This window comes from Canis lupus, chromosome 1 (genome assembly GCF_003254725.2).
Source record: "Canis lupus dingo isolate Sandy chromosome 1, ASM325472v2, whole genome shotgun sequence".
Classification (NCBI taxonomy): Eukaryota; Metazoa; Chordata; class Mammalia; order Carnivora; family Canidae; genus Canis; species Canis lupus.
Window position 1 is genome coordinate 43954994 of NC_064243.1, and position 288358 is coordinate 44243351.

The 288358-nt window shown below is 37.0% G+C and overlaps 2 protein-coding genes, 1 long non-coding RNA gene and 2 other non-coding genes across 5 annotated transcripts; 2 read left to right on the forward strand and 3 right to left on the reverse strand.

The window, feature by feature from the left end:
• The first annotated feature begins 9134 nt into the window (after positions 1-9134).
• Positions 9135-93258, forward strand: OPRM1 (opioid receptor mu 1). The gene is made up of 4 exons (XM_049114203.1): positions 9135-9506; positions 55215-55567; positions 56293-56813; positions 93172-93258. The coding sequence occupies exons 1-4, from the start codon at positions 9214-9216 to the stop codon at positions 93256-93258; spliced, it is 1254 nt and encodes a 417-aa protein (XP_048970160.1). The 5' UTR covers positions 9135-9213.
• A 9588-nt stretch (positions 93259-102846) lies between these two features.
• Positions 102847-222412, reverse strand: IPCEF1 (interaction protein for cytohesin exchange factors 1). Its single transcript, XM_049114575.1, has 13 exons — positions 222380-222412; positions 210832-210893; positions 210223-210293; positions 192391-192443; positions 178096-178135; positions 177293-177462; positions 153565-153638; positions 151944-152015; positions 146769-146827; positions 145335-145423; positions 136259-136616; positions 117095-117288; positions 102847-108059 (listed from the first exon to the last, which is right to left on the reverse strand). The coding sequence occupies exons 1-13, from the start codon at positions 222410-222412 to the stop codon at positions 107853-107855; spliced, it is 1482 nt and encodes a 493-aa protein (XP_048970532.1). The 3' UTR covers positions 102847-107852.
• Positions 129644-129746, reverse strand: LOC112645671 (U6 spliceosomal RNA). The gene has a single exon (XR_003127182.1). It is a non-coding gene; the product is annotated as a U6 spliceosomal RNA (small nuclear RNA).
• On the reverse strand, positions 139716-139822 carry LOC112645705 (U6 spliceosomal RNA). Its single transcript, XR_003127205.3, has one exon. It is a non-coding gene; the product is annotated as a U6 spliceosomal RNA (small nuclear RNA).
• A 31234-nt stretch (positions 222413-253646) lies between the features above and the next one.
• Positions 253647-255141, forward strand: LOC112644330 (uncharacterized). Its single transcript, XR_003126292.2, has 2 exons — positions 253647-253920; positions 254795-255141. It is a non-coding gene; the product is annotated as an uncharacterized LOC112644330 (long non-coding RNA).
• The last annotated feature ends 33217 nt before the right edge of the window (positions 255142-288358 follow it).

Sequence of the window (288358 nt, forward strand, 5' to 3'; positions counted from 1 at the left end):
TAGTTTATATTTCTTTTTTAAAAATATTTTATTTATTTATTCATGAAGAGACACAGAAAGAGAGAGGCAGAGACACAGAGGGAGAAACAGGCTCCATGCAGGGAGTCCGATCTGGAACTCGATCCCAGGTCTCCAGGATCAGGCCCTAGGCTGAAGGCGGCACTAAAATGCTGAGCCACCTGGACTGTTCTATATATCTTTAAATCCTATTTCAAAACCCTAGTACCTTAATGTTAATATAAAAATATTGGCATTTAGACAATTTTACATTGTTATTTTACTAAAGGTCTTTAAGGGGAATATGACCAATCAGTTGTCAGGCACAAGTGCATTAAGTTCTGAAATACTCTGCTCCATATGCCTCAAATGCATCTAACCATTGAGTCTTCACCACTTTCCTACCAATCAGTTGTTACAGGATGTTTACTAAGGTTTTGCTGTATTCCATCACTGTGCCAGTCTGCATGGTTAAACAGGGCTAAAACAGCACCTTACAGTCAGTCAACAAATACTTATTAAACACGTCGTGTGTATCAGAGAAGTAAATGATCTAAATAGAGAGACAAGAAGGAGTATGGCAAGTACAAGGAACTATAAGTTGTTCAGTATTCGCAGGGAGCAAAGTGCAAATAGTGAGTACCCCAGAGATGAAGCTAAAATGATTTATCCTGAAGGACTGTATGTAACAGGAAATTCAACTTTATCCTATTAATAATGGGAAGCCAACAAACAAGATCAGTAGCAGCACAGTCAGATTTTCATTTCAACATCTCCTTTTGAAAGCACTGTGTAAGGTGAATGCATAGAGAGAAAGAGAGGGCAGTTAAGAATTTACTATTTAGGGGTGCCTTGCCTGGGTTGCTCAGTCAGTTAAGTGTTTGCCTTTGGCTCAGGTGATGATCACAGGGTCCTGGGATCAAGCCCCACATTGAGCCTCACATCAGGTTCTCTGCTCAGCAGGGAGCTTGCTTCTCCCTCTCCTGCTTGTGTGGTCTCTCTCTGTCAAATAAATAAATAAAAGATTTTCTTAAAATTTACTATTTAACTCTAAAGGAGTAATAAAAGCCTGAACTAGAAGACTGATAGCAAGAATGAGAAGCAATTTAAGGTAGACTCAGCAATCACTATCACTGAATATGGAGATAAAAAGGAGTGGGAGCAGGCTATGAATTTATTTGACAAATATTTATATCATGTTTACACATGCCAAAGACTCTTGTAAGTGCTTTTGTTAAAAATAACTCATGCAATACCCATACAAGCTCTATTAGGAGCTCAATTTTATAGATGACAACACTGGCTATCAGCCAGTTAAGTAAATTGTCCATAGTGGCAATGGCTTGTTTGTGGTGAAAATAGGATGTTACCAATAAAAGAGGCACCAGAGTTCACACTTTTAACCACTACATGCTGCCCATCTAGAATGGCTGCCAGGTTTCTCAGTTGGAAGACACAGGGAATGAATGAAACCAGTAAGAGAAGTATGTTTGTGTTGTATGGTGAAAATACTTTGGACATACGGCATTTCCAGTACCCATGAGTTGTTCAAGTGGAAAAGTCTATCAAACATTAGAATCTGAAGCCTTACATAAAGGTCAGAGCTGGAGATGCAAATTGATTGGGTCCATCAGTGTACAGGTTAAAATCAAAAGTGATTTGATATTACTTTGGAAAAGCATGTTGAGAAGGTTATTAGAGGGAATGCTTAAAAATACCAACATTTAAGGAACAAGTAGAGGAGGAAGGATGATTAAAGTAAATGAAATGGTATGATCAGAGTGATAGGATAATCAAGAAATAGAGTTGAGGAGAGACACTAAAGACTATCAGGAAGAGAAATTATGTAAGACTAAAAATGCTAGTAGGTAAGCTTTATGAAAGTCCCTAATGTCCTTAGAAATGAAGGCCAGATTTTTAAGTGTGAAAGAGTCCATGAGGCTATGAGAAAAGAAAGGAAAGGTAAAGGCAGGGCTTGGGTTAGAGATAAAAACATGAAAAAGTGCCATTTTAATGAGAATGGAATGGCCTGATTTTATTAACGCCAAATTAAGAGTCTTTTGTACAAAGGCAGATGTATAATGGTTTGAATGCAGAATTAACATGCTAGGAAAAAGCTGCCACCATTACTTTCTATGTGATCTGTGAAGCATGGAAGTTCAAAGAGGGAAAAAATGAGGAAATGAATTAAGAAAAAGGAAACAGAATAATGTATAGATAAGGATACAGGTTAATAAAGTTGGTTTAGGTGAATCATTAAAAGCTATGGTACAAAGGAATGATTTGCTCAAGGAATGATTTTAAGATTTATATGGCACCGACACATGTTCAGTAGATTGACAGAAAATAAAAGCAGAGAACAGTAAATATTTATAAAAGTCTAAACCAGTAGTTATGAAAGTGTGGTCTAGAGATTCCTGGGAGTCTCTAAGACTCTTTCAAGGGATCCATGAAGTCAAAACTGTCTTTAAAATAGGGCAGCCCTGGTGGCTCAGCAGTTTAGCGCTGCCTTCAGCCCAGGGTGTGATCCTGGAGACCTGGGATTGAGACCTGCGATCGAGTCCCACGCTGGGCTCTCTGCATGGAGCCTGCTTCTCCCTCTGCCTATGTCTCTGCCTCTCTGTGTCTCTCATGAATAAATTAAGAAAAAAACTTTTTAAAAAACTGTCTTTAAAATAACCCTAGAAAGTTATACTGCTTTTTCATTGTGTTGAAATTTACATCGATAGTACAAAAGAAATGATGTATTGAAACTACTGGCACTTTATGAGAAATCAAGGCAGTGACACAAAACTCTGTCACTGTAATTTTTCACAAATACACATTCACAGAAAGGAAAAAAGATTCATTTTCAAAAAGTCATTGATGGATCAATAAAAATAATTAATTTTATTAACTCTTGACCCTTGAGTACATGGCTTTTTGATATTTCAAATGATAAAATGGGGAGTACATATAAAGCATTTCTGCCACATATTAGAGTAGCACTTCTGTGATGTAAGAGTGACCTGAACTTTTCCATGGACTACTATTATATTTAAAATATGACTAAAGATAAACTACATGTATTCAGAATTATATATTTGATAAACATTTTCCTAAAGTTGAAGGAAGTGAGCCTGTCACTTCAAGGAAAACTGAAGATATTTCTTACCACTGAAAAAATCCAGTCTTTCAAGCAAAATTGGAAATTAGAAAAATTTGTCTTCCATTGCAGCTTGACAACATCAAAACAATCTGAAGAAATTTCCTATAATACCAGCAGTGACATTAACAAATGTGATTTTTTAATGTTATACAGTAGACTGTTACAGCATTTTGAAAATTGACATAACCCAGAAATTCAACATTTTTAAAATGATCAATACATGATTTACAAAATCATGCATGAGTAGCAGATCCATCTGAAGTGGAAGTTATGGGGCACCTGGGTGGCTCAGTTGGTTAAGCATCTGCTTTAGGCTCAGGTCATGATCTCAGGGTCCTGGGATGATCAAGCTCTGTTGGGGAGCCTGCTTCTCCCTCTCCCTCTGCCTGCCTCTCCCCCTGCTTGTTCTCTCTCTCTCTCAAATAAATAAATAAAATACTTTAAAAAATGGAAAATAAACCAATGGATTTTAATGTAACAGAACACATGAAAAAATCATTACTTCAATTTTCACATTCCAACTAATCTTTAAGTTAACTAGCACTTGTTAAGCTTGTGTTTGTATCAAAGAAAAATATCCACAATTATCTGTAAAGGCCACTGAAATATTCTTCCCCTTTCCAACTATGTATTTGTGTAAAGCTATAGCTTCTTCATGTCCTTCAACCAAACAACATAATGCAAATGATTGCATAAGGAAGCAGATATGAGAATCCAAATGTCTTCTTCTAAACCAGACATTAAAAATAATTGCATAATGTAAAACAATGTCACTCTCCTCATTAAATATTTTCTTACCTGGAAAATACAGTGTTTTTTTCCCTAAAAAAAAATGTTTACCTGGGGATCCCTGGGTGGCTCAGCGGTTTGGTGCCTGCCTTTGGTCCAGGGTGTGATCCTGGGGTTCCGGGATCAGGTTCCGTGGGCTCCCTGCATGGAGCCTGCTTCTCCTCTGCCTGTGTTTCTGCCTCTCTTCTCTCTCTCTCTCTCTCTCTCTCTCTCTCTCTCTCTCTATGTCTATCATGAATAAATAAATAAAATCTTTAGGAAAAAAAAGTTTACCTATAATAAGTTTACTGTTGTTATCTTAAATGAATGAATAAATGCTTTTAAATGTTTTATCTTAATTTTTAACATTATAAATTGTGATAAAGGGATGCCTGGGTGGCTGTTGGGCATCTGCCTTTGGCTCAGGGCATGATCCCAGGATCCAGGATCAAGTGGCACATCAGGCTCCTGCGGGGAGCCTGTTTCTCCCTCTGCCTATGTCTCTGCCTCTCTCTCTGTGTGTGTGTCTCTCATGAATAAATAAATAAATCTAAAATAAATAAATAAATTGTGATAAAGTATAACCTAATAAACCAAAGTTTCTATGAATCCTCAATAATTTTTAAATGTGTAGAGTCCTAAGACAAAAAGAATCTGACAATTTTTTTTGTCTAAATATAAAGTGGTAAAAGACTATGATAGAGTAATGGCAGTCTTCTGTAACTGGAAATCAAAGAGAAAGACTCAAATAGAAATGAGGTTTCAGATTTTATGAAAGATATTTAGGCCTATGAATCATTAAACTATCTGCTTTTGTGAATTATTCAAAAGAGTTAACGGAGTTGGACTCATAGATATCATCTTCAAGTCCTTAAAGAATCAGGCCCTTTAAGGTCAATTTTGTACGATTAAATATTGTGTAATATTTGTGTAACTCTTCTTGCTAGTCTTTAAGCCACATACAACAAGACATAAAATTCCAAAAAGTGAAGGATACTTTTACATGCAATGGATCATTACTCAGCCATAAAAAGGAATGAAACCTTGTCATTTGTGATAAAATGGGTGGACTTAGAGGGTTTTATGCTACATGAAATAAGTTGGAGAAAGACAAATGCTGCATGATTCACTTAGGTGTGTTCCATTAACAGTCAGTCTCCAAAAATCAGGAGTAAGCTATTAAAATATGTGTAGGATAATGGTAATTATATGAATAACTAAATAATATATACATTATATGTATATTTATATATTTTGAAATGAAGGAAGAAGAGTGGCTTTTAGCACTTGTCTAGAATCCATTCTATTACTAAATGCATTGCTTTGAAACATAGTTTTATGAAAAAATGTTTTATTTTAGGGATTTGATATCAATGTTAAATCTTGACTGGTAGGTAAGTTTTTCTTTTTTCAGAGAGAAAATCTAGGCTAAACAAGAAATACTAACAAAAAAGCAAATATTCCTATTATACAGATAACTTACTAAGGCTTAGGAAATTAAAGATTATATGGTTAGAATCGATGTTACATAAAATATTTAGGCATGTACTAAATTAACTTATGTATTTACATTTCACCTCCTTTTACAAGAGACCTGAGACTTAAGACCACTCTGGTAGATGAGACACCAGGGTAGCTCAGTCAGTGAAGTGGATGCCTCTGGCTCAGGTCATGATCTCAGGGTCCTGGAATCCAGGCCCACATCGGTCTCCCTGTTCTGTAGGGAGCCGCTTCTCCCCCTCCCCCCGGGCCTCCCCCCAAGTGCTCTCTCCCCCACTCTCTCTCAAATAAATAAATAAAGTCTTAAAAAAAAAAAAGACCACTCTGCTGGGAAACATGCAATTAGAAGAAAAAGGAGAACACCCCACAGGGCAACTAAGATATAATAGAATCTGGAACTTGAGGTCCTTTTACACTATATATTAAGTGGTATCAATTTTTTATTTCTATAACAGCTCTTCCCTGAGTTTCTCAAGGCTATCCTATGATATTTGAAATAGAAATTAAGTTTGTCCTACATTTCTCAAATTGTATATTGAATATATGGGAGATACTGAGATACAGATGTTAATATAATTTAAGGAAAGACTTGCATTGATGTTCAGAAAATTCTGCTTTCAAAACGGAAAAATAATTTCCTAATGAAACTTGAGAAAGAATAATAGAAAAGGAAAACATCAAATTTCAGTTAAAACTATATACTTGAAGCCAGAGTTCAAATATCTACTACCTAGAAAAATTGTATATTTATAAAATAGAATGAAAAACAAATGATGTTTCTAGAGAAGGACAATGGGAATTTTTAGTCTATGACAGTAATTCTAAGAGAAAAGTCCCATGATTTTTAATGACTTTATAATGTCAGTCCCATTATATATGTAGATATACTATGTATTTAATATTTAGAGAGCTAAAGAGCCTATGACACATTAAATACTGTGTAGTGATCAGACTTGCCCTCAGGAATCATATTATACATATTATACAGCCTCTTTTATAAAGCCAGGAGGATAATTGAATATATAAAGTAGGAAGTAGACATACAAAACTTGACAGAATCACAATTCCAGAAGATTTTGTTAGATTTGAATCATGAACTAGATCTAAGATGTAATTTAAAAATTAAAAATCTATTTGTTATACTCATATCCCTCTAAACAACTATAAATTTGTGAGAGGAAAAATATAACTTACGAGGTATAAGAAGTCAGCTCCTGTGTTCAGAAATAATTAAATCTATCTTTTAAAACTCCAGCACCTGACCCACAGTAGGTCTTTAATAAGTATCTATTGAACTCTTTTGGATCATGTTTAGAGGATGCTATCAATACTAAACCTAAGGAATGTCAAGAAAGCATTGTGACTTCAAAAACAAAAATGTAATGGGATCTTCTAATACCTGTATTGTTAGAAAGAAAAGTTTATAATCTTTCTCAGTTTTTATTGGTCAGGTCAAACTTAGGGCACTGTTTTTAGCTCTAGAGCTGTACCTTAAGAACAGACATGCAGTACAATACAAGATGATAAAATAATAAAATTATATATATATATATAAAACAGACGTACAAACTATAATGTGAATAGAAAAAAGGGAAGGCTACTGAGAAAAGCCAAAACTACATTTTATAAAAAAAAGTTAATATTTAACTTGTGGAAAAGACTACTTAGCTATTTTCAAAAATATTAAATGGAATAATAAAAATAAGCTATCATTATTAAATAACTACTATTGTATATCTCATTTAATCCTGCTAACAGACTGATGAGGTATTATTAACATTTTTTTTACAAGAAAACTGTTAGTGAAATAAAGTTACATGTTCAAACTTATGCAGCTTAAAAGTTATAAATCCAAAACTCACAAAATGATATGAGTCCAAGGCCAGGGCTTATTACATTGTGCTTATTTGTCTTTCACATAAAGCAAGTTCTGTGTTTTCAAAAGACTAAATAATGCCAGAGACATTTCAGGTCCATGTGTGTGAATTGTATACTAGTTCATATGAGCATATGTGGTAAATGTTTTTTACTCATCCTTAGGAGATCTCTATGAACTTTTATCACTGAAATTATACCCTCTAGTGTAAAAGGATAAAAATAATATTAAATATTGGCAAAGTAACCTATGGAGTTTAATGGTGTTTACCTATGAGTTACCTGTTTTCAAGAAAATGATAATATTGGAATTAAACATTTTTTCAAGCTCCCTAAGCCACTCCTCTCCCTGTTCCCCAAGAGTGTTGCTTTCTACAACCAGCTGGGTATATCTAATATCAATCTTTATTGCTAAAAAATATATACCGGGCAGCCCTGGTGGCTCAGCGGTTTAGCGCCACCTTCAGCCAGGGGTGTGATCCTGGAGACCTGGGATAGAGTCCCACATCAGGCTCCCTGCATGAAGCCTGCTTCTCCCTCTGCCTCTGTCTCTGCCTCTGTGTGTGTGTGTCTCTCTCGTGAATAAATAAATAAAATCTTTAAAATATATATACATAACACAAATACACACATACAGTTATGGGAATTACTTCAGGATTAGTATTAATTTACCAAAAAGCAAACAAATAAATAATAACAAAAATATCTTACCCCTGGTTGATTTACACATGTATTTCTAAAATAGAAATATTTAGGGTCTTGGAAGTTAGGTATCAAATTTAAAATGTATCAATATTCCTCAACCTTTTGTCAGCCACTCCAGTTCCAGATGTCTATGAAATTCCTCCTGGAATCTCTACACTGGAAAACAGACTGATATAATGCAAATGTTTGATTTTGACAACCTCCCACTGAGAAGCACATGTTCATGTAGCAATTCTGGCAATAAAAGAGATAATAAATAATTCTAAACGAATCTATGAGATCTAAGATGTGGGGGATCACCAATATCTTTCGTTGCTTTCCCAGATGCCACCACCCTCTGATTTCTATAACATGTTCTTGTGCCTTGTCCCCACCAGGGTAGAAATCAGTGTAACTAGAGCTTCTACTTTAAGAGAAATTGGGGACATATGGAGTAAAAGGAATAGATTTCCTAGACAAAAGTTTGCTTCTCACTTCTTTTTCAGAGAAAAGACCACGTTTGTTTTAAAAAGCTTTGTAGGTCTGAAAATTTTCATTTACTGATGTAAAAAAACACGGTTAGTTTTGTGTGGACATGAAGGACTGAGCTAAGGAGGACTAAGGAAAAGGAGTTTGTGAACCCTGTCCCGAATGATTTCAGCAGACTGGAGGGCTGGAGGCGCGCTGGGGTGTAAGGATTGTCCGGGTTGTACCAGGCCAATGTCTTTCCTTTCGTATTATACAGAGAAAACGGAGCTGGGAAAACAGACTGATGTCAGCCCCCTTTCTTATGTTTTCCTGCTGCCAAGAACTCACTCTCTGTCTCCCCCATCCCTTCCCCATTCTGCCGCTCCTTAGGTATGCTTGCACCGACGAGTGCCTTTTGGGAGACAGACCAACTCGTTGGATCGCTTTGCGCAAAATCCACCCCTTCTCTCTCCTCCCTCCCCTTCAGCCTCCGGATCCCGCACAGCCCTCCCTCCCCTCCCCACAGCGGTGTGGGGTTGAGGATGCGTCTCTACTACTAAGGCGGAAGGGGGCTGCAAGCAGAAGATTATGTCAGATGCCCAGCTCTCCCCTTCTACCTGACGCTCCTCTCTGGCTGCACCAGGGCTGGTCTCTGTAAGAAATAGCAGGAACTGTGGCAGCGGCGAGAGGAGGCGGCCGAGACGCGTGGAACCTGAAAAAGTCTAGGTGCTCGCGTTCACCTCGTAGCGAAGTCCCAGACAGCCGTCAGCACCATGGACAGCAGCTCCGTCCCCACCAACGCCAGCAATTGCACTGATCCCTATACGCACGCTTCAAGTTGCTCCCCAGCACCTAGCCCGGGTTCCTGGGTCAACTTCTCCCACCTAGATGGCAACCTGTCCGACCCATGCGGTCCGAACCGCACCGAGCTGGGCGGGAGCGACAGCTCGTGCCCTCCGACCGGCAGCCCTTCCATGATCACGGCCATCACCATCATGGCCCTATACTCCATCGTGTGCGTGGTGGGTCTCTTCGGAAACTTCCTGGTCATGTATGTGATCGTCAGGTAAGGAAGGCGCCAGGGCTCCCACCAGAGACTTCAGCAGCTAATAGGGGCGTAAAGGGACACCTGATCCCCCAGGCAGCGTTTGGCGGGAGGATAAGAGAAGGGAGGTAAACAGGGGAGAATATGGGGGCGACGGTAGGTAGAGTGGTTGTTGTGAGTGCAAAAATCTACTTTTCTATTTTTCCCTCCATTGTTAAAGAACCAAAAATTTCAGAAACAGATAAGTTGCTTTAGTGGAAGATGTAAAGCTCTGCGGGGGGTGGGGGGATGTTCTGTCTTAGAGCTCACTTTCACTGAGCCAAGAGGGTTCTTGGACTCAGAATCCTACAGTCCCTTCCACAGGAGCTGTGGAAACAATAATTTGTGAATGATGGAAGAGAAATTCTAGTTAGTTTTCCTGATGAAGGGAAATCTCCTTTTCATGTCTGAAGTTGAACTTGAACATGCAACTTCCCTATCCCTGCTGGCTTCCAGGTACTTTGCTGCACCACAGCACCCCCCTCCATTCCCTTGTCACACTTGTCCTTGCCCCACTGTTCCTTCCATCCTGAGGCCACACTCATTGAGAAAGTTTTCTGTGGTAAACAGTGTTGCTTTGCAGGAACAAATATGACTGTTGTGTTGCCTAGACCATTTGGCAGTTGGCAGCTGCAGATCTGCTAGGGGAGTCACAAACTGAATTGAGAATAGATTAGTGTGGTTCAGGAGATCTGTAGGGCATGACTGTTTTCCAAATCCTCTGAAAGTGGGAACCAACTAGAAGTGACCTTAAACATCATAATTCTGGATTATAACTATCTTTAGGAACTTACAGTGGTTTCTCTGAAGGGAAAAAAGTGTCTTAATCAGTGAAATTTTTTGAAAAGAGTTTGTGGCTCATTTTCTTTCTACCTAGATACTCCAGGTTTATTTGGCAAAGAATGTGCAAGCTTTCAATATTAATTGAGATTAATGTAGACTGTGTTAGTGTTGGTGTGCATATTCAAATCCTACTTCTAATATGGAATACTATATATTCATTTTTGTTAAAGTAGAAAAATATTTTAACACTTTAAAATGGTTTCTAATTTGGGGTCTTCTTCCTACTACAGATTATATGTATGTAGTGAACATAGTATTTTCATATTTAGTTACAATATTCACTTCATCTATTCAGCAAGTACTGCAGGTTGTAATGGAGTTCCTTAATCATTTAACAATCATTTTTCCCCTTATGCTTTCCTGACCACGGTGCTGCAAGCTGCTTGTAATCGATTATTTCTCATATGTCTGATTTCCTTAATTAATAATTGTTAAAGAATAAAACTAATTTCTCTAATCTTTTGATGAGGAATAAGATAAGTAGTGTCTCTGAGAAAAGAGCACCATCTATTGAGAAGAAGGCTAACAACAGAAAGGAAAATGTAGGAAGGAAATCAATGGAGAATTTATTTTTGAAAACATTTACCGTGTATAATGAAATACAAAGACTCATATCAAAGATAAAAACCATGTCTCACATATTTACAGTTATGACAATAAAAATCATAATTAAAGGGTGACCTTATGAGAAGAAAATATATTTCTCATTTGTCCTAAGAAAATTCATAGAATCATAAGCTGATAGGGCTAGAAAGGACCCTAGAGTTTACCTATACCAGATGAGTAAACTGAGGCACAGAAAATATTAATGATTTCTTCAAGGATGGATAGTCATTAGTTCAATAACTGTATTAGTTCAATATAATATCTATCTTAGCCAGTATAATTTTCTTTTTATTAGAGTGGCAAATCATGATTTGAGTTAGTCCAACTAAAATAATAACAGAGTAGATTTAATTAGAAGTAATAATGTGGAAATAATAAAGTACCCTAAATTTATGTCTGAAATCCTGGAAAATAAATGATGAAGAGAAATTACCAAAGTGTGTAGAAATCCTGCTGTCTGAAACATAATCCTGTATTCCTTTTTATTGCTTCTTTTGGTATTTTCCTTCCTTGTTTTTTCTCCCTCCTAGTTTTATGCTTTTCTATAAAGAGAGTCAATAAAGCAGCAACTGGCTGTGAAATAAAAAGATTGGTCTTATTTCAGTGTTTAAGAGATTGCTGGTTGGGTGAGTTTATTTTAAAGGCATTACCTCTGACCTCTTAATGACTTGGAGGATAGTGACATTGCATCTTAGTGGGAACATGATATTATGCTTTTACTTCTCTGTACTGAAAGTTCTAACAAAATGCAGTATGATTTGAAAGGTCACCCAAACATATACCTATGGCACATTTGGTGTATAATTCCATACTTATGTAACCTTATGGTAATATGACAGTGACACAGAAAAATGAACAGTTTAGTGACCAATAAAGTGACGAAGAAAGCATTTGGAGATTGAGAATATATGTTTATTTAGCTTAGAATATTTAACTGGACTCCAAGCTGTGATGTTTTCACTACAAAATGATAGTTCAGAGATACTATTGCCTCTGTTTAAAAGATAAGTATAATGCTACATCTATTAAATTATTGAGGTGAAATGCTCACTTTCTGCTATTATTTAAAATTCAACAAATATTTTTGAATGGTCAAGTGCAGTTTATGGTCAAGTTACAGTTTTCTATCCAGATTAAGGTGATATTTATTAGAATGCTTTAATACCTCAAGTAAATTATGAATCTCAGATGACTATAGCAACCAAAACAACAAAGGTAACTGGTAATACAGATGCCATGATTAATACTTTTCTGCTCTGTGTCTCAACCCCATCATCATCATACCTTCATGAACAACATCATTAAATAGTATAAACTTAAATAGTATTCTTACACAGTGCTGTTCTAAGGAAATAAGGGAGGGAAAGAGATACCATCATATGATCTAAAGATTTAAAATCTAGATGTTAAATGATAAAAAATGTTGTAACTATTCATCACATGAAAACCTTTTCGATTTTAAAGAAAAAAATTACTTGCAAGATAATTATATAAAAATTACCACAGATTCTGAAAAGTATTGTGGTCAAATATTATAAAATGTTGCAATTATTTAAAAGGAGAGGACACTTTATTATTGTCAAGAATGTTTTCTAGGGGCACCTGACTGGCTCAGTGAGGAACATGCAACTCTTGATCTTGGGGTTGTGAGTTCAAGACCCATGTTGAGTGTGGAGATTACTCAAAAATCAAATCTTTAAAAAAAAAAGTTTTTTTAAAAAAATTAACCACAATGGTACACAAAGTTATGGCTACCAGGAATGTTTCACTTTTGAGAACACTTGACCAAATTGTAGAATTAACCATAAATATAAAAACTGATATCGTCCCACATGTATTTATTTTGGGAGATTTTTTTTCCAAAAAGACTTGTCCATATAGTCATGAACATGTTCTATGCACACATTGTTTAAAAAAAATAGAGAGAGTTGGAAACTGTTAGATCTTTATGAGCTGTGTAAACCATCCTTCCCATAAATTTTCAATGAATAGTGCCAAATGATACCTCCTTCATTTTTCAGATTATTTCTTAATTTGACTAGATGAATTCTCAATATGACTATCAGACCAGAGTATTTAAATATATGCAAGATGTTATTGTTATTTTTCTTTCACTAAAAGGTATCTCTGATTTTAAAGCCTTGCTCTATATACTAAATATTTGATTCGGGTTTAAATTACAAAATGATCAGTCATGCCTGATTGGAACAAAGCATAAGATTTTTTATTTCTTGTATAAGTAGCTGAGAAAATAAAGAATAACAATATTTTATCTAATTTAAGGTTATATATATATATATGTATGTATCTACAAATACATATATACATGTAAATTAATTTCAATGCATATGCCCCTGAATATGGTCACTAGTAATTTTCATTAAAAGAATGTTTATTCACAAAGTTCAAATACTAATAAAGTTCATTTTCTTTTTTCAAAACTAAAATATTCTAGTGAGAGAATGGATTTAAAGGGGAAAAAAATCTTGCTAAATAAAATCTGTCCTTAACATAATGGTATACATGAAAACATTAGAATTTAATTGTATTCCTTTCCCTGCACAATGGAGAGCTTCTAGTGCCATCTATTACAATTTCAACTTTAACTACTATTTTCCATACAGGTGCTAATTCTGTCAGAATAGTCTTCTTCAGTGCATCCCAAAAACAAAAGTTGTTTTTCATTGCCTCTGTTGTAAGTTGTGTCTCTGACATTTGTATAGTGTTATCACTGAGTTTCTTTTATTTTTTTCCTTTCTTTTAGAATGAACTATCTTATATTTCATGAAATATTTTCAACATTAAGGAATGCATAGAGAGTAACAGAAAATCCTTCACCTTTAAAAATTATATATAATTATAATAATTATAAATACTTCTAGTAATATATATTATACATAATAATATATATTGTTTATATACAATATATAATTATAATACATACGTTATATAATTATATATTATACAAAATAATTATATATAATAATATGTAATTTATAAATCATATTACATATATATAATATATATAAGAAACTTCCTCTCTTCTCTATTACACTGTCTTCCAGAGACTATTACTATTGTAAATTCAGTGGTTTTCTCTATTCACATACATATTTTTAAACTTTTATTTCTGATGTGTTTCCACAAACAAAATATAATATTTAAATATGTTCTTCAAACTTAACATATTAAACATTTATATTTTACATTAATGTTAGCAAACACAATTTCGCTATTTTCACAGAGTTGTTCTAGTTCCAGCAGATCAATGATAGAAACAAGATGCAAAACAAAAAAATAACTCTCCTTAATATTTTAACTTTTCTCTTAATCTCTGTTAAAAATTATTGTAAATATTTCTTTGCAAGTATTTTCCTGAACTAATATTTTCATTAATACTTAACTGCAATATTTGGGGAAAAACTTCTGGCAACTGCTACAGTAAGTTAATCTGTTCATAAATAAAGCTTAGGTATAATTCCTGTACTTCTACAAAGGAAATAAAAGTAATTGGTTCCTGACTACTTCAATATGTCATTCAAGTGATAAGTGCTAACAGTACTTACTTTGTTCAGTATTTTGAATATCTTAGAGAACTTTTTATAAATAAAAATCGAAAATAGGGATCCCTGGGTGGTGCAGCGGTTTGGCGCCTGCTTTTGGCCCAGGGCGCGATCCTGGAGACCCGGGATCGAATCCCACGTCGGACTCCCGGTGCATGGAGCCTGCTTCTCCCTCTGCCTGTGTCTCTGCCTCTCTCTCTCTCTCTGTTACTATCATAAATAAATAAATAAAAATTAAAAAAAAATCGAAAATATTATTTCTTCTAATATTCCACTTTAGATATTAATTGAAATAAAATTATTTTGGTCAGCAGGTGCAGATATATTGGTTTCCATAAATAATGTAAAACAACATAACATTTTAAAATATTTTAATGATAAATACCAAGACTAAATGTTGTGTGAAATTTTAAAATATGAGAATTTCATATTTTTAACCTTCATAAAGTTTAATGTCTATGAACTAAAATAATGATTTATGACAGTAGTCTCCAAACTTGTTTATAGACATAGACATTTACTTCAAGAACTCGTAAGCCAATATATAAAAGAGATCAAAGGAGCAATTCAGGATTAATCACCTGCTGGGACCGAAGAGTGCTTCTCAACTGTCACCCCCATCCTAACCACCATGCTGTCCCCAAGGTACCTTCATGGAATTTCTAGAGCTCCCTCATGCAATAGTTTAAAGCAATGGTTTTCATATTGTTTCAGACCTATGTTGTATCTCACCTCTCATCCTGCAGCTCACCTTTTACTTCAGTGATTGGTATGGCAGTCAGTTTTGCCTGGATATAACTTATTAACTCTCCACCCGAGCTAGCTCCTCCCTTGCCTTCAGCCCTGGAACTTCTCTGATTCCACCACTCTCCACAGAAACCAGCCTGGTACTAACGATTCAGAAAGTGTGAGGAAGTTACCACCCCATGAAACAACCCTTGACTGAGAAAGTGAGAGACTGGACAAATAGTCCCCTAAGCTTCCTTCTACCCTTGAGTATACAGTTCCAAGAAGCAGACCACAAAACACATTAGAAGCTCTGGTCCACGTTGTGTCCATTTCAAGAACATTATTTTCTTTCTTTCCTATTTCACTTCCCCATTTCACTTTCTATTACCCCAAAATGATTCACCTTCATACCTCTACTTCAAAATGATACACCTTCACACCAATTTCTGTTATTTTATAATCAGCTACAATGTGTTGGCACAGTAAAATCTGACTAATAAATGAGGCTTTACATACTCATAGAGTACAGATTTTTCTTAATAATTAAAAGTTCTTCTGAAAAATTTGCATAAGTAACCCATATTAAAACAATGAAGACAGTTCATGAGTCAAGCTTCTCCTTTTATTTGTTTTCCTGCCTCAGTATTCAGGAAAGTCTTTAGTACATTGTTACTTAATGGACAGGGAGTAGGCAACAGTCATGTGTAGTGTTCAGATTACTTCTTGAGTTCAAAGTGATGGTGGCAGTAGACTCTGATATGTAAAAGAAATAAAGCCTCCTGTGCCTTCTAACAAATTATTGGAAGACAAAAACTACCACCCCCCTCTCCACTGATTACAAGTTGTATAATAACTATAAGAGTTCTTATAATAACTAGGCTCAAAAAAATTTCAGGATCCTCAAAAAGAGCTGAAACAACAGATACAAGAAACCTCATATAATGAGTTTGTTCTAGTATCTCCTTTTCCTTAGCCATCTGTTCTTCCTTCAGTCCACTTTATTTGTTTCCCCATTAATTCTTCAGGTGAGGGTCCTTGAACCAATATAGACATCTAGAATGGAAAAGTCACATGTAAAAAGAATTGCTTTAGCTCAGGACCCCAAAAGTCAATTGTGGCTAAACTTCAAATTGTTCTGTGCCTCATTCTTCTCATCTGTAAAATGTGAGAATTAAACTAAAAATCTTGGAGTACTTTCTAGTACTAAGAATTCCTATGGCAACTTCAAGGACTATTTCTCCATAATTTATGCAGCTATATTATGTAGAGACAAAAGTAATGATTTACCAAATTAAATACTCTTAGTTTCAATTCCATCTTACTCTCTTGGATTCTAAATAAGTTCAAATGGATTCTGTCAGAGAGAAAATGCTGAGCTGCCAGTTTTGTGTTGGTCAGTTTATACCATGAACCAAACTGAAATCAAGAATCAAGCCTTTATTCACTTATGAGAGTATAAGCAAGACAGGAAACAGGAAAACGGTATCATCCCCCTAGTGTTCCATTTTTTCCCACAGAAAGGCACCAGGTTACATGTATGAGTATAGATGTGGCAAGGGGAAAGAGAGTAATCATCTTGCTGTACAGAGAGCTCCAAACAAACATATTTCATGGACCTGGGTTGAGAAGGAGGGAGAGGTGAAGGGATAGGAATGGGAAAGTATTGAGTCAGAGAGGAGAGGAGTTTCTTCAAGAACTCCTGATGAGTTCTCAGAAGAGTCACCTGGAAATAACCCCATCAAGGGCTCCTCAATAAGGATGCTCCAAATGCAGGCAGGTGGACTAGCAATGCATATTCATCTAAGAGCATGGTTGTTGAGGTGGAAGAGGGGCATGAGTCCTTGATTACAGCTCCCTCCAGACTATGTACCAAGTATGTTGTGAGGAGGGCAGCTTCTCCCCATGAAGTCTGCCAGGTAAGCCTTTGTAATTGCCTATGGTTGGGCCTCAAAGATCACACATAGGTTTTTGCCTGAATTCAGACCTCTCAGATTCAGCTTAAACCCTGACACCTCACTCCTCTCCTCTCCACTTATCTTTCTCTTTCTTCCCATCTAACTCCTCTCTCTTCCTGCCCCCTCCCTCTTTCTCATTCTTTTTTTAATTCTTTAAAGATTGTTTTAATATTTTCTTTCAGAAATTAATTATATTCTAGATGTTACATTATAAAGTAGAGTGGATAGGGCTCTCATACATGATGAAACCCTGGATGGGTCTGAATGAGAGAGAGATTATTCAGTTCTGGATATAAGTTTCTGCTCAGACAAGAATATTGTCAAGTACAGTTGTATGTTTTTTTTTAATTCAATCATGAGTTATCTTATTAGTTATATATAAGCAGGTGTCCTAAAGTGATTTAAATGGTAATCATTCATACTTACTAAAAATTATTCTTTATAATTTAAATTAATGTACAAATAAATTAAACCTGGGGCACCTAGGTGGCCCAGTCAGTTAAGCATCCAACTTTTGGTTTGGGATCAGGTTGTGATCTCAGGGTCATGGGATCCAGCCCTGCATCAGGCTCTACACTGAGCATGGAGTCTGTTTGAGTTTCTCTCCCACTCCCTTTGCTCCTCCTGCTGGTGCTTATTCTCTAAATAAATCAATCTTTTTAAAAAATAAAAAAGGGGGCACCTGGGTGGAGCAGTTGGTTAAGCATCTACCTTCAGCTCAAGTCATGATCCCAGGATTCTGGGATCAACCCCCGCATCAGGCTCCCTGCTGCCTGTTGGGGAGTCTGCTTCTCCCTCTCTCATTCTCTGCCCATCCCTCTGCATGTGCTCCCTCACGCTCTGTCTCTCTGTGTCAAATAAATAAATAAAATCTTTTAAAAATTAAAATAATAAAAAGAAATAAATCAAACCAACCTAATACATCCACTGTCTTCAAATATGCTACATATTAACTTTTTCTATAGTTTTTTCTTTACTTTTTCTATTTTCTCCTATCTACTTTTTCTAATGAAATCCTTCTTATTCTTTGAGTCTAAATTTATGTACTTAAGCCACGTACTTTTCTTTGCAGCCTCCCCATGGTACTTCTACAACCAAGTTCCCTAAAGTGTAACCCATGATAAAGTCTCCGATTGTGAAAAATCTGGGCATTTTCTCATGCCTTTACAAAATGTCACTTCATAATCCTTGAAGACTTGATGTACAACTCTCTGTGGTAACTAGGAAATTAGAATATCTCAACAGAACCATGCATCTTTGAAGTATTTTGCAATTCAAAGTTTTCAGCATTTCAAGTTTACCTCAAAATATTCAGATGTAAATTATCATTCAGACAATCCTCTGAATTCACTGCTTTGTTCATGGGTATTTAGCTTTTGTAACTTTAGTCATGAAAATTGATCTGTAGCAATGGATTAATATCAACAGATCATAAATTCACACACATATACACAAATAAATAAATAGATAAATAAATAAATTCACATACATACATAGATAGATTGATAGGTAATAGATATGTAAGTCCAAAAACTTTAAATAGGAAATAGATTGAACACTTATGATTGAAATACAGAAAGTAAAATTTTAAAGAGAAAAAAAATAAGAAGTGAATACAGTCAATTCTCATTATTCGTGGTAGTTATGTTCTATAAAGTCATTGTGATTAGTAAATTAGAGAAAACTGAATATTTGCCTCTATGGGAGATGCAGAGTTAGGTTTCTATGATCCTCTAGTCTCATTTTCATCAATTAATAAAAACATAACTATCTGTTATTTGTGGTTCTGTTTAAAGGCAACTATTTAAATGTATATTATTGATTCATTAACAATGAATGCATGATCAAGAGTATTATAATTAATGCCTGCATAAAGCACATCTAAGATATCTACTTTCTCCATCAGACATCACTACTGTCTTGTACTTAGAAACATCAGACAGTACTTCAGCACTCTATTTGGGATCCATTTTAAACAATGAGATCACACACAAAAAAAACACCCACAAAAATGCTCTAAATGTTTCATTAAATAAGAGGATTCCCCTTTACCCACATCCTTGCAAAATCTCTCATTTCCTGACTTGTTAATTTTATCCATTCTGACTGATATAAGGTGGTAGTTCATTGTGGTTTTCATTTGTATTCCCCTGATATGGAGTGATATTGAACATTTTTTCATGCATCTGCTGCCCATTTATGTCCTCTTTGGAGAAGTGTCTGTTTATGTCTCCTGCCATGTCTTGACGAGATTATTTGTTTCTTGAGTGTTGAGTGTGATAAGTTCTTTATAGGTTTTGGATACTAGCCCTTTATCTCATAAGACATTTGCAAATATCTTCTCCCATTCAGTAGAATGCCTTTTGGTTTTGTCAACTTTTCCTTTGCTGTGCAAAAGCATATCTTGTGAAGTCTCAATAGTTCATTTTTGCTTTTGTTTCTCTTGCCTTTGAAGACATGCTACACTGCTAGTGGGAATGCATACTAATAGAATCACTGTGGAAAAAAAAGTATGGAGGTTTGTCTAAAAGTTAAAAATAGAGCAATCCTATTGACCCAGTAATTATACTACCTAGTATTTACTGAAGGCTACGAACATAATGGTATGAAAGGACACTAGATAACATTATACAGTTATATAATTATATATAGCAGCCATGGTTATATATACAACAATATTATATATATATATATATATATTTCTCAGCCATCAAAAAGGATGAAATCTTACCATTTGCAATGACATGGACGGAACTAGAGGTATTATGCTAAGTGAAATAAGTCAATCATAGAAAGAGAATTATCATATGATTCCACTCATATGTGGAATTTATGAAACAAAATAGAGGATCATAGGGGAAGGGAGGGAAAAATAAAATAAGATAAAATTAGAGAGGGAGACAAACCATAAGAAACTCTTAACTGTAGGAAACAAAAGGAAGGTTGCTGTAGGGGAGGTGGGAGGAAGAATAGATTGGGTGGTATGCATTAAAGATGGCACTTGATGTAATGAGCACTGGGTATTATACGCAGGTGAATGAATCACTAAGCTCTACCTCTGAAAGCAATAATACACTATATGTTAATTCAATTTAAATTTAAAAAATAATTTAAAAATTTTAAAAATAATTAATAATTAAAAATAAATAAATAAATAAATAAATAAATAATAGAAAAATAAATAGACCTCAGAAAGGAGACATTTCCAGTCTGAGAGCCAAAATGGGAGAGCAGAGTATTGCTTTGACCTCAGCTGAGAACTTGCCCATTAGTGTAACTCAAATTTTTCATCACTGTACGTATTTACAAATGACCACAAAAGCCCATGAGTATAGATTTTTAGGGTTAAAATAGATTTAGCATATAAGTTTGTTTGCAAATACAGAATCCACTTATAATAAGGATTGACTATAGATGCAAATGTTTTCTAAGGAAATATTTTAAAAACTGTATTTCCATTTTCATTTGTCTCCAGGTATCTTTCTTTTCTCCTTTGATTTCTCTGCTGACCAATTGGTTATTGAGTAGCATGTTACTTAATATCCACATATTTAATTTTTTTTCTAGTTTTTTTTCCTGTAAATGATTTCAAGTTTCAAACCATTGTGGTCAGAAAATATACTTGATAATTATTTCAATCATTTTAAATTTATTGAGACTGTTTTGTTGCCTAACATATCTATCCTCAAGAATGTTCCATGTGCACTAGTATTCTACTGCTTTTGAATGGAATATTCTGTATGTATTTATTAAGTCCATCTGGTCTAATATATCATTTAAAGCTAATTTTTTCTTACTGATTTCTGTCTGAATGATCTATTCATTGATATAAGTGAAATAAAGTCACCTACTATTATTATATTGCTTCCATGCTCTCCTTTTTTTGTCTGTTAATATTTGCTTTATATATTTAGGTGTTCCTATGTTGAGTGCATAAATATTTACAACGTTGTATCCTCTTGTTGGATTGACCTCTTTATCATTATGTAATGCCCTTCTTTTTCTGTTACTTCAGTCTTTTTTAAAAGTCTATTTTTCCTGGTTTAGGTATAGCTACACCAACTTTCTTTTTGCTCCCATTTGCATGAGTCATTTTTTTTAATCTTTTTTTTTTTTTTTTTTTTTTTTTATGATAGTCACAGAGAGAGAGAGAGAGAGAGAGGCAGAGACACAGGCAGAGGGAGAAGCAGGCTCCATGCACCGGGAGCCCGATGTGGGATTCGATCCCGAGTCTCCAGGATCCCGCCCTGGGCCAAAGGCAGGCGCCAAACCGCTGCGCCACCCAGGGATCCCCGAGTCATTTTTTTCCATCCCTTCACTTTCAGTCTCAGTATATCCTTTGATCTGAAGTGAGTCTCTCAGGCAGCCCAGGTAGCTCAGTGGTTTAGCACCGCCTTCAGCTGGAGGCCTGACCCTGGCGACCCAGATCAAGTCCCACCTCAGGCTCCCTGCATGGAGCCTGTTTCTCCCTCTTCCTGTGTCTTTGCCTCTCTCTCTGTGTGTGTCTCTCACGAATAAATAAAGTTCTTAAAAAAAATGAAGTGAATCTCCTATAGGCAACATAAAGATGAGTTTAATTTTCCTTATCCATTCAGCCACTCTATGTCTTTTGATTGGAAAATTTAATCTATCTACATTTAAAATAATTATTGATAGGCATATGCTTTTGCCAATGTAGTTGATTGTTTTCTGATTATTTTGTAATTCCTCTCTATTTCTTTTCTACTTGTTTCCCTTGTGATTTAGTGAGTTTCTCTAATGTTATGTCTATATTTTTTCTCACTTTTTATGGTGTATCTACTATAGATTTTTGCTTTGTGGCTCACATATTACATCCTAAATATTTAACAGTCTACTTCAAGCTAGTAGCATTTTAAGTCTGAGCATATTCTAAAAATTCTATATTTTTACTCTCCCCCTATGTGTACTGTTTTTAATACCACATTTTGCATCTTTTATTTTGCATATCCTTTAACTATTATAATTATACTACTTTTTTTCTATTTACCTCCATGTTAGCTTTGTAAGTGGTTAATCTACTACATTTACTCTATATTTGCATTTACCAGTGAGATTTTTACTTTCATATATTCTCTTGTTACTAATTAGGGCATTTTCTTTTCAGCTTAAAGAAATATCTTTGACATTTCTTGTAAGGTCAGGTTAGCGTTGACAAACTCCTTGAGTATTTGTCTGGAGAACTCTTTATCTCTCCTTTGGTTCTGAATAATAACCTTGCTGGGTAGAATATTCTTGGTTGGAAGCTTCTTCTTGTCAGCACTTTGAACATATCATGCCACTCTCTTCTGGCCTGCAAAATTTCCACTGAGAAATAATTGATAGTCTTATGGGTGTTCCCTTGTATATAACAAGTTGTTTTTCTCCTGATGCTGTTATATTTCTTTATATATATTGTTGACATTCTAATTAAAATGTGTTTTAATGTGATCACTTTGGGTTCATCCTATTTGGAACTCTTTTTGCTTCCTGGACCTGGATGTCTATTTCCTTCACCAGGGAACTTTTCAGCCATTATTTCTTTAAAAAACTTTCTACCTCTTTCTCTCTCTTCTCCATCTGGGACCTCTGTATGCAGATATTATTTTTCTTGGTATATCCCATGGGTCCTCTAAACTGTTTTCACTTTGTTTATTTTTTTTCCTTTTACTTTAAACCTCTGATCAGATGATTTCCACTATCTTCCAGGTTGCTGATCCATTCTTCTTTTTCATCTAGTCTGCTGTTGCACCCCTCCAGTTTATTTTTCAGTTCAGTAATTGCATTCTTCAGCCCTATGACCTTTGTCTGATATCTTGTTATATTTTCTATATCTTTATTGAAGTTCTCATTGTGTTCATCTATTCTTCCCCTAAGTTCGGTGAGAATTTTTATGACCATTACTTAGAACTTTTTATTGTGTAGATAACCTATCTTTATTTAATTAAGTTTTTTTGAGGTTTTTATCTTATTCTTTCATTTGCAACATATTCTTCTGTGTCTTCATTTTGCTCAGTTCTCTGTTTCTATTTATTAAATGAATAAATGCTGCCCTCAAGTCTTGAAAGAGTGCCTTGTATAGGAGATGAACTTTATCATTCAACCGTGGCCTTGGTTTTGGTTGTTTCTAAGACATCTTTGATTATCTAAGAAGTCTGATTTGCTTTTGATGAGCCCCAGTTTTTGACAGTGTGCAAAGACCTGTCAGTGTTCCAAAGGGATGGATCTCACATGGTGCCTCATTTTAGGCTAATTGCAAGCCAGATCATCAGATAGCAGCTTTTAAGATAGATAGATAGATAGATAGATAGATAGATAGATAAATAGATGATAGATAGATAGATAGATAGATAGATAGATAGATAGATGATAGATAGATAGATAGAGTCTTGTGGATCTGATCATAAATCTTGTTGACTTCTAGACCAGGAGATCTGGATGTGTCTCCTTACCAACATTTTCAAAAAATGTGGCTTTAGTCATTGTATAAGCTCATTTCAGGGATGCATCAGTGAGCTGTTGCAAGGCCAAGGGAGGGCTCTAATATGGTATATCCCTGCCCACAATCCCTGGGAACACATCTGTAGCATCTGGATCTGTGGCAAACCTGAAGTCTGCCCCTCAGGCTGAAGCTCCAGGACAAAATAAAGGCATTTTTTTCCATAAAGACTGGGAATGTGTGTCAGTCTGCTGTTTATGCATTACCCTAGAGATGGTAGCCTGCCAAGGACTGTCTCCCTGATTATTTCAGACCCATAAGGCACAGAAACAAAATCCTCATTGGTCACCAGAGCCCACCATTTAAGGGGCATGCCCTATGTGGGCTGTGCTTATCCATAACCTATAGTGAGGCAGACTGTGGTTGTGACACATGGAGACTGGAGCAAGAAGCCCACAGTTCAGGTGCAATGTGAGGTACTTGACTGCCCAGCTGTGGTGCATGAGGGCAAGTCACTCAGCAACTATGGTGTGGTGTGAAGGGATGGGGCACTCACACCGGACCTAGAAGGCCAGGAGACAAGTGTGAAAAATGATACCCACTAGCCCCAGTATCAATAAGGCAGAAGGTGAATGCAAAAATGGCACCTGCCAGCACCTCCATCCCTAGAGAGACTCCCAACAGGTTCTCACCTGTCTAGAAGATGCTTTAAGGTTAACAAATAAGTCTCCTCATATGGTTTAATCACCTTTCAAATTGTTGCTTTTGTACTGAGTTTCCATGTGAGTGGGTCTGTGCTGGCCCTATACCCTATGGTTCTCCAGGAGGCAGGCCCTTTTTGTTTTTAAGGCCAAACTCTTTGAGGGCTAATTTGGTGCACTTCCCATGGGTTAAGTTGCCTGATTTGGGATACAAACCCCCCAATCCTTGGAGATAAGCTCTGTATTATGAGATCCCTCCTGACTGCAGGTCACCACACCTGGAGTGGGGTTTCTTGCAAGACCGTGTCTCTGCCTCTCCCACCCATATTGATGTGTTCTCTTTATCTTTTGTTGAGGAGTCAGCTAGCTAGTTCAGCTAGCTTTCAGGTCCTTTTCGGAGGTAATTGCTCCATATATAGCTGTGGGTTTGTTTTATTTGTGGGAGGAGGTGAGTTCAGGATCTTCCTATGCCACCCTCTTGAGCCCTCCTTCCCCTAGACAATTGGCAATATTCATTACCACCCTTAGCCAGTGATTAGGGAGTAAGTGCTTAGAAAATAGCATTGCTGGAAAGTTTCCCTCAATTGGACATGCTTTGTGGTTATCTTAAATCAGTGCAATTTTCTAGGCTTTCTCACAGTATTTTCATCTTCAACTATTTGAAGCTTTCAGGAAAAATTGAAACTGTCATCCATAAATTCATATTAACTTCTTAGCAAATACAAAATCTTCCCTCAAAGACACCTAAGGCTGCACACCAGACACTACACCCACCCCCATGCACCCAGCTGGTGACTGGCAGCTTCATTTCACTCACCCTCTCACTATGCCCTTTCAAGTACAAAAGCTCATTGCTTGGATTTTTTCTTTTCTTTTCTTTCTAATTTATGTAACTTGCTCATTTAAAAAAAATTGCTTTCTACAGTTTGCAAAGTTTACCTTGAAAGATGTTATCCCTTGGATTTTGGTATTCAGACTTGCTAGCCAGATAAAAAGAAACACCAGTTAGGCCAAACTATTCTGTGGTGTTTGTAATCCCATGGTTTCTTGTCCATGGTTTTGCTCAATGATTTTTTTTTCTCAATGATTTTCTAAAGATTCACGGAACTCTCTTGTCTGCCTGACACATATTTAATACAGTCCCCATATGTCTCCAAACTCTACGTTGAAGAGTTGTTCTCAGAGAAAACTTTCTGGCATGTACAGGAATTCTTTAGATTAGCCAGATAGCCACTGGGTATAAGTTTGCAAGGGCAGCAAAGTTGAGAGATTTAACTGGGTGATATACAGTCCAGCTAAAAAATTCTGTAGTTCCAAGAACCACTTATGTGAGAATTAGATCTATATTCTACTGAGAAACTCAGGTTAAAATAAATAATAACATGTGAGTTTCCTTCCAATTAACTCGTGGAACATTGGAACTATTGCATACATCTTTGCAAGATGCTTAGACATGTAGAAGAAGACCTCCCAAATCATCCATTCCAGTGGTGCTCAATCTTGGTTACACATCAGCACCACCTAGGAAGCCTTAAAAAAAAGGAAGCCCACCTCCAGCTAAGATCAAGGTTAATTAAATCAGAATCTCTGGGGGTGTTTTGGACATAGGCCTTTTAATGTCCAGCCAAGATTAAGAGGCACAGATCTGGTCCAACCTATTCATTTTATGTATGGGAAAACTGAAGCTTATTTGTCTAGGAGGCTTCAGGGGTTTGTACATATGCCTTAATTCTCTGAACTTTAAGAAGCTATTTATAGAGTAAGTAGTATGTTAAATTACCTCTCAGAAAAGCTAAAGCTTGAGGTGTTTTCAAAATTTCCTTAAAATTAACCAATTGGCTCTCTTCATTATAGGTATAGTGGAGTGGACAGAGTGCTGAACCTGGAATGAGAAGACTCATGTTTGAATATCTTCCCCTTGCCAATTAACATTCAGCATTCAACCTCCTTAAATCTTATTAGCTAACCTTTACTAAAGAAATAATAACCATATTCAATCTCACATGGATTTTAGGCCCAAATTAGACAAGATATATAGAAGTGTGTGATAAACACTAAAAGTGCTATATGAGAGTAAAAAATTTTGTTTTTGTTCCTCTTGTACTGTGAATTCATCTTTCTTCCCACTAGGCTCACACCATGAGCATGTGGGATCTCAACAATCAGTCCTTTCCTTTCTCATAGGTCAAATATATTACCCACTATATTTTGAAATACAGTTTATCTTTTTGGAATCAGAATTTCTGCAGAGGCAAAGCAAGGCATTGCATGAGTGTCACTATTGTCATTCCTTTCTTCATTCCAATAAACTCCTTCCCAATGCTGGATCATTCCAAAATCATCTTGTTGATTATCATGATGATGCTAAGAAAATTTTAAAAACAGAGAAGTGCAATTTACTTGGTTCTTTATTGATAAGTCTTTTTACATTGTCCGTTGAATAAATTCAGTGGGTAAAAAATACGCAAACAAATTATTTTGAGAAGAAAATAGCTATTTTGTTACTTAAATTGGTATTATAGCCAAAGCATCTAAAGCAGAATTTAAGTCTAAATCCTGATTGCATGTGATGAAACTCCTCTTTAGTCAGCAGCATTGTTTATTTGAATTAGAAGAAATAATTTACAATAATGGTGTTCTCGAACACTAACTTTGGAAATTTAGACATTTAGAATTCCATCTCTGGGAAGAGAGTACTAGCTTCTTTTATGAGTCTGACTCACTAATCACAGTAAAATTGGTCAAAAAGGTGGAGTTCTTCATGATGAATGTATTAATGATACAGTGAGTTTGTATGTCTATTGCTAACACCTTCATAATGTATTTTTTCAGAACTTGCAAAGCAATGCCTGTAAATGTCCTAAGGGTAGTAAATTGTATAAACAAGCAACCACAGGTACAAAAACAACATCCATGGGACTTAGTGTCCCTGAGAATTAAGACTATTCCAAGTATAAAAGCTGTGAGAAACAAGATCAATGAAAGGGAAGGTCTTCTTTGTTTCTGAGCATTTATCCACTGAAACACTGGGTTCAGTGCCAATGAGAGATTGAGCATTTTGCGGGGGAGTATTAAATGTTAATTGGAAAATGCTGCCAGCAGTATAACCTGAACATCAGAACCTGATTGTGCCTGCCAAGAACAAGGGAAATTATTATAGACATTATAATTTCATACTTATCCAGCCCCCATTGCCTATGAAAAGGCAAACACATGAGTTGAATGAAATTAAGTATGAATGTGCTTCTGACGATGCTGGTGATGATCCAGGGCCACCAAAATAAGAGGTCTTGTTAAAATCAGACAGGGTAAATTGAAATCCCACAGTCTTTCCTTCTGAAAACAAAAGAAAGCTTATTTAACTTCTTCATAAAATAAACAAAACATATATATATATAATAAAGATTATACTTTATAATTTTAAGAGATCTTAATTTTTTTCATTACATTGGCTGATTTGAATTTCATAAAGTTTTTGCAACCATAAACAGGGAAAAAATTGTTAACTAGATTAATACTAAAGAGGATGAAATTAGGGCTCATGGATTTATTTGCTATGCTTGTGGGACACCAACCATGTAAAAAGAATTCTCCTAGGGACTCCAGATATATCAGTGAGAAAATTGATATAGTCTTCCCTGTCCCGAAAAGTACAGTCTAGTGGAGAAGAAAATTAAACCATTTCACCATTTGATAAATGCCAAGGATAGGACTATAACAACTAACCTATCTATGTTCTTCAACCTCACTATCAGGCAAACACTATTCCCAAGCTTATTAACAATCAATTAGTATAGTTCTTTATCACCAAGCCCAGCAATGTAGTAACTCCTGATTTGAGTGTTTATTCACTTTTCCAAATTTTTTAAAGTATTATTTATGTCTCAGAGACAAGATAGAGAAATGTGAGAGGACAGGGCCCCTGGTTAATTTAAGAAAACTATGAAAGAGAATCTTATTAACCATAATTTATAAGTATTTCTTTAAGCAGGTATTGTAAACATTTTACAAATAATAAGGACAGCGCAGTGGAACAATAGAGTCCTGAATGAATAGATTGCAGAGGAAGAAAAAAAATCTCAAGAATCATTGCTTTAGGAGATTCACTACTGTCACTGGACTATAACTATGGCCAGTCTCCTTCTGAATATCCTGTAACATGCACACAGGCAGTGGAAAGCTCAAACTGGAAGTCAGAAAGGAAGCTTCTGTTCTTTAAAATTACTATCTTTTTTGCGAAATTTAGGATATATGTTTCAAAGGAAAAATTGATGCCATCCTTTGAAAAGGATTATTTCTCTGAACAAAGCAGATATTTCCTGCATGAAAATAAATAGGTCACATTTCCACAAAAGACGTTACTACGTGAGTCGATGCCAAAAGTATACATTAAAATACATGAACCACACTAATGATCATTTCCACAAGAGTACTATTTCCTCAACAATTTAGAAACTCGAAATAATAACACATGAACAAATGAATTAACATGCCATCTACACACTCTTGGTTTGATTGTCTCTTACAATATATATCTTGTATAAAGTTATATGCCTTCTGCTCTACCAAAAATTTAATTCTGGTACAGTGATAGAAATCATGCTTTGGTGTAATTGAGATGTTTTGTTCACATAGTTGTTTGAAGTTAAGCTTATACATAAAACATAATATACTAGTCAGCCTTCTAGCTAAAATAGATGATGTCATGAAACTTAACAAGCTAAAACATTCTGGAGAGATATAACTGATTATATAAAAATATAGAATATATTTTTATATAAATAAAAAAGAAAGAATATAGTTGTGTCTTATTAGATTAATCATCGGTCAGGATGCATCTTTAGCACACATGAGAAATACTACAAACAATGTTAGTATAAGCAAAACAGAAGTAACACTTTTATGAACATTTACCAGTATCTTATCAGAGAATAGTATCAGCCTCATTAAATTCAAAAACCACAAGCAGCATACCCATCCTTGTAGCTAACATTTGTTGAAAGTTACTACCCGTTAGACTCCATGTTAACAATCCTTAAATGAACCATTTTTTTAAATTTTCATCATTAAGCCATCTAAGGAAGTTACTAATTATATTCCAAGTTTTACAAAAGAGAAAAATAGAACTAAGAAAATGTATATAAGAAGTCCAGATTTGTCCAGCTAATAATGATAGAACCAAGATCTGAATCAAGATCTATATGATCCTAAAACTTAACTTTCAAAATTGTTATGTTTAATTGCATCAAGACAAGATTTTCAAGCCAGTTATGGAGGCTTCATCAGGATGGCTGATTAGTCTTTTATTCTACATCATATTTCCAACAGCATCTCCTAATTGACAAGCTAGTCATGATTTTCCCTTGGTGGATAGGCTGTGCCCCCATTGAAATGGAAATGAAGCAAAGAGAAAACTTGTGTCCTTAAGGGTCTAAATCTGGAGTTTCTCCTTAATATTGGGCTATGACACATTGAAGTGAACTTATACCTTTGGACTAACTGAATCTAGGTCTCTGAGTCTACCTTTCAACAGAAAGCTTTCAACTGAAAGGTAGACTGATTAGTTCTGATTAATAGAATCCATTATTTGTGAAACTTTCAATTACAAAAACTCAATTGCGATCTAAAGATGTTGTCATATTGGGGACAGATCCCCAATAACATGATTTTATGCTGTGACAAGTGGATGCTAATAATTCAGAGCGACACACTGATCAGTTTGTATGCCAGACTCAGTGCTGACAGCTACAGATCAAGCTTGGCTTTGATCTGGTATCTAGCCAAACACCATGCCATTTTTATATTTCCATTTACATTAGTGATCCCTTCCTACATATTTGGAAAAAGGAAATATTCAATTTGGAAAATGTAAGCTCCTTGAGGATCAACTGTATATTTTTTCATTTTTTTATCCTGAAGCAAAAAGAGTAAGAATTGGTTATATGGTGCTAGTGTTGCTGGAATGTTTCAGTACATTGAATTGATTATACTATTATATTAGTGCCAGATTTATTTCAATCCTCTAGATCTAAGTGTCCTGTTTCTGGTTTGTAAAAATAATAACTTTTGTGTCTGCTCCTCTGGGAGTTAATGGTTGAAATAAACTTAGAATTCCTAAAAGTAAAATTCTTATAAAAGTGGTAGCTACTGTTTAATATAGGAGCAAAGATACTTTCCAGGGTTGTTTTCCAAATTCAAGAAGAGAACTTGAGTCCATGCATTCTTCAGCTTCCTTCTTCCAACTCACTCTTCCAAAGAACCCAAATGGAATAAAGGCTGTAAGGAGATAATAGTGAATGAGAAAATTGAATATAGAAAAATTATTTCTAGAAGAATCTGAGAAGAATTTCTGCAAGGATACATAGGTCTTTATTCAGGATTTTGCTAAAGATTCACCTAATTAAATTCAAAAAAAAGCATTCTATTCCATGCTCTTATCTTCCTGGTGAGCAAAACACCAGATGGACAGGCTGGAGGCAAGTTAGCTGGAATTACTCCAGATGAAAGTAGCAAGGCATGTTGGTGCTACTCCAGAGAGCTTAAATAAAGTAAATAGAAATCTTCCCTTCTCACTAGTGGCTCTTACCTGTGACACTTTTTTTTTTTTAACTCAAATGGCTTATGGGGCCACTTTTGAAAAGTATGGAAACCTACCCTGTCCAACTCCTATGCCAAATTCTTTCCATACACTCTACTTCCCATGCCATGAAAACAGGTATATGAAGTATCCCAGGAGATTACAAGTAAATGGAATTCTGCTTCTTGTATAAACATGATAGACCAAACACTGAAAAACATTAGAATTCTTAGCGAGATTTTTTTCCCCCTGAAAAGCCAATGGACTACACCTCTCCAGGAAAAGAAAGATGAGATGACAATACCCATAATAACAAAGGAAATTAGGAGTGGGGTTCTTCCTCAGGAAATGGAAAGAAATAAATTATAAGACAATGTATGATGAAGAAATCCAGATTCATCTTATTGATGTATCCACATGATGGACTAACCATTTCACAGACATTTAAAACTACAAAGTTTAGGTTAAGGAAAAGAAGTCAGAATTCACACAGAGAAAATAAACTGGCAATAAAATTTTGATAATTATTATCAGTAAAATTTGCCAACTTAAATGCATTTAACAGAATTTCTGGAAAGCATACATAATAGACTAATTGGAAAAACCATATTTACTTTTATTTCTAGAAAACAGATAATAGATCACTTATTTGGGGCCAACCCTCTACTAATCCCTTCCTACCACCATCAGAGACAAAATCCTCAGCAGCATAGATCAGGCATATGACTCCAAGAAACAAATTTGATATTTTCATGGATACTCCCCGGGTAATGAAACAAATTTTGAATAATTGCAACATTTCTGACACTAAATGAAGGTTAGATCTCCTCTCAACATTGCCACACCACCCCCACTTTGTCATAATATCTAACATACTAGTTGAAATCACTCAGTTCTGATACCTTACCAGACTGTAGATCCCTTCAAGGTAAGAGGGTCATGTCTCAGTTGATAACCATTACCTACCACAGAACTTGGTGAAAAGAAAAGTGAAAAGATGTTAAATTAATGGATGTTTGATTTAATATTGACACTTTGAGGATTTTATGGTTAAAAAGTAATTATGAAAATATAATAATCATACGATCCTCTCAATAGCTGCAGAAAAAGCATTTGACAAAGTGCAGCATCCATTCTTGATAAAAACCCTCAACAAAGCAGGGATAGAGGGAATATACCTCAACATAATAAAAGCCATATATGAAAGACCCACAGCTAATACCATCCTCAATAGGGAAAAATTGAGAACTTTCCCCTATAGTCAAGAAAAAGAAAGGGATGCCCACTCTCACCAATGTTATTTCAGCAATCAGACAACACAAAGAAATAAAAGGCATCCAAATCAGCAAGGGAGAAGTCAAATTTTATTCACAGATGACATGATACTCTAAGTAGTAAACCTGAAAGACTCCACCAAAAAATTGCTAGGCTGATACATAAATTTAGTAAAGTCACAGGATATAAAATCAATGTATAGAAATATGTGGCATTTCTATACACCAATAATGAAGTGGCAGAAAGAGAAATCAAGGAATCAATCCCATTTACAAATGCGCAAAAACCATAAGATACCTAAGAATAAACCTAACCAAAGAGGTAAAAGATCTGTAACCTGAAAACTATAGAACACTTATGAAAGAAGTTGAAGAGGACACAAAGAAATAGAAAGACATTCCAGGCCCATAAGTTGGAAGAACATGTGGATCCCTGCGTGACTGGGTGGTTTAGCGCCTGCCTTTGGCCCAGGGCCTGATCCTGGGCTCCCGGGATCAATTCCTGCATCAGGCTCCCTGCATGGAGCCTGCTTCTCCCTCTGCCTGTGTCTCTGCCTTTCTCTCTCTCTGTGTCTCTCTCATGAATATATAAATAAAATCTTTAAAAAAAATAAGTTGGAAGAATTAATATTGTCAGAATATCTCTACTAACCAAAGCAATCTACACATTTAATGCAATCCTTATAAAAAATACCAACAGCATTTTTTATAGCTAAAACAAACAATTCTAAAATTTGTATGGAATCACAAAAGACACCAAATAGCCAAAGTAATCTTGGGGGGAGAAAAGCAAAGTTGGAGACATCACAGTTCCAGACTTCAAGTTATATTACAAAGCTATAGTGATCAAAACCATATGTCACTGGCACAAAAACAGACACATAGATCCATAGAACTGAACAGGAAACCCAGAAATAGTCCCACAACTATATGGCCAATTATTCATTGACAAAGCAGGAAAAATATCTAATGGAAAAAAAGACAGTCTCTTCAACAACTGGTGTTGAGAAAACTGGACAGCAACATACAAAAAAATGAAACTGGCTTACTTTCTTACACCATACACAAAAATAAGTTCAAAATGGATGAAAGACCTAAATGTGAGACAGGAAAACATCAAAATCCTAGCGGAGAATGCACCCAACCTCTTCAACATTGGCTATAGCAACTTCTTACTAGATATGTCTCTAGGGGCAAGGAAAACAAAGCAAAAAGAAACTATTGGGACTTCATCAAGATAAAATCAACAAAACTAAAAGGCAACCTTCCAAATGGGAGAAGATACTTGTAAATGATATATCTGATAAAGGGGTTAGTATCCAAATCCACAAAGAACTGATCAAACTCAACACCCAAAAAACAAATAATCTAGTTAAAAAATGGGCAGAAGACATGAATAGACATTTTTCCAAAGAAGACATACAGATGGTTAACAGACTCATGAAAAGATGTTCACATTACTCATCATCAGGGACATACAAATCAAAACTGTGTATAGTGAGATACCACCTCACACCTGTCAGAATGGCTAAAATTAATGACACAGGAAGCAACAGATGTTGGCAAGGATGCCGAGAAAGGAAAACTCTCTTACACTATTGGCTGGAATACAAACTGGTGCAGTCACTTTAGAAAACAGTATGGAAGTTCTTCAGAAAGTTAAAAATAGAACTACCCTATAACACAGCAATTGTACTTCTAAGTATTTGCCCAAAGGATACAAAAATACTAATCTGAAGGGATTCATGCACCCCAATAGTAATAGCAGCATTATCAACAATAACCAAATTATGAAAAGAGCCCAAATGTCCATTAACTGATGAATAAATAAAGAAGATGTGGTATTGGTACACCTGGGTGAATCAGTGACTGAGCAAATGCCTTTGGCTCTGGTGGTGGTCCCAGGATCCTGGGATCAAGTCCCACATAGGATCCTGGCGAGGAGCCTACCTCTCCCTCTGCCTATGTCTCTGCCTCTCTCTGTGTGTCGCATGAATAAATAAACAAAATCTTTAAAAAAATAAGATGTGGTATATATATATATATGTATATATATATACATATATATATATATAATCTTGCCATTTGCAAGACCCATTTCATATGGATGAAACTAAAATGTATTATGCTAAGCAAAATAAGTCAGTCAGAGAAAGACAACCACATGATTTCACTAATATGTGCAATTTAGGAAATGAAACAGATGAACATAGAGAAAGGGGGAAAAAAGAGAGAGGCAAACTATAAAATAGACTTAACTGTAGAGAACAAACTGAAGGTTGCTGGAAAAGTGGTGAGTGGAGGAGGGGTTAAATGGATGATGGATATTAAAGAATTCACTTGTGATGAGCACTGGATGTTCTATGTAAGTGATGAATCACAAAATTCTACTTCTGAAACTAATATTACACTACATGTTAACAAACAAAAGCTTAAAATAAAAAAATATATAATATACAAAAATAAATAAAGTTATTTTCATAAAAAAGAAAGTATAAATGTTTTCTATGAAAATTAAATGCATGCCTATAATTCTTCAGATGGTTCTATTTCATAACGTAAAGGCAAAGAAATGTGAAGTGTATAACTTTGATACAAAATTAGACTATTTAATATAACAAAACATTATGAGAATTTGTCTCTACATGTTAAGCTTATGATGATTTGTGTTTCACTTTTTATATTCTTCATATTTTTGCAATGGATATGTAATGGTATAATGAAGAAAAACACAATAGTATGAAAATAAAAGGAGAGAAATGTTTTTTAAAGTAATAGATGATCTTGAAAAGCAATTAAATATTCATCAGAAGGCTTTTTCACTAAAATACAAGTCGAGATCATGTTTGAATTTTCCTATTAAGAGTACAGTTACATATATTAATTTCTGACTAAAAATGTTGAGCGTGCCAAAGGAGTCCACTCCAATTTGGAAGACAACTCCATGGTGATTTAATAACTCTTATCATACCCTAAGTCTAAATGTTCACATTTTAAAAACTAATGGGACTTATTTGCCTTGCCAAATTACTGATTTATGAATCTTTTTTTTTCCTCCTAACAAGTGCTATTGAATTCTCCGCAGGGGAAGGGAAATACCTTCCAAAAAATCTCTCCGCCTGAAAATACTTAGGAAAAAAATCTCAATAAACTGACTTCTGTTTCCTAGAAAAATCCCAGGTCAGCATGATCATTAAGTTATAAAGAATTTATAATTCTTGGATGGAAAACTGTCATCATAAACAGACTACTTTACATAAGCAAAGATTTAGAGGAATTAATTGTATCACTTTTATTTCTCCTTCAGTTGGTCCTGAAAGAATTTGGACAGCTATTTTTGCAGGAATTAATTGAATGCCAAAATATTTACATATCAGCAGGTTCTATGACACATTAGAAGAGGTAGACAGGGAATGTTCATCAACAGTTTGACAAATGGAATTTGAAATTGAGTCTTTGCGTATCTTAATTAAATCTCTCTGTTGCAAAACTCAGGAGCAATGAGAACATTCTTATTTCAACTCCTTACACAGTATCTTGATGTATGATTCTCTCCAACATGCTATGCTGTTGTTAAACACTGGCAATAGTTATTTCTACAGGACACACACACACAAAGCCACATGCAAAACATCTAAATTATACAGGTGTTTTGTTTGTTGCTATGCAAACAAAACACCCAGGTATTTCAAATGTATAATGCTAGACAAGTTTTTCCCGGACACTGCTCCAAATTGTAGTTCTCTTTAAAATGGGGACCATAGTTGCTTCAGCTACCAATAACCATAGTTGTTCCAACTACCAATAGAACTTTTGTGAGCACTGGTTTACACAAATGTTATACAAATACGCAAATTTGTGTTACACAAATGCACAAATGTGTAAGTGTTTATAAACCTTACTGCACTTTTTAGAAGTTAGTATTTATTATATATATGGTTATATTGCATGATGTGTGTTGTAGCAGTGCCATGTAATAGTGAAGAGTAAACCATAATAGATATGGGCTTAAATTCTGCCTCTGCCACTGTTATTACTGAGCAAGTTATTTAACCTCCATGAACCTTGGTTTATTCATCTACAAAAAGAAGTGATAATATGCAACCCATAAATCTATTATGAAGATTGAGCAAGAAAATCCAAGTAAACTGCTTAGAGTAGGGCTCCCTTATCTGTGGCTTCACCTTCCAGAATTTCAATTACCAGTTCTCTAAAGGAAAATGACTCTTTTTCTAAAACAGCATCTGAAAAACAATAGACTAATGCTGTGTCACAATGTCTATCATTCACCTCACATCATCTCATCACACGGGCATTTTATCATCTCACATCAGCACAAGAAGGATAAGGACAGTACAATAAGACATTTTGATGGAGCGAGACCACACTCACATAACATTTTATTACAGTATATTTTTATAATCGCTCTATTTTATTATTAGTTATTGTGGTTAAAATCTTATTGTGCCTAATTTAAACATGAAGCTTTATCATAGGTATAGATGTATAAGAAAGAATGTAGTATACACAGGCTTTGATACTACCCATGGTTTCAGGCATCCTTGGGACTGTATCCCCTGCAGATAAGTGGGAATGCTGTATAGCAATGCCTGGCACAAAGCATTCAATAAATGTTCGCCATGGTTATAATAATTAAAAGTAGCACCTGTCACCATCATCATTTAATTTGTTCTAATGATAATTTTTAGAGGTATTATAATCACCTCTACAGTTTGTAAAAATTGAAGTTGGACCACCTGGCCAATATCACAAGACACAGCACTCAGAATGTGTTCTAATTCTAAACTGAGTGTTCTTCCTTCTAGATTAGGTGGGACCATTTTACTCCTAACTTGATGAAGAAGTTAAATTGGGGGAAAATTAACAAAATCAAAGTAATTTTAGTTATTCAGTGTTCTATGGGTTCACAGCATCTAAACGAGACTGGCCTTGCTCTTCAGAGTAAGTAAAGTTTGTATGAGAATTGCCAGGAATGCTTCTACCCTAAAAGGTAAGATTTTTGTTGCTTAATCTCCTAACACTTCAGATTTTAATTAAGGAAATATCAGATGGTCATTTTAAAGTCTGAAATATCTCTAGAAGATATTGAAAAGAAACACTATAAATACAAAACATATGTCTACAATTGAGCAAGTTTTTTGCTTCCATGACGCCAAGACCTAAAGACCACATTCAACTAGTACTTGAAGGAATGCAATACATAATAGGTGAAGAGAGTTACCTAGGGCATGGGGAGGATCCAGCTAATGGCTCAGTGCATGGTTGTGGGCTTGGAAAGAAGGGAGCATCCCTGAAAAGCATCCCTGAAAATCTTTTTTTCAGAAATTTTCAAAAGAAAATTTCTTTTCTTTTCTGAAAAGAAAGATGACATGGTATCCAATATAAACCACAACCACCTCCAATGCAGTACCATCTGGAAAAGTTTCTAACTGCTACAGACAGATATTAAATGAATACATTTGCCAAGGCTCCAGTGGTGCAGGCAGCTGTTGTAGCTACGATGCCCTCTAAGTAGCCTGTACCCATCTGTGGACATCACTGGAAAATTCCTAATGCTCCCTCCAATTGCTGATTGCTGTTGGCCCGCTGGTGCTGATACAATGTCCTGAGCCAAGTACACTCTACTATCAATGCTCACCAGCTGAAAACCACGGGGAATACATCTGGAGCCAAACAAAATTTACATTTATTAAACTTGCTACAGTGAAAGAGACAGTACACCACAGGAACTTCAGTCCTTGCTTGATGATTTAAGATAGGATTCAAGGAGCATAGGTCTATCTGGACGGGGTGCTGTCTCAAAGCAAGAGTAATCTGATGTATGAGCATCAGATATTTTTTATCTAGGACACAGAATAAACAAAGTAGGGCTGGAGTCATTATTGAATAAGAAGCAGCAGTCAATGTTAACCAGGAGAGGTGAGATGTTTGGCATTTTTAAGCTGTGAGTGACCTGGGGTTTATCTCTGTTTAGTCATGTTTGTTTGTTACTTGTTTCCGTCTTGTTGCATTACAGCCATTAAGAGTTCTCCTATGATGGTAATATTCTATAGAATTATGTTCCCCCCCCCCCAAAAAAAAAACACAGCCTGGCTTTAGCAACTAGGCTAGCTCCCTGAAGGCTGGCAGAGACTTTTTCCTTCATATTCCTCAGCCTCTCTACCATTACATGTCATCCCTTGCTCTCCTCTGATGATAGAGGAGGGATAAAAATGGAGATCAATGTAGGAGTGATAAGATGACAACGAATGAGAAAGTATGATTTATTTCTATTTGGATAGAGAAAATTCCTTAAGAATATGAGATGAACAGGAATGTCACATTTAAAGAGATATCACAGTATGGGCAAAAGGTTTAGTCAAGAGAATTCATCATGTTGCTCAGGCAAGCAGACAGTAGAGTAGAGATTGAGTACAGTCCCTATACTCCAGAAGCTTACAGACCAAATGATAAAATAGCTAATTCTAATATAATTACCACATATGTTAAACAGCACTAAGATTTCATGTGCAAGCATGCAAAAGGTTGAAATTTATTCTCAAATTCATTAATAGAACAAGATTTGTCTTACTTGAATTTTCAAATATTTGTTGAGAGTAAATACCATAAAGGTTTCATTTTCAGATTGATTGAAAACAAGCACAGCACTCCACTCTCAGCCTCTAAACTCTAGAACAACTTTTAGAAATTTTTTTTTAAGATTTTATTTACTTATTCAAGAAACAGAGAGAGAGAGGTAGAGACACAGGCAGAGGGAGAAACCGGCTCCATGCAGGAAGCCCTATGCAGGACTCGATTCCTGGTCTCCAGGATCATGCCCTGGGCTGAAGGTGGCGCTAAACCGCTGAGCCACCCGGGCTGCCCTAGAAATTATTTTTTTTTAGCTTTTATGTATTTAAGTAATCTCTACACCCAACATGGGGTTCAAACTCACTACCTGGAGATCAACAGACAGATGCCCCAGAAATTATTTTTTAAATAGCATAAATTAGAGCAATATATTACTGAATAGACACAAATTTATGAAAATTATGGGAAAATTCTTGGTAGGCAATGTTGGATGTTTAAAGGAGCCTATAAAAAGCCATGCCTACTTACTTTGTCAATGTTTGAACCAACTGAGAGATAAGATGAAATGAATCAGTGAATGGAGAAAAAAATATCAGCTTTATTAGGACAATTACTTTGATGTATAATATGCAGTGTTAGTACTTTCCTAATTCTAAATTCAAAATGAAATACACTAACCCACTTAATCATAGTCCTGGACCACTGGTGACCTCCTCATTTGGACATCAAATTTTTAAAATTTACAATCTGAAGTAGTTAGATATAACATGCATTTCCTTTGAGCATCTGAGTCTCAAATAAGAGATAGGAGAAGGGGCAGAGCTATACGTATCCAATTTTTACCCTAAACATATAAACCAGATATGTCATTCTTCCTCCTTTTGAAACAAGTGAATGATGCTACAGATAGAGATTGAATGCTAGAGTCATTGGTGACTTTACTCATGAAATATGAATTCAGAAGAAAGAAGATTCTTTCACATTAGATAAACTAAAACACTGAACAAAAATCTGAGACAAAAAAAAAAAAAAACAGATAATCTGGGCTTTAGGTTGTGAAGGGCACCCCAGAGGGAATTTCATAACAGAGTGGATTTCCACAGTGTTGGCAGCCATGTTAGTTGACTTTTGTGTGTTTTCCAGGCCACAGACTAGGCAAAAGCAACAATGTCCACTTTAAAACTGACGCAGTGCTTGGGGAAGAGATATTAGGCTGTACCTGGGAGACCAGCAATGCTCTAAAAATTAGAAGGCAGCCACCAATGGACTACTTAAGCTCACCTCCACCAAAAGCTTTTTTAGAAAACTTTGGTAGAAGAGGCTCAGGAGCAGATTCCAACCTCTGCCCCCCAGCCAGACTGCACAGCAGAAGTGTGAACAATCTGCCAAGGGATATTTATTTCAAAGAGCCTCTCAAAATCAATAATCATCGTATTGTTAATGAATGACAGTGCCATGAAAGAGATGGTGTCTGGGGGACAACACAACAAGCAAAAGAATTTACACTCGAGGAAACCATTAAAAAGCAATCACACAAGGACTTTAAAATGTTAATATCTTCAGAGGAAGGAAAAAGAATAGTGTGCTCATGAAACAAGAAGAAGTAATTAGGAAATAAGAAATGGTTATTAATAAAAAAAGGATGGCCATTAAGGTCCCAAATAACCTGAGCTCAAATCCTCAAATCCAACTAGCAATTGCTAGTTGGGAGCCTCTAAGGCAATTTATTTAGCCACTCTATGTTTAGTTTTTGCACCTGTATAACGGAGATAATTATAATACCTACCTAATTATTTAATGTTTGTAAAGCACTCAAAGCAATACTGACACTTAAGTGTTCGTGAGATATAAAAACAAATTTGAAATCCTGAGATTAATGGCCATAATTTTTCATTCAAGACTCTGCGTGACCTAAAAAAAAGGAATGAAGGGAGGTGAAGAGTCTATCATTGAGCTGGAAGAACATAGTAAATGGGAGGAGTAGAGAGTGAAAAAGCAAATTAGGTACCAGAGGGAAGCCAGGATAGCTAAGATAACTCTGTTAGAAGCAGAGAACAGAAGGAATGGAAGAGAAGCCATATTTGAAGAAGTAATAGCCCTAAATTTCCCACGCCTAAAGAAAGTGATAAGATTTTAAACTGGAAGGGTTCTCTGAATGCTGAGCACAATAAATCTTTAAAAAAGAAATTCTCACATTGTAATGAAGTTCAAGAGCATAAAAGATGGAGGTAAAATTGCAAAGAAAGAGAGGAGGAAACAGTATGTTGTAAGGGAATAAAATCAGTCCTCATCAACACCTTTGGAGTAAAGAGAAAGATGATGGAATGGTGTTTCAAGATGAGTAAAAACTACTTTGAATGACAAACAAAACTAGATATTTTAGAGGTTGCATTCTATACATATGCTAGAAACATGTAATTTACCGATGTTGACATAAATAGTAAAATAACCCATTTCAAGCACTAAAATTGATCACATGAGCAATAGGAATGAGACAGAATAAGAGAAACTGTCATCTTATGAGATTTCTTCAAAAAGATTAAGTGTATTTTTTAAGCAACCAAATAAAATAAGCACTTTTGAGTGCCTACTATGAGCTTCATGGAAGAGTATTAAAACTCAAACTCTGACTCTAAGGGACTTTTTATTTGTTGGGGGGCGCGGGATATAGAGCAGTGAACAGATGAGGGGTTATCCCAGTTCTGTCACTCACTGGCTTTACAATCTTGGGTAAGACTGCCAATCTCTGAGCCTAGTTTGCTCATCTGTACAATGAGGATGATAAAGCCTGTCCCAACAATTTTGTAAATTTTTTGGTGCAATAACAGGCATGTGGCCAGTATTATTCTCATGTATGATACAGTAGCCAAATTTCCTCTCTCCAGGGGCTAGAGTTTTAGTTTTATTTTATTCTTTGTACTTTCCTGTACTATTTTATGTTTACATTAGGCATATATATTTTTAAGCTAAAAATGCATTCAAAAAATTTTTAATTATTGAAAGGAAATTTTATAGACAATTTTTAGTAGTCTCTGAAATAGAATGAAAGAGGCCTTTGTGAAAAATGTGCACACACACACACACACACACACTAAAGGAAGTTAAAATTTGATACATCTAAGGGACCAAAACCCCACAAATAACATAAAGAGTAGCAGTCTGAGAGGAAATATTTGCAACATATATTTTTAACCTCTTGGAAATCAATAAGAAAGAGATAACCCAACAAAAATGTGCAAAAATGAAAACATGTTAATGGAATAGGCAATACAATTCATCGTGAAATATATGAAATGATTTTCAACCTCTAAAGTAATCAGTAAAGTGTTAACTAAAATTATAATGATATAGTATATGTCATTCATAAGACTGATACATATTTTGAAGTTTTTTAACTCCAAATATGGGAAGAGACTGTCTCATGCTACAAGTGGTAGCACAGCCCCTTTGCCACATGATTAGGGAGGCACTCTCTCAACAGAAAACGTGCATTGTCCATGACCCAGCATACAAGCCCAGAGGCAGATTTGCACATGGGCATAAGGGGCTAAAACACAGAATATCCATACAGTCTTATTAATAATATCGAAGAAGTTAACAATACAAATGCCAATCAGCTAAAAGGATATGTAAAAAGAAGCGTTTTCATATGAAATACTGCTAGAAACAGTTTAAAAGAATGAATTAGGTCTCAGGTATTAAAATGGAGAGACCTCAAAATAATATTGCTGACTGAAAAACTACAGAAATTCAAAGATGGTACAGACAGCATGGTACTTCTTGAATTAAGAAAATAATGCAGCATTGCACATTTTCTCAGGGTACCTGTCTATGCATATAATTATTGTAAAAGCTTATAATAGACCAAAGCCATAAGAGTGCTTGGGGAAAAGACAGCCTTTTGATATTGGAGTTGAGACCTAAAGAGGTCTTTAGTTTTATCTGGAACTTGTGTATAATTTGTGTTATCATAAAGAAATTTGAATTAATTTAAAGATTGAAGAGAACAAAAGACAAGTTTGACACAATATCTGTTTTAAAGGGTAACGTGCTACAGAAGATAGCACAAATGCACAACTGCATGCAAACCATATTAACTGGAGAAGGAGAAGCAGGAAAAAGAAGAAAGAGGACGAAGGGGAAGAGAAGAAAGCAGAAAAACAACAGAAAGAGTAAGGACAAGAAGAGTGCATAGTAGTAGTAGAAGCCACACTGCAACAGTAGTCATTATGAGAAGAGTCTAGATCACACCATGAGAAGGGCAAGAGGCATTGTGAAGGATGGTGTTTAAATTGGGATTACTGGTGATATTTTATTCTAGGCTGATTTTAGTCTCATTTTCCATAGTCACACCCTACAACTATTCATCAACAACTCCAAAATCTTCCCCTTTAAGGACTCTTAGTCCCTTCAGACTATACTCTTAATTCAGACCCTGAATCTGGTGCTGCCTTAAAACTGAGCCTTCCCATCTGTCATTCTAACCACTTGTTTTGCAAACTACAAATCTCAGGTGGGTGCCCACCACTGCCAAACAAATGTTTCTTTGCTGAATTTACTTTCCTACTCTCCTCTCTGCCAGATCTCCCACCTTCCTTGCTCCCACCTTTGTTCATTGATGCCCCAGACTTTTACTTCATTTATTCATTTAACAAATATTTATTGTGTGCCTACACAGTAGAATTGAAGACAGTGAACATGAATTCTTTTTTTCTAGAAGCTTAGTGAAATAAAAAAACACAAATGGAAACTACAAAATAGAAAATGAGGTCAAGAGAAGGATTTTACTGGAAAAATATGAGCAAGCAAAAAAAGTCTTCAATGAGTCTGCAAGCCTTTTTGTATCTGTCCTCCTACATTTCTTCTTGCTGCTAGTAATAATCAAGAAGGGACCAACCACTCATGTGTGCTATGATTCCTATCTCCTTTCAGTTTCTCAAAGACATTGCCTGCACTAGTATCCCCTTTTTCCCCCGATACATGAAATTTCATTAAGACATGATTCCATAGCACACACACACACACACACATTCTCTGATATATCAGATCAAGTTTTCTAAAAATCCTTTCTTGAACTCACACTCCGTCTGTTCTGTACAGCACAACATCGCCAAAGTATTCTTACATCCTCTTCTCAATTTCTTCCCATTTGCTTTTTAAACTCTTATCTACATATCTTCCAGCCCCACCACTCCACTGCACTTGTCCAGACCATTAATAATGTGCATTTTGCTAAAGCCAACAAACATAATATCTCTGTCCTCATTTTATTTAAACTCTGCAGCATTTGATGAATTTGACTACTACAGACTTCATGACATTCATTCCTTTCTTGGTCTCTTTAACCCCACTCTGGGTTTCCTCTTTAAATCCTGGCTATTCCTTACTTCTCCATCTTTATCAGGGCTTTAACCTGAGCCCTTTTCTCTTCCTTATACAGACTTTCTTCTCAAGTGGTCTTCCATGGCCCCAGGCTTATATACTACACAAATGTTAACTTCTCCCAAATTCACACTTTCAGTGTGTCTTCTCTTCTAGACTCCGTACTCCAACTATCTATTTAATTTTTTCACCAGATATCTAACAGGTATTTGGCAAAACAATAAACTAAAATGCTATCTATTCCTTTTCAATAATTCCTTTTTAATATTTAAAACCAAACTATGGGGCTGAACTTTATTTTCCCAGAGAAGAGGAGGCTATGAAAGAACCCAGGGAAGATGGAGAAAGTTAAGCTCTTGACTGTAAGTTCCATTATACAGTTTTGAAAGCCTTAGCTTTAAAATGCAACATAAGGTAGACAAAAAGGGAAAATGTTTTGAATGAACTCTAAAAGTTCAATCAATCACTCTGATTATAGAAAGCTCAGCCTAAAGAACTGGGAGAATAGAGTTTATATAATAAACCATAGATTAGGACAGAAAGGTAGCAAAAATTGTGATTTTCCTGACACACTGAGAGGAGAGAAAACTTTCTGGACTGGAGGAAGTCCATCTGAAAGTTAGGAAAAAGAGAACAGAAAGGTCAACTCTTTATTTGGGGCCCTACCCTTATCACTTGCCCACCTCACTATCTTACTCCAGGGACCAACTCATTATGGGAATATAAATCACAAATCTGTGAATATAAAACAGTAAAAGATTTGACTTCATAACTGGCTGGAATTCTGGAACAAGGTGCCTCACAGAACATCTCATGGTACAACTGGGTAGTGATGGTGGAATAAAATGGGCAAGGCAGAGAGAAGAACTGAGATAGTCTTGCATTATAGGGAGGAAATCCAAAAATAGGATGTAGGAGATTATTGGAATTGAGAATACTTGTGCCATCCAGAGGCACCCCTGCCACATGCAGTAAGTGAGCCCTCTAGTTAACTTGTGTGGCAGAAAGCCCAGGGCAGAAACCAGAGATATCACGGATTGAATCTCAGGAAGTGCCCTGTGTGTGGGAGCTGAGAAGTAGGCAGGGAGAGGCTCAAAATATGTGAGGTAGGGCTCAAAGCTCATATACTTTGGAATTTCAAATTCAAATTAATTATATTGAATTAAATTTAAATTAATTAGAAATTAAAACAAAGGGATACCTGGGTGGCTTAGTGGTTTAGCGTTTGCCTTTGGCTCAGGGCGTGATCCCGAGGTTCTGGGATGAGTCCTGCATTGGGCCCCCCACAGGGAGCCTCCTTCTCCCTCTGCCTATGTCTCTGCCTCTCTCTTTGTCTCTATCACGAATTAAAAAAAAGAAAAAGAAAATAAATTAAAACAAATAATTATGTTGAAAAATCAATGAAAATACAATTTTTTTTAGGGACGCCTGGGTGGCTCAGTGGTTGAGCACCCGCCCCTGGCTCAGGGTGTGATCCCGTGGTCTCAGGATCGAGTTCCACATCAGTCTCCTTGCCTGGAGCCTGCTTCTCCCTCTGCCTATGTCTTTGCCTTTCTCTCTGTGTGTCTTTCATGAATAAATAAATAAAATCTTTTAAAAAATTTTTAAGCTGATAAATACCACAAACATCACAAAATCCATAATAATAATATTTTTATTAGTTATCCCCCTGCCATGCTTCTGTAATACTTTCCTAAATTTTAGGCTGTATAGTTTTTAAATGCTTCATCATTTTATACAACTTTGTATTATCATTTTCTACGGAAAAAAGAAAATTATTTTAATTTTCCTCTAGCACAGTTGATCAAAATTTATTTTTATTGATTCTTTAGAAAGATTTCTTTCCTTTACAGATTGATAGTGGAATTGTATAAATTTTCAAATTGTCAAATTTGGGGAAATATCTATCAAATTTCTTATGTGACCTATAAGATTTATCAGAAAAACATTTATCAAATAAGTAATATATGAGTTAATATGTTAGGATGCCTAAAATAAGCAATTTCACATATAGACATACTAATGGCTGTAGGACTGCTACAAATTCATGCTTTCAAAAGCAAGAATTCTGATAAATTCTATTTCAAACAATTGTCCTCAAGAGTTTTATTATCCCTGAATAATTGTATTTTGTACTTTACAATTAAATATAGTCATAATAGGAAAGAAATATTTAGATTGAATATTTATAAAAGTCAAACCCCCCTTACAAAAAAAGTATGTCTGGTGATTAAAAGACTTGTGCCCACATTCTAGCTCTGACATTTCAAAGCTCATTTCCTTCCCACTCATTCTGATGCATCCCCTGTAACACATTCATATTCTTTCTCTCTCTCTCTCCTTTTCCTTTATCTCCTTCTTTCTCTATCCTTTTCTGAAACATTGTCCTTCTCTGCCTTAACACTGTTCACATTTTGGATCTTACCATAAGATCTCATCCTCTTACATGATCAGAATTATCATCCAGAGGCTGATGATTTATAAATGAATTGCTCCAGCTGAAATTCAAATATAATCATTCTTCCTTTGTCCTACAACATAACAGGCTCAAAATCAAACTATCAATACCAAATTTGCTTTTCCTCTCTTCCTTCCCTGTTAGATAATGGTATTACCACCTGTCTATTCTTCAATACTAGAATTTGGGACCCATATTATGCCCTTCCTCCTTTATTTCCTATTTCTTGAAAGTAATTAAATCTGTTGATCCTTCTTCCTAATTATCTCAATTCACCATTTGTTACATCTTTTTAAGTGATGTTACTGATTATCTTGCAGTTGGTAATTGTGTAAGTCACTCTCACTACATTTGGGAAATATTGCATTTGAGAAGCCAATAGCAAGTGCAGATGTTCAAAAGAGAGCTGGAAAGGTAGCGATGGAACTTGAGAGAGAGGTTGTGTGTCAACTACATAGAATTGATAGAGGATTGTGAGAAAATAAAGCAAAAGATATGAACTCAGCTCTTCTTTAAAAACTATGATTCTATTATAACATTCAATATAATAAGAAAATGTCTCAAGATTTCCAAGATGTTCCCAGCATAATCATATTGAGAAGATTAAAAAGCTTTGCATGCCTACCATGTTTTAGCTAGTGAGCCAAATATTACTGGGGCAATGCTAATTGCTAGTGAGCCAATGTTTTAGCTAGTGAGCCAAATATTACTCTACAATGTTATCAGCAATGCACTCCCAGAAATGTACATAGCCCACATTATAGTACAGAAGACACATTGTACCTTTAGGTGAAGCCTAAGGAAATAGGGGGAAAAAATCCCACACATTTGTACATCTCTCCATGCTTTGGACTCTTCTACCATAAAACAAGGTGATCAGATAAACTGGTTTGGAAAGCCCCTATCAGTACCTACTTATCATTACATGACCTTTTTGGCCAAAGTTCTTTTCATTTTTTTTTAATAATAAATTAATTTTTATTTGTGTTCAATTTGCCAACATACAGAATAACACCAGTGCTCATCCCATCAAGTGCCCCCCTCAGTGCCCGTCACCCACTCACCCCCACCCCCCGCCCTCCTCCCCTTCCACCACCCCTAGTTCATTTCCCAGAGTTAGGAGTCTTTATGTTCTGTCTCCCTTTCTGATATTTCCTACCCATTTCTTCTCCCTTCCCTTCTATTCCCTTTCACCAATATGAATGAGAACATACAATGTTTGTCCTTCTCCGATTGACTTACTTCACTCAGCATAATACCCTCCAGTTCCATCCACGTCGAAGCAAATGGTGGGTATTTGTCATTTCTAATGGTGAGGAATATTGCATTGTATACATAAACCACATCTTCTTTATCCATTCATCTTTCGATGGACACCGAGGCTCCTTTCACAGTTTGGCTATTGTGGACATTGCTGCTATAAACATCGGGGTGCAGGTGTCCCGGCGTTTCATTGCATCTGTATCTTTGGGGTAAATCCCCAGCAGTGCAATTGCTGAGTCGTAGAGCAGATCTATTTTTAACTGTTTTTTTGTAATTTGACAATGAACTGACAGGAAAAAAAGAATATTCTCTCTTCACTTTTACTTTAAAAACTGTTGGTTCTCTAAAAAAAAAAAAAAGTTTGGCTATCTTACTATATTAAAATAAAATAACCCACATCCTTCTTCCTATATTTAATTCCATTCAACAAGCATTTACTGGTGCCTATCTTGTGCTAAGTTCTGTGCTGAATGGATAAATCTTCTTTTTTATTTCTTTTAATTTTTCCATTTGTGTTATCTTTCATATTTTAGTTATAGTGAGCAATTATATGCACATCATCATCAAAAGTATAAATGAAGTCTTTGTTGTATTAAGTATAATAGGTAATAATTTTACAGGCAGACTATGCCTTCTAAAAATGTATAATCTATAGCATATGTTTGAGCTTCAGAAAGTAATTTTCTAATACTGGTATTGGTAGAATTGTTTTGTCATATATTGAAGTTGTGTTCTTCTCTTTTGTTCCTTCATTTTTAAATAAATACCTAGGGATATAGCATTATTTGAAATTGGTAGTAATGTACTTGATTTTTTTTATGTACAAAACTTTCAGATTCTAAAATAGAAGACATTTCTTTTTCTCTTAGACCTTCCAAATTTGAAATCTAAGATATTTCTAAGTTCTAAAAACTAGTTCTTTAAAATAAAAGCAAAGAATTGTTATCTATGAACCAAAAAGCTCTAGCTCTGAGGTAGATGTTCTCATGCTGTTTCTGAAGTCAGTGGTCTGAGATGAGATTTTCCTGCAAACAAAAATCTAAAGCTACAGACAAGAATATTTCAACCGGTTATACTGGTTAAATATATCAGTGGATTTAGCATAGTAATATTTTCTATGATATATAAACATTATTTATCACAGAATTTAGCATCAAGTAGGCAAGACATAATTTTATATAAATTTCTGATGAAATAAATGCTATTTATGTCCCAAAGTAAAATTTTCAGAAACAAAATAAAGCAGGAAATAAGCACTTCCAAAAAAGCATACCCCCCTCTCGCCCCCCCCCCCAAAAAATGGTTAAGCAAAATCTCTTGGCCATAATGGAAGTATCTCACTTTTTTCCTCTGACCAGAGGAGTAGTGCATTGACAGGTAGCCATGTATTCACTCCATCCTCCACTTCAGTTCCATTTCCATAAGGAGAACTTCAAGAATCTTACAAAAATGCATACAATAAAATAAGAGAAATAAAGATGAAAATAGGCAAAGAAGAAACCAATAGAGAATGAAATGATGAGATCAGCAGTAAAGATATGATAGAAATGTATTCATTTTTAATGTCATTAAGATTCTACACTGATTAAGAGGAAACACAGATTTTACTTTGATTTTTCCGAGCCACAAATGCAAAAATATAATCACTTATTCATTTCACATTTTCTATCTAAAAGGTCCATCAGTTCAATCTACTTCAAAAAAGCAGATTTTTCCCTTGCTCTGTGTGAAAGATATTTTTCTCACGAATTATCATTAATGGGAGGAGAATGAAACTAAGAATAAAAAGAGAGAACAAAAAATGAAGCGGGTGTGAATAAAGAGAGAGTAACACTCAACCGAAAAGTCCCTGATGGTCATCACATTCTGGTGACACAGAGACCGAAAAAGCCAATTAACCCCTGGAAGGAAGTTTCCTCTTTGTTTAATTTCCTATAAGCCTTTCTCTGTGCTTCTTTTTTGAGCCAAACTGGTAGGCAATAGTGACTTTCTTGTCCACAAGACTCAGAGGTCTGAGGTTTATTATTCTGTCCTTTTATAAGTATAAGCTATTAGAAATTTGGTCATCAAACACATAAAACTACTTTGAAATAATTGTAAGTGAAATATTTTAAAACATTCTAGATAGCAAAGTGAGTAATCCCCTGTTCCCACTTCCATTAATAGAGAACGTAACAGAAAATAACAAGTTAGTATGTGGTCTCTTTCTATGTTAATACTCAATGAGAGTATCATCACGGACTTTGACTTTGGTTCTTGTTTTAGATCTCAAATCTCTCTCTCTCTCTCTCTCTCTTTCACACATACACACACACACACACACAAACACACACACGCTTGCCTGAAATATCAGAATGAAATGGACAATGAGAAATTTAAGTAGATAGTCATATGACCACTTTGCTCATTAATTAATAACTTATTTTCTCTATTAAAAGTGTGAATTTTTTATATGAGGGTGAGTAGACATAAAAGTCAGAGCAGATGGAAGAAAAGTATCTTTACAAGAAAAGTGCTAGAAAGGGTTCATTGAATCCTTACTAGATTAGGTATATTTCTACTTCACTGGGATTAGCAAACAGGAAAAAAGGGAGAAAAAAAATCCGTTTGGTAAAAACAAAGAGAGCAGAAAATTAGTTCAAAAAGAGGTGAAAGTCTTCTGCACATCCCAATTGGCTCTGCTGTGAATTTCTAGCAGAGCAATGTGAAGGGCTTGACATGGTACGAAACTGACAAACTGGATTCTAGAATATGTTCTTCCTCTTTTCAAGCTTCCTTGGTCATTTTTTTTCTGGCCAGAGACAAGGCCATCACAATTCAAAAATTAACTCAAATTAAACAATAACAACAAAAGGTTTGCAAAGCCCATTGGGTACACACAAGTAATTGATTCAGTGTGGCTTCATTTAACATAAGTTGGTCAAAATCAATGATGTTTTGGCAACTAGTAGTAATTGCAAAAATGACATCAAGAATGGGTCTGAAAATAAATAGGAATTCTTTCATAAACACAAAGAAAGGAAGGGCATTTATAAACAAAAAGTGTATATGAAATCCAGGAGAATATTTGAGATGCTAATGAAATGGAATTCATACTGCCTCTTCCCCCAACACAGCATCTAGAAGCTCCATAAATGGGTCAAACCCTGAAGGTCCTGAGAATATAATTTTTCAAAAATAATTATTGTATAGTTATATATTTGGATTTATATAGCAAATAAGCTACTCAACCACATAGAACAGACTTTAAAAAATACATACTAGGAAAATTTCAATGGAGATAATTAAAAAGAAAAAAATAGCTTGAGCCTCTGCCTAGAGGAAATGCCCCAATTCAGTGGGCATGATGAAACCAGTCAAGGTCAGAAAGACCCTGGGAGTTCAGGAGAGACACTCCAAGGAGATGCCATGTATCCCTCCTATGTCACTTTGTCCATTTTGTCACCAAATTCATTGATGGCACAGTAAGAAGGAATAGGCACAAAGGATGTTTTGAAACAGGCTTGTACAGTGTTAATATCCAGGGGCTCTACTCAGATCCACTCAGGTAAACTGAACAAGCAAGGATGGTCCTTCCTTTAGCTCACCTCTTCAGCATGTTTGCTAACACTGGTTTATATTCTTCTATGATTTACAGTGTGACTCTGATTGTTCATGTAACTTTTCTGGGGCAGCATTCATACCACTGCATCAGAACAGAACAGAATGAAAAGCCCGTGTTTGTTGGACTGTATGATCCCTTTTCTGATCAGACTGTCCCTTTAGATTAAAGCCTTTAGAGATATGCTAGAGGCAACTAGAATTCTCAAACCTTTGGTCTTGTATAATTGTCTGACATATATTTAGGAAATTGCTAAGCCCTCTTTTGTATGTTGCTGTGACTCAAAGTGTGAGTAATTGGGGTAAGAACATCGGCTATCTTTAGAGAAAGGCTCTTTGGATAAATTGAGAAAATTCAAACAGCTTTATTCCTGTAAAATGCCAATTGAAACAGCTTCTGTAGATATTCACTTTTCCTCTTGTGATGTAGGACCCTAGCCTAATTTTGTTTCACAAACATCTCGTCCCGGGGGAGGAAAATTTTTCAGCTGAAATAAACATATATCAATAAATACCTAGTGCTAAGATGAGCCTGAAGAAAAGGTTAAAGGTATGATGAGTCATAAAACTGACAGTAAAGAACCTAATTATTTAACATAATACACTCTTAAAGATAAGATGTGAAATGCAAGGTTAGCTGGGTGAGAAAGTGACTAATGTAGTTAGGCATGCTTTTATATCATACAGATCTGTTATCAGTGGTGTAGCTAACACAGTTGAGGTTTTTTTTTTTCCTTCTTTGTGGGAGAAATTTATTTTTGTAAGTATCAAAAATTTTTAAACTTCTTGAGCATCCAAGTCACTTATTCTAAAATCTTTAAAGTCATACTTTTAATCTTGTTTTTATTTGTTTGTTGTTGGACTTTGGAGGATCTTGTCTAAACTAACCTTTTTATGTTTGCCACATTTAAAGTCCTCACTAAAATCAAATTGCTTTACCTCCTCAAGTTGATGACTTTCTCTACCTTTTCCTTTATAAATCTTTTAGAGGATTCAAACTTCTAAAGCAATTCAAAAGGCCCCAGATCTGACTTTCTGGCATTAATGCAACATCTGCAATTTTAACAGACAAGATGGGGCATCAGAATTTTAGAGCTCAAATAAACAATTCGAGCCTGTTGACCCTAAGAGGGTTCATGGAATCCTCCATTAAAACTGCAGCTTCCAAAAAAAAAAAAAAACTGCAGCTTCCGGGGATCCCTGGGTGGCGCAGTGGTTTGGCACCTGCCTTTGGCCCAGGGAGTGATCCTGGAGACCCGGGATCGAATCCCACATCGGGCTCCCGGTGCATGGAGCCTGCTTCTCCCTCTGCCTGTGTCTCTGCCTCTCTCTCTCTCTCTCTCTGTGACTATCATAAATAAATAAATTTAAAAAAAACTGCAGCTTCCCAGTGCTTATTGAAACCAAACAAACTTTCCTGAACACTGATTTAGGGCCCTAAAAAAATGAGTCCATAACACTACCTCCTCCAACCAACAGCCATCTTGGACTAAAAGAGTTAGCTTCTTAATTTCATGTGACTGAAAAATATAGACATGCTAAAGTTTAAAGAGAATTTATTGCACCATGTAAACAAAAAGTCCAAAGCTCAGGTAGATGTTCCTCTCTTGCTCTCTTAAATTCACACCCTCTGTGTTGGATCCACTTTCAGACAGACCCTTCCAAGAACCTTACATTCTCTCAGGTTTAATTATCTAAAAATAGTTTATTCTTTCTCCAGAAGTCCCCCCCAAATCTTATTGGCTCTGGTTGAAACATGAGACCATCCCTGAACATTCATTCACCAAGGCCCCAATCACTTTACATGTTGATGCCTTAAACTAGTAATAGAGCCCAATATAAAACCTTCAGACTAAGAGTGGAAAAAGAGTGATTTCCCAGAGTGATAGTGAGTACTATTCCTAACATTAAGGCAAATAGATGTGGAATGTCAAATACCTCTCACAATTTGACAATACATTAGCAAGATATTCTTCCAACATCATATATAATTTATTAGCGTTGTCAATATACCTGCTTCTCTCTTCTAAATTCTAATTTCTGTGGCTTTGAAAACATAACACTCCTAGGTACTTACACAGGGGAAAGAAAACCATATGTTCATGCAAAGATATAATTAATGTTCATAACAGCTCATTTTCAGTATCTAAAAACTAGCTGCAACTCAATTGCCATTAATAGATGAGTAGATAAACAAGTTTAGCATATCCACACAATGATATCTATATCCATACTCAGTAATAATAATATCCATACTTACTAATAAAAAAGAATGCATTATTGACACATGCAACAAGATGTAGATGAATCTCAAAATAATTATGCAGAGTGTAAGAAGCTAGACAAAAAAAGAGTACACACTGAATGATTCTATTTACATAAAATTCTAGAAACTGAAAAGTAACCTAAAATGACAGAAAGCAGATCAAGATCAGGGGTCAAGGCAGGGAAGAGAATATGGAAAGATTAAGGACCTGCACAAGGAAACTTCTAGGGGTGATGGGTATGTTCATTATCTTGATCAAGAGTTGTCATTTTTTGCTGTAAAGGGTAAGATAGTAAATATTTTAGGCATTGAAGGCCACATGGTCTCTGTCACAACTACTTGACTCTGCCACTGCATCATCAAAACAGCTAAAGATAAGAAGTAATTAAGTGAATGCGAGTGTGTTCCAACCAAATAGGCAGCAGCCCAACCAGGTCTGCAGGCTGCAGTTTGCCAATTCCTGATCTTAATTAAGATGATTGTTCCGCAAGTGTGTACATATGTCAAAACTTATCAAATTGTACACTTTAATTACATGCCATTTATTGTATGTCAATTATGCCTCAATAAAGCTATTAAAAAATAAAAACAAAACAAACAGCCTTAGCTTCCTCGCCATGGATTGGATAAAGTTCAATCTTGCCACGGCATACAAATCCCTCCAAGAACCAGCCTCTGTGTTCCTACCGTTTCAGATTTGTTGCCATTCTCTGGTGGGATTTTACCTTTTGGGAGAGCCAAAACACATGCATTGAGCCATTTCAACTCATGACTTTGTTTAGGTGGTCTACCTATCTAGAAAAACCTACTCTTACCAATGTAAGATTAAACTTGCATATCTACCATTCCGAGATACTTTCCTTCTTCCCTTATCTTACCCCTTCTATTCCCTTCATTTCTTCCTTCTGCCACCATAATAATCTGTGTGTGTGTATACAGATATATGTTTACATGTGCATATAAACACACTTGCACCATTACATTGATATATATATATACAAACCCGTTCTTGTATGATTACACTTTTCCATACTTTTAACTATATATATCTAAAATTTTCCTTTACATATTTAGAGTTAAAATGAATTATTATTCATTTTATAGTCATTTCATGAATATCAGTAAGACTTGGATATGTGACTGAGAGCTCTCTGTGTCTATTACATCTATCACAGTGCCTGGCACATTTTTTAAAACGTGATAAATCAGTATGGCAGCTGTTATTATAACGATTTTATAGATTATAAGACTGATAGGTAGAGAAACTGTACTTAGCTCATAGCAACATGGTTATAAGGAGCCAATCTAGTATTAGAAAAGAGTCCTTCCATATCTAATCTCAAGTGCTTCCACTAACTCTTGCAATATCTTTTATTATTGGAAGCTGATCTATATTTCACATTGGTCTTCTTCTGACTTTGCCACCACTCCTCCTTCATCTCCTAGATACACCAAAATGAAGACTGCTACCAACATCTACATTTTCAACCTTGCTCTAGCAGATGCCTTAGCAACCAGTACCCTGCCCTTCCAGAGTGTCAATTACCTAATGGGAACATGGCCATTTGGAACCATCCTCTGCAAGATTGTGATCTCCATAGATTACTATAATATGTTCACCAGCATCTTTACCCTCTGTACCATGAGTGTTGATCGCTACATCGCAGTCTGCCATCCCGTCAAGGCTCTGGATTTCCGTACTCCCCGCAATGCCAAAATAGTCAATGTTTGCAACTGGATCCTCTCTTCAGCCATTGGTTTGCCTGTAATGTTTATGGCAACAACAAAGTACAGGCATGGTAAGTTGCAGGAATAAGGGATAATGGACTTATAGACTGACATGCTGATAAAGTCATGAGCCAAGTATGGAGTGGTCCAACATATTAGATTGTAATTTGAGCGATTTTTTCTAGCAAAATGCCTTTGAATTTTTTGTAGTAGGAATTTTTCCCTAAATTTTAAGCCCACTAAACATGTTAAAGAAAATATAATCTAGTGTTTCCTGATTTCTCTGCATCATCAAAATGATAGGAAAATAAGAATATAGCTCTTCCAAGAGTAATTAGAACTTAAATTCCAAAAAACTTAGGTGGAGACTTGTTTTAAAATTTCAAGTGCCTGCCCATATGACAAATACATATTTCTAGTCCTCATATCAGAATGATGAACCACCCATCAAAAAGTGGAATGAAAATATCCATTAGCTTGTACCTCCTCTAGCCTTTGGACTGTAATTATATTTTTATGTCAACATAGACTCCACAGAGGATCTAGCTCACAGTGAAAAGTTCTACAATTATTGACTGAATGAAAGCTTAAAGTGATTAAAATGGAAAAAAAATGAGATATTAAGGAAAAAAATCTAAAAACTAACTCCCCCTAAAAATCAACAGAGAGCTGAGTTTCTCCCTCAATTTCTTTAAACCTTCCATTGTTGACTTCCCTTAATGGGTTTAAGTTAGCTCTGGTCAAAGCTATAATGAGATGCTGTTGCTAATTCTTCCTTATAATTATTGTTTTCTAGGTTCCATAGATTGTACACTCACATTCTCTCACCCAACCTGGTACTGGGAAAACCTGCTGAAAATCTGCGTTTTCATCTTTGCCTTTATCATGCCTGTCCTCATCATTACAGTGTGTTATGGACTGATGATCTTACGCCTCAAGAGCGTCCGTATGCTCTCTGGCTCCAAAGAAAAAGACAGGAATCTGCGAAGAATCACCAGGATGGTGCTGGTAGTTGTGGCTGTGTTCATTGTCTGCTGGACTCCCATTCACATTTACGTCATCATTAAAGCCTTGATCACAATCCCAGAAACTACATTCCAGACTGTTTCCTGGCACTTCTGCATTGCTCTAGGTTACACAAACAGCTGCCTGAACCCAGTCCTTTATGCATTTCTGGATGAAAACTTCAAACGATGCTTCAGAGAGTTCTGTATCCCAACCTCCTCCACCATTGAGCAACAAAACTCCACTCGAATCCGTCAGAACACTAGAGACCACCCCTCCACGGCCAATACAGTGGATAGGACTAACCATCAGGTATGCAGCTTCTAGAATTGGGCACACCTACTGGGGATGACATAAAAATTAGTTTGTACCAATCCAAAGTTTTAATCCATTAGAAGTGGATCCGTAACGAATGGATGGAGGTTCCTACCATGAGGACTGAGGGAGGAGAGGAGCAAAATTATGGTCATTGTGACAGAGAGATACTTCATTATATAATTTGTATATATTTAGTTATATAGAGAGATATGCCAACTAGAAATTCATCAAGCTGCTAAAAATCAGTATCTTCACAGCTGTTGCTTCTATGCAAAATTAATGATGTTAGCACATTGAGGAAGTGATGCTAAATTCTTCTCATTTTCTTTAATGTTATATGTTTCATGCATATCATTCCAATAATCCTGTCACTTCTCAAAAGTCAGTCCTGTTCTGGTTCTGTGGTTAAACAGAAAGGGTCATCACTTCATTCACTGTGGTGATGGGTGCCAGATGTTTCCAGCAAATCACTGTCATAGCAAAGGAAAAAAGACAAAAAAAAAAAAAAAAAGCCAGCCTAACTTGTTCAGCCATCGGTTTGTCAATTTTTATACCTGAACTCTAGAGAGAACAGCAAACATATTACTTAATTATTAGAACTAACTCAGTTTTAGAACAGTCATTACCAGTCAGGATTAATATGGTGAGGAGTGATGATTTTTTGTAAGATATATTCTTATGCACAGAGTACAGAGTGTGGCCTGCACCAAAGAGTCAAGATTTATACACGGTATGATCATCAGATGAGAATCAAAAAGAGAAAAAATTGTCTCTAAGTTCATATGACCTTGATAAGCCACTGATGATGCAAAATTTGGAATCCAACCTAGACGGTAAATTAAACATACACGTCACTACTAATATTAATTTAAATAAGTAAATTTGCAAATCATAGTGCCAACATCAGAAAATCACAGCCTCTGTAATTTTATAACACAGAATTCAAATTCCAACTTGCCGTGAAGGAAATCCTTGAGTCAGAGCCATCAACTTCATAGGGTCAGGGGCCAGGACTGTGAGAACAGATGCCTCCGTAAAAGTGACTAGGAAGCCTAACCAGAGGAGGCAGAGGGAAAGCCTTACAGTACAGAGCGGCTGCTTGCTCTCAGTTTTCTTTTCCCCATGCCTCACTCTGCTTCCCCCTATCCCCACTGCCGTGCCCCAGGCTCACCTAGGCTCACCCTTTCCTACTGACCACAGGCCTAGCCTAAGGAGGCCCAAATGATCATCCCTCCGGGATGCTAATCCTCACAGTGCTGATATTAATGCTGAAAGGAACTTGGGAACTTGGGCCCCCTAGACAGTATAAGATAATGATGGCAGACCCACTGCCAACCAAAGGGAAATTACTAATTTACCATGTGTCCCTTCTAATTCCATTTCAGGCTGGGTAAAAGCCAGAAAGAAATGTTTTTCTACTCTGCTTCTTTTCTCTGTATTTTTTTCCACATCAAGCCCTCTAAACCTGCCTCTTCTACTAAACAGCTCTCCCCCTCAGCAGCTATCAAAGGCTTGTGAGTACCTTAAAACGGGTAGGGATCCAAATAGATTTCCTCCGACCTGAGGATAATACATTGCAGAATGCAATTTAAAACTCTCAATCCTAAACCAAGGTTAACACATTTTGCGGTGGAACAAAGTACTTCCGTTCAAGCACAGGGATGGAGCGCTATCAAGTATTGACTCTATCTCAGTCGGGGCGTGCCCCACCTTCCCTCTCTTGCGGGCACGCTGGGGTGTGGCTGTGGGTAGCCTTACCCAGGACCACTGCTGGGGCCTCTTGTCCCATCGAATCTTCTGAGCGTGCTTCCCTCACCTGCTCTCCGGGAAACACAGCTCCCAGCCTGCCTGGCAGAGAGCTTCTCCTGTTCAGCATGATTGTCCTGCAGTTGCCCCGACCCTGCTCTTGACTCCCGTCCAGATGCAGCATTTTCACATTAGTGTGGTTCCTGCATAGCCAGAGAGAGGAGAAAGGAAGCTAATTGAGGAAGCTCTGTTCTAAGTAACTAAAAGGTTTGCTTTAAAAATACATCCAATTAGGGCTTATCTTCATTGCTGCCTCTATGAAGCAGCGTCAGTGTCAGATAACAGCAGAAACACATTAGCCCTGGAATTGGCTGCTTTCCCAAAATGCCCAGCTGGGAGGGCTGGACAGAGAAGAGCCACTGCCAGGAAAAGAGGAAAAGACACTCTGACATATTTGAAAATTAAGATAAATCAAAGATCTCTTTCACTCATCTCCACTGATGTGTCATTGTTAGAATCAAGGCCGTTCCACAGACATCTGGAAGGAGACTTTGGTGAGAGTTTTGATAATGTATCAAAATAATGAAATTACTTGAAGGAAAAATCAGAGACTTTATGGCTGTGTCTATAGGACATAGTTGATCAATCATACAAATTCAGAATCTGACAGGTTTTGGGGGTTTTTTGTTCGTTTGTTTGTTCTTTCATGTTTTTTGTTTTTACACCATGAGCCATTCTTTTGGGAAACAAGGCTAATTGGATTTGCATGAACTTTTTAACTGCTTGTTTGGAGTTGGTGCTGTGGTAGATGTTTATGTCCTGCCTGTGTATTTGTATTTTCTCGAAGAAATATATTCTATATGTCACATTTCAAGCGCACTAGTCAACTTCATATTCTGCAGATCAGAGATCCAATATCAAACCTTCCCAGGGTGTCTGTATTCTGACAACTATACACTGAGACCATGTCCCTACAGCGCAAAATGAAGAGTTGGCAGTTATTAAGGTAATTTGATAAGCCATATGAGAAAATTCTGTGCCCAAAATAAATTTTGAATCATATTTACATAGTTAAGGGTTACTTGGTCAGCTTTTGCTATGTAACAAATCATTCCAAAACATAGTGGCTTAAAGCAACAATTTATGTAGTTTGTGCTTCCATATATGAGTAGTTTGAGCAGGTCTGGGCTAGAAGATTCTTCAGTCTTAGGTGGGCTCAATGCAGGGGCAGCAGCAGCTGCCAGAACTGCTGTCAGCTAGCCGGTCTGGGATGACCTCTGCAAGAATGGCAAGGTCCTGATGGAACCTCATCTTCCAGCATGTTAGCCCCTGCTTTCCTCATGGTGGTCACAAGTTCAAGGAGTAGAAAACAGACCTTACCTCTTGATGGTAGAAGCTGCAGTTATATTGCAAAGGGGTGTAGATATAGGGAGGGAAATCATTGTGGGCCCTTTTGCCAACTATCTACAGTAGGCGATGCTGCACTGGACAAGCATAGCTTCCTGAGGGCGTGAACCACATCTGCCTTGCTCCTTCTTCTTCTTCCAGTAGCTACCTAAACAGTGTCTGACATATTAAAAAGTACTCTAAAAATATCTATTGAATGAGTGAATGATCAAAGGGCTCATGATATTTCAGGAGATATGGAGGACAGTAGGAATGACCCCTTTCTTATGTTACTAATTGATGACCTCAATGCTTACGTAACACTCTGCCATTATTCCAGGCTCACTCTTCAGTAACTGGAAAATATTCATGGAAGGGGTTCTTCGTTTTCTTTTCTTGAGTCCTCTGATCAAAAGTTCTACTGTCAAAAAAAAAAAAAAATTGTTACATGTGTGCTGGTCTTCTAATTTTATTTTTAGCAAGTGCTATTGATGAGCAGGCCAAGAACTGGATTCCAGGCCCTAAAGAGGTCTTGCTCTGGCTAAGTATAAAAAATAAAATAAAATAAAATAAAATAAAATAAAATAAAATAAAATAAAATAAAATAAAATAAAATAAAATAAAAATGTCCTCCTCTCCTTTGTGCATTCTAGGACTCAGCCTCCTGCTCCAGCTGCAGGACTCCATGCCTGATTTATGGCCAGCTCATAGTCTTTATGACTTCTAGAGTTTTATTAGGTAGACTCAGGCATAGACATTCATTTTCTATCTGCTGTACATGTAGCAGCCAGTGGTTGTCATGGGACTCCACCTTGCTTCAGAGCACTTTCCCCATTTGCTCAGATCAATTCAGATCAGCTCAGACCTGAGATGCTGACCACTCTAACCTGCCTTCACTGCTTCATGTCCCACCCTGATTTGCATTCCATAATGCATTTTTTATTTTGATACCAAGACTATGTCCTTTAATGTTTAACATATATGGGAAAAGAAACAACCCTATTAGACAGTTGGATTATTATTTAAAGAGTTTGTATTAAACATAACTGTCATAATAATGCTATCTTACATTTGTATCACAGCACAGATTAAAAGTGCTTTCATGTGCACTATCACACTGGCTTCCTGTAACAACCCTGACGGGTAAACATAAACAAATAAATGCTCAGGGAGGCTCAATGGTTATAAAAGATCAAACCATCAATAAGAAGCAGAACCCCGAAAAACACCTGGGCCTCTAGTATTAATCCAAAACTCTCCTTTGCTTTCCTACACAATGCCACTTTATAGTCAAATATTATTACATGGTCTCAGCCAGAGGTTCTCAAATCTTATTATAAGTTTTGAGAAATTCCTCTAAGAAATTCTTGTTCACTGGGTCAAGGTCAAGGAAGGGTCCAAGAATCTGCATTTTGAATAAAACATGAAATTGAAAACTGGTTAAAGCTGTAACTTTATCCAAATGTATAAAAGTTACCGTTTTGTCTAATCTGACTACTATTTTAGTCAAGCTGATTGGTAAGAATGTTTTCACCAAATGAATCTTATATTTAGCAAAATAATGCAGCTATAGGTGGACAAAGCTTTAATTTTCTAATATAACTATCAATGAGTCTTTAGGGCATTGATAAAACTAATATTATGGTACCTCCTGCCAACTTCTTCTCATTGATATGACAAGTCCAGCTCTAAGCCCTGTGGTTACCATTTTTAAAGCATTTTCTTAGCATTTTAATCAAAGTACCATGTCAAGAAATTAGGAGATGCTTTGCAATTTTATTAACTACAAAGTTATATTATCCCCAGCTAAACTAAAAGCAGTAGCCTAATTTTTTAAATCAACCACATCACTCTCAAAAACTAGATCTTGATGTTTTTTTATAAAACATCTGTGGAGAGATCATTTGAGAAGGAAAAGCATTTCAATTCCATCACAAAAGCCCCAAAGAGAATAGTTCACAAAATTACAGAGCTTGACCACATTAATGCATATTTTGTGAATAAAACAAAAATGGATATTCTTTCAACTAGAGGATTTAAAAGAAAATGGATCCAGTTATGAGTGTGTGTGTATGCACATATGTGCATGTGCATAATATTGGTGTGCCTCTTTATGCATGTGTAGTACTAGAGTATATTTATATTAAAAATGAATAGTATCTTTAATAAATAACAATAAGAATTTCATGTTTGTATAACTTGGCCATTATCTGGGAGGATAAAATATTATTTAACTGAAAATATGATTATTCACAGAAAATATTTGGCTTTAAGACTATTAGAAATGTCACTTATTGACCAGTTTGTGTCCAGTATAACTTATTTAGTCATATGTGGTATGAATTATTATCTCTACAGTTGAGAAAGCCAATGTTTACAGAATTAACTTGCCCAAGGTCATATTTACAAAATTAGTGGCTGAGGAACAAATCCAATTGAATTTGAATCTATGTGCCCTACTGCCCACCAGTTGGTTGTCACTCTTCTCCAATGGTAGCTCCTAGAACTAAATTGTAGCATTTACATATGAACAATTCAAATTCCACAAGGTCTTTATGTAGGCTTGTTTATATGTATTCATATCATATCTGTGTATAAAGATAAACATCTAGATGGATTAATGAATAACATGAGGAATTAGAAATTTAATAATGAGGATTTTGCTTATCATTCCATGAGTTATTTGAACTAAAATCTTTTGCCATCATTAAAGTCGTGTTGATTCTCACTAAAATGATAACATTTGCTTTTCCACAAGTTAAAATTTTTCATTCATGTCAGAGAGGCTGAGTTAGCATTTTTATTTTTTTTTTAAGATTTTATTTATTTATTCATGAGAGACACACAGAGAAAGAGGCAGAGACACAGGCAGAGGGAGAAGCAGGCTCCAAGCAGGGAGCCGGATGTGGGACCAGATCCTGGGACTCCAGGGTCACGTCCTGGGCCAAAGGCAGGCGCTAAACCACTGAGACACCCAGGGATCCCCCCTAGTTAACATTTTTATAAATCACATTTATCCTACTAGAGAAGGCAGCTTGTTGGGTGGTGGTGCCAGAGGATACCAGGATGGGGAGAAGAGTGAATGCTGTAGTTGTCATGCTGTGCCTGTCCAACATGTGATGGAGCAATCTCTTCATCTTATACGAGTTCAGTTTTTTCAACTTGCACATAAGAGGGTTTAAGCACAAGATTATTATGTATATCAGAACCATACAGTGAACTCTGAGGCATGAATTAGCTAACATTCTTCCTGAATGAATTTTCTCATCTTTCAGGGAGGTTAAGTTTTAAAGATTAGATTAACTAATATAATTACAGCAGCATTTTCCTGTGCTTGTTGTTTCAATTGATGTAACTGATAATATACAGCAACACATTCATCTTTTAAAAAGTAACTTTAAATGAGATGTTACTTATTCGGCTAACCTTAAGTGGAGAATTGTTATTTTCCTAATTATTTAACATGAACAATTCTCACATTGAGCTTTCGTGTTTTGAGACAGGTTGTGTTTATTTGTTATCTATATTTATTGCTGGGAGCTAAGTACAAAATGTAGATATTTTGCTCTTTTAACTTTCTACAACACATTTATTCTTCCTTCTACCTCTATGAATTTGAAATGCAGTTACATAGTATTTTTTTGCTTTTGTATTTTTTTTCCTCATACCAAACAAACTGATCATCTGAATGAAGATGACCAATTACAAACCGGTCATTTAATTTTTGAATGTCATTCGAGTGCTATATCTTTGGGTAGGTTGCAATAAATATTTGGATATCACTACCATTTTACAAATGACAAAAATTATTTTGGGGATGACATTATGAGAACTACAAGTTTCTAAAATAGAACATGTCTCAATTTTTCCTTTCTAATAATTATTTGCATAGAAATCAAGAACCTAGAGTCACAACTTTTGTTGCCCTTCTCCTTCTACACTAAGGAATTTCTTTCTTATATAATGGAGTTCCTGGCTTTGAAGTGAGTAGAAAGTGGGTAAGGAGAAGCTACTAACAGGATTCATTTTTGCCGCTAAAAACTGTGATAGTACTTTTTCAAAACATGAATGGTTTTCATGATCCCAAAGATTATAATGCCAGTTCTCAAGACCTCATATGAGTTTGATCTTCTGCATTATCAGTTATGTATGCTGAAGGAATGAATACCCATAAATATTATTTTACTAACCATACCTGGGTGGGAGGTAAGTTTAAATTTAATTTAATGTTTGTTGCTTTATTGTTTGTGAATGAAAGGAAATGAACTACTTTTTCTTTCCATAATAACTGAACTTATTAGGAACATAAGCAAATAAAAAATTAGCTCCATATAGTTATCAAATATTAAAGATAAGCTGAAACTTTCACTGCGTTTTAAAATAATAGTTCTGTCAGTCCAAGAATGATTATGGGGGAAAATAATTCATATCATTTATCTATAAAGCATAGTATTTATAAGGAAAGAAGAAAGGAAAGAAGGGACGGACGGAGATAAAGAGTACATATTGTGTTTGAAATTAGCCACATTCTTCCTACTATTCTGTTTTCCATACAGATACCAGGAATCCTGGGGATGTCAGATATCTAGGAACTCTGTGAAGCTACCTAATTGTTTCCCCATTTTTTCTACCCATATTGTCAAATCTTCATAAAGATCAAAAGAGATAGGTAGACATTGATGATTCAGAATCACAAAATGTTAATGTGGTATGCTTAAGTCCCTAAAGCATAACAAATGGGGATGCCTGGGTGGCTCAGTGGTTGAGCATCTGCCATCAGCTCAGGTCATGATCCCGAGGTCTTGAGATTGAGTTCTGCATCAGGCTCCCTATAGGGAGCCTGCTTCTCCCCCTGCCTATGTCTCTGCTTCTTTCTCTGTATCTGTCATGAATAAATAAATAAAATCTTTTTAAAAAATCAAGCATAACAAATTAATAACTTTTGCTTATAGTGATGAAATATTTATCTCCAAGACACCTGATAGAAAAGCAAAAAAGTAAAGGCTATGGAAAATGGCATTAAGAAATAAGAATATTTTACTCAAGAAAAACCAAAGTATTAAAAAAAAAAAACCCTTAAGAAAATGCAGTGCATAGGGGATGTAGAAGGGAATGTAGTCATTATATATTTGGCATTATGAACACTTATTTAACCCATCCTACAGTTTACCAATTTAGCAAGAATATTTCACTCTTATTGTTCTTTCCTCTTCTCTGTCATGTTACCCAAAATGTCCTTATATTCAAAAATCCCCAAATATATATCAGTTCATTCAAATTCAAAACATCAACTTAAAAAATGCTTTCTCTGACCTACCCTTAGGAAATAGAAGAGATACATGTCACTCACAGAACTTTACCATGCTGTTTACCTTGGAGGCTTACAGTATGACTACCATATACATATGTCAAGCATATGCAAAATATTTACAATTCTTAGGTGATTGGAACTGGAAAGAAAACACTAAAGTTCATCCAGTCCAAACTGCCTTATCCTACAAATGAGGAGTATAGGCCAAATATGTACTTTTTAAATTTGTGCTTTTTTTCTAAATATAAAAGATGTTAGTGAGAATCTTTTCAAATATCTGGTTTTCAAGTACAGTTTAAGAAAACTTTTACGACTAAAGAAAAAGTCAGGTAATTTTATATTATTTATACTCTATGTAAATTTAATTTAAAAATTCAGGTAAGGAAACACTTTATAATTATGTAAAAATAGAAGATGTAATATAAAATCCTAAAAGTTTAGGTGGCTCATTTATTTTTCCAGATGCTACCACTGCCCAACTAAATGCTCCTAAGTAACTCCAGCTTCAAATGCTACGTCTGTGAGAATGATGATAACTGTAGTAGGCAGCACTTAGTTTTGACTTGAATGTGATGAATTATAGGCCACATACTTTGCCAGGCAATTGGCTAACACTATTCTAAGCCACTCAATGAGGCTTTACACTTTTCATCTCCTTCCTTCTCTTTTCCCCAAGAAACTGAATTACAGCTCTTGTAAAGAAAATTCAAAAGGAATAAAATAATGGTGCTGAAAGGAATCATAAGTTTGATCCTAGCCAAGGCTTCTCAACCTTGGCACTGATGACATTTTAGACCACCTAATTCTTGTTGCGGTAGACTGTGCATTGTAATGTTTAACAGCATCACTGGCCTCTGTCCACTAGATGCAAGCAGCACTCACTCATCCCTAGTTGTGACAGCCAAAATGTCTCCAGCCATTGCCAAATGTCCCCTAGGGTGAGAAGATGGGGGTGGATGTGGTGGGGGGAAGGAATATGCTGAGAACCACTGATCTAACCTGACAACCACATTTAATTGATGAAAAAAATTAGTTATGACGTCTTTAATATAGTCCCCGAAAGTAGGAGCTAGACCCCAGGTGTCCTATGAGATAACTGATTTCTCAAAAGAATGCTTCCTTCTGCACTGCTAACCAGTTGCAAAGATTAAGATTCAATATTAATGAAGATAAGAGGAAAGCACAATTCTTCAGTCATTATTTTATTTCAAGCTTCTCTTTCAGAGAAAAAAAAAAACTTCAGCCTAAAACATTATTGTTAAAGGGTACTGGGAAACTCAGAATGAGGTCAAGCCTCCTGGATATTGTGAAACATTAAGAGAACTTGTAAATGAAACGTAAATAATAACCTCAGAAGCAAAGAAGGATGGGAGACATTTCCTGGAAAACTGAGGGAAAGAAATAGAGTCACAGTTTTAATAGTAACTTTGTAGCAACTAAAGACCATATTGAATATTTAGCTTTGCATTAACTGTTTTTAGGACCTAGATCAAATCATTAAAACATACTTTGAGGACACTTAGAAAGGAAGCAATAACCTGTAGGAGGCAATATAAGCTCTCTAAGAATTTGTTATAGTAAAAGGAATCTTGTTTTCTTAGCAGACAGAGAAATCAGGTAAACACTGTATCAATAGTGTTTTTTGGCAAGAGATTTGACCAGTTCTTGGAGTGTTATAATACTATAGTATGTTGAATTATGATCTGGGTATAATGGTATAATGGGATATGCTTATAAGTTTTGACAGATTCCCATCTTATGAGTCCCAATCAATGAAGGAATGCTGAATAACCTGAAGTGATAGGATAAAGAAACAAATATACTAGAAAAAATAAGCAAAAACTATAGCTATAGTAGTTACTAGAGAAAAATTTTAGTCAAAAAATCTACCTATAGACACACAGAATGTGAGTGATAGCAGAAATGAAAAAAAGTCATATTAAAAAAAAGTCATAGATTTTATTTCATGGATCAACAATAGGATACAGGAAAGAAAGAAAGAAAGAAAGAAAGAAAGAAAGAAAGAAAGAAAGAAAGAAAGAAAGAAAGAAAGGAAGGAAGGAAGGAAGGAAGGAAGGAAGGAAGAAAGAAAGAAAGAAAGAAAGAAAGAAAGAAAAGAAAAGAAAAGAAAAGAAAAGAAAAGAAAAGAAAAGAAAAGAAAAGAAAAGAAAAGAAAAGAAAGATAGATAGATATAGGCCATCCCAACTATTGTATTAGAGATAATCATATCCACAGAAGTCTAGTGACTAGAGCCTAAGAAATGTTAGCTTTACTCTAATACATCACATTCTTCAGAAATGAAATAAGCAAATTGCAATGTGTTCAGAGATGAGCAACTGAGAAGATGAAAGAAGTTAAAATTCTTCAACATGACAAATCGTTGAAGTAACTGCACATAGTTACCTGAGAAATAGAAGACTCAGAGAGGATGAAATAGTTCTCTTCATATACCTGAAGGGATGTGAAGAGGGAATTGGACTTATTCAGTACAATTCCACTAATTAAAGCCAACAGGTGGAAGCTACAGGAAAGGGATCGTAATATAACCAAAGAAAGACATTTCTAAGCCTTGAGATACAAGAACTCCCTTGTCACTGGAGGTCTTGAATGTTCAAGCATCAGAATTTTGCCTCTACAAAAGGGAATATGGCCAGAATTCAGGTGTTAAGATTTGATGTCTAAGGAATCAGAACTAATGACTTTCTAAGAAGGATCTTACAGCACACTACTAAATAAAATGTTAATATGAAAAAAATAGCTCTTAGACAAATCTTTAGAAATGTTGCATGTCTTATTTTGGTCATGGGAATTGATGCTGTGTATTAACATTGTAAAGGCATTGAAAAGTCCTACTACACGTGTGTGTGTGTGTGTGTGTGTGTGTGTGTGTTTGTGCTACATTTCCTTTTATATACATATTTGCATTTTGTTTTTTAAGCTGAAGTTCTCAAACTTATCTGAATACAGGCCCAGTGTTTCAAAGGTGTTCTGTTTGGGTTTTCACTTTTGTTGTGCTTTGTTTTGAAATTTGCCACTTTCTGGTTATGATCCTCAAGGGGGAGAAACGTCTATGTAGCTTTGGAATATGTTTCCACTGATCTAAACTACACTTTGCTAAGAATAAGTCTCATAGTTGGCACATTCTTTTGTTTTGAGGAAAATAGGTTTCTTTTTAAAAATCATCTATGCTCAACGGTGAGATACATGCCAAAAAAGTTGAGTAATTATAATCTTTCTTGTGAAAGAATGCAAGACTGGAAGCTAAAGAGCCTGAGTTTGGTGATGGTTGCTGATAACTAGCGGTGTGAGCTTGGCATCCTATGCCAGTGGCTGTGCAGGAGATCTTCCCAAGCAGGACATCAGCAGTATCTTCTAAGTGCCAAAAAATTAGGGCTCCTTTCTGGGTTTGATTGATCACTTCAATCAGACTCTGGGGACTAACTTCTAGTAAATTACAAAAGTAACCACCAAAGCTTCCTTTTGTGAGAGAAAAGATGTATTATACTGAACAAAATAAATACGCAGTTAGAGGAGACGGAAGTATATGGCCCATCGAGTCTGAATCCTTTGAACTACCAGACTATTTCACATTTCCTTGAATTCTCCTCTACCAAAGTTTGACCCCTTGTCATGCTCTAGATCCCAATATGTCTATTTAAGCAAAGGAGCTTAGAAAAAGAGATGGTTCTATATTACTGAGGCAAATGGAGAGTTTTGCCTATTAGGCATCAGCTCTCAGTTTTCTGTGTGGCTTTGTTTTAATGATGCTGTAAAAATGACAGTTTGAAGCCTATTGCTGGCTAAAACTCTGATCAGCTTCAAAAGTACCCAACTTTGTTTCTAGCTTCAATCGCAACTTCAGATGACATCAAAAGAAAGAGAAAACAGAAGTAGAAAAAAGTGCCTGCAAAAAAAGAAAAATAAGAATATTGAACTATCTTTCCTCAACCAATATGCAGGCATGTCACTTCACCTCTCAAGACTTCAATTTATTTCCACAGAATGGTGAAATTGGTTAAAAAAGAAAAATCTGTTAAATTTCCTTCAGGGTTAGGCAACACACTCCAATCATTGTGTGGATAGAGATTAAAAGTGCCTCAGTTAGAATAATCCAAAAGCTTTTCAAAACTTTATTGTTCAAAATAGGCTAAAAAACAGTTCAAGATAGGTATTTGCTATTTGACTTCCTGAAAAAAAAAAAAAACAGTTCAAAAGTTGTTGACAAAATTGGAAAATTGATGGTAGATTAAAATAGTGTATCGATATCAAATGTCAAATTTACTGAAATTTATAATGGTACTGTAGTCATGTCAGGAAAAAAGGCCAGACTTAGGAAGTGGCAGGAAGTTACGGGTTTCTAAGAAAGCAAGCAGGTTTGGCACCACTCCATGGGTACCAAAAATACACATTGTGACTCAATGGACCAGAGAAAACAATTTGTCCCCCATAGCATTACAAACTGCAGGAGTATCAGCACAGAAGCCCTGACTCCCAGTCCCTGTGTCCCAGGGTGCAACACAATGGGACCAGATTGTCACTATGCACATAGTGGTTGCAACCAATGGAAAAGCCTAGAGCTAGGGGTTCAGCACGTTTTGTAGCAAGCAATAAGCAAACCAATCCTCTCACCAAGGAGCAAGCAATCACAAAATGGTGATGCTGTAGTTCTCATGAGGTCAGGCAATGAAGGTTCTCAATTGACTGTGACCCTAGGAAGAATTCAGAGTCAGAAGATAGGCCTTGTAACACAGTTCAGTTAGCAAGAATGTGTAGGGATGCTTAGAGGACTGTCCTTCCCAGTAATTCACCTGTCAGCTCAACACATTTTTGGCTGAACTCAATTTTTATATGCCAACCCATAGCAATTTGGATTAGATATTCTGACAGGAGCTAGAACCAAATCTGTTCTATTCATTTCAGTCAATATTTGATTAGACTTATTATCCACAGAATCCCATCCACAGGATGTGGTCAATCTCTAGTATTGACCTCAGCCATGCATCCCAGTATCTATATTCAACTGAGTAAGTGCCGGAGAAGACTAACAGGTCTTATTTCCAATAACCATTCAGCTTTTTTCTTATAGTATGCATGAATTGTACCACCGTAGGGTTGATATCAATTCAAACACAACAAATTAATTCAATCATATCAAAAAGAATGTAGTCTAAGCCCAATCGTTGATCCATTTACAATCAGGGAGTTTAGCCTGACTTGTTGATCTCCTATGGCTTGTTCCAACTCATTGGCTATGATAGCTAAAGTAAAGGGTAGGTTCCTGACTACAATGTGGAATCTGATGGCAGGGGACAATATTCACATTACTACGTATATTCTATGTCAGAATATATGCAATTATATATATTATATTCTCTCCCCTTTACCTTTCTCTCCTACCCCCATTGTGTCCTTCTTAGGGTATAAAGCCTCTGATCTCCCCTGGAAACAAAAATACCTTACCTCATCCCAGTGTCCCTTATCCTTAAAGGTTTTCAAATCTTGATACAGAAATGCAAGGTGAAGCAGTAGAGGTTCTGAGGACTCAATTTGCTATAAGGCAGACACATGGCTTCCTAGTTCCTCATTAGTGGGAGACTGGTCTCCACAAAGAAATCTGGCTCTAGAGAGGCATGCAGAATTTTATTTGTATGAGCTACTAACTGCCTCCATGTGGCCCATCATAGCCTTATATCTGGACCACATTTCTTTGGTGATTATTCCATCAGCCTCTACTTTGGGACCCCCCATTTTAAGAAGCATATTCACATTGCCTTACAGTTTGAAGGACATTAGATGTTCCCATCCTGACCTTTGCCTTAGATTGCAGAGACTGCCTGGTTTGGAGAGTGCTATCTCTGTCCTGGGCCTCTAATGGCCCTAAGTCTGCACAGCTTCCAGCACAAGGTCTTCCAAAAAAAAAAAAAGAAGAAGAAGGAAGAAAGGAGGATGAAAAAAAGAAAGAAAGAAAGAAAAGAAAGAAAGGAAGAAAGAAGAAAGAAGAAAGAAAGGAAGAAAGAAAGAAAGAAAGAAAGAAAGAAAGAAAGAAAGAAAGAAAGAGAGAAAGAAAGAAAGAAAGAAAAGAAAAGAAAAAAAGAAAAGAAAGAAAGAAGAAAGAAAGAAAGAAAAAGAAAGAAAGAAAGAAAGAAAGAAAGAAAGAAAGAAAGAAAGAAAGAAAGAAAGAAAGAAAGAAATAGTAGAATGTTCCACTTTGCAGAGAAGGGGGTAATCTTAAAGTAAAGTGAACCAGTTGTTCTCTGGATGCGGGATCATAATCAGGCTGTCATTCTGTTCAGTGTAGAAGAAGTATAAAACAGCCTCAGCCTTTGAGTAGCTTTCTCTATAGAGTTTCATGGGATTGTATTGGCCTCAAGAAAGTCTCCCTTGCTTGGTCATAATGTGATCATTGAAACAGAAATACACAATAGTAAACTTCATTGTGTGGCATGATTCTGTCCCAGTTCAATTATCTGCACACTGGCTTCAGGCATGAGATCTCCTGTAAGAAGACATTAAGTGCTTTGTTCACTTTGTATCCTCCCTACTCCTTCATCAGCCACATGGCTAACACCTTTTTGGCCTGTTGATCAAAGCACTCCTGGACATCCTTCTTTTCCCTCTCACTGTGGGTCTATATCTTAGTGTTCATTATGGAGACATTTGCCATGTAGAAGTTTCTAGTCTTGACTTACAGCTGGTGAAGTTGTGCTTTCCTCCCTAGTGGTGGTCAGAGTGCTCTCTTAGTCTCCTAGTCCATAGGAGAGCAAGCAACCACCATGGTACCATGTGGGCAGTTGGTTAGACTTGTGTCCTCACTACTCAGCCCCCATCCATTGACTTAAGTCACATTCATCAACAAGAAGACAGGGGTGGACCAATTACTCCCTGTCTTTTGGTACCACCTTGGCCAGAACATTTACTACTAGCTCGCAAAGAGTTTCTTCATATTCTGAAACCCAGTCCATGAGCCCGCCTTCTCTCTTCCAAAAAGTTATTGTCTATCTTGACATCCTGCTAGTGGTGCCAGCAGGTGGTGGTTCTTTGGGAAGAACCTCTTAGAAGATGGCAAGAAGTAACCAGACTCCAAAGGAGTCCATCTCCAAAGACTACAAAGGAGATGATTGAGCAAGCAAGCAGGTTGTCTTACCACAACTCTTGAGGTGCGAAAAGTAGACCAAAGGTCAGACAGTTTGGTACTCACAGCACAGGAATAACAGGAGCTTTAGCTTAGCAGTGCCTCTTTTGCCTCCAAATCCCACAGGGCAGTGTGATGAGACCAGATGGTGGCTGCACACACAATGGGTTGTGTCACAGTTAAGGAACCCAGAGCTGAAGTCTCAGCCCCTTTGGGGCCAAGCGGTAAACAAACCTTCCTAGGAACAGGCACTTCACACAGCAATCGATGCTGTGGTAACCTTGGCCTAACTAATTGCCAATGTGACCCCCTGTAGAAACTGTTCCAGGCCTGAGGACATGAAGCCTTGCAGTTTGGCACAGTCAGCAAGGATGCACTGGAAACCCAGGGCCATGGTAGACTGCCTCTCCAAATGGTGATTCTGATCTTTCTATTCCTTATTTTTAGGAAATATATAATGAAATATATAGTGAAATGTGTAATGATAAAAAGTCAACTGACTATCAAATGGTTCAGTGAGATCATGTGTGTGTGTCTGTGTGTAGAAGAGAGAAAAAAAAGGATAGAAAACAAATGATAAAACAAATGGGATAAAATGTTGATAACAGGTAAGTCTGGGTAAAGTATACACAAATGTTCTTTGTGCTATTCTCATTCCTGCACTTTTCCTGAAGTGTGAAATATACCAAAATAAACTTAAGGGAAAAGCCCTCTCACGCCTTGACGCTGACTCTGTAAACACCTCCTTTCCTTCTCACCAAAAACTATAGTAAAAATGACAGCAATTATTACTTGCTAATTATAAAACTTGTTTCTTTCCTACAATTTTCCTCCCATATTTGAAAATATCAGGCCACGTTTTTATGTGTGGGAACAAACATGTTATTGCTCAAAAAAGTAGCTAGCTTTACAGTATATGCTAGCTTTACAGTGGAAGTGCAGGTGATAAAATCTGTGTGCTTCAAATCAGTTGCTTCAGGGAAAAAATCCATTAATTTTGAGAATTGGGTGAAAAATTAAAATGTCTTCACCTAGAAATGAAGAACATGAAAGGTATTGCAAAGAGAGACACTACTTTTCTTTTGAAATTTTTGTCAAGCCATGAATAATTTGAGGAGAAAGAAGGAGAAAGAGGGTCAAGAACAGAGGGAGATAAGGGATTTGGATTAAAATGTATTTTTTCAAGGAAGCCATCAGTAATATCCCTTTGATGACTACTGTATAATTCTCATTGTATACAAACGCAATAGTATATTCATAATGATCCAAGAGATTATTCATAATGACCCAAGAGATTAAGTAATGTCTTGACACTTAGAAAAAGTTCTGAGGGTTGCAGGTAAAAGAATACTGAGGGTTCTCAGGACAGTTCTGACATACAGAAGATGCCTGATAAAGGTGACTGCAACCCAATTTGAAACGCTCAGTGTCTTTGCTCTTTCTTCTTTCAGCTAGAAAATCTGGAAGCAGAAACTTCTCCATTGCCCTAAGTGGGTCTCATGCCATTCAGATCCTCACTGAGCTCAGAAGCCACCATCTATATGGAAGCAGGTCACTGCAGAACATGTGGGAAGCTCCAGTTTCCTAGGAAAGCATCTGCTCCAGAGTCATCCAAACTCAATCCTCTGTGGCCACTCCACTCTGCACATGAGAAGGACATCTCAACTAAGAGTTGGGAAGGAAAGGATTATACTACACTGAAGAGTCCAGTTTGTGTACATAAGCATGAGGAAGATGCCCAATGGAACCAAAACATACCATGGTATGTGAATTGAGGTCATCATAGAAGATTACCATTCCATGTATAATATTTTTTTCCAAGCAAATATTTATAATCTCATTAGAGGAAAACCATCAATTGTTAAACTCAGCATGGTGACATGTAAAGTAAGTGCTACCTCCGATCAAAGGAACTTGTGTGGGAAGTCAGGACTTTACTTAGTCTTCTTTAAGAAATACTTTATTCTGTTATTACTTTTAATGTTAATCTTCAAATTATAACACGTAAGACATCATTTCCACCTTCATTTCTTGGTTTTGTATTCTTTTTAAAATAACATCTCTTATCTAGCTCCATGATTGCAAGGGAAGAAATTAACATGAAAGGTAATCTGAAACACAGCAATGTGTCAGCTGCAGAAAGGTGGATTCTTGTGCATTGCAGGTACTTCCCGAGAGTCTCAATGGGAGATTGTCCATTCTTAGGCTTTCAGTTGTTTGCTCCCTAGTTTTAACGGTGCAATTCTCTTCTTTTGTAGAAGTATTCATATAAGGTAATAGTGGATCATTGAGCTCATCACTTCATCTATGGAGAAAGTCAAGCATTAAAATGTACTGACTTCATTTTGCAGTAGTTTCTCCATACTACACACTCCCTTTGCATATTCTTTTATCTTTTTTTTAAACTCTGCTCAGAGTACTTATGCTTTTTGAATCAATGTGATAAAATGACAGATTTTTGCTGTTGATTTTCAGAACAGGCTAAACCTTCTTAAAAATAAGAATCCAATAAGCTTAATCTCAAAACAGAAAGAATCAAATGGCCATAGATAAAAGTGGTTAATCTTCTTTTCAATCCTGTGGAGTTACTTGGACATGAAATACTAACAATGAATATTTTCCTGAAGATTGTGTTTATATAATGTCATCATCAATATGTTGGTCTTTTTGATCTTTGCTAAATGTCAGGATTTCCTTTATAAAATGTCGGTCTTCTAAGCAATTTCTGTAAGATAAGTCTCCTCTTTGACTGGTTTTCTATGGTATAAAATATGGTAAAGATTTGGCAATCACTCATTTTACTCGATCTATGTAGGCAGTCAAGTCAGACGGTCCATGCATAAAAGCCCTCCACATTGAACTCTTGTCCATGTTGATTAAATGAGTCATGTACATATTTATCTATGAAGACATAGTAGACAACAGAGTGCCAACTTCCCTTTCTAAGTCTGCAAGCTGCCAGTAGATTCAACATTAAAATTTGTATCCATTCTTCAGTATAATAAGGCACAAATATGTACCGGACATCCAAAGGCAATGTTTCAGGAAGACAGCTGTCTTGGATCAGAATAACTAAATTTACCATCTCAGATCCAGTTGGCTGTCATTATGTGAACCCAATACATGTATTCACTGAATGAGAAAAAAACAAAAGCCAAGATATTTCATCTTGAATATTGAAGTCTTATATTTGCCTCTAATAATCTCTATTTCACAAATATATGTCCCAGAATGGATATACATCATCTTTAATGTTTTTCTGATCAAAGTAACTAAAACCAGAGCCTTAAAAAGTTTTAGAATGTTAAATAAATGCATTTGTGAATAAATACATATATGCATATATACACTATTAAAGCTTCCACAAGGAAAACGATAATTCAAATGAAACATAATAAAGGAGAATGAAATATCTGCATGTAAGTCAAGGGGGAGGAAAATTCTTGCCTTTAATGGGCTGTAATAATAGTTCTCTCAAGAGATGACGTAGTGCTACTTTCTGCTCATTAAGGATGATTCTCAACAATCATTATTTCTGCCTAATGACCAGCTCTTAGTTAAAACATTCTACAGTAAATAATAAATATGTTTTCCATATTTTTCATTCAAAACCATCATCACAAATTTGCTAGATCTGTCTTGCTGGTCTGTGGCAAATAGGGAAGTGCCAGCCCTGACTTAATCAGATGAGCTAAAGATCCTTATGAAATCTGTGTATAAAAAAAAAGAAAGAAAGAAATCTGTGTATAAAGAAAATGTAATGTTCTGTTTTATTCTTCCTTCTCATTTCTCCTTCATATCCTTATGGACAGAATTTCTTCTGGTTTGGCATTCCAGGGAAGCAGATTGTAGATGTAAACTAAGGGGAAGAAATAGTAGCCTTAGCTTCTCAACTTTTCTACACATGCCCCTACCATGGCTGTGAGATACAGCCACAAACACTATCCTTTTCATAAAAATATCCACCAGTAGGAAATAGGTGTCTTCAGGAATCCTCACTGCCATTGCAAAAGCATCAAAATTTTTGCCTAGATTCTCAACATAATTTTTTTTTCTCGTGAGCCACCTTACTTGGGGAAGGGGAAGAGATAGGAACAAATGCAAACCTTCATCAGTGCCTTGGTCTAACCATTGTATTTTTCCTGGTAGGAGATGCTTCAGGATCATGGTGATGGAATATAGCATCCAGATTTTATTTAAGATCACTGCCATTAGGACATCAGAGCCTAAAGTGACAAGTCAGTTAAAGAGTATATAGCTTTGTGACCTCCAGCCAAGAGTCAGTTGAATTTAATTAGAAATAATGCTAACCCAGTTGTTGCTCACCACTGAGATCAAACTAAAACCACAAGTAAGTATATACGTTGCAAGTTGTAAGCAAAACCAAATGGTAAAAGCTTAGTGTGCTATGGTCCATGGCAAATATTCAAGCTCTTGTCATGTAATGCCTCAGCATTTTTTAAAGGAGTCAGCAGAAAAGTCAAGTTCAGTTTAACTTACCCAATATTATTGTGTCCTAGACAGTTGAGTTACAAATGTAAGGACCATTGACAATGAGTTTTAGAATTATGAAAAATGGATTGAGGGTGGGCTGAAAGTGCATCCTGTAACAAAGTACTTTTCAAACATTAAATAGCTGCATACACATTTTAAAGGAATTTTAAAAGCTCAGAAAAAAATAAAATTGAATCTATCAATCTTTGAAAGCATGCCTTGACTCAAATATATGAAAAGATGATTCTAGACCTTGGTCATATATTCAAAGAGAGATCAATTTTTCTGGGGTTCTTCCCATCACATATTTAATGCGAATTTAGTAATATACTTTTTCAACTCACTTTGCATTTCCTATTACTTTGTGTGAAGTGAGAATTCCATTTAAATCTGCACTTGAAATTTTACCTAAACTTTATAAAATTACAGAGGAAACTGGGACAATTACTGCTTTCTCTGCTCTTTGAGAGAGATTCAGGTTTGTATTTCATAGCTGACACATCTGGAAACCAGTGCTTAGAGCTCTAATGTCTCCAGACCCCTGACCTCACACATTGAAAAAACAGCCCTTTGACTTCATGTGGTATAAGGGGTGAACTCCTTCCTTGTCTCCCAACCTTCAGAAACTTAGCGAAGTCTCTGACCCATTCACATCCAAAAGAGTGTCCCAATCTGCTTGAAGACAAAATAAAACAATAGATTAAGATGTTCATAGAGTATACCCCCAGATCTGAAACAGTGCAGAAGGTTTACTATTTATTTGGAAAAAGTGAATTAAGAATCAAGTGGAATCATAAGGGGTAAGGAGTTTACTCATTTTTATCATTCTACCATCAGAATTACTTGGCATCATACTTCACTACCATTCAGAAGAACTGGTTGGCATTATTACCCTTTATACACAGAGATTACCTCTAAAAAGTATGCATTTTGTAGAGCAGGTAGTGATCTATTCAAAGCTGCAACTGTTCTTTAAAATATATTAGACCAGAAACAGGACCTGCAGAAACCACGGTTGAATGCAAACAAGTTTTATAGCTTTGTGTTTCAGTAAAACCTCTATATACGTGTAGAAAGAGCACAAAGCAGTCTTCTACAGTATAAATGTTGCCCAAAATGAACCATAATAGCCCCAAATGTTTCAATGTAAGCATAGATATGCTTTTATTTTTCAGATGATGTATCTTCAGTTATGATTTTTAAAGAATGGTAATATTAATATACATCATAAGGGGAGATAATATTTTGCAGACACTGAATTGGCCTTCTATACATCTCAGTGATTGCACACTTCAATGAGTGGCCATTCAGAGCTATCTCATGAGTCAAACAGAGTTTCCTTCTCCCCCTACAATTTATGTAAATCGAAACCAGGACAACTGAAAAAAAAAAGTTTATTGCTTAAGTTTCAACTAATAGTGCCTCATTCTTAGTGATGTGTGCATTGCCTATAAAGAATAAATGTATATTTGTCTTATGGTTTCAGAGAAAGAACATAGAGGTCTCTTTGGAGACAGCAAAGAAAATTCATCTTAGTATTGTCACATGCCCTGTACTAAGCATGTTTAGCAAAAAATTCTTCAGGAAAAGATGTATTTTAACATTACCTACAACTTCCTTCTTCTTACTTTGCTATTTGATCTTTGAAAGAACCTAAATCTTGAGAACAGGCTATCATATTTACTTCCAGTTCTCTTAAAAGACATTTCTGTTGTCTTCCTTCTAATACATAAATGTTTTGTTCAATTAGCCTTACCCACTAACGTTAGAAAGTTTTTAATGAATACACAGGGTTACAAAATGCCAAATGGAAATGAGAGAAGTGATACACACAAGGGAGATGCAAGAGGAGAAAAGGAGGGAATAGAGGGGATACTATGTTCCTGAAAGCCTAAGTGAAATTGAACACAGTCATATACACTGAACAACATAAGTGAGCTTTCTGAATATCATTACAGTAAAACCTTTAATTAACAATTCCCAGAGAAAAGGGAGAGGAAATCACATTCGTGTGATCTAATGACTGAGATTTTACAGTCCATAGTGGAGAACAATGCAGATAAACTACTGAGAAAAACAATTATTTTTCCCCATTTTGAGGAGGGAAGCAATGTCCCAACAGTATATGATATATGCAAAATTTATATGTCTCATAGGCTCTCTTTTCTCTGGTTCTCTCAGAGATGGACTTCTGAGATGCAGAGATACTCTTCACATTCCATATCTTGTCGTAGCCATAATGTCACCACCCCACACTGCTATGACATCAAAACAACCAAGCCTAGAGATCAGTTGGTGCCTCTTCTGGTCTGTAGATTTGACTTCTACGGATACTCCCAGTTCTGAGTTAGGAAGGGCCAGTCACAGGCATACAATCTTTATTATGCCCTCCAAAGGTCTCTAATCTGAGATTACCCTATGAATCCACTGGTATTTGCATGCCATATTAGAGTTTTTACTTTCCCAAAATAAGACAATGCAATTTGCATGAAATTTCCATTATACAGCACACCATTGAGATGCAGTATTAATTTCTACAGTTTTCCTGGCAGAGTAGCATATGTGATTTTTTTCTTGCCATGGTCAAGATATCATGCTCTAAAATCAGTGGACATTATTGCCTAATGAATCTGACTACCAGAGACTTTCAAAAGAGAGGAGTTCTCATTTATAAAGTAAATTAGGATAAAATGGTCAGTCAGATATTTCAGAATGCCTATTCCTTATTTGTCAAAACTCTTTGAAGTTTTTTTGTTTGTTGATTGTCCGGTTGGTTGGTTTGGGGATTTGTTGTTGTCATTGGCTTATTTTTTGTTGCTATTCAAAATTTTTGACTTCTCCCTGGGATATTTGTCATCATATACATGCATGCTCCCCAATTTTCTCTACTTAGTGCGTTTCCCTTTGTAATGACCAGTGTAGGAGGTCATCATTGCCAGAATAAAGTGGAAAACTGAGACATATCTTTGCTCATGGCTTGCCATCATGCTGGGCCACCTACATTCTCCATTTCATCAACTAATGTCCTTCTTCTCTGTATCATTTTGATGCTAGAACCAATCAGAATTCAATCTCTAATATACTGACTAGCACAAGAAACCTATCAGCTGATTCTTTCTTTGCATCTCTGCAGGCGGTAAACCTGCTTCCTATTGCCTGCTCTTGCCTCTGCAGGAGTCCATTCAAAAAACAGAAAAATAACAAGGCCTTCCTGTTACTCTCTTTGGCTGTGAGACAATTTGTTCCCATCTGCCCCCAGGCTCACCCAGCACTCTGACTCAGTGGGAAGCTGCTACTGATCATTGCTGTATTAACTCAAAACTCATTTGCCTTATGGAAATTCATGGCCCTTATTTCTCAAGAGAGTGGAGAAAACCAATAGGCCTCCTACCCAGAGAAGCACTTTCCATGTAAGCTACTACATCTATATAAATTAGGTTCAAATAGCATCAGGTTATTTTCAAGATTTATAAACTCAATATTGCAAATCATAGGAGCTGGCAAATAATTCTTAGGATCCCCTTGCTGCCTGTTAATCAATCACATAACTTCTACATAGATTGGGGGTGGTGGAATAACAATAATAAGGAAATCTTGTATTTACATCAAAAACTGCCCCATTGATTTTTGTTTGTTTTAATAAATTTCATCCATTTACTGGGAATGGGAGGGGGGTTAATGTTGATTACACAATTTCTTTTTCACTTTTATTATGAAATCCTTCCTATTCTAAGAATGAAATAAATCTTACCATATCCAAATTCAAAAACCAAATGTATACAATTTCTGTTAAGGCTGGTGATCTATTTATTGTAAGTAATGTTCACTACAACATAATTCCAGTCAAATCTAAAACCAGGGATAATCCATTGAAGTTACTTGCACCAGGATGTAGCTTGGCCCATAAACATGGATATGCACCTAAAAATGTGAGCACCTCTTTTGAAGTATCATTTTCTCATAACAAACCTGAAGCTTCCAGTAGGAAATTGGGAGATCAGTTTGGTTCCTTTTCTTATTGCCCCTGAAGACCATTGATGTGATCATGCTAGTTGTTTCTCACTGAAAAGTAAAGACACCACTGGGGGGGGGGGGGGGCAGGGAGCCACCCTATATACTTCATGCAGAACTGAGGGAGAGGAGAGGGGAATCCACTGAATAGTAACTGCCAGGTAACTGACCATGCTGCTTCCGGCATAAATGTCAAAGCCAGAAGTCTTTCTTCTGGCTCTGGTTTTGCACAGTACACAGATGTCTTTGTAAATAGTAGGAAATTAATATTAGATTGGATCCATAAACTCATTTTGACTCTGTTATGTTGGAATAATCTCAACCTCTAACTGTATTTTGTAATATTTTAAAGTCTAAGAAGCTCTTCTTAACATTTTATGATTTGGAGACTCCTACAAACAAAAAACAATTTGAGTTTGACCGCCCACTGTTTGAGAAAATCCATAATGGAAAAACTAAAATGTCAATAATGCTTTTAGATGTGTATTTTATTTCATAAGAACATCTACATTCACTTGGAAAAAAGTTTTATACATATTCTCAAATATATATATATATTTCATCCATTTATATATATATATATATATATATATATATATATATATATATATATATATTTCATTCATGGCCTGACAAACATGTGACTTTCCAAACTTCTGGGAATAGTTCTGCAGCCTCTTGAAGATCAGAGGAATCTGTGATTCTCAGAATGTCTGGGTTTGGATGAAGTTTCTGTGATCAATCAGGTGCTTTGCATTATATAGTATGTTTGAAAATAACTATCACAGATACACACACACATGTAGAAAAATGGAGCCTTGAAAATTACATGGTAATTGTCATCAAAATGGAAAGCAGTCAATGCAATAAAATGTATCAAGACCTTAGCTCTTTATTGGGAAGGTCCAGAATCAATAAATTACTTGCAAGCTCTTTTACATTTATACTCTGGAGAGTATAAATGTAAAATGGAGAAAATACATTCTCCATTTAAATCTTAATTTGAACTTCAAATTATGCTTTTATCTTTACCCAAATAATTAATTTCACTGAAAAATTTGAATGGTCACAAATACAGAATTCATAAAATTCAAAAGTACAATTTATAATTTAGTATTTCCACCATAAAAATATCTGCCATATGAATATAAAAATATACACTCCCATTAATTTAATGGGAATTTAAAAAAGAAATGCCAGTTTCCACTAACACAGCCTTCTCTTGGCAATACATTTTCTGAATTTTTCATCTACTTAATAATAATTCTGGAAACTTAAAACAAGTGATCTTGCTGCTTTTATTTAATTATGTTAAATGAAAAAAATTGCAAATGGAATTTTAAAATATTAGAAAATCTGTTCTATAAAATATAACAAATAGATGAGTTTCCTCAAAGTGTGAATCTAGGCATTAGGTGCTCTGTCACTTGTCATTAAATTTTTTGTAACATTAATGACACATTTTTGTTTTTCAAAGATAATTTCCATTAGAAAAGAGAAGGGATGCTGCATGCTTTTGATTATATTTGAAATTCAGATAACTAAAAACACTTAGTTTTAAAAAGACACACATGTTTCCATGGGAAAAATCAAAATATTATTTTTAAAATGTTTAATTAGATTCTCTGTGGTTGATTTAGCACAAATATTTTTATACAGATTCTTGCCCACACTACCCACAAACTACTTTTTCCCCAGCGATAGAAATGTCAGCAGAATTATAGTTTCTTTTTTTCTATAGTTTGAAGTAAAACCTAACTCAAGCAATCAACTCTCTAAGCATTGATTTTGTTCTCATGGCTCCCATTCAGGGGTCTGAGAGAAAAGCAGAATCGATCCTTTTCCTTGAATGTATTGGGGATACAAAGAGAGAAACAGATCCGCTGCTCTGCATATGGATTCAGCTTCTATGCAGCTTATATCCAAATGGCTGATTATACAAATGCCAACTGGTAGCATAAAAAGAAAAGTCCAGAATGGTTCATATTTTACAGATTTTCTAGCTAAGTAAATTAAAGCATGACCACATCATTAGAAAAACAGGATGAAGTCCATAGATTTAACAATGAGCACAACATGCTTCCTGTTTATTTTTAAGAAATTCCCTGTATCTGTCCTTACCACAATAAGTCAAAAATATTGACCAAAGTATGTGTATTTCACCTACATGGCCCTGCCAGCAAAACAGAGACAAATTAATACAGTTGACCATCGAACAACATGGATTTGAACCCCATAGGTTCACTTTTAAGTGAAGATTTTTTTATAATTTCAGTCTAGTCCTATAAATGTAATTTTTCTTCTTTATGATTTTCTAATAACATTTTCTTTTCTCTAGTTTATTTTATTGTAAGAATACTGTACATAATATGTGTAACATGCAAAATATGTTAGTTGACTGTTTATGCTGATCGTATGGCTTCCGGTTAACGCTAGGCTAGAAGTAGTTCAGCTTTTGGGGGAGTCGACAGTTTTATGCAGCTTTTCAACTGCATGGTCAGGGGTGATCAGTGCTCCCACCCCCCACGTTGTTCAAGGATCAACTGTATATTGTTGGTTGTGGTAACACTAAAGAGAAATGTTTAAAAATACACAACATTTTTTTTTCATGTTGATGGTCTGGTAGGTGTTTCTTCAGTTTTTTTAAGGTTTGGGGTTTTTTTTTTTTTTTGGTTTTAATTAATGTGTTGGTCCCATCATAATGTCTTTTTAATTGTAGGAAAATTAATATTTTCACTTGCAGTAAAGACTAAGCTATCATTTTACACTTTATGCACATTTCCAGGTAGGAGAAGATGGTCAGCTCTAGCTTTCAAAAGAATGAACTGCCAGATAACAGTGATCTCACGTGCAGATCAAAATGTTGACTTGTACATCAAACAGTGAGCACATCAGTAAATTATGTTTGCCTTATTCTTATTTAACTGTTGAAGATAGTTGTATGTAAAAATATAAACTTTTGACTGTATTACTCTTATTGTGCATTGGTTATTATACATAACCATTTGGGGCTATATTGTGATTTTCTTGCATGTAATGTACAATGATATATATGTCTAATAAAGAAAATCTGTTAGTGATATATAGATTCTCCTCTTGTCTTTCTCATTTACACATGATAACTTACCTGTTTAAAAAGAATATTCTCCAAGTGAATGTTGTACCATAGATAAGGAGCCCAAGAATTGACTAACAGATGACTTTGATAACTATTTTTTTAAGTTTTTATTTAAATTTCAGTTAGTTAACATACAGTGTAATATTAGTTTCAGGTGTACAATATAACGATTCAACATCTCCATACAATACCTGGTGCCCATCAAGCAAGTGCACTCCATAATCCCCATCACCTGTTTCACACACTCTCTCACCCTCCTCCCCTCTGGCAACCACCAGTTTGTTCTCTATAGTTAAGAGTCTGTTTCTTGGTTTGCCTCTCTCTCTTTTTACCCCCTTTGCTTGTTTGTTTGTTTCTTTTAAGATTTTATTTATTTATTCATGACAGTCACAGAGTGAGGCAGAGATGTAGGCAGAGGGAGGAGCAGGCTCCACACAGGGAGCCCAATGTGGGACTGGATCCCGGGACCGCGGGATCATGCCCTGAGCCAAAGGCAGACGTTCAATCACTGATCCACCCAGGCGTCCCTGTTTGTTTGTTTTATTTCTTAAATTCCACATATGAGTGAAATCATATGATATTTGTCTATCTCTGACTTATTTCACTTAGCATAAAACTCTCTAGCTCCATCTACATTGTTGCAAATGGCAAGATTCCATTCCTTTTTATGCCTGAATAATATTCCATTATGTGAGTTTATTTTATATATATATATATATATATATATATATATATATGGGTGTATGCATATATGTATATGTTTGCTTTATTCACTCATTAGTCTGTGGGCGCTTGGGCTCTTTCCATAATTTGGCTACCATAGAAATGCTGCTATAATCATTGGGGCTCATGTATCCGTTCAAATTAGTATTTTTATATTCTCTGGGTAAATACTTAGTAGTGCAATTACTGGATCATAGCATAGTTCTATTTTTAACTTTTTGAGGAAATTCCATAGTTTTCCACAGTGACTGCACCAGTTTACCTTCTCATCAACATTGCAAGAGGGTTCCCTTTTCTCCACATCCTTACCAACACTAGTTGTTTCTTGTGTTGTTGATTGTAGCCATTCTGACAGGTGTGAATTGATATTTCATTGTAGTTTTGATTTGTTTGTCCCTGATGATGACTGATGTTAAGCATCTGTACGTCTTCCTTGGAAGAATGTATATTCATCTCTTCTGCCCAGTTTTTAATTGGAACATTTGGTTTTGGGGTGTTGAGTTTTACAAGTTCTTTGTAGATTTTGGATAATAATCCTTTATCAGATATGTAATTTGCAAATACCTTCTCCCATTCCAAAGGTTGCCTTTTAGTTTTTTTCAATTGTTTCCTTCACTGTACAGAAGTTTGCATTTTGATGAAGTTCCAACAGTTTATTTTTGCTTTTATTTCCCTTGTCTCAGGAGACATATTTAGCAAGAAATTGCTAGATGTTCAAAGAGTTTGCTTCCTGTGTTCTCCTCTAAGATTTTTATAGTTTCAAGTCTTATATTTAAGTCTTTCATCCATTTTGAATTTACTTTTGTGTTTGGTGTAAGAAAGTGGTCCAGCTTCCTTTTTTACATATTACTGTCTAGCTTATTGAAGGGACTGTCTTTTTCCCACTGGATATTCTTTCCTTCTTTGTCAACAATTAATTGACCATATATTTATGGATTCATTTCTGGGTTTCTATTCTGTCCTATTTATCTATGTGTCTACTTTTGTGCCAGTACCATATAGTTTTGATCGCTACAACTTTGTAATATAACTTGAAGTCCAGAATTGTGATGCCTCCAGCTTTGCTTTGCTTTTTCAAGGTTACTTTGGTTATTCAGGGTCTTCCATAGTCCTATACAAATATCAGGATTGTTTTTTCCAGCACCGAAAAATATCATTGGCATTTTGATAGGGATTGCATTAAATCTGAATAGTGCTTTGGGTAATATAGACTTTAACGATATTTGTTTTTCCAATTCATGAACATGGAATATCTTTCCATTTCTTTGTGTCATCTTCAATTTCTTTTATCAGTGTTTTATAGTTTTCAGAGTACAGTTCTTTCACTTCTTTAGCTAGATTTTTTTCCTAGATATCTTATTATTTTTGGTGCAATTGTAAATGGGATTGTCTCCTTAGTTTCTCTTTCTTTCTTTTTTTTTTTTTTTAGTTTCTCTTTCTGATGCTTCATTATTGGTGTGTAGACATGCAACAGATTTCTGTACACTGATTTTTGTATCCTGCAATTTTGCTTCATTTATCAGTTCTAGCAGTTTTTTGGTGGAGTCTTTCTGGTTTTCTATACTGAATAAGTACTTTAAAATAATTTAAATACATGGACTTTGTCTCTTCTACTGTTTCTGTTTTTAAAACCAAAGTGTACCTAAACTTTAACAATGATGACTCTTCCATTTAGAATTGCTAGTCTAACTGTATAGAGAATTAAAAAAAAATCCTCTGCTGTAAAGTTCATTGTTGAAAATAAATGTAGGTACCTTCACTTCTAGTCTACTTTTCAAAAATGAATTTGATATCTTAAGTGGTGAAATTCTTTGCAAGAGACAAGAAACTCAATAGGGTAAATTTTGGAGCATACTTTAAGTTGTTAGGTATGATTTTTTGAATGGGGAAGCTGTCGCCACACAAAAACACTATGACAAGAAAAATTATTTTAAAATAATGTTGGATAACTGAAGATTACATATTTTAAAAAGATATAAACATGAACCTTTTGAAAATAAAAACCTTGGTCCAAATCCCAATATATGCAAATGTCTTCTCCGCCTAGTATTACCACATGAATTTCCTGAAGCACAGCTTTGTTCCTCTGCTCAAAACCTCTGAATAGTGTTCTAGGACCTAACTTTAAAATCTAATGCTTTCCTATGATATCCAGATTCTCTGCACTTTGTGTGAATATACCACAATTTATTCTTCCATTCTGCTATTAATGGATAGTTGGGTTATTTCCAGTCTTAAGCTGTCATAAACAATATTTATATGTCTATGTTTTCTGCACATATACAAATCAATTTCTTTCAGTACATACTTGAGGATGGAATTGCTTAGTAAACATATCAAAAGATTTTCTAAATTGACTTCATTATATTACTCTCCCTCCAGCAGTGTGTGAGAGACTTTCAGTACTACATATCCTTGCTAATATTTCATCTTGTCATTTTTAAACAATTCTAGCCATCTTGGTTGTATATAATAATATCTTATCAGGGGTTTAAGTTGCATTTCTTTGATAATAATTATGTTGAGCATCTTATCATACCCTCATTGATATTTGCAAATTCTCTTTTGTGAAATGCCTATATAAGTTTGTTTGACTATTCTTTATTGAGTTGTATGTCATTTTCTGTTGTTTTGTAGTTCTTTACATTCTGTGAATATGAGTTTTTATTGGATATATTTATTGAAAGTATCTTTTCCCATTTTAGGTCTTGATCTTTTACTTTTTCACAGGTATGTTTGGATGAATGAAAGTTCTAGACTTCAATATACTCATACACTCTAACTTATCAATGAAGGTGGTTTTTACATCCTGATTAAGCATCTTTGCTGACTACAAAATGAAGAAGACATTCTCCTATACTGTTTTCTAGAATCTTTTACCTTTTGCAGTCCATAATCCTTTCGTAATACACAATTATTTATGGATGAAATCAAGAAGGCTTTTCCATATGGACATTCAACTAACCAACCACCATTTATTGAAAATACGGGATCCCCTCTGCTTTGTAGTATACATATGCTATAACTCAGGTAACCTTATATATCTGGGTCTGTTTCTCTTTAATGCATTCCATTAGTCTAGTGACACTGTTTTACATACAGAAATTTTGTAAGGAGTCTTGATTATCTAATCCATAAGCCCTCTATCTTTGTTCTTTGCTCTCAAGATTGATTTTGCTATTCTTGGCCCTTTGCTTTTCCATATGTTTTAGAATCAGCTTGTTGATTTCTACAGAAAAGGTCAAAGAGATTTTGATTAATACAAAGTATTGTATTAATACTTAGGAAGGACCTGTGACTGGGGCATAGGGTTTGAGAGCTGAACAATGGAAGCAGCCTTAAGTTTGACTGAAACTAAATTTTAAAGGACTTTGAATGTTATTAAGGAATGTATGATTTATTCAGTGGACAGTGGGGAGCCAGCAGAGATCTTTAAGATCTCTGACTTAAGCAGGAAAGTCAGATGATTAGATTTGTATTTTTGAAAGATCACTAGGAGGCAGCATCCATGCCCAACTCCAACCACCTAAATTCCCAGATACTTTCCTTAAAAGTAGAGTTATATTTATATTCAGGTGCTAGGCAATGGATGATTCCCCCACCCCCGAACCTCAAGGCAGAGAAGTTGTTCCATGTTTAGAGTTGGGGTGGGGAGAGGCATCCCCACATGCTAGAGCAAGCATAGCCAGCAATGTGCCCCTTTCCCATGTACCAACTTTCAGTCCAAAGCTTGTTTTGGGAATCAGCAGAGTGTCACCCTCTCAGCCAGCTCATGTCTGCAGGAAAGATGTGTAGTTCTCTGGAATATCAAGATGATGAGAGAAGATACAATGGTTTTGTACTGGAGTTGTACCCAACTGACCCACCCATCCCCCTACATTCTCCATCTGCCTTCCTCTAACCCCTGAAAGAGACAGGGAACACAGTCAGCACTAAAAGTGCTGGACATAGAACACATATAGTAACCACACTGTGTACAATAAAACGCACAAAAAACCGCAACTTGTTAAAAGATCTTCATCCATGACTCAGACTCCTTTCATTCCAACTTCTGATCCAGACTGCAAGAGCAATCAAACAGTCCTACAAAAGTACAGACAGTTCTCTCCCAGAAACTGGCTGACTGAGCAGCTTATTTTAAAATTTGTATGCATTTTTAGGACAATAGTCAAAGAAACATGCTATTGGAAAAGAGGAAACAAGAATTGTAGTTAACCCACTTATCAGAAATAGATGACAGGAACTGTCTATTTAAATTAGATTTCATGTTGAGAAGAGAAGATCTCCGAGTCCTTCTTTGTTTCTCTCTCATTTCCTACACCATCATGGGACTTTCAGTCTGGTGGCCATCTGAGACTTGGACCATTTGTGTAGATCAGATCTATAGTCCGCATCCTGACAAAGCTTTGTTCACTGTGGGTATCATGGATTACTTGGAGCTGTCTTTTGCAAAAGCAAACTAGACCAAATTAACTAGAAATCTATGAGAATAGATGTCTTCTCTTACTAAGTCTGTGTACCCATCCTAAGGAATATTGACAGATTTCATCTCTATCCAGATCTAGTGGGATCTTTAGTTAGTTTTTTTTTTTTTTTAATTTGATGATCTCCCTAGTGACAGGCTCCATGTAAGTGTATAAAAACTAAACCAGCCACAGTGCCCAAGCTCTCTGAGCTACCTGGCGTTTTCATCCAGGCCTCTAGAGCCTCTCAGTCTCATCAAGGAGACACAGAGGCTCCCAACAATGAGCAGTAGAGGGCCTCCGTTTACAATTTTCCTAGTGCAACCCCAATGCTGGCAGTAAGATCTTCCACTGAAACTAGACCAACTCTTTCTTAGAGGAAAAATCAAAGTAGACATATATTAAAATCACAAGCTAGAAAGAAAATTGAAAGAATTTGATATTGAATATTATTACCTAAAGAAGCACCAATGTAAATGTAATAGAAAAATTCAAAACTTCCTTGGACTTTTCTTCTTTTCAGTATTGAGTATTTTCACTCTTTTGATTTGCATATGGAAGGCAGATAAACCATTGTCTTATGAGTGTTTAGAGATTTTAAAGACATAATGCAGCTCTGCCCATCCAGAAAGCCTGAGACATATCTCAGGGAGGCCTGATTGGTTATATGGATAGCTGAATGAATGTGTCGGTTTAGGGCTATCATAAAAAAAAAGTAAGAAGCCATATCAAAAGGAGCACGTGCACAATATCCTACCTGTGTCATAACTTGTTATTAGTGCTGTTTTCCTGCCCTGCTATTTCTTCACCTCTGTTACCACTCCCTCACTCCTCCCATTCCTGACTGCACCAGAGCCCCATTTTGAGGCTAATAGTTAATATAAAATTCAACGCTCTGCCTAAGGTACAGGAGAGAAGAAGAATTAAGACGAAGCCCTATGGAAATTTATGATATTCAGCTCTTCTTGATTCTTCTATAAAACAAAGGTATCAAATTTCCACAGAATAATGTGGCAACTAATGCTAGATATAGCCAACTGCAAGCTAAGCTCACCTGTACACCTCATGCCCACCTTACACTCCCTCTCTACATTGACGAAGGGACTTCATGTTAACCTCTTGACCCCTTTTCTGAGCCTCTTCCCTCACTGGCCCTACATCCCAGTAAACAGTCACCAAGGCACAATGTGAAATGAAGGCACAACAAAAATTTACAGTTCCTGAAGTCCAAATACATGGAGAATGCAATGGAAACTAGCAGGCATTTTCCATGATTTACCCATATAATGTGGATGGAGCTAGACTTCGAAGGATTCCAACCTGTTCACTTGCCATGGAAGGGTGAATGAGTGAAGCAAGCAGAGTAGTAGTTAGTTGCCCACACCTACCCCCGCTACTAGTTTGGAATGTAAAGTGCCTTTAAAGAACACTTGCTTCCTAATCCTGTCACTGACAATGACGATGTAAAGGGATATTGTGAACATTTCTCAAAACCAAACTATCTACAGTTTTTCTACTAAGTGCTTTATAGTTATTATTGCATTTAATCAGCACAATACCTTAACAAGTAGTACTACTAGCATCCCATTTTACAAATGAAGTAATCAAGACTGAGAGATTATATTCTCCATAAAACCCCGGTAGTAAGTTATTTCAAAACTATGCTCTTAACTTCCACATTGTACTACTTCTTTCAAAAATTATTCCCCAAGCATATAGGTGACATGCAAATGAAATATAAATAAAAGTCCATAATTAGAAAAACAGAGCTCAAGGTGAGCTTATGGTAAAGAGAAGATTACAGCTGTGTACACTGATAAAAAGAAAGGATAGATAGGAATATGTTTACTATTTAAAAATATATCTGTTCTCTCAAACATGCTTATTTTCCTTGGCATGACTTAGGCAACATCAACAAATTATTTTATGATTAAATAAAGAAATAAGCCTTTATATTCTCAGTTCTTGATGCCAGTAATTTTCTTTTCTAATGATAGAAATATTTTTTTCTATAATTTGGACAGAGGAAGTTAAACAGAAATTAATCACCAAGTGCTCCACATGTGGAGTAGAGGGGGTTATTGGAAATTCAAAAGAGAAGATTCTGGTCTGTTGACCATCTTACGACAATTATCTTACGGATCCAAATGGAGATGTATGGTCTTTATACATAAGACAGAGAATGATACAGATTCAGTCATCAGTTATATAATACACGTTTTATGCGCCATGAGAGTGAAAGAAGAAAAACCACTCCAGCCAAGTTAGCCTGGAAAAGTGGGATGAAGGAAGGAAGTATAGAATGAAAAATCAGGTGAGTAGGATAATGAGGGACATTAGAGGCAGAGAGATTCACAGGAGGGATTCACACAAGAAAAGGAATGACTCTTGGTAAAAACATGGCAACAGACCCAAAATGGAGTTGTTTTTGCTAAGCCACACGTCACCAATGGAACCTTAATTACAGTTTCAGCTTTACTAGAAATGGAATCTTCAGAAATGGAATCTTCAACCAATCAGGAATCTCCTGGCCAGCACTAGTAGGCAATCTTCCTGATGGACCCCTGCCTTCCCCCATAAGGAAAGAAACCTACAACTCAACAACCTGCCATGTTGCCTAATACCACTTCCTTGTTCCTGCTTCCTGGTCCCTGTTGCCTGTAAAATCTCTCATGGAGTATAGCTCTTCCAAGCACTTTTCTATCTGCTACATTGGACACTGCCTGATTCATGAATTGCTGAATAAAGCCAATAAGATGTTTACTCAGTTGAATTTTGGTTGTTAGCACTGAAGACACAGAGTTGGGTTGAGACTCATGTCTCTGCCGAAGGGCCCCAGAATTCATGAATAGCATGTGGTATTCACTTCTTCGAAATTTTCATTCAGAACAATACTAAGTGCTAGACAAGAGAGATAGAAAGACACCATCTTCATCTTCATGGGGCTCTGATCCCAACGTAAAACAAAACAAAACAAGAAATTAAAGCAACATCTGTAATCGTGTAGCATGTCATTAAAATTCTGAACTTTAGAGCCACACTACTCAGGTTGAAGACCTTGGCTCTCTGCTCACTGGTGTATCTTTAACCTCTCTGAGTCTGTTTCTGCCACTATAAAGTCACTAATAACTGAAATGAGGATCAAAGTCGACAGCTTACAGAAAGCTTTCAGTAAAAACAAAAAAGACAGGTACATAGTTTTTAATATTAATATTTTAGAATGCCTTCATATAGAAGTGATTCTCATCCCAGTTATTGACATAGGTAACATGATTGTTTTAAAAGATGCCAATGCCTGGGCCCCAACCCACAAGAATTATATCAGTTAAGGGTATCTAGTGGTGGGACCTGATAATCAGGACTTTTGACAAGTTCCCCAGGTAATTCTCACATGTCTGCCTTTGGGTTGAACACACAGAAGGGATAAGGCAGCGGGGGCAGACAGCCAAGGTGGATGTGCTGGGACTGATGATTCCTGACCTGTACAGTAGGTATGAAGAGAGAAAAACTCTCTAAAAGCCTGATATATGAAGGGAGCCAGTTTAGATTTCTTAAGTCTAAGTCAACATGACTGTGTAGAAACTTTATTCAAACCAAAAGCCTGATTTAGAGCCCACCACGCATACATTGTACATCTGTTTTGTGAATGAGTAGCCTAAAGAAAAACCATCTTATCCTTGAGATATCAATCAACATTCCAACTCCCTGCATTCCTTTGTGATGAAACTTCTGACTCCTGCCTATATGCTCATCGGTAATCCATAATCTTTTGAGCTTTTACAAGATATAAAAGTATCTAACCCTGTAAAAACAAAAACAAAAACAAAAAAAACCTGTTCATTCTCCAGAGTATCTTCTTCCCTGTGACGGATATGTTTCCTGGGCAGCTATCCTAACTTGAGTTCAAATAAAACTTTCTTCCTTACTTTTAGAGATTCTGAAAAGTTTGCTCATTTTGTGCTAACAGGTATCAGAATCCAGCAGAAAAGATGGGAAGAGGACCAGGTGCACACCACATGTTGGAGAGGTCAAGAGCAATCCTCTGGGGACTTAAACATGGTTCCCCTTTATGATACATCTCAAACTCCTTGAGTTCTCCCCTTACAATCTCTTGTCTTTTTAACTGTAGGTTGAAAGAACAGTTAAACAACTGCAGTGGAAGGGACACGAATCAGCAGTAATACCTTTTGAGTGGTCCCATGTTCCCATTCACTCTGACCATGATCACTTCCTCCAATCTGGTCACTGGCATGTCAAAAAGAGTCCCTAATGTGGGGGTTACTGAGACATCCTTTTTAATATAGAATTGTCCTTAAAGAAAGGAAGAGAATGACTATGGTTGCAGCTGGCTATTACATATTTTCAGAGAAGCAATCAGGGTGAATGATCCTGATTGCTTAAAGACCCAGGCAAGTGTGTGGCCACTTACATCAGCCCCTATCGCCTGGCTTGCTAAAAATTTAATCAAATGCTCTTCATTTTCTCCACTGTAAATGAAAGGAAAGACATGATCTGCAGACCAAAATGACCAGAAACAACGAGCATGAGATCCCACTACTCACATTTTAAATTTCACCCTGATCAGCCTAGCCCAAAAGAAGAAGAGGAAGCACGTGTGCAGACTCCAGTAGTGACACATACCCCATTTGTATACCCTCTGTGCTGACAGGGGGCCTGAAACATTGATATGCAAGTCATTCTCCGGATGAGTCAGTTTTCTTCTCAAAGCAATTAGCAATTACCAGCATTTATTCAGTGAGCAGGATTCAGGCAGACAGACACTGACAGTCCGTCATTATCACAACAAAAGAACCACAGCTTTTATCCTCCCCAAAGGAAGTAAGACTTTAAGAACTCTAACTTTCGAGCTCTCGCTTTCTTCCGAGACCTATGATTTATTGCATCATCAACCTTAAAATAATATAAAGCTCAGTCATTTATTTATGAAGACCTGCTTATAGATAGATGCCCCTTCCAAGAATCACATGCCGCCCCAGAAAACTCTGAGACTATTAAATATAGATTTAATAGCTCAACCCACAGAGGGCGCCATCTCCACACTCATCACCATTGATTACCTTCTGAGCCCACCCTTTCTGCAAACCTCCTGCAGACTGCTTCCACTTTGTCACACTCTTAACAACACAGCTGCTCTTATAATGTAATCAAATCAATCATTATTTGCCACATTCCTATTATAAGACAGTACTAGACACTGTAGAAGCAAGAATGAGCAAATGATGCAGGTAGAGCCGCAGAGCCTAAGTAATGGAGCCAAAGCCAAACTGGAATGGAAAGCAATCCACTTCCAGCTCTTACTGGATGCACAATTTTGAGCAAACCATTTACCACTCTGAACTTTAGTATAGTTTCCTCATTTATCAGAAGGATAAAACCTACCTTACATAAAAGAGATAGTTTATATAAAGCACATTGCCTTACACACAATATGTAGGCAACATATATTAGTGTCAGAAGTTACCAGCTTGTCCCAGCTTTTACCAGCTGGTAAGTATAAATATTCTGATAATCAGCTCTACCCCCTAAGTCTTAGCCTGCACCCCCCAGTCCATCATGGCTGAGAGTTCAGCCCTTTCCATTAATTACTTCTCTATTCCCTCAGAAGTTTTGAGTGGAGTGGAGGTGATGGAATTCCTTGCAGCCCTCACCCACAGAACTTCAGACAACAAGGCTAGAATTCCAGCCCTATTGTCTGACATTCCATACTCTTGGGCTGCAGCACTACAAAGCATTCCCAGTCTACAAGCCTCCATTATTGCTTTGTCTTGGACCTCTCATGACCAAATTCCCATGTAGACCTGTAGTGCTATGGATTTCTTTTTCCCAGGATACTTGGGCACTTGAATTGCAGAGAAAATGCAAAAAGCCTAATCCTCACTCACTCTGAACCAGGAATCTGGGACCATGCATAGGTCATTTATTCAGGCTTGTTTCTACAGTATCTAATTTTGGCTTATTTCTATGCTACACTCAAGTGCTATAATTTCTCATCTGGATTCCATATCTCTCATGAAGGCATTTTCAAGTGGAGATAGTAGCTCAAACTGATGCTTCTTTGAGGGGACAGGTGCTAGAAACTCCTATTCCACTGTCTTGCTAATGTCTTTCCCATTGTCTGAACTTTGATAGGAATTTCATTAAACTTGTGTATCAGAGGACCTGGGTGGCTCAGTGGGTTAAGTGTTTGCCTTTGGCTGTCATGATCCCAGGGTCCTGGGATCAAGTCCTGCATTGGGCTTCCTGCTCAGCAGTGAGCTTGCTTCTCCCTTTCCCCCTCTCTTTGTGTGTGTGTGTGCACTCTCTCTCCTAAATAAATAAATAAAATCTTTTAAAACACCTATCAATTTGGGGAGAATTGACATCTTTACTGTGTTGAGACTTCTAACTTCTGAATAAGGTATGTCTCTCCAGTTATTTAGATTTATTTATTCAATACATTTAATTTAATGTATTTATTCAATACATTTGGTTTCTTTCTTCAATATTTTGTAGTTTATAGCATAGAAATCCTATATATTTTTGTCAGATTAACACCTAAGTATTGCACTTTTTTGAGTGATTCTAGATGGTATTCTATTTTTAATTTTAGTATCCATTGCAAATATATGGAAATACAACAGATTTTTGCGTGTGTGCATTTACCCTAAGTCCTGTGATTTTGCTGAACTCCCTTATTAGTTCCAGGAGGTTTCTGTTTGCTTTTTTGGCTTTTTATTTTTTTAAGATTCCTTGGGACTTTCTACACAAACAATCATATCATCTGCAAACAGGGGAAGTAGTATTTTTCCCTTGTGATCTGTATGACTTTTATTTCTTTCTCTTGTCTGATTGCACTGGCTAGAACTTCCAGATTCATGATGAATAAGAGTGGTGAAAGTGAACATCTTTGTCTTTTTCCCAGTCTTGGATGGAAAGCACTCAGTGTTTCACAGTATAATGTTAGCTATAGTTTTTTGGTATATATGCTTTAACAAGTTGAGAAAGTTCCCACCTATTCTTTAATTTTTTGAGAATTTTATTATAAATAGATGTTGAATTTGTCAAATGAACTTTCTGTATCAATTAATATAATCATGTGATTCTCCTTTAGCTTGTTGGTATGGTAAATATCTTGACTGATTTAAATGTTGAATCAGCCTTGCATTCCCAGAATAAACTCCACTTGGTCATAGTACATACTTATTTTTATATATTGCTGAGCTTTATTATTTTAAGAATTTTTGGATCTATATTTATGAGGGACATTGGTCTGCTTTTTTTCTCCTGACTTTATCTGGTTTGGGTACCAGTGTAATAGTAGCTTCAGAGAGCAATCTGTCCCCTCCAACCTTTGGCCCTCTCTGCCAAACTTCTATTTTTATAGTTCCACAAGCCCTGTTACTCCTCTTGCTCATCTTGTGGTCCTGCAATCCATCAATTAGGTATGACCTCATCTCGACCCCAACTGTGGACCAGTTCTTTTTCATGTTTCTTTAAGTTCTGTTCAATTAGATAGTAACTTCAAATTTCCTAAACCTACTCTGCCCAGACTAGAGAATCTCCAGCCACAATAACAGAGTCTCATTTCTAACATAGCAAAAGAATTGGTCATTAATATATACATACACATGGCTGTATGTATATGCATATAAATGCCCCAGGTATGATACATGTTCAATAAAAGAAGTTAATATTTATTTTGGTTACTTTTTTACAGGAAGCCCAACTGCTTGTTTCATTAATACATCTTGTATTTTTCTGACTTCATGCTGTCCCTTTGTGTCTCACACTAGCATTTTTAGTTCCTCTCTCACTCTTGTTCCATCTCTATCTCAAGATTCAGTGCAAACTTCATCTCCCCCATGAAGCCCTTCTTGACCACTCCAGCACACAGTTCTCTCTTCTTCTTCTGCACTTTTTATAATTATTGTCTGTGATACACATCCAACAATGAATTTATTCTTCTCCAGGATAGGAGGTAAAAATTCATAAGAATGAATAAAAACTGTCTTCACTTGTATAAACCATTGGAAAGGGAAGTTTGAGTAAACCACCAGGAGCATCTTTTGAAGAGGTAAATGAATTGCACTTGAGTCTAGGAGGGCCTGATGACCTACTAGTAAGCATTCATTAACTGTTTCCATTTCCAGAAAAACTGAAGAAGTGTACTTTTTCCTATTTTTTCCAATAAAATACAACTAATATTGAAAACAGGAAAACAATAAAGTTAATAAAATTAAAAACTATCTGTGAAAAGATCCATAAAATTGACAAATGTCTAGCAAGATTAACAAAGGAAAAAAGAAAGGATATAGACTACCAATATCAGGAATAAAACAGGAGTTATCAGACCCTGCAGACATCAAAATATACTAAGGAGATATTATAAACAACACAAACAAATTTGCCAACATAGATAAAATGAACCAATTTCTTAAAAATCATAAACTAACACAACTTGTCCAATATGAAATAATTTGTATACCCTGTATTAAAGGAAATAGAATTTGTTATTTAAAAATTCCCCAAAAAAGATATCTTGAAGCCTAAATAGTTTCACTATAGAATTATACTAAACTTTTAGGGAATAATTAACACAAACTCTACATGATATCTTCCAGAAAATAGAAGAGAATATTTTCCAATTTGATTAGCTATTATTACTATAAATATAAGTTGATTAAATTGTCCAGTGCAAAGACAGAGCATCTAGTATGGAAAAAAATAGGATCCAAATTTTTGATATCTACAAGAGATTCACTTCGAGTTTAAGGATGTAGCTTTAGCAACATAGTTGAAAGTGAAGGGATGTAAAAAGATATTCCATGCAAGTGGTAACCAAAAGAAAGCATGTGTGGCTATACTTACATCAGACAAAATAGACTTTAAGTTAAAAACTGTCAAAAGAGACAAAGGCCAATATATAATGAAAAAAGGTCAACCCATCAAGAGGGTATAAAAATTGTAAATATATATGCCCCCCCAAATTGCTTTATAACAAAATGTCATAAACTGGGAGACTTACAAACAACAGAAATTTTTTTCCCACAGTTCTAGATGCCGAAAGTTAAAGTTCAGTGAATGAGCAGGATTCAGGTGAGAGTCCTCTTCCCAGGTGCAGACTCCTGACTTCTTGTTTTATCATCACAGAGTGGGAAGAGAGTGAGCTACCCTACTCTGGACTCTTCTTAGAAGAGCATTAATCCCACTCATGAGGGCTATCCATATTTATGACTTCATTACCTCCCAAGGATGCCACCTCCTGGTATCACCACATTGGGGATTAGATTTCAACTTATTGTGAAGGGGCACCAACATTCAGTCCTTAATAGTGATGTTATGTGGGACCCCATACATAGATAGGACATTCTGTGAGCCCCTAAATGATAGTGTTGGCTGAGAAACTATAGAAAGGCAAATCCTAAAATGGATGCTCTTTAATGGGTATTAACATTTATTACAAAGGTCAAATCTTCACATATTATGCCCACTTTTATGAGTAGATTCTCAAGTTTCTCCCCCAGACCTCCTTGTCCTTGATGTTCCTTGGGCCACTTCTCTCTCCACACAAAGTGGATGATCTGGTGCATTGCCTGAAGTTCACACTCTTGGGAGGTTTTCCGCTCACCAGTGGCTTTTAGAGTTGCCCATAAGTGAAGCTGTAAAGGTACTAACAGTCATTTCTGGCTTGAATTTACACATCAACTCAACTCATTAATGACCCGAGTGCTGGCATTTTTCTCCTCTACCTGACAGAGAACTCCCCCATGAGATCAAATGTGTGAACTGAATGCAATAGTGAGAAGTGGCTCAAGTATCACTTTTTCATGGAATTTCCTATTCTCTCTGGAGCTGCTAAAGCCGTCTTGCGTGTGCTGTTTCTATTTCACAATGAATTTCTTCTGCACTGCTCTTACTTACATCTATTAATACCTACCTCTTAATGTTTTGTTCTGGCTGCGAAGTTAGCTGATACTGCATGGTAGACACTCTGCCATAGTTAGTATCTACCAGAGCTAAATAGCATGCTTGGAGCTTTTTTTGTTTGTTTGTTTTTTTAATGGTGAGTCTTTCTGTTGCAAATGGCATGGCCTTGGTCCAGTGACTCTCATATTAGAGATTGTCAGACTCCATGTTCTTTCTTTCTGTATTGTATATATCTCTATTACCATGGGGTTTCTTGAGTCATAAGTCCAAGCAACAGAATTACTTATAGTGTGGCCTATTTCTGCTGCCGAAGCCATTCTTGTTCTGGGCCTCACTTGAAACTAGAGGTTTCCCATGTCAGAACAATCTTCCCAAGTATAGAATATTTTAAAACTGAAACAGGCCCACCAAGCATAATGCTTCTTTCTTATTGGTCAAGATACAGTAACTTGGTCTCTACTTTGAATGAGATGTCCTAGTTTTTCCCAGGCCACTGGACCCCTAAATCTCTCACATATTTTGCAGGCTCCCTAATCTTTGTAGGGTTTATGTCTCACTCTCTGGAGTTCTTGAGTCTAATCATAGCCTCCAGTGCACTTGCCACTTCTTGCTCATCAAGTTCTTATTGTTTATTACATGATATTATCAAAATAGTGGACCAATGTGATCATGTGATGTCCTGTTTAAATGGTCCACTCTCAGATAAGGGAGGAAAATGACTCAATTTTTGACTATTTTGTGACACATACCAGTGGAGTTAATATAGACCTGGGGCAAGACCATAAATGTGTGTGGTCATCTGTCACATATAAACATGAAATGCCTCTGATCCTCCTTCCTGATGGATAGTGAAAAGAGTTTACTCACCTCGTCAAAGTCCATGTACTTGAGGTTGTAATCTGCTCTAGTAAAGATACCACATCCAACATAGCAGCTACAATTGGGGTTATATTTTGGTTAAGTTTGCAAGAATCCACTATAATTTGTCATGATCCATCTTGGTTTGCCAGAGTCACAGACTGGTAAATTAGTATGAGTTGTACCACTACTCTTATATTCTTAAAGTTTTTTTAGGGTGGCACTAATCTTTGTCATTCCCTTTGGATGTGATACTGTTTTTTTATTTACTATCTTTCCTGAAGGAGGTAGCCTCATGGACTTTTATTTGGCCTCTCTCACTACAATAGAACCAACATGGGAGTTCTTCCGGCCACTAAGTATGGCCATTCCAATTATATATTCAGAAACCAAATTATATGGGCCTTTCATCACTTGACTTGTATATGTCTCTACCCTACTCTAACATATGCTATGATATTCGGGAGTGGTTCCTGGGAATCAGCAACAAATTAGACCATGTATCCAATTTCCCTTGAAAATATATGTACTGTATATTGTTGGCTTCCCATATATCTTGTCTCTAGGAAAACCATATTTTATTAGCGATCTTCAAAGATCCTTATGGCCAGCAGATTTCCAGGCTGTCACTCTGACCTTGCTGTCCATTACAGCAATTCTGACTACCTTGTTGATAACAGGTGCTGCCATCTGGTCTCAACTAGTCATTGGCCGTGGCCACTCTGGCTGAGAATGGGGAACAGAACCTCCTGGCGTAGGTGGCTCTCATTTAGCTGAGGAAAGTTTTCTGTAAATGAGGGATGCTGTTAGCTACAAAACCTCATTGCAACTAGGGAATGAGAACTTTGGCCAGATGAAAGCTCTGGGCAGGTATCCATGGCATCCACAACAATAACATTTGGCAGTAGGATAATAACTAAATATCCAGGCACCCTGTTTGCCTGGGAATTTTGTCCCTTCCCCTACACCTCCTGCCCTGGACAGAACTGTCAAGACAAACCTAGTGCAGACTTCAGTGTTGGTAGAGTGTTTATGACTTCCTAAAAAATGTGACTAGAAAAATTAACCAGCATCATGGAACTATCTATAAATACAAGTTTGTTTGTTTGTTTGTTTGTTTGTTTGTTTGTTTGTTTGTTTAAGAGAAAAGATGGATATAATGTTCAGATTTATAAGGGTCAGGATGTCTGAAAAGTCTATGCTTATCAGTACATTGGAATGTCAACCCACACTCACTATCTCTATCCTGTGACTTGGCCACACCCTTGGTCAGTCTGACACCTCAAGGGCAGCTCATAAATCGAAGAATATGAAGCCTAAATTATCTTTGCTTTATGATACTTGATCCTTGAAAGTGACTTTGTAAGGCTTTGTCCTTAAATGCAGATATTATTAAAACCTGATCTGATTATTAAAATACTGTACCTGTAACACCTATGTACATGTGCTTTTAAAAGCTAAGACTTTTCATTTATCTTTCTTATGGTAAACATATTTGGATGAAATTAAACTCAAGTCACATAGTATGGCAAAGAACTTTCATGCTTGTGGTTAAAACTTGGAAACCCTAGAATTTCTGGGAGAAATTGATGGTTCAGGGGGACTATGCAGGGTATTTGAAATGAAGGTTTGCTATAGACAGAACAATGGCCATCTCCTAATCACTGGAAGCTGTGTATAGGCTACAAAGGGGAATTAAGGTTGCAGATTGAAGTTAGGTTGCTAATCAGCTGACATTAAAACAGAGACAGTGACCTGGATTCATCAAATGGGCCCAGTGTAATCACCAGGTCCTTAAAGGAAGGAAGGCATGACTAGAAAGAAGGGTGCACAGAAATACAGTATCACTGACTTTCAAGATGGGGACAGGGAGCCAAGCAGCAAAGGAGAGAGAAGGAAATGTATTCTCCCCTGGAGCCTCCAGAAGGAACATAATCCTGCCAACACCTTGATTTTAGCCCAAGAAAGCCATTGTCAGACTTTGGACCTTCAGAACTATAGAAAAAAACAAAAACAAAAACAAAAACAAACCCACGTTCCTTCTTCAATCTGCTAAATTTGTAGTAATTCATTACAGCAGTGAGAGAAAACTCATATGAGATTGTTGTAGGAAGCAGGAATATACTGTTATCAGTGCTAAGAGTCATGCCTTTTGCTGATCCCTTTGGTTTAGAATAATTTTTCCTGCTTCTATGTGGAAGCCCAGACATAATGGGTGGTGGCTGTATGGAGGAAAAGAGAGGGTAGGGCTCAACATGAAAAGTGGTAACTGGGAGAGAGAGAAAAAAAATAACCTTTTATTTGTTTGTGTAGACAGCAATCAAGGATGTGTGAATCAAGTTCAAATGCAGGCTAACTTCCTCTCATCAGTGATCCAAAATAAAGGCAATTTATTACGCTCTTTCTACATTTTTTCTGTTCATTCTTCACACAGAAACAGCTTATGCTTTTTAAGAAACATATGTGCCACAGGTCTTAATGTTATGATCTGCAACTTTTTCTAATTTTCTAAACAAAATGTGGGTGCCTAGAAATGATAAGGGGTACATAATGTGCAAGTCGAGTTTTATGAAGACCAACAATTTTGATAAATATATCTTTTTACTAAAAAGTCTGTAAGGTGAGGACCACCGAAGAAGAGCCCATCAGTTATTATTGAAATAGATTTCCCAACATAATTAAATGCTGTATTTAAAAACAAAAACATCAAGTCTAGATCAGCTATTCTTTTGATGGCCACCAGAGAGCACTGCAACCTTTGTAGAAGCTAAAAGCCCAGCCAGCAAATTCTTCCCAGGGAGTTTGTTCTTGAAGAAAGCAACACTGTGCAGGGCAGAAAACGAACACCAGGAATAGATTTCCATTTTTTTCCATATCATTTTACTAGATATGTTTTCTCTTGTTTTTATTTGTATCTTACAAGGCAATCTCAAAAAACATAAAGCAGAAGAAATGAGCCATGCCTCTTTTTTTCAGTTCAAAGAGGACAGGTGACAGAGAATGAAAGCACAAGGAAATTGAAGATATCACTCCCACATTGTCATCTTGCCCCAAACACCATGCAGTGCTAAATGTCATATCCCCATCATGCAAGGACATTAAATTCTATGGTGATTACAGATCCTGGTGTTTATTTCAGGATGCTAAATGTCTCTATGGAGCATGCTTCCTCCCCTTTGGACTCAATATAAAGAAATATTGGTATAGAACAGTGAGATCTCACGGGAAGAGATCTGGAAGGACTTTTCTGAATGTAGAATCATGTTTAATGTTTTCCGTGGTCTGTGGTAGTACGGGGAAGAGTAAAAATGTGCAGAGGAAGCAAGGAAATTGCTTCCTGTCTCACAACATAGAAAAATGTGGAGCTGTTCGGTATCTTGTTCACAGAGAGGTGCGGCTTTCAGGGAAGGTAAGAATTATTCCTCCTCCTTAATCCATTCCCTATGGACTGTTAAGATCTAGTTTCAGGGGCTTTCCTTCTTAATTACAAATTACAAAACCCTGACATTTCTAGGACTGTCACCTGACATTTCTAGGACTCGATTTCTCTTGTGAGATAAGTACACACAAAATTGGAAGGAAAATAAAATGGGAAATCTCAAATACCCTATTTTATTAGACTGAAGAAGAGATATATTCTAAAACTAAACAGAAGTTATTGGTTATTTTATTATATATTTTTATTATATTATTGGAAAGGTATCCTCTGTACTTATATTACTCACTTAAACATTCTGTGTGGCTAAATACCAAAATACTACCTTTCAAGGAGACTATTTTAAAAGGGGTGTGTGCCCATGTACTTAAATATAGCTGGGATTTGTCTGGTACCTCTCCTTAAGAGACTTAAAGCATATTTTCTTTTGATCTCTCAGTTCTATGATATTGTTTGTCACTTCAAGTCTATCTGAGGAAGCTACCATAATTACAGGAGAAGAAATTGGGAGAGGAAGGTGGAGGGACTAACGCCTGGTCACTAGGCTCTGTCTCTGACATCTCCCGACATGCTTTTAAAAGAAAACAAGTGAATTCCATTTCTTCTAACTACTTCTTCCATCCAAGGATCTCTAAGAAGCAGTGAAATTTCCAGAAGAAAGGAAAGGAAGCAGAGTGACTAGGTCACATGTCGATCCAGTCAGCTCAGCAGCCAGTGGCTGCAGGAGGGACAGTCACCCTTCAGCCCTGAGAAAAAGAGGAATTGAATGGTCCCACAGGTTTCCAGTGGATGACTTCACAAAAGCCACCATGGCCGTGGATATGTTTAGCGCAATGCACACATACCAAACGTCACAGGGCTGGGACCCCACAGTGACTGGGCAAGGTAAAGGGAGAGAGGAGTGGGAGGAGCTTATTTCCTCCCTGGTGAGAAAAGAGGAATGATAGTCCACAATCATCCCTGCAAAGACCACTAAGAGGGAAGGAGAGAAGCCTGAACACACAGATTTGCAAACTACAAAGTGCTACATAAATATAAGGCTTGGGTTTCACATTGAAATCTGACTCCACACACAATCTTTCTTAGGCTTCCTGGAGTCTTTGAAGTAGTATGCTTTATGATTCTTCCTAGATCTTTGATGCTACACAGAGATTAGAACTAAGAATTATTAAAAGCAGTATATGCCCATCAAATGTGGGACCATTCAATTCAGTGTATGCTGCAATGAACCAGCCATGGAGGTATCCTATCGGGCACTAGTCTGGGTCTGCAGGCTAACAACAGAGATAAGTAGTCTTCCTTACAAACTCAAAGAGGAGTCCCATCCAGATCCTAATCCACAGCAGGTGCCCCAGGGTTGGATCTGATTATGCTCAGATTATCTGCTTCCTGAGCAGCCATGGTTCTGGGTCATTCCCCAGCCCTCAGACACTATGTCTACAGGAGTGGGTAACAGAGTCACCCTTTAGACCGCATGAAAGTACCCAAAATCCATTTCAGAGATGACCCAATTCCCAAGAATAAAATGGAAGTAATCTAGTTTTCCCAATATCCTTTGAACCAGAAAAATGGCAGGGTTATTCCTAAATTGAGTATCATGGAAAGTGTCACCCACTCTGTCACTTCCTACTGCCCCTCCCAACCCCAATTCCTCTCAGTGGCCACAGCTGAAGCTGCCTCACAGAGGCAGCCCCCTACTTCCTAACACAAAGTAATGCAGAATGGAAAGCATTTACAGAAAGGTCTTGACACCAATAGGCAGGCAAGCTTGGTCTAAAAGAGTGGGTGCAAGATTGGGCAGTTTGGTCTTTCACTGGGGGAGCTTCTGCAGAGTAAGTGCTTTAACAAAGCCAAAGCTTCTGGATTGACTAGACCTTGACAAATAACTGAAAGGTTTGATTCCATAATCTCTTGGACCTAATCTGCCTTTAAGTTTGAGTGCTCCTAAAGGAATTTACACTAAGTGGCCAGTTAAGTGTGCATTAATGAGAAGCCAAAGCAAAGCATGGAAGTGTATTCTCGAGCCCTGGCCAAAAGCTTCTGGAGCACTTCAATTTAAAAAAAATGGTTTCGGAGTTTCTAGATTGGTATCTCAAGCAAAGGGAAAAGAAGGTGAAAGAAAACTTTGCCATACAATTATCTCCTCCACTCATACTTCTCATTCCCTCGAATTTTGTTTACATTGTGAAGAGATTAAAGCACTGGCTGCTCAAAGCAGAAGCTTCAAGATCCTATCTGAGGACTCCCATGGTCACCGTTGCCAACAGTAAATTCACCATAAGCCAGGCCCCTGAGTCTGGGAAGCCATTCTATGTGGGGCAGGCACTCCTAAATGTCTGCTGGGCCATACTGCCTGACACGTTCTCTTATTTTATTTATTTTTTAAGATTTTATTTATTTATTCATGAGAGACACAGAGAGAGAGAAGCAGAGACATAAGCAGAGGGAGAGGCAGGCTCCTTAGAGAGCCCCATGTGGAGCTCAATACCAGGACCCGAGAGCACCACATGAGCCCAAGGCAGATGCTCAACCACTGAGCCACCCAGGTGTCCCACGCCCTCTTATTTTACAGAAGCTTCTAGAACTCTAACTTGTTTCCTGCGGTTTTTCTTTCTTCTTTCTTAATACTGAGGTTGTTTTTGTTTACAAAGTATTAACACTTCTGAGTAAAACTTGGGGAAACATTCAAGGACTCTTTCCATTTGGTTTGCAGATAAAATTCAGAGGGTTATTTCCATTTGAATGTCAAGCCACAGGTTCACTCTCTGAAACATACCCCGTGTGCGTTTTTGGCTGACAATTTGCTAGGGGTAAGGGCAAAATGGGTTTTTGGTGGGTTGTGGTTATTCGTAGGATGAAAAATATTTGTGGTGATTAATAAGGGAAGATATTACTTCTCTAATAACTTCATATTACTTCATAACTACTTCTCTATTAACAGCAGACCCCAAAATTTCTATCAGACCCCAGATAAAAGACTATCTTCACTGTGTTTCATTTGGTTTAGGGTTTGTGGGCATAAATGCCATAAGGCTTAAAAAGTTTATTTACTTGAAAAAATAACCTAAGGTGAAAGTCCTTTTCTGGTTAAGCGAGTGACACAACTCTAAGCACTCTGGGTTGAGAAAGAGAGGGAGCGAGAGGGAAAGAGAAGCTAGAAATTGAACCATTATTAATACATGCCTCCACATTTATCCCACAAGTTATCCTGAGCATTCCTCATACATCATAGTGCAGCATAAAAGCTCCACTGAATCAACAGTATTCCTATTTTCTCAAGCAAAAAAGTATATACTTGGAGAATATATATTGAGCAAAACATATAATTACTTTACCATCTTTTAAAACACTAGTAATTTGACCTTCTATAAATATACTTAAATAACAAACATATTATAGATAGCTATTCACATAGGACACAAAGTGACACGTAAATATACAAAAATAAAACAATCATATTGTAAGTCTCTTGTTGCTTTTGTGGGGTTTTTTGGAGTAAAGATATCAATCAAACCCATTCAGACACCAGAATTATCTTGTCCATCTTGATCTTGGGGAAACAATATAAATTGACACTGTGTATTGGCATCACACCCAGAGACAAAAGCAAGAAACATTCCTTGCTGGACTTACTTCTATCTCCTGCAATGGCTTAGAGAAGCTAGGAGGGAGTAGAGGTCTCTAAGTGTGATGACATAGATCTCTTTAGCTGTTCTGTGGAAAGGAAACTAATCAGATCGCTTACTCCCAACCCCAACCCCACCCCCACCTCCACCCCACACCTGGGTAAAGTGTGGAAACATCAAGCCGTTTTTTGAGGGAGTGTTTAACAGAACATGCCACCTCCTTGGGCTATCCCACACACCAATCACTGTGAAGTATTTCTCAGCTCATGGAAAAGGCACCACCATTCCAGACCAAAGGTGAGAGATTTTGGTTCTGTAATACCACATTTGTTCCCTTCCAGTTTCTGCTGTAAAACACATTCCTCCACTCAAAGAAATGATTTGAAGAATTCAACTACCCAACCTGGTGGAATCTGTAGATTCTTCTTTTGGAAAAGAGAACATTTCTCTGAATAATTATCCCTGGTAAAACATGATCTTTGTCCATAGAACACTGTGATTCTCTTTAGAGCAAGGAACCTACACTTCTCACATCTCACTTAGAGCCCAGCATAACCATGAGCTCCGAGTAGAAACACGATGTTTGTTCAACTGGACTCAATCCCTCCAGTCTCAGTGTAAGCACTACAACCAGAATGAAGAGTCCTGTTGCTGTCAGAGTGGGTCCTCACTTTAGTCACATCTTTAGAGAAGGAGCCAATGCTTGAATAACTGGTTTCAGTTTTCCTTTTAAGGAAAGCTCTTATAACATCTCCAATAGTTGCTTGGGGTAATATAAGGGAAGAAAATGCTGGCTTGTTCTCAAATAGAATTTTCAACACAGGCAGAGGAAGGTGGTTTCTCAAGTCCCTCGGGGGTGCCTTCATGGGCAGACATGGGGGCTCGCTGCTGCTGATAGATATCCTGGATCAGCAGGGTGTTCATCACCTTCCACTCCCTGTATTTTCTGGCAGTCAGCTTCGGATCATCCAGCAACTGGTTAATCATGGCCAGGTCATGTTCTTTACACTGCCCAAGTAGAAGATAAGGGGGGGGGGGGGTCAATAAGATGCAGTGAGTATCTTAATTTCAATAAATCCTCTTCAGCCCTTTTCAAATACACATATACATTCATCATAACATTATCAAAGTGTTTTTACACATTACTATTCTAATCCCTAAGCAAGCCTAAGAGATATGGCAGGACATCCATTTGTATATATTTGCCAAAAAGAAGTTAAGTATCCTACCCAAAGGCTATTGGAAGAACTAGACATCTAGCCAGGATCTCCCATGTGGCTTTTTCCAGATCAATTCTCATTCCATACCTCAGTAATATTTCTATCTCCAAGTGAGCATCATTCCATCTAAAGCTTATAATTGTATCATGTCATTGACCACCCAAACTTCACTATGAGTAAAATTGGGACACAGTACTTTCCCTAAGACATCAGATAATCCAACATATGTCTCTATTTTTATTAAATTATCTTGATTTTTTAATAACTCACACACATGTATTTAATTAACATATACCAAATTAATATATAGGCTATCTTTTTATTCAAAGACTACTACCCTTCCATCAAAACAGTATGTGTTCCAATGACACTAATAGAGCAAACAAATCTATTCATATTATTTTACCCCACCTCCTCTGTAACCAATAACAAACATTTCTGAAACGTCTGGCTCAGGTTAAGGGAATGTTCTATAATCAAAGAATGGGCTAAAAAATGAGATGTAAGAGCCTCCACAATCCAAAATCATCCAGTCCTGATAACTTTATCTCAAATCTACTCTTGTCCCTCTGACCATAATCCTAACTTTGGCTACAAAATGCAGTTCATCACATTTGATATGTCGCTGCTCCAATCCTCACTTTAAACCCCCCTCTGCACAGCAATGCAGGGCATCCACCTAAAAGGCTAAGTCCTCATAATGGCTCCCCTTCACATCAGAGGTTCTCCAGATTTGTGCTCCATTTTCTAACTTAACTTCCTCCTTACTTCCTGTTCAAACAGTGTTGGTGTGCATTTTCCCCACACAGAATCAGTTCACATTCCATGATACTGTGCCACATGGAGGACCTTCTTCATCTCTCTTCTGGTAAACTCTACTTCCTTGAGTTGCTTTCACATGGAACACTTGCCAATCTTTTTGTACCAGATTTTACCACAACTTATAAATCTATACTCACTTCAGGCATCATATTCTCTAGAAAACGTTGTCTGAACCCCTAAATTGAACTGAAAGGCTTTTTTTTTTTTATGCTCTCGTGCCTTCCAATCCTTAGAACTTACCATGTTGTCCTTAGATGTTCCTGGATCTGCATGCCACCTATTCTAAAGCTTCTTAAGGAAGGTGACAGAAAGCATTTTATTCATCCCTGTATTCCTTGCTCCTAACACACTGCTGAGGGCCAGGGAGACATTCAATACATGTTTGTTATTGAACCAGTCTTTCTGTCTATCCCCAGGCCAGCATGTGTATAGCTAAAAATTCACAACCAGGCTCACTGGTTGCAGTTCAAATTCATGACCACAGCCATTGAGTGGCTTTTACTACTACCCAGTACTCATATTTTCCCACCCCTTTTCTCTCCCAATCTCCCAAATTACTATTTCAACACTTTTCATCCCTACTCAACCTCCTCCCCCATCCTCCCTTAAAGTTCATGACCCTGGGGCACCTGGGTGGCTCAGTGGTTGAGCGTCTGTCTTTGGCTCAGGGCATGAGTCCGGGGTCCTGGGATCGAGTTCCTTGTAGGGCTCCCACAGTGAACCTGCTTCTCCCTCTGCCTCCATCTCTGCCTCTCTCCCTCTGTGTCTCTCATGAATAAATAAATAAAATCTTTTAAAAAAAAACATTAAAAATAAAAAAGTAAAGTTCATGACCTTGTTCTCTATTTTTGTTTTTTGAGGAAATGGAAAAAATGAGAACATTTCTCTCAAATTCCTACTGCCCACTACCTACATCAATACAGGTATAACCCAGACTTCCTTCCTGTTCTTTTGGATGAAATATCTGTGCTCCCAGCAAAGGCGAATTTCTCTCCACTTGTGCAATATCACCCAACTCTCTCATACTCAAGAAATTCACTCCCACAATTCTCCCCTTTTTTGTGACTCATTAATTTCCCATCTCCACTTAATCATTATGCATGCTGTCACCTCTCCCATCTTCTAAGCCCTCTCTTAACCCCATATCTCTGTTCCAGCAAATGCTTCACTTTTCTCCTTGTCTCCAATGTCTCCCCTGCCCATGCCCATTCTCTCACAGACCCATTCCCATTGGGATTTAACCAAAACTGTTCTGGTTAAGGCCAATGACCTTCATGTTGCTAAATCCAAGAACTATTTATCTTCAACTTGTTTATCAACAGCATCTAAAACTGTTGACAACCTCTTTTTGAACGCTTTCATCACGTCATTTTTGTGACATATTTTCTTGATTTTTCTCATCCTAAAATGACCACTTATTCTTAATCTCCATTGATGACTCCTCATTCTGGCCTCAGTCTTAACATTGGAAAGCTCCAGAACTCCCCGTTTAGCTTATTCTTTCTTCTACGTATATCCATGTTCTTGCCATCTCTTATGATCTCATGTCTCCCCTTCTCCCTATATACTAAGGGCCACAAATTTATCTTGCAAGCCTTATCTCTTCCCTGAACTTCATACTTGTTTGTCTAAACTTCCTCTTCAGCAGCTTTACCTAGACACTTATTAGGCATCTCAAATATAACATGTCCAAAACTAAGCTCCTATTGGGGTACCTGGGCGGCTCAGTTGGTCAAGCAAGTGATCCTTGGTTTGGCTCAGGTCATGATCTCAGGGTCATGGGATTGAACCCCTCATAGGGCCCCATGCTCCCCACAGGGTCTGCTCCAGATTCTATCTCTCCCTCCCTGTCTGCTCTTCCCTCCAAGTGCACACCTACTCTTTCAAACAAACAAACAAATAAATAAATACTTCAAAACTAAGCTCCTGTTATTCTCTACATGCCCGACCCACCCCAACTTCCAATACACACTGAAACCTGTTCCTATCATGGCCTTTTGCAAAACACCTAATAGCAACTCCAGCTTTACAGTGGCTCAGGCCAAACACTGCAGTCATCCTTGATTCCTGCTCTCACTGCCAATCCACCAGCAAATCCCAAGTTCTACCTTCAACATATGTCAAACTATGGCACACTTCAGTTCAGGACCTTCCAAAGGCTTCCTATTTCACTGAGTAGAAGCTAAAGTATTATCAATGGCAATAAAGCACTATATGTTATAATCTCTCATTACCTTTCTGACCCACTGCTGTTCTCTTCATGCCCCTTCCTCCTACAACCCTCCAGCCACATGACCTCTTTGCCCTTTCTTAAGCCTACTAGGCATATTCCCACCCCAAGGCACTTACATTTTTCTCCTTTCTTCCTATAATACTCTGCCTTGCATAAGCTCAAGACTCACTCCCTTTCCTTTTTCAGACATTACTCACACTCTACCTTTCAAAGAGGCTTTTCATACCTATCTTAGTTAAAAATCAATCCATCAGCATTCCTCATCCTCATTCTATTCTCATCACTCAGCATACTATAAAATTTATTTACTTAATTAATTTCTTCTTGTACCTAAATGTAAGCTTCTTAAGGACAGGCATTTTTGTCTGATATGACCACTCCTGTATCATCAAAGGCTATAAAAGAATGATTCACGCATGCTAGACATTCACTAAATACTTGTTGGGAAAAAAAAATGAATGTTTGAAATAAAATGTGAGTGAATAATTATCCATTTGTTTTGAAATCTCTTTTATATCATGAACCCTATTTAGAGCCCAAGGAAATCCTTGCCATAAATAACAACAAAAAAGGTTTATATATATATGTATTTACAACAGGTTTTACAATATGTAAAAAGTTTACAATATGTTTTATATACATATTATTATATATATTTGTTTTATGATATAGAGATATAAATCTCTATCTATATATTTGCATATAATTTTAGGATTCTAGCATTGATAGCATTTATTCTATCCAAATAAGGGATCTAGTCTTAGATGATCCTAAACATTGGCACAAAAAAATGTATTATTTGTGCTTTACAATTAGCTTTAACTTCTGTTTTACATGAAGCATTTATTACATTTTCTTTTCTTTTTTTCTACTTTTTTTTTTACTACATATATAATAGTTTGAGTGATAAGATTTACAATTCTGAATCAAGAGAGCAAGAATGTGATAATAGATGGAGGTTAAAATATATATTTAGACTCCAGGAAGGAAAGAAAAATTGTGTAGTGAGAAAATAACCAAAGAGTAATAACAAGCAGGCTGACCAAAAGGCAAAAGCAGAGGTTAAATAAGTGGGTAACTAGAAAAGATTGCTGGTAGAAAATCAAGCAAGGCCAAGAGAATTTTCTTTCCTTCCTCTGAGTTCTCAACATCTACATTCAAATAACAACCTTTTCCCCCCAAAACAAGCTTCCATCCTTTGATATCACCATAATGCTATTTATGTGAAGTTGTGTAAGGAGTTTTACTTTGCTCTTAAGAAATTTTGACAGGTAGGGTGAAATAGTTGTTGGGAATAAAGAACACACCATGATGAGCACTGAGTAATGTATGGGAGTGTTGAGTCACTATATTTCACACCTGAAACTAATACAATACTGTATGTAAACTATATTGGGATGAAAATTAAAAACCTAATAAAAATTATTAAAAATTATAATTTCTTCTACACAAAAAAAGTTTTGACATCTGCTTCAGAGAGAGAGCCTAATATTTTATTGAAAGAGCTAAATAAGATCTTTGCAGATAAACATAATTTAAAGAACTGATTTTCTTAAGGCAAAGTGAATTAACCACTCCTCTAAATCTGATCAAAGGTTTTAGGAAAGGTCTTTTCAACTTTGGGCTAACACTTCTCATACGGTTTTCAGCTCTAAACAATTCAAGTTCCTTATTATTTAGCTCAAGTCTGTGTTAAATTCTTTTTTTTTTTTTTAAGATTTTATTTATTTATTCATGAGAGAGAAAGAAAGAAAGAGAGAGAGAGGCAGAGACACAGGCAGAGGGAGAAGCAGGCTCCATGCAGGGAGCCTGATGTGGGACTCGATCCCAGGTCTCCAGGATCAGGCCTTGGGCTGAAGGCAGCGCTAAACTGCTGAGCCACCCAGGCTGCCCTGTGTTAAAGTTCCTTTATGGACAAAAGAAGTAACTACACACACGAATAGAGAGGAAGGAAATTAATGAAATGACAGAAGGCTCTGCAGTGCTTCTCAGCACAGCACCCCAGTCAACGGCATGGCACACCGGTTCTGCTTCTCTCCTGCAGTGCAGGAGGCCCACTGGATGCTTTGAACTACATTTATGATATCCTTCTTGCCTTCTGGCAGGCAGGCAAGGTTTGGCAGGGCCTCTAGAAAATACCATCAAAGAGACAATGCTCTACTTTCCTTTTTGACTCCAAATAGTCAGTATATGATGACTTAAGACCTAAGCATCGGAAATGTGTTCTACCAGAGAAGTTGGGGAAAGCAGGGTTCATTCCTCTTTTGACATAGACCAGAATAACCCTGAGAGCAAGTTTAAGTTGTATCTATTAATTACTCATTTTAAAATAAAGACAGGCTTAGTCAAGAGTCCATGGATGTTGAATTATCAGAAATTCCTAAAGATCTACATTTACGGTATGACATGATGATTCGGCTCAACTTCCTAGAAGAATTTCCATAAAGAGAATTTGTTCCAATACAATCCCAATGTAGGGATTTTTCTTTATTTATGAAATGTGCCTATCACTAATATAAACATTATTGTTAAAAGTTTCCTTGTTTCTGCATGAAACTATGTTGTCTTTGCTTGTTCACATGGCAGTTTTGAAGTATTATTTAGATAAACATTTATATCACAATGTAATAAATATAGACAAAAATGCACATATAAAAATGTTTTTGCTTGGGGCACCTAGGTGGTTCAGTGGGTGAGCATCTGCCTTCGGCTTAAGTTGTGATCCTGGGGTCTTGGGATTGAGTCCCGCATCAGGCTTCCTGCAGAGAATCTGCTTCTCCCTCTGTCTATGTCTTTGCCTCTTTCTCTGTGTCTCTCATGAACAAATAAATAAAATCTAAAAAGATAAAATAATAAAATAAAAAGGTTTGTGCTTGATGAATTACAACAAAATGGACATATCTGTGTAATCACCACTGAGGTTAGAGGGAACCCTTATCCAGCACCTCAGAAACTGTACTGTGGCGCCCCCTCCGAGGAATTTCTTCCCTTCTCCTCAAAGGCAACCACTATCCTGACTGCTCTGAATTTTAAAGATAATTATGATTCAATTCAATTCAATTAAAGATAGTTAAAATAATTTTCATAGCCTTTGAATAAACCTACACAAACCAAATTATCTTTCTCCAGGCTGATGTGCTTTTTTTTTTTTCCCCCAACAAGGCAATTTCCATATCAGCATGTCTTTCTATCTCATGGATTCCATAACATGGACTATGTTTCACCAGTCCCAGGATTACACTTTGGTGACATCTAAGAGATCTGTGAAAAGGGCTTTTTCTAGGAATGCAAAGACTGCAGATCTTCAGAAGGGTGTGGTGGATGGCCTCCAATGCTTCTTGCTCCCTGGCATTCTTGCCCTTATGTAATTTCCTTCCTTCAACATAGGCTGACCCTATGTCTTGCTCCTAATGCATAGAATGCCATAATTGTGATGTGGTGTTGCTGCTGAAACAGGTCTGATCCATCTTGTTCATTTACTGTTGCTGTCTTCCTCACTCTAAGGAAAGCCAACTTCCATTGGGAAAGCTACCATATGTTCACAGGACAAGGAACTGGATAAACAAGTGGGACTTCGGTCCAACAACCTGCAAGGAACCAAATCCTGCCAACCAGCATGTGACAGAGCTTGGAGGCACTCCTTCCCCAGTGGAGAAATGCATGCAGCCCCCACTGATGCTGGGATTGCAGCCTGTAGGAGACCTGGAGGAGAAGCATCCAGCCAAGCTAATACCAAGATTCCTGACCCAAGGAAACTATGAACTAACAAGTATTCATTGTTTGTAGTGGCTAACTTTGGGGCTATTTTGTTATCTCACAAGAGATAATTAAAACACTGGGAGAAAAGCAAAAAGCTGCTAACTTCATAAATGCCATGGCCACAGTGCATGGAGAGCAGGAGGGTCACAGAGAAGTGTACGGACGGCTAGTAAAACCTTTGAATTCTCTGTACAAACATGGCCTCCCAGTGACCAGGTCAGAGCACAGTCCCATGACAGTCTAGAGTCCTGAGCTGCTGTTCTATGGAAAGCTAAACCCAGTCTTTCTCCTTCTAGAAATGGCCTGAACTGTCCAACCTTTCTTTAGCCTGTTCCTTGTTTCTCCCAACATGGGCTGCAATGTATCCTCCACTGACATACAATTTGTCTAGGCCAGTTCCTCCTCCATGAAAGTCCTTACTTCTCACCCTGATATTCTTTACCTCTTACTTATGGGCCAGTTGTCAGCCCCTCCATGACTTTGTCCCGAATGGCCTCAGATAGGCAGCCACGTCCCTCCACCTTCTTCCTCCCTCCACCAAAGCACTCAAGCTTCTATCAGCTACACCATTCAACACATTGCATTCTGTTTTCCTCTCTGTTTGCACTGTCTGGTGGTGTGCATTCAATGCTCCTGGAGACCAAGAATAGAGTCTGGGACTTAGAAAGATTCAGGAAATATTTGTCTAATGAAAAACATAGGAGTTCCTGGTTGGCTGAGTCAGTTAAGCATCTGCATTTGGCTCAGGTCCTGGGATCAAGCCCCACATTGAGCTCCCTGCTCAGCAGAGAGTCTCCTTTACCCTTTCCCTCTCCCTCTGTTCTCTCTCTCTCTCTCAAATAATTAAAGTCTTAAAAAAAAAGAAAAATGTATTCACTCACATCAGTTATTATAGCTAAAATAGTAAATCTCAACATGTTATGTATGGCATATTACATTGAATGATCAAATATATTTATCAACTTCATGCATACCATAAAATATAACATATTTGGCTTTGAAAAGAGTTTACTAATGTCTTTCATCATTAAATGTTGGCAAATTTCTCTGCATTTGGGTTTTCTTTGTATAATTAAAATATTCCTCTGTCTTCTCTTTTCAGCCTCATTTTTTTGCAGCCTTTTGGGGTGCCTAGCTATTCTACTAACAGGGATATCTGACTAAGACTCATTCAGCCATTTCTTTGTAGCCTTGTTCTTTGATTGCTGGTATTTCTTCCTGGAAAGAGACTCAAATTCTTGATGCAAAAGGACATGTACAAGCCAAAATTAAATTGCAGAATCTATCAAGGCTTTTCAGAATCTATAAATCTTCTGCTAATGTGGAACTATTTTGCAAAGTTTCTCAGCCTCCTCCTGTTTATGCTATAATCTACATGTGAAAGCAATATGCTTTTGTTATGAAGAACCACTTTTGTTCAGGAAGCCCTGAAAATAGCCTCAGTATGTTGTGTACCATGTGTCCCCCATTCCCATTGTGAAAACATCTGCTGGCTCATTACAATCTAGTATACATTTCCCATTCCCCATCTCTCGTGGCGTTTTCTCACTCCAGAGCCTTGGGCTGACAATCACAAAGTCTTGGATCTATCTGAAATCTAGAGATTTTCTTCTGGATGTAGTTGGAGAAGAATGGTACTCTTTAATGAGTCAAGTGAAATTCCAAGATCTTATTTCATATCACTGCTTATTCTCACAAGAATATCTCACTCTCACTATCTTAAGCCCTCATTAACATTTATTGTGCAAGGTAAGGGATTTGAACTTTTATACCAAAGTGAATGTAAAGGTCAAAGCCCTATTTTAGGAAAGTGCACTGAGTGCTATTGTGTGAATGTTCTAGTGCTTCAAGGATGCCAAAGGTCATTTGACCCTACAGACGATTATACTTGTTCTCACTGCCCTCCTCTCCACCCATACAAACACACTAGTGAGCATGAATCTCTCTGCAGAACCAGCCATGCCATGCCCCACATCCACAGAATTCATCCACAATCTGAAATTTTTTACCTTCAATGTGCTATTCAAGGTTCGGATTTTGTGAAGTTTCTCATTTATGGATGGATTCTTACATCGCTTAACAAAGGACTTTCTCAACTCCTTTTTGGTTGAAGGCCGACGGTCCCCAAGAGGAGAAAGACTAGCTTGTTCTAACGATTTGTAGAGTTTCTCCATTTCATCATCCTCAGACAATTTTGTTTCTTCTATTAAAATAAAAAAAAAAAAGCAATAACAATAAACCCAGTTAAAATCAAGTTGAGAACATTAGATGCTGTGGTCCTAACACAAGGCCTAACACAGCTGCTCTGCTGACACCTTGATCTCACACTTCTAACTTTCAGGACTGTGAGACAATAAATTTTTGTTGTTCAAGCCACTCGTTTATGGTACTTTGTTAGGACAGGGCCGTATTCCCTTTGAAGGTGCTAGGGAAGGATCTCTTTCAGACCTTCCTCCTAGATTTTGATAGGTCTTTGGCTTGTGGCAGGAGAACTCCAATATCATGGGGTGTTTTCCCTGTGTATAGGTCTCTGTGTCTAAATATCCCTCTTTTATGAGGATGCCAGTTGTATTGGATTGGGGGCTCACCCTCCCAACCTCTCTTAAATAATTACATCTGCAATAACCTAATTTCTAATAAGGTCACATTCTAAGGTATTTCTAAATTAGGATTTCAACATGAGAATTTTGGAAGGACAAAATTGAACTCATAATAGCCCACCATGTAACTCCCTTCCTCCAAAATCATGTCCTTCTCACATGTAAAATGCATTCACCCCATTCCATCATCTCCAAGAGTCTTAACCCATTCCAACATCAATTCAAAGTCCAAAATCTAATCCAAACATCATCTAAATGTGGTATTGGTGAGACTCAGGGAATGATTCATACTATGGCAAAATTCCTCTCCATCTGTGAACCTGCAAAACAAGTTATCTGCTTCCAAAACACAATGGTGGAACAAGCAAGCCCTTGCAAACTAATACATACTCTAAAGCTTGAGAACCATTGTCCTTGGTGAGTTTTAGTTTGTTTTCTTTTTTTTGTTTGTTTGTTTGTTTGTTTTGTTTTGGGGGTACTTTTCCCCCTGAAGAGTTTTAATGTTCTTCCTAGAACTGCCCTTTGAGAGAACAAATCCCCTTGTGATCTGTGGCTTTGAGCAGATAATGATCATTACACATACTCCCCACCCCCTTTCTTAACTACAACTTGCTAGCTTCAGCCCAAATGCATCCCGTGAAGTGACTCCACACAGGATCCAGGGGGGACCCACATGAACTGGGCTAAGCTAATGGCAGTTCCCTCATGCTGCCCATAGTCATTGATTCAGGGATGAGCATGTGCTTCAGGTCAGGCCACCTGGGGCTAGGAAGGCTCAGTTCTGAGACTTTGGTTGGGGTATAAGGGATCAATTTCTCTTTTTTTTCTAAACATGTGATGATGTGAGCTAGAAGCCTGCAGGGATCACCCTAAGAATCCTAAGAATGTAATCAATATATAGGATACAGCTAAAACATGGATCTTGGTGATTTTTTTGGAGCCCTTGCAACTAATGGGAGCCTTTGTTAAGCTACTCTCAGGGTAGTTTTCAGTCATGTACAAATGAGGACCCCAAGTGATACAGATTACCCAAAGAAAAATCTTCATCTTTTGATACTGCTTTAATATCCCACTAAGAACTTTGGTCCTTTATTCCTTTATTCTCTGAAAATAATTTTAAGAAAGATACACAATGAGATTTCTTTTTTCATCATGTCCTTTTTAGTGTCTATGTATTTCACATCTTATCCTGAGAATAAGCTTGATAGAAGGCCATCTAAAAAGTATGACATTAGGAAGAACTACAAAAAGGGGCCTCTCCAAAGGGGAGAGAAAAGCATATGATATTAATGTAAGAACTTCAAAATCAAGCAAACTTGACTTACTTTACAGTTTACTCTTGTGAAATTAGAAATATTTAAGCAGTAATTTTCTCTCATCTACTGCCAGAAAACTACCATGGGTGTTCTCAATATTTTTTCAGAAAACAGAGGGCAAAGATGTTGATCTAACTTTGTGACCAACTTAAAGTATTGGTCAGTAAACCCCTTTTCTCTCTACCAAAGCAGACTCCAAAAGGGGGAGATCTTCAAAACTGAGTTTGAACACAATTAGACTTTTTGACTCAGACTGTGTACAGAGTGAGTTTTTCTCAAATAAGCACATGAAAAGATGATCACATCATTAGTCATTAGATAAATACAAATCAAAACCACAATGAAATACTACTTTGCACCCACCAGGATGGCTAAAATTACAAAGACGGACAATAAGTGTAGAAAAGGATATGGAGAAACTGGAACCCTTATACATTGCTGGTAAGAATGTAAAATGGAGCCACCACTTTAAGGAAAAGTTTGGCAATTCTTCAAAAGCCAAACACAAAGTCATGATATGACCCAGCAATTACATTCCCAGGTATATACTCCAGAGAATTAAAAACATATGTTAGCACAAACTTGTACCTAAGTATACGTAGCAGTACAATTCATAGTAGACGAACGGTGGGAATAGCTCAAATGTTCATCAACTGATGGATGGCTAACAAAATATGGTATATGCATAGAGTGAAATATTATTCAGTAATTAAAAGCAATGAAGTACTGATACATAACAACATGGATGAAACTTGAAAGCATTCTGCTATGTAAAAGTCAGTCACAAAAAACACAGACTGCATGAGCCCATTTGCATGAAATGTCAGGACAGGAAATCCACAAAGACAGACAGTAGATTTAGTGGTTGCCTGGGGCTAGGGAAGGGGTAAGCAGGAATAGGGGATGATAGTTAAAGGCGTAGGGGTTTTTTTGTATATGTTGTGTTGAAGATGTTCTCAAATTAAGTTGTAGAGATAGTTGTACAACTCTGTAAATATCTTTAAAAACATTGAACCATTTTTATATGTGGATTTTATGGCATGTGGAATACTTCTCAATAAAACAACAAGAAAGTAGGTTTTTATGAGATTGTTGTGATAACTGATGATACTTGCACAGTAAAAATACTAAGGATGGTAACAGTGTTGGATTAGGCTGGAGATGTCAGAAAGCCTTAAGAAAATTAAATGAAAAGACATCTGACTCTCAGAGGGGACATTAGGATTGAGGACCCTGGGACATTTCAGACATACAGGGACACAATAATTTTTGTATGTCCTTTCCTTTTACAGCAAGGTAGGTGAGATTCTACTTTGAATATAGTCTTAATACAGAACTTTCAATGCTACCATATTTTTTAAGTAAACTTCAGAAAGTGAACCAAATAAGTGTGTAATGAAGAAAATAATAAAATGATTTCTTTAAATTTCTGTGTTCATGAAGCAGCTCAGTAGTGCTATTAAAGATTGTGATAGATAATAAAATTACCTTTGACAATACATTGGTTTGTAATTATGTCAGAGTAAAATGATCATATTAAGACTACATATCAAATTCAAAAGATATTAAATTAGTAAAGATAAAAGTAATTTTAGAATCTTGGAATAATGTGGCATAAAGTACATTTCCTAAATGAAAAATAAACAGGGCTGCCTTTTAGGTAGATTTATTATTATTTAAAATATTTATATGGATATATGTTATCTTTATGTTAAAAAATATCAGAAATTATCTTTCTTCCCCATACACATTCCTTCCCCTGACCTAAATTTGAGAGCATTAATCATGAGAATACAGGTGTACGTGTGTGGTATTTGTGTGTGTGTGTGCAGTGTGTGTTGTGTGTGGTGTCTGTGTGTATGTAGTATGTATGGTATGCATATGTGTAGTGTGGGGTGTGTGTGTGTACAGTATGGGGTATGTGTGTATAGTGTGTGTGCATGTGTATGTTGCATGTACAACTTTATCTTCTAGTCTCTCAAGAAACAGTGAAACTTTAAAATTAACACATAGGTAAAGTGGACCTTTGGGGATTACTGAAGTTAATACAGAATTCACCTAAAATAGGACCAAATAATATTTAAAAAAATTCTCTATATGAATTCATCTAGAAACTGGTGATAAAAGGAAGGGGCAAGTATGCTCAGATAAGGTTAGAGCTGTTGGGAGAAATGGGGAAAACCTGAAAGGTAAATGTTCTTGCTGTACTCCTGCTTCTAGCCATCCACCTTTCCTGGGGGGAACCTGAAACTGAAAGACTATAGATACGTCTGACCTCTAATAACTGGATTCCAGAATTGCCCACAAACATAAGGACGATAAAATAATAAAAGGTGATGTTAGGAGTCCAGAAAAAAATCCCTATTGGCTTTTTTGTGTCATAATCTGAGAGATGTGCAATATATCGCTAAATACTCAGGGGACATACCTGTGATCCAGCCATGTCCATGACCCAACCAGGAGCTCGGTATTGTTTTTACTGCTGCTAAGGGCTGGTCCTTAGGTCTTCACAGGGCCATAAAATGGGCATTCAATAATAATGGGAGCAGATGATAAACAGAATTCATAGGACAACAAAAGACCCAAAGGGTATAAGCACACAACAAAATACAACTTACACCTGACCCCAGAGCACAGGTCTTCCCAATCCCCCCAGAGAGGTTAGAGTCTTCCCAATCCCCCCAGAGAGGGCAGTGCTGGTATGTTAACCCCATGCCTTTATGAGGCTTCTGAATAAAGTAGTGTTCTAAAATCTCCCTGTTGTATTTTTATGTAAATATTGTTCTACATTATAATTTCATACTAGGAAGCACTAGATCATTTATCATATTTTACCAGATTGTAGAAGGAGCAAGGAAAAAGACTGCCAGCAAAGACCACTGGTCTGTCTCATGTTAGGAAGAGAAGCCAAGTCCATCATTCCCACCTCCCTTGTCTTCTACAGCGAAATAAATGATCTGACAGTCAAGGGTTTCCAGTGCAACTGCTAGCCTTCCTCTCAAGAGTGTATCTGCCTTCTTGCATAAAATAACAGGACGTTAACTCCCTCCACCACATAAGGCACTTTCCAGACTATCTCATCTAGCTCCCAAGGCTTTGCCAAAACTATTTTTATTTTGTGGAGGAGAAAAAAAAAGAGGAGATTCTTGAAAAACAGTAAGTGGTCTTTCCAACATGTAAATCAGTGATGGAATTAAGAACAGCTCAATTCCACACTGTGCAGGCCCATGTGTTTCTAGACCAGTCTTCTCAAACTTTAAAAGGCGAACAATCACCCATGGCTCTTGTTAAAATGCAAACTCTGACTCAGCCAGTCTGAGAAGGCCCTAAGCTTCTCAATTATTAACAGGCTCTCAGGTGATGCCAGAACTGCTGGCCTGTGGACAATGCTTTGTGTAGCAAGGCCAGACTGTCACAGATTTGTCATGTAACACTGGCTTCAACCCACGAGAAGAGAAAGGGACTGGAGTTAACAACTTAAAAGTAGGGACTCATCTAGAGAGCTGCACCTACTTTCTCTGTGACTCTTATTAGGCTAGCTCAGAATGTCTCAGGGGTCCAAACAGCAAACTTTCTCTAAATTTTGGTCACTGGAGCAGCCCCGGTGGCTTAGCAGTTTAGCGCCGCCTGCAGCCCAGGGCCTGATCCTGGAGACCTGGGATCCAGTCCCACATCAGGCTCCCTGCATAGATCCTGCCTCTCCCTCTGCCTGTGTCTCTGCCTCTCTCTCTCTTTCTCTCTCTCTCTCTCTCTGAATAAATAAATAAATCTTTTAAAAAGTAAATAAATACATTTCGGTCACTGTAATATAGATTTAGACTTAAGAAAGAAATGGGATTTTTTTTTTAAATAGGATCTTTCTTGGTGACTTTAGCAAATGAGGCAAAACAACATTTTAACTAATGGTTAGAGAAGTTCACTTCTTTCCAAGATTATGCCAGATGAGTGTGCTGTTCCCTTGCCATCCTCCCACATAACCTACACTATTGTCTGCCTCTGACAGGACAGACATGCTCCCGTAGGCCCAGAATTTGGCTGTCGAGAACATTGTATGCAGATTATCTCTTTAAATGCAGCATTTTCAACTTTGCCTCCCCCACTATCTTATTTTTGGTGTTTCCTTGTGCTTTCTAGAATGTGGTTTTTATTTTCTACTTAGAACAGAAGTGCCAAAGGAAATTCATATGCCATATTTCATATCAGAATTTGAAAGGAAGCCTGTTTTGAAATTGAAAAAGTCTACATGATGACCCAAGGAAGAGAAGGTTAGCTCCTGAACATGAAATACTTGGAAAGGTTTATGTAGGAAGCAGTATTCCCTGCTTTAGGTGCAATGTTCAAAGTGAGAAAGCAAGACCGTGGAAGGCACTTATCACAAAAAGATAACTACATAGTCATTTCAATGTTATGTGTAGCCATTAAGACTTTGCAAATGTTATTTAATAGAATACCTGATGCCAAGAGATTCAAAAACTTTTATAGGCTTTCTCTAATTAGTGATTTGACAACTCTCCAAGATAGCAAAAGACTTAGAATCATACTGTCAGATAATTTTGAATTATGTAACTAAGATAAATCTGGATAATTCATTTTAAAAGTAAGGATACTACTGACCAAGAACATTACCATAGGAGAATTTTGAGAGAGAGAGAGAGAGAGAGAGAGAGAGAGACTGCTTGCTCTTGCTATTGATGGAGAACAGCCATTATGTATTGAGTTTTTAGCATGTAGAAGGTCTCATATTAACCACTATAGACCTTATTATCTTTGTAACAACTCTATGAAAAAAAGTGTTATTAGCCCTCATTACAAGGGAGAGACTGTTGAAACACATAAAAACTTCGACCAAAGCCACAACGAGACAGACATAGTGATGACTCAAAACCTTCAGCCTTAAACTATTCTATACTATAAATATATTTGATGAACTGTCTTTTGAATAAAGCCCAATGAAGAAAGATTTCACATCAGGCAACATACAGTTAGTTAGATGATAGCCACTTGGACCACACACCAAAGCTTGGATTCTTGCTCCCACCATTCTGTCTTCCAAGGGAAAAATCCCCACCCAGAACCTCCGTTTCTGGGGTGGCCAGGTTTTACACTAAGAAACTCTATTCTCACAGGGCCATAGGGTACCAAACCAGGAAATTAATAAGCTGGCCAGCAACCTTGGAGAGAGGCTGGATGATCGGATTCTCTGTTGGGGCATTTGAACTGAGCACCTGGGGATAATCTGGTTCCAATCAGGAGCAGAAGCTGAGACATGGTCACAGCAGGCTAGGCTCCCATAAAATAAAGATAGAAGAGCTTAGAAATGGAGAATAGAACATTGGAAAAATAGTATTTGAGAGATGATTAAAACAAACAAAAAAAGAAGGCAGGCAAAATAAATTCTATGATAGAGAAATCAGATTGAGAAAGAGTATCTAAATAGAAAGCCAGTACTTTCACTTGTACTCTTTTAAGTCTGAAAGATGAGTAGTTTCATTTTGATTTCCCTCACTCTTTTTTAATTTTAGCTTTACATTCTCTACCAGAGTCATATACTTTTCTTTTCCTGGGTATTTGATGCTCCTGTTAAGTAAGGTGACTCAATACTCTTCTACCATATTATTGCTTTTATTGATAAGAACAAACCTGGTCAAAAAAAAAAAAAAAAAAAAGAACAAACCTGGTCTATTGGGCAATCTTTAATGTTGTTCTTTATTATTATTATTACATCTTATGGCAGTGATTTTTAGAAGCAATCTTAGGCTGAGTCTGTGGTCCAAGTATCTGATAAGCAGCTCTACATTCTTAAAACAGATATTCTAGGGAACCCTGGGTGGCACAGCGGTTTAGCGCCTGCCTTTGGCCCAGGGCGTGATCCTGGAGACCCAGGATCGAATCCCATGTTGGGCTCCCGGTGCATGGAGCCTGCTTCTCCCTCTGCCTGTGTCTCTGCCTCTCTCTCTCTCTCTCTCTCTATGTGTGACTATCATAAATAAATAAAAATTTTTTAAAAAACAGATATTCTATTTGTTTTAAAAATGTATTTGTCCAATCATATAAGCACCCACAATTAGGTGAAATATTTAACGTAGACATAAAATTTCTACATTTGCTCACATTCTAAGAAAACAAAAAACATTGGCATGCATACAAAAAAAAGGCATTTCCTTGGGATTTTTTTTTTCTTTTCAAAATCCTTGCAAGGATTTTTTTCTTTTCAAAATACGCAAGAGGTTGAATGGGAACTAAAAAGGGGGAAATAGCTAGAAAATTGCCTAAATTCAAGGATCCAAAGCCAATGGACTCTAGTTAAATATGTTGACTTTGGGTCCTAAACTATTGAGTCCATCTACCACGTGGGTCCATTTTGGAGACAAATGAGCACAAAATATAAAAATGGAAGATGCAAAAGGAGAGAAGGTATGGGGGAGAGTGAGGCAAGACAAAGGAAGAAGTTAACCTATTTTAAGTTCACTAAGCAGAAAATAAAGGTTTGGAGCAGATAAATGCTCTTACCTTTTTAAGATGGCACTCCCTTTTCCTTATCTCGATGATTATAGTCTAGTGTGATCTATAATTATTTGTATAACATCCTTCTTTTTACCTTATAGGAAAGCCACAGTGTACATATTTAGAGTTATGTATTTAATTATGGCATTAAATCTCTACTAGCAAACCTTTTCCCAGGAAATGATACCAATCCTAAAGAGTTGCAATTATATTTAGTAATATAAGAGATTGAATGTGCTGGAAAACTTAGAACTCATCCTGATTCCTCTCTTTCCCTTTGACATTTGATCCATTCATTTACTCGATTCATCCATCAAATACTCTGAATGTTCACTGTGTGCTAAGGCAGTGTATTTCAGAGACTAGGGATAGACTAAATAGACAAGAATATTTTATGATTTTTATACTCTTACATTTAATTGTATGATACATCCCAAATGCATATTCTTCTACCCCTGGCCCATTTCATTGCTATCAACTTAGTCCAGGCCACCATCATTGCACTGTTGACTTATCTCAACAACTACATATCTGGTCTACTACAGCTTCCTAATCCCATTTTCCAAATAGTGAAGTAATATTTTTAAAGCTTAAGGAGGGGATCTGAGTGGGACAAATTAGCGAGGGAGACAGATCATGGAAGACTCCTAACTCTGGGAAACAAATAAAGGGTTGCAGAAGGGGAGGTAGATGGGGGGATGGGGTAACTAGGTGATAGGCACAAAGGAGGGCAATTGATGGGATAAGCCCTGTTATACTATAAGTTGTCAAATTGAATATAATTTTTTTTAAATGTAAAACAAAACAAAACAAAACCTTAAGGCACACCATAACACGCCCCAGCTTCAAAAATCATCCCATTTCATTTAGAACAAAATCCAGGGATCCCTGGGTGGCGCAGTGGTTTGGCGCCTGCCTTTGGCCCAGGGCACGATCCTGGAGATCCAGGATCGAATCCCACGTCGGGCTCCCGGTGCATGGAGCCTGCTTCTCCCTCTGCCTGTGTCTCTGCCTCTCTCTCTCTGTGACTATCATAAATAATAAATAAAAAAAAAAATTTAGAACAAAATCCAAACACCTTATGGGTTGCACTATTAGCCACATAAGCCAGCTGCTACCCACTTCTCCAATCCCTTTCCTGAGCTTCCCCTGCCCACTTTGTTCCAGCCACACTGGATTTCTTTCTGTTTTTTGTATAACTACAAAACTTATACTAGTCCTAGAGCTGTTGTTGCATTTTATTTTCTCTCTGTCTGGGGCACTTTGCCAGCTATTGTTCACTTGTGTAGGCTCCTTTGTGCCATTTGGCTCTCAGATCACCTTCTCAGGGAGGTCCTCCCCAAATAGTCATCTAAATCAAGGTCCTTCCTCCAACACCCTATTATTACATACTCCTACTTTATTTTCTGTATAGAACTTATTCACTATCAGAAATCATCTTGTTCTTGCATTTACCTAATTGTCTCCCTACCCTACCATAACATATATATACACCAGATTGTGAATTCTATGTAAGAGACCTGTTGCCTCTGTTGTTATTCATATCTCCAAATGCCAGTTGTGCCAGGAAGACAGTAGATTCTCAGTAAATATTTGTTAAACATTCATTATTTGGTCAAAAATTTTTTTTGATTTTTTTATGAGTTTATTTTTTATTGGTGTTCAATTTGCCAACATATAGAATAACACCCAGTGCTCATCCCCTCAAGTGCCCCCCTCAGTGCCCGTCACCCAGTCACCCCCACCCCCCGCCCACCTCCCCTTCCACTACCCCTAGTTTGTTTCCCAGAGTTAAGAGTCTCTCATGTTCTGTCTCCCTTTCTGATATTTACCACTCATTTTTTTTCTCCTTTCCCCTTTATTCCCTTTCACTACTTTTTATATTCCCCAAATGAATGAAACCATATAATGTTTGTCCTTCTCCAACTGACTTATTTCACTCAGCATAATACCCTCCAGTTCCATCCGCGTCGAAGCAAATGGTGGGTATTTGTCGTTTCTAATGGCTGAGTAATATTCCATTGTATACATCTTGTTCTTATCCCCTTCACCTATCCCATCAAATAAGCACAATGAGCTAATTTTGGAATTGCATTATTAAGAACTCAATAAGTAAATTATACTTATTAAATTCTGAGTATCTAGATGGGCCATAAGTAAAAAAATATATATTTTTTAGCTAGTTAAGAAAAAAAGAGGACACAAATTAGAAATGAAAAAGGGGGACATTACTAGAGATTAATTGGACACCAAAATGATAACAAAAAAATATTATGAACAACTCTATGCCCACAAATTTGATAACCTAGCTGAAATGGACCAGTCCCTTGAAAGACACATATATCATAACTAACATGAGAAGAAATAGATTATATGAATAGGCCTATCTCTATTTTAAAAATTGAAACATTGATAACCTTCCAAAACAGAAAGCGCTAGACCCCAATGGATTCATTGGTGAAATCTACCAAACATTTAAGGAAGAAATTATACCAATTCTCTACAATTTCTTTCAGAAAACAAAAGCAGAGAAAGTACTTCCTGACTTATTCTATGAGGCCAGAATTATTCTAATACCAAAACCAAATAGAGTACAAAAGTTGAAAACCATAGACCAACATGTATCATGAACACAGACATAAAAGTCTTCAACAAAATATTAGCAAATTGAATCCAACAATGTATAAAAAGAATTATATACCACAATTAATGGGATTTATTTCAGGTTTGTGAGGCTAATTCAATATCTAAAAATTAATTAATGTAATCCAGCACATCAACAGACTAAAGAGGAAGAAAAAAAACACATGATCCTATCAATGGGAATACAGGAAAAAAAATTGAAAAATCTACAGCCCATTTATTTTTTTAAAAAAAATTCAGTAAATAGGAATAGAAGAGAATATTCTCAACTTGATACAAAAGATCTACAAAAACCTACAGCCAACTTCATAAATGGTGAGCAACTTGAGGCTTTCCCACTAAAATCAGTAACAAGGAAAGGATGTCCCCTCTCACCACTCCTTTTCAACACTATACTGAAAATCCTAGCTAATGCAACAAGAAAAGGAAATAAAAGATATACAGATTGGGAAGGAAGAAATAAGTCTTTGTTTGCAAATTACATTATATGACATTATGAAAAGGCAAAACTACAAAGATACTAAAAAGGTCAGTGATGGCCAATGGGGGGAAACAGAAGGGAGGGCTGAATAAGTGGGTTACAGAGGATTTTTATGGCAGTGAAAATACTTTACAGGATACCATAATGATGGATACATGTCATTAGGCATTTGTTCAAAACTATAGAGTACACAACCAAGAGGGAACCCTAATGTAAACTATGAATTTTGACTGATAATGATGTGTCAATGTAGGTTCATCAGTTACAACAACATCCTACTCTGGTAGAATAAATGCTACAAGTGGAGAAGACTATGCATGTTTAGGGGACAGATGGGAAATCTCTGAACCTTCTGCTCAATTTTGCTCTGAACCTAAAATTGCTTCAAGAAAGATAGAAGTCTACTAAAAAAATATTTTTCAATTTTATGCTTACTATAGTTGTGTAGTTTGAGGAAGATAGGACCTTATTTGCTTTAGCTTTAATTAGGAAAGCATAACATTGCAAGGAGAGAAATTAGAAAGTAACAATAAAAGGATAGTGCAAGAATAGATGTCAAAGGCTTAAGATCTTATCCTAATGAGAAGGGTCTCCCTGGAAAATTAACCTTTGAACTGTCCTTTCTAGCTGCAAATTCAGACATGTGTTGATATCTTTACAGTTCCTTGCTCTTGATGAACAGAGAGACATGTGTTCATGTATCCAGAATAGTCAAAAAGAGCCAGGAATATAATTATAGAGACAAGACAATGAATCTGATACCATGATGTTAGAAGCATTTCAAAGAATTGCACAGGTTTCTTCCCGGAGCAAATAGTGTAAATTGCAGGTCTCTGTTCTTGAGAAGACTTGTTGATCAGGGGAATAAAGTCATAGTTCTCTAAATTATGTCATTGACCTTTTGTTATTGACCTTTTATGAATCCCACTCAGATAGTCAAAAACATATTAACTTTGAAATTTTTTAAAAATATTTTCTGTGTGTGTTTAAGCTTTTATTTTAATTCCAGTTAGCAAAAATATGGAACGCTTCACGAATTTGTGTGTCATCACTGTGCAGGGACTATGCTAATCTTCTCTGTATCATTTCGATCTGTATGTGCTGCTGAAGTAAGCACTCATTTTGAAATTTAAAAGCATTCTTCTAAAACTATGCTTATTTACAGAAGAAATCAAAAGCTGAATTACTCTTAAAACTTACTGTTTGCAAATGGCCAATAATGAAAGTACTACATTATACAAACTACAAGTTCTAGTCAGAGGTACACAGAACCTGCATGTATTTACTAGGAAAAAGATAGGAAAGTGAATCGACTAGGCAATTAACTTAAGGAGCAAGCAAAGATCAAACAAAATAAATCTAAATAAAATAAAAGAAAGAATTCATAAAGATAAAGCAGAATCTTATTAAGTGGATAATAAAAATAATATGCAATCAATAATAGCAGACTGTATTTTAGAGTACAAAAGCAAATAAACTTCAGGCAAATTCAATTCTGATCACACAAGTAAGAAAAAAATGAAACATAAATATTAGAAAGGAAACGCTAAAATGGTCATTACATAAAGCTAAGATAACTTATCTAGAAACACTTAAAACAACTTCTAACTATAAGGTAGGGTGACTACTATAAGACAAACATAAAAAAAAGCCTTTTATTTTCACATCCACAATAATAGTGATAAAATATAATAGAATTAAAAGATTTCACTCACAAATGCAAGAAAAACTATAAAAGGTCTAAGAACAAACTTAATAATATACATGCTACACTTGTAAGAAGAAAATCTACTTAAAATAATACTTAGTACTTAAAATTGTAAAATGACCTGAGTGGAAAAATATACCATGTTCATAAATAAAGTGACTCAGTGGTTTAAAGATAGCAGTTCTCACCAAACAAATCTAAACAAATTCAAGAAAATTTTAATCAAAATCCAAATGTGATTTTTTTAAATTAAACTTGAAAATCAAATCTGAAAATTTACCTAGAAGATAGAGCCAAAGAGAGAAATGTTTTCCTGAATAATGAAGCATGCTATAAATGAAGAATCTAACTACTATACTGACAAAGTAGTGTCAAGGAGAGAAATGTTTACTGAATAAAAAAGTGTGCTATAAAGGTAGAATCTAACTATAATACTGAAAAATTAGAAGATAAAAACATCAGTGAAAGACTACAGAGATTGCAGAAATAAGCCTATATGTATGAATTTTGATACTACAAGGTGATGATACAAGTCATTGGAGAAAGAATATGTTTAATGTCATCAGGCAATGAATATTCACTTACAATTAAGTTAGATGCTTATAATCATAAATAAAATGAACTAGTTATATTGCCCAAATTTGCAGGTAAGCTAATCTGCATTATTTCATGACATCCTCTAGGGTCTGTTAGCCACTTGGCACAGAGCAGACAAAGCAGGTAGATCATCTATGCTTGAGAACAATGCCATTGAAGTCAACAATTATAGATTCAAGATTTTCCCAATCGTAAATATTTACTTCTATTTTGAGATTCCTTCTCAAATTATAGTTCAAAAAGTAGAATCACTGGGAAATTTTCTAGGGACTAAATTAAGTAATAGAGATACAAAGACCAAGATCAGTCCTCACTTGATAGGCATGCTATGGAAGCCCTCCAGTCTCTCCTTTGCTTCCTATGTTCACTGCCACCCCAGCTACTACAAAAGTTTCCTAACTCTTCTGATTTTCTGTGTCCCCTTATATGCTTCTGCCTCACATTCTAGAGCTGACATAATTTTTCTAAAGCATAGAATCTTAGAGATTTGTCCAGCCTGACTGTTGCTGGCTTTTCATGACTTTAAAACAAATTGTGATTAATAATAATAATAATAATAATAAACCATAAATTATGTGACTACCTTGATTAGAAACAGTCATCCATTATCTACTGCAATAAACTAATGACTAGCCCAGTATTCAACATCATCCCCCAAATTTCTTTTTCATCCCTCTTTGTCGTGGCTCCCCTCTCTATGCACAGGTCCTCCCACTTAGATCACAAACTACTTAAATATGATCTTCCATATTTTGAGTTCCTACTTTCCTTTACATCCCTCGAGTACCTTCTCTCTCTCTGTGGCACTTACTTTACTCTGCTTTCTTTTTGTTAAATGAGTCTCATTCCTCCCACTCTCCCCATTAATATGTTAAAATTTTCTAGTCCAGAAGTTGTATTTTGTTCATCTGTGTCTTCCTGTTAGAGCAGAGTACATGAGTACATGTTAGGTACTCAAAAAAATAAGGCTAAATTGAATGGACTTCAGTATTCAACTTTTTTTTAAATGTTCTTTCTCCCTAAAGAAACATGCTGCTTAATTCCTACAGCAGCATCTAAATTAGCTAGCTAAAATAATACAGCATCCATCCTTTTGCAATCAGATTATGTACAACTTTTGGTAATATTTGCTAACCCGTAAAATCTGGCTCATTTATGTCACATTCTTAAGGTGTCATGCATATTTCCAGTAGGCTCATTTCTTCATAAACAATTCTTTTTATTCAACTTGATTCCCAGACTAGACTTGTACTTGATCATTTATCATACATCGAGTATAAGTCTTATTAGCATCCAGGACATTCACGATGTAAGTATCAGTAAAATCGTCTCCACTTTGTCAGCATGATGTAAATAGAGACATGCATGTGAGTCATTATGACATAGACATAAGTAATGTCCTAAAGGACATTACTAAAGGAGGCTAATAAAGGACATAAAGGACATGTCCTAAATGAGGCTAAATAACCTCTCACGGAAGAAGGAAATAATTCAGGGTAAAATTGAGTTGAGACTAACCCTATCACCTCTTTTCCCAGTATGTTTTGAGGAAAGACTCAGTGAAGAGTCTGGATAGCTCTGGAACTCCCAATGTGGAAAGGCAATGGGATGCAATTAACACCCTGCATTTTTTTTTATTAGCTCACACCACAGGGAAGAAACAAAAGGCTATTTCAATTCAGTATAAAATTCCAGCAACCACAATTTTAATTGCATAACTGCAAAACATTTCTTTCATTGTCGAAATAAAAAAGAAGGCTGTAATGCATGCTGCCTGCTTGTTTCAAGACTCAGTTATTAACCTTTAAGAATCTTTTCTAGGAGAAAAGCCTCTTTCTCCAGCAAATGCATCTTGAGACTGAGACTTAACCTAAAATCCTTACTCCTGTCTTGGACCATGTCGACACTTCATTCCCTGTCATAAAAGCATCCTGAACAGTATTTCAGACACAGGAATGTCAAGGCTTTTCTTTTTTAATTGGCAGCTAAAGAATAATTTTTAGCAGTCACAGAAATGAAAAGCTAGCTTATTCTCTAACACACAAACACATACATGTAAAAAAATGCATAATACGCAGTCTGATTACTCAACAGCAAATCATTACAAACACAAGAAAAGACCTGGTTGCTGTTTCCATAGCAATGACTTTATGTGGTTTAACTCTTCTGGGAATTTAACCAAATCCCCAGCAGCAGGAGAAAATCATCAGCAAAAATTTTGTGACATATGGCAACTGCCAACACATAACCAAGGGAAAAATACTTTTATTTTCTCTTCCTTTCTACTAAGAGGAACACCTTCATGTCAAGTTGTTTGAAGAAGCATAGAGATTTTGCTGGTCACGCTGCACTTAACTCAAAATTTTAAAATAGTAGGTTTCTTCTTCCTTAGATTAAAAGGGATGTTTGGTACCTAGCTAGCTCTGCAATTCATGCATCCCCAGAATGACGTTCGGACATGGACAGAGAGCTACATACATCTTTCCATGACTTGCAGCTTATTCATCCTCAAGGAAAAAAAAAATCAGTCTGCAGGGTCATCTCTCAGAAAAGAATGCAAATGGAATTTTACTGTTTTGCTTTTAAAGCCATCCTCATCCTGGGGTAGTATGTGTGTGTGTATGTGCACATGCACTTTTTAGTTCTACTTATGGCCCAATGACTAAAGAATTTTTCACAGGAAAATAATAGATGTGGTACTTTTTATTTGTGATTTTCTTTAGTTCAAGCAGCTCCATATCTGGAATGCTCTTCCAAGTATCAAGTTAAAGAACATGCAGTTCAAGTTACCTTAGTGCTCTCTTAGGTATATCTTTATAAGAACCAAGATTGTGGGGCGCCTGGGTGGCTCGGTCGGTTAAGCATCTGACCCTTGGTTTTGGCTAGGGTCATAATCTCAGGGTCAAGAGATTGAGCCCCACATCAGTCTCAGTGCTCAAAGCAGAGTCCTCCCTCTCCCTCCTTCTCTGCCCCTCCCCCAGCTCCTGCACTCACACAAGCTATTATGTGCTCTCTGTCTCTCGTTATAAAAATAAATAAATAAAATCTTTTTTTTTAAAGAATAAAGATTGTGATCGATATGTATATGCAGTTGATACCCAGTGAAAATGGTTGTCTCAGAATGAGGAAACACCTCCAATGACAAGGAATGCATTACTTTCCAAGAAACCCATTCAATTTTGAACCGTTTTCAACATTAAAAAGAAGTTTCTTATGCTGAGTCTAAAACTATCTCCTTTTTGCTTGTGCTTCTAGCCTCACCATCTGCATTAGTTTTGTACTTCTAAGGAGAAGGAGATTATGCCCAAAATTCCTTCTATGTGACAACACTTCTCAAACCTGAGGCCAGCTTACATCCTGTTTTCCAGCTGTTAGAGTCCACTGGTGACCTGCTGGATTCCTCACTGGTGCTGTTTCCACCCTCCTCCCTACCCTATCTCTTTACCTCTAGACATGTTATTCTGCCAATGACTTTTTTCACTCTACTTTTTTTTTTTTTTTAGAGATTTTTAAAAGATTTTATTTATTTATTTATTTGAGAGAGAGAGAGAGAGAGAGAGAGAGTACACAGCCAGGGGATATGCAGAGGGAGAGGGAGAAGCAGGCAGGCTCCCTGATGAGCAGGGAGCCTGACATTGGGCTCAATCCCTGGACCCCAGGATCATGACCTGAGCTGAAGGCAGACACTTAACTGACTGAGCCACCTAGGTGCCTTTCCACTTTTTTAAGTGTAAAGCAGATCATTGGCTTAAATTAGGGGTATTAAGCAAAAATGCCATCAGTTGCCAGACAGGTAACTCAACTGGGTGAAGCATCTTCAGGTAAGGCCACAGGGAGTGATGACAACTGTGGTGACTTATAGAATGAGTTCTCAACCTGAGCATTCAAATTGGCATATTTCAAAATACTGTACACACACACACACACACACACACACACACATACACAGGGACTATAGTCATGATCCTGGGCTTAAATTATCCTGAGACCAAATATTAAATTAACAGGGTATATCTAAAAATTTGAGAACTTAAACTTTCCCTGGTAAGGCTAGGAAAGATGGGAGAGCAGCCATTTGTGTCTTCAGGCCACTCTGGCAAGGTATCATGGGAATTTCACCAGTCAACCTTTTTCCACAATTACACTCAAAAAACGCAAACCGAACTCAGCATTCCCTCACTGCTGAGTATCTTATATTAGATAAGCTGGTTTTTACACCCAAGTAAACAAGGTACAGACCATCTGAAAGGATACATCATGACTGAAAACTAACAATAAAAAAAATCCATCTGCACAAACAATAAAGACCAATTATCACAGAGTATTAAGAAAGTTCATATTATTAGGGCACCTGAGGGGGCTCATTCGGTGAAGTGTCTGCCTTGGGCTCAGGTCATGATCCCAGGGTCCTGCTTCTCCTTCTGCCCCTCCTCCTGCTTGTGCGTGCACACTCTCTCTCAAAAATAAACTAATTAATTAATTAAATAAATTTACAAAAAAGAAAACACACCATTATTAATTTCTTTACTCCATTAAGTGTTTCCTTTGCTAAGACTTAAAATGTTTTGTTGTTGTTTTTTTTCAAAAACATAAACTGTGCTCTCCTTTGTGTTTAAAAGATCTAGAGCTGGGGCACCCTGGGTAGCTCAGCCGTTTAGCACCACTTTCAGCTCAGAGCATGATCCTGGAGATTTAGGATCAAGTCCCGCCTTGGGTTCTCTGCATGGAGCCTGCTTCTCCCTCTGCCTGTGCCTCTGCCTCTCTCTATCTCTCTCTGTATATATCTCATGAATAAATAAATAAAATATTTTTTTTTTAAAAAGATCTAGAGCTGCCTTCCAAAGTGCATGCAAGTTGTCTGTCTCCCTGTTAACCATGCTGGCACCTTCAGGAGCCAACTCAACTCACAAAGACCCAGACCTTTTCAGTGGTTATGGCCCAGGGCAAGTGGATGCTCTCTATTTGTTCAGAACCACAACGTATCAATCTACAAAACCCTGCTCTAATCACCACAAACTCCAGGGCATAGAACATAGGACCAAAGAGGAGTCAAGCTTTTCCTCAGATGGGCGGAAAATCACATGTCTCCTAGCTGTAAGCATGTGTCCAGTGACCCAGTGGGTAACTAACAGCCTTGAAGTTGGTGTCTTCCACATACAAACTCCTCTACAGAAGCAGCCCTGGTGCTTAGCTCCACCTGACAGTTTAATTATCAAATCATCATTCATGACTTTCAACATTCTTTTTACAAATTAGCCTTAAACTTCTATACCCACACATCAATATTCATTCTCCAGAAAGGAGTAGACAACTTCTTGGTTTACCTCTGTCTGCCATCTTTGATCCAGTGGGCTGGTCTGGGACAGCAAGATGGTCCAGGTTGCTACTCAGTGAAGAAGTATCATCACTAGACAAAGAGTTCAAAAATCCACTTTCTGATGTGGCAAAGCTATTCTCCAGAGCCCTGCAACTGTTTGCTTCAGCAGGGGCAGATGAGCGCACTGCCACAGCAAACATTATAGACTGTTCCTCATTGTCAGCAGCGGCCGAACTGTTGCCCATGTCGATCCAGGACTGTCTGTCTCTAGAGAAGGAGGCCAAACTGCTTTGTGTCTTTATCGTACTTTCCAAGGAAGAGCAAGAACATGATTTGGGTGAAGATGAAGGTGCCTGCTGGGCAGCCTGTTTCATAAATAAAACCAAAAAAGAACGAAATAAATCATGATTAAACCAGCATTCTCTACTTTCCATTTTTAACAAAGGTACTCTAGTGTTTCAGAAACAAATTATTAGTCACAAATTATTTGAAAAACCATTCACAAGTTTTGGATTCCTTTTTTTTTTTCATTTGTTTTACCAACTGTAATTCAGAACAAAAGCTTTTTGTTCTTGTATTTAACCCCTGCTTTTTTTTTTTTTTTCAAACAGCTGAAGACATCATATTTAGCTTTATATTTCAGTGATAGGGAAATAGCTGCATTGCCCTTGCATAAGACCTTAATTCTCATACTTCATATGAGGATTATTAGTACAATCTCTTTTTATTCTGTTTGAGTTAAATCTGCTATAAGGGGAAATTAAAATTCTTAAGCTTCCACGTTATTTATTTTGAAGATTCTTTTTTTTGTATATTCTTTTATGGAGTTTGATTTGCCAACATATAGTGTAACTACCGGTGCTCATCTAGTCAAGTGCCCCCCTCAGTCACCCCATTCCCCCTCCCCACCACCCCTTCCACTACCCCTTGTTCGTTTCCCAGAGTTAGGAGTCTCCCATGTTTTGTCACCCTCTCTGATTCTTCCCACTCATTTTCTCTCCTTTCCCCATGATCCCTTTCACTGTTTTTTATATTCCCTGTATGAGTGAAACCATATGATGATTGTCCTTCTCCGATTGAATTTGAAGATTCTTGAACAGATCACAGCAATGTTCATTATAAAACTGTTACAAAGACTTATAAAATACACTGAGAGAGAATTTCTCTGTTTGTATTCTGTATTTCCATTAGTTGCCAAAAGGAATGAGGTTAAGATTAAATTTAAATTTCATTCTATTTCTTATGGATCTATATGCCATGTTTAACTGACACACTGGGTGCTCTGTAATGTCTTATTAAAGAAGATAAAGAAACCTAAACTAGTCTAAAAAAAGAACCAGAAGAAAAATGTATAATATTTATATTCACATGACAAGAACTACAATGACATTGTCCAAAACCAACTTGTGTAACTGAAATTGTTAGTGGGATAAAGCCAAAGAATAAACTAGGATTTTCTCCCAAAACCTTCAGAACATTGCAACCAACTCAGCAATGGTTGATTTTGTTCCCATCCTGTGTGTTCCCAAGAATTTTGCAGGTTCTAAACTCAGAGTTCTAATAGGAAAAGCCAGTATTTACCCAATCTATGCTCAGTTTGCTGAATATTAGACATGCTTTATCAAATAATCAATAAATCCACTTTTTAGTAGCATGACGTTAAAATATCCAGTTAAGATACTGATTCATCACGTACACCTTATTAATAACATATTTGTACAGACATGAAAACTTTCATTCCAGAATGTGTCAATGAGTTTGTAAATCAGCTGTCTTAAATCACTCAGACCATTTAACAACTAAGAGCTTAATCTGCAATTCACTAAATAAAACCTTAGCTATCTAGAGGAGATAATACATACCCTTCCAAGCTGTCCAAATAAATGCCAAGACTTGCTTACTCACTAGAATGATCTGCAAAATAAATATTAGCAAAAATACCATTCCAATCTAAGTCCTGACACGTTCCCCCATTGTGAGCTATTTTAGTAAAACTTGGCTTTGGTGGGGCCAGCTTCCTTTTCTGAAAAGAGACCAAGTGCAAGCTTTTCCTGTTGCTCCTGCTATTACTGTAATTTGATTAGCAAAATGGGCTATTTGAGCAAAAGCCTGTGTACATAGCTGCTTCAACACTTTCCATGAACCTTTCTGGACCTCAAAGCTCTGCTTATGGGCCAAGGAAAGACATGTTTATAGAACACCAGAAATTTCTGTTAAGTATATTCCTTTGGGAGTACTACTCAAACATAAATGTTTTCAATCCATTGCTCTACTTTTGTACCATGTAATATTCATAAATGTGATTTTTAAAATTTATTTATTTGACACGGAGAGAGAGAGAGAGCGTACGCACAAGCACAAGCACAGGGAGCAGCAGGCAGAGGGAGAGAGAGAAGCAGGCTCCCTGCTGAAAAGGGAGCCCAACGTGGGGCTTGATCCCAGCTCCCTGAGATCATGACCTGAGAGGAAGACAGACGCTCAACCAACTGAGCCTCCTAGATGTCCCTATAAATTGATTTTTAAATGGAAAAAAAGAAGAGTGAGCAAGAAAAAACAAGGAAAAAGTAGAGAGATGGAAAGAGAACATGAAAAAAAAAAAAGATGTGTATTAGAAGAGATATTAACAAAATAAGAATCAAAGTGATCCTGGAGTGTCATCACAGAGGGCTCAATATGCAAATGTGCCTTAGAGATACTGTGGTGCTAAATCACAGGTGATTATTTCTACCATCTGTAGCTACCAATAGCCACAGTTAAACAGAGAACACTTAACTCAGTGCCTTATATGAACCATCCAGGTAATATACTCACAACATTTCTCACTGCAAATCAAATGACAGTCCTCCTCACTCTATCCCAGTGGATTAACACAAACCCGTCCTTTATCTCAGTTCAAGGACTGGCTCCTCCAGGAAGCCCTCAGTGGGCTCAGAGCCTGGTGGGTGCCTCTATCTGGTGCTCCCAGGCTTACTTCTATCATACTTGAGAGAAGTCATTTTATTTGTCAATGAATACTATAATTGCTGATTGACTCATTCATCTTTTTTGGTGAGCTACTTGAGAACAGGCTGTGTTTAAGTATTATTTTTACACATCTATTTTTACATCTATACCTGACCTACAGTTGATAATAAATTAATATCAGTACAAAATGGTCTAAAAGAAAAATAGCCCAGAGTAGTTTAGTCTCTTATGAAGGAGCACCCTGAAATTCTCTGTAGAATTTCTACAAATGATTTATCCTAATCCCAGGACCTGGCGGTGACAGTCACTGATTGTAATGCAAATACTCCCACAAAATGTTCTCATGATCTCCAACAAAATTATTATTTTACCTATTAAAGGTAAGTAATTGCATGGTGGTTCATTTCAGAACATTTGTGTTTTAAACATTTTACTTTTTGATGAGAAAATTTAAAGACATTTTAAAAATCTAAGTTTTAATGAGACTATATGATTAAATTAAAAATCAATATTGCTTTCCCATTTCCTCACAAATTTGCATGTCATCCTTGTTCAGGGGCCACACTAATCTTCTCTGTATCAGTCCAATTTTTTTTAAGATTTTTATTTATTTATTCATAGATACAGAGAGAGAGAGAGAGAGAGAGAGAGAGAGAGGCAGAAACACAGGCAGAGGGAGAAGCAGGCTCCATGCAGGGAGCCCAACACGGGATTGGATCCTGATGTCCGGGATCACACCCTGGACTGAAGGCGGCGCTAAACCCCTGAGCCACTTGGGCTGCCCTCAACCCAATTTTTGTATATGTGCAGCCAAAGTGAGTATGCTTTTTGCCATTTAATGTATATTTTTTAATTCAAATTCCAGTTACTTAACACACAGTATAATATTAGTTTCAGGTATAGAATTCAGTGATTCAACATTTACATAAGACATTTTTTATTGATCAAAGAAGCTCAGTTCAAATGTTGATTAGCTCTAAAATTTTTTTCTTTGACTTGTTTAAAAACATAAATTTGACATAGGGAAAAACAGTTTAAGACAGCCACCAACAGTCTGTCATTAGGAAGAAGTGAGTCAGCATATAGATTTTAAGCATATTTGTTTTTTAAAAGAAGAAAATACAGGAATAACTTAAGACTAAACATAATAAAACCAAATGAGGAAAAAAAAAAGGAACGTGTATGGCTTTTCTTTTATGGGCCACATTAATAAAAACAAATTAGTCAATTGCTGCCAAACCCCAAGAAATATTGTTTGTATTTCTACAGTATGCTAGTAGTAGCATTCTCTAAAAACCCAAAAATCTTGTAGAGCACACACCCCCATCTGACCCTGGCCTCCTGTATAATCATGGAGGACCTGCTCCTCACCCTAATCCCCAGTATCCTAGTAAGCTTGAAGAAACCACTTTACTGCTAAATCCTATTCCTTAACTTCCTCCTGCCACCATTACCCGCCCCCTCCTTACCTTATCTTCTCAGTTTCTCTCATATCCTGATCCACCCACTGGGTGGTCTACATTCCAACCAAGTTCAAAATCTGCCCATTCCTTTTTTCAGTTATGCCCTGACCTGCATCACCACCACCTCTCACACTAGATCCCTGCAACCCTCCCTCTGATTTATTTGCTTCTATCGTACCCCCCACCTCCCAGGACAGTGGGGACCTCTCCCGCACAGTAGCCTGAGTGGCTCTTTTAAGATGGAAACTGATCACATCGCATCACTCCTCTGCTCCAAACTCCCAAAGGCTCCCTTAAGTAACTCAAAACATCAAAGTCTTTAACAGGCCCTGGGGCCCTACATGGTATGGCCACTGCGACCTTGCAACCTCATTTCTGCTGTTCTCATTTTGACTCACTCTGCTTCAGCCACTGACCTCCTTAACTCTGCCACCTACACACCAAGGATATCTTAGCTCTAACTGTTCCCTTTGCATAGAACTCCCCAAACATCCACTTGGCTCTCACACCACCTTTCAAGAGTTTTGCTCAGACCTCAGCTTTCACTCAGGCCTATCCTGGCTACTCTGTTTGCAGCTACGACCCGACTTCCAGAAATCCTGTTTCTCCATAGTCACCATGCTTTACTTCCACTGCATAGTACATCATTTACTTAGTACATTGATTGTTTCTTACCAGACTCCCTCAACTCAGTTTGACTTCATGAAGAAATAGATCATTGCTTTTTATTTATTTATTTATTCATATGTCCCAAATATTTGGAACAGTTGCTCTCAACAAAATTTGTTAAATGAATGAGTAAGCGCATAAACATAGATCAAGTTACTAGACTATGCTTTTTAATGATTAAACTTAGAAAAAAATATGTGTAACAGATTTTTAATGATGATTAAGCTCTTAAATCACTTTGTAACATCACTGAATAGGAAATATGAAGGAAGTCAGTTCCTTTTTTGCTCTTTTGTTGGTTTCAAGGAATTGTGGATTTCAAGGAATCATGGATACTGATTTCTACAGAGAAACTTCCAAAGTGAAATCTACCAGGTCCCAACTGTCTTGAGCTTTTTTAGCAAGTCTGTCAAAAGGTCCCCATTTCTAATTTCTCTTTGAATAAATGGATGTCCTTTCCTATCCATCCTGTGAAGTCTTCTCAAGAAGCAGCAGGATAAACAGAAACCTCTTGTTCACTCAGAGAAGATCCTGAAGTGTTCTTTATTCTCTTGTTGAATGTGGTCCCACCCGTTAGAAGCAGAGGTCCAACTGATCTTGTGCTGAGGTCTTAACCATTTGCAGCAATTAGAAAGACTGGACATTAAATTACATTTTTAATTCAAGATTCTGACTTTGGGGAGATGATTTTCCAGCATTGTATTAGTCTATAATTTTGAGTCATCATTCCAAAATGAAAGTTCATTACCCAAAATATCTTTTCAAAGCAAGAACTTAGAGAAAAAATGTTTCCACCTAGGCATATATAGCTCAGTCCTAGATAGCCTATCGTGGATTAAGCCAACACAATAAGCTGATTCATCCTCTGGATAAAAGTTACCATGAGTTTTTGAATTTTTGTATTTGAATAGAAAGCTTAAATGTTATTTTAACCAAGTGTCTTGCATGTCTATTTTTCAGAAACAAGAGGAAACAAAAACAAAATCTGCCTGGAAAATATGTGAGCCTGAGGAACATATTCTGTTTCTAAGGAAAATAAAATCTAACTGTTCAACATTTACCTATTTCTGATATATTTCTTCAGAAAAAAATGTTAGGAGCACCTGAGTGTCTGAGTCATTTAAATGTCTTCGGCTCAGGTCATGACCTCAGGGCCCTGGGATGGAGCCCCACATCCAGCTCCCACTCAGTGGGAGTCTGCTCCTCCCTCTGCCTCTGTCCCCCCTCGTACTCTCTCTCACATAAATAAATAAAATCCTTTTTAAAAGAGGAAAAAATGTTAACCTTGGTGGTCTTCCAGAAAATGCTCAACTTAGAACCTTAAGAAATAACATTTGATCAATGACTCAGAAAATTCTAGAGAATCCTCCCACTTCAATGACCCAACTTATTGGTCCCATATGCCTCTCTTCATTTATTTGTTTTGTAACAAGCATTTCCTGAGCTTCTACTGTAACATCAGGTAAAACTGTTATTGTATGATGCAATTGAGCCTTGATCCCTCATCTAAGAAGATAATTTGGTTGCTTTTAGTCTTTTTTTTTTTTAAGATTTTATTTATTCATGAGAGAGAGAGAGAGTCAGAGACATAGGCAGAAGGAGAAGCAGGCTCCATACAGGGAGCCCTGATGTGGGACTCGATCCCAGGACTCTAGGATCATGCCCTGGGCTGAAGGCAGACGTTCAACCACCAAGCCACCCAGGGTCCCTGCTTACAGTTTCAAGTAGAGTTCTAGATCTCTAACAATGCTCTTAGTAATCTGTGATACCAGTTGCCACTATAAAACTAAAAACTGCAGTATTTTAGAAACTAAAATAAATCATATAAGAATCATGAAGGGGTGGCAGACAGTAGGAGGGAGAGAGAATTTCAGGAAGAGAAAGATGAAGAACCAACCAAATCATTGTGTTACAGGTTAAAAAAAGGAGAAACAGGGGCATCTGGGTGGCTCAGTCGGTTAAGCATTTGCCTTTGGCGCAGGTCATGATCCCAGGGTCCTGGATGGGGAGCCCTGTGTCAGGCTCCCAGCTTATCGGGAAATCTACTTCTCCCTCTCCCTCTGACCCTCTCCCTCACTCATTCTCTCTCTCTCTCTCTGTCAAATAAATAAAATATTTTTTAAAAATTAGGACATACAGAGAAAAGAGAAAAGACAGAGGTAGACAGAGACAAAAAGAGAGGGAGGAGAGAGAGACAGAAAGAGAGAAACTAAACAAAATATATACTTCTCTATTAAACTAACTGGGCACATCTATTTAGTCCTTTTTAAATTCAGAAACTGATTTTAAAAGAGGAGAAAGACTACATTAAGGGCAAGTTATGAATATACTAAGATAGGACATATTATAAGTCTAATTCAAAAATTAGTCTGAATTTTACCATATTCAAAGTTTAGTTTTTATTTATATCTTAATTTAATAGGCTAGTCCTTCTGAATAGGAATTTTGATAAACATACTCAGTCAACAAATATTTATTTCTGGTCTTGGTTGCTAGCCAAATAAACTAGAAAAGGGACCGCAATTCTCCCCTCAGAGCAGGTGACAATAGTAGAGGTCATCATTTAAATGCTATTTAATATCCTAAATCCAGAAACTGGCAAAACAAATAAAGATGAAAACGTCATCACACAAAATAGAAAACTCTGGCAGAAGAGGTCCAGTAGGTGAAGGAGCTGCTGTAACCTATCAGAACCTATAGTCACTTGGGCCCTCGGATGGGCAAGTGCCATAGTGGGGTGGAAAGAGCCTATATGACAGAGTGAGACACAGCAGGGTATGTCCATCTCAGGTGCCCCATTCACTGCATGTGTAGCCAGGCCATTCTATCTGTCTGAACTTTAGTTTCCTAATCATGAAATAAGGATAGCCACATATACCTCCTCATGACCCAGCAATAGGAGACAACTTTTAAAATCAGATACAAAGACATAACCACAGCAGAAGAAATGGATAAATCTGCCACATTGAAATCCAAAACAACTATCTATAAAAAGAGATCATGAAACAGTCTAAAAAAGTAAAAGTCATGAAGCAGAAAAGGAGATGTGCCTTCCTTCTGACAAAGAGCTAACATATAGGATAATAAAGATACTTTACAAAAACAAAATAATACCAGTAAGAGAGCTAAAAATGTGCTAAAGACTAAACAGACAGTAAACAAAACAGAAAATCCAAGTGACCAATAAATATGAAGAGATGCTTGGCCTCATTAGTAATAAGTGAAATGCAGACTAAATAATACTACTTTTCAGGGTTATGGGGGTGGTTAAATGGTTATATACTTAAAGCACCTACATAAGTCCTGGCACATGGTAGGTAGAAGAACCATAAATAAACTTCCCCCAAAGATCCTTGCTTTATTCCTTTTAAGGGCCATCACTCTAATGCCAACGAGCATCTAAATACAAAGCAAGATGTCAAGTCTTAACATCCATTAATAACCTGAATTTACATTGGATGCTTCTAAAGCTGAGAATTAAACTTGGACTTCTCTCTAGAGAATACACAGAACACTTATTTCATGTACAGATTGAATCCACTAACCCTACTTCTGGCTTCCTGATACCCTTCGGACTCTAATTTTCTCTTCATCTATTGCGTTCATCCCCTTTGTGTTCATTTTACATTGTTGTAATGCACATGCCCAGGACAGGCACTTTCAATTCTTTCCGAAGACCATTAGGGTATAAACACTATAAAATAAATCTTTGAAAGCACTGGCTTACCACCCAGAAGCCCTCTGCATTACCCTAAGTCCTGTCAGCCTGATACATCTGTGGGTCCCATGCAAATGCACTGAGTTTGTCACACCAGGGGGTTGCTACGGAGAAAAGTGAAAAATCTGAAAATTATACTTGCTCCTTGGAAGGTACATCAATTTAGCCTGTTCTAAAAACTGATTGATCAAAGTAGATTCTATGCCACTGGAAGGAATGAGATCCATGCACTTGATCATGACCAATAGAAAAATGAGGTCAGTACGTACCAAAGGAGAGAAAGTCTCTGCAGAGTAAGGAGGGGGTGGTGTCTCCACAGCTATTTCAGGGTCCTCCTGTTCACTCTCACTATAACATTCTATACAAAAATGAAAATGTTTAATGTTTCAACACTGTCATCACTTATTCCATAATGCATGAGCAGAGGTTTTGCTCCATCTGGCTATTATAATTCCAATCCGTTTCAGAAAGGACTCATCTACTGAGCTACCTGGTACAAGGCAATTACATAAGAGGGAAAAAAATGAATAGCCATATTAGAATTTCTGCCCTCATGAGAGTGTAATACATAGGAAGAGGACTAGCCATGGCTCACGGAAAATAAAATAATTCCTCAAAAGAGGTTAAGAGTCATACACTAAGCTTCAATTCAATAGTGATTAATTTTGATCATAGGAGCTATCAGGAGCTGAAAATGGCTGGATAAGTAAACCATCAACAGTGCACACAGAGTAATGGGAGTACCAGGTTAAGGGTATAGGTTGAGCCAACTATATAAAGTCCCCTAAGGGACGTGGTAAAAAAATAAAATAAATAAAACTGAGGCTTTAGCACAGAAGGCCTTAAATACCAGGATAAAGAGAAGATCTTTGTGTCGTGATTTTTTTTCCTCACAATCTATAAACGCACTTCAAATATACAATGGTTATTTATGTTGTGGCAAAGAAGACCAAGGAAATGGTAAGGACACTGATTTCACACTCTTCCATTGTAGTTCTTTATTGTTTGAAATCAAGTTGCCACTTTTCCATTTCTCAACTTCAGCTTTTATAATTTTTGCTATCCAAAGATATAACTCCCCACCTTCCAATTTCCAAGATTTATGTGATCTGAGCACTTCAAAAATTGTATCAACTCTGTGACTCTGGCACTTAAATCCTCCATCCTCTCAATATTCAGGAGTAATTGCATCATTAAGAAGATTTCAACTCCTGTGGCTTTTGAACCAAAAGAGTTACGGACTGAGCTAAAAATATGGCCTGTGTCCCAATCTGACATTCAGTTTCCTAGCACAAACTTAGAGTAATTAGCCTCAGCATACACCTGGTGGAAATATTAAAATATCAGAGAGGAAATAGTGGGATGAAAGTTATCTGTCTAGATCATGACGAGATCATGTCTCTGAGTAAGAACTGAGTGAGTGGGGCAATAAAACATTTGTACTGGCAGTTGTTTGAGATGTCAGTGAAGCCTACAGCTGCTAATGTGTGGGTGAAGTGTAAAAAGCATTCTTAGCCAGCATGGGAAGCTATTCCATGTTGGTGAGTCTGTGTGAATTTGTCTGCTTCTACATATTTTCAGATAATTTCAAATGCCAAACTATGTTTCATTAGGACAAGACTATGCATAGAACTTGACATTGTATTTTCATCCTATCTCATCTTAAGATTACTAAATTTTCAGAAATTGAAAATAGAACATACCTTCATCCTTTGTAGCAGATTCATGATGGATTACAGCTAATCCAAGCTTGTTTAACCACCTAAAATTCAAATAGAAAATAAATGCTTAGCCAAAGAGATTGGTCATCTCCTATCTACCTTCCCCCCCATACCCCTATACCCTGAAGGAAGGTCTTGTGCCAGTCTTTACAACGCAATTGTCATAATTCTATAGTTGGTCTAAACATTTCCAGAAACAGCATAACTTTGTGGTATTGAAATCTAAAACCACTTGTTTGACAATACTTTGTTTACATGGGATATTCTTTGTAAGACAAGAAGTAAGGCTGTCCATTATCCAGTTGGCTAAGGTGGGCAACTATATATTCTAAATATCTGAACAAATATATCTTTTGCAACTGTGCATTTGAAATTTTTAGCAACCATCAAAACCTGTATCCTTGAATTTAGTAACCTGACTATTAAAGTACCATCTTTATAATTCTTAAAATGTAATTTTATTTCACAAAAAATAAAGAAAGGATGTCCATTTTTAAGCCAGATTTTTATATTAATCAATAAAAGATATGGCCAGAGTTTGACAGGTATTCCTAAGCTGCGGAAATGTTTAATTTCTTGAAGAATTTTATGTTAGGTAAAAATTTACAATGTCCTATCGTCTTAACAATTTACCATTTTATTGGCAATAATTTGCAACTAAACATCAGTAATAAAAATAGAACTAGACAAACTTGAAGGAACTCAAACTTGGCTCATGACCTCAGGCCATTGGAGTTCCTTTTCAAGGGATTAGTCAGGAACATACTTTATTACACAAATTCATGAAAGACAGAATGTGTCTACATCATATGTTCTTAGCTATATAACTTTCTATTTAAAGGGAAAATATTATTTTGGGGTGGTAATAATCTGATTTATTTCCTACCTCTTTCCAGTTTTCTATATTTTTAAAAAGTATTCCATATTATGTGTTCACTTTTTTTTTTTTTTTTTTTAGAAACCAGTGTATTCAGTAGTGGCCTAAGTCAACCAATACCAATAAAATAAAAAGAATGTTATGCATTTATTGACTCACTTATGCTTTCCATTTCTTCTAGTTCTGTATTGCTTCATGAACTATCCAGCATGCTGGTCCCTCACTACTGCATAATTGTTGCATATTCCCAAGTCTTTTCAGCTGTTAACAAATTAGGAATCCTTACCCAACCCTCAACCTGTCATGGTCCTGCCATATTTATTATTATTAATAGGAAATATATAAATTTCATTTTAACAAATAAGCAGAACTTTCTATAAGAAGGAAGATGAACTTCAGATGAATTTAAGAAGCCCCTCAGGGGTGCCCAGGTGGCTCAGTCAGTTAAGCAACCAAATCTTGATTTCAGCCTAGGTCATAATCTCAGAGTCATGAAATTGAGCTCCCAGTCAGCCTCCATTGGGGCTCCAATGGGCTCTGTGCTCAGTGGGGAGTCTCCTCTCTTTCTCTCTCTCTCTCTCCTCCTTCTGCCCCTCCTCCTGCTTGTACTCTCTAAATATATATAAATATTATATATTATATAAAATATATATAATAAAACATATATTTTTAAAGGCACTTTAAGAAGCCCCATCAGCACAATGATAAACATGAACTCTTTAATGGCCACTTAAAACCAGACTAATACATGGGCCCAGACCCCACTATAGAAACCAGAAAGTGTTTAAGACCCAATAGAATAAAAAACAACTGAAAAAAAAAAAAACAGGAAATCAAATAGAACAAATTTATCAGCCTCCATAGAATTTTGGGAAATGCATATTCAAACACAGGAAAATATTACCACTAGACTGGCAAAACTTTAAAATACTGATTTCTAGAATTGAGGAGGAAACATTCTCATCCTTTGTTCAGTTGAACTTCAAAATTGATACAGCCAATTTTAAGCAGGCAAGTTGACGATACTAATCAAAATTTAAATATCTACCCCCTAATTATAAATGTCTGTCCTACAAACCACAAATAAGTGTGGAAGAATGTTAATTCAACAAGACATGCAATGGCAAAAAGAAAAAAAACACTGATACAATATAATCATCCTTTAATAGGAAAATGGATAAAATATGGCACTAATTTCATCAGTACAATTAATGTTATAATGAAGCTAATAAAAAGACTGAGATAGGAAGCCTTGTGATGGCCTGGAAAAATCCTAACATACTGTTAAGTGAAAAAAGCAAGTACAGAACAATATGATTAGCCTGATTCACTGTACTTTTAAAACCTTGTATTTGCACATGTGCATGAATTGGCATGCAAAGAAAAGCATCAGGAAGGATGTATGTCCCTCATACTGTTAAAAGTGGTTAATCCTAGGGAGAGAAGATGAATTGGAGAGTGAAGCTAGGAGTCTGGGAAGGTTTTCACTTTAAATACTTCTGAATCATAGTATTTTTTACAAGAATATGTTTTGTGTGTTATTTAACTGAAGGAAACATTTTAAAGTACATTTCTAAAACTTGATCAGGCAAAGCACAATGTCTTTATTCACTTTCAAAATACCCAAACTAACTATTCTTAATTTATACCCGATTTCATAAGTGCATACTGACCTTCCCCCCAAAACAGCATCTAAAAATGAAATAGACAGTTTTTAACATATCAAGACAAAAAATAGTTTTGAACTGAGTAAGCCTGAAACAATAAAAGGCATTTCTAAGTTCCTTTCCAGAACACAGAAATACAGAAATATAGCAAAACGAAAGAGTATTGACAATAAAGAAAAGATTCCTCCCAGCTCTTACCCAAAACTCATGTCCTTTTCATTGCCACCATTAGATACTTGCTGTAGAAAACATGATCGTTCAGAATCTTGTTTGACTGTTTCCTTTCTAGAACCCACTAGCTTAGAGTACCTCCTTTGCTAAGAACTTTTTTTAAAACTAAGGCAGTAGAGAAATTTCTATTTGTGGCTAAATAGATGGATGCACAAAAAGACTTATATTTACATAAAAGAAGATGACAGATGTTTCCTGGGAGTTTGTTGTATATTAAATCGATGTGTTGGAGGAGCACAAGTGTTAAGAAATTGATATACAAAACAAGAAGTTTCTTCCCACAAACATCGTCTGAGAAAGGCAACTACCAACCAGTCTTTGTTTAGAAACCAACTCTTCCATTACCCTTAATTACTTACCCCTGTGCTTGTAAATTGAGGGTCCCTGCAGAACACACAGCATTTCTATTAAATGTAATTACCTTCCCCTTCATCGTCCCTGAGAGAAACGTCACTGCCAAAAAATGCAGTTTCCTAAGGAAACAAACTTCTAAAACAGGACCCGTCTCTCCACTTGCCAGTCCCTCCATCCCCAGATTCTCTGCATCTCACAAAGAAATACCCAGCTCCATTATCAACTGGCTCAAACTGGCCTCCTCAGTAAGAAAGAGAGCTCTTCAGGTGCCCCTCAGAACAAATCTTTAAATGTCATCTGCATCATTTGGTGGGAGAAGAGGAAGCTAACTTGGAGGCCCCAAAGAGATTCCACTTGGATGGCTATTAACACCACCAGAGAATGCCAGAAAGGACACTGGGAATTAATTGGTGGCTCACATCCATACTGACCCTCACTATGGCAGGGCTCCAAGTACTGCTGGGTGAGATGTAAGCCTTTCACACACCACCAACATACCTACAGCTTATTAATCAATAAAATTTAGTTACCAAAACAAAAAGAAAAATAAAGAGCTTTGTGAAGTTTTTTAAATCTTCTTTTGGGCATCCGCTCTTATTTTTCTCAGGCACTTGAGAAAGCCAGGGGGAGAGAGCTAAAATCAGAAAGAGTGTAAAAACAACTTCTCTCTTCATTTAAGTAAATAAAATTCTTGTTTGAAAGACTCAATTTGTCAATTCCTTGTCTCGTTATTTAACATGGGGTGTCCCAATGGTCTGTAAAGAGCCATTCTGCCCTTATCTGAAGGTTGTGGTGGGAGCTTAGGGAACAGGTGAGAAGGTTTCCAGCTAGATGAGGTTGCTGATGGGGCTTTCCTATAAGAAGGCACATGTGGGGGGGGGGGGGCACCTGCATGGCTCAGTGGTTGAGTGTCTGCCTTTGGCTCAGGTCGTGATCCGAGGGTCCTGAGATTGAGTCCCACATCAGGCCCCCCATGGGGAGCCTGCCTCTCCCCTTGCCCATGTCTCTGCATCTCTCATGACTAAGTAGATAAGCTCTTTGGGGAAAAAAAAAGGGTGTGTGTGTATCCACAGCTTATACATGTTTGGTGAAAGGCAGCTTTTTTCTTTAGGTTTCTAAAGCAAGAGGGTAAAGAGAAATTAGAGCAGAATGATAAGGAAATCATTGTGTATAACTAAACAAAAGAGATTAAACCATAAACTCTTTAAATGAATTATGTATATATTCTTTATTTCTTTTGCCCAGGATCTGCCACTGTGGACATATAGTAGGTATTCCACTGACACATTTTTATTAGTTATGTGATGGTAATGAGGAACACTGAGAAATCTGAGAATAGGGCTTAAATTAAATAGAAGGCCCTCCAATGCCTCAAGCACCTCAAATATATATAGCCTCTTTCAATTAACAGCCATTGTGCTCACACTATAATCTAAACCAGCAGGGGTTGGAGTCGGGCAGGTAGTGCTCTATGCATATATTCCACTTACTTAAACAGGAAAAAAAAAAAACAGGAAATGGAGTTAGGGACATAAAATTTTATGTGAGATGTACTCTGAGCAAGAACATTTTGCAAAATTTTCATGATAGAACATGGATTAGTAATAAACAGAGGGATCATCATGATAATTACACAGGACATAAGAAATGCTACAGATATTTTTCATGTAGAATTCTAAAAGCTGTGAGATTGGTCACAGTACTTTCAGGCCTTTCTCCCTGTGATGCTGATTCTCACTGTAACATTTTCTTATAATGACTTCTGTCCTTTCCTTTCTCAACTGAGTGGTTCCCTCAGAAGAATCTTATTACTTCTTCCTAAAATAGCCATTTTGATAAAGGTAGTTCTCCAAAATGCTTCCAAATAGCCTAGAAGAAAGTAAGAACACTTAAAGTGCTAAGGAGACTAATCCTTAAAGTAGCAGTAATAAATAAAACAGGTGATATTAACATATGCTTAAAATTCAAACACCTGACCAAAGTAATCTATTTCCAAAAAGATTGGATTTAGCAATTTTCTCTACTTACACACTCATTTCCTGTGCATTCTCAGCTGCGAAAAAAAAGGTCTTGATCTGTGGATGGCTGATCTTAAAAGCACTTGAAGGGAGAAAAACGCAGACACATGAAAAATTAGAAATTAGTGTAGTTATCAATGGGTTTGAAAGTAAATCAAATACAAGTGTAGAAATTCGTCTGCTTTCTTTGTAATTTACAAAAAATAATTTAGTCTCATTAAATATCCATTGCCTAATCTCTATTTCATGTAGAGAGCAGACAATTAATTTATCGTGTTGAGACATCCAGACTAGGACTGAGTCTTGGCTAGTTAATAGTTTCTATTTAAAACATATAGGCATATGCTTTTATTTTCATTTGCTAACTGCTTTGCTATAAAGAGACAATAAATTAAAATTTACAGTCTTAGAGGTGTCACTTAATATTCAATAAATTAAAATTTATAGTCTTAGAGGTGTCACTTAAATATTCAGATCAACCTCTTAAAGCAAAATACTTATTCAAACTCAAATACATACAAGAATTTTATTTGTAGGAAAATAATCAAGTATAGAACTTCCACACTGTGACAACACGTCAAAAAATTTATCCAAGCTACCTTCTAGGAGTAAAGGAAAAATATACTTATTTTTAGTTTAAAAGAAAAGTATAAAACACTGAAGATTAGCAATGAAATGCTTCCTCTTTACCACTAGACCGGAAGTCCTGCAGTACAGGCCAGCATTCTGGTAAGTAACCAGTTTGGTCAAAACCACGAAAATCAACACAACGTCATGTATCACTGGATATGTACAGTAACAATAGAGTGGCAGGGACTTAAAGCTAATTCAATTTTATTCATTTTCTTAGAAAAATCTAGTCAGTTGCCACTACTGGTAACATAGGTCACTAAGGAGATAAATGCTTTTTTCTGATAAAACAGAAAAAGATGTCAAAGGCAGAAGAATAAGAAAAAGGTCAAGAGGGCACATTTGCAAAATGCAGCTGGATGCTTTCATGAAAAGAGCACATGAATGGTTAGCTAATCTAGACCAGCTCTCCTGTGAGTTCTAGGCAAGCTCAGACTCTCTGAGCTGTTCCCTTCTCAGTAAAATAAGGACTGTAGGCTGGTGACTTCTTTGGTTCTTGTCTATTCTCAAATTTTTTGGACTTAAATTATATCAGAGTATAATCCCAAAGTCTACGGTATCTCAGAATTAATTCTATTTCAAGGATGACAATGTTATGAACTAAGTCAAAGAAAGTGGTCTTGCTATCATATCTTAAGCTCTAGTGAGTCCTATTGAACCAGTCATTCTCTTCACCCAGACAAGATCTTGACATCTGATCTCCCAGCCAATCCTGGATGGGAGCTTGTTTTTCATTCCATCTCAGACACAGTTGTCAAAAATATGTCATGCCAAGGCTCCACAGGGTTTTAAAATCCATCTGTTCCACAAAATGAAATTACAGAAAATAAGAGGTTAAAAGCTTACACTGTTTTTAGGATGCTAACCCATAGGTTCAAAATTCTCAGGCATTTGGGTGTTACCTTCACTAACTTCCAAATCACCACATCACTGGAGAAACTAAAATTATGAAGGGATGTTACCCTGGCACAGAGTTTTGTGGAAAATGATAGATAACTTACTGCTTTTTCTTGCATTCAGATGCTCTCTCTACAGAGAAATCGGGCAGATTGACAAATCCATCAGCCTTCTCTGCCTGAGAAAAATACATACAACAGATATGAATAAATGAGTCAATCCTAACAGTAAGTGTGTAAAGATCATACACATTGAATAGAGATCATATAATGAAATGAAAGAGAACAAAAGATACCTCCTTGAATCAGCATTGGACTTACCCAGATCCATATTTGATGAGAGAAATTAATAGTCTCCTAATAAGTCATCCAGAATCTTTCCATGAGAAGTACCATGACCCAGCTTAGGGATGGCCAAGGTATGACATGCATAGGACTTGGCCCAACCCCTTCCTGTATCCCTGGAAGATACCAGTGCTAACCCATCAGAGCTCTACTCTGCCATGTTAGTAGGCAACCTCAGTATCAAATTCACCTCCAGGAAGCCAGTTCTCATACTCCACTAAGCCACAAGCACAGAAGGTAGAATGTAACCAGCATCCTAGCATACGGAGGACAGAGGCCAGATTTTGGAGTTAGCAAATCAAGGTTCATATCATAACATACCTAACAACTTACTGGTTGTTAGAAGGCTTGAATGAGCTTAGATAAATAAAATGCTTAACAGATACTCAACAAACATTAGTTCCTCTCCCAAGTCTGTAGGCAGTTCTGACGGGATTAAACCATAGAACAGTATCTTAGAACATCTCAGTTCCATATCATTTCCTAGGAAGACTTTTTTCAAAGGAAAGTCTTCAGAAAAAAAATGACTCTTTTGGACATCGCTTGAATGTCCCTTCAAAACATCAAATATTCTATAGGAAATATAATTCTTGTTCTACCTCTCTGAGAATTTGTTAATCTTTATGGATAAAATATAACTACACCACAAGGAGGCTAGATTGCTTGTCAGATAGAACTCAAATATTCTTCCATCTACACTAGTGTCTCTGAGTAGGGAAATACAGTCCACAAGATTAATCCTTAATGACTCAGTGCTATTGGGAAATGAATTTTAAAAATTGATTTTTGAAAATATAATCTTAGTTTTAAAAGTCCACTAGCTATTAACTTAGCACCATGGCTCCTCCTACCTCATTTCATGATTCTGCAACTCTTTCCCTTATTCCCAACCTGAGTGCAACTCCTATACTTCCTTCAGAAAAATTAAACTGTGAAAACTCTAATCCTATGCCTGTCCCATCTTCCCTCTCCTATATGAGTTAATCTATCCAAATTCTTCACTTGAAATGCTTTCTTCTTACAAGGCTCAAAACTCAATTCTAAAGGGAACTTCCTTCTTAAAAAATTATATGTATCTATATATCTATCTATATCTATATCTATATTTATCTATATATCTATTATATATATATATATATACTCTCTCATTCAACTTAACTATTTCTTAATGAACTGTTTACTCACTGGATGGTGGTTTAATCAATCCTATCTCCAAAAGAATTTAAAATATTTAAAGAACATAGACTGTAGATCAACTTTTTCTACAACATACAATACTTCCTGTGGATGTTCATCAGCATTATATAAAAGCATGGTTTTGAAAAACTGTCAGGCTCTGGTAATTCTACTTCTAGATGTATACCCAGAAGAAGCAAAAGCAGGTACTCAAATAAATACATAAGCATCCATGTCCACAGAAATACTACTCACAATAGCCAAAAGGCAGAAACAGTCCCATCAACAGGAGACTAGATAAACAAGTTGTAGTTTATTCATACAATGGAAGATTATTCAGCCATAAAACCAAATGAAGTACTGATACAGGCTACAATGTGAATGAATCTCGGTAGCATTATACAAAGTGAAAGAAGCCAGACACAAAACATCACACATTATACATATAACTACCCAGAATAGATAAATCCACAGAGACAAAACACAGATGAGTGGTTGTCAGGGGCTGGGGAAATTGGGGAATAGGGAGAAACTGTTTAATGGGTATGAGTTTTCCTTTTGGAGGGTTGAAAATGTTTAGAACTAGACAGCAGTGGTGGTTGCACGAAATTGTGAGTGTATCAAATGCCCCTGAATTGCTTAGTTCAAAATGGATAAACTTGGGGTGCTGGGGTAGCTCAGTCAGTTGAGCATCTGACTCTTGATTTCAGTTCAGGTCATGATCTCAGGGTCGTGAAATCCAGCCCCGCGTCAGGCTCTGCACTGGATGTGGAGCCTGCTTAAGATTCTCTCTTCCTCTCTCTTGGCCTCTCTCCCCCTCTTAAAAAAATGGATAATCCTATGTGAATTTCACTTCAATTAAAAAACCATAATCTGGGATCCCTGGGTGGCCCAGCGGTTTAGCGCCTGCCTTTGGCCCAGGGTGCGATCCTGGAGACCCGGGATCGAATCCCACGTCAGGCTCCCGGTGCATGGAGCCTGCTTCTCCCTCTGCCTGTGTCTCTGCCTCTCCTTCTGCCTGTGTCTCTGCCTCTCTCTCTCTGTGTGACTATCATAAATAAATAAAAATAAAAACAAAAAACAAAAAAAAACCATAATCTATATTAGGCTAAAGTATTTTTATGTAAATTTCTATAATTATTTTAGAAAGAAAACAATTTATATTCACCATTTGTTTCTATTTCCTCCCCTCATTCATAGCTATGCCCACTGTTCCACAGAAGCTGTAGTTACATGAACCCCAATGATTTTTATGTTGCCAAGTTCTATGTCTTTTGTTCTTCAGTCAACTGAACTCTAGTAATTGATACTAAAACTCAAGGCCTTCCTCTAGAAACACCTCATTTCTTGCTTTTCTGACATATTCCTGCTGCTCCCTTTCTCCTCCAACTACTCCTTGCTTGCTTTTGTGAGGTCCTCTTCTCTTGCCTGTTTCTTAGATGTCAGTGTTCCCCAGACTTCCCACCACAAACCTATTCTCTTCTCACTCCAATACTCTCTCTGGGGGGACTACACAGCCTACAGTGGCGGCATGTATTGCCACTGCACACACACATATCCAAAATCTATACCTCAAACTGGGACTTTATCCTGAGCTCCTGTCCCAGAGATCTGACTGCTTTGCATACTTGTTCTCATGAGCATTCCACAGATTCCCTGTTACAGACTGAATATTTGTATCCGCTAACTCCAAATTCCTATTCTGAAGCCCTAAGCCCCAGTGTGATAATATTTGGATGTGGGACCTTTGGGAAGTAATTAGTTTTAGATGAAATCATGAGAGTGAATCCCATGATTAGATTAGTCACCTTATAAAAAGAGGAAGAGACCAGAGGCCCCCACTGCTCTCTCTCTCCTCCAAATAAGGTTACAGTAAAAAAGGAGACATGCAAAGGGCCAGAAAGAAAGCCCTCAGCAGACACAAGCTGTTGGCACCTTGATCTTAGACTTCGCAGCCTCCAGAACCATGAGAAATAAATGACTATTGTTTTAGCCACCAGTTGAAGATATTTTGTCATAGCTATACAAAGACACTACCTGAGAATGACAAATCCAACCACCAAACTTATTACCTTATTCCACAAAAAGCCTGCTCCCCTTTCTCCTGTGTTCTCTCTTTCATTGAATATCACCTTCAGTCCTGTTGTCAAACAAGGAAAGGTGGCAGACATCTTTGACACTTCCATCCCCTTGTCAGCATGTATACAAGTCATCACGGTGATATATCACCGCTGCCTCTGCCCCAGGTCTTCCTTCCATGAACCACCTAGCACCTCCTTCTGCTCACCACTGACTCTCACCTCACTTACTATCAAGTCTCTCAAACCATTCTCAACCTCCTTCTAAATCTGTCCTTTCCTCTCATTTGGTGCCCAAATCACAGTCACGGCAAATCTTAACTCCTTGAACACGCTTCATGTCACTTCATGTCCCAACTGCCCTTCGACAAAGTCTGAGTGCCTTAGCAGAACAGGAAGACCCGTTGTAATCAAGGTCTGCTTAATTACACTATTTCATCTCCTCCAATGCCCCTGGCCTCTCACTCAACCAAAAATAAACAAAAAATTGAAACAAAGAAAAACTATATTTCCATTTGTACTGAATTAGAATTGAGGCCTAATTTATGGCACTATTATTCTCTAGACAATTCTCTAGACAATTTATTTTCAATACAAAAAGCCCATCATAGATGATAACAATATAAAGTCAATCAACAAAAATCAAAATATAAATAATACATAAGTTGTAAATCTTCATTTGGGTGGATTTTTTCTGCACAACTGAAATGCCTGAGAGTCCTTCAACTAAGAACTAAATTGAATTTGAGTTGAAAGATACCTTAGCATTTCTTTAATAAATCTTTCCTTCATTAGCAAAGGCATTTGTTCATCGTACTGAAGACATTCGAGCTGTATTCAAAATCACGGATAATGTGTCAAAAATTACCTTTGCTTATTTGACTTGCAAAAATACCTTAAAAAATGACAATCACATTGGGAAAATCCTAAAGGAATGACAGTTTTCTCCTCTTCCTCCTCCTCCTTCTTCTCCTCCTACCCCCTCATATCACTTGTTCCTTGTTACATTAACTAAAATAACTTTCTCAAATGTATCCTTCCTCCTCAATAATTCCTAACTTTCCATAAAGTTACTTGCAAGTTCTGCATCAGTACCTGCAATTTTCCCTCTGTATACTAATGTAACAAAAATCTTGCTCTCTTGGGATGCAGGTGGCTCAGTCAGGTAAGTGTTTGACTCTTGATTTCAGCTCAGGTCATGATCTGAGGGTCATGAGATCAAGACCTATGCTGGGCTCCACACTCAGTGGGGTGTCTACTTGGGATTCTCTCTCCCTCTGTCCCTCACCCTCACCCTTGTCCACACCTTTCTCTCTCTCTCTCCTTCTCTGCCTCTAAAATAAATAAACAAAACTTTAAAAAATCTTTCTCTCGCCAGAGGTATCAAGCCATCCTTTGGCCATTGTATAACCATGTCTTACCAAGTCTGTCTGAATTCTGAAGTGAGACAATGGTTTTCAATTGCTGGTATGATGTTCAATAATTTCAAAGGTATTCTTTCTCACATGTGAGTCTATCCACTTTCCTAAGCAACTCTGATTTTGTTCATCTCATTGGGATCTCCTCTTCAGCTGCTTTATTAGACAGTACTGAATATACATTTTTATCAAAGCTGTTAGTACTACACATTCATTTATTCAACAAAGATTTATTATTATACCTTCTTTGTGTCAGGCACTGCACTATGTCAGACATCTGAGATACATCAGTGGACAACATAAACAAAAACTTCTACCCTTGAGGGGCAAACAGACAGTAGCTCAACGTATAAACACATTTATCAACATAAATTATATAGCCCATTGCATAAACACATTTATCAACATAAATTATATAGCCCATTGCAAGCAATAATTGCTATGAAAAAAAAGTAAAGTTGATCAGAGTTAAGGGGTTCTGACTACCAGCAGGGCAGGTTGCCTTTCTGTTCTGAGACTTATAATGCCCTTCCAACCTCACTCCCCTAGATACAGCTCCACAAATCAATTTGGTCTAACTTTTCCAAACCTTTCCTCTGCTCCTCCAAGCCTAGAATAAGTGCCCTTCTCTTTAAGTCCAGGGGCAGGCTTTGCTTCTATACTTCTCTTAACTGCATTTAGTTACCTATTTCTCTGTTTCTTCAGTAGACTGTGAGCACTTTGAAGGAAATGATTTTATCACTTATTGTTATATCACTAATACTTGGAACAATGAAGGTGTTCAATACACATGAAATAAATAGAGAAGTTCTATGAATAAATGAACGACAGGAACATTGTCTTTTTCTTTACAATAAAGAAAGTGCTAAAATGAGATGCAGAAGCCACTTTGGAAAACTGGCAATTTCTAAAACACATAAACATATTATTACTATACAACCCCAATATTCTATTCCCAGGTATCTACATGAGAGAAATGAAAGCTTATGCCCACACAAAGATGTGCATGCAAACATTTGCAGCAGCATTATTCATGATAGCCTCAAACTGGAAACAATTTAAACATCCATCAAAGAGTAAATAAATAGGGTGATCTACTCTTATGATGAAATATTGTATAGTGAACATGTGCTAAAAGATGGATTAACCTTGAAACATGATGTTGAGTGAAAGTCAGAGATAAGAACCCACATATTACTGGATTATTCCTTTATGTAAAATGTAGAGAAAAAGCAAATGTATGGAGACAGAAAGTAAAATAGTGGGGTTGACTAGAGTTGGGGTTGGCAATGAAGATTAACTATAAATAGGCATGAGGGGTTTTATTGATGTCATAAGAAATTACTTAAAACTGATTCATTATGATGGTTTCATCACTCAGCACATTTACCAAAAATTATTGAAGTGTAAATTTTAATAGGGTGAATTTTAAGTTATGTTGAATATATTTCAATAATATTGTTTGTAAAAATATGCAAGGAAGGTTTGGGGAAATAGAAAACCATAATGAATTCCCTCTGCTTTGGATGTCAGTAAGACATAAAATAAGGTAAAATATGAAATCTCAGCTGTTCCTATTGGTGACTCAACATGATTTGTTCAAACTTGAGACAAAACTGGTTTAATATTTCCCATATTCAATAGTTTAAGCTAAATTATGACTTCAGTTTTGGACTACAGGAGTTTTACGAAGATATTTCATATACAATTTGCCACACTTCAAACATATTTTTGAAAATTAATTAAAATGAGACATCAAATTGAAATATTTAAATGCAAACATCAGTATCCATTGCCATCAATAATGCTTGGCTTTTTCATACCACAAATACCTTGCAAAATAGACAAAATTACTTCATAAGTACTACATATATCAGAAAGGTAGACCTGAAAAAGAGTGTGTGTGTTATGAATATACATATATATTCCAGAGAGTAAGTAGGTTAAAGAAGACCAAACCAGAAACCAAGGAAGTGTGATATAGGAAACTGTCATATATTTCATGGTTAAAAATAAGAGGTATAATTATCTCTCTATTCTCGGTGGAATCATAATTCTCTGATTCTAAGAAAACTGATTTTTTACACTTTAATAATTCTGAAATCAAGAAGCACCTTAGAATCCATATGCGTTTTTAGTGCTGTATCCCCTGCCCCCCCCAAACCTGGTAGTAAATAAATTGTAGGTCTTTAAATGAATAGAATCTTAAATTTGAGGGAAAACAAAATATATGTTTCTTTGTAAGATGCTTTTGTATTTATTTGTGAATATGGATTTAACTCTTGCAATGACTTGAAGTAAATGTAAGTGAGGTTATCTAGTCAATATCAGAATCAGGAAAAGCTGAAAAAGCTCCATTTTCTCCAAATAAACCTGTGATTTGCTAAGTTCTGCTCTGAAACCCCCAGCATGCTGGTAACAGGCAAACTCTAAGCTCTAAGCAGAGCCATCCTTTCTCATGTCATCTTGAATGTGACATGATAAAAATTGTTGTTACTAAGTCCTCATAGTTGTCACTAAGTCCTCATAGTACACATAGACATATGACCACTATAGAAATCTGAGTTACAGTCTCTAATACACAAACTCATATGAATAAAAGAAAAGAGAACCTACAATCAATTGTGAAAGCTCTAGTTCTACAGAGAAACAGTCACTCTCAAAAATGGCTGCAGAGTGGAATCCATTTGGAGGATACTGGGCAGTAACTAGTAAAATTGCATTTACCCTCTGACTCAGAAATCCAACTTCTAGGATCTGTCATAAATACAAATATGTGCAGTAATGCACATTTTTGCAATGCATATTTGCAATAACAAAAATTCCAAATATGTATCATCGAGAGACTATTGAATAAACTGTGGCAACTACATGCAATGAATAACTCTAAAACATGACATATATAAATATAGAGTAACCTTCTGGACACAGTAGGAGAAAAAGTAAGGTACAGGACGGTAGTCATAGTATGCAAATTTTATGTACAACACAGATAGGATATGCCTCCACATATATACTTGCCTACGTTTGTAAAAGGAAGCTATGTAGGAAATGCAAACATAAAAGGAGGGAGCAAAATGGGCAGAGAAATAGGAATGAGAGCAAGACTTATCTGATTGTAATCTGTTATATAGTTTTGACTTTGGAATTAGGTAGATGATTTATACTTAAAAAAAAAAACTAAGAACAAATGAAGCAATTCCTAAAATTAAAAAAAAAATAGAAACAAATGGACCTAACTGAATATAAATGTGATGATGTCACCCCACACAAATTATAATAATTACTCCAAGATACTTTAGAGCACAGAATTTTAACTTTACATAGTTGGTGGAACATGGGCTAAGGACTTTTAGTAGCAACATTGTCATTTTTTTTTTGGAGAGTTGTGTGTGTGTTTTTTTCCCCCAGAATTCTCCCCACACACATAAAAGAATTGCATGAAACTCAAGGGCTCCCTCATTCTCTGCTTGCGCTAGAGGCCAGGCTGCTGCTCTGTTCTGATAAGCAACTCATCCCTCTCTTCCCTTCAGAAAGGGAAATGTACGCACATTCTGCAAGTATTACCTGGGCCCACAGGCAGAGCTGAGCGTATTAGCACTGAGCTTATGAGCACTGCAAGGGAAGCAAGAAAAAAATGATGTTTGCCTTTATATTGTCTTCCTCTCTTCTAGATATCGGAGCAGGCCTGACAGTGACAAGGCCTAAAATCCTGTTAAGAAATATGATAAACTTGAGAAACATCTAATAATAGCTAACGTTTGCTGAGTGCTAAGCATAGGCCATCAAGGTACTACCATCTTAGTCTGTGGATGGAAATTAATCACATTTGAGCACCATCATGAAACTGATTGGTTTTTACCTCATCATCAAACTAGATGGACATTATAAAATGAGGAAGTAATGGGGTTATTGGTAAAGAAACAGAACTCAGACCAAAACCCAGAAATCGGTTAAATAATTCTAAATATGAGATCAAACGGTCTCAATCAGGAGCTAAAATAGAAGATAATCTACAGTCTATGGATGGCACAGAAGAAGAACCCCAGATTTAGAATCAAAATATTTTGATGCAAGCCACTGACTGTGTGATCTTAACCAGAGCATGTAAGCTCTCGGGTCAATATCCACACAGTAAAAAAGCAGATATAGCCAGATCAAGGCTAACTAGAGTTAACATGGAGACATGTTGTCCTATAAAACTATTAGTTATAAAAAATTTAAGATTTTATTCACATTAATTCCCAGGCATCCATGATAAGAATGGGGAAAAGGAATAGAAAGAAAAGACAAAGAACAATCCAGAAAGAAAAAGATGAAGTAAAATAAGTTTTTAATCTGTCCATTGTCAGCTGAGTGCTCTGAACAGCTGTCTCTATGTCTTAGCTCTCCCTTGTCTTCTTTGTATCAGATTTAATTGCTGTAAAAAAATATTTTAGGAGCTCAGTTAAACATCCAACTCTTGATTTTAGCTCAGGTCATGATCTGAAGGTCATGGGATCAAGCCCTGCCTCAGGTTCCACAGCATGGAGTCTGCTTGGGATTCTCTCTCTCTTTCTCCCTCTGCCCCTCCCCCCACTCATGCTCTAAACAAACAAATAAATAAAATATTAAAAATACTTAAAAATTTTTGGACAACAAGAATACTAGCAAGCTCACTATCTTCTTCATCCATTACCTAGGTAATGTTTTTGTTAAAATTATCATTGCATTTGAGGGGTATCTGGGTGGCTCAGTCAGTTAAGTGACTGCCTTCAGCTCAGGCCATGATCTCATGATCTCAGGGTCCTGGGATCAAGCTTCACATTGGGCTCCTCACTCAGTGGGGACTCTGCTTCTCCCTCTCCCTTTGCCCCTCTCCCCTGCTTGTGTGTGCTCTCTCTGTCTCTCTCTCTCTCTCTCAAATAAATTAAATCTTTAAAATATATATCATTGCATTTGAGTTTAACATTACCTTATGAATATAATGAGATTTTGATCCAAAGAGACTCTATTTACAACAGCCTAGAAATAGATCCTCCACATAGAAAATAATAGTTAAATTTTTTAACTAATAAACAGCAAGGTCGAATTTCCTACAGAATCCACACATTTCTGGCAAGAATTATAAAAATGGACTGAAGCTTTGCTAGTGATAATCATGCTGGTTCTGAGGATGCTCCAAGGGGGAAAGAAAGATATCTGAAGGAAGCAGACCACTTGTAGCAGGTGCTGTCAGTAAGCCAATCATATGTCCCCTTCCTTACCACCAGGCCAGACTGGCCAGGCTTCCCACTGACAAGACCTGCGACTCTATGGGAGGGCTTCTCTGGCTGCCAGATTCCATTTCTCCTCCCATGTGGAGGTGTTCGAGAAGCACTGGCCCTAGAATGAGTTCTCAAGCAATGACTGATGGGACCTGGTATTTAAACACCTCCAGCTCCCTGTCCCTTGGGAGGAAAATTCTAAGGTACGTGTTTTCTAAAGGCTCTCAGAGTTGCCCAGCAGAACGTGGCTTCAGTTCCTCAGTCATAATTTGCCCACAAAGGAGAGTTTTACTAGCTAACTTTCCACTCTGTCTCACTTCCCCATTCCCCTTCCAAGTATTTCTGGTATCACTTCCCAAATATACTGCTTGTACCCAAATCCTCTTCTCAGGGTCTGCTTCTGGGCAACCTAAAACAGGATGCTATTTGTCTCACAGAAATGTTTCTCCTCATGGTTCTACTCATGAATAGCCCAACTGCATGGTACCATAATCTCTCTTCATTGTTTCCTCCTAAGTACCACCCAAGGCCATGACTACCTACTATCATATTAGGTCACATTTCAGTAGTGAACAAGAAGTGACTGGCACCCTATTCTATGATTTGTAAATCAGCTCTCCTAGTTAGCATTCTTCCTTTATTCTTCCATTCTCTTTCATGGAGTCATATTTTAAATGAAATTAAGTTACTAGTGAACTTTCTGGTAGATGTGAAGATAATCATTGCCTTCTGAAAGGGTATTTAAAAACAATAAGAAACCTCACAAAATAAAAGAGTCTTATGTTATTGTTCTCTGTAATATAAAATCCTGAGCACACAGGCCCTTCATGATCTGGCTCTGTCCAACAACATCTCTCACCTTTCAGAAGCCTTAAAACCCTAGAGATAATTTTTACCTATATAGTATTGATGTCTTCAGCAGGAAAGAAAGAAAGAGGGGTGGAGGAGAAAGGAAGGAAGGAGAGAAAGCACTACATAGGAAGAAAAAGTTTTAAATTAATAGGAATAAATGTGATAAAATCTCACCATTACAGAATAAATTGTATATCTTGTTATCTAATAAACATTATCTACCATCCATGGTTAGAGCAAGAGTGAGGAAAGAGTAAAGAAAGAAATACGATTCAGAAAATTTGAATTCAGAGAATTCAGTGTATTCTCTTTCAAAATCAGAAATTAGAAGAAATTTTTTAAAAAGTTCTTTTAAAATCACAGTCAATATAATACATAATCTTGTCTTTACACAATATATAATAAATCTTCCAATACTTCATGAACTTCTAAATATCTTCAAACCGTTTTCACGAGTTTCATGAGTGTTATCAAGGTATGACTCAACCCAACCAAAAATAGGAAAAGGTATTTCTCCAACGAGGGCATACAAATGGCCAAAAAGCACATGAAAAGATGCTCAAAGTTAATAATCATTAGGAAATGCAAATCAAAACTGCAATGAGATAATACTTAACACCATTTAAATGGCTACTTTAAAAAAAAGTATTTTTAAACATGGGGCACCTGGTGAGCCAGTTAGTTAGGCATCCAACTCTTGATTTCAGATCAGGTCATGATCTCAGGGTCATGAGGTCGGGCTCCATGCTCAGTGTAGTCTGCTTGAGATTTTTTCTCCTTCTCCCTTTGCTCCTCCCCCTCACATATATGCATGTTCTCTCTCTCTCTCAAAAATAAATAAATCTTTAAAAAATAAAATAAAAATAGAAAAAACTTAAGTAACAGAAAATAACAATCATTGTTGAGGATGTGAAGAAATTGGAGCCCTTATACACTCTTGGGGGCAATGTAAAATGGTGCAGCCACTATGGCAAATACATCGGTTCCTCAAAAAATTAAAAATAGAACTATCATAGGATCCAGCAATCCCCCTCCTGGGAACATAGCCAAAAAAAAAAAAAAAATTGAAAGCAGGATTTCAAAAAGATATTTGTACACTAATGTTCCTGGCAGCCAAAAGGTGGACACAACCCCAAAGTGTCCATCAGTAGATATGAATGGATTAACAAAATGTGGTATGCACATACAATGGAATTTCAGCCTTAAATAGAAAGGAAAATTTGACCCATGCCACAACATGCATGAACCTTGAAGACATTATGCCAAGTCAAATAAGCCAGTCACATAAGGGCAAACACTGTGTGATTCCACTCCTAGAAGCTATTGGAGTGGTCAAATTCACACAGAGAAGGTAAAATGGTGATTGTCAGGGATAGAAGAAAGAAAAGAGTATAGCATTTTAGTTTTATAAGACAAAGAGAGTGCTGGAGATGGTTGTACAAAACTGTGAATACACTTCTTGTCACTGAACTATATCCTCAAAAGTGACTAATGGGAAATTTCCTGATATGTGTATTTCACTACAAGTCTTCAAAATCAAAAAATAATTTAAAAAGTTTTAAAGATACTACTGCAAAACTCATTATTTGTCAGTAAAGGAAAATGCAATTACCATAATAATTTTTCTAAGACTGAAAGTATGAAAATCGTGGTTAATGTGCTGTGAATGAGCACCGTCTCTTTCACAGGTTTGAGCCATCTATTCACATATCTCATAAGCAGATAAGGAAGAAGGCACAGCGAGAGCAGCTAATTTGCTTGAATGTTAGTTAGCTAGCTGAAGGGTCAGAGTAGAATCTGTCCTCCTGATTCCAAATCCACGGCCATCTTCAACTATAGCATGTTATTTCCTTGTGTCCTTTTTGAAGACATTGTTTCTTTTTTTAAAGATTTATTTATTTATTCATGAGACACACAGAGAGAGGCAGAGACACAGGCAGAGAGAGAAGCAGGCTCCATGCGGGGAGTCCAACGCAAGACTGGATCCTAGGACCCCAAGATCACAACCTGAGCCAACCACTCAGTTGCTCAACCACTGAGCCAACCCAGTGCCCCTAAAGACATGGTTTCAAACATGTTGTCCTAAATTCTGACTCCTTTAAGAAATATTCAGTTTTTTTAATTTCCACTGTATAGTTTCCTTTTGAAATGTTCTTGAAACGTGCTCCAAGGGGGACCAAACGCAGCAGCACAGTGACAGATGAGTTCATCACTTAGCTTTTCTGTAGAAGCAGCTGGGCTCTTGGCCCTTAAAAAAGAAAGCTCCAGAGGGATAATAAATCTGCAAATGATGACCTCAGGAAAATCCTCAGCTCTAACCAAAAGTTCAGCTCATCCCATGGGCCATCATGTGTCATTCTATTGCTTGGGAAATGTGCACACAAGCCTCATCACAAAATCACGTATTACCTGAATTCTTCCTCCAGGTTAGGAATTACGCAGCTGAAGAATCCCCCAGAGTCTTCTAGTTCACTCCTCTGTTTTTAAAACTTAAAATTAACCTTTACTGGGGTTCGTTGGCACATTTTTTAGCATTGCCAGCACAGGATAGGTCATTCTTGCCAAAAGAAACCATTTCTGGTATCTAAAAACCTTTAGTACAATTCTTCTGCAACCCCAAATCACAGCATTATGTGATTTCATCTCAGCATATATCAAATTGTGTATATTGTTTTGATTTTTGAAAATATTGTTTTCAGATGCATTTCATCTTCTTAAAGTTGCTCTGAATTACATTAAGGATATTCTTCTTGCTCAAAGTGCACTTGTAAGAAAATAGATCCATAAAGAGTTATACCACTGACCTAGGGTTACCTAACTCTGCTAAGAAACTGCAAGACTAAAATCCAGGTGATATTTCTCCCTTAAACCATGTTGGTGAAATCCACCTTCCTGCTGCTTGCTTAACAGAATTTACAAATTGGGAAGCCTGGGTGGCTCACTGGTTGGGTGTCTGCCTTTGGCTCAAGTCATGATCCTGGGGTTGGGGGATCGAGTCCTGCATCAGACTCACCACAGGGAGCCTGCTTCTCCCTCTGCCTATGTCTCTGCCTCTGTGTGTGTGTGTTCCTCATAAATAAATAAATAAATAAATAAATAAATAAATAAATAAATTCTTTAAAAAAAGAATTTATAAGTTATATACACACATACACATATGTACACACATTTATACACATATTATGGCTGTATAAACATACATATATTTATATATAAGTTAAAAATATGTATCATTTTATTTTTAAGTTACATACATACATATACTTATGTATTCTATCACCTGTTGGCTATTTTAAGAAGCTTTAGAATAAAAGCCATTTCTGCTTTTAAATTCTATGGATCAATAAACAAACCATAGTATAACAACATGTGTTACATTAGAAATGACATGGAGGGACGCCTGGGTGGCTCAGCGGTTGAGTGTCTACTTTTGGCTCAGGGCGTGAGCTTCTCTCCCTCTGTCTGTGTCTGTCTCTCTCTCTCTGTGTGTCTCATGAATAAATAAATAAAATATTTTTTAAATGACAGGATATGTATGTGTTGGCATGAAAATATATTGATAATATATTGCTTAGTGAGAAAATCAAGTTACATATTAAACATAGTATCGGGCAGCCCCGGTGGCTCAGCGGTTTAGCGCCGCCTACAGCTCAGGGCATGATCCTGGAGGCCCAGGATCGAGTCCCACATCAGGATCCCTGCATGGAGTCTGCTTCTCCCTCTGCCTGTGTCTCTTCCTTTCTCTCCTCTCTGTGTATTCTCATCAATCAATAAATAAAATCTTAAAAAAAAAGAAAAAAAAACATAGTATCATTTTATTTTTGGAAAATATAGAAAAAATTGGAAACATATACACCAAAATGTTTACAGTGATCACACCAAGTTGGAAAGATTGTGATTCATTTAAATAAGTAACTGATCGTAATTCACTTATTTCTTTCTGTTGGCCTCCCATCTCCTTTTCTTTATTTTGCTTAATTTTGTTTTCTAATTTTTCTAAATGAACACATTTTATAGTATTTTTTAAGCATTTATCAAAATTAAATTTCCAACAAGCAAGAAGATGGATTGTACCAAAAACAGATAAAGTAAAACAAAGAGAAGTTGTGGAGACTCCTACAAAAGCACTGTGCCCTGCCCACCAGAGGAGAGACAGTGCTGCATCCCCTGAATGGGCACATCGGTCAGTGCTGTGAGCTATGAGAACGGGTCTCTCTTGCAACCCAACCTACATCACTAACCCTGGCATCCTCTTCCAAACCAACAGTGCCCGAGCATGTTACTGCCTCCTGAGAACAAGACAAGAGAAACAAAGGATTTCACAGTGTTGGTGTTTCACAATTGATTATGTAAAGCTTGGAAAGATTTTAAAGGAGAATCATATTGGCAACATAAGTCATTGTTCCCACATCATATGAACTGAACAACAAGAAGTTATTGAAAACAGTCTGCCCCAAATACAGGCTGAGCTGATCATAAAGCTTCAGTGGGAGACCATTATTCTCAAAATCTATTCTGGGACCTACCAAGGAAAATAAACATTAGGACACAGTGATAGATAGCATCAGAGACAATAAACAAAGTCCACTTTAAAGATCTTTTCCACATACTTGAAACTATAACAAGGGAAGTAATAGAATTCAAAAAGTCCTCAATCATTCTTACATTCAGATTTTGAGGGGTACTTACACTATCCTTTTCACCCTGTCATCCACCAGTTGTCTCCTTGAGGTAAAATGCAACTTATAGCTGCTAAAACATCCCACTTTGCTCATTAGACCCGTCAGTTCTACACCATCTAGTTTCCCCTCTCCAGGACAAACTCTAGGAATATATGTTGGCAAAGAGTTCATCACTTTTATACAATTAGTCTGAATCACCTTCTCCAAAGAAACATTTTTAAATATTGGAATTTCATTTGGGATACACTCAGCAGTTGGTATTTGAATTACAGAATAAATATGAAGTTCAACTAGAGACCCATTATTAATAAAACACCGCATTTTGGTATAATTCAGGGAATACATAAGGTGCTCAATAATGCTCTGAGGAAAAAAAAATAATGCTCTGAGGAACTGATTTACAGACCTAACTGATGATTAAGTAATTCGCTCAACAAATGCCTGGTGCCCACTCTGTGCCTAGTCTATAGGCTCTAGTGACACAGTTTAAACCAGAAAGATAAAGAATATACCCTCAAGTGTTTACACTGTAAGTGGGTAAAAGAAGAAGAAAAGAATATAGTAAGTTCTGATTGAAGTATTCATAAATTCCTCAGAAATTAAGACCTGGGCTGAGATCAAGAGTCACTCAACTAAAAAAAAAAAAAAAAAAAAAAAAAAGAGTCACTCAACTGACTGAACCACCCAGGCACCCCAGTATGTGCTTTGTTGAGGGGGAAGAGTCTTCTCTTGCATTTATTCCATTTAGGAAATGTATTTTGTATCACACTGGACTTAGACCATTTATTTGGATGAATTCTGCTGAATGAACTTTGTATCTTTTGAGACAAAAACAAGTTCCTAAATAAAATTGAAATGTTGAAATACAAAAAAAAAATTTTTTTCCTAACCTTTGGTAAACTCAGGTAGAGATTTTTCCAAAATCTATGCCATCAGGTGATTGCTAATGAAATGTCTCTTTCCATTCTTTGCTTTTCTTATCTGAAAGACACTCGATATTCACTGAAAGTTTCAGAGGAGTTGTCTCACAGAAAGAGAAAATCTGGCTTTCAAGTGTCATTTTCTGCAAAAGTAAGTTCTACCTAATCTAAAAACTGGTTAGATCTTTGCTGTAGAGATTCTCATAAAACTGATTCCAAGAAAAATCCCTTCCTCTGAAATTCACATCAAGTTGCACATGCAGCTAAAGACCAAAAACACATGATACAGGCCCAACTGCTTGAACTCACAGACACAAGGGACGATGCAGACGGGGAGAGGGAAAGAGGTCACATTGGGGCTGGCAGATTGGATTCTCAAAAACTGAACAGTCTTCATAATATGTATTAAACCAGATATTAACCTTAAACCTCATCAGTTCTCATGAAACAAAGAGTTGGTCAATTTCACCTTTTCTGTGTGTGGCCCAGGGGCTCCTAGGAACCCTTTTGCTGCATAAGAGGAATAAAACAAATGAAATCAATGAACAGTTACTTTATTAAACAATGCAGGTTTCTAGTAATTTTATACAAAGATAGAATTTACAAAACTAAAAGAAACCAAAACACTAAAAGACAATGAATCTAAAGGAAATTCACATTTTAACCATATTCTTCCTCCCTCAGTGTTCATATTATTTTCTCAATCTCCCAGGCTCCCAAACTTGGACTCATTCTTATTTTACCCCCCAAAATTTTGTGTTTTATATCCAAGCACTGAACACATTTTGCCATATCTTACTGTTAAATGCATCCCCCATTTTCACCATGTCCACTCCAGGTCAGGAGTTCCTGTCTCAGTACCTGCATTTTGTCATATCTACTAACTGACCTTCTGGAACCTCCTTTATTCTCCAATGCATCCCATTTATTACTGATAAATTAATATTTTCACTTGCTGATTTCATTAGATCATTTTCAGACTCTCAAGAACCTGCAGTGACTCCCTACTTCCTACCAGACCAAATCCACATTCCTGCACTATGCATTTGATGCCCCCATGTACTGGCCCTGGCTCACTTCTCAGTGGGGATACCAGCCCAGGGAAAAGAGCCTGGCTTTGATATTGGTAGATCTTGTTTTTTAATCCCAGCTCTACCATTTACTCCTCACTCGACTTTGAGCAAGTTACTTCAATTCCCTAAGCTTCAGTAAACTCCCTTGAAAAATGGGAATAATAATATCTATCTTGCTAGGTTATGGGAAGTTAATATAGTGTCCAACACAGTGGGTTGGCACAGCTCATTTATATTTTCATTCCTTTGTTCACATATTCCCCTGACTGGAATGCCCATCCCCCCACCCTCCTTCCCTAAAAAAACAGAAAAAGAAAAAAGAAGCTGTCTTCCAAGGCAGATCTTAAGAAAATCTCCCTGAAGATTTTCCATATTCACTGAAATGCATGGAAATAATGTTTTCTGATTGGTGAAAACTGTGCTTAACTCATAAAGGAAATCTGACCAAGGAAATCATGCAGCTTTGGAAACTGATTAAAAAAGGGGGTAGGGGGGCAGCCCAGGTGGCTCAGTGGTTTAGCACCGCCTGCAGTCCAGGGCCTGATCCTGTAGACCTGGGATCCTGTCCCACGTCAGGCTCCCTGCATGGAGCCTGCTTCTCCCTCTGCCTGTGTCTCTGCCTCTCTCTCTCTCTCTCTCTGTCTCTCATGAATAAATAAATAAAATCTTTAAAAAAAAGAAAGAAAAAGAAAACATAGCTTCTTAGATAGGAAAAAGAAAAGAGAGAAACTTCCAGAGGTTTAAAAAAAAATCACTGTAACAGAACTCCCTCACATTTGGCCCAAACTATTTCCCCCTAACCCTAGAATTTACAGAATTCATCCATACTGCTCCATCTCCCTTTTTTTACTAAAAAAAGTTTTTCCCAATCTTTCTTTGATTGTGTCATTTACATAGCTCTGTCTCCTCTACCAGTCTGGAGGCTCCTAAGTGTAAGAAGAAATGTCATCTCTTCTTTTTTAACCCTATAGTAGCATTTACAACTGTTAGCCCAAATTATTTTTAATATCTCAAAAATACTGTAGGAAGCTATGTAGTTGGGTGGGTAGATGGGTGAGTGGGTGGATGGATGATAAACTTTTCAAGTTGGGTTCATTTAAAAAGAAAAAAAATTTAAATCTATTCTCTACAACTAATATTAAACTGTGCTCTGTTAATTAAAATCTAAATTGTTTAGGCAATGCCTTCAAGTTGTATACCAGAATAATGTATATGTCACCTTGTTGTATTTTAATAGTCCACACACACTCCTGAATAATGTAAGTAAATACACCGGTGAGATGAGTAAATGCTCTCTGAATAGAAACATTTAATAATGTCACAAATTTTAAGCGGGTTATATAATACACATTCACTTTATAATCAATATATCTGAGGTATGAATAAAATCCAAAATATATATCCCAAGGAACTAAGCAAGATTTTAATTAAGAATTCTTAGAAAAGAAAAATCAATTATAGCAAAAGTGGAAAAATCTAGAACCTTAAAAATATGAGATAGTTTTAATAACTAAGTAATAATATTAAGTACTTATCTTTTTACTAATTTATAGCGACACGCCTGAAAGGAAAAGGAACTCAGAACTTCACTCCTCCTTCACTGGAGTGAAGTTGGTCCCAAACTTCTCCCACTGTGCCTGGTATCCAGGTGAAGTGTTAGAGTGCAGGGGATTTCCCTGGGAAACCTTCCATCTCCCTTTCGACATTTCCACCCCAGCCAGGTGATCTTGATCAACACACCCTTGTTTATAACCAGATGCCATGGTTATGCCATGGAAATATGCTAAAAATCAAAAATAGCCCCTAATACAATGTCACCCAATGGGAGCAGCTGTGTAGGACTTACTTAGGACCATGGAGCTCTTAGCAAATCTCAAATTGTACCTTTTCCTGTATTTCTTTTTAAGATCACAAGTGGAAATCTCTTTACCAGAAAATTACTTTCCATCAAAAGCAGTCTTTATCCAACCCATTCTCAAAATTCGCAGAGGTAATGTAAATGCTGATGATTCTTAAACCTCGTGTAGTTTATGAGATCAACAAATATTAACTGAGTGCCCCTGCCCAGTTAAGTGTCAGACAATGCACTAAAAATATACTTGTGATCCTGCTCTGCAGATATGATCAATTATGGAAAATAGAATGCCTAATAAACATGTACCAAAGAGAAAGATGAGTATAAAACTGAGAAAAGCATAAGCTGCTATGGGAATAGGCAGAGGTGCCCTGATTTAGGTCAGAGGATAAAGTAAGACCATGTAGAAGAAAGGCTACATAAGCTAAAATTTGACTTCTGAGGAGGTCAATGGGATTGTGTGGGAGAAAGACTTTTGGGCATGAAGACAAAGAGTGTTCTGAGCAGAGAAACAGCATGTGCAAAAAGGCTTAAAGAGAGTGCCAGCATATGTGATGTTAACAAGGAATTTTTAAAAATTCTGTAGTTGAAGGCTGAGTGGTGACATAAGAGAGATACAGGTCAGGAGATTCTCACAAGCAAGGGAAGAAATTTATACTTAATCCAAGGCGAAAGGGAAAACAATTGTGTGGATTGTAAATAGCTTGGATTTTTATGGCTGTAGAATGTGAATGTGGTTTTGTAAGACCTGGCATGCACTCTTGCTTGCTGTAGCACATTCTAAGCACATTATATGGGGTGTGAAAAGAGCAGATGAGTGTCTGGACTTGACCTTTCTCAAGGAAATCCGGGTAGGGCTGTCTGAAGCAGCAAAGTGTCATGAAGGAAGAAGGTAGACCATGCATCCATTACTGACTAGCAATATAACAGAGAGGCATCCAGAATGACGAGGGTGACACAGCCTCCTCAGGTGGTGTCAGGGAACAATAAAGACAATCAAAGGCGTCCCATGAGATCACTGTACTTTCATATGAGAATTGCCCTAGATTCAGCCTCTAGAGCTGTTCCCTCAGAACCACACTGAAGACTGTCATTTACCCTGGTGTCTGCATGGGGTCAGGCTGGCATGTGGCAACAATCCCAGCTGTGGAGTCAAAGGAGGTCAAGGTGATCTGTTTTCCCTGCTTACTACTTGTGTCATTTGGGGCTACAAACACAATCCCCTGAGTCTCAGTCTTCCCAACTTTCAAAATATGGTAACAATTACTACCTCAGAGGGTGTTTTCTGAGAGGAAAGAACATGTGTGAAAGGTACCTAGAATATCCCTTGGCATAACAGTAGGCATTCAATAAGAGATGGTTCTTGCTGGGATGCTATTGGCTCCATTACCTCCCAGCACCAGGCCATGGAAGAAAGAATAGGGAATAGGGAAGAGATTATAACAAGAAGTTTGCTCATTAGGCATAGGTGCCTTGGGAGCTACTTTGTTGAATCTGAATTCTTTGGGTGGCAGAAAGTAAATAAATGTTCTTAGTTTGAGGATATGTGTTTGGCTCTTTTTTTTTTATATATTTTTTATTTATTTATGATAGTCACACAGAGAGAGAGAGAGAGAGAAGCAGAGACATAGGCAGAGGGTGAAGCAGGCTCCATGCACCGGGAGCCCGACGTGGGATTCGATCCCGGGTCTCCAGGATCACGCCCCGGACCAAAGGCAGGCGCCAAACCGCTGGGCCACCCAGGGATCCCTGTGTTTGGCTCTTATTTCACAGTTGACATTCACACGGATACCAGGAATATGACTGCTAATTAAGTATTCATTGAGTAGCCTTTTTTCCCCCGTAACAAACATATAATTAAGATGTCAGTATGTGCATGCACACCCACTCATGTGGGTGCGTGTATGTGTGTGTGTAAAGAGAGAAAATTCTTCTATAACAGAATCATAGAATTAGGGAGTTGGAAGGTCCTTCTGTTATGTACTGCTAGTTTATTAGGGTAATTCCAAGGCCAGATAACAGTAAACCCATTCTCCATTCAGTGTTGCTAATCTAACTCTATTCAAGTATATGATCTGTTACCTGAATAGCTTTATACATTTGAATGAAGGCCAAGTGGAGACTGGGCACTTGAGTGTGTCTGCTGCTTTCTCCTTTTCCTCCTTCCAACCTCATCTCAGCCAACACTTCTGCTCCCTATGGAAGCATGAGATTCCTAATGCCCAAAATAGGTAACTGCCCTCTAAGTTGCTCCTGTAAGAGAGGCTTTAACCAAATGAGCCAATGAAGCTACACCAGCCAAATCTGTAATTGTGTGTGATTCAGAGGGGACTTCCTTTAAATTCAATGAAGACTGACCACATGCAGAACGTATTTGTTAAATAATTTGTTTGAGAAAATCAATGTCATACTTATATCTGAGTTTGTTACTTGCCACGGATGTACCATTCCCCATCAATACCCAATCCTTGCAACAGCCTCTGGAAATTCCCAGAAAGTATTAAAAGGTGTATCTGTAAGTCCTCTTGTTCTATGAAAGGTGCAGATTATCACTTGCTACAACTACCCAAAAGCAAGAGCCTAAAATAGTAGGAAACAAGAGGAAGAAATTTATATTGACCTTAATTCTTCTTAAGAAAACAGCTGTGTTTATTTAGAAACAATTACTGAGGATAGAAAGCGAGACCTCAGCCACAGGGTACCTTAAATTGGGTAAAACTATTCCACATTAGACAAGAGATGATGAATGTATCCAGAAAGGGAGATGAAAAGAGAGAAGAGAGATAGTAGGAGACGGCCTACGCTATAAGGCGATTCTTTCTTGCAACTCTCCCAAATCTTTGATAAAGTTGTTAAAGCTCACCAAAGCCTTGAAAAAAATTTTTTTTACAGAACTCAATGAAGGATTTTGTACCATGTGTCACATGGGGTGAAACCAAATAAATAAGCTTGAGAACAGGGGACTGGAGAAGGGTTGTAGAGAGAGAAGCATGGGGGTAGAAGGGAGAATGCTTATTCCAGAGCACTGGAGTTGAATGTGGGTCCAGTTTCACCAAATCTTTACAGGACAGGTGCCTAGGGGCACATGGGTAACATAAATTTCTTATTGATGGTCAGTGAATGTGTATTTATCTTACTAAAAATCTTGCCCACAAACTATACCCAGTATTTATATTACATTTATGAAGTTACATGCTCTAAAGCTCTGTTGCTTGAGTGATGAGCATCCACAGCCATATTAGAAGAATGGTATCACAGAAAAAAAATGTCCTGTTTATGGGAAATCCCTAAATAATTTCCCCTTAACTGATTAAAGGATCATCAAAGGATTGTTGATCTTCACTAAAAGAAACTCCAGCTCTCCTGAGATCAGCAAGGGCTACTCAGGGGTAGTGGAGAGAATTCCTATATGAAAAATCTCTACTCATTCAATAATCAACAACATCGTTGTCTTCAAAATGTTTCCAGGCAGCACAGATCAGCAACTCTTCTAACAATAACTTTACTTCCAGCCCTTCCCAACATTTCCATGAAGCAGATCACAGAAGTCTACTGCTGATTAGGGATAAATTAGGCAACTTTCTTTTCAAGTATTGTCTGATCATCACTCAACGCCATCACTTAGCATGTCAAGGAACAAGAGATAACCGTCAACAACACAGTGCTGGCACACAGGTAGTGATTCCAAAACCAACCCACCCAAGAAAAAAGGGCAGAGGAAAATATAGTAAAGAAGGAGAAATGAAAATATGTTCTGTGGACTGAATCAGTTTATACCACTAATAGGTCTTAAAGCTGATTCCCTTCTTTTTTTTCATAGAAATCTTAATAACACAAAGGTTCCATATAAAGTGCTGTCCACGTAAATCCTGAAGTGAGTACAATTTGTCATGGAATAGTAACATTAACAGATGCGGAAAACCTCCTTCAGTTAGGATATAAATTTGGACACCCCTCTCCAACCAAAGATGAGTCAAGCAGGATAATTTTTCTCTTACATAAAATACAGTAGAATAACCTACATATCTCTTGGATCACAAACGGTTTCTAGAACTCATTTGTTTATTTGCTCTGTTCCAAGTCCCAGAAATAAAAATGAACTTCCCATAGGAACCACCTGCTCTTCAGTGATCTTTAATCCATCCACCCTTGTCAAAGCGTTTGAAAAGGAGAAGACGGAAGACTCACCATTTGATTGCTGTACCAGTATAGCGACGTTCCCTTCAGCACCACCCAGAACTTTTTCCATTTGTTGCTCAGGAAAGTTCCTTTTTCTTTTTTCTTATATAGCCAACCTTGGCAGTCAGCATGTCCCAGGTCTTTACAGGATATCCTCCTCCGACTCATCGTGAAAAAACCTGCAACAATTATATGAAGAGGTAGGTAACATATTACCCTGGTTTATGTGACAGAGTGAAAGGTTACTGTTAACTGTTTACCTCTTGGGAGTTGGATTTTTTACCAAGATTTATGCAAAGTAAATGCAAAAATAAAAAAAAGAGAGAGAGAGAGTAATTTATTTTTAAGCATTCATTTGGTGCTTACAAGGTACAAGATAGGACCAAAGAAACAGTGAGACTGGTATGCAAGTGTAATTCTAAGAATATTATTCAACAAGGATAAGTTGAAAAAAAATAAAATCGGGAAGCTGGCAGGCACATCATTGCACTAACACAGCTCCTTTCAAAATAATAGCAGTCATTATGCAATAGATCGAGAAGGGTTAATGCCCACCTAAACACAGCCACTTCCCGACTCAGTGCCAGCTTTTCTAAGCTTTATTGACACACCACGAGGGATTAATCCAAATGAACAGCATGCCGTCATTTCTTAAAATCGATCCAAAAATAACCAAAAATTTAATCTGCCCTCCACCTTCTGATATTAGCATGAAGACAGACAAAAATCGGATCCCAAAGAAAGCATCGGACAGAAAACCCACACTCAGGCACACAAAAAGGGGAATAAAGAAACAAAAGAGATCTAATTACCTTGAGTTTTCTTTCTCTGCTTCTGACGCAAGGGAACCTGCTGATAATGCAGAAAGGAAAGAAAAGAGGAAATTTCTGATTGTGTTGTAACATTTGTAAAGAGAGAAGGAGGGAGGGGGTGGCAGTGTTTATGAGCAGGATGGAAGCTAAAAAAAAACTCTCCAAGCAGAGCTAAAGGGGAGCTACTCGCTGAGGCACAAAATGTGCTAATTAGAATCGGTATACATTGAGCTTGAACCTGAAAGACACATACAAAGATGCGTAACTCGGTCTGTATCACTAATGTTTCCTGTTTCCACCACAGGCAGCTTTCGTGCTACCACTTCAGTTAAGGCAGGATGATGTGCTCTGAAGTTCTTAAAAATAGTGAAATATTTCCCCTTTGATTGTGTGTGTGTGTGTGTGTGTGAGAGAGAGAGGGACAGAGAGAGAAGAAGAAAAAAACAGATTCTGCTTCTTCTCCTGCAATTTCTAAGTAACATCAATTATTTCTATAAACTGGGAAGATAATTGTGATCTCACACTATGACAGGTTCTCATCAGATTATTAAATCCATGGCCCTGCCCCGACCTGGGGTGACACCTAAACCACAGGAAATAAATATCCCAGAAAAAGAAATTCCACAACTTCTTTTGGTGACATTGAAGTAACTATCAACCCTCCTTATCAGGAAATTCTTATCAATAGCCAGATTTAAATTACTCACGCACCTCTGAATATTTCTCACACGTTCTACAGAAGATAAATTAATTTCAATTTCTATCTTGTACTAGCTCTTCAGATATTCAAATCAGACATAAGATATCTGAAACACACATCTTTCACAATACATTTTAAACAGTGTATTTGTGTCTGATCAGACTACCAGCAAAAACAGATACCAAAATAAACTGCTTTCAAATAACCTAGTATATGCGTGTGCATAGAAACATTTTAGATGAAAGAAGTTTCACTTTTTCTGCACAATATCTAAGATTAATTTACTCAGATTTAAAAGATTTAATCTTATATGTCAACAAGAAGAGAATTTGAAAACACTGTACCTAATCACAAAGCAGGTCTAATAGTCGGCATGTAATCTTACTATAGCATTTTATGTTATTGTAGAGGTACCTGGGTAATATTCTACATACCTAACTATTGGTCTAACAGCTATTCTATGTGGTTCTATACGTGTGAAGAGAGAATATGATATAGAGGGAAATAGGATGGCATTTGTAAATCTAGAGGCCTGAAATCAACTCCTTGCTGTCATAATTAGTAGCTGTTATTACACAGGGAAAAGTTGATTTACCACTTAGAGCCCACTTCCTTGTTTGTAAAATCAAGATATTTCTAATAATTCCAATCCTACAGGTTTCATAGATATTCAACAAGATTTCATGTGAAAATGCTCCAAAAACTAAAAAATAGTATATAACTATATATAGTATAATATTATGTTATTACAGATAAAAGCAAATGCTTCATACTAATAAACAAAAATTTCAGCGTTTTTAGGATAGATAGGATTTGTATTTCCTTCTGCAATGATGATGAAGTCAATGTGCTTCAATGAATTTCCTGGGAAATCTCATACTGAATTTTTATTTTACAAATGTCAGAAAAAAAATTTATCCCTAAAGGAATCAGTCATCTTTGCAAGAAAAGGACATAACAAAGGCAATATTGCCCTAAATTTTAGGCAAGGATAGATTTATTACAGTCATGACACATGTCTAAAATTTAGGCATATGATGATGGTCCTAGTCTCAGCTCCACATTTCCAAATCCTTCCCATCCTGATCTGCATCTTGGTCTGAAATTCCCACCCTTCCCTCAAGTGGTCTCCTGGGGTCTTTTTTCTGTGCAATTATCTGAAATTGGGGAAATCAGTACCTATTCAAGCATTTTAGCTCAAATATAGATATCATTTGGAGAATTAAAAATTAGGTGAGAGCCAAGACTAAAGGCAAAAAAAAGAGAATAAGTAAATTTAGATGTGGGAACAGAGGCATTCCCAAGGGTCCTAGCCCCAGATGAACAAGGTGAATCACACTAGTTCATATAAAAAGAGCAACTGTAAAAACAACAAAAGAAAGGAAATTCACGAGAGGATAATTGTAGAACCTGTGAAGAGAGGCAACGCTTAGGCTATCTTTCTTCACTGGGAATCTCTGAATCTCCTCCATCCACCCTTTCTGAGCTCCGGTGCGCCTGGGAGCACTCTCCAACTCCAGAGAAAGCCCAAATGAAACTGTAGGTGTTGTCTCAATTTTGCCAAGACTAGTCCTTGGTGTTTGCTAGATTCTTCTGCCTAAGGCTGAGTAAGAGTCAGAGATCCAAGCAATGGACAACACCTTGTGCAGGGTGAGCACCCAATACCAAGAAAGGATTTTTTTATCCAGACCGTCTTTAAGGAGGGCAAAGGAATTTAGTCATCAAGTACACCCTCCTCTGACAATACTCTCCTAAAACAAATTATTATAAACTGTTCAAACTGTTTCCCCCAACCAGAAACAGAGTGCTTATTATAGAAATAACAAATTACAGGGAGTTTCAGTTGCACTTGATGTATATGAATTTGAAACCTAGTGAGTTTACATGAGAGAATGAAAACAATCTTGAGAACTTCAGTGAGCTTAAGGTACATTTTACTCCTCACAACAGGAAGTGGAACCCACGAACTAGTCAGTTTCAAAAAGATCTTAGATGTGGTTCTTTTCACTAGGTAAGTGAAAAAAGCTAAACAGCCAGTTGAGCAATCTATGAGATAATTTTTCAATAGAGAAATTGCAACTCATTAATAACAAGTATCCAGAGCCTAATAACATCTTTCCATTGGGATGTTGTGCATAAAAGTGAAGAATTACTCTAAATTCTGAATTTGCACTAACTTGATTCTAAACTGTGGGGGAAATTTTTCTTTTAAATATCTATTTCTTTTTTTACTGGAAAACAGCACCTTTATTTTACAAAATGCTTACAAAAGTTCATTTGGTTACTAATCACTTAAAAACACAGATAAACGTGCAAAGAAACCAGTACAAAATATACAAAGGAACCTCCTTTGATGTTGAATGATGGTGCTAAGACCCAAGTTATTAGTACAGTGACCTCTAATCTATATAGTAATTCGTAAATCTTGCAGACACAATTTATCCCCATGATATATTAAAACTCACAGTGAGATGGTTTGTCATTACATGAAAGTTGATAATGATCCCGGTCTTTAGCCAAATTATACAGTGATATGTTACTCAATGGGCCCTGATTTATAACATTAACCAGTTTTCATGGCGTGAAGCCTCACTTCATTGTCAATTTCAAGCTACCAATGCTTAACCAAGCCACAAAATTCCTAAATATTTTATAGACAAGTCAGTTCCAGCTGACAGAGCTGTTAGGAATATTTTTCCACAGATGGCTTTCCCCCCACAAAGATCTTTTCTCCTTTCTGGAAAATTAAACTCAACTTTATAAAGGAAATTTTAAAGCTTTCAATTATTAAAATTTTACCAGAGGAAATACTTGAAAAACTCACTTATTTTTTTCAGAAGACTAAGCACCTAAATATTACTTGATAATTCATATGAAAAGAGAATCTCTAGTAGTGAAAAGTGGAGATAGATAATAGACATCTTAGGAGATTTGTGTGTTTGTTGTTGATATTATATAAAAGAGTAGGACAGGGAAGCAAGGACCAGAGTCTGAGGGTAAGGACTGAAAGAGGGATGACTAGGAAGGAGAAGGAGAGATGGGAGAGGAGAGAGGGGAGAGAAGAAGTCAGTGAGTGGAGCCAGAGAAGGGTGGAGGGACCAGAAGGGAAGGAGTAGGAGGAGGAGGAAAAGGAAGAATATAGAAAGTGAGGGAGAGTGGGATGTCAGGGAAAATCCTGGAGTTTCTAGCTTAGACAATTGAATAAATGACAGCAATGCAGACAGCATAGTTTTAAATAAACACGTTCAGTAGTAAATATCAAATTTGATGTTCATCTGAGGCATCCAAGTGGAAATGCTCTGTATATATTGTACTTAAGGGTCTGGGATTTGTAGAAAATCTGGAATCAGGATATAAAATTGGGAATCATCCATCTACAGAGAGTAAAAAGCTTGATATGGGATAAGATCACCATGTGTGTAGAATGACAAAGAACTGAAGTCAGAAAAAAAAAAAAAGAACTGAAGTCAGAATCTGAAGGAGGCCCAATTTGATACACAGGAGCAACAGAGCAGACAATCAAGGAGACCGAGTGGAATAACCAATGAAAAGATAAAATTAGGAGAGGGGTTGTTGTAGAAGTGAGGGAGAGATTCAAAAGAAAGGTGAGTCCAAGCCATCAAATGCTGCCAGAGTAAAAGAGAAAGATCCACTTACAGATATAGACTGTAGCCCCAAAAAACACATGTGCAACGGAAGTCACACAGTTGTTAATTGCAGCACTGTGGTGATAGTGCCCAACTGTAGGAAGCTGAATGTGTTTGAGTATGTGAGTGGATAAATAGTGTCATTTTCTTTTTTTTTTTTTAATTTTTTTTTAATTTTTATTTATTTGTGATAGTCACAGAGAGAGAGAGAGAATGAGGCAGAGACACAGGCAGAGGGAGAAGCAGGCTCCATGCACCGGGAGCCCGACGTGGGATTCGATCCCGGGTCTCCAGAATCGCGCCCTGGGCCAAAGGCAGGCGCCAAACCGCTGCGCCACCCAGGGATCCCAATAGTGTCATTTTCATTCACTGCTGTGCTCTATTAGAACTAGAGCTATAAGGAAAAAAAATCTCAAAAATCCTATATTGAAAATCAAATGTCTATATTAATGTTATTATTTATTGTATTGTTAAATATTGCTTATAAATACTAAAATTTCATGGAATGATAAACACCATAATGTAACCTGGGGCAAGTGAGAGGGAGATAGTAAAAGGAAGGCTTCGGTAGGAAAACACAACTGTATTTATATTTTCTTACTTTAAAAATAATATCAAGGGGCACCTGGGTGGCTCAATGGGTTAAGCATCTGACTCTTCTAACTTCAGCTCAGGTCATAATCTCAGGGTCATGAGATCAGGCTCCGTGCTCAACCAGGGGTCAGCTTGGGTTTCTCTCTCTCCCTCCCCCACTGCCCCTGACCCTGCTCGCTCTCTCTCTCTTTCTCTCTCAAATAAATAAATGAATTTTTTTAAAAATTAAAAACATTATCAAAAAGTAAGAAAGAAAAGAAGAAATATGTACTCAATGACTTAGAATATGAATATATTTGATGTTTATTTAACTTTTTGGATAGTCTCAAATTGCTTTCAAGGGCCTACTTACACCTCTCACAGTGTATAAAATGTTCACTTCTCTGCAACCGAAAGTGTATTTTGGTGACTTGTTTCAGAATTTCAGAAATCTTACTACTTGTTTCTTTTTTTAACTATTCCATTAATTTCTGCTCTTTATTATCCCTGTTTCTTCAAAACTCTTTATATTTACTCTGTTATTCTTTTTCTAACTCCTGCAGATAATATTTATCTCATTTATTGTTTTTAATAATACATTTAGAACTATACATTTACATCTAAATTCTACATATGGGGATCCCTGGGTGGCTCAGCAGTTTAGCACCTGCCTTTGGCCCAGGGCCCGATCTTGGAGTCCCGGGATCGAGTCCCATGTCAGGCTCCCAGCATGGAGCCTGCTTCTCCCTCCTCCTGTGTCTCTGCCTCTCTTTCTCTCTATGTCTATCATAAATAAATAAATCTTTAAAAAATAAAAATTAAAAAATAAATAAATAAATAAATTCTACGTATGTCTCCCTGTTTTTCAATTCTAACTCATTTCTTTCCATCCAGTAAGATACTCTAGAATGTACTTATCAGTTTCCTAACATAGGAGAACTTTTCACTAATTTTTTCTCCTTGAGTTCTAACTTTGTTGCTTCTTGTCCAGAAAACATGATCTTTATGATATCAATTTCTTGAAATATAATAGCATTTATTTGTGACCCACTGCATAGTTCAAATTTTGTAAGCATTCTATGTAAACTTCAAAGTTCCTATCTCTTTTATGAGTTTTGTTGCTGGAGCTAGAACTTTGTTAGTATTTCTATTTCTTTATTTTAAGTCTTTCTGTGTGGCATTTCTATGTGTAGGGTTTTTTGTTTACTTTTGCTTTTTTTTAAAAAAGATTTTATTTATTTATTCATGAGAGAGAGAGAGGCAGAGACACAGGCAGACGGAGAAGCAGGCTCCATGTAGGGAGCCCAATGTGGGACTTGATCCCGGGACTCCAGGATCACACCCTGAGCCAAAGGCAGACACTCAACCACTGAGCCACCCAGGTGTTCCGACTTTTGCTGTTTCCTTCACATGCATCCTATAATCAGATTTTTACTTTTTAAAATATGATTGCATGTGCCTCTTGATAAGTGTTTAATCAACTAACATTTACTGTAATTTCATGTTGAGTTTTCATTTACATTTATTTTATTTTTTCCATTTCTTTCATTTCCTTACATGGTATTCCCCTGAGGCTCAATTTAGTATTTTTAAATTCATCATGAATACAACATGTAATTCAGCACATTTTTAACTCCTGCTTCAGTGTCTTCTCTCTTGGTACTATAGTCTGGATTTTTATTTTTCTGTTAAAATGTTATTATTATCATTATTACCATCAATGTACAATTAAATTTAATGACATGTTATCAATTTCTGTGACCACATTTATTTCCTTTATCAAATGTCTGTTGGACTCATTTCTCTTTATGCTAGGGTATCTCCTTTAATGGATGTTTGTAGGTAGCAAATTCTTAATCTTTGTGTAAGTAGTAATGTCTTTATTTTGTCTTCAAAACTGAGTGATAGTTTAGCTGAGTATAAAATTATTCTCATCTGGCACTTTGAAGATTCTGATCATCTATCTTCTACCATTTATTGTATTAATTAAATTGCTATCAGTCTGTCATTCTTTATATGTAATCTATCTTTTCACTCTTTTAAGATATACTATTATCCTTGATATTGTGTAGTTTTATTATTGTGTATCTAGCTATGGAGTTATTTTTATTTATACTTCTCATTCCCAGAATGAACTTTTAATTAGAGAATTGTTATCCTTTCTTAAGCATGAAAAGTTAGCAGAGATAGTCAAATAATGCTTTTCTAATTTTTCTTTATTCTCTTATTTTGCAACTACTATCAAATACATATTTGTTCCTTTTTCTTAATATTGAATCTATTTCTCTCTTGGTGCCATATATGTCCTGTAAAAGTTTTTCAGTTTACCAATATTCTTTTTGGAAGTATCCAAAGCTGAGTTCATGCCATTTGCTGAACTTTCTATTTCAAAAAATATATTTTCTCCTCTAATACTTCTGGATATTTTCAAAACCCACTTATTTTTCACATTTTTAAATTTGTGCCTGATAATCCTTTAAAAAAATTTAGAGGATATTTTGAGTTTTGTACTTAAATTTTTCTGTCAGTCTTTTAAAAATTAATTTTCATTGTATATTCTTTCTTGGCATTTTAAAAATCTGTTTTGGAATTTAAGTTTGAAGAATATGAGTGGAGAAGTCTTATGCATTCATCTTTTCTCTCTCCCCCACCACCCTTCTCTCCACTGTGTCCATGGTTTCCTCTTTCAGTTTGGAGACTGCCTCTATGGGATGCAAAAACAGACCTACAATCATGTCCTAAGGTGACCATAAAGAACCATGCATAACCAGTCACTGATCTTGCTGGTGACTAGGTTCATCTCCTGATTTTGAAACTGTGTCCCACCTCCTCCCTCCCTAACCTGAAGGGGGCTAATTGCATAACCCCAGGCAGTGGTTCAACAACTGTTTTCATCTTTAGCCCCTTTCACAAGTAGGAAAGCCCCCATTTACCCATCATCAAGAAATGAATATAGCTCTCCTCATATTTAGTGAAGCATTTTTTTTTTTTACCCCCTTAACCTGAGCCAGGAAGCAAACTACATCCTGTATCCAGACTAGCTGCCCATTAGGCCCAGAGCTTCAGACTTGCTTGCTGCTTTTCATTTCTGGTCCACAGAGATGATTACTGTATTGGTGAACCTATCTGTGGTTTTTGGTTTTCCATGTTGTTGTTTTTTTGTTTGTTTGTTTGTTTTGTTTTTGTCTAGCATTGCTCTATGTTTGCAGCAGAGTGGAATATTAAAGTGCAAACTCAGGATCATTACTGGATGGAAGCCAGTCATTCATTAATAAGAATCTATCTTGAAATCATAGTTCCAATGACAAGCAACTCTCTTTCTATAGTAGCCTCTATATACCAGCAAGACATCTATTCATTTCCTTCTCTGGACCTTAAACTTTATTGTATTATGCAGAAATGGCAAGTATTTTGATTAATCCATACTTTTGAATATTTTATTCCTTGTCCCATTTTTCATCTGGTTTAACCTTACTCATCCTCTCTGATCCAAGTCAAATGCCACTTCCAACATGAAGCCTCCTCTGACTTTAGAAGGCAGTTAGTTTCTATAAGAATCTTATATTCATGCAGTAATGTATACTTGTAGTCGTTATAATAATTGATTCATCTTATCTCCCCAAAATCTTGATGATAGGTACTATTCTTATCTTCCTCTCCACAAAGGAGAAACTTCATCTTGGTGTAGTTAAGTAACATTTCCTTAGATCACACTTAACAAGTAGCAGAGCCAAGATTGGGCCCCAGGCCAGTCAGCTACTAAGGCTATTTTTGAACTCTATATTACATTGCTTATCCTGTCTTCTATATTGACAACATTTTGCTGATGCTCTGAAGTAGACAGTATAATTTAACTGTTTATACATCGGTGTGGTACACATGTGGTGGTAACCCTACCCACCCAGTGGTCCAAACTAGAACCTGTGAGTAATCTCAGACAGGCCCTTTCCCTTAGTTCACACATTTACTCAGTCACTACCCCTGCTCATGTTGCTTCTTAAAGTTTTCAAATCTTTTATCAGCTCTGTAGCTGAATGACTACAACCCTCTTTAGATTCAACGACTGACCAAGACTTCCAGGTAGAATTAATGTTCTAGAACATGTCCTGACTTCAAAAGCTAGCACCTAGCCCAATGTGTGTCACATGGGGAGCACTTAATAAATATTTATCAAAAGATTAACTGTGTCTTATATAAATTTTTATTTCATATGATGCCTTACTAGTAGTCCTGGCACAAGTGGAGATTTAACAAATATCCAGAAAGCCATCTACTGCCTGATTACTCAGAGCTGAGAAATGCCTCTACTAAATAACAACAGCAGTGTTAAGCAACCTGAGATTGCTCCAATACCTTTCTCACCCTCAGAGAAGTACATGCATAGAGAAAAGCTTCTGGTATTGATTGACACTCAATTTGAACTCACCTGGAGTGTTGACCCTTGCTATTTTCTTTTATTGACCAAATCTCTACTTTTATTTAGAATACCATTTCCTCAAAAACTCTCACAGCTCTCTCCAGCATCCTGTTTTAACCATATCGTCCACATACTGAGAAACTAAAATCAAAGACACAAGAATGCATGGGGTGAAGGAGGAGGTCTAGCAGCAGGGATAGAAATTTTCCAGTGGTAGCTCACAAGACCCTACCCAATGATCCTCTCCCCAAGCAGCTGTCAGGCACTGCTCTGCTGAAGTCCTACTTGGAATAGCAAATATGTTGAACAGCTGTCCAGGTTTGATCTGCGCCTCAGGCTTGTGCACCACAGCACTGGCAAAGCCATCTTAACATAGCGTGATGTGCATGTGGCCTAAAAAAACAAGCTGCCAAAAGGTGAGCTCCCTTGTTGATCAAAAAATGTGAAAAACAAATTCCTCACTTCACTCCTGAATTATCCCCACATCCCTGAGACACACACCATAGGCATGGAGTTGGAGGGAGGAGCAGGCAGCTTTCCCATGGGGGCCAGAATCATGTCCAGGCAGTTCACTGCACACGGTACACAACAACCAGACAATACATGATCTGTAAGGACTAAATACTGAGCCTTCCTGTGAAGTATACACAACACAGACCAGTTTGCTGTCAGACCAGCCATCCCACAGATGGCAGTCCAGGAAACAGCAGATAACCCAGCCACAGCTCCAGAAATGAATGTCGCTTCCTACTCAATAAGCTTGTCCTCATTGAGCCTGGAAGCTGAGCCCAGTTACCATGATTTATAGGCAGAGGTTTTTGTTTCCAGAAAATGTTTTCCCTTAACATTTTATTTAATAATAAGTTATATTAATATATCTATTATTAATATTTATTACATTGATTTTATTTAAAATAATTCTCAAGAAATCACTATCATAAAGTTTTCATCAAAGCTGACCACTGGGGGATCCCTGGGTGGTGCAGCGGTTTGGCGCCTGCCTTTGGCCCAGGGCGCGATCCTGGAGACCCGGGATCGAATCCCACGTCGGGCTCCCGGTGCATGGAGCCTGCTTCTCCCTCTGCCTGTGTCTCTGCGCCCCTCTCTCTCTCTCTCTCTCTCTGTGGCTATCATAAATAAATAAAAATTTAAAAAATTAAAAAAAAAAAAAAGCTGACCACTGCTTTCTCATGAGAGCCATCCCTGAAAGTAAGAATTCTCAGAAGCTTTAGGTAAAAGAATTACACATGACAGTGTGTCCCATTTCTTCTGAGCCTCTCGTCTTTAAGGCCATTCTCCATTCTTAGCAAAAATGTGGTTACTACAATCTGAGAATAGAGAACTTTCTTAATTAAGCCTTTAAGATTCGGAAATGTGGTTGTTATTTGTTTATGCTTTTATTCATCTATTTCTTTAGTTTAGTGAGAAACTAATCGTAGAAGAAAACTAGTGATACTGACTTAGCATATAATACTTTGTTATCACCATAGCATGATGTGTGGAAAAGCTTCTAAATATCAAGGACTACACAAGTAGATTCTTAGAAATGTTTAGGGATTACACCATAGCTAATCATTACGTCGAAGATTTCCCAGCAAGCTATGACCTGGATCTTAAAGATGATTATGCTAATTCTTTCTTTCAGGCTACAGTTGGTAAATTATGACTTTTGTTTATTTAACCACCAGTTTTTGTACAATTACTTGGTGCCAATTCAGTGGCAAGCAAGCTCTCACACAGCTTCCAGTCAAACACAGAAAAGAGGAAGTTGAACAAGGATAATGAGGTCCACATGGAAGTGCTATTACCTACAACTGGGGAATCAGGGCAGGTACCCTACAAATTGATAAAAACAAAAGCCTGAAAGATGAAGACCTGAGCATGAGAGGATCTAATACAGAAATGCAGGTGTGAGCCTAAAGGCACCAACCACATAGTGTTAGGGCATAACTACATTTGGAGTAGTGAAGTCACATCGTGTGGGGCCTAATAAGTTATGTTTGAAACTATAAGGTTTATCCAAAAGCCAATAGGAAGCCACCGAACAGATGTCAGCAGGCGAGTGGCACAATCAGATCTGCATTTAAGAAAGTTCACTCTGGCTGTCTCATGGCAAGTGGACTGGAGGGGCAGATGCAGAGGCAAGAAGCCCAGTGGGCAGACAGAAGGGCATGTCTGTGAAGGCGAAATATTAAGAAGGTACAACCAATAGAACTTGGTGAGTTAATACGTTCAGTCCTATGTGAAGCTTTGGCTCTGAAAAGTCTGCTGTTTCCTTCAGAGAGAAAAGACTACTATCAGATAACAAACAACTCAGCTTAACAGGAAAAAATGCTCTTCTACCACACGCATAATAAAATTTCAAATGCTTAAAATCTAGTTTCTTGAACAGTTTTACTGGAACCATTTATCATACCAACCTCAATAACTATCAGGTCAGGATCAACAAAAGTACCTTAAAAGTATTGCTTTCCCCCTTCAGATGTAAGCTCCTCGTCATATTACCAAGCTGAGTGCTCAGCACATAAAGTTCAATAAATGTTAGGTTAGTGGAAATGAAGTGTAATTCGGGATGTGATTAGGTCAAATGTGTCAAGCATTCTGAAACTACCTAGCATAAAAATAGGTCTCCTGTGCTACATTTTATTTAGAGAACAAATGACAGCAGAAAATTGAACTAATTTTCTGAATGGAAATATAAAGTAGGGTAACCGCTGAAAAGCAGCTGGAAGAAATGCTTAAGAGAAATATTTAGCTATACCACCTAGACACTGATGACTAGGAGATAAAAATAACAGGTAAATAGGCATACAAGGAGAGTAGAGCTGATTGAGTCTTGGTGTGGAGGCTGTCTCGGGAAATGAGAAAGATCCATAAACAGCCAGAGTTCCCACCAATAAGGACAGAATCTACCTGCACCCAGGTCCAAGGGGAAACAGGTTACATATTACAGCAGTACTGGCTCTTGATTAGGAATTACATGGGTGGTATGTTGGCCCTTTGGTTATCACATCTGCAGTCTGTTCTAATAGCCAGAATTTTGTTTGCCTTAAGATGTGGATATTTCAACTTTTTTTAAATCATACTTCCATCTCCAGGTCCCACCTAGTACAAGGGCTGATACGTGATAGAGTCAAGGAGAGGAATCAGTGAACATTAAATGAATGTTTGAATGAATGAATGCACGCATGAGTGAGTGAGTGGATGAATGAATGAATGAGTTCATTAAAGTACTTAGGTGCTCTCTTATTATCATAGTTTCCATTTCTTCTTAAACATGTATGATGAACTCCTTCCAGTTGGAACACCACATTCTTTCAGTAGAATAGGGAAACATTGTAAAAATTAACCCCTCCATTACTCTTCTCAAGGATCCAACCATTCCAGCTCTCCTTTTCCATTTCTTTGCTCCATATAACACAAGCACATGTCCTTATAATCATATGCATTTTTTTAAAAAAAATTTTTATAAACATTGGGCACTATAGTCTTCCTATTTTACAAATCTGTATACCCACCTTCTTTTGCCCTTGACCACAGGAACCTCCTTTAACACCCTGTGCATATGCCTTCATATCTATTCCCAGCCAAGGCTCCAATTACAGCTGCACTTATGTTCTTAGTTCTTCCTCTTCTTTATCTTCATCGTGATTATTCACATTTCTATGATCAAACAACACCTACCCATTTGCATCCAAGGGATCACATTGTCCTTTTCTGCAATTTTTAGATGGCAAATTTCCCAGGGTACATAACTGACTATAATTTGTGTTTTCATTTTTAGTTTCCTGCAGTCCTGTCTCCCAAAGTTTCTACCATTTTCATTATTAACAAGTTTTTCCTCCTCATTTAGAATTAACATCAGACTCAAAGTGCTCTCATTGTTTTCTCTATTTCTGGGATATGAAATTGTTAACAAACCAGAGAATTAATCAGCTGCTCTGCTTTTTAGTAAGGTGTCCCTTCCAGGAGCTATCTAGTTCAATTTCTCCATCAATGTTCCTTCAACCTGCCTTGACATCCATTTCCCAATTTGCATCAGAAAACCACTGGCCATGTCCTCTATTTTCAGGAAGTCTCTACTTCCCCACTTTTGATTCTGCTTTTGGCTCTACTCCAGAAACTATCCTATGCACCCAACATGAGGTCATTAGATTTGCCAAAAGACGCACACCATACAATCCCACACTACCTCACATCCCCTTCTATTAGAAATATGCTATTTATATCAACTTTTTATTTTTTCCTGCATCATAAGTATACTTGGCTCAATTGACTTTCCTAAATAGGCAAATTTATAGCTGTAAAATTATTTTTAAAAAGTCTACAATGGGGATCCCTGGGTGGCGCAGCAGTTTGGCGCCTGCCTTTGGCCCAGGGCGCGATCCTGGAGACCCAGGATCGAATCCCATGTCGGGCTCCCGGTGCATGGAGCCTGCTTCTCCCTCTGCCTGTGTCTCTGCCTCTCTCTCTCTCTCTCTCTCTCTCTCTCTGTGACTATCATAAATAAATAAAAATTAAAAAAAAAAGTCTACAATGTCAGCATAATTATTGGCAGAATGTTTCCCAATAGAGGTTGCACGAGAGGTTGTGCTAATACCATAGTTGACCTAAAACACAGAGATACTTAAGTACCATCGTTACTTATATACCATCTGTTAAAATCATGGTTATGTTTTTTACCTTTAAAAGCAAATAGCAAAATAAATAAATAAATAAAAAATATAAATAAATAAATAAAAATTTTAAAAAATAAAGCAAATAGCTAGTAGTCTTAAATGTTTTGTGATCATAAGAAACCCCAAAACCTTACAAAAGGATCATTTAATTCCATGGTGGCTAAGGAAACAGAGGACAATAAATAGCTAGCCCAACTTAAGATCAACTTGTTTATTTTTTACTCATTCATCAAACTGATAATTAATATTTAAGTGCACAGTGTCTCGAACGGTACTTACAAGAGCATTGCCATCAGTAGCCATGTATGATGTCAAATTAGTAGAAACAAAAGCTAGAAGAGAAAAAAAAAAGGTTCTAAGTTAAATGTGGGATTAAAGTATTCATAAAGCATACATCTCTTTTGATTGATGAATTTCACAATAAAAGCAATTAATTAAAAGGGCTTTTAACACAGAACTCAATTAGCCAATATTTAAAACTAAGTTCATAAAATAACCAAGAATTTCATCTGCACATTGGTCAGTATTCTTTCAAGGCTACAGCAAGACATGCTCATTATTTACATACTTAATATTGTGCTAAATATAAACAAACTATTTTCTTCTTCATAATGAACAACACAGTATTCTGGAAATATTTGATCTATTGCTATTATTCTGATTGTATTAACTAAGCAATTTCAAAAATGTAACTAATCCCAGTGCCCCAGAAGTCCCATCTTTAGTGTGAAGATGAGCCCCTTTGATGTATTCTACTTTGTAGTGCATTACAAGTGGAAAGACAGGATGTTCTGTGGTTTCAAGAAAAGCAGACAAAAACAAAAAGAAAAAAATTCATATTTTCAAAATTCGACAAGCAAAAAACTTGTTAAACATTCACCAGCCACTGAAATTCTTCCCAAAGCAGAGAGACTTTCAGTCTCTGCCAGTGACACCAGAAATACAGAACCATGCTCTGTGTGACTTTATTCCTTATACCAATGGTTCCCAAATCTCAAAGAATGGATCCTCCTTTTTAATGTCAAAAACTTCGTATCTATATTATATAGATATGAATATAATATTTATTTGTAAAATGCCAAAGAGAAAAGCCACAGTAAAAAATGATAAATTTAACTGCTTATTTTTATTTATTTAGGAGAAAAGACTGAAGCCTAAGTAAAAATCAAATCACAAGCTGGTGAAAATATCTGCAATATATACTTAATACATAAGAATTAATTTAAAAAATGGGCAAAAGACATGAATAGATGTTTTTCCAAAGAAGACATACAGATGGCATGAAGAGTTGCTCAACATCACAGATCATCAGGAAAATGCAAATCAAAGATCAATAAGATTTCACCTCACACCTGTCAGAATGTCTAAAATCAACAACACAAAAAACAACAGGTGTTGGCAAGGATGGGGAGAAAGGGGAACCCTCTTGTACTGTTGCTGCAAATTGGTGCAGCCAGTGGGGAAAACAGTATGGAATTTCCTGAAAAAGCTAAAAATAGAACTACCCTACAATCCAGCAATCACACTTCTATGTATTTACCCAAAGAACACAAAAAATACTAATTTGAAGGGATACATGCACCCTGATGTTTATAGCAGCACTTTATCTGTGAAACAGCCCGGGTGTCCATTGACTGATGAATGGGTAAGGAAGATGTGGCACGTATATATACAACAGACTATTACTCAGTCCCCCAAAAGAATAACATCTTGTCATTTGCAACAACATGGATGGAACTAGAGTGTATTACATTAAGTGAAATGTCAGTCAGAGAAAGACAAATACCATATGATTTTACTCATATGTGGAATTCAAGAAACAAAGCAAACAAGCAAAGGAGGAAAAACAGACAAGGAGACAAACCAAGACTCTTAACTATAGAAAACAAACTGGTGGTCACTAGAGGGGAAGTGAGTGTGGAGAAGGGTGACATAGGTGATGGGGATTAAGAAGTTCACTTCATGATGAGCACTGAGTCATATATGGAAGTGTTAAATCACTATATCATACACATCAAACTAATATAACACTGTATGTTAACTACCTGGAATTAAAATAAAAACTTATTTAAAACATAAGATAAAGAGTTCTTATATACTAGTAAGTAAATAATAAACTAATAAGAAAACAAGTGAGGAAAAATTCAAAAAAATAAAAATACAAATGACTAATGTTTCACCTCATTAGCATAAAATAAGTGTGAAATAAAACAACATGATTCCATTCTTTAATCTTCAAGATTAGCACACACACAGGAATCAAGTAATAGAAGCCACATTTGCTGGAGATGCGCTGAAAAGAATTTGCTGTGTTGGAATGTCAAATTATTACAGCCCAGCTGGAGGGCAATTCTTCAAGATAATGATGATAACAATCAGTGACCACCAACATTTGCTGAGGCTTTACTATCTGCTATCAACTATGCTACACTACCGTACTAAATGTGCAAAGAGCTTTATAACATATCTTTTTTTTCTTTTTTTTTTTTTAAAGATTTTACTTATTTATTCACGATAGACATAGAGAGAGAGAGAGAGGCAGAGATACAGGCAGAGGGAGAAGCAGGCTCCATGCTAGGAGCCTGACGCGGGACTCGATCCCAGGACTCCAGGATCGCGCCCTGGGCCAAACGCAGGCGCCAAACCTCTGAGCCACCCAGGGATCCCCATATCCTTAACGAAAAAGTAGGTAAAAACATGTGCAGGGTGATCTCGTTCATTTTTTATCATAAAAACATAGGTTTATATACATGCATATTATACATCAGTGCATTGGGGGGAATGTCTGAAGGTATTTACAGCAAAATGTATACAATAATCACCTATGAGAATTGGAATAAACAATAATATATTGCTTGTTCCTTTATGTATTTATTTCCTATAAGTATTTTTAAAATAAAAATGTTCTGATAAAATGCTAGAAGTATTTTATGGACTCTATAGCAATGTATTCTTAATATCTATTGATTGAGCAAATACATAATAAGCAAAAGCTTGTTTGAATTCAGCAGCACTTTTAGGTAAAGAAGCTTGTAAACTTGTAAAAGTTAAGGTCAAAGCTCTGATTTGGTATGAACTGGGTTTAAATCTCAGGTTAGCAATTTACTATGTAATCTTGGGCAAGTAATTGATATTGTGGGACCTCAGGACTCTATCTGTGAAAGAGGCATAGTAATAGGATTTCCTTCTTAGGGTCAGACAAAAGTGAAGTTAGAAAATATATTTTTTTATTAAAAAAAAGAAATTATATATTTTTTAAGATTTTATTTATTTATATAAGAGAGAGTGAGTGAGAGAGAGAGAGCACGAGCCAGGTGAGGGGCACGGGGAGAAGCAGACTCCCCATGGAGCAGAGGACCCAGTGCCAGGGTCCATCACAGAACTCTAGGATCATGACCTGAGCTGAAGGCACACACTTAACAGACTGAGCCACCCAAGCCCCCCAGAAAATATCTTTATAATACTCACAGCAATACCTAACATGTAATAAATGTTTGATAAATTATTTTATTGTCATAAAACATATTTATTCCTTAAGCACAAACGTATTAAAGGTCAGCTATATATACCCTTTAAAGATAATATAAAGCATTGTTTATATAACTTTTCCTGACTCAGAGGGCTAAGCAGCCCCTCTCCTAGAACAATAGAACAGCTGAATCTATTGTATTCCTTAAGCCACTGCTAAATTCTCTGCCAATTGATGATTTTCATGTATCGTGCCATATGATTGTTGGAACTACCTACAAATAATCTACTGTTATTACTCCCATGTTTTAGATGAGATAGTTTAGGCAACATAGAGGAGGAAGTTAGTAACTGGGTATTTCCAAATTCAAATCCAGACTCTACATCCTGCTCTCTCTCTCTCTCTCTCTTTTAAGATTTTATTTATTTATTCATGAGAGACACAAAGAGAGGTAGAGACATAGGCAGAGAGAGAAGCAGGCTCCATGTAGATAGCCCAATGTGGAACTTGATCCCGGGACTCCAGGATCATGCCCTTGGCCAAAGGCCGATGCCCAACCACTGAGCCACCCAGGAATCCCCACAGCCTGCTCTCTTAACCGTGCAGTACCACCCTCACTCCCTCAAAGCCTCCCACAGGATGTTGTTCATAATTAACTCCTCAATGGCCATGGTATTTCATGAACCATGATGCTGTGGTCAGGTCTCCCTGGTTGGATGATAAGAATACCAATGGTAGAGACCAAGACCCAGTCTCCTTCATGCCCCAGGGCCTATCCCAGTAAAGCACTCAGCTTAGGCGAGAGTTGTCAAAATGATTTTTTAATTAATAGATCTATTAATTAGTGGGAATTATTATTTTAGTGGAAATCTAATCCCTTTGCTCAGCCAGCTTTCTTTCTTTTTTTTTTTTCAGCCAGCTTTCTAATGTAAAATAAGAAGAGCTGATAGAGGATGATGGAAGACAAAAAGAAAAAATTCATCTCTAATTCTTCCAGTAAGCATTGGGGTTTGTTCACAATACACTGCTCCAGTCACTAATATTAAGATTTCCTTTGATCATGTGGAATATTTCCCTTGTGCACATCGTATCCCTTACCCTCCTAACAATCCCTTAGGTGTGTTCACTCTGTCTACACCCATTGCAACCACTGTAGTGAAAGGCACCTCTCTCTTGAACCATTGCAGAAACATCCCAACTGGGGTCCTGGCTTGCTTTCCTGCCCAGAGTGATGTTTTTTCAATGCACATTTGACTATTCCTCTCTTTCTTTAAATATCTACAATGGCCATTGAGATAAAGGCTAGTATCATGAAAATCTACAAGGAAGCTTCTGCCTGGCCACTGCGTCCTTTCCAGCCCCATCTTGGATCATTTCCATGTCTCTTTCTTTCTTGATTCATTGGCTTTCTTTTTAATTTTTTAAATATGTTTCATCAATCTTAGAGCTTTGTGCCTGTGCTTCAACAGCCCCCACTTAAGATGGTTTATAGCTACCATCTTATTCAGCCCTTAGACCAAATGTCATTTAGTCAAGAAAGTTTTCCTGAGTTCTTATGAGACATCAACTTCCTTTTGCATGCTCTCATAGCATGTTCATTGTCTTTTATTCATAGAAGTTCTCATAACTGTACTGAGTTATTATTGTTACAATTAGTTCTTTCATATCTGACTCCCCACTATAGTATAACTTACCTGAAGGCAGGCACTGTGTCTTGTTCACTTGTTTACTACTGTTTCCCCAATCTTTGTACACAGGATGATTCAATAGACATTTGTAGAGTAACCAAATTAAAAATACAAACTAGTAGGGCAGCCCCTGTGGCGCAGCGGTTTAGCGCCGCCTGCAGCCCAGGGCGTGATCTGGAGACCCTGGATCTAGTCCCACGTCAGGCTCTCTGCATGGAGCCTGCTTGTGTCTCTGCCTCTCTCTCCCTGAATCTCTTTCTTTATTTATGAATGAATAAATAAAATCTAAAAAAAAAAAAAAAAAAAAAAAAAAAAAAAAAAAAAAAAAAAAAAAAAAAACTAGTAAAAACACTAAACTATAGAGGAGTTTCCATAAACAAATCCTATGAATTCCAAAGTGTTTTGCTTAGGGGAATGGTGCTGTCAGGAATATCCCTCTAGAATTCACCTTCCCAATCTGCAGGATATGGAGACTGTTGATGTCAGATTTCTCTGAATCAAAGAAAAATGGGTAGAAACACAATCAGTGGTACAGCTGGGGAAGAATAAAGCAGAGGGTGGGGCATACCTAGGCACAGAGCCATTGTAGAGGCTATGTGTCAGTGTTTACTTAATAATTTTAGAGTTTCAGTACATTATTTCTTGAAGTAGTAAACATACATGAAATCAAAAGTTTCACCAAGAAGCTTCAAAGATAATTTGAGGCAGAATCATCAAAACAATTTAAACTCAAATGTTGCTTCTCCTCTTCCATAAAAAGCACAGACCCATAATCCAAAAGAATTAGGAAATGAAATGGTGGTCATGGATACTAATATAAATATGTTTGCTTATTGTTTAGACAAGGAGAACCAGCTCAGCTAACCATGGTACAGCATACTTGTTATCTATATATTGACAAGCTAAATATGTAGCACCAAGATTTTGATAAAAATATTTATAAAGCACACAATAAAAGCAGTTCATAAAAAAAATGATGCTGACAAAGGTGTTTTGAAAGTAATAATTTTGCCTTGTTCCCAACACTTCCTGAGTGTATCAGTTTAAGCAAGCTGCTCATAAGTAAAAAGAGTTCAAGGAAGAAGGAATAGTTATTTGATATCTCTTGATAAAGGATTTTTTTTATGGAGGATTTTTGTATAATACCCAGGAATTAAAAGTGTATAAGAACCTAATGATAAGGCAACAAATACCTTTCATGAGTCAAGAAGTTTCTAATTCTTTGCTTTCAACAAGATTTTTAAAAATTTATTTTAATTGTTATTTATTAAAAGTAGTTGCTGTGATAGATCACATGAGGTATTTGACATATAGTTGGAAGGGGTTCAAGAGTGCTTCATTCCCAACTATTTATTTATGTGTAAAACAGGTCTAAGGTCACATACATAAAAACCAAGAAAAGGATCAAAATTGGTGCTGAACTCTCTCTCATTCTAGCAATAAATAATATTCACCTATAAGCAATTCTATAATTAGGGGGAAAGCCTCATATATTTTATTAAATGATGCATTCTCAATAAAAATATGTACCTCTTGTATTAATCATTATTTTGTCAAAATATCATATTCATGTTATTTGTTAAATTATGTACTAATAATTATAGTGATAACCCACTCCAAATGAAATCTTATATGGCTTAAAGAATTTGTCATGCACAAAAATTAAATCAATTTCAGTTTAAATATGTACTTTTTGCTGAAATGTATAAAACCATCAATGAAAGATTTTAAAACATATATATAATTGCATAAAAATCCATGGAATAGTAGAATAAAAATATGAGTTCCCGGAGGGTGGAATGGGGTGGAGAAGAAAACAGCAATGTAAAATTAAAACTCCAAAGATGACTTTTTAAAAAATATATATGTGAGACATATCAGATCTCTGCTATTTATATCACACAGGTTATAGTTCTTTTAATATATATCAAAAGAAATATACATATTTTTAAATATAACCTTTTATAACAAGATTTATCATGTGCCAGAAATGACATCTTTTGCAACTATTGAAACATATAATAAAAACTAGGTGACAATGTAAGGTGTCAAGGAGTATATAGGGCTTCCAAATTACTTTCTGGGTACACAACCAAAATAACATGTTTCAAAACTACAACACACATAAGCATTAGGGTCAAACATTTCACCTTGCCACTCATTAAATGTGGAAACTTCTTAGAATCACTTAGTTTGCCTAAATAGACACCTCATATGTTAAACAGAAATAATAACAATAAGCTCAGAGATTTTGTGAGAATTAAATGAAATATCACATGAGAAACTTGCAGGACCCTATGCATACTCACCAAGTGGTAGCAATTATCTTGAATGGGAGTAATTACCTGGAAATGGCTTTGTTATAGAAAACAATTCTTCCTGATGGAATTAGCACACAACTAAAGGATGTGAGCAAGTATGATAACAGGTTTCATCAAATAAAATAGCTTTTACTCTTCAAGGTTGATTAAACTCCCTATCCTACTCTCCTAGAGACATTTTGGGTGCCTTGTTTCAGAGTTTAAGGGTTTCGGGGAATAGTTTTCTCAGTCCCATTTGAGACTATTAACTTCTTTAAAAAACAACTCCTTAACACAACACCATATGAGACTCAGCCAAAACAATGAGGTCATAAATACTTTAAGTTTGTGAAATGAAATAAAATGTATTCCTGATAAGCTCTGTAACTAAAAAGTGGAAAACACATTTCATTACCAAATGAATAATAAAGCTAATTTCAAGGAAGAAAAATTCCTTAATATATACTGATTGTTATGGATTGACTATGTGTGTTCTCCACTCCCCCTCCCAAAATTCGTAGGTTTTGATTTAATCCCCATGTAATGTGTTTGGAGGTGAGGCCTTTGGATGCTGATTAGGTCATGACAGTGGAGTTCTCATAAATGGGATTAAGGCCATTAAAGAGGCCAGAGAGCTAGCTCCCTCTCTTTCTACCACACCAAGAGACAAGAAGAATTGGCAATCTGCAAGTCAGAAGAGAGCTCTTACCAGAACCCGACCGTGATGGCACCATGATCTTGAACTCCCAGCCTCCAGAACAATGACAAATCAATTTGTGTTGTGGACAAGGCACCCAGTTATGGTATTTTGGCATAGAAGCCCAAGCTGATGAAGAATCATTTTTCTTCACTAGATGCTGGTGAAGAATCATTCTATTTTGTTTCAGGCACAAACAAAATATAAGTTTATTCTAGCAATATATTTCAAGAACTGTTTAGCAAATTAGTTAAGTTAGAAATAGGGATTCTGGTCTTATATCATTTTAAAACTGAAGAATAAACCAAGAATATCAACATGCAACCAACGCTCTATTGATAAAGAAGGCAGTTACTAGTATAATTGGTACTTTTTGTTAAAGAACGAAGAAAGAAATTCCTAAAGGCAGTTATTGGTTCAGCTGATCCAAAAGTAACTTGCCTCCCCTCTAGACCTTATAATCTTTGGAATAATACAGCAAAATAAGCACCATGGCCAGTTTTAAAGGTTTTTGAAAAGGAAATGATTCAGATGAGTACCGGGTGTTGTATGGAAGTGCTGAATCACTATACTATACACCTGAGACTAATATTACATTGTATGTTAACTACCTGAAATTTAAATAAAAACTTATTTTAGGGATCCCTGGGTGGCGCAGCAGTTTGGCGCCTGCCTTTGGCCCAGGGCGCCATCCTGGAGACCCGGGATCGAATCCCACATCGGGCTCCTGGTGCATGGAGCCTGCTTCTCCCTCTGCCTATGTCTCTGCCTCTCCCTCTCTCTCTCTCTCTCACTGTGTGCTTACCATAAATAAAATAAAAATTAAAAAAAACTTTTTTTTTAAAAAAAGACAATTTATTGTGCTTAAAAGATAGCTCAGGTAGAATAAACTATGGCCTAGGTTTGTTCTTTTTTCACAGAGCAAGACAATGCTGAACTAAAATTTTAAAAACCAACATATTAATTCATAATGTGCTCATCCTTTAAAATTACAAGCCTGGTATATGACAAAACATTCTCAGAGCAGCAAAGAAACTTATAGAAAGTCCATGAACATGGGCAAACAATGTGCATTATTCTTAATCCAAGAACTAGAGCTAAAGAGGAAATAGAAAATGCTGGTCACTCTAGAGGCAGAAGTCTCAGACACAGAAAGTATGTAATATGTGTGGCAATAAACTGTACACTTAACCAGCAATGAGAGCCGTAAGCAAGCATCTTCTGTTAAATGGTAGTCTGTGATAGCAGCACCATAGGAATCAAGAAAGGAAATCCATCTTTGTTCTTATATAAAAGCAAAGGACATGGAAAAAATCCATTAGTTTTGCAAGTTAGCAGGAGATCTCTTGTTAAGATAGAGCAGGAGAGAAGGAAACAAAATATAAGAGCCCCCTATGAGTACAAACACAGTGATGTATGGCATGGGGATGGTCTGGAGTTATTACTTGATCCAAGAAGTTGAAATTCATGAAAGGAAAAATGCCTTTATCCAAATTATTTCAAACATTTTTTCTTTTCTTTTCTCTTCTTTTTTTTTTTTTTTAAGATTTATCTATTCTAGGGTGGGGGAGCAGAAGGAGAGGAAGAAAGGAACTCAAGCAGACTCCACGCTCAGTGTGGAGCCCAACCTGGGGCTCAATCTCATGACCCTGAGATCACAACTAAGCTGAAACCAAGTCCCATGCTTAACGGACACCATGCAGGCATCTGCATTTTTCTGTTAAATTTAAGCTCTATTATCATCTGGATTCTGATCTATTTCCTGCATGCTTTAGAAAATCTTATTCTTTCTTTCCTTCCATTTATTTTCTCCTTTTTACTGTTAACTTTTCCACTCATTTTGCTACATTTCTGCTCTCTCTCCACTTTGAGAATGAACTGACAGATGGTTTTCAGAGCCACAGCTTTTTTTAAAACAGAAACTATGATGATTAAAATTACTTTATTTTCAACACCACTAAAATACTGTGATACATCATCTGAAGAGATTGGCAGACCTCTCCCTCACTTGTCCTTCTTGCATTCCCACAGAAGCTGTCAGTCCTGACAATCAAGACTTAGACAGAAAAATCTACAAATCTAAGCAAGGAAAGCTCCTCTTTCAGCCAATCATGTCAATCTCTGCTCCCAACAGACCATTTTACCATAGTAACAAGGAGGTGGCAAACCGCAAGACATCTTGAACAATCTGCCTCTTTTACCTCCTGGAAGAACCTGCACCAAATACAAGTGGCTGTTGACCATGCCCCTTCAGGAGGCATGAAACTCCTTTGTGTCCCTGGCCCTTCTGTGAGCTTCTAGAACCCAAAACTTCAAAGATTATGGTCTGCACCCCAACATGCCTTTAGGGCCCAAGTGAGTGGGCAGGGCTCTACCAATCTCCCAATGGGGCCTTGGCATGTCACCCTGTGTCCATTGCTCCCAAATGAGACACTTTCCCTTCCCTAGCTCATAGAACTGACTAGATGCTAGAAGAGACTCATCTCTGTGGGGCTGATTCTGTTCTCATGATTGTCTTAAATTCCATAATGTCAGCCTTGTAAGTGATTGCTCTCACAGGCCTTCCAGAATTAGGCTAGTATGCTAACTTTGACTATTCAAATTTTTTATATAGGCAAGGGTCCTGCAAAACATATTTGTACACACACACACACACACACACACACCGTAGCAATCTAATACAATGCAGGTTAAATCTACATGATTACCTGCCTCTTCTTCTAGGCCATTGACAGATCCCAAGAACTTCTAGGAGCCAGGAATTCTAAAAACACAGTCATTCTAGTTGTGTGTTTAGGCCCAATCTAAGGTATCTGTGATTAAAACCCAAGGAACCTCCTCAGAGGTTTGTACCAGCACCAAGATGCTACATCAAGTAGGGAAAGGGCCATGAGGCCTAAGATGAAGCCAAAGAAAACATTGGGAGCCCCTAGGCAAAATATCAATTACTAGGTCCACTATAGTCTGACCCAGGATCACACCCTGGTTCTCTACAATGGCAGCCCCAAAGTAATGACACCTGATTATTTCACCCCAGTTTGTGAGGGTGAGCACAGATGCAGTGCTCTAAGATGAACCAGACAAGAATGGCAAGAGATGGCCCTTACCTTTCAACAAATTGCACCCCTAAATTTCTCTATTATTCTTTATTCTACAAGAATAATGATCATATTTTCTCTCCATGAAAGATAGCATCTTTCTCTGCTTGTAAAATCCAGACTCTATGTGCACTGTCCCGAGGCAGCCAGTCACCCTATTCAGCTCTCCCGAATGACCTTCCACTTAACACTTTCCACCAGTTACCTACTGCTAGGTAGCAGTGGTCTCTACCATAGGACCATTGCTGGCTGTAAAAAAAAAAAGCCAGGAAAACAAAAACAACAACAAAAAACTAGTACACAAGCTGCCTGCTGTTTGCACCTATTGCTGTGGAGTTGAGCCAAAAGTCCTCTTTTGTCTGGCTAACTCTTTCACTGAGAAATATCACTTTCACATGCCTTATGATTTTGCAACAGTAGTGCCCCAGGCCTTGTCAGACAGGAGAGGTAGAGACCGTAAGGAACTAAACTGCTATGCATAATCATGGGAAGGCTTCTTTATTAAGAATAGGATGACTAGTGTGACATTACCAAGACGGTGACAGAAATTGTTTCTTATTTTGTTCCTCCTCACAAAAAGGACAAGTAGCATCTATTCAAGAACAGGATACCACTGAGAGAATCCTAGAGCACAAGGGTGAGGCCAAAGAAGCACTGTAAGCCTCCAAGATCAAAACAATGCCTTAGAAGGATAAGAGAAGTGGCTACATATTGACTGCATTGCCCTCCCCCAGAACGGGCAGCATTATGTGTAGAGGTCTCCTTTGAGCCTCCAGGTCTTCCAGTGGCAAAAAAGAACCACCAGGGGGACAACCAGTCTCCGCCGGCATTGTGAGTCACTTCATAGGGAGCCTCTACTCTAATATTGCACCACAAGGATTACAGAGAAATTTGTAAGGCCCAGCCACCAAAAACCTGTAATGGAGAAAAGGGGAGGGCCTTACAAGAACCAGCACAAAGATCTTGGCAGACCAAGTTCATGCCTGCAGTGCCCAAGCAGTAATCCCAACCAGCGGTTTTGTTCATCTATAGAACCAAGTTGGGGCTGCATTATGACAGGGAACTCATGGGGGGAGGTGCAGGTCTGTCTAATATCCTAAAACAAGTTTTGCCAGCCCCAGAGCTGTTTTGCCCATACCCGGGCAAGGTGCTGAATCAGAGCCCCACCTGCTGTGGAGAGTGCCTTCCAGCTCCACCTGAGGAAAAGGGCTGATGACAAGTCCTGGAAGCTGTGCCGCCCAGTGGCGCTGGAGCCAAGAGATAAGTGAACAGAACTGGTCTCCTCCAGAGCAAAGCCAGTACCAAGTGTAAAGGTTTTCTGTGCTATATACTTGGGCAGGGGGATTCATTCACAGCCAAGGCTGAGAGTAGCTCCTGGTCCCTCCCCACCAGACAGCCCATTTTGGAAGTTGAGGATAGCCTGGAATTGCTCCTCTCCTCCTACCCAGGCAAGGGGGCTGAAACATAGCCCTACCAGCTGTGGAGAGTGTCTCCTGGCCCCATCAAATCAGAACACTGGTGAAAACAACTGAGAGCTGTATAGCCCAGTGGTGCTTGAGTCAAGAGTAGGGCAGACAGAGCCAATGGTTTGCAGAGCAAAGCCAGTTGGCCCTGTTTGGCCAGGGAACTCAGGGTGCAGCTCGGCTTGAGTTAAGACAACAAAGAGCTTTACTGGCTATAGAGCTGCTTACACCACACTTGGACAGGGAATCTAATTCATAGCCCCACTCATCACTGAATGTAGCCTTTAGCCTGTCTGACGAGAATTTAACCAGAGTGCACATGAAGCAGCAGGGCACATTCAACAGCCCTACATATAGTGGCACTTGAACAGCATAGCTGGTGGCTTCCCTCATCTGCAGAGAAAAACTGGTGGGTTCACCTGACCAGGGGATTCAGTGCACCCTCAGGCCTGACTCAGGTCCTCAAACAACAAGCTGCTTAGGCCTGGGCCCTGGCCTATTGTCCTCCCAGGGCTGGGATGCTAATTTATAGCCTCAACTGCTATTGAATATAGTACCCAGTCCCAACCATCTAGTAACCCCGACCAAAGAATTCAGGCAACTGTGGGACCTATCCTACAGCCTACTTGGGTAAGGAGCCAAGCCAGTACTCCTATACAACTGTGCTCAACCAGTGGCACACCCCCCTTTCTCCATCATTAGAGCTCAAACAGTTGCCTCACCCAAAAACAGACAATAGCAGGTCTCACCTGCCCAAAGATATTACCAGAAGACACACCTGGAAACCCAAACTGAGCTAATTGGTAAAAAAAAAAAAAAAAAAAAAAAAAAAAAAAAAACTAACTCTGTCTGGAAAAGGAGCCCCATTACCAACATGAAGAAATAAGGATTACATACACACACATACACACACATACACACACACACACACACATCAGGTAAATATGACACTGCCAAAGGAAACTGGTAAAGCTCTAATAACCAGCCCTAAAGAAATGGATATCAATAAATTCTATACTGTACCTAATATATTTTTTAAGATTTTATTTATTTATTCATGAGAGACACAGAGAGAGAGAGAGGCACAGACACAGGCAGAGGGATAAGCAGGCTCCATGAAGGAAGCCTGAGGGGGTTTCAATCCCAGGTCTCCAGCACCAACCCTGGGCTGAAGGTGGCTCTAAACCACTGAGCCACCTGGGCTGCCCTCTGGACCTAATATTACATTGTATGTTAACTAACTGGAATTTAAATAAAAACTTGAAGAAAAAAAAAAAGAAATGGATACCTGTGAACTGCAAGACAAAGAATTCAGAATAATCCGCTTTGGAAAGTTTAGTGAACTATAAGATAACACAGACAAGTAAACAAAATTAAGAAAACAATGCATGAACAAAATGAGAAGTTTGAAGGAAATAATAACCATAAAAAATAAATTCTCAAGTTAAAAAATATAAATTTGATAGAGTTTCAAAAGTAGATTTGACAATGCAGAAGAAAGAATCAGTGACCTGCATGACAGGACATGGGAAATTATCCAGTTAGAAGGGCAAAAATTAAAAAATGAAAAAGAATGAAGAAAGCCTATGAGAATTATAGGACACAATAAAAAATACCACAATATTTGCATTAAACCTGTTAGATCTATCAATGAATTTAGTAAATTTGCAGGATTCAAAATTGATACAAAACTGATACAAAAACATCAGTAGTGTTTCTATACACTACAACAAAATTTCTTTAAAAGAAGTAAAGAAATTAATTTCATTTACAATAAAATACTTAGGAATAAGTATTTATAAGGAGATGAAATAGCTCTAACCTGAAAACTACATGGCACTGAAAAAATAAAGAATATAGAAATAAATGGAAAGTTATTCTGTTTTCACAGACTGGAAGAATTAATATTGTTAAAATGTCAGTACTACCAAAGCCATCCTTTGATTTAATGCAATCCCTATGAAATTTCCCATGGCATTTTTTAAAATAGAAAAAAACCCTAAAATTTATGTGGAAACACATAAGACCCCCAAATAGTTGAAGAAATATTGAGAAGGACAAAGGAGGAGGTATCACACTGCCTAACTTCAAGCTGTACTATAAAGCTATACTCATAGAAACCAGATAGTAATGGCATAAAATAGACAAATAGACCACTAGAATAGAATTTGAAAGCCCAGAAATAAACCCAGGCTTATATGGTTGACTAATATTTGGCAAGAGAGCCAAGGGTACTCAGTGGAGAAAAGACAATCTCTTCAATAAATGTTGCTAGATAATTGGATATTCAAATATTTAAACAAATGAAATGGAACCCATACATTAGAAAGTGGAGGAGGGACAGTAATACATCTTCCAAATTGAGAAGGTCCTTTGAGACCAGAAAGCAAAGTAAGCCACTCCATACTGTTGACACAGTTTTATTCAGGGTAACTTACTGACAGTGGGATTGGATGGATAGATGACCCAGTCACTATGCAGCTATTCTCCACAAAGTGCAGACTTTAGTCCACAGCTTTTATAGAGTGAGGGGCATCATGGTGAGGTCAAAGGGTAGCTATCTAAAGTGGTGCCATCTGTGTGCCAGAGAGAAGTTCAAAACCAGCCTTCCTGCATTCCGGGGAGGGCATATATTAACCTCCATGTCATTGTGCCGACATGAACAAGGAGGGCCAAAGATGGAGTCGGTATTGTCAGCACTCCTACACTGTATCTTTCACCACCTAAACTTAACTTGAAATAGACAGAAGACCTAAATTCAATACCCAAAACCATGAAACTCCTACAAGAAAGCACAAGGAACAAAGCTCCCTGGCTTGGGTCTTTTTTTTTTTTTTAATTTTTATTTATTTATGATAGTCACAGAGAGAGAGAGAGAGAGAGAGGCAGAGACACAGGCAGAGGGAGAAGCAGGCTCCATGCACCGGGAGCCCGATGTGGGATTCGATCCCGGGTCTCCAGGATCGCGCCCTGGGTCAAAGGCAGGCGCCAAACCGCTGCGCCACCCAGGGATCCCTGGCTTGGGTCTTAGTAATGATTTCTTGGATAGGACACCTAATGCACAAGCAACAAAATCAAAAATAAACAATGGGACCAAGTCAAACTTAGAAGCTTTTGCTCAACAAAAGAATCCATCAACAGAGTAAAAAGAAAAACCTACAGAATGGAAAAAAAGTACTTCCAAGGCATGTATCTGATAAAGGGTTAATATCCAAAACATATAAAGAACCTCTACAACTCAAGAGCAAAAAACCAAATAACCCAATCAAAAAAAATGGGCAAAGGACCTGAACAGACATTTCTCCAAAGAAGATATATGAAAGGTCAATGGGTACATGAAAAGATGCTGAACATCACTAGTCACTAGGAAAATGTAAATTAAAACCACAACAAGCCCACCTCCATGCCTGTTAAAATAGCCATCCATCATCAAAAAGACAAGGGATGACAAATGTTGGCGAGCATGTGGAGAAAAGGGAACCCTCACACACTGTTGGTGGGTAAATTGGTGCAGCCACTATGGAAAACAGTATGGAGGATCCTCAAAAAATTAAAATTAGAATTACCATATGATCCAGCAATTCCACTTCTGAGTATTTATCTGAAGGAAATCAAAACACTAACTTGAAGAGATGCCTGAGCCCCCATGATCATAGCATTCTTCATAATAATCAAGACACACAAGCAACCCAAATGTCCATCAATAGATGAATGGATAAAGAAATTTTGCTATATATAGAAATTTTGGTATATATATATATATATATATATATATATATATATATACATACAGGGAGAGAGAGAGAGAGAAATTTTGGTGCATATATATATGCAATGAAATATTATTCAACCATTAAAAAAAGGAAATCTTGCTATTTGGTACAACATGGATGGACTTTAAAGGTATTACACTAAGTGAAATAAGTCAGAAAAAGACATACATGAATCTAAAAAAAACAAGCAAACTCATAGAAAAAGAGATCAGACTTGTGGTTACCAGAAGCAGGGATTGGGGGAGGAGGAACAGTAGGACAGTGGTCAAAAGGTACAAACTTCCTATTATAAGATAACTAAGCACTAGAGATATAATGTACACTGTGATGACTAGCTAGCACTGGTGTATGACATAGGAGGAAATGCTAAGAATTATTATCACAAGGAGAAATGTTTTTCCCTTTTTTTTTGTTCTTTCTTCTTTTTTACCATATTTATGTCAGATGGATGTTTGCTGAAGCAATTTGAGTAGTCATTTCACAATATATGTAAACCAAACCATTATGCTGTCAGGGAATACAGTCAATAATAATGTGATAACTTTGTATGGTGACTGATGGTAACTAGACATCATGGTGATCATTTCATAATGGATATAAGTGTTGAATTACTATGTGGTACGCCTGAAATGAATATACTATACATCAACCATATTTCAAGAAAAAAAAGAAAAACCATCATGCTGCATACCTTGACCTTACATAGTGATATCATTTATTTCTCAAAAAAACTGAGAAAAAAATTTTTTGAAGAATAGAGTGACTTCTCTTAGAGGCTCTTACAATGATATTGGGCAGAATTACTACAAACTGTTTTTAGTCTGCATGCATGTCAACTCTATAAAGTAACATCACCTATACTTTCAAAAATAAACTACCATACAGAGCAAGTAGACCACCTGCATTACACAGCTAGGAAGTTATAAAGTCAAAATTTGAATTCAGGTCTTCAGACTCCAGGCTTTGGACATGAGCAGTATTGTCTCTTATAATAAACATTGCCTTTTTAACTTCTCCTTAGCAACATGCTTAATTTTCCTGCAAATAGTAAATCTCGTTACATTCTTGCAGGATGAAAGAGTAGCATAATTCTTGTAGCTACCGAAGTCCAGGCATACAGTGGGTGCCTAATAAATACCTACTGGCATATATTGACCCTATCTTTAGGATAAGTTAGAGTAGGTAAGTTATTTACCAAATTTGGACAATTCAGAAGGGGCTTATGTGACTCAAAGTAATTGACAGCTTGTACTCAAAGGGCCACATGTGTGTCCACAGATCAGCTGCCACTGGGTCATGCTGAAGGATCAGATCAGGAAGGAATAGAGCTCCTAGAAAGAGACACTGGAGAGCCAAACACAGCTTGTTTGGTAATTGAGTATCCTCTCCAAGCTTTCGTTCAGAAATAATGTGGGGCTGACCTCCCGGTCGTCATCCGAAATGGGCAGGCTATTCCCTCTTCTTAGCTTGCCAACAACCCTGATCCAAGTACCTGAGTTTTGCTTCTGTTGACAATGTTGGGTTAAGGTTTCCAAAACTTCTAAAGCAAGAGTGACAGATGTAGCCAAGACACACCTGTTTATCCTTTTGGAAGAATTGCTAAATTAAAGTTATTCTACATACCCTTCAATTGAGACATTTGTTGACACAATCCAAGCATACCATCTCCTTCAAGAATAGATGGCTTTCTCTGGCTGGAATCATAACACGAATGCAAAGAGACACCTAGTGGACCAACATGGTAAGTACACTAGTTAGCTGGAGACCAAAGACTGAAACACTGACTCCCTCATTTAACACTCTTTTGATTTCAATAGAGCTTTTTTTTTTTTTAACTACCAGAGTTTTAAACTCAGAAATTTAGGTTTTATAAATGAATATTTTGTGTTTCTTTCTAAAGGAAATGTTTGCTCTTCTATTTGTTTTTTAATTAAGCTATCTTACTGCATGAGTCCTGAGAAGTAATACAAAAATTATAGGACAGATTGTAATAGGCCAGACACTTCAGTTCACCTGAAGTGAACACAGGTATGATTATTCTTCTGTTTCCATCCATTTCTAGACTTTGTGTGTGAGATTTTTCCATTTGTCTTTAGGTTATTTTATTCTTGCTTTTAATTCAGTAAAGCCAAAGACTTTTTTTTTCCCAGCCCAGCTTCCTGTGGTCCGCCCAGCTTCCTGTGGCCCGCCCAGCCTTGTTACTTCACACTGCCTTTCTCACTCACACCTCACCTACACAGTTTTATATCCACATCTTCACAGTCAACTGGTGCACCTGCCACTCTTTCACCTCCCTAGATATAGATAACATCATCAAACCTCAAAAGTAAAAGTCTGTCATCACAAAAAACAAGGAATCAAAAAAAAAAAAAAAAAAAACAGGGAATCATCTCTTTTTTTCTTTACCCCATATTACTGAAATTTGGTTATGACCCAAGTTCAGATTAGAAATCGTTTTTAATTAAATAGGTATGCTTAACTGACATTAATATGACCTCAGGGACTCACGTTCATAGGATTCTAGATCTGAAAGAAGTAGGCTTATTCTGGGGGGAGGCAGATGACATTTACACAGTCTGATTACTCTCCGATAGCTGTGCTGTAAAAACCCATGTGGATAGTCCCAGGAGAATGAAGTGCCCAGTGCAGAACAAGAAGCCAAAGGATGCTGAGGCTCTAGATGTGGAAATGAAAAAGTGATTTTAGAAGTAGATTCTCCTCCCAACCACTCCAGCTAAAACTGAGTGGAACAGAGATGAGCTGCGAAGCCTCATCCTTCCCAAATCCTATCATGGACAAAACAAGAAGGTCCTTACTCCACCGTTTTCAATAAGTAAAGTGGTCTTTATTTTCTCCATCACATATTTGATGGTGAAATGTTGAAATTAGGAATAAACCAACCAAAAAAAAAAAAAAAAAGGAATAAACCAACCATGTTCACCATCATTCAACCACATTTTATTAGAAGGGCTCATTTAAGAATCAATTTAAAATTGTTTTAATTTTTATTAAATTTTAAAATTGATTAAAATTAAATTTAAAATTAATTAAAAATAAAAACTATAATGATTAAAAATAAGAAATTAAGATTGTATTTTCAGATGGTATTACATGTGGAAAAGGTCCTACACATGAATTATTAAAACTAAAAGGTGGAAGAGAAGGGTTGCTAGATACAAGGCCAATATGTAAAAATCAATATCATTTTTATATACTACAAAAATAGCACTAAAATAAAATTTTTAAGAAAATACATATACAGCAACATCATCAAACTTTCACATAATTAGAATGAATCTAACAAAAGATGTGTAATACTTCTACAAAGAAATTTGTAAATCTATAAAACATTATTGAAAGAAATTAAAGAGCTAAATAAATGGAGAGGTATGTCATGTTCATTAATTAGTTGACAACATTCAGGGGAATATAAAGATGACTATGGTTAATGTTTTTAATTTGCTGCTAATTCTACTATCTTATAGTCTTAAGGATTATCCTACCTTTTCTTCTAGAACTTTTATTGTCTGCCTCTCATATTAGATTGGCACTTTACTTACAATTGATATTTTTTAAGATTTATTTATTTATTTTTAGAGAGCAGGGGACAAAGGGGGAGAGAGAATGTCAAGAAAACTCTGCACTGAGTACAGAGCCCCAAGTGGGGCCCAGTCTCATGGCTCTGAGATCATGACCTGAGTGGAAACCAAGAGTCAGATGCTTAACCTACTGAACTTCCTAGGTACCCTTCTACTTACAATTCATTTTTTATCATAGCTTCAAATAAGAATAAAGTTTCATTTTTTAAATTAATTACCAACTGTTTGAGTATCATTTATGTAAAATACATCTACTTCCTCTTTGGCTCTAACCATAAAGGAAAATCTTCATAAGTTGGAACACTCTGAAATTAAGAATTTCCACTTACCCAAAGACAACATTAGGGATTGTAAAAGCGAGTAAGTGAATGAGGAAAGATATGTACAGTACATTTTATTTATATAATCCTATACCAGAATGTATGAAGGAGTTCTATAAATCATTAAGAAAGAAGCAAAAAACCCAAGAGAAAAATGGGAAAGGACTCAATAGCCATTTCACAAAAGAGGATATCAATTAGCCAAATACATAAGAAAAGGTGCTTAACCTCAGTAACAATCAGGGAAATGCAAGGCAAAATTGCTAAAATCATGAAATTTTAAAAGACTGACAATACCATGTGTCAGCAACATTGTAAAACTAATTAAAAAAACTCTCAAACACTACTGTTGGGAGTGTACATTGGAGCAACCATTCTGGAAAACTGTTTAGCAATATCTGCTAAAGTTGATCACATGCATAGTCTATGATCCATAAATTTTACTGTTAGGTGCACATGCATCAGATATGCATGCAAAATGTACACTGAACACATGTATAACAATGTTTCTAGCAGCTTTATTAATAATAGCCAAAATGTTCATAAAAGCCCAAATGTCCATCAACAGGAAAGTGGATAGTCATACAATGGAACACTACTTAGCAATAAAAAGGAAAAAAATTACTTCTACTTAGAGTCACATAATGCTGAGAGAAAGAAGACAGACACAAAAGAATATAAATAGGCAAACCTAGACCATCATTTAGTAAGGTACACTTGGGTCATAACAGTATAAAAGAAATCAAGGAAGCAATGAACTACCACAAATGGCACTACTAAAAGAAAATTTAAATCAAGAAGGAAGTCAAATGAGAAATATTTAGAATTTATCACCATTGAAAACACTACGCATTAAAATCCTTAAGGGATATAACAAAAGTATGTTTTAGAGGAAGATGTATATCTTAAATACATTTTGTATTTAAAATACATTTTTATTTATTTTTGTTTATTTATATTTTGTTTATTATATATTGTTTATTATATTTTGTTTTTATATTTATTTTTATACATTTTTATATTTATTTTTGTTTATTTATATTTTGTTTATTATATATTGTTTATTATATTTTGTTTTATTTATTTTGTGCAATGCAAGGAGGAATGAAAAACAAATAAGATAAGGGCTTACCACATGAAAATGGAAAAACAGCAAACTAGCAAACCAAGAAAGAAATAGGAAAAATAAAGGCAGAAATCAATGAAATAGAAAAATATAGAGAAGATTAATAAAACACAAAGCCAGTTCTTTGGACAAAAATTAATAAAATAGAACTCCAGCAAAACTGGTTATGAGAGGAGGAGACATTAAGTACAAATAAAAACTTCTGAGTGACAGCTCTTAGCCTGCCAATTATTCAGCCTGAAATTAACTTCAAAAATTCTATTCGGATGCAGGCAAACGATTAAGAAGAAATCTAATGTAGAGAGATTGCCTAATAACCCATGTTGCAACCTGCTCTCCTGAAAGAAGCAAAATATTCTTTGCCCAAATCTAGCTTATTCTTCCATACATTGGTCAGAGGGTGTAAAAATCTAATGGAAATTGGAAACAAAGTACGGAGAAAAGCAGAAAAAAAAATATTGCTTGTAAGTTTTTTCCAGGCAAAATCACTTAATATTTAAAGATTATTGTAACATATAAGGACAATTATATACACTCAAAATTCAAAATCAGGCAAGTTGAAAATTACTATCCTGTTTCTGAGTCTGCTTCTTTCTTCCACCTACTCATTTTGTCCCCTTTTAACAGAGATCCCACTTCTCAATGCTCACCAGAAGGATCTTCTCTTGGACATTTATTAATCTTTGTCTCACCAGCTCCTTTTACTTCCTCTCCTTGTGGCACTGTCAATCATATGGTCCCACATCCACAGTATATGGCTTAGGTTTGCCAATCATTCACTCATTTATTGAATATTTATTGGCTAACTACAAAGCAGGCATAGTTTTAGTCTGAAGATAGAACACTGAAGAGATAAAACCTCCTTGCCCTCCTGAGATTTACCTTTCATGGGGGTAAACAATTAACAAGATAAATTAATAAAATAAACGACATATGATATGGAAATAAATGAAGAAAAATATAATAGAGACAAGTAATTTAGAGGGTTGTCATTTTAAATACATGAAGGAGAACATTCTCGCTAAATCCATGACATTTGTGTGAAGACCAGAAAGAGGTAAGGAAGCAGTCAGTGGAAATCTAAGGGTGGAGCAGCCAGGTTTAGAGAACAGCCAAGGCAGAGGCCTGAACTGGGAATTGAAAATGTGTCTGGCATGTGTAAGGCACAGCAGGGAGGCCAGCATGGCAGAGGATGAGTGTGCAATGGGAGGAGAAAGGTAGGAGATGAGGCCAGAGGAAATATGGGAGGCCAGCTCATGAGGATCGTGGGTGGTCTTGTCTTTTGAGTTACTGTTAAAGACTTTGGCTTTTCATGAAGTGAAACAGGCCAGCTTTATAGAGTTTGATCTGACACACATGTTAACAGCTCTGGCTTCAGCATTAACAAGAGAATGAAGGAAGCAAAAACATAAACCCGGAGGCCAGTTACAAGGCTACCGCAGTAATCCACAGAAGATATGAGAATGCCTGGACCACAATGAAGGGAGAGGTATAAGAAGTAAATGAACCAAAGTATTTAACATCTTTGTCACAATGGCCAATTCAGAAAAGAGGTTAAGGTTAGCCAGGAAATTCTGCCTACAGCATTGAGGAAAGAGACGTCATTTTTTTTCTGAGATTTGAGCCATGAGCACAGGGCAAACCTGGAGTTAGCAGTGACCGCCTTGGTGACCTTGGTGACTCGGTGGGGAGGATAGAGAACAAAACCAAAACAGTGACAAGAGAGCCCAGGGAGACAGGAGGAAAAAGAAATCTTCCTGTGCCACAAAATGCTGAACTAGACATATTTAAGAAGATGAAGAGCTGAGTATGACTTATGGAATTGCAGAATTTCAAAGGCATACAAAGAATTCTCAAAGTTTACCAATGGGATAAAATGGTATCTACAAAGAAGCAAGAATAACATCAGATCTCTTACAGGCAACATGGAATGTTAGGGGTTATCCGAGGAATGCCTTCAAAGTTATGAATCCAAATAAAGGTATACATAAAATTCTATATCTAAACGCACAATTAATCATGAGGGCAAAATAAAGACATTTGCAGACATGCTTATTCTCCATGTGTCTGATATGAAAGTATTGCTTGATAAAATATTTCGATAAAAAGAAAAATTTAAGGAAGAAAAAATGAGATATAAGAAAGGCAAGAAAACAAACAAATAAATAAAACCATGAAGTTAAGACTCAGAAAAAGATGACCATACAATAGAAAAAAAGTCCCGAAGTATAAAATAAATTCAGAATAATCTATTAAAGTTGATCTAAAGTATGGTTTCTTATTTCCAGTTCCATATTCCTGGCACTGATTTTGCAATCAATTCTTACTGCACTTGGAGTTCCATTTAATTTCAAGTTATGGTTTTATAGAAAAGAAAAAGAAATAATGAAATATGATTAATAACACAAATGAAGCCTAGAGATGCATTGACATATGAGGGCCATTTTTTTCTTTAGACATTTTTTCCATAATTCACTATTTCTATACCTTCACTGCTTCCTTTTCAATAATCCTTGTTTTATTTATTCCTACCTAAAATTAGCACATGAAATACGTGCAATTAATACAAAGACATGAAAATTACTTACCTACATGGTAAAACATAAGGAATTACAAATGTGACTGATTCAGGAAGGAAAATTGTTTTACAGAAATGCCCAATTCAAGACTTTCCAGCAAAATTCATCAAAGAGGAAATTATTGACACTCATTAAATCTAGTTTTTCTTTCCTCCCTCGTGCCCCCCAGAAGACCACTGGCCCCAGGTTGTTGGGAGAGGTCACGTGACTAGTTCTGACCCATCAGCTCTGGGTGGAGGTGATGTGCATCACTTCCAGTCTAGAGAAGAGTATGAGTGCTCCACTTTCTCTCTTTACCCATCATGGCAAACCCTGAAGCCACCTGCTACCATGGTGGTGCCACGAAGAGGTGGAGCTTCCATCAGCCTGAGAGATCATGTGGAGAAGAGGGGACTTCCCCTCTCATGTGACCAGAACATACAGTGTGAATAAGAAATAAAAATTCCTTGTATTAAGGCAGTGAGGTTTCAAGGTTCATTTGCTACCACAGCATAGCCTTTCCACCCCCTGATAAGAACTCCCTGTGCCTCACTATTCATTTACGAAAGTCTTTGCTAAAAAATAAAAAAAATAAAAAATAAAAATAAAAGAAAGTCTTTGCTAAATTTCTTTCTTTTTTTTTTTTTTTTTTTTTTTTTTTGCTAAATTTCTTTATGTTTAGATTTTTCCTGTGTAAAGTAAACTGACATATACCCAAGGTCATTAAACCCTTTTCTGGACACTTTAGCTGGAAAGTAGTTTTATTAGGAAAGACATCGGTATTTCTATGGAGTATAATAAACAAAGGAAAAATGAAATATCTGGTAATCAGAACATTTTCCTCCCTGAGTAAGCTTATTCCTCCTCCTCTCCTCCTCCCTATGCTCATTCTACATAAATAATAAATGCAGAAGATTTTCTGAGAAAGTGCCCAACTGATTTGTGAAAATAACCTCAAAAGACTGAGACTTTCCACTAATAATCTCTCAGTTTTGGGTTCTGAATTCTCATAATTGGATTCTGTCCCTTAGAAAGCTATATCTGTATTTTTGAACCAGAATTTAAGAGTACACAAATATTATTTAGCCAGAAAAAAAAATACCACAAATGATAACCTGTTCTCTTGATAATTTGAAAAGCTTACAGATTCTCTTTCAAACCTTAATATAAGTTTGTGTTTTTTTTTTTTTTCCAGCTAGCCAAGTCTCTCCTGGTAATCCAGTTGTCCCCAATCCTGTTCACATTGGCATATTTTGTGCAAAAAGAAAAAAAAATCATGAGCCTTCAGAAGAAAACATATGTGGTCATCTATTCCTTAACTGCCAGCTCACAAGATTTTAACATAGTTTATTTTAAACTGAGCCAGAAATCCTTGGAGTCCCAGTTGTTTTTCCATTAGAGGTATGAAATTCGGCCCCACGTGTTTCTGTTCTGGAAAAAGTCCATTGACGCTCTAAATCACCTGGTAACATAAATTAAGTAGGTCTTAGAACATAACCCTCATAGGCGCAGCAGGAAAAAATGAATTGGAAAAATACAACCTTGTGTTCAAAATGTATCACTTAAAACTTCACAATATTCACTGCCCAGTAGGAATATGTCAAAATAATTAGACAAGCATTCTGTACTTAAGAATGCTCTGAAATGTTGGTGGGAATGTAAAATGGTACAGCTGCTGTGGAAAACAACTTAAAATTTAAAATAGAATTAACATATGCCCCAACACTTCCACTTCTGGGTATTTACCCACAAGCATTGAAGGCAGGGTTTCAATGAGATACTTGTACATCTATGTTCACAGGAACATTATTCACAATAGCTAAAATGTGGAAGTAATCCAAGTGTCTATCAACAGAGAAGTAGTTAAGCATACTGTGGTACATACACACAATGGAATATTATTCGACCTTTTAAAGGAAGGAATTCTGACCTGTGCTATATAACGTGAATGAGCCTTGAAGGCATTTCACTAAGTGGAATAAGCCAGTCACAGAAAGAAAAATACTGTACAGTACCACTTACATGAAGTACTTACTAGCACTTCAAAATCATAAAGACAAAAAGTATAATGGTGGTTGCCAGGGGCTGAGGGGAGGGGAGATAGAGAGTTATTGTTTAATGTGTATAAAGTTTTAGTTCTACAAGATGAAAAGAATTATGAGGATGGATGGTGGTGGTAGTTGCACAGTAACATGAATGTATTTAATACCACCAAACATGGATATATTTAATATTTAAAAATGGCTCACATGGTAAATTTTACAGTATGGGTATTTTACCACAATTTTAGAAAGTGAAGAAACATTCTGTGAGGAACTCAAAATAATCAGGGGACCAGAGATGTAAGGACCTGTAAGTAAGAACTAAATATGAACTCTCTGGTTTCATCATACATACTTGGACTAAGAATCATGCCTTTAACATACCAGAGTTACTATAAAAACAAAGATCCTTTACTATTGCTTAATGACAATGGTAAAAATGAAAATTATTAATATGCTTTTGCATCAAGTTGGAGGGCGTTTTATTATCCTAGTAGCTGGCTCAATACTTTCTTTTAGGTAAACATCTAACTTTGCTAAAAAAAATACTATAATAAGTCTCTTTGTTGTAAAATCTGAGATCCAGAAGTGTTTCAATGCATGCAGAAAAGCCTACATGAGGCAATGAGGGGGAAGATGGGAAATTGAGCTCAGAAAACGATATGATAGAAGTAACATCCACAAGGTTGGGGTAAGGAGAAAGCAATGATTAGTCTGAGCTTTTTCTTCATGTTAGGTAGAACCAAGACAGCAGCAAAATACTTGAAGAGATCAGTTGCTGGAAACTCAAAGAAATCATTACCAGATGCACTCTACTCTTAAAGGTCATAAATTTGGGGGTTTAGTGAGAACTGTATAAGAATCTCCAAGAGAAACAGATGCCTCAACTGATGACAATATCATCCATTCATCTCTCATAACTAACACTGATTGAGTGCCTAACTGTATACTAAGTTTTGTTCTAAGAGCTATGGTCAAATTAACTCATTAAATCCTTGCATCAGCTTTAGGAGGTACTAGTACTATCTCCCTTCACCAGGTGAGGAAAGTGAGGCACATACATGTTAAGTGACATAACCAAGGTCACATAGCTAGTAGTGCCAGAGACGAGATCAAACCCAGGCCATCTGAATTCAGAGACTGTCATTTTCACCACTATACTGTCTGTGATTTTGTTCAGCACAAGATTTTCTATAATGCTTAGCAAAACTCAGATTATCTAATTTGGTCATTGGCTGACTATCATCTTCCATAGGAATTGTCAAGTTTTATGTTATAAGAGTCCATAGAGTTCATCTAACCTAGTGTTTCCATCAATGCAAGGTTCCCTCATTACATATCTTTTTCTGACAACAAGCCAGGTTCTTTCCACATACCTTTCATAACAGGAAGGCCCCTAATCTGAGTGTCAGAGGTGTTTTGCTAGAAAAAGTACTTGACACTTTTAAAGGTAGTAAAATCCACCAATTTTTGTCAATGCCTTTGAGTAACTAGTTTGCAAACCACCAATGAAAAGCATAAGTAGGAAAACTATCACTTAAAATTCCTCAACGGGAAAAATAAAAAAATAAAAAAATAAATAAATATAAAAAAAATTCCTCAACGGGGGCTCCTGAGTGGTTCAGCAGTTGAGCATCTGCCTTCAGCTGAGGATGCGATCCCAGAGTCTGGGATTGAGTCCCCCATCAGGCTCCCTGAGGGGAGCCTACTTCTCCCTCTGCCTGTATCTCTCTATGCGTCTCTCTCTGCATCTCTCATGAATATATAAGTAAAATCTTTAAAATAAATAAAATAAAATATAAAATAAAATAAAATAAAATAAAATAATTCCTCGACGAAACATCAAATGTTTTGGGGTATAAAGGGTTCTTTACCATAGAAGGCAATGTAAGAGTATTATTGACCAAGTCACACAATCTGTCTCATGAATAACATATCTTAAATACCCCTATGTTGAAACAATAGGACTTTATGTGTTTAAAGACACATAAACAGCAAACCTATGCACTAAAACTAATTTTTTTGTCAGTGAGTTGGACAACCACAACAATGGGTTTTAACAACTACAGAAGGAAAAGAGAGGGCAATGCTCACCAAAAAGCATGATGGAGACTAATGGGTCAGGGGTAGCAATGTTTCAAAAATAGTTGTAATATAATTGGGAGTGGTAGAAAGTGCATGCCAGGGGCAGTAGTGATTATTATTATTATCGTTTGGCTCATAGAAAAATAATGGCACTTAAATTAATATACTAATACTTTCTGAAAAGTTACCAGATTTTCAGTAGTATCCTAAGAGTCACAAACCCAAAAAATGTGTCCTTGATAGATAGTTGTGAAAAGAATGCTTCCCTTGTTGGGGCATCTGGGTGGCTCAGTCAGTTAAGTGCTCAACTCTTGATTTCAGATCAGGTCATAATCTTAGAGTCTTTTTTTTTTTTTTTTTAAGATTTTATTCATTTATTCATGAGAGACACAGGCAGAGGGAGAAGCAGGCTCCATGCAGGGAGCCTGACGTGGGACTCCATCCCAGGTCTCCAGGATCACGCCCTGGGCTGAAGGTGGCGCCAAACCGTCAAGCCGCCCGGGCTGCCCTAATCTTAGAGTCTTAAAATCAAGCCCTGTATCGGGCTCTGCACTGGGTGTTGAGCCTGCTTAGGATATTCTCTCTCCCTTTCCCTCTTTCTTTCTTAAAAAATAAATAAATAAAGCTTCCCTTGCATTTCCCAGCAAGGGGGCTGCTTCTCCCACTCCCTATATCTCTGTCTCTCTCTGTGTGCTTCTCATGAATAAATAAATAAAATCTTTTTTTAAAAAGGGAACTAAGACATATAATAATTCTTTTTAAATTACTTTATAAATATAAAATCAGAAGAATGATGAGAAGAATTACACACATATTCAAAGAACTCCAGTGTTGCTTAGATCATTAGTGATGAACTTTAAAGGCAAGAACATCTTAGGATTGTTTTACTTTTATATTATAATTATTAAATGTAAATATTTTATTTGAATTAGTAGTAAATTTATATCAGTAAATGCCTCATTTCTAGAGCATTCAATTTGCATTTGGGCATCTAAACACACTTGCTTATAAAATAAATAAATCCTTCACATAATTATACTTCTATGGTACTTTGATAGTTACAGTATGTTCCTGACCACTGAGAGGGGCAAAAAAGATCAGTCTGTATATAAATTGCTTTTCTAAACAACCCTCCCATTGGAAATCAATTACCACCAAGAATCCATTTTCAAGGGAAATCCAGAGGACCAAAGATAGTTTGTTGTTTATTAATACTATTAGCTTCCCTCTGCATTAATCCTATTATAGTATGGTTCACAAATTAGAATAACAAAATGGAGTACAGGCCCTTCAGGTCATAAATATCACTAAAAAAAAAATAATAACTCGTTTTGAACGTTTTTCAATTACATACCAAAAGGCTATGAGTACCCTCGTTCCAGTTCTGTTGCCTCTGATCTGTACCAAAAAAAAAAAAAAAGACAAGAAAGGGGTCATAAATTTTCTGCCTGGATCCAGTCAAAATCCTACCACATCAACTCCAAGAAGAGGCAACAAAATAGTAAGTTGCTCATCATAATAACAACCCCATGTCTCTCTTGAAAAATGACACAGGAAGTTCTAACTCAAAAGGAAAGAAGACCTAGGTAGTCAACTAGCAGGAAACCGTTAAAGCTGAGATCCCCTGAAATTTATTGTTTTTTAAAAGATAAAGTGAAAATAATGTTCAAATCCCTTTGAACACTACTCAAGATATATTATTATTTTACTTTTAAATATCTCGAAAGATGTACACATGGATTTAGAACTTCCATCTGTTTTCCTGGAATCCTGTCAGTGGAAAAGTGTTCCATATTAGTAATAATCATCCCATTCATTGCCTAAACCATAAGTTTAAAAAATGTATATTTTCTAAGACTTCATTTTTTAGGGCAGTTTTACGCTTATAGTAAAACTGAGAGGAAGTTACAGAGATGTCCCATATACCCCCTGCCGCCACATGCATATAGCCTCCCCCATTATCAACATCACTCACCAGAATGGTATTTTTTTTTTTACCAACAATAAACCTACACTGACACACTGTGATTAGCTAGGGTCCATAACATACCTTACAGTTCACTGTCAGTGTTGTACGCTCCATGTTTATAGAAAAATATACAATGACATATATCTATCATTATAATATCATGTGATATTATATCATAGCATTTTCATTTCCCTAAAAATCTTCAGTGCTCTGTATATTCATTTTTCCTGCCACTAGCAAACACTGAACTCTTTATTGTCTCCATAGTTTTGCCTTTTCCAGAATGTCATATAGCTGCAATCTTACAGTATGTAGCCTTCTCAGATGGGCTTCTCTCAGTAATATGCATTCAAGTTTCCTCCATGTCTTGTCATGGCTCAATAACATATTTATTTTTAGCACTAAATAATATTCCGTTGTCTGAATGTATCAATTTCTTTATCCATTCACCTACTGAAGGACACCTTGGTTGCTTCCAAGTTTTAGCAATTTGTGAGTAAGCTGCTATAAACATCCACGTGCAGGTTTTGTGTAGACATAATTTTTCAACTCCTTTGTGTAAGTACAAAGAAGCATGATTGCTGAGCTATATGGTAAAATTATACCAACTTTTTAAGAATCCACTGTGTTCCAAAGAAACTGTCTTCCAAAGTGGCTCTACTATTTTTGCATTCGCATCAGCAATGTATGAAAGCTCCTGTTGCTCCACATCATTACCAGCATTTAGTATTGTCTGTGGTCTGGATTTTGGCCATTCTAATAGGTGTTTAAGTGGTTATCACAGTTCTGTTTTAATTTCTTTGATGACATATGGAACATCTTTCTACATGCTTAATTAATATGCTTATCTGCCATCTGTATATCTTCTTTGATGAAGTGTCTGTTAAGATATTTGGTCCATTTTTTAAGAAGGTTATTCTCTTATTGTTGAATTTTAGGAGTTCATTGTATATTTTGGATAACAGTCCTTTATCAGATATATCTTTCGCAAATACTTTCTCCCAGTATGTAATTTGTCTTCTAATTGTCTTTATATTGCCTTTTCTCATTTTTAGAGAAGTTTCTCATTTTAATGAAATCAACATATTCTTTTCTCTCATGGATCACATCTTTGATGTTATATCTAAAACAGTATCACCATATTCAAGTTTATCCAGTCTTTATACTACACTATCTTTTAGGAGTTTGATAGTTTTGTATTTTATACATAGGTCTATGATACATTTTTAAACATAATTTTCTCTACCACTTCCATAAGTAGAAATAATCATGTTTGTGAAGGGTGTATGGTCTGTGTCTAGATTCATATCTTTGCATGTGGATGTCCAGTTATTCCAGGACCATTTGTTGAAGGGACTATCTTTGCCCCATTGTATTGTCTTTGTTCCTTTGTCAAAGATCAATTGATCACATTTATGAGGATCTATTTCTGGGCTGTCTATTCTGATCCATTGATTTGTTTATCTTTTTACCAGTACCACACTGTCTTGATTACTGAAACTTTATAGTAAAAAGTTGAAATTGGGTAGTGTCAGTCCTCCAACTTTGTTTTTCTCCTTCAATACCATGTTGGCTATTCTGGGTCTTTTCTCTCTTCATATAAACTTTAAAATCTATTTATCAATATACAAAAAGTAAATTGCTAATATTTTGATTGGGATTGAATTGAATCTATGGGTCAGTTTTGGAAGAATTGACATCTTGACAATATTTAGTCTTTGTATCCATAATAAACATGCAACATCTCTAATCATTTAGTTCTTCTTTGATTTTATCCATCAGAATATTGTAGTTTTCCTCATATAGATCTTGTATATATTTTGTTAGATCTATACCTAAGTATTTCATTTCTTGGGGACTAAGGTAAATGATATTTGCATTTTTATTTCAAATTTCCCTTGTTAATTGTTGGATATAGGAAAACAATGGACGTTTGTATATTAACCTTGTGTCCTGCAACCTTGCTATGATCAGTTATTATAGTTCAAGGAGGGTTTTTTTTTTTTTTTGTCAGTACATGTCACCTGAGAACAAAGAGAGGTTTATATCTTTTTTCTACTCTATAGATATTTTATTTTATTTTCTTGCTTTATTGTATTAACTAGAACTTCTAATATGATGTAGGAAAGGAGTAGGGAGAGGAAACATCCTTGCCTTGTACCTGATATTAGTGGGAAAGCTTTCTCACCATTAAGTATGGAGTCAGCTGTAGGCTTTTCTGTAGGTAGTCTTTATCAATAGACTATCAACTATCAATAGATAGTTCCCTTCTCTTCCTAGTTTACTGAGAGTTCTTAACATGAATTGATGTTAAATTCTGTCAAATGTTTTTCTGTATCTATTGATATGATCATGTGATTATTCTTTTTAAATCTATTGATGTGATAGGTTGCATTGATTTTTTAAATATTGAACTAGCCTTACATAACTAAGATAAATCTCACTTGGTTATGGTATATAATTCTCTATATACTTTTTTTGGATTAGATTTCATAATATTTTATAGGGCATTTTACACCTATGTTCATGAGAGTTATCAGTCTGTAGTTTTCTTGTAATGTCTTTGTCTGGTATTGATGTCAGGAAAATGCTGGCCTCATAGAATAAGTTAAGACATATTCTTTCTGTTTCTGTCTTCTGAAAAGATTGTAGAGAATTAGTATAATTTCTTCCTTAAATGATAGAATTCGCCAGTGAACCCATCTGAGACTGGCGCTCTCTGCTTTGGAAGTTTATTTATTATTGATTCAATTTCTTTAATAGATGTAGACCTGTTCAGATCATCTGTGTCTTCTTATGTGAGTTTTGGTAGAGTGTGTCCTTCAAGGAATTGGTCCATTTTACCTAGATTGTCAAATTTGTGGGCACAGAGCTATTCATAGTATTCTTTTATTATTCTTTTAATTTCCATGGAAGCTGTAATGATGTCACCTCTTTCATTTCTGATATTAGTAACTTGTGTCTTCTCTCCTTTTTTTCTCAGTTAGCCTAGCTAGAAGTTTTTGATGTTATTGGTCTTTTTAAAGAACCAGCTTTTGGTTTCATTGATTTTCTCTATTGAATGCCTGTTTTCCAGTTCATTGATTTTTGCTCTAATTCATATTATTTCTTTTCTTCTTCTTACTTTGGATTTGATTTGCTCCTCTTTTTCTAAGTTCCTAAGATGGAAACTTAGATTATTGATTTTATATTTTTCTTATTTTCTAATATATGCATTCAATTCTATAAATTCCCTTCAAGCACTGATTTTACTGCAAGATTCTTCTTTTTTAAGCCTATTTATTTATATCTCACAGTAAAATGAGATGGCAGAAAAACATGCTCTGTAAAGGACAGATACATTTTAAGAAGATCTGTTTTTTAATGACTCATTTGTTTTGAATATTTGGGCTTTTTTAACATTTTAAATTTTCCTCCAACTTTTCATTTTTTAAATTCTAAAACTATAAGAAAACTGTGGGAATATTTAACAATGAACACCTGGATAGCCTTCACTAGATTCCTAAATTATTACCATTTTGCCATATTTGCTTTATCTCTGTCTATATGTGTAAATATTTTGCCAAACCATTTGAAAATTACTTATAAAGACATTTCACCCATACAACTTTATCATGGACATCACCTCACACCAATCAGAATGTCTAAGATCAACAACCCAAGGAACAACAGGTGTCAGAAAGGATATGGAGAAGGGGAACCCTCTTGCAATATTAGTAGGAATGGAAACTGGTGCAATCACTCTGGAAAATAGTAAGAAGTTTCCTCAAAACGTTAAAATAGAATTTCTCAAGATCCAGAAATCACACCACTGGATATTTATCCAAAGAATAGAAAAATACTAATTCAAAGGGATACATATACTCCAGTGTTTAAAGCACCATTGTCTACCATAGCCAAATCACGGAAACAGCCCAAGTGCCCATTGACTGATGAATGGATAAGGAAGTGATGGGATATAGATATTGATATAGATATATAGGTATAGATAGATAAAGATATATATATACATAAAAATATCTGTGTATATATACATATATGTATGTGTATATATATATTTATAATGGAATATTACTTAGCCATAAAAAATAATGAAATCTTGACATTTGTGATGACATGGATGGAGCTACAGAGTATTGTGCCAAGCAAAATATGTCAGTCAGAGAAAAACAAAAACCATATGACTTCACTCATATGTGGAGTTTGATAAACAAACCAAATGAATAATGAGGGGGGTCAAAAATAAAAAGAGAGGTAAACCAAAAAACAGACTTTTAATTATAAAGAATAATCTGATGGCTAGCAGAGGGGATGCAGGTGAAGGAATGGGGTAAATAGGTCATGGGAATTAAGGAGGACACCTGTAATGAGCACTGGTTGATGTATGAAGTGCTGAATCACTACATTTTACACTTGAAACTAACATTACTCTGTGTGGTAATTAACTGGAATTTAAATAAAAACTTTAAAACAAACTTTAGCATGTACTTCCTAAGAACACATATCCTACCATAATAATCCTAATAAACGTAATAATAAACATACTTGGAGGCACCTAGGTGGCTCAGTGGTTGACTGTCTGCCTTTGGCTCAGGGCGTGATCCCGGGGGAGCCATAGGGAGCCTGCTTCTCCCTCTGCCTATGTCTCTGCCTCTCTCTGTGTCTCTCATGAATAAATTTTTAAAAAATAAACATACTTGGGAAATTTGAAGTGATATAATTATCTAAAATGCAGTTCAAATTTTCCCAATTGTCTCAGTGATGTCCTTTTTAATCTGGGTATTTATATTATATTTTATTTTAAATCCAGGGCTCACTCAAGGTCACCACTGCATACAGTGTCTTATGTATATAGTTCCTTTTGTCTCTGACAATTGACATTTGTGTAGAGTCCAGTTGTTTTTCGCATAATGCCTCTCAAATTGAATTTATCTGATTGTTTTCTCACAATTACACGCAGGTAAACATTTTTGGCAGAGGCACACATGTGAAGTGGGAAGGCTTTTCTTCTTTTCATACATTATAAAAAGTACAAAATAGGTCAGATTAATATTTTCTTTCAATCAATTTTACTTAGTTATTGCCTCCTAGACAGTAAATTTAGTATAACAGTTTGCAGTTTACAAAGCACTTTGACATGGATTTATTTACTCAATTTGTACACCCACCCTACAAGGTAGGTGTTTTTAATCATGTTTTCTTTTTGAATGCAAATTTATCCAAGTTTATAGAACCATGAAGACTGTATCTGAGGAAGAAACCCTGTGTTTTCGTGTCAAATAAATCTAGACATTTTTTTCTCTTCTACAACCTGCAACTCTCCATTGCCCAAACTTTGTGCCTAACAGTTCTAGTTGTATGTTAAATTACAAGGTAATGTAATATTATGCTTTATCAAAACATTTCCAACTGTAATGACTTGAAATTACAATAATCACAGCAGAAACAATATAAAAATGGATGAGCGTTGGCTGTTTTGAATGCCAAGTAATTGGCTTTTGTTCATGTTTATGTCTTTGCATTTGGCGCAACTAGTAATTCACCAGCTTTTCTTTTCTCCCCAGAACATGATTTTTTTTTGTCAATTCCTTCTACTTCCCAAAGCATGAAAACAGCACTGGTTCATAGCATAGTAATTGGTATTTGTACAAGGACTTCTTAGCATATTAAATTAATTACTTTTTAATTTTCCTTTTACCCTTGGAACTTACAATCCCAGTACTGTTTAGTTTAGGGTCAAATCAAGAAAAATTTGGCTATTAGTGCACATAACTTGATATACAACCAATAGCATGGATCCTTGAGTAGACATTCCAGCCAGTAAGAACATAAACAAGTTTCCCTAACTGCGAGTCAAGGGCACTGGTAGGGGTAAAAGCCAGACAACTTTTATAGTCATACTGAAATTCAAAAAGCAATCCCACCCATATCCAGGTAAGGTCAACTGCAGATGCTCATTGGGTGGTATTCACACTCAGATATACTATCTAATTCATCTTGAGTTCAGAAAGATCTTGAAGAAATAGGGTGATATTTTCCATTGATAAAAACAACTTTGCCACCTCCAAAGAGCCTCAAGCTCAGGTGACAGATCAAGATCACTTACCCTTTCATCCATGTACAATTTTCCAGCACTCAGTGATGTGAATACCTCATTTCAAAGTAAAAGAGTAATTTCAAATGTCTAAATAATGGGTGTAATATTATTGTCCTTGTCCAGTGTTCAATTTCATAAGGAAGCAGGGACAGAATCCTGAAAATATTCAACTTTCACAGAGTTCTGCAGGTGTATCATTTTCTTTTGAACCGGCATATTATTCACTCCCTTAAAAGAAAAATCTATATTTTAATCCTAGGAAATGCATTATTCTCATTGTTCATTTGGATTAATTTTCAGGCCAAATACAGTAAAGGAAGCTGAATTTGATATTTCTGCCCTAAGTATATACATTATAGCTGGACAGAGTGATGAAAAAAATTTCAACCATAAAGTCTTTAATAGAACACGTATCATTCATTTTTTCCACCAATCCTCAACAGACTATTATCATAAAATAACAATGAGAAGTTGCCTGCAGTTAATTTAATCACTGTAATTTCCCAAAAAATAAAGATTGATGTCTATTGAAAATTATTTCAATTATGTCTTTGAAAATGAATTCAAAATTGTTAAAATTACTACTTTCAATCCTATATTAATCTCCACCAAGCGTTATTAGTTATCCTTACAATCTTCCTAGAGCAAAAAAAATGACATCAGTGCCCAACTTTTTTAGTTGGTAAAAATTCAATTTTGAGATCCCACAATTATTTTTAAAACTTTGCTTAAGTTTAATTCACTTTCAGAATACATCCTGAGAAGCAGTTTTTCTGCTTAAAAACAAAGACACAGCCGATGTTCATTTTATCGGATCACATAAAATCAAATTATATAACCACTTGAAAATAAGTAGAAGTAGAGAGAAGGGATCACAGAAACAATGTTGAAGGTAACAAGAGCCAACATTTATTGAGCTCTGATTATTACTTGGGCAGGCACGTGCTAAATGTTGTACAGGCACTGATTGTTTCGTTTCTACAACAACCCTATGAAGTGGGTCCTGTCTTTATTCCTATTTTACAGATGAAGACTACTGCCATGAAATCTGCTGCTCAGGCCAGCATCTGCAGCTCATTCATAGGTGGCTGCCTGTGTGCCCCCCAACCTCTGCTAGCCACACACTTGTTCCTCTCACATACACACACCTGTTTCTGGTCATTACTTTGATGAGAACTCTCCACAGTGACACCTGCCTTTCTTTGACCACAGCCCTCCTTTTGGAACCCCCAGACATTCTTGAAAAGGAAAGGGCTACAGAGGGGTAAGAACAGGGAGGCTCAATGCCCAGAGCAATGCTCCTCCTCCCATGCTGCCAGACTTCCTTACTCATCTTGGCTTTTTCCAGGGTTCCCAGGTCTCTCCTTCCAGTCCAGCTCCTCATGGGGGCCTGGACCTCTAGTCAAGTGTATAATGTCTAAAGCACCACAGCAGAGAAGTATAGCCCCTCTTCCCCAGGGCTCTAGGACCCATACGGTGCACCTGCCTCTGCCTGAGTCCTTCCTGCAGCAGGTCAGAGGCTCAGCCGCAGCTCCTTGGCTCTGCCAGCAAGGGAAGCGACCACTTTGACCCGTGTGTCCACATTAGCAGTGGGTTGGCTGCAGCCTCGCAAATCATGTTGGCAGACTCCCACCTTGACATGGCTCAAAATACTATTATTTTGGATCATTTGAATAATTAGAAATTATTCCAAATTATTAGCTAAGTGAAGGCGGCAAAATGCATGAGTGTCAAACTTTTCCATGATTTGATCCTTGATAGACTGTGAACTCTGTGTACATTTGATGAGGATGAAAGCAAGTACTGAGAAAAAGAAAAGAAAGAGGAACCTGAAGGACAGGAGTCCTTAGCCGTGAGGAATTTCCAGGGCATGTTATTGTGGGGACCTTATTCGCTTAGAGCAGGCCTGAGGCCAGGCATATGGAGGCAGGGGGAAGGGAGCCAGCCCAGAACGGGACATGAAGGCATGAGAAGGCTAAGAACAAAATTCACTTCTCAGTTTTGCCACTCCCTACTCTACTTCCCCCAGACGCCAAACTATATCATCCAATCTCATCAGCCCACCCCAAAGTTCCACCACCCTTCCTAGACACTCTGTTAGTAGAGACTCTTCTGTGTCAACTTCCACCATGCAGGAAAATCCTCTGCTGACCAAAATGGATATTCCACATAAATGTTGTTTGCATGGATATCAGCTTCCATCATTTCTTCACTAAAGTGAAATAGGCTGACAGGACCCACTCATGCCAACTTCAGATGGTGGGAGGGAGGAGTAGATAGTGCACAGAAGCTACATGTTTATTACATGGTAAATCTTTCCCCTTCTCTTCCCTAGTGGCCTAAAGTCACTACATTTCTAGTTATTTGGTCCTTCTTGCAGCCTCCTGATCACTACCACGGCATGTTTTTAAACCCAAAGTTAACATGCACATCTGACAATGGTACCTACTATCAAATGCTGGAAGGGACAACATATATTCAGGACCTGTACTATGCCAATAACCATAGCATCTATGCCACTTATTAGAAATAAAGCTTTCAATATGAAAAAAATACATAGTTGCATTATTATAAACTTTAAAATGCAACAGAAAAGTTAATTAACAAAAATCATCCAGCATTGCCAAGTCCGGAGATACATACCCTCTTAATGTGTATTTCCTGCTCCATTTTCTTCCATTCACTTGGAAATTTGTAATGTAACCAGGGGTACTCCATATGTATAGCTTTGTGCCTATGAAGCCTAATCTTAAGAGTTCTGCATGGATGTGGATTCTAGCTAATATTTGAGCTGCTTGACAACTCACATTTGCTCCTTTAATCACAGCAGAGGCCCTGACATTCCACTAAGTTTATCAGGCATGTATGAGATTTTTAGACAGCACCCTAATGAGCTATAATGCTCTGAAGAGCATTCTTTTCTTATCTCAGTTGTTGAGCAGGAGGTCCTAGGGTGCAGAACAGTCTGAATGTCCATATGTATATTTTCAGTGTTTGAAAACCAGCACATAAAGCATAGAAATGCTTTTGAGAACAAGACCAGTAACACTTTCAAGGTTCAAGGATTGGGGCAATCTCAAGTATTGCATTGTTTAATGCTTCTGTGTTCTTTTGATGAAAGAGCTACATAAATAGCAGAATACAAAGATTGTTTAACTCAAATTCACTGTTAATAGGAAAACAGAAGATTCAAGGTCATCTGGCTCAATTTTAGAGAGCCATAAAATGATTTCCTTAAAAAAAAAATTTAAGGACACCTTAGAAAAATATATTACAATGACATTTCATAGACACACCACTTTGATTTACCACTTTCTCAAATTGTCCCCCAAATGTCTTTTTAGACATTGGTTTGTAGAAAACCTCTCAATAATAAGTCAGGGGGAATTTAAGCCAGCAGCTTAACTTCAACTTTCTAAACACTTCATGAGTTATTAAATAATCAATTATAGAATCTCAAATCAAGAAGATACTTTTATTTGTTCAGAATGTGCCCAGTTAGTTCAACTGAAAAATGACACAAACTCAAAATAAAGCAAAGGAAATGAGAGTAGCCTTCCTTTAAAAATGAAATACTGGCTATGCCTGGGTGGCTCAGTCCCTGGAGTGTCTGTATTGGGCTCAGGTCATGATATCAGGGTCCTGGGATTGAGTCCCACTTTGGGGCTCCCTCACGGGGGAGACTGCTTCTCCCTCTCCCTCAACCCCCTCATGCTCAAGCTCTGTCTCTCTCAAATAAATAAAAATATTTTAAAACGTGAAATATTGTTAAGGGACTCTTCTTTCCGTGGATCATGAGCAACTTCTATTTTTTTTTTTTAAGATTTTATTTATTTATTCATAAGAGACACAGAGAGAGAGGCAGAGACACAGGCAGAGGGAGAAGCAGGCTCCAGGCAGGGAGCCTGACATGGGACTCGATCCTCGGTCTCCAGGATCACACCCTGGGCTGAAGGCAGCGCTAAACCGCTGAGTCACCCAGGCTGCCTGCAACTCCTATTTAGATCGCAGCATTAGCATTTCCCTTTTCTCTTTCTCCATCCTCTCTTTCTCATTGTCTCTCTGTCTCTCTCTGTCTCTCTCTATGTGTGTCTCTCTGTCTGTCTGTCTGTCTCTCTCTCTCTCTCTCACACACACACACACACACACACACACATACACGATATCAAAGAAAGAAAAGACACTAGTATTTCTATTTGTTGGGGTACTTCACCCAGAAGCTCAGTTTTGCCACTCCCTACTCTGCTTTCCCCAGATGTCAAAATCACATCTTCCAATCTCATCAGCCCCCCCCCCCCCGCAAAGTTCCACCCCCCTTCCTAGACACTCTGTTAGTAGAGGCTCCTCTGTGTCAACTTCCTCCACAAGGAAAATTCTCCATTGACCAAAATGGATATTCCACATAAAATGCCGTTTGCATGGACCCAGAAGCTCTCCGCAAGTACTGCTATTTCCTTTACAGAAAGGTTGTGAGTCATCCATGACTTAAACTCTGTCATCGGGGGATCCCTGGGTGGCACAGCGGTTTGGCGCCTGCCTTTGGCCCAGGGCGTGATCCTGGAGACCCGGGATCGAGTCCCACATCGGGCTCCCGGTGCATGGAGCCTGCTTCTCCCTCTGCCTATGTCTCTGCCTCTCTCTCTCTCTCTCTCTCTCTCTCTCTCTCTCTCTCTGTGACTATCATAAATAAAAAAAAAACAATAATAATAATAATAATAATAATAATAAAACTCTGTCATCAAGGGTTAGCCTCCTAAAACCCTGAACAGTAAGTCCCCAGCAAGGGGCTTCAGGAAATCAGGTACCTGCTTTATGCCCATCTGTGTGCCAGTTCTGTGCAGGCGGAAGGAGAGCCTAGGGAAGGGCTGCTGAGAACCTGGGTAGGACGAGCAGGTCTGCACTTGTTGGTTTCACCCTAGACTGCTGGGCATACTTGCATTCAGAAAAGGGGTCCTATGGCTTTTTAAAAAATTATGAAATTCTGCATCTATACCCTTCTGGTTTATTTTCTGAAATTCAGACATTCTATGCCTGAATAATTTATAAAATCTATTATTGGGTTAGTACACAGAAAATGAAAACCCATTTTCAGAACTGTTAAAGCCAACTGAATCTAATATGGACATATTACCACTTCTAGTTCACCATTTTACTGCTCATTTCCTAAGACCTTATGCACAGAGGAGAAAATTTTTCCCACTACTATGTGTTTTTCATCTCTGCCAGAAGTAAAGGACAGCTTCTGTCCATCTTCATTAAAAATAAAAGTTTGGCCTCTTTGTGAGTAAAGACAAAAAAAAAAAAAACAGGAAATTTTAGGTTAAACCAAGAATATTATAGGTTAATTATAGGTATAGGTTAATACCAAGAATATTATAGGTTAATTATAGGTATAGGTTAATACCAAGAATATTCTCACTTATTCTGAGTCTCTGAGCATTTTTATTTTTATTTGAATGCAGACTTTGAGAAAAATGGATTTTTTTTCTTTAACAAATAAGCAAAGTAGGTATCTTCCATCCAAAATATGCTCAAACAAGTAAATATTGTACTTCCCATCGGCTTTAAAGAAGCAGACATTTTATGTGCCTCAGCAATTTACTCTACTTTTGGATGTAATCAATAGACATTCCCCTTCCATAGGCAATAAAATTAGAATTCTTATATTCAAAAACAATAGGTTTCATTGTTGCCAGCTAGGAGTGGCTTTAATGGAGAAAGGGCCTCAATACTCAAATCCTGAAAAGAAGAGCTACCGACCAACTATTCTAAACCCAAAGTGAATATCTTTGTTAGACTTAGCTCCACATTTAACTGGCTTATAATCAATAAATCTGTAAAATAACTCAGCCACTTTCCAAAGCATATATTTTGCAGCCAGTTATCTTGGGGCATTTGCCAGAATGCTATATTAATCAGTTAAAATATTCCATGTGTGCTGTACTGAGTTTCATAATTGAAATGAGCACATGGTTCTATCAGGTTTAAATTCTCCAACATAAAATCACAGTAGTCATATTGTGTCCTATGTGTCTATGGCCTTAAATACCCTTGTATCTATGAATGGAAATGTATCCCAAACTGTTCCAAGTGGCCTTTTCTCATGCTGACCTTAGGCTAGTATGTTCTGAGATATTTGTCTGATTGGAACCTATGGTATGATCATACTCCTGTAATTGGGAACAGGGTCTTTCCAGAAGAGAGGTTACATTTCCAGTGTCAAAGAACTTGGAAAGATTTGGACTCTGAGACATGGTAGGAAAAATTTCCTTCTTCATCCTATCTTGGTTTTGTTCTCTTGAGCCTATCTATACTCTAAGAAATCTTACTAGTGGGTTCTATGAAGGAGCTATGAAGATGCTGCAGCCTCGTGCAGGCAGTCTTTGGAGTACCCTGGGAGAAAGGAAAGCAAAAAAGATACTATAAGGGTGAGCTGCGGTCTACCAGTTCTGAAAGCAAGCATTTCTAGAAATGGACATACTCATTTTGTAGTTAATGGGATGTACTTAATGTTTCTTACACTCTCTCCCTTGTATCATTAAGTTATTGCGAGCTGTTCAAGTATAGTAATAACTTCTAGTAATATTCTACTTCTCACTGGCCAATGCACCTGGCATGGCGACATGCTGGCTTGGGGCCAGAAGTTATATTACAATATGAACAAGTCTTATATCTCCCTGTGTCAGTGGGTAGGAGAGGAAAATAAGACTTCTAATGCACAGAACCCAAAACAAGTTTATGAGGAATTCTTCCAAACATAAAGCTCACAGCTGAAAGAAACATGAAAGAGAAATTCTAAACTGGGGAGCCAGCAGTTTTTCTAAATAATCAATAAAAACAAAAACCAATTCTGATCAACTTATGCTAGGTGACAAACAGGATTATCTTTCTATGTTCTTTAGACAAAATGACTTTACAAAATCATTATCATATAAAGAGTCAACAAAAATCACATAGCTAAAAATGTAGAGAAATTGTTTTAGAGATATGTCAGGCAGTTAATTTTTAAATTATCTTATTTTTCTAGGAAATGGGCTACTTTTGGTATTTTGTCAGCTTTTTAAAATTATAAATTTATTCTCATTTCTGTCATGTCTTTTAAATATTAAGTTTCTTACAGCTCTCTCTTTGTAATTTTGTATTAATTTTCCTAAAGAAGACTCTCCAAATTGTATAAGAGTCAGGCCCCACGAAGTCTGAATCCACCCTAGGTATCCAATTCCTCACATGACAACTTGGTCCCAGCTAGACTATGGCAAATGATGGGATGGTGGTGGAGGAGATTGAGGGGGGTGAGTCTAGAGACTGTGGCCACATTTGTGTGATCACCTCATGGGGCCTCACAATAGTGGTAGCCAAGAGATTCATGATGTCCTCCAAGGGGCATGAGAATTTCAGGCACAAGATTTGAGGCTGTATGACCAGGCACCCCTCCAGCCTTGAAATATTAGCATTGTATGTTGTTAAATATGCCTGCAGGCTTTCTGCTCTCTGAGCTAGTAAAGCATTTATTTAATTTCCAGCATGGAATAGCTGTGTTCTCATGCTTGCCAGGAGCATTAAATCCAACTGGCTGGTTCTCAGTCCACGTCAAACACTCGGTTACAATAAGCAATACTTATATAATGTGTTTAAAGGTATATCCATTACTCTCTATATCCCAGAGTTATTTACCACTCAAAGTGCTAAGACTCTAAGAGGTCTGTGATTCCCTAAAACTGTATGGAAAATTTAATGTGTGTCTGCATTTACAGCTTTCATCAGGGCCTCAAATTGGTCCATAACATGTAAAAATTAATAATCACTAGTCTATATTTCGAGAATAAGTACCTCCAACGAGGTGGTATTAAAAAAATATATAATGATACTTTGTACCTCCAAAAAGGTTTTTTAAATTATACTACGTATTTTTAAATCCATTTCTATATTAAGCTGTGCCAGCAGAAACATGTGTCATTGATTACACTAAGGAATTTTTTTTGTATATTTTTTTATTGGAGCTTGATTTGCCAACATATAGCATAACACCCAGTGCTCATCCTGTCAAGTGCCTCCCTCAATGCCCGTTACCCAGTTACCCCAACCCCCCGCCCACCTCCCTTTCCACTACCCCTTGTTCCTTTCCCAGAGTTAGGAGTCTCTCATGTTCTGTCCCCCTCACTGATATTTCCCACTCATTTTCTCTCCTTTCCCCTTTATTCCCTTTCACTATTTTTTATATTCCCCAAATGAATGAGACCATATAATGTTTGTCCTTCTCCGATTGACTTACGTCACTCAGCATAATACCCTCCAGTTCTATCCACATTGAAGCAAATGGTGGGTATTTGTTGTTTCTAATGGCTGAGGAATATTCCATTGTATATATAGATCACATCTTCTTTATCCATTCATCTTTCGATGGACACCGAGGCTCCTTCCACAGTTTGGCTATTGTGGACATTGCTACTATAAACATTGGGTACACTAAGAAATTATAAGAGATAGCTCAATGAAACAAAGGAAGCTTTTAAAAGTACCATTAATTTCATTACAATGTAGCATCACTGTGGACAAAATTGGTTGCCCCCCAAATTCATTGGGGGCATTCATATATCTAACCCCCAATATGAAGGTATTTTTGATATGAGCCTTTCAGAGGTAACTGAGCCACCGAGTGAAGACCTCATGATGGGCTTAATGCCCTTAGAAAGTTAGAGACAAGTGAGAGAGCACTCTCTCTCTTCCCTCTGAAGACACAGCAGGAGGATGGCCATATACAATGAGGAAAGAGAGGTCTCACCAGAACCTGACCATCCTGGCATCCTGATCTGGGACTTCCAACCTCCAAAACTGTGAAAAATAAATTTCTGTTGTTTAATACACTCAGTCAATGGTGTTTTGCTATAGCAGCTTGAACTGACTAAGACACATTATAAGGCAAGGTCTATAGAAGAAATTTCTCTCTAGTTTCAATAGACAAAAAGTTGGGCATCTCATTTGATTTTATAGGAGATGTAATCAGGAATCTATAACTGATCATTTCTTATCCTTTGCATTGTAAATCATATTAATATGTTGTACTCTAGTAAAGATCTAGAGCCTTCCCACATACACTTTGTGTATTAACTGCATTCAAAGACATTTCTCACTTTTCACACTAACCTTTTCTTCCATTCCTTCTTTCTTATCCATTTACTTGTAATTTTATTCTATTTTGCTGTATGCATTTATGCAACCTCCCTCAAATCCTTTCACAAACAAGGCAGATTATAAGTAAGAATATGAATGAACAAATGAAGGAATGAGATTTCCACTTGAAAATTAAAAATGTTAATGTTCATTACTGCATTTGGAATTATACACAGATATGTATTTGAAGAATTCAATTTATCTCAAACATGCTCATAAACTTATGAAAATGTATATTACAGGGGTTCTTAACTTAGGACTCATAGACACTTCAGGAGACCTACAGACAGAATTCAGGGAGTCTGTACACTTAGATGGGGGAAAACTGATCTTCATTTTCATGATCTCTAACTGAAATTTAACATTTCCTTCAAACACAAATATTGGCAATAAACCACGGAAGTATTCAGCAGTGTCTGTGAATTTGTTTCCTACGGATATTCCAGGTACACTCATCTCCCATTTGGGTTGTTGCAGCTATCTGAAAATATCACTTACACTCATCATCACCTTCAAATGTCACTACACTTGCTGCTGTTAGATTATGTTAATTAATTCATTTTAAAAATGCATTATTACTGTATCACAAATTTTAATAATTTTATTTTCATATATATTTGGTTTCCTTATAGTCCTTTGTATTTTGTCTTATACATTTTAAAACATTATTCTGAAAAGGGGTCCACAGGCCTCCCAAGACTACCAAGGGGTATCCAGGACAGAAAAGAAGTTAAAACTCTGACAAACACAAACTGTATTTACGTAGCATCTTTACAGAGTGTTTGCAAATATCTTACTGAGATCTGTACCATAGTTAGGAAATGGGGGTTTCTCTTGATTGGACAACAGTGGCATCCTCTTGTCAATAAAAGAGAATAGTAGAAGCAGCATGAGTCTTCCTATCCTTTTGATAAGGTAAGGTCACAATCAGCCCACACACAGCAAACCTATTTCTTAGGTCTGCACTCGAAACTTCTGAAAAAATACATTTAACAGCTTTGTGAAACTTTGGGTCAGCGTTTCTCTTACTGAGAGAGAAAAACAATTGATTTAACATTTAAAACCTCTACTAAGAAGCAGTACGTTTGACTCAATCATGTAAAGACTCAATATCTATTTTGCAAATTATCTGAGCCCCTTCCTAATATTTTTTTTCTCTCTTGCATGTCAAGCTTCTTTTGCATTTTTATCCGACACTTTGGCACTTCTAGCACAATTGGAATAGGGCAAGAATAAGGAAGTAAAACAAAAGGCTGTCAGTATGATTACTTAACATAGACTTCAAAATATTTTTAGTTACTGTTGTGACATTCACAATGAGGACCTGGTACAAAGAAGTGTGAGTGTCTGCGTGGATGTGTTGAAGAGAAGAGTATACATGCAGTAAGACCACCCCCAAATGGCCATGGGCAATGGCCTTTGTCCCGACTTTGGATCTAAGATTAGGAGAGGGATTATGGACCAATTAGGGAGATTCCATCTCCTCATGACACTGCAACCCCAGCGGGAAGCCAGAGTGAGGAGGGATATTGGATCCCTGGGATGGTGAAATTTCTTCCCTCTCTCCTCTGGGCCAACAGGAGGATATTGTCCCTGAGCCACCAGCCCAATTCCAGTGAAAGATGTAGTTGTAAATTGGAGTTCATAAATAAATAAGGCACCAGATTATCTAAAATCCTCTGAGTATACATCACTTTGTGTAATTAATAAGTTTCCCAGCTGGCTGATTTCTTATCCTTGTTCATGTTAGATATCTTAGATGACTGAATGTGTTATAAATGTACTATATACCCCCTACATACTTAGAAAAGTTGCCTGAAATTAATTTAATCTCCTACCAATGGCTATGGGTCAACTCTGAAAACATCCACTTTCTTGCATGGACGTATTACAGGGGTAATTTCCAGGATCCACACAGAGTCTTTGACCATTATTGGAACTGATGCTGAGAACTTTGGGTCCCTAAAGCTGCTTTTTCTATTTTTGTCTAATTCTTTCTTTTTAGACATTACTTTTATCCTCCAACTAGATTTGAAACCAGATATGCAATCATGGGTAGATTGAGCCCCTGAGGACATCGTAAACAGAATAAAAAGTACAATGCATGAGATTTGTTATTTGTTGTTTCTGACATCTTGTTGAGCATTCATAGAGTTTTACTGATTTGCTGATTCTTTAACTAGTGCCAGAAGTATGAGTTTATAGCATAACTTCCAAATAAATGAAATTCAACTGTACTTGGTTTTCTGGGAAAATCAACCAGAGAGGCTTCATTATTCCCATATACGTGCCTATATACAAACTCAAAACAAAGTTTATGCCAGTTTATGGCTGACAGAAAGCTTCTGTTGTTGAGTTAGCATCCTGAATTCAGTAACTGAAATATTTACAGACCTTGACAACCCAAACCACCAGGTCCCACTGACTGAAATCTCTGACTCACATACTCATTTTCACAGAGACAGCAAAACCAAGTGTTCCCACTTCCTCTTTCACCCAAGGCTTTATTTGTCTCACTGAGTTGTAACCACACAATGTGGTGGAAGGACTGTGGACATATAGTGAAATCCTTCTTCTGCCTCAACTAGCTGTGGCACTTTGAAGAAACTACTTTTTCTCAAGTCTGTAAAGTGTTTTCATCTGTAAAGTGAATATAATATAGCTTAGAACCCAGAGTGTTTGTGAGGATGAAGTGATATAATTTATTCAGTGTCAAACACTTAAGCAGATGCTTAAGAATTGTTTCCTATCATTGCCCTTGTTCCTTTATTTTCATGTTTATTGACTTCGCAGCACCCAGTTATATAGATCATCTTCAAAATACATAGTTATTGTCTTCAGTGAAGCATTGTTGATTACCAGCTAACAGCTTCAGTAATTCTTCCTAAATCCCCATCAGCTTTTGAATACAGTTGTGTGACAGCACTTCCCACAATGTCTTAGGAACATGTACGCATATATCCCTGTCAGTCCTCAGACTCAGAATTTCTCTGCGTGAGGGTTGGCATCTCCTGCACCATTGTATTCCCAACTTTTAGCCCATTTCCTAGGATATTTGCAAGCATTAAATAAATGAATAAAAGAATGAATTGCTATTTAGATATCTTAAACAAAAGTTTACATATATGAGGAGTTTCCTAATCTAGGATCATAGAAATTTGGATCAGAAGCCAGAGATCCAAAAAAAAAACAGGAGGCGAAGGTGACCAAATCCATGGATATTTCTTAACCATGGCTTTCCATTGATCTCCTACCACTACATCTGGTTCATAACATTAACCTGGGAAATTTCCAACTATATCTTCAATTCAGAAAAGAAAACAAAATTTCACCTGCATTTCTAGACAGAGTCAGTCAGCTATGCCTAAAATAGTCTATTTTAGATCATAAGAAAATAGGTGAGAAGGCTGGTACCCTGGCTGTCCACTCAGCTCTCTCCATGTCAACGCTTATTTAGTCAGGTGTCTTTCTTAGGAGGAAACAAAACAAAATAAAACAAAAACTGTAGCTAAAGAACCTGGTTCATCACACTTGCCTCACAGTTATTTGGACTCCCTTCTCCTTCACCCCCTTGGTACTTTTCTACAGTGCATTTCTCCATGTCCATGACAATCACCAGACCCCTCATCTTTGTGCTTCTCCCTAGATATTTTCATATACATGTGCCTTTACTAAGAAACCCCTTCCTCACCTTCTCATCCAAACTTATTTCCTCCAATTTCTTAAACCCTAACATTTTAGAGAAAAAAAAATGACCTTTAGTTACAGCCCAACAACACAGTGCAATTCCTTCATTTCTTTGCAGTCAAGAAACTAAGACCCAGAGATGCTTGTGACAACCATCTGTCAGAAAGCTCTCAGGATCAATACATCAAACTTTATCAGTTCCTCTTAGGAAAGCACTTACATGGCAAGGAAAAAGCAGGTGGATGAATAGAAGGGAACACCCACCAGCTCTATTCTAAGTGCTTTCATATGTGCTCATGTTATCTTCATAATGAATCCATTTTATGAGAGACAAATCTAAAACCCAGAAAGGGAAAAAAAGAAAGAAAGAAAGAAAGAAAGAAAGAAAGAAAGAAAGAAAGAAAGAAAGAAAGAAAGAAAGAAAGAAAGAAAGAAAGAAAAATATATAAAACCCAGAAAGGTCAAATAGTGAGGAGAGGAAGATGTCAGCAAAGTAGGAAAATTCTTTGTAGGCTCATCTCATCCCATGAACACTAGATAACTACCAAATCATCCTAAGGACCCTAGGAATTGACCTGCAGACAGACAGACCAAACTCCACAACTAACGGGAGAGAAGAGGCCACATGGGAGAAGGTAAGAAGTGTGGAGATATGGTTTAGTGGAGAAACAGATCATGGGTGCTTGAAGGGGAGGGAGCCATGGTCAGAAGAAGGACCTCCTCTTGAGAGAGGAGCACACAGGGAAATGCACAAGGGGAACGTTTCCCCAAAGCCAATGGCTTGGAAATTGAGAGGGTCTGAACTTTGTGAGTCCTTGTGAGGCTTAAAGCCTGGAGTTTTAAAGGTCAGCAGGCTTGGCTGGGATAGAGCCCAGAGGGCATTGCTCTGCTCCTGAAGAGGGCAGGCAAACAACCCAGGGGTCGAGGGTGTGGAAACTGTGATCTGGGAGAAGGTGTGGGGCACACAGAGTGGAGAATATTTGCTCTTTTCAGCATGTGTCCTTGAGAGACAGCATTCACAGGGATGGGAATAAATAGCTGACACCCCTCCCCTTTCCCACCCCTCAGTATGAACACAGAGCCACCTGCAGGATGCAGCACAGCACCTCACTGGCTGCCTACCTTGCTTACACCAAGCCCTACCTGACCTGCACTTTGGTGGAACTACCTTCTCAGTCCAGCTTGCCTCAGTACCAGTGCACCTGGGCCTTCCCCCAGAAGACCAGCACACACCTCTACCCACAACAGCTCTCCCAATCAGAGAGTTCTGCGGGCCCTCAGTTCTGGTAGAGTTGATGTCAGGTCTCAGTTCATAGTAGACCAGAGCACATCTAGTGAAAACGCACCACAATCAGGCCAGGAAGCAAATGTTGCCCACAGCAGGCAAGGAGAGCTTCTGCAGACCACTGGCCTGAAGGCTAGAGCAGCCAAGACACCATAGCAGAGTGTACACTCTGGAGACCCTCCCTGGAGCACCAGGCCCTGGGCACCAGTTAACCTCTTCTCTATAAGACCATTACTTTCAGGAGCAGGAGATACAACAGGCTTTTCTAACACACAGTAGAAGGCAGAGTCTTAGACAAAATGCCAAGATGGAGGAATTTATCCCAAATGAAAGAACAGGATAAGTCCGCATTCAGAGATCTAAGCAGAACATACATAAGTAACATGCCTGAAGGAGAATTTCAGGCAGCAATCATGAAGATACTCACTGGACTTGAGAAAAGAATGGAAGACATCAGTGAGACCCTTACCATAGAGATAAAAGAGTTTAAAAGGAATCACTCAGAGATGAAGAATGCAATGAATGAGATTAAAAACAGACCTGATGCAATGAACAGCAGGCTGGAAGAAGCAAAGGAACAAAAAAGTGATATAGAAGAAAACTAATGAAAAATAAGGAAGCTCAACAAAAGAGAGAAATAATTATGCAATGCAAGAATGGACTTTGGTAACTCAGTGACTCCATCACATGTAATAACATTTGTATTACAGGAGTCTCAGAAGAAAAAGACAGAGTAAAGGGTGAATAATATTTGTTTCAATAAATAATAGCAGAAAACTTTCCTAATCTGGGGAAGGAAATGGACATCCAGATCTAGGAGGCACAGAGAACTCCCATAAAAATCAACAAAAGCAAGCAAACACCAAGATATATTATAATTAAATTTTCAAAGTATAGTAATAAAGAAAAAAATTTTTAAAGCAGAAAGACAAAGTAAGTCCTTAGCTTACAAGAGAAAACCCATAAGGCTAGCTAGAGATTTCTCAACAGAAATTTGACAAGCCAGAAGAAAGTGGCATGATATATTCAAAATGCTGAATGGGGAAAAGCTGCAGCCAAGAATACTCTATCCAATTAGGCTATCATCTGGAATAAGAGGAAGGACAAAGAATTTCCTGGATAAACAAAAACTAAAGGAGTTCATGACCATTAAACCAGGCCTGCAGGAAATATTAAAGGGGACTCTTTGAATGCAAAAGAGACACCAAAAGTGACAAAGACAAGAAAGGATCAGAGAAAATCTCCAGAAACAGCAACAAAATAAGTAATAAAATCCCAATAAACATATCTCTATCAACAATTACTTTGAATGTAAATAGACTAAATTCTCCAATCAAAAGACAAAGATGTCAGAATAATAATTTAAAAGAAACCATCTATAGGCAGCCTACAAGAGACTCATTTTAGATCTAAAGACACCTGCATATTGAAAGTAAGGAAGTGGACAAATAGTTATCAGACAAATGGATGTCAAAAAAAAAGCCAGAGTAGCAATACTTACACTGGGCAAACTAGAGTTTAAAACAAACACTATAAAAAGACACAAACAGGGGCATTATATAATTATAAAGGAGACAACTCAATATGAAGATATAACAATTATAAATATTTATGCACCCAAAATGGGAGCACCCAAATATATAAAACAATTAATAACAAACATAAAGAAACTAATTGTAATAACAAATTATAGTAGGAGACTTTAACACCAATCACTGTTGTACACTTGAAATAACATTGTACATTAATTATACTTGAATTAAAAAAAAAAAAAGAAGAAGAAAGCATGGTGGTTGTGGAAAGAATAAGAACAGAATGAGAAGAGGCCAAAGATATGATAAATGTGATTATATTCCTTCCTGAAATATTTATTGAGTGCCCAAAATTTAAAATTTTACCACTTAATTCATTTTTTAAAAAAACTTACCCAGAAGTTAGCCTTGTACTTCATATTAATTTTAGATTTCTTGAGAAAAGGCAATAAAGGAATTAGAAATATACCAGCCCTTATTGCAATACATGGATGATAATATACACTTTTAATTCCTGCATTATTCATAGGTGGTAATATTCTTGCATATTTTAATGTGTTATCAGTATTAGAGGATGAGAATATTTTTCAACTTCAGGTTAGTTGTGATATCTGCAACCTAGGAACACAGGGACTGTCCATTAAAAATGAGGTATGCAGTCCTTCGTGGTTCTCATTTTGGAAGTGTAAACATGTACATTTACTTAAAAAAAATAAGGAACTCCCTTACAAGTATGTCATGTCATCTTAGATGAGGAAAGTTTTGTAAAGGCACATATGGGGAAGAATATTAATGTATGCTAAAATATACTGTCTCTTCCAAATGATATGATTTTCAAAAAGAAAAAGAAAAACTAACATTAATTAAACATTATGTATCTAGTGTTTTCTCCCTATTTCCAAAAATCTTTCAAGTACCATCCCTCACTCAGCTTTCTGAGTTAAAATACCCAGAGCTCCAAAAACCTCTTGTTCAGGGCTCTTATCAATATCAAAAATTTGTATTTATTTGTATGATTACAATTAATGTCTGTTCTATGGAAAACACTATAGAGATTCCTCAAAAAATTAAAAGTACACCTATCACATGATTCAGTAATCCTACTTTGGGTGTTTATCAGGAAATGAAGGAAGGAAATGAAACACTAGCTGGAAATGACTTCTGCACCCCTATGTTCATTACAGCATTATTTATAATAGTCAAGACCTAAGCGTCCATTGATGGATGAATGGATAAAGAAAATGTGGTACATGAACACACACACACACACACACACACACACACACACACACAATGGAATATTAGTCAGTCATAGATAAGAAGAAATCCTGTTATATATGAGAACAAGGATAGACTTCAAAGGCATTTTGCTAAGTGAAATAAATCAGATGGAGAAAGACAAATACAATATAATCTCACTTGGGGTGTTCTGGGTGGCTCAGTCGGTTAAGCATTTGCCTTTGGCTCAGGTCATTATCTCAGGGTCCTAGGATAGGGCCTCAAGTCAGGCTCCCCACTCAGCAGGAAGTCTGCTTCTCCCTCTGCCTCTGTTCCTCTCCTCTCTTGTGTGTGCGATCTCTCTCTTATGCTCTCTCTTGCATATACTCTTTCTCTCCCAAATAAATATTTTTTAAAAATAAATAAATAAAAATTTTAAAAACAACAATATGATATCACTTATATGTGGAATCTTTAAAAAGGAAAAACACAAGTTCACAGAATAAATGGGTAGTCACCAGAGGTGGAGGGGTGAGGGGTGGCAAGATGGGTGAAAGTGGTCAAAAGATAGAAACTTCCATTTAGAATATAAATAAGTTCTGGGAATGTAATGTATAGCGTGGTGACTATAGGTAATAATACTGTACTGAATATTTGAAAGCAGCTAAGAAAGTAAATCTTAAAAGGTCTCATCACAAGAAAAATTTGTAACTATGTGTGGTGATAAATATTAGCCAGACTCACTGTGGTGATCATTTTACAATATATGCATACATCAAATCATTATGTCATACATCTGAAACTAATATAATATTTATGTCAATTATATATCACTATTTTTAAATTAAGATAAAAAAATAGACCATCTTTAGAATTTTGATTTTCATCTTCACTACTCAGCTAATGAGTCTTTCATTGGATGCCTTTGAAAAGATAATGAAGCTACAGACCTTGTCTTAGAAAAATGCAAGACAAAAACAATAAAAGATTCGTGTCTGTCCCCCACTCTATGGTGACAAGCATTGTATTTATTTTGTTTCACCATTAATCCCCATAGGGTGCTGAAAATGTAACAAGAGCTCAGGATATGTGCTTAAGAACTGCTTGGCTGACAAAAGAAAACAACTGTTATTTCTACTTTCCCATCCAATACATCCTTTCTTCCATCTCTCATTCAACCACCTCACCTTTTATGTCCAGAGAAGTTAGAAACCATTCTTATATACTTGCTACCTTTCTTGTCCTATTGAAGACCAATCCCTACACCATGTTTGGGAGGCAACCCTCCTAGTTCTTCAAAGAAAGCACATTTATCATCCTTTCTCTCTCTTGTAACTTCAGAGAATCCCTTTTTACTTTCTTTCCTCCAAATGCATCACAATATTTGAATCCCACCTACCTCTAAAATAAAATCCCATCTGCAAAATCCCTTCTTACTCACTGCTTGTTTTTTAAACTTCAGTCAAGCTTCTTGAGAGAAATTTCCTCTTACTGCTCCAGTTCTCACCGTACACTTAGTTTTCAAAGCCCTGCAATTGAACTTCAGACACAGCTGTATCAGGATACTCACATCAAAACTGGCAGGCATTTTTTTTTTTTTTTTGCTTAATTCAATGGGTACTTTTCAGCGATTTCTTCCTGACTTCCCCCTAACACCGGATGCTGTCTCAATATTTCCCTTCCCTTGGCTTTTCGGACTTCACTTCCTGCCAGTCTTTTTTCCACCTCCCTGTCATCTCTCCTTAGATACCTTGCTCCCTCTTATCTCCTTCCATCTCTTAAATATTGGTGATCCCTGGGGTCCTTTTCATGTGCTTTCTTTCTCATATTACATTTTATTTAACTGTCACCAATGCCAAAGGGTCCCAAATCCCTATTTCAAGCCAGAATTACATTCTGAGCTCCAGAGATACCCATTCGATTGCCTACTGGCCATCTCCCATTTACAAGTACTATAGTTTCCTAAACATGCAAAAACAAAAAAAATGAGCTTATCATCTTTTCTTAAAAAAAAAAAATGTGTTCTTCATCCTCATCTCAACAAATGGTACTACCCATCCACCCTGTCCCTCAGTCCATTACCCACTTATGTTCTCTATTTTCAAATTATCAATAAATTAATTACTATATTAATTTCTAAATGAAAATAACTTATTGTTCAACTACATTGTGAAAATTATATCTAAAGTGCTTTTGTGTTATAGTTTTATCTGCCTTGTGACAAGTCAATGCCATACAAATGTCTTAGAGAATTTAAAAGAATAGAGACTCTAAGGAAAGATGGTACTTCAAATTAATGCTATAGAAATTATGCCTCCAAAATGTTTTAAGTAGCTAGAAAAGTCTATACTAGTGAATATTTGAAACACTTTCCTTTGTCATTTATCTATTCTATTGTATCAATTAAGCAAAGGCTTTTTTTTTTTTTTTTTTTTTTTAGCAAAGGCATTTTGAGTTAGATCCAGTCCCTGTTAGGCCCAGTCTTTGTTCAAACTATTAGGCTTTTCTGAATTAGTATTAAGTAAATAAGTTCCAAAATGATGTGTAACTGGGTGCATGCACATATAAAAGGGGCAGAAGAGTCCAAACTTCACCTCCTATTCCTGTTTCTGAGTCTGTTCCACAGATGGCCTTTGCCATGTCACCTTGAAATTTCCTCTGACATTAAGAAGGAAGTTTGCCCTGCTCTGTGGCTTATAATCATATCACTTACACTTGTGTATGCTTTATAGGTAATTGATTTCATTTTGGTCATAAAAACAAATCCTTGGAGTATGATCAGCTTGTTTTAGATGTAGAAACTGGACAGAGTCAGGGGAATCTGCTGAAGGTAATGACAGCAGGAAAATTAAAGCAAACATTAGGACCCCGTGCCCAGCACATCTTTCAAAAGAATGCCCAGCATCCTGGGAGGATGAATGAGATGCTGGTGTACTTATAAGTTTGATATTATCAGGAGAAATGAAGGAATTGATCTATCAATATACACATTGTACATGTTACCAACTAAAGATACTAAGGACATTCCAATCAAAGATCAAATCTATCTACCTGGAAAACATTTCCACATCTTTTCACTTTTTAAAACCTGTTCTTTCTCTAGTGTGTCTCTCTCTAGTCTAGTATCCTGAGCATTCTTTGGCCTCTTCTAACAGTGGAAGAAAACTCAGAAATGTATTGATTGTTATGGTTCTCACTGAATTCTCATACATGTTGACCATCTCAACAGTTGATCTCAAGACTTGACAGGAGAAATACAACATACTGAAAAGTTCTCAGTTTTGTAAAAGATGAAATGAGATAAGATCAGGACCAAGAAAGAAGTCCTTGAAAAGACCTTTTATCTCTAACAGTTTCAGGGATAAGCTCTCATAGAAGTGGGTTTCCTTCCCTTCGGGACCCCATCAACTTTGTAGTTATGCCTTTATTAGTGTGACTATCTCATTAACATCTGTCTCCACATCAGACTGAAAGCCTCAGGAAAACAGGTGGAGTGAGTGTTTTTGCTTGCCCTTGTACCCTAAGCACTTAATAGTCTTGGTGTTCAGTAAATATTTGTAGGACACTTCTGGGGACACGGGACAAATAATTCCTGTGTGTATGACATTTCTACAGGGAAAGAGAGAGACCATGAAAACTATAGAGATAAAGCACTAAGAGTGGGAGTCCTTAGACATCTGAAGAGCTTCAAAATACCACCAAGCCAAGGATTTTCTCTAATAACAGCTGTTTTGCTTTCATGAATAAACTGAATTATACAAGTAGCCCAGATCCCCAGTGTGGAGATCAATAGGAAGATCATTACTTCAGACATGGCTGCAATATAAGGCATTAGGCCAAGTGAAGAAAAAGGGTCAGAGGCTTCAGTTAATATCCTCTATGGCAAGGATCACTGATGGGAATGGCTGGTATCCGCCATCGATGGTGACAGTGTCCTAAGTCTCATATTTTATCTCTCAGCCCAGGAGCTAAGAGTACAGCTCACTAGTGCCTCTGTATTTGGCCATGGGCTACTGATTCCCCATCTGTCTTCAGATAGGGAAGAGAGAGTCAATTTAACGTTTTTAACATAAATACTTACTGGTTAATTAATGAAAATCAAGATATAGAAACATAGAATCAAGATTAAATGTGTAAATTCTTAATTTTTGCTTTATGTAGCACTTGGTAAAATACTGGGTGGGTTGCCTGGATATTGGCTTCTTTCACACTGAAAAGGAAGCACCACCTGCTGGCCCTTTGGCAGGTCCCTTCCTTCTTTTTCAGAAATCTCCATGTTTGGACAAGAACTATGATCTTAAGTAAGTCAAGTAAAAAAAAAAAAAAAAAGCCACAAACAACAACAACAACAACAACAACAAAAACAGATTGCTACCTGACACAATAGTGTGTCTAGATGAAAAAAGAAATAATTTCGGGTTAATAAATATATATTTGCATTTCAGATGCTTAGTTGCAAACACAATCCTCTCCTCCTGCAATTTACCCTCTGTGAAAATTACTGCACAATCTCTAACAAAATAAGTTTTATTTTATTGAAATAAGGGTGGCTTGTGTGTCAAAACTGGTAGGTTTATCGGCTTTCAACTAAACTTCTACTTAAGCATCATTTTTTTGAAAGAATAAGTATGACCCCAGAATATTTTCTGAAAGCATGTATACAATCAAATATATATCTCCTACCTATAGAGCTAGGAGAAATTCTACTTGCTAATGAGATCAAAGAGGGGGAGAAGTATGAGGGAGTATAGTAATGTGTTGTGGATAATTACTATAAATTCCCCCATACATGAACCACCAATCTCAGAAACTAGAATACACTTAAATATTATTACAAAACCATATTGGAGATATATTTGATATTTCAGGATGAACTTTGGATTTCATAATGTGCCTACTCATAATTATAAGGAAGTTCTATAAAAAGTAGACCATATCTGATTTATTTTTTATTATCCTGGAGCTAAATATACTGTCTTCTAATTAAGTATGTTAAATAAACAAATAAATGATGTTGCCACAACTGAGAAGTGTCAGAATATGGAATTTTATTTAATAGATGCTTAGGTTAAAAAAAAATTGGTGCTTAGGTGGTATACTAATGTAATATTAAGAGGAAGATAAAATAACATTTTATTTATGCATGTATACCACATATATGTTTTAAAGATTTTAATATAGGTTCATTCAATCAATTCTCAAAATAACCATATATTGTACAAAGGGTTACTAACTCTCTTTGCCAGAAAAGGGTATAGAAGACACTTAACTATTTTTATGAGACTACCAAAACAAAGAAGGAAATTATGAGAAAAGAATATTATTAACAAATGTCCCACATGAACACAAACACAAAATGCTTTTAAAATATTTACAATAGGGATCCCTGGGTGGCGCAGCGGTTTGGCGCCTGCCTTTGGCCCAGGGCGCGATCCTGGAGACCCGGGATCAGGTCCCACATCGGGCTCCCGGTGCGTGGAGCCTGCTTCTCCCTCTGCCTGTGTCTCTGCCTCTCTCTCTCTCTCTGTGTGACTATCATAAATAAATAAAAAAAAAAATTTAAAAAAAAAATAAATAAATAAAATAAAATATTTACAATATAGGGGCACCTGGGTGGCTTAGTGGCTGAGCATCTGCCTGCAGCTCAGGTCGTGATCTCAGGGTCCTGGGATTGACTCCCGCATCCCCCATGGGAAGTCTGCTTCTCCCTCTGCCTATGTCTCTGCCTCTCTATCTGTGTCTCTCATGAATAAATAAATAAAGTCTTAAAAAAAATAAGATTAAATTAATAAAATAAAATATTTGCAATATATAAAAAGCAAAATATATTCCAGGAATACTAGTTTGCTTTCACTTTCAAAAATCAGTAAATATAGGGGCATCTGGTGGCACAGTCAGGGAGGCCTCTGACTCTTGGTTTCTGCTCAGGTCCTGAGCTCAGGGTGGTGAGATCAAGTTCTGTGTTGGGCTCTGCAATCAGCGGGGAGTCTGCCTAAGACTCTCTTTTCCTCTTCCTCTGCCCCTTCCCCCGCCACTTCTCTCTCTCTGTGTCTCTCTTTCTCTTTGTCTCTCAAATAAACAAATAAATAAATCTTTAAGAAGTATCAATCAACATAATTTAGCACATTGACCAATGAAAGAGAAGGATTGTGTCATAGTAGATTCAGAAAAAGCATTTGAAAAAATTCAATACTCCTTCCTAAAAAAATAAAGAACGTCAGCAAATTATTACTAGAATTTCTTCAATATGAACAATGACATGTATAAAATGTTACAGCTAATATCATACCTAATGGTGACCATTTACCAACTAAGATCAAAAAACAACACCAGAATATTCACTCTCACCATTTCTATTTAAAATTGTTCTGATTGGTTTAGCCAGAATAATAATCCAGGAAGAATAAATAGAAAGTATAAAACTTTAAAAAGAAGGAATAAAACTCTCTTCATTCACAAACAGCATGGTTATACACACAGAAAAATCCAAAGAAATCTACAAAACAACTATTCCACAACTAATAACTGAATTAGCAAGGCCTCAGGAAATAGAGTCAACATACAAAACAATAATATTTCTATATAACAGTAATGAACAAATGGAAAAATTACATTTAAAAAATAATACTCTTTATAATAACATCAAAAAAACAAAAAATATGGATAAATTTTGCAAAAGATATCTAAAGTCTCTGCCCTAAAAATTACAAAACACGGCTAAGAAAAATTAAGAGAGATCTCCAATAAAGCTATGACAGCTGAGACAGCATGATATTGGTATGAGGAGGTAGAAATTGACAATAAGACAGAAGAGAGGGTTGAGAAAAAAAGACACACTTTTATAATCAAACTATTTTCAAGTAAACATCAGAGCAAATCAATGTGGAAAGAAAAGACATTTTTCAGTAATACTCCTGGAACAAGTGAATACCTTATAAAAAAAATTTAACTTTGGTTCCTACCTCATAGACCTAAATATAAAAGTGAACACTATAAAGCTTCCAGAAGAAAATAAAAAGAATACTTTCAAAAACTTGAGGTACATGAAGATTTCTCACCCAGGATGCAGAAAGTATAAAAGAAAAAATTAAAGATTTCTTCTCACTAAAAATGACATTAATAGGGGTGCCTGGGTGGCACAGTTAATTGAGCATCTGACTCTTGGTTTTGGCTCAGCTCATGATCTCAGAGTTGTGAGATCCAGCACCATGTCAGGCTTTGTTCAAAGTGCAGGGTCTACTTGAGACTCTCTCTCCCTCTTCCTCTACCCCACCCCACTGCACCTGCTTGCTCTCTCTCTCTCTCTCTCTCTCTGTAAAATAAAGAAACTTTAAAAATGACATTGATAGACTATGCAAACCACAGATGGGAGAAAATATTCACAAAGTGTCTATCAGGCAAAGGACCCATATCCAGAATATATAAAGAATTCTTTCAACTCAATAATAAAACGACAGACCAGCTAAAGATGGGCAAATGATTTGAACAGATACTTCACAAAAGATCTACGAATGTCCAAGAAGCACATGAAATGATGCTTAACATAGTGAATTATTAGGAAAACCCACAAACCTGCAATGAGATACTACTATAATGACAAAAAAATAAAAAGAAGTGAACAAGATGAGAAACAACCAGAACTCTCAGACATTACTAATGAGCATATAAAAAGCGACAACATTCTTTTTAAATGGTTGGCAGTTTCTTAATAAACACAACATACCTTCTGACCACCAGTTCTACTCTTTAATATTTACTCAAGAGAAAACAAAACATGCCTCTACACAAAGACATGTACATGAACATTCATAGTGACTCTATTTATAATAGTCTCAAACAGAAAACATTTCAAATGTCTAAAAAGAGGAAAAGAAGTAAACAAATTGTGATATATGATACAATAGGCAGCAATAAACAGAAATGATACATGCAACAGCATAAATCAATCTCACATGCATTATGCTGAACAAAAGAAGCCAGATCCGTAAGTACATGCCAGGTAATGCCATTGATATGGATTCTGGAACAGACAAAACCAATCTGTGGAGAACGAAATCAGAATGACGATTGAGGCTGGAGAGAGAAGAGCAGCAGGACTGACTGTAATAGAGCAAGAAGAGAAATACTCTGGATCTTGGTAACAGCATGGGTTATATGAATATGTGCATTTGTTAAAACTCAGAACTAAAACACTTATGAGCGGTGCACCCCACTATATGGAAACTATACTCCAACAAAGTAATTTAAAGTGAAGATGGTTATTAGACAATATTATTTTGATGAAGTGAAAATTAGACGTGAAACAAAGCAATAAAATAGGGCAAATTCATTCCACTCTTCCCCTCTAGGAGTCTAAGCTCCAGGCTGTGGATGAAATGGAAAGCACAAATCTGTTTTCCTTTCCATCTGACTAGAATCACAGCATGCTTCTCATTTTAAAGATACATATTTTCCAAGCAACATGCTCCTGATGTCAATAGTTAACCCCCCCTCCCATTTGGCCCATAAACCAAACCTATCCTCATCATCCAAAACCTGCAGAAGATATGGGGATCACTTCCAACATTAGCTGTGTTAGTAGAACTATGTATTTCTGTCTCCAGCAGGATGCCTTCCAGGGAGACTGTCAAGGGTAAGTCTGAATATATATGATTTTTACTTTACATGCTGACTTTAGAACTTAATTAGGGTAAGCTCTGATTTTGCAGTAATTGTTCCTATGTAAGTTGATAAGTAATATATGCTAGATCCAAATGAATAACTGAATTCCTATCAGATGATTCTTGCTGCTCTGGTTATAATTAATTGTACTTGAAGTGCATTAAAATTCTCCTTAATCCTTTTTCTTCCCTCCCCCTACCAAAAATCATGAACTATTTATAAAACTTTCAGAGTCTCTTCATTTGGTTTTACTTATCTGAACTCATAAGCCATGCATGGTAAATTTCAGACCTATAATTTGTGGTTTCCTGCTTCCAAGATTACTCCAGAGCAGTTCTCCTGTGACTGTTTTGCTAGTTAAATATTTACACATATTCACGGGGTACACAGGCAGTTCATATTTGACATGATTTAACAGCATCTACATCTGTTTCTCATTATAATATGACTGGAAAATGTGCCTACTAAACATTTTTTAATATAGTTGTCCAAACCATTGTTTCAACTCTCATCTTGAGACATTTCTATGTAAAGAAAACAAGTTAAGATGGCCCCTCTCGGGCCCTGTTTCCTTCTCAATTTCCCTTCCTCTGGCTTTGGATCCTCTCTTGCTAGCAATCATTATTTTCCAAGTGTAACCAAAATATGGGTAATGTCTTATTTTTATCAGTGTGTTAAAGACACAAAATCAATGGGGATGTGAAGGGAAAATAATCTATGTAAATAAAAAAGCCAACCAAATGTAAAAACTGGCTTTGGGTTTGGTACTCCAAGGTGAGCAAGACTGCATTTGAATAAAGTCCCTGCAGATATAAAAATGCTTCAAAGCTGTTTCATGTTCCCAGTGCACAACTTCAAGCATGGTCCTTCCAAATAGAAGACAAAATGAAGAAGAAGAAGAAGGAGAAGCAAAAGGAGGAGGAGGAGGAGGAGAAAAAGGAGAGGAAGAAAATGAAGGAAAGGAAGAAGCAGCAAAGAAAGTTTTTGACTTTCAAGAGATAATAACTTCTAAGTCCCCCAAATTTTAAATCACAACACAAACATCTGTTCTAACTCTTCCCCTGTCTGTTTAACAAAGTGAATCAAATTTTAAATTCATATATTTTCCCAAAAAATATAAAGCATAGTTAAATTAGGAGAGTATTCTCCTCAGAACAGTAATTTAGAATAAATTGATATTGTATGAATTTCATTCTGTTGTTTTGGGTTTCAATCCACAAGCCTGTTTTCTCATTTCTAGTCATATATTGTTACCTGAAGCAATCACAAGGTACCATGAAAACAAAACGAAAACTCCTGGGTGAATTATAAATCCTAGAAGCCAATCATAGTTCATATGTATCAAAGAAGCTAAAATCAAAGGGATTAGGGATGATTATTTTCAACCATTTTGAGACTCATTTTTCCAATTTGTGTCTAACTCAAGACCTTCATTTTTTTTCTTTCTTCTTCCCTGATTATATTTTGGCCCCTTCACAGCTCGTTACACTCTGGAAAGAAAGAGATTGGATAAAATAAAACGAGATGAAACTAAAATGAGTGCAATTGGCCTCAACAGCCCTGAGGAAAAACTTTTAAAAGGCCTAGAAAACTTGGCTCTAATAAAACTTGTGCATCTGAGGATTTAAATAATCTTCAATATTCTTAATTCCTGTCCTTCTGAGACATAGTTTGTAGACATTCTATTTTATGAAATAATATGAAATTTTCTCAAATCCAGCTATCACACTGTATACTCAGAGAAGCACTTCCTAGGATACTATATATTTTCTCAAACAAACAGATATAAAAATAGATATATAGATATGTATGTACATACATACACACGTACACACACATGCATGCACACACATAAGTAAGTGTTAATTTTGGTTTGCTGTTCTGATACTTCAAATACCTATACTGATTTTAGAAGAAAGTAAGTAATCACATTATGTGAATAAACAACTTGCAGATGATACAAACATTTTTTACTTATGAACTATCATTACATAGTAGATAAACATTCCAGGAAAGAGGATAATATGTACATTTAAATTTCTTTCTCAGCTTCTAGACAGGTAAAACATAATGAGTATCCAAAAACCCAAAGAACATTATAAAATCTTCCAGAAGGTAGAGAAGGGAATAGTTCCCAACTCTTTTTATGATGACAGCAGAACCTTGATACCAAAACCTGACATAGATATTATAAGAAAATTGCAGACCAGCATCTTTCATGAACATAGATGTAAAAATTCACAGCAAAATACTGGCAAAATTGAATCCAGCAATATAGAGAAAGGATATTATATCATAACTATGGGGAGTTGATTCCAGATTTAACATTTAAAAATCAATCAATATAAATCATCATGTTAACAGAATAAAGAGAGTAACCCATATGATCATTTAAATAGATGCAGAAAATGTATTTGCCAAAATTCAAAACCCATTTGTGATTAAAAATATGAAAGCATGCAAGTTATAGAAGGGAACTTCATCTCATAAAAGGCCATCTATGAAAAAAAGAAACTTACAGCTAACATCTTATTTATGGTAAAATATTAAGTACTTCCCTATTGTTAAGAACAAAGCAAAAGATGTCCCATCTCACAACTTCTACTTATTCTTGTATGGGCAGTGATAGTGCAATAAAAATAAGAAAAAAAAAGACTTAGAGACTTAGAAAAAGACATAACTGTCTTTTATAGAAAATCTTAAGGAAAATCAGAGGAGTCTGGGTGGCTCACTTGATTAAGCATCCGCCATCAGCTCAGGCCATGATCCCAGGGTCCTGGGATCAAGCCTCTTGTGACCTTCCTGCTCATGGAGAGCCTGCTTCTCCCTCTCCTCCTCATTTGTGCTCTCTCTCTCACTATCTCTCTCTCTCTCTCAAATAAATCAATAAAAACTTAATTAAAAAAAAAAAGAAGGAAGGAAAGTCTTAAAGAAAATCAAAACCTTGTTTAGAAAATCCTAAGGAATTCATGTAGAAAATCCTTTTTTTTTTTTTCATGTAGAAAATCCTAATAAATCTTCTAAAAGAAAATTCTTAGAAGTAATCATTGAATTTAGCATGGTCACAGGATAAAAGATTAATATAAAAAATTCTATTATATTTCTATATAGCAGCAAAAAACTGAGAAATAATATTTTAAAAACAATTCCCTTTACCTTATCATCAAAGAATAAGTAGGGATAATTTTAACCAAAGCATGTAAGATCTCTAAACTAAAAACTACTATGAATTGCTGAGAGAAGATCTAAAGAAAATGTAAATAAATAGAGACATATGATCATGGATAAGAAGACTTAAAATTATTCAGATATCAATTCTCCCTATACTGGCTGGTATGGTCAATTCACTCCCAAAGAGAATCACCAGCAAGCTGTTTCTGTAGAAATTGACAAGCTGATTCTAAAATTTTTGTGGAAATGCAATGGACCTATGATAGCAAAAATAATTTTGAAAAAGAAAAATAAAGGTGGGGGATTCATAGTACTCTCTAATGTCAAAACTTATTATTAAGCTAGAGAATCCAGACAGTGTGGAATTGGTGCAAGAAAAGATAAGTAGATCACTGATATGAAATAGAGAATCCAGAAATAAATTCATACATCAGTGAATTTATTTTCAACAAAGAAACCAAAGTAATTCAAAGGGAAATGAAAGTTTTTTTCTTTTTTTTTTCTTCAAACAGATCTGGAAATTTGGATACTTCTATAGGAAAAAGTAAATATCAACTTTTACTTACTCTAAAAACAAAAATTAACTAAAATGCCTTTTATATTCAAAGTAAAAGCTATAATAATGTTTCCAAATGAAAACATAGGATAATACCTTCACAATCTCAGGGTAAGCAACGATTTCTTAGATGTGACACAAATTGCACAAAATATAAAATAATCTAATAGATTAGATGAAATAAAAAAAACATAAGCTATTGCTCATCAAGATTTCTTTTTTTTTTTAATATTTTACTTATTTATTCATGAGAGAGGCAAAGACATAGGCAGAGGGAGAAGCAGGCTCCTTGAGGGAAGCCTGATGTGGGACTCAATCCCAGGACCCTGGGATCACACCCTGAGCCAAAGGCAGATGTTCAACCACTGAGCCACCCAGGCATCCCGAGATTTGTTTTTTAAGATTTTATTTACTTACTTGAGAGAGCTCAAGCACAGAGAGAGAGAGGGAAAGCCAGATGCAGGACTCAATCCCAGGACCCTGAAATCATGACCTGAGCCCAAGGCAGACGCTTAACCAACTAAGCCACCCAGGCACCCCTCATCAAGACTTCTTAAGATAAAAAGGCAAGTGATAGGCCAGGAGAAAATATTCATAATGAATATATGTAACTAGAAGACTGTATCCAGAATATATAAAAAATCTAACAAATAGGAAAAAAGATGAACAATCCATTAAAAACAGAAAATAAACTTGAGCAAACCCTTCACAAAAAAAAAAAAAGATATAGCTAATAAGTATATGAGAATGTGCTCAACATTTCATCAAGGAAACACAAGTTTTGCTTTTAACAGGATAACTTAAATCAAAATAATTGACAACACTGAATATTGAGAGTAAGTAGGACAACGATGACACTCAGTATAACTACCGGATTTTAAGATAGGACAGACACTTTGGAAAATGTTTTCCTATACCTACCCTACCAATTTCACTCCAAGTAATTACTCAAAGAGAAAAAAACTAAATGTCTTCAAAGCTTTTCATAGTAACTTAATTATAATTATAATAACAAAAATTTGGAAAAACTCAACTATTCATCAAAAATAATGGTTGAATACATTATCATATATCCAAACAATGTAATTATATTCAGCAATGAAAAGAATGAACTGCTGACATGCAAAGCAACATGAACCATCTTAGAAACACATAAGAGTACTTACTGTAAAATTCCATCTATACGAAGTTCAAAATAAAAAATAAAATAAAAAAATAAAAGGAAAACTAATCTATAGTGGATAAAAATCAGAATAGTGTAATACATAGTGAGTGGAAATTTACAGAAAGGAGGTTCAGAAAACCTCTGGAATAATGGAAGAGTTCTATTTCTGAGTGTAGTGGTAGTTATATGGGTATACACATTCATGAAATTTAAAATTGTACACTTAATAAAGAAGTGCCCAAAAAATAAAAGGATAGAAACATGTTTTGAGGGCATATTAGCCAATCTGAAAAGCCAATCTACCAAAACCAGAACAATTTAAACAACAAAATAACAAAATAACAAAAATAAGGATTCCTTCATTTATTCATTCAGTAAAGGTATGTTGAACGCTTACTATGTGTCACATGTCAAATGCTTACTATGTGTCAAGCAGTGCTACCGGTAGTAGAGAATCAGTGTGGGTATGGTCTATAACATCTTTAATATCTTCAAGTTTATAATCTAGTGGAAAAAAAACAGATTTTTAAAAACTTAATAATTAAATCATCAAGGGAAGTATTAGAAAGTAATATCAAAGACAAAGGGAGAGAAAAATGTGAAAGTGTCTGGGTGGCTCCTTCAGATTGAGGGAAAACTTCTCTAAGGGGCTGACTTCTGACAAAGATCTAAATGGTTAGAAAGATTTTACCATGTAAAGTCCAAGAGGAAGAGTACTACAGGCAGGAGGAATGGGTAGTGCAAAACCCCTCATAAGTACAAGCATTTCCTGTCAAGATGGAGTAACAGATTCTGGGTTCACCCTCCTTGCTGAAACAACAACAAAAATAGACAAATTATATGAAACAATGGCTCTCATGGCATTGGAAGTCAGGAATGTAGGACAGTGATCCCCAAGAGATAAGAAACCAACAAGGTAAGTCTCAAGATTACATCAGTTGAATGCATGGAGAAAGCTTTCAGTCCGTAGAGGAAATTGAGAACTCAAAGTTGAGAAAACTCAGAAAGACCTCTTTGCTGGAGACTCCAAAGCAATCAGTTCACAGGGCAGAGGAACAGAAAAAAGACAGCTATATAGAAAAAGGCCTCCAGAGGTTTGCAGAGGATCTCCTTTCAGACTCACGAGGAGTAATGGTTAATAGAGCCAACAAAGGAGATAAAGTAAACTCAGAAAAAATAATCACGAAGAAGACAGAATAAGAGAAAAGGGAAGAAAAAATCAACATGGCAAATAGAAAGCAAATAGCAATATGGTCAGTTTAAAACCAACCATATAAATAATCATGCTTCATGTAAATGCTCTGACACTCCAATAAAAGACATAGATTGTCAAATTCGATACAAAAAAACAATATCCAACTATGTCATATAAGAAATGCATCAAAAATAAGGACACAAATAGGTTAATAGAAAGGATATAAAGAGATAAACCTAAAGTAAATCAAAAGAAAGCCACATTAATATCAGAAAAAAATATTTAGGGCAAAGTATAGTAGCTGGGATATAGAACAGCACTTCATAATGACAAAGGGATCAATTCATCAAGAAGATCTAAAAACCCTAGAAGTTTATGCAGCTAATAACAGAGTTTCAAAATACAAGTAGCAAAAACTGATAAAAAAAAAAAAAAACTGCCAGAAAAAAATAGAAAACTCACCATTAGTCAGATTTCAGCTCTTCTTGCTCCTGCCAGCAGTGATACATGTGTTAAAATTGATGAACCTACAGTGACACATCATTATCCAAAGTCCATAGTTTACAGTAAGGTTCATTCTTGCTGTTGTACATTCTATGGGTTTTGAAAAATCTGTGATGGCATGTATCCACTAGAATAGTAACATAGACTATTTTCATTGCCCTAAAAATCCTCTCCCTACTCCCAACCCATCAACCTCTGATTTTTTACTGTCTCCACAGTTTTACTTTTTCCAGAATGTCATACAGTTGAAATCATACAGTAGTAGCCTTTTCAAATTGGCTTCTTTCATTTAAAAGATTCCTTAAACTTCCTCCATGTTTTTTTTTTTTCATGGCTTAATAGCTCATTTCCATTTAGCATTTTAAATATATTCTAGCCTCTGGATGTGCTACAGTTTGTTTATCCATTCCCCTATTAAGGAAATCTTGGTTGCTTCCCAGTTTTGGCAGCCACATTGCCCAATATCTATAAACATCCGTTGTGCAGGTTTTTGCTGCGACATAAGTTTTCAGCTCCTTCGGGTAAATAAACACAGAGTACAATTGAAAGATAGTATGGTAAGGATAGGTTTTGTTCCATAAGAAATCACCAAAGTGTCTTCCAAAATAGCTGTGCTCTTTCAAATCCTCATCAAGGTATGGGCGTTCTTATGGCTCCACTTCCCCACCGTCGTTTGGTGTTGTCAGTGTTCTGGATTTGGGCCATTCTAATAGATTGTTTTAATTTTCATTTCGCTAACAAGGTAAGATGTTGAGCATCTTTCATTTGCTTATTTGTCTTCTGTATCTTTGGTGAGATGTATGTGCAAATATTTTGCCCATTTTTTAATCATGTTGCTTGTTTTCTTTTTGTTGAGTTTTAAGAATTCCTTGTATATTTTGGATAGCAGTCCTTTTATCAGATACGCCTTTGCAAATATTTTCCCAAATCTGTGGCTTGTCTTCTTATTCTCTGATAATGATTATATTTTAATGCAGCACATTTTATTTTTTTAAGATTTTATTTATTTATTCATAGAGACACACACAGAGAGAGAGAGAGAGAGGTAGAGACACAAGCAGAGGGAGCAGCAGGCTCCAGGCAGGGAGCCTGACGTGGGACTCGATCCCAGGTCTCCAGGATCACACCCCGGGCTGCAAGCAGTGCTATACCACTGAGCCACCGGGGCTGCCCATAATGCAGCACATTTTAACACTAGCTGTGCCTTCAGTTCACCAAGTCTAGCTAGGTATATATTGAAAGATAATTAAGATAAAAATAAAAGTAGTGTCAGAAACACAAAGTCACAAAACATACTCATAGGTCCTGTCACCCAAGCATTAGCTGCTATTCGCAAATCCACTTAGACTTTTGGAAAATTAACAAAATGAATTCTGTTGATGTTGTTCAGCAAGTCAGATTTTTCCATGTGATTGTAGGCACCCCTAAGATCATGGAATGAAGAGTAACAAAAAGACAACAAGGATGGAAACAATGATATTGTTTGATATTTTGCTCCCTGCTATCATCACTGTTACAGTGTTTAAAAATTACGGAAACTTTTAAGTTTTCCTTTGTGGCAATGGTTGTTTGTTTTATTTGTTGGGAGCAATGTGAGGGATCAGTTTTAAATAACACACCCTTGTTATTCCAATTTACACAGCTAAAGTTGTTAAACTGAAAGAAATGTAGATTTCCAAGCTTTAGATAAGGTCAAAAATGTCAAAATCTTGCCTATCAGGTCACCTTTCTCACTCTTCACTATCTACTTTTGTAAGTTTGGAATTTTCCATGATAACAAAGTTAATTTTTTAAAAATGAATGCTTAAATACATTGAAATTTAGTAATGTAGCTTAATATCTAATAGCATGTGGAAAACATCTAATAAAGCCACATTTCATCAAATTAATTTTAAGTAAAAGATTTGAGCATATGAGATAATATAACTATTAGAGCAAATTAGGGGAATTTATTTCCTTTTGAAGATGAGAAAGCTATCCTAAGCAATATACGAAACCCAAATTCCAAAAAGATTAGTGAACATGACTACATTAAAAAATGTTTTTTTCTGCACAGAAAAAAAAAAAAAAAACCACCATACAAAGTCAAAGACAAATGATCAACTGAGAAAAATATTTCGACACATATGACAATGAGCTCATTTCCTTCATATATAAAGACCTCTTACAAATCAGTTATAAAAGTCCATTAAATCAATAGAAAAATTGACAAAGAACTTTGAGGCAGTTCATAGAAAAGAAACACAAATGGTTTATAAGATATGACATCATCAAGAAAAGAAAAATAAAATGTCAATATTATATAATTTTTCATTTATTTGAAGCAATTCTTAAAATCTATGTCATTTAGACATTTAATTGAATAAAATCAACATGTAGAACTATCTATATGGTGTGCCTCTACCTGTTTAAAAACAACCATATATGGCATGCCTGAGTAGCTTAGGGGTTTAGTGTCTGCCTTCGGCTCAGGGCCTGATCCGGGTCCAGGATAGAGTCTCACATTGAGCTCCCTGTGGAGTCCTGCATGGAGCTCCCTGTGTGGAGCCTGCTTCTCCCTCTGCCTGTGTCTCTGACTCTCTCTCTGTCTCTCATGAATAAATATAATTAAAATCTTAAAATATATATATAAATGTAAATGTGTATATATACACACATATATGTATGTATGTATGCTTAGATATGCATAGAACATTCTAGAAGAACATTATGCAAACTGGTTACTGTGGTTTCTTCTATAGTGGGAGTCTGGAAGTCCTAGATAAGGAGTAAGCATAACTTTTCATCCTGTGTTCTTTCAAATGTTTAAATTTTTAAATGAATGTCTGTATTACCTTACCAATAAAGAATACCTAGTTAATAAACTGTTTTATTCAACAAATATTTACTGAGCGTCTGCTTTGTGCCAATCACTCTTTTAAGCACTGGGAATACATAGAGTGGGCAATAACGTGAATCTCTAACATGATTCTGGGGGGAAGATAATAAAAGTTTTGAATGAATTCTGTTCAGCCTAGTAATTTTGACTGCAACTTCATGAATATTTCCTTTGGATGTCCCTTTTTTAAATTTAAGTGAATATATTCAGTTTCATATAAAGTAGTTGCTAGAGTTTCTTCTTGACACAATTGTCATTATCATAATTAGGATGGACCTTGCTGAGTTAGAAGAAGCAAGATGAAGTATATCCTTTATGCTGTCATATGTATTCATATCATTTAAGAATTTTGTTCTCTTTGCAACAAAACTTCCAATCCTCTGTCTTTTTTATGGTTTATCTATTTTTTTAAATGTTTTATGTATTTATTTGATAGAGAGAGAGCACAAGCAGGGGGAATGGTGGGCAGAAGGAAAAGGAGAAGCAGGCTCCCTGACATGGGGCTCCATCCCAAGACCCTAGAGATCATGACCTGTGCCCAAGGCAGACACTTAATGGACTGAGCCACCTAAGATGCCCCTATCATTTACCTATTGAGAGTTAGGAAGCTTCTTACTCCCTTACCAGTTAATCCATTTTTTTAGAATTTAATCTAACTTATGTCTTAAAGATTCAGAACAAAAACAATCCCTGAGTTGCTTACTGTTCTCATTTCCATTGCATTCCTAGATCTTTTCCCCTAGATACAGAACAACAAGGTCAACAAAATGTGAAGTTACATCTGTTAAGACTGATTCACTTGCAAAGAAAAAAAAAAAAACATATTTTGGTTAAAGGGTGGAGTAAGGCAAAGAACAGTATTTCTAAAACATGTTTAATGAACCCTAAGCTTGCTCAGTTCTGCCAGAAAGGTGTTCCTTGGCCAATAAACTGGGGAAAACTGCTTATTAAATTTCCCTACAATTAAGGGTGCCTGGCTGGCTCAGTTGGTTAAGCCTCTGACTCTTGGTTTTGGCTCAGGTCATGAACTCATGGGTGGTGGGATTGAGCCCCACAATGGGCTCCTCCCTCAGTGGGGAGTCTGCTTAAAAGAATCTCTCTGTCTACCCCTTCCCCTTTCTCTCTCTCTCTCTCTCAAAATGGATAGATAAATCTCAAAAATAAAATAAAATAAAATAAAAAACTCCCTATAATAAAATCTTTTTCCATGTGGGAGATTTACAACACATATCAGCATGTTAGAAGTGAGTTAGATAGACAGTTTGGTAATCATGGCTGGGGTCCCTAACAAGAAAATATGGCGTCAGGACAGCTAAGATAAAATAGCACTGACATCCTGTTTTGCAGCTTAGACAGGAGTGCACTAGCATTCTGCTTTGCAGCCTTTCCAGAAGTGACTTCTGCAAAAGTCCTAAAATAAAACAACTGCAAGACATTTGTCCCTATCAGGGGCAAAGGGCAATTAAGACATAAGCCCCCAGATGTCAGCCAAAAAGATCATCAGCACGTGGACATGAACCTAATAGGTAGACAACTACCTGGCCAAAGCCCCAACTGGCACAACTCAGCACACCCTAATTGCTAAAGATAGTTCCACAAAAAAGCTCACAAAAACCCCTACACTTAGAAACTCCAGGGGCACTCCTGGCTCCCTCACCCTCCCCAGGGGCTTTATACTCTTGTTCAATAAACCTTGCTTTGCTGCCTATCACTCTTCATCCAGTCCACCTCTTCATTCTTCAAAGCAGTGTGACCAAGAACCATGGGCAGTAAAAGCAAAGAAATCCTGCAACAAGCATATCAGTGGCCCTAAAAAAAATTCCTTCAGTGAAGATGTTTGCCTAACATTGGATCCTTTCTTCCTCTCTTCTCTCTGCCGCAAGTTAGCACTGTGACCTCACTTAGACTCTGATTTTCTCCAGCCTCAGTGTTCTTCTGTCTCAAATCTAAGAGTTGATGCCAGATGATGTCTGAGGCTCCCACTTCACTTTATCATTCTATATTCTTGATTTCACCTAAGAAAAATTAAGCAACTTTGGCATTCAACACTATTGAAGGATTCAAAACACAAGCCAAGTCAATAATAATCTGCAAAAAGGGAGTTTCTAATATTTTTTATGATTGACTAATGTGATATGGAGTGATACTCAACCTAAAACACCAACTGGTTTATTACAAATAGCAAGGAAAGATATTTTAAATTTCTTTCCAAGGCTACTAAGCAGAAGTCTCAGAAGACAATGAATAATTACCAAACTGCACAAAAAAGTATTAGTTTAGGTTCTATTTTTTCTGGTTCTAAACAGGAAAAAAATTTAAAGCTACCTTCTTGTAAAATGACTAAGAGTAATATTTTTTAAGTAACTATTCACTGAGCAACTTTGTCATGATTTCCTAGATCGGTCATGCAAAAAAAGAAAATAGGTTATTTCTTCATGGATTCCCTACCCATTTGACTGCCAGAGAGTCCTGCAACAGCCTTGTATTATGAAAGTCCAATGGCCCCAAAGCCTAAGGAAGCAAATGAGGAAAAGAATAGATTTCTGGACAGCTCTATGTTAATTAAGAGATCTCCTATCATCAGGGGAATTTATAATCTCAATTCATATCAGGACTAGTTTTAGTATTGAATCTTTTTTTCCTCACAGCAAGCTCCAGAGCATGTTCTGGCCCCACTCTGGAACTCATGCAGTTAAAATCTCTTATTAGGTCCCAGCTAACCTGAAGCTTCCAGCTGTAAGAATTATAGCATAACATACCTCTGCGGCAAGGAGCACACTCTTGTTCACCAGAGAAGAAGAAACTGAAAAGACTAAGTATATGTGGGGTAGGAACGACTGAAATTCCATATGGCCTACCAGAATAGAATACTTTCTCAGAGGGATAATCCTCCCTGATACAACACATCAATAACCAATAACAACAAGCACAGAATCCAGTTTTTTAAGTGTGGGACAAAAGAGATCCAATCCAAACCACTCCCTTAAAACAAAATAGGATGGGAAACAACTTTCCTTTTAACAGAATACCAACCAACTTTTAAAATTACAGCTTCTCTTTCAGCTAACACTCTGCCCAAGAAAGTTCTACTGGTTGCAACTCTAAAACCAATCCAAGAATTTTCTCTTCCAGGGCCCCTCACAAGTATATTCAGCCATGAAACCAGGCTTCTTACATGATGATTACCTCTTGACTTTTATCACACACATTGCTTCCAAGACATCCATGGGCAAAAATAGCCTGGCTTAGTCCTGAAGTGTGACCCAGCATTTCCCAGTCTATCAGCTGAAGGTGAACCTTAATAGGAATCTTGTATTTTCATTTGTAAAAGACACAGTTCCCATCAAGAATATTCTGCTACAATTTCATTCATTCACATTTAGACAAATACAACTAAAGAATCAGGGATCATGACATTTTCATACTTCATACCTGCAAGACATTTGGCCTATTCATCTCATCTTGTAAAGCAAATGCAACTTCTGGTGAAAGGCTGTGAATGACAAATATGTATCTGAGAGTCTAAGCTCAGGAAATCAGGAAACTAAAATTGACTGTTTTATGTATGTATTTAAAATCTTTCTGGAGCACCTGGGTGGCTCAGTTGGTTAAGCTCCAACTCTTGATTTTAGCTTAGGTAGTGATTTCAGGGTCATGAGATCGAGGCCCACCTGGGGCTCCTCAGTCATAGAGGAGTCAGCTTGAGAGTCTCTCTCTCTCCCAATGCCCCTCCCCCCATGCTCTCTCACCCTCTCTCAAATAAATAAATAAATAAATCTTTACAAATACATAACAAAAAATAACCTTCTGATTTAAAAATCTTGAAAAAGTTTGAAGAGATCCTCTCCTTCAGAGACTCAACCATTCTGTGGAGGTTCTGCTGGAATCCTCTCTCTTCTATGGCAATAAGAGTGCCTCCCTTCACCTCCATCCTGTGCAGATTTCCAAATCACCAGAGAAACTACCAGGTAGAAAGCCAGTCCAAATATCCTCCAAGCCTAAAAGAGGTCGTCACTTAATGAGGGAGATACAAGAGAGAAGGGGACACTGGTAGGGGAATTTGTTGTAAAATAGTTGCATTACAGGGTCAGGAAAAGCTGTCAGTAAAGATATGTGTGATTGGGATATCCCCACAATAGCTTATGAAATCTAGATAGTCAGGTGACATTGAGGCAGACCTTGTGGGGATCTTGGAAGGGACAGTGGTTAGGGAGACTTGAAAGAAACTAGATCTAATGGAAAGGCCAGCATTAACTCCTACCTGTGGAAATACAGGTCTGTATCTTACCCAAGAACACCAAAACTAGATGGGCTTCATTTCCTGATGGTCTTCAGTGTTACTGAAACTGCAGTCATGGGCTGCATCATCATACAAGCCAATTCATTTCAATTTTTCAACCATCACAGACTACCCCCTCAACGCTGACAGCTTGTACATGCAAAGCCTTGACAGAAAAGAGTTTTAGAGGAGAAGAAGGATGAAATCAAGTAAATCCACCACCTTCATAGGCAAAGAACAATCCCTCATTATCTAGAAAGACATTTTAAATGAGAAAAGCCAAAAGAATCTTAAAAAATAAATGATGTGGACTTTTCTGTTGGGCAGTTCAAATTGAGAGGATCTAGATCAGGCCTTTATCAGCTCAAGGCTGGACATGTAGGACAACTGGTTTGGTAATCTGAATTAGTGGTCACTTGGAAGGATCTGACTGGATAATTCATGCACTGGTGTTAGTAACTCATAACAACTTAAAGACCTTTCCCTGCTAAGAATGTATTCATTTCAACCCAGATTTAACAGTGAAGAACATTGAGGACTAAGGAAATCTAGACAGTGAACTAAGCATTACTTCCAACCAGTTGTACACATTTGGGAAATAACAGAATATCTTTGGACCTCAGTTCCCTATCCATAAGGTGGTGGTGTTAGAGTAAATGGAATCTAAATTCCCACCCAGCTAAAATAGGTTTTGTGTCTGATTCTCCGCAATAAGCATTAACATTGGGTATCGGAGACAGATGAGTAAGGGCTTCCCAATCCCAGCAATACATGCCTAATGGGATGACCCAGGCTTCAGGGGCAGGAGATGATTAGATTTGAACTCAAACTTCACCTTGATGACAGATCAGTAGTGAATTTATTGACAAAGGCCAGGCAATAGAATTCTCCAAAGGGGAAAAAAATCTGTAAGAGACAGTAATTAGAGCTCAAGGCTCAGCTAAGCCATTCACTAACAGCATGGTGTGGACATACCATTGAACCATTCTGAGCCTCAGTCTCCTCAATGGATGTACTACCATCTGCCCTACCTACAGACAGCAGAAAGTCTTTGTATCAATATAAGAAAATAAACACATACACTCAGTAGATTGTAAATCAGCCACAGCTCAGAGCTTCCATGTGAAGAAGCATTTAGGATTTAGAAGGTCTTCCTATGAAAGAATAGAACAAAAACAAAAGCAAACACAAAAGCTAGAAAAACATATTTTTAAAGATTTTATTTGTTTATTCATGAGAGACCCACAGAGAGAGAGGCAGAGACACAGAGGGAGAAGCAGGCTCCATGTAGGGAGCCCAATGTGGAACTCAATCCTGGGACTCCAGGATCACACCCTGAGCAAAAGGCAGATGCTCAATCGCTGAGCCATCACTAGAAAAACATTTTTGAGAAAGCAGCTTCCTACTTGCCCAATCCTAAAATATAGACACTAAAATATCAATCTATGACACTTCTCTAGGCTCTCCAGGCACATAGGGCAGATTTTCAATGGAAATGTTTGCATAAACAAACAAACAAAAAAAAGGCAGCTAAACCTGAGTCTTTGTCACACTTACCCAAAGCCCCAGGGGATGTAAGACCTTCACTTTAGCCAGAGAATCACAGAATCTTTCCTTTACACCAGGAGACCAGGCACAGGCTGAAGAGTTAAGCAAACTGTAAAGCTCGGCAGAGAGAGTAATCCAATGTGCCTGAATAATCATGAAAAAAAGAGGTACAGAAGCTGGCGGTAGGAGGAAATAAAAGATATTTGACCACAGCCAAGATTGCCTGGGGAGTACTGATTGGGTTGAACAAGTAGGAAAAAAGAAAATTGTTCTTACTTGAATGGCCAGTTGGCCAGGAAGAAAAATATTAGACACCAAAGATAACTTGACCCAGGGACAAACACAAGTACGCAATATCAATGTATAATATAGTAGGACTGGAGAAAGAGCTATTCACCCCTAAATGAGGAACAAAGAGAAACTAATGGCTTTTTAAAAACTTATACCTAACCAAGATCATTTGTTTGGATCAACTCTCCATGAATTCACAGAAGAGTATAAGGAGAAAATCCAGAGACTGTTGGGCAATAATTCAATTTTAAACATGACAATAATGTAAGTGCATCTGAATAACCCCACTAGCAAGAGGAAACAAGTGGGGAACCAGGGTTAGATCAAGACTTGAAAGATAGGGGAAGCCTGGGTGGCTCAGCAGTTTAGCACCTACCTTTGGCCCAGGGCATGATCCTGGAGTCCCGAGATCGAGTCCCACATCGGGCTCCCGGCAGGGAGCCTGCTTCTCCCTCTGTCTGTGTGTGTCTCTGCCTCTCTCTGTGTCTCTCATAAATAAATAAATAAAATCTTAAAAAAAGAAAAAAGACTAGAAAGATGGGTGTTCCAATTACTCTGTGAAACAACAGTTGAAGAAAATTGAGGTCAGGGAACCTCACAAGAGAGAAGCTCGAGAGATAGCAAGGCAGAGAACCAAAAAGTAAATCAGATCAGATGCTATAGTTGACAGAAAGACTGAAGGAGAAATTTGAGAGAAAGAGAGAGAGAAGAGTGCATGAAAGTATAAGTGGTAGAAAATCCTGAGTCGTGAGGCCTACAGATAAGTGGGGTATGTGATCAACCCTGAAAGATGCTGAACCCAGGAGGATGAGTACAGAGAAAGGCCCCAGATTCTACCAAAGTGGAGTCTTTGAGAGCAATGGTAACAAATATGAGCCTGTGAGGCAGAGACAGAGATACTCAATGCCCAAACTGAGTCCAGGACTGAGGGGAAGCTCTTGCTAATTTGCTCCCAATGCAAAGGCCATGGAAGTAAATGTTTAATGCAAAGTGGAAATGACCATACCCATGTCCAGAACCCTGCTGTTATAAAGAATACCAAAATGTGAAAGCAAAGCTGCCTCACAGGGAATCCCTGAGGCTTCTTGCTCTGCTTACTCACTCTTGCTTCGATAAATGCTCTGGTGCCTCTGTCCTCATGTTAGCTTGCTGGCTTCCCGGTTCACAATAGCTGGGGGGTCTGATGTTCCTCTCAAGGCAACTGATTTGTACCTAGCTTTGGAGTGTTTATGAGTGGTCACAAAATAAAACTAACTGGTACTCTTGTGCCCAGCTCAAATCTTACTTGACAATTCCCTCTTAAGTCCCCATTACCTACGCAAAAGCAGCTCTACTTGATTAATCAAGTTGAAAATCCAGCTCCAGGAAATCTCAGTAGCTTGTGTTCCAGAGTGAAATCTAGTTCTAGCTGGAAAACTTTGGCCAAGAGAGTTCAAGCTCAGATCCTTCTCTTTGACAGATGGCTGTAACTAAATCTAACCAAGAAATGGTAGTGTTAATTCATATGATATACGGAAGACGAAAAGGTAATCTCGTTCATGCTCTTGCAGTGAAACACCTGGAAAATATTAGGTATTCAGTAGGCATGTGGTGAATGTTGAATATTCAAAAATGGGCTCCCATCACATTATATGATTAACATTTATATTCACTAGTGAGAATAATTATTTGCCTTTTCTTTTTGTCAGAGTGGCAAGAGAGTTTGGGGTTTACGGTTCAACGAGGAACCAGAAAATAAGGCTTTTAGCAAAATTTGCTTCAAGAATTCAACAGGTTGAAAGAACCAGTTGTTATAATAGACCTGTAATTTAAGTGAATTAATAAAATGTTCTTGTTGCAATCGTTAATTTGCTTAAAAAGCAGAATCTGCAAACACGTTCAAGAAATTAATGAGACTACATATGGTCACGAGACTATAAAAACTATTGCAAACTTCCCTAATGCTATGCTTGCTCTGAGGTATCCAAACAGAATAATCATAAATAAATAGTCTAAATTTAATAAATTATGTATTTAATAATTTAATAATTAATTAATTAATTAATTAAATAAAATGAGACCTACTATAAGTTCAGCCAAGTGAGTTGTGACATGTGGTACTGAATTGCATTCTATAGAAGTGAACAATGTCAAACTGAAGTTCCTGGGAAATATTTTGAGTCAGCTTCATTTCTCTCTTTTCTGAGAGGTCTGTATTTTCCTATTTTAAACCAAGGTCTAATATCAATATAATATTTGCCCATGAATGGTTAAATGTTCTATTTCTCTCTGACATTAGAGATCAGTACACAAGACTTAAGAAAGCATTTTTCTTCACAATAGGGAAAAAAAGAACTACCTTATTCAAATCTGAAATAGAATTTCACAAATTTCTGTTGAGCATTTTTTTTTTTAAGATTTTATTTATTTATTCATAAGAGGCACAGAGAGAGAGAGAGAGGCAGAGACATAGGCAGAGGGAGAAGCGGACTCCATGCAGGGAGCCCGATGTGGGACTTGATCTCAGGTATCCAGGATCAGGCCCTGGGCCAAAAGCAGCACTAAACTGCTGAGCCACCTGGACTGCCCTCTGTTGAGCATTTTGAAACAGATTATATAAAATGAATAACAAGTCCAAAGAAAATTGAATATGGATCAATTAAAAGAGGAAGAAAAAAAAACAGGCCCTCTGGGTGCACAGTCCGTCGAGCTTCCAACTCTTGGTTTCAGCTCAGGTCATGATCTCAGGGTCATGAGATCAAGCCCCCCATTGGGCTCTATGCTCAGCACAGAGTCTGGTAGAGATTCTCTCTCCCTTTGCCCCTCCCTTGCCTCTCCCTCTCTCTCTCTCTCTCTCTCTCTCAAATAAATAAATAAAATCTTTTTACAAATAAAAGGGGAATCAAAAATTTATTTTTAGTTTTGGGCAGATTAAATGACTCACACAATGATGTTTTCCTGCTAAAAGAATGTTGTTCTGCTAGAGGCGATTATGGTAATAAGAATTAGGGTAATTTAAACTCCATTGAAAAGGGGATTTAAGAGATTCTTATGTTGCAGAGAAACCCAAGAATATGCTTGAAATCCTGGCTATTTATGCTGTCATTAAAATAGCTTGGTGGGTACCAAATTAATTTTATGTGTCTGAGGACTGATTAAGCCACTATAATGACCTGATGGCTCATTGATTAGGGAGTTTCCATTTGCTATCTACTTAAGGTTTTAGATTTTATATTTGGACCAAAGCATCATCACGTTGCATTATTTTCCATGTCAGAATATTTAACCTTCTCTTCCAACATACAACTTGAGGAAGTAAATATCCTCCCAAGTAGACACAAATGTTCCATATCCAACAAATGACCACATTGGTACAATAATCTGGAATCCCTAGCTAGATGCAATTTATAAAAAGATGCCCTTTTAGAGATTTCACAATAGCCTGATTTTCATTTTGTAAATGTGTTTCATTGTTTAGTGTCTTTATTCATTCCCATTCAATGATGAAGTGACTCTACTGTTTAAGGCCCAATGCCACAGGTTAAAGTCAGAGAAATGAGTCATGCTGGATGTGGTCCCTAGAAATGTTTGCCAGCAATACAGATGAGCTTATCACTAGCACTTAAAATGACTTTTATTCTTTCCTCTTGTATGGTTTCTAGGGCTGTAGTAGCAAAATACTATAAACTGAGTGGCTCAAAACAACAGGAATTTATGCTCTCATAGTTCTGGAGATCAGAAGTCAGAAATCAAAATGTCTGCAGGGCCATGCTCCCTCTGAAACCATAGGGGAGAATCCTTCCCTGCCTTTCCCTAGATTTCTGGTGCCGGGTGGCAATTCCTTGGCATTCTTTGGCTTACAGCTATATAATTCCAATCTCTGTCTTTATCATAACATGGTGTCTGTGTGTCTGTCTTTACAGGGCTACCTTCTAATAAAGACACCAGACATATTGGATTAGGGGTCCAATCCATCATGACCTCACCTTAATTCAACTAATGACATCCACAACTACTTTATTTTCAAATAAGGTCACATTCTGAAGTACTGAGTGTTGGGACTTCCACATATGTTTATTGGGGAGGGATGCACAATTCAGCCCATGAGACTTTTAATCCTTTTCTGCCAGTAATGCTCTTGTATGCCAAAGGAGTCTCTGCATAGTAAGAAACTGGAAAAGGAGCAAAGATAGAAGGCCCCCTTGGTTTACAGCACTTTTACTTTCTTCCACAGCAGAAAACATACTGCTTAGGAATTTTTTTCTCTGCTTTTATAGATGAGAAGACTTATGTGTAGAGAAGTGAAATGCTTTGCTTGGTAGCACTCAATTGTCATATGTCACAGGCAACCCAGATCTCCTAAGCCCTTGTCCTATACTGCTCCTGCTAATACATAAAGCCTAATCAAAAGCCCCATCAATATGTTGTCCATAGACATTCAAAATGCAAATTGGATATTTTCAGATGGGTAAGTTATCATTATAAAAGAGCCACAAGGAAGATGCTTCAGTGCTGAAATTGTTGTGTGCCTTGACGGGGGTTGCAGACTACCCAAGGATGGTCCTGAGAGCCATGAATGCTACCAGCCACCAGGTCCCTTTCTTCCTCTCTGGTTGAGTAGCAGTCCCAATATAATCCCACCAGACCACCTAAAATGTAGGCTACCGTGACAACCATATGTGCTATTTTATAGGGCATGGGCAGTTCCCTGAAGAAAAAAGAAAAAGTCCTTTGCACTCCCCCTCAGTCGGGAAATGGAGAGGAATTTCACTTAAGGAGATTTCAAGGTGGACAATGCATCTGTTCAGACCCATTCTTTGCCCTCTCATTTTTGGCCTCAAACCACTGGCTTATGTAAGAAAATCTCTAAGGTGAATGAAAACAACATAGGACCCTGTAACACAGTGGTCAGGCCACAGGGGAGACACATGAAGATCTGGGTTTGAATCCCATCTCTATCCTGGGGATTTAGAAAGGGGACTTTCCTCTCTGGCCTTTGGGTTTAGGGAGAGGACGAGTCTTATTTCCTGGGATTGTGTTGAGAAGTGACTGAAATTGTTCATGTAAAAGTGCTGGTTATGGTGCCTGGAAGTGTTCAGTAATATCGTGGGTATTTATTCAGTGCTGCACACATGCAGCATTCCAAAAATGCTACACACTCTCTACCCAAAAGCCAATTTTGCTATTTCTAGTTCAAGTCATATTCCACACTGGGCTATTTGGGCAGTAGGTATCTTGTCTGTTAGACTAATTCTTTCCTTAGCTTGCTCTCGCTAATGTATTCAGACATTTTTGAAAGAGCTTAGCCACATTCTAGTAATTTGGGGGTGAATTTAAACTGGCTAAATTTCACTTTTCATCTACTGTTTTCAAAAGCTGTTTAGTTTGGGAGGCCTGTTTTTCGTCTTTTGCCCCTTTGGCAAATGTCTCTCACATGATCATTTCTAAGACAAAGGAGAGTAGCTCAACACCTGGGAGACCAAGTGTTTGATTCCAAGTTAGTCTCTGATCAGGGACTCCTCCATAGTGACAAGCTGGCACTGGCACCATGACATGGGATGGCCAATCCCAACAACAAGAATTATTTCTTGACTTCACAAAAATGTTTTGCCAATCTCTCCCAAGATGATAAAGTGTTAATATGCTTGAAAAAAATTATTACTCTTATGCTGGAAACTCTAAACATAATTTAGAACTATTAACTATGGAATTAACTGTTGAACTTGCTAGAAAGTCATCCAGGTTGAGAGGCAGTTATAAATCATCTAGAGGAACTAACCCATTTTTTAACGTGATTCTAGGGACTAATTAGACCAGTCAGCCCCAAGTGGGATCGTATTTGTTTATTTCCACTTTAGAGTTATCACATGATTCCATACTAGTCTTACTCTCAAAAGAAATCCCCGTATGAACATTAAATCACATAAATGTGTCATTTCTTAGATTGCAATGAACCACAAACATTAGCACACTATAAGAAGCCACTTTTATTTTATTTCTGGTGAAAGATTAAAAGAGGGTAAAATATTTGTTCCTTTATTTTAATTCAACATTTATTTTGTATTCAGATTATTGAGGTAATCCAGATAATGCTTCACTAATGGAAAATTTAGAAAAAAAAATAAAAAAGTGCAGAGACAAATATAACTATCAGCTATAAATCCACTAATTATATAGTAACATTTTAACACATTTACCTCAACCTTGCTTCTCTACCATATTTTTACATAATTGAAACAGTTGTGCTTCTGCTTTTTTACTTAACATTAATAAATAACAATTTATGGAAATAAACATCATTGTACTGATAGTATTCCTTTATATAGATACACTGCATGTGCTTAACTTAATCCTGATAACTAGGCTTGTAACATTTCTTTGTAGTAGGTAATTCTTTAAAAGAATCATGCTTATTTATGTAATTTAGGAAATATTGAAAAGCATAAAAAATATAAATTGGTGGTTAAATTTTTAAATGTGGCTATGATGTTGAAAATACATTGACAACTGTCATTTAGTGAGGATCCATGAAGTAGCAGAGCCTGTGCAATCAGGTTTGTGATCTTCACACACAGCCCAAAAGCTCAGAGTATTATAATCAGCACTTTACATGTCCAGAGGTCATAGCTTTTGAACAGATGGATCCGACCCCAAGTTTACATTTTCTCCTGGCTATGTCATATTGCTGTCCCATAATCCCCTGAACTCCACCACCACATCTACCACCACTGCTGCCACCATTACCTCTACCATCACCACCATCTCCACCGTCTTCACCACTACTTCTACCACTTCCACCATCACCTCCACCACCAGCTCCAACTCTATACCATCACCTCCATCACCACTATATCATTCATCCACTCAACGAAAATTGATGGAGAGCATACTATGCGGCAGACACTATTTTGAGCCCTCAGGGTATCAGAATTCCCTCATTTGCATGATTTTTTTCAACACCAAGAGCTCATGGTTTAGGATTTTCTTAATTTCCACATACTGTTTGCCCTATGAAACATGCTCGCAAATTGTCAACCTGTGTTGGCATTACCAGTTCCCACAACCTAGTCTCCACGCTGGATGAAAAGCAGAAGTTAGCTGTTCAAGAAGGATACCCATGTCAAAAGGAAAGTCTCAGGCAATAGTCATGAAGTAATAGCTTATCTCTTATTGCCACAGAAAACTACCACAGGAAAGAACTTCCTATTTCCAGACTCAGCTGATGTACACATTTGCTTAACGCAGCTTGCCTGCAATAGTTTACACACAGACCCTCCCCAGAAAAGACACTTGATATAGAAGGAAAGGAAAGGAAGAAAATGGAAAAAAATCAATTGAAGAATGAGTACCTCAACAAATACATACACTGAAGTCTCTATCCTCCATACTTGCACAAAAGAAACCCATAGTCTTTCTGTTCCTATTTTCTATGTAAAATAATTTGTGGTGGAGGAATCAGACTCTATATATGACTGTGCCCTGCCTAGGACAGTAGTAGGAACACATCGGTCCCTTGCAGAAAAATAAAATCCAAAATGACAGCCAAAGATGCCTTGGTGGGTGGTAACTCGGACTCTTACAAGTAAAGTTCTTTCACATATACACAAAGAAAACCACATATTCACATATACCAGATGTCCTTGGTAAAAAACCTCAGGACCAACATTACCTAAGTTGTCATTTATATACAGGTATTATTTCAAGCCTGTGGCTTTTACCTAAAAGTAAAATCCCCTCCAGCTGCCTACATACAAAGAAGACTCCTCCACAAATAACACAGCTTCTCAAAAGAGGGCAGCCACAGAGCATTTCCTCCAAGCAAATTCCTCAGGACCCAAACAAATGCTAAATTGTGCCTTTCTAAATCAAACCCATGGTCTGTGGTCCAAGTGACTGTCAATACAACATCCATTCAAGAAACAGAAAAGCAGAATGAGCATCCAACCATTCTCTAAGGGAATTAAAGAGTAATTTTAACACTGGACTTCCCAGCAGCAGATTCATGAAGAGCTGAGCAAATATCGTGTCGTATCCCAAGAGTCACATTTAAAAACTCATCACCATTCTGAAAGAGAGAGTGCTAACGTATCAATTACTTTGTCATCTTGATAAGCCAGGCAATGACTGATACATCAGCCAAGGAGTGATTTTACTTACATGCAAGGGAAAGAGAGTAAATCCAAGAGCTGACTGGTTATCCCTGAATTCAGAAAACTCATAATCCACTGAGGAAAAGGCCGAGGATTCCACCCCAAGCAGCAACAGCTCTGGAGGCTCAGTCTACACAGGACTACAATTAGAAGCTGAGCAGAGACTGAAGCTCTTTCGAAAGAAGAGGAAGTGTCATCTCTACTTCCTCAATTTTCTTGTTCTTTCCTCTTATCATTATCTGTGTCCCTTCCTCGATTCCCAAATCCAGGGCACTATGCACGCAAAGCATGCGCGGCCTGTCTGCCTGACTCCACTTATCCCCAAACACTACCCAATGTCTTCAGTTCCAGGACACATGTACAAAACATCACCCAGTTTTGCTTTCCTGTTTTGGAAGCAAAGATGTTTATTTACAGGCGGAGGGTGGGAACATTTGCAGAGCTGTTCTCAGTATGTTCACTGGAGATGCCGCTCCTTAATCATCCACCTCTTTTAGGCTCAAACTTGCTTCAAATTTCTCTCTTTCCTCTTCTCCTAATAGTTTATAAGGATCCTCTAAATAGAGAGCAAAAGCCTTTTAGTGTAAAAATAAGTCTGAGCCTGCTCCTGTTTGGCAGCACAAATCATAAATTCTCAATAGCAAAACTCGTCTTTCCCACACCAGGCAAGGAAATGACATGCTGAGAGTGAGAGAGAATTTGAACTCCTCACCAATACATTTCCAGGCCTCACACCTCTCCTTTCCAGCAGTAGCATCTTGTTTCTTTAGACCTTGGGAAGAGTACTGTCTCACTATATTTACAATCTGCTTTCAAAGAAAAGGAAACAAAGAATTGAGGAAACATTATAATTGAGCTCATGACCAATGCCATTTTCCAGAATGTGGGAGCTACTCATTAGCATGAATATTGGTTAGCTGATTGCATTGACATTTAGAGGCTTAAAACAACCAACACCTATGACCTCAAAGCCTCTGTGGGTCAAGAGTCTGGGCCTAGCTGGGTTCTCCTGCTAAGGGCCTCCCACAGGCTCAGGGGGTGAGGTGGGGCTGCAGCCACCTCAAGGCTCAACTGGAGAAGGAAACTCCTCCAAGCTCACTCATGCAGTTGCTGGTAGGATTCAGTTTCTCACAGCAATGAGGCCGAGGGCCTCAGTTCATGACGGCTGTTAACCAAGGCCACCCTCTGTTATTTACCACATGGGCTTCTCTGCAGGGCAGCTCATGACACGGCAGCTGGCTTCACCAGAGTTCAAAAATAAGAGTGAACAGGAAAGAGAAGGAAGAGCTGATTCCTGGTTAAAATCCTATATAGGTGGCCCTTCAGGCCTGACCCCAGCAGGCTGCAAGGGGAAAGCTGCCCTCTCCACACCGGATTTGGTGACAACCAGTACACTGCAGTCTCTGAGGGGAGTAGCAGTGAAGGTCTCTGGGTCCCCTCGCCCATCATGCTCTTTTGCATATTTACATTCTCAGCCCCAGGTGTCTGATGTGGGGAACAAAAGCCAAAGAAAAATTAAATTTCCTTACTACCTACAGCCCATTGACCAGTCCTTGAAAGAGGCAGAGTGACCTTCTCTGGGAGCTCAGCTGCCTGCAGGTTAATACTTGACTAAGGGCAACAGGCAATCTTAGCCCGACCCCCAGGATCCTGTGAGTCTACTTTAACATATAAAAATTCCTTTGGAAACTTCCTTTATCTCTATCCCTAAGATACATGTTGGCAATCATCCCCCAAACATATGACCCAACGATATACATCTGAAGCAAAACCAGAGATTTCTTGGTTTATATAGTCTCCTTAAGCATCTATCTCCAAGAGATCAGAACTCCTCAACACCTGGATTCTCTCCTCTTGACACACAATGAATCTACACCCTCCAAAGAATGACCAGGCAGAGCTTCGTCGGTGGCTACAGCCTCACCAACCCCCCAAGATACGAAAGCATGCTGCTCCTTCTATCCTCCTTTGTAACCATTTAGAAGGGCTATTTCCTGGCCTGCAACCACCTGGAGCAAGGAGAAAAGGGTCATTCTGGGTAAAGAAATAAATAATTCAATTGACCTTAGATGTTCCTCATTTGACAATATGTGGATAACAGCTGTCATTCTAGATGGGAACCAGTAGCACTTGATTTGCATTAACTGGCAAAAGATTCAGGGCAACATTTTCAAAAGCCAAGCAGAAATCCTCTGTATTTCGTGTTGTATGTCTCTGCTTCTTCAGAAGTTTTCAAATTTGCAGGTTAAACATAGCCTACATCCCAACATACCCCATGCCCTACAAACCAAATGTCAATTAAAAATTGTGTCAAAAATAATAATGCTGTTGGAGAAGCAGAGAGAGCGGGTGCATATAATTTATTATTCAGTGAAAGTGATTGCCTTTGGGGAAGACAAAATAGACTGAAAAACTTCAGTCTCTGGCTGCAGACTTCCTCTCCTTTTCTTTATATTCATTTCATAAAAAGATAAAAATTAAATTGAATCTGGGGAGGAGTGAAAGGATTTTTAAAAAGATCCTGTAATTTTGACCAGAAATAAAATGCAAGTTCTCTCTGTGGCTTCTTGTTTGTGTGAACTTCTGTTTCTGGAAAATGCTGTCTTGTCTCCTCCCTGCATGGAGTCGTCCCTCTGGGTCTCCGTTGTGGGCAGCAGCTGAGAAGCACCAGACAGTATGAAAAGGACTTAGTGTCATCAGGAGCAGGGACTTGCCTTTCATCAGGCTCTCAGATGCCATCATGGAAGGCATCCCCAAAGGGCATGCCATTCACATTTATGGGGCCAGGATTGGAGCCACTCAAATTCCGTAAGCACAAATCACCTGATTTATAGAAGCAGAATAATCCTCAAAGTGGCTGGACTTCCAGTTCAGGATGAACTCATCACAGATTCTTTTTGCCCTTCACCCTCTCTCCCCAGATTCCAGTAAAATGATAGGAAAAGCATAAAAAGTATATAGACCCACAATAACAAAAGTAAAATTAGAGGAAGAGCATTAGAGCTTAAAAGATTTCAATAGACTTCTGGAAGACAGAGTGACAGGGGAGGGGTATGAAATGCAGGGGGGAGCAGGAAACCAGAGCACCCCATCAGTAAGACTCCACAGAGTGCTAGAGAAACTGGCCATCTGTGCGGTGGAATCCCCAAGAGGATCAGGACTCAACAATCCAAGACAGGTTTGAAAATATAAATAAGTGATGGGGCTGAAGAAAAGGAAGATTGATTGAAAGTCTTTAAGAACCTGTCCCCCACCCACACACACTCTTTTCAAGTCTCCATCAGCCTCTTCTTTATACAGCAAGCATGGACCAGCCATTCTGTCCACCACAGGCATTATTATGGAGGATTCTTCTCTAAAAATAGTGAAATTATGCAAAGAATACAGACAAGGTACGTGGATAGAGGCACTTCAGAGTGAGAACTCCACATTCCAGTCCTAGAGCATCACTTAGCATGTGCTGGAGCATAACACCATCTCCCTGTTGGGTAACCATGAAATGTTGTAGAAGAGTGGGAGAGGTGGTCTTCTAATGGGTCTCCCTACAGAGATTCATGAATATATTGTATCCATAAAAATGAACAGGGTGCTAAGAAAAATAAATAGCCTGAGAACAAGAAAGAACTTTTGGATATTATAAATATGATTGCGAAGTAAGGATTATAATGGAAGGGTTGGGGGATAATTCAAGTAAGTCCTTCAAGAAATATTATTCAATGATCTCATCAAAGCAATAACAAAATATTTCCCATAATAGAAGTCCATGAGTATTCAGATTAAAAGTCCTGACTGAATGCTCAGAATGAAGAATTTCAAGGTATTGTAAAAGTCCCACACTCCCAAGACAAGGAGAAAATGCTAAAATCTCCTCACTAGAGAAAACAAGTCAATTCTACAGACACAAGGAACAGACCCCTTCTAAGTAGCATTGAGAGTTAGAAGGCAAGTGAGCAAAGTTCTGAAGGACCTTAATTTCGCCCTAGAATCCTGTATTCACTCATTCGGCACAAATTTTGGAGCACCATTCTGGAAATATGGCAGGGAATGAGCAATAAGGAACATTTTGCCTTGCTCCAATCAGGATGGGGTGCTCTCTAAGCAAGACAAGTGTCACATTATGTGTTCATTAATAATAAGTGCTAGGGAGGGGGAAAAAAGCAAGATAGCAATTATATAGAGTCAAGGGAAGAAATTGGCTAAAACTGGATGAAGTAGCAGGAGAGGACTAAGAGAAGATGACCTCTGAGTAATGGTCTGAAGGTGAGCTGGATGATATCTGAGGAAAGATCATGACCAAGTGCAAATGTCCTGGGGCCTCCAGACCCTCACAGTTCACTTGAGGAAGAGCAAGGAGGTAGACCTGGCTGGAACTGAGGAGAAGGTGTCAGAAAGATAAAAGAAGCCAGATCATCCATAGTTATGGTTAGGTCACATGAGGTCATAGCACTTGGGTTTTTGACTCTAACCAACTAAACCAGGAGTCAGCAAACTTTTTCTGAAAAGAGCCAGATAGTAAATATTTAAATAGTAAATAGTTGCAATCCAACTATTCAACTCTGCTGTTTTAGCATGAAAGCATCAATAGACAATATGTAAATGAATGAACATGGCTATGTTCTGAAGAAATTTTATTTATGGTCAGTGTTAGAATTCGAATTGTATATAATGTTCTTGTGTCCCAGAATATTCTTCTTCCTTTGATTTTTTCTTCAGTCATTTAAAAATGTAAAAAGACTATCCTATAACTTATGAGCTGCACAAAAAAACAGGCAGCAAGCCAGATTTGGCCCCTAGGTAGTAGCTGCTGATCCTGAACTAAATGATCAATTGAGAATGCCTATTTTCAGGCACAGAAGAGCTGACTCAGAAAGACCACCTCTTACACACTCTTTCTTAGGAAGTTACTCGATGATATCCCTAGCAAAAAAAAAAAAAAAATGGAATAAGCCAAAATACAGAAGAGGAAGTGGAATCCAGGAAAGAGCCCAGGAATGTGGACAAGGGATGATGCTCAACAGACCGGCATCAGATAGAGCATGAGGGGAAAAGTTTCCCAAAACAACGTTTCCAGGAGCAGGAATGCAGTCACAGAGTGTGGTACTGTCCTTGAAAATACAGAGTAACTAGAGGAGGCAGTAAAAGCAAAGAGAAAAAAACTGAAAAGCAATTGGAAAATACCAAATCAAAAAAAAGAAAATACCAAATCATATAAATAAAAAAGTTAAACAGTGAAGTGTAATTACTCTAGGTTCTTTGGCTGTAAGGAAAACAATAATTACAGTAGTCACAACATTAAAACACTCACAACTGATTTTCAATTTTGAGGATCAAGATATGTAAAAAACACATAAAATAAGAAGACTATAAAAAAGCCTTGACAATATAAATATGCTGGACTATGTAATATGGTAGCTGCTAACTACTGAGATTTTTGTTCATGAAAATGAACTACAGTTTAACAATTCAGTTCCACAGTCACACTGGCCACTTTCTAAGTGCTCAATGCCACTTGTGTCCAATGACTCCCATCTGGGACCACACAGATAATAGAACATTTCCACTGACACAGAAAGTTCCATTGGACAGCACAGGGGAATCTGGGAAGTAGACAGAGGGGTTTGAGGCACTATGTGAGCGGTCAGGAGATGCTGCATGGGCAAGAAACAAAAGTCACCCAAATAACTGACAGAAGCATTAAAAATGGAGGTTTGATTGTAATGGGAGGAGAACAGAGACGAGGCAGTTCTCAAATGAGCTAAACTGTCAACTCTTGTTCCCTGAGGTCAATAGCTAGTTTCTGAAATTGATAAAGAGCATGGAGACAGTATATAGAAATCCAGAGGAGGGGTGCCTGGGAGGCTCAGTTGGTTAAGTGTCTGCCTCCTGCTCAGGTCATGATCTTGGGGTCCTGGGATCCAACCATACGTGGGGTTCCCTGCTCAGCAGGGAATCTGCTTCTTTCTCTCCTTTGGCACCTCCCCTCTGCTTATGTGCTCTCTCTCGCTCTCTCTCAAATAAATAAACAAAATCAAGAAAGAAGAAAAAGAAAGAAAGAAAGAAAGAAAGAAAGAAAGAAAGAAAGAAAGAAAGAAAGAAAGAAAGAAAGAAAGAAGAAAGAAAGAAAAGACCCAAAGAGTGCAAGCAGGAGAGCTAAGGGGGAGCCTGCAGAGTGGAGAGGGTTATAGCAGGGGAGCTGAACGCCACCCCCCCCTGCTCTTCCAGCTGTCCATCCTTCAAGGTTCAGCCCACAAATCACACTTATCATATTTTATTATGTTTGTAAGCACATATGACATGTACCTTCTCGAGGCCCTGTCCTTAGGCCCCCATGCTTGGTTTAATGTTATGATGTCAACCTTTAAAAATTCTTAGTAATCTGTGAACACAGTTCATTTCGAACTGGGTTCTGCAAAGTATGCAGCCATCTATTTATATACTTGGCTCCTAACTGGACTGTCAGCTCTTTGAAAGCAGGGATGGATCCTTTCTGAGATTTGTATCCCCATGAACCAATATAAAGGCCATTTGCTTAACTGATCCTTATATATATATTTTACCTCTGGGGGCCATCATTTTATACTCTAAAATCCAAAAACAAAATCCATCTTTCAGGAAAGCTATGGAGTCACTCTAACACTATCCATAAAACATCTCTGACTCATTCTCTGATGCCTGAAGTGCCAAAATTATCATTTTATTCCCTTTGGGGGCGGGGCATTTCCTCCTCTTGCACTATCAAATGTCTCTGGGAGAGGCAGTGTCTAAGTTTTGTTAGTGAACTTTAACTAATATGAATTTGTCACATCCCTATCGACAGAATTAACCCTACCCCAAAAGAAGGCAAATCATTTTAAGCTCATACTTTGAGCTCATACTTTGAACTCATAACAAGGAGCTGTGTTCCTGATTGTGGACTATGTTGCTAAAACATATACACAAATAACTCAAACAGCTTTCTAAGCCTCAGCCATCACAAATCTGGGAAGTGAACATTTCAGTGTTATATGTGAAAACATATCAACACTTTTTTTGAAAGACATACTATCTCCAACACACATAACGCCATCTCTAATTTCTGCCTGAAATATTTTTTCACTGTTTCCACCAATTAGATACCAAAACCTTTACCTGATTATTCATTATTCAGTATATTTATAGAATGTGTTTCTTGTGTGATGATGTGCTAGACAATGTGCTAGAACCTGAGGGCCGTGGCTGGGAAAGGAGGAGGGGTCAGGGACCCAAGAAGATAAGGAGGATAGGAGGCTGCGTGGGACAGTTGTTGCCAAACAGAAGAAGTAGGAGTGGTCAGAAATAAAAGAAAATAATCTGGTTGGACCTCCTTGAGCCAACTTCCCAGAGAGGACAGTGCAAGTGCTGATCCTCAGAGCACAGGTGAGAATACTGAAAATGAGATGACAATCCACATAGTGGGTGAAGGTTCAGGAGACCAGCAGGGTGATGACCAGCCTGGCGGTACCCACTGAGCTACAGACTCATAAGGAGTGTTTTGGAAGTTTGTAGGGGCTTTCCTTTGTCGCAGTGACTGAGAGTTGTTCCTGGGGTTGAGTCAACTGAGGCTGAGTTTTGTGATGGGGGAAGTTTGACGTTCCCTGAAACAAAAGGCAACCCTCATAACAAAGAATCATCCTGTGTCCCACAAAACTTCAGATGTCCTCTTAAATGTGAATAGTGTGTTTTAGCTACCTGAGTTCAGGCGCAAAGCATATTTTTTAGGCTTTAGTACCATTGACCTATCTAGGAATGTTACTAATGTTACTTCCAAATTTATCTTGTAAATTCGTTTTATTTGGAAGTTTGCAAAGAACTGCTCACCATTTCAGAAAAGTACAGGAAGCATTCACTGGCAGTCTTGCTTATGGAATCGGTCTGGAATCAATAGCTGTTAAATTCACAATGATTTAGCGTATATATGAATATGGTTAGTGAAGCATGACTTCAAAAGCAAATTTTTTAAATAAAGTATCAAAATATTTAGTTAAATACTGTTTTATTTAGCTTAAATTAAAACTTAAACTTTATTAATTGAAGCGAGGATCTGTTTGATTTGTTTTCCTAGTGTGGTTGTGTCTGAACATTTGTATATTAAAATATATATTACTTGGGGTGCCTGGGTGGCCTAGTCAGTTAAGCCTCTGATCCTTTGTTTCAGCTCAGGCCATGATCTCAGGGTCGTGAGATTGAGCTCCATGTTGGGCTCGGAGCTGAGACTCTTTCTCCCTCTCCCTCTGCCCCTCCCCCACTCTGATGCACACTCTCTAAAAATAAATAAAGAAATCTTTAAAAAACATACTATTTTATTATAAGCTACCTTTATATTTCATTTAAGACATCAAGAGTTAATAGAGAGTTTACTGTATGCCAGGCCTATTCTAAGAGCTGTATATATAACTCCTTGAAGCAAGTATTATTACCCCCATTTCAGAGATCAAGACACTGAGGCATAGAGAAATCAAATCATTTGCCTGAGGGTTGATGGCTAGCAGATAGGAGAGCATGGATATGAACCCAGGCAAGCTCGTGCACTTAGCCAAATTATCATATGGCATAATATTTACTTTTTCTAAGTTTATGGTATAAGTAGGTTATATTATTTATGAATCTCATTTCAAGATAGTAAACAGGGCATTTTAATACATAGTATCTCAAGAAAAGAGGAGCATGGAGTCTGATAAGGTTGAGAACCATGGTACAGCTAAAAATGTATGTGAAGGAGCAAGTAATGAGAAATAAAATTCGGAGGACGGCTAAGGATTATTAGCCTAGCTCACCTCACCAGGCAAGCCAAGGAATGTGGCCTGAGGTATTGAGAGGGATCCCTGCCTCCTTGCACTAAGAAACATTCTGAATATAATGTACTTTCCTAATATTCTATCCTTTTTCTATGCAGAAAATGTCCTTGTTAAGAGGTGAAGGATTCTCAAAGGTAAGGATTATATATTTTTTCACTCTAAACCCCAAGGTACAATGTCTGGTACATTATGGTCCAGTAATATTGGTCGAATTAATTATACTTTCCAGTATTAAAGACTAGAAGGCAAAGACTTAGGGTTTTTTCCTCTCTTTCTCTCTCAATATACTTCACCCCATAGGTGCTTGCTTAATTAGCAAAATTAACAGTTCTAATCTGACACCTTTGGGGTCTCCCTCTTACCAAGCAAAGATCCCCATTATTAGTCTCACATAATGGGCTCTTTTATCAGCTTAAGATATCCTGTGCCTAGGAATTCCAACATTTCAAACAACCATTCCCTCTATTCCAGTAAATGAGATTGTGCTTAGGGCATTTGAGCCTGAATTTTTGTTTTCAAGATTTTCTCCATTTATTCATGAGAGACACAAAGAGAGGCAGAGACGCAGGAAGAGTAAGAAGCAGGCTCCACGCAGGAAGCCCGATGTGGGACTGGATCCTGGAACCCCAGGATCATGCTCCGAGCCAAAGGCAGACGCTCAACCGCTAAGCTACCCAGGTGTCCCCTGAATTTTTTTCTTAATAGCGGCCTGCTGACAAATCTCATGGAGTCTGCCATACTGTTGGTTAAGAGCCTTGTTTTACCATCTCTGAATCAAGCCTTAATCAATAATAATAGGAAGACCACCCTCAGGACATGATGCAACATCTCACCCATGTTTCCATTACCTGGTCTAAGAATAGGGTGGAGCCAAGGTTCTTTAGGGGAGGCCAGGACTAGCTTAGACATATGAGCCCCAGCCAGAGTAACTTTGTGGTGAAGCAGACCTTTGGTAAATGCAAGTCTCATCTCTCACCTGCAAGGGCTTCTCCCAAAGGACCCCTTCCAACCACATGTAGCAGAATTCTGCTAAGCTCTCTTTCCGCATCTCCACATTTTCCAATGTGTCTGTATCCCTTGACCTGGCCCAGAGGCTCAGCTTCACCAGATCTTCTCGACTATGCATGCCATAAATCAACAGACACCTCAACACCCATAAAGGTGAATCATGGCAGAGGCAAAATGAGAGATTTTCACAAAGTGGACGATGAAAGAAATGGAAACACGGGTAATGGGGTGGGTGCTTGAAATACTTTAAAATATATACCTGCAATAAAGTTTCCAGGATATGTTATCTGTTGAATTTTCAAGCTATTACTAACAACTAGGTCAGCATAAATCAGAAGCATTGTAGAATAAAGTAAGGAGTTCTAAAAATAAGGAGTTATTGAGAGTTCCTTCAACCTCTACAGGTCCAGAAATCCTCTGTATTGTAAGTTTAAATACTTCTGTGATTATAATTCCCTCCACACTATAAATCCCTAGAACCTAGGTTCAATACCTTGTCCACTGATATATCTCACAGTGCTTAGCACATAGTAGGTACTCTGTAAGTATTTGCTGAAAACTTGAGGGAAAGATAGAAGAAGTGAAGAAATGTTGTAAGTGGGTATATTCATTTTCCATTGCTCTTGTAACAAATCATCATAAACTTGGCGACTTACAGCACCATAGATCTCTTACCTTATAGTTCAGGAAGGCAAAAGTCCAAAATGGGTTGGCACAGCCATATTCCTTCTAGAGGATCCAAGAGAGAACCATTTCCTTACTTTTTCCAATCTCTAGAGGCTACTGAATTCTTTGGCCCATCGCCCCACATCACTCCAACCTGTGCTACTGTTGTCACGGCCCCTTCTCTTAATCTGACCTTCCTATCTCCC

Coding starts and splice junctions, on each gene's coding strand:
- OPRM1 (XM_049114203.1), top strand. CDS start 9,214: ATGGACAGCAGCTCCGTCCCCACCAACGCCAGCAATTGCACTGATCCC. Junction 55,568..56,292: donor AACAACAAAGTACAGGCATG/GTAAGTTGCAGG, acceptor ATTGTTTTCTAG/GTTCCATAGATTGTACACTC. Junction 56,814..93,171: donor TGGATAGGACTAACCATCAG/GTATGCAGCTTC, acceptor TTGTGCTAACAG/GTATCAGAATCCAGCAGAAA.
- IPCEF1 (XM_049114575.1), bottom strand. CDS start 222,412: ATGGAGCGTACAACACTGACAGTGAACTGTAAG. Junction 210,294..210,831: donor GTGGATATAAAACTGTGTAG/GTGAGGTGTGAG, acceptor TTATGATTCCAG/CCAGAGAAAGCCATCTATTC. Junction 108,060..117,094: donor CCTTGAATAGCACATTGAAG/GTAAAAAATTTC, acceptor CTACTTGGGCAG/TGTAAAGAACATGACCTGGC.